This window comes from Labeo rohita, chromosome 6, assembly GCF_022985175.1.
Source record: "Labeo rohita strain BAU-BD-2019 chromosome 6, IGBB_LRoh.1.0, whole genome shotgun sequence".
Taxonomy (NCBI): domain Eukaryota; kingdom Metazoa; phylum Chordata; class Actinopteri; order Cypriniformes; family Cyprinidae; genus Labeo; species Labeo rohita.
In genome coordinates, this window is record NC_066874.1 from 13,996,238 (window position 1) to 14,284,595 (window position 288,358).

The window sequence follows — 288,358 nt, forward strand, 5'->3', positions numbered from 1 at the left end:
TTGACCAGCTCTTGATCTGTAATCGTTTTGGTATGTATTCCTGACAAGCCTGTGATTCGTTGACCCACTGATGGCTCTGTGATGTGGTGGAGATCTGGTCTTAATAGGCAGTCTTCATGGTTTTTTGTGGTTTTCAAACCCCAGCCAGGATGGCAAGAGACCCCAGCATTGACTCAGATTTGGTTCAGCAGTGGTAAGTGTGATTAGTTTCTCGTGAGAGTTAAATTGACCTGCTTTGTGTCACTGTTGAAAGAACTGATCCTAGATCATTATTTATTTGAATAAGAGCTTTTGTTCTTTGATGACTCATGGGGGAGCTGATGTGGTTAAATCATTAGGAATCTGCACACTGTTAAACCTGGCCCAGTATTTTGGTTCAGTAGGTTACCCAAGTATGCATTCAACATGGAGGAAATATTCTTTGACTTAGTCATTTGTAGAGTCAGCAGACTATGTTAGTCTGTAACTTCTCTTATCCAAATGTGACTCCTCATCAGAGCTTGTTATATTATTAGATCTTAAGGGCTCTTTGTCTCATCTAAGAGTAAGGCACAGGTGTTTTCCAATGTTTGAATAGTCAAGCACTTCTCTGTCAAGCACTCTTTCCCTTTCACTAATAATACATGACCGCACACACAACCCCTGCTCCCTTCTTTCTTCTTTGACTGCCTCGTTTTCTCTCTCTCTCCAAGTAGTCTTCCTCGACCTTCTCTCCCGAATGTTGATTGTCTGATGAGTGTCAATGTGTTGGCCCCCAGGCATTTGTCGTGTATTTCAAAACCATCTGACTGTTGTGCACTATCTAGCTATTATTAGAGACTGGCAAAAACGGCTGCTCTATGCTCCTAGTCAGCGGAAAAAGTGTATATCTAACTGGTAGAGAGGAGCTGAATGATCCTCAAGACCCAGACTAGAGTCTTCAGGGAGGAACGCTGCTGAACAGCACAGCAATAGTGGCAATTTCATGCTCTTATGAAACAGATTTTTGTAAGAGTTGTTTTGCAAAGTAGTTCATGACATGCTCTTTGTGTGTGATTCCAAGAGTTTGGTCATTTGATGAAAGGGAATCTCATATGAGATGGTAGCACTAATGCTTAGTTGCCCCATGGAAATGCTCCTTTAAACACCCACAGCCTTGATTTTGTGCTTGCACAAACTTGTTTCATAAAAAGCTTATTAACCCTTGTGCGGTTTTCATTGTGGGTTGTACACTTAAGGTGTTTGGGGTCTGTAGAGACCCCACGCAACAAAACTTAATTTTGTAACAAAATAATAGTTTTTTTCTAAAACAAAATTCATTTTTCTGTTCATTAATGTTTTTACTACATTTGTGTCAGTTTTGGAGGATTTATTATGATTTTTTAAATTTATATAAATTAATAAATAAATATTTTTTTTAATAGGTTTTTATACAAAAACAGCTTTTTGTGTAAAATTCACTTTATGAAAGACCCACATTTTTAACTTTCATTCATGGTATAACCTGGATCATTTGACATAGTTTGGTGTAAGATTTTTGCTCATCATTTGAAAAATGCCGGTTTAAAAATAAAAAATTATCATTTTTACCAGTAGATGGCTGCAGAGCTCCACTGTTTACTATGTGCTATTTGACTAACTAAAAGACATCTTTTTACAAGTTTTTCAGTGGGAAAGGAAAGGATGTGACGTGTGGCCAAGTATAGTGACCCATACTGAGAATTTGTGTTCTGCATTTAGCCCATCCAAGTGCACACACACAGTAGTGAGTAGTGAACAAACACCCGGAGCAGTGGGCAGCCATATTGCTATCGCTGCAGCGCCCGGGGAGCAGTTGGGGGATCGGTGGCTTGCTCAAGGGTCTCACCTCAGTCGTGGTAGTGAGGGTGGAGAGAGCGCTGGTTATTCACTCCCCCCACCTTCAATCCCTGCCGGATCAGGGACTCGAACCTGCAGTGTTTCGGTTGCAAGCCCGATTCCCCAACCATTAGGCCACGTCTTTTTTTTTTTTTTTTTTTTTTTTTTTTTTTTTTTTTTTTTTGATTTTGATTTTGATTTTGATTTGAATTTTTGGATTTTATCTACAAATGAAATCACAATTATACAAATAAAAATTACTTTTTGTCAAAGTAATGGATGAATTGATAAATTTTGAATGGATGAATTTTGAATCGACATTTTGTTGGTTTGATTCTAATCATAATGTAACTATTGAAAAACTGATTTTTTTTTTCAGTCTAAAAAATATTAAACTTTGACAAAAAGTAAATTTTTATTGTTATAATTGTGATTTCATTATATGTAGATATCAATCCAACTGAAAAAAAATTTAAAAAGATATCTTTTTGTTGGTCAAATAGTAAATAGAGGGCAGCCATACTGCTATCACTGTGGCGCCCGGGGAGCAGTTGGGGGCCTTGCTCAAGGGTCTCACCTCAGTCATGGTATTGAGGGTGGAGAGAGCACTGGTTATTCACTGCCCCCACCTTCAATCCCTGCCGGATCAGGGACTCAAACCCGCAACGATTCAATTGCAGGCCCGATTCCCTAACCATTAGGCCACGTCTTTTTTTTTTTTTTTTTTTTTTTTTTGATTTTTTGATTTTGGATTTTATTTACATATTATGAAATCACAAATATAAAAATAAAAATTACTTTTTGTCAAAGTAATGGATGAACTGATACATTTTGAATGGATGTATTTTGAATCAACATTTTGTTGGTTTGATTCTAATCATAAAATCATAAAAACTGTTTTTTTTAGTACAAAAAAAAAAAAAAAATTAAACTTTGACAAAAAGTAATTTTTATTGTTATAATTGTGATTTTATTATATGTAGATATCAATCCAACTGAAAAAACTTGTAAAAAGATATCTTTTAGTTGGTCAAATAGCAAATTGTAAATAGTGGAGCTCTGCAGCCATCTACTGGTAAAAATGATATTTTTTTATTTTTAAAGCGGCATTTTCCAAATGATGGGCAAAAATCTTACACCAAACCATGTCAAATTATCCATGTTATCCCCATGAATGAAAGTTCAAAATGTGGGTCTTTTATAAAGTGAATTGTACACAAAAAGCTGTTTTTGTATAAAAACCTAATAAAAAAATATGTATTTATTAATTTATATAAATTTTAAAAAATATAATAAATCCTCCAAAAATGGAACAAATATAGTAAAAACATTAATAAATAAGAAAATAATATTTGTTTCTATTACTTTGTTAGAAAATTAAATTTTGTTGCATGGGGTCGCTAGAGACCCCAAAGATCTTGAATGTGACTTTTTTTTTTACACTAATATAAAATCAAGATATCACTCCAATTTTTTTTTTATTTGTAGATCTAGATAGTGCTGACAGCTGTACCAAGTCTCATGTCATTTCGACAAAGAGAACATTTTTTAAAAATTAAGCGAAAGTCATTTGCGGGTCAAAATGACCCCGAAGACCGCACAAAAAGCCAGAAATTATTTTTCACGTAACATTCTGATTGTGTGCCCATGTTAAACATGGGAAAGTTGATTATATAAAGTTTAATGACATGATGCTCATTTTCTTTTGCCCTGAAGCAATTAATTTATATTTAAAAACAAAAGCAAAAGCATATGATGACTTGCATACACCTTTTCTGTGATATGAGTGTTTATTATTTTTAAATGAAATTTCTTTTCAAATATTTTGTTTTGCAAAAATGTCAGGGTCATGAAGAAAAAAAGGGTCAACTGTCATAAAGACAAAAATGCTTTTGAAATACTTTGAAATACAAAATGAATATTGTGTGACCAATAAACGTGCAACATAAAACAGGAAATGATAATGTAGACCTCCTTTGTGTTAAAGTCAAGAAGTTTAGATAAATTGACAGCAAACACTAGGTTAGTTGGAAAATGTCATGTGAAAGGAACTTGATGACTACAACACTTGTTTAATTTTTGTTAAGTTACTTTAATGTAACTTTAGTGTAAATAATAAATATTAAACCATTATGAATATAAAGAGTATATTAGTCATTATCCCTTCGACCATTACAAACTAGCACCACATTTTCCATATGAGAATGGGTGAATTCTGGTATACAAGTATTTATTATTGTAATGTTGTTTGGAAAAATTAGACTGTAATATGGCTTTTTGTTTTAAACATTGAGGATGGATAGATTTGGTTGCATGTTTAAGCTATGAGGAATTTGATTGATCTTCATTCATTTTCTTGATTAAGAAAACAGCAGGGAATCCCTCCTCCACACAGAAGTGCTGAGAATGCACCTTTGATGAGTGTGAAATGTTATACAGTATCTAAAACCGAGGAATCCACAGATATTAACCTGAAGAGGGTCATGAGTGGGCTGACTGTAGAATGTAGCCTGCTGCAGTTGTTTGACAAGCTCACTCCCTTCTAATTTGTTAGAATAAACATTTTCATTTTTTTTATAACATTAAGCATTTAATATCCTTGCAAAAAAAGCTTATGTATACCTATACACAGTTAAAAACAATGTCATCCAATCTGATCCAAAACACTCAGATCCACAAACAAAATAATAGTAAATGTTAAATGATTAAATGATCACTCACAAAATGCTTCAAATGTGTGTGTGTGTGTGTGTGTGTGTGTGTGTGTATGCACTTTCTGGCAGCATTTCGGTAGTCCTGAAATATGTTTTTATGAATGTCAAATAAGAAGACAAAAATTTGCTATAAGCAGAACAACGAACCATTGTTGGACAGAATGAGCCTTTAATGTATTCATAACTGTATTCAATTTAACGCTTTATTTTAGTATTTCAATTAACCATACAAAAATTGACTTTGCACATGAATTCCATAATAAAAAGGGATTTTCTTACCACAGGAACAATTCATTCTTAAAGAACAATCAACATCTAAAGTCATTTTTTAATGTCTTTGCAGTGATTTACTCTTCACTGGGGGTTTGTCTTAGCAAATGGTTATATGTAATGAATTGTATTAATAATTAAGTACATAATATAATTGTTTCTATAAGTTTTATCAATTGACAACCACTGAATATTAGTAGTAGATGTGATTGCTGTATTTTTAGAAAATTAAATTAATATATTTCATATGTATGTTTTTGCTTACATGTTTCTATCTGTTCTTTCTAATAATCAGCGAGCACAGTCAGTGCTGTCTGTATTGTCTCACTACACTCGGTATCAAGCACATGCACACACACACACACACACACACACACACATAATCATGTGCGTCTGCTACTGCCAGCCTTGACAGAGAGGATCCGGCAGTCTTCTACACTCCCCCTGCATACGTTACTGAAGCAGACTGAGCTTGGGTGGCCCTCCACCTTCTAAAAATATATTAACTCCATTCTTTACAGATTAATCTGGGAGACCTGAACACACACACACACACACACACACACACAGACAGAACTATGTCGTTTTCACAGTCATTAGTATTCATCATCATCTTTGTCTGCTGTGGGGGGAAAAAAACCTACATTTTTAAGCTCTGAGAACTCAGCTCTGTCTCCACTGATCAAGTACATTCTGCAGTGTGTGATTAAACACAGTGGCTATAAAGAAGAATTTGTATGTCCCATGTCATAACTTCCTTTGTGGTTGAATTAACATTTAAACATTTAAAGTTCCTGCTCAGCTTTATCGTTGTTTGCAGTTATAGGTCAAATATGAGAATGGAAACTGTTTTCCACTCTATTACTAACCATAAACCTTCAAGTATCTGTATACTCTATCATTTAAAGGAGGTTTTTCATTTAGGGAACCTTTACTCAATTACATTCCAAGACAAAATTTCTTTCTACATTCCAGAGAAACATTGGTTTCCTTGTTATCTGGAAGTAAAGAAATAAATAACACTGAAAATTAAAAAACAGGCTGTATATTTTCCCATAGCTTGAAATCTCATTCGCACTCCTGAATATTCAAACATGCTGAAACTCGATCAATCATGAAATAAAATAGCCAGTGGCATTCGGAATCACTGACGTCAAACTTGATGCAATGCGTCTTCACGTGGCATATTTGCAATTAATATAACTGAATTTAGAGAGTTTTAACCCAAGGAAATATTTTCAGCAAATCAAGATGTTTCAGTCTGTTCCTTACAGAAAGCTATTATATGTCTTCAGAAGATTTGTAATAGTCCATCAACCTTTATGGTGCTTTTTTTTTTTTAACTTGGCAGGTTTCAGAATAGACAAATGTTGCTATACAATAACACAATATGTCTCTTAAAATATTATTCTTAACATTAAAAAAAATATTGTTCAGTCTTAAATGAGGATTGTTTTTTCAAGAATATATATTATTTTTATACAGCTGTTGCCATGCGTACACACAAATTCACACAGATGCCTATCACAGTAAACAGATACTCGCATACAAAATCAGTCACACTTCTTTGTATATTGAAATACATGCACAGATGCACACATACTCAAAGAAAATTTGAAATAAAACTAAAACTTATGACAAGGTCAAAATTTACTGGTATTGCTATACTTTTTGGGTATAGCAGTCATCATTACTATACTTGTCCATACCATAGACTTCCTTTTTTTTTTTTTTTTTTTTTTTTTTTTTTACAGCAGCTATAAAATTCAATAGGCTAATCCACACATAAGGCTGATGATACACAGGGCAACTTGGGCAACTTTGGGCAATGTTGCCATCAACGGGCAAGCAGATGAGAGACAGGGCCCAAAGATAGAACTTTGTTACCCATTCTCAATGGGAAAGTGCCCAAGCAACATTGCTCAAAAAAAGTTGTATCAGCGTAACTGTAAGATTTATTTTTACATTTTATTTTTTAATTTTTATTATATTTAATTGAAAAAATACATATTGGTCTCTGTAATTAAGTATCACACTCATAATATTGACAGGCTAAACTCTAACCCCATTAAAGCTTTGATCTGTGTCTTGTGTGTTTTTTCCTTAAATAGGTATAGAGCATAATTAATTGCAAGGACTTGTACTATTGATTCTAAATTACATTTGTACTTTTGTGTCAGTCAAGTGGATAATTACAAAGAGTGCTTATACTTTTACTGGAGTAATATTTATCAGGACATCTGTAACAGAGTTAAAAGTTGATTTGACTTTATTTGTTTACTAATGCTTACACACACTGAAAAGAGAACTACAACTGGGCCAAACACATGTTTAGAAATTCTGTTCTTTTAGAATATCAGTATTGCTGGTATATAATGATTTTGGGAACTTTTACTTCCCTTTTAAATGGTGGCCAATGATTTCATGTGAATATTATGCAACCATTATTTTAATCATTATTTTCTGACATGAAGTATGCATATTTTGTTTTGTTTTTTACAGACGGTAAGTATTTACAGGAAAAAAAAAAAACAATAAAACAAAAACATACAACAAAATCAAGCAAATTCTGATACATTTTATGACACAATATGTAGCTGTAATATAAGGCTGTGATTTATGCTGGTATCCATCAAAGAAAGTATTATCTGCCCATGTATTTCAAACTGTACAAAAGGCAACAAACACTATTTTATTTGATCTCTGCATTCTCAACAGAAAGACTTGATTTTAAATGGCTTAGTTTGGCAGGTTGTCAAGTACCAGAGGCAATTTCTGAGAATTTAAGGATCTTGTGATATTAGGTGACGTCATTACATCTTCAATTCAATTTTACATGGTTTTACAGAGTCATTCATAGATCTTTACTCAGGAGCATCATAGATAGATCTGACATTGATACTCTTACTGCTTTATTAAGATACACTATAAATTGAGTATATTTCATTATTATATAAAGGCCAAAACCACCTGAATGTAGTTAATATTACTCTTAATGAACAGTCCATTCATCTTAATTTCACTGCTATCTGATAAGAGATTTAGCCTTAGGCTTCATGTCATGTGCATGCCGTCTTTAGGACAGATGATGTGTGTACATTTGTTAATGTGTTAAGATGACACACACACACCAGTGTGTGAGAAAATTAGCTAGCTGAAAGCAATGCTAACAACTGAGTAAACAAATTAGAAATCATTTGCAGCTGCCTTCACACAAGAAAATGTTAAAGATGTAAAAATAACTTCCTTTTGATCAGCTCGGGTCACAGTATACAAAGAATATATTGTAACATCTGGTTAAATGCTTAAGTTCATAGACTACTCTTAAAACTAGGCCCTAGTTTGTTCATTACTGTTTTGTTTTTTTTTTTACCCCTTTTGTGACTCCTTTGGGTGTCATTTGGTGCACATATGGGTGCGCTGGAGAAGAGAGTGGGAGAAGCAATACTTGTATTTTTTTAATAAAATTCCTTTAAATTAATGTTGCTGCCTGTGTGAATATATGCGTGTGACTGGTCAAAATGAGTGGGTGAAAAGGGTTATGGGTCAAGGATTCTTAGCTTTCCACTCACCTCACAGGAACAATCAATCCTCACCCACGCAAATCTCAACAAACCTTTATAGTCTTGACTGTGAATTTAAAACAAAGCCTAACAGGCCTACTAACGACCTCAATATTCAAATACACTCCACAAAATGCTGGGTTAAAAACAACCCAGCACTGGGTGAAATATGGACAAACCCAGTAATTAGGTTGTTTTGAATAAATAATAATTATATGATAAACATGTTCACCATCATATTGCAGATGCCTCTAGTAATTAAGAATTATGTCTGATTTTTAACTTACAACCTATTTTGGGTTCATTTTAAGCCAGCCATATAGTAATTTTTTATACAATAGTTGAGTTAAATAAAACTGCACAGAGGGTTGGGTTAAAAATTTAGGTTGTATTTAACCCAGCATTTTTGGAGTGTAGCAAAACATTTTAAGTAGAAGTCTTATCATTTTGCATAAAAATTGAATGAAAAATGTCTGCAGATTTGTTTAACAGTTTGTATTGCAAATTGTCTTGTTTGGCTGGTTCTTTTACATCAGTCAGATGTTTCCCAAGAAATCGCAATACAGTTTAGTGGAGGTTCGCCTCACGCAGCTCTGCAGTGGTGGCCTTAATTCAGTACTGTTGACTTTTTGTAGGTTCACTGCATGGGCCTGCCATGGTAAACTCACTCTTTGCTTCTCAAGTTGGTGATTCTGGCACAGAACACTCACACCTTAGATGGGGGCCCCATCTGTTCTGCACACAGACAGCATATCAAAATATAACAGTTACAGAACACAGATAATACAATGTCAGACAGGTCCTTCCAGAAATTGTATTAGTCCTTAAAGGACTATATATATCAGAAATTGTAGAGACTTTTTTGGGCAAATGTTTGGAAATTAGGTACTACAGTGGAATGAATTCTTAAATAAAAAATAGATTATTTTTGTAAGTATAAATGTCTTCCTCTAATAGAATTTACAGTACTTTACGGAATTAAAAGTAATTTATTCAAACAATTTATTCAAATTTAAGTTTAATGTTTCTGCCATCTTCACTGCTGAGTCAATGTTGCCTCTTTCTCTTATAGTATATAGCAGTGATGTCATGTATAATTCATTTATAATTAGTATAAACATTTTAAAGTAAATAAATAATAAAATACATGTTTTAATATAATTAATTAATAATAATAATAAATATGAGGAAATAAATTACTGCAGTTATTGTGTTACATAGATGTCATGTGGCAACAGTCATATGATATAAATTTTTTATAAACAACTTGCCAAAAATACATCACAAAATCCAGATGAAGAATAAATATATTTAATAACAATTTGAGGAGTGCTTCAGTGTGTTTATTTCCTATATGGGTAGCCTGGTAGGGTTTTTTTTAACCTTTTAATTCCAACAATGCAGTTTGAGGCACCTTTTTTCTGAATAAGGAAAGAAAATCAGAAAAGAAAAATGATCTTGTTATACTGTACACATTATACTATATTATTTTATGCAGCTGTCCATTAGAAACATTAATTCTAGCAGCCTCTCCAGGGTACCACTGCAAGCTTCCTGATGAAACCCCTGTCTCTATCAAGTAATTCATGCACATATCAGCAATATTAAACATAAGTGAATTGCTCTCCTGTGGAATAAGCTTTTCAGGATACAGGTTAAGCCTGATTTCATCATGCAAAAAGCCATGGCAATTAACCACGAACCACTATGCATAAACAGCCAAAAATCTACTACCAGTCTTTCAGTGGCAGAAAACATTCGAGGAGGAAGAAAACAGAACCTGACTTTGTTGGGTTTAAAGCCTTTAATGCATAAACTCTATAGAATAACCCTCATGCTGATCATGAGTACAAATATATAACCATGCTATCTCAAAAAAGTTGTATTTGCCAAGAACCAAGACTGGGATTTCAGTAAGTTGTTTATTTAACCTTTCCTCCTCTCTTCTATTCAGTCATACTGAGAGACGCTAATGCACAAGAGCTGCTATAATGGCAGTACACATCCATATTTGTTCTTAATGTCCTAAATTGTTTCAGTGTGTTTAAATAAAGTTTACTATTGCATAAATACCAATGACACTAATCATGTTTAAAATAAAGGAGAATGCACATATTATTTATGTAAATAATACTTTCCCACCCTTTACAAGGATACAAGTAGCATTGACCTCTTATTTGCTCTGGAGGTTGTTCAACTATGCATTTTCCAACTTTTATATTGGAAGGTGGCTGCAGAAATCAGGTCGGGTAAGTTTAGCCTGGAGGGGACCAAGGAGTGTTGGGGGTGGGGGTGGTTGCTGCTGCTGCTGCCTTTCTACATTTTGTTTGCACATTGCCTCTCGGTTGTTGTATCTGGACCGGCTTTTTTTGGATCCCACGCCCACATGACTGCAGAACCTAAGGAGTTGTTTGGAGTTGACACTTGTTAATAGGGTGTGTCCTATTCCAGTGGTGACTCATCAACCTCCCTGATATTCACCTGTATACTGAATGTGTGGTGTTACCTTGACAAACGTGAGAACAGAAACACATTTTTAATCAGGGCTATTTGCTTTTTTGCTTGCTAGATGACTGCATATTATAAACATGTATGCTCTTGGTAATCATTACGTTTCTTTAATATATAATTATGATTTGTGACAGGAAGCGATGAGGGGTGGGGTGGGGGGTGTGTTGTTCGAGAAAGGTCAGGATTCAAACTCAGTACACCCATAGAGCAATTGTGCTATATATGGTCGTGCTGCCCACTAGGCAATCGGCACTTACATCATTATGTTTTTATTATGCTCAGCAACACTGCATTTATGCATTTGTTTTATTATTTCTGTGATGGCAAAGCTACAACTTTTTGCAGCCATTACTTTAGTCATTACTTCAGTGTCACAGGATTTTTTAAAAATCATTCTAATATGCTGATTTAGTGCTATTATTCTTAATTATTATTGGTGCTCAATTATCAATAATGATTCTTATTATCAATATTAAAAATTGTTTTGCTGCTTAATATTTTTATGGATTTTTTTATGGAAGCATTAATTTGAAACAAATATTAAAGGGGTCATCGGATGTCCATTTTCTTTGAGTTTATATGATTCTTTAGGGTCTTAATGAAAAGTCTATAATATACTTTGGTTAAAAATTCCCAATAGTTATGTAAAACAACACCCTTTTTACCTCGCCAAAATCAGCTCTGCAAAAATCATCCTGTTCTGGTCGAGGTTGCTTTAAATGTTAATGAGCTCTGCTCGCCCCGCCCCTCTCTTCTCTCTGTGCAGTGACGAGCCTGTTTGCTTTAGCCGCATTTAGCTGTGTTTAGCTGCTAAACTTGCTAACTAGCACGTTATTAGGAAAGGTGATCGCAAAGATTCATAAAAAAAACCCTTATACTCACTTCTGCTGTAAGTGAAGCTGGATCACGAATGATTTGCGTGAACATAGACGGATATATGTAGATCGGGAGGTGCATTCCCTTCACAAACAAACGTAATCCACCGCATCTTCAGTGGCTTAGATGTCGGGAGTAAATGACGACCACCACATTCATTATTACATCCAGCAACACAACACCTCAATCGCTCAATCTGAGATATTCTTGTCTAATTTACATCCCTGCTCCGGCATCCAAACAATGGAAGTCTGACTATTACAGCTGATCTGAGGTAAGACGCTCATCAACTATCGTGGGAGCACCCTTACTCACCCCAACATATTGATTGTAATTGTATTACAGTTTCCACAAAAAAATAAAAAAGTAGCAAACTTCTTTTCAACATTGGTAATAATGTTTCTTGAGCACCAAATCAGCATATTAGAATGATTTCCGAAGGACCATGTGACACTGAATACTGAAGTAATGGTTTCTGAAAAATCAGCTATTCCATAATAGGAATAAATTCCATTTTAAAATGGAAAAGAGTTATTTTTAAACTGTAATAATATATCACAGTATAACTTTTTATTCAGTAATTTTTTTCCCAAAAAATGCAGCCTAGGTGAGCATTTTATCATTGCAATATCAGACCAAGTGGAATTACAAGATACAGATCAAGCATACTTTTCAACAAAACTTTTCAGGAATTAGTTTTAAAATGATAAACAATAGATCATGTTTATATTATTATTGTCTATCATGTTTATAATATTATTATATTATTATATTATTATTATTTATTATTCTTTTTAACCTTTATTTATATAGTGCTTTTTACAATACAGATTGTGTCGAAGCAGTCTTACAGTATTAAACAGGAAAATTGTGTGTCGAAGGAACCAAAATTCCATTGGTGACAGAAATGGAGAAAAAAAAAAAAACCTTGGGAGAAACCAGGCTCAGTCGGGGGGCCAGTTCTCTTCTGGCCAAACGAAACCAGCATTTATCGAACAATGGTTGCATCCCAAAGTTAAAAAATGTTGCCTCCGCAAGCAACATATGGTGGAAACAAGGCTTGTCTGAATTCTATGATTGTGCACATCCTTCATTGCCTATGATATCCCACTGTCCTGTCTTGGGCGCATTTGTGACAGTTGAGCTAAAAAATATAAAATGGCATCTGAAAGTTGTGGTTATTGTAAATGTATGTTTCTGAACAACTTTCTCAACTTTTGATTTCTAACAAAAATTAGTATCGTAGTTATTATAAATAATAAATATTGGCTTAGTATCACCAAAGCTCTCACTAGTTTGTCGTATATCATTAGACCATAGACCAGTTTCATTAGATACCTTTGCACACAAACACTATCTGCAAAGCCATTGCCTGATAGAGCAGAGAGGCAACAAGTCTAGTAACAAGCCTAAGATTTTAGAAGGAGGCTATCACTTTTACACCAGCTGGTTAATAGTCATTGCAAAAATAGTCAAAATAGTTTAGAGAAATGGTCAATTAATTTTGCCATACATTCATTTACACATTCTACGGCCAGCTGTATGTGTATTTAGGGGGGCCTTATACAGTTCAAGGATGGTATATAAAACATGCAGTTGTACTTCAGATCATCCAATATGGTCTTATCTGAAGACATTCAAAAGTTATAGTTTTTTGCCAGACACACTGAAAGACCAGCAGCTCTTGAGGATCATTGTGCGTTGCAATTTGCTGTCCCTGTGGACACAGGTTGTTGCTGGAGACAGACAGAGTGGGCAGTCTTTACTTACCTCAGACAGAGTCATGAACAGGCAGGCAGCAGCGACGAGGAAGAGAGAACCTCGATCCTGTGATAGCCATATGAGATTCCACATGCTCTGATGAGTCATTTCTCCCTCCCTTCCTCATCCCCCACTCCATCCCTCCCTCCCTCCCTCCCTACATATGAAGCGTATGAGCCTGAGTCATCAGCTAGCTTTCTTTCTCTTGTTCCAACCATGCTGCCTTGTCTCTTTTCTTTCTTTCCTTCCCACCCTTTGCTTCTTTCACTATTTCTGTTTCAGTTGCGCTGCCGCCACTTTCTACCTGTCATTCTCTTTGTCTCTACCTATATGAAACTAACAGCAGTAGAACAATCGGTTTGTAATGAACATACATTCTGAGCAACGCCATTGGTATTCCCCCATTCACATCAAAAATTCCCCTCACTGCTTGCCGGATGGCCCTATGCCAAGATGTCAAAATGCGCCGTGAATGAGAGAAGCAGATATATTTGACCTAAGAGTTACTGATTCGAATGCACAACAGATCTCAAGCATTGGGATCTGGATTTTACTGCATATGGGGAGCATTTTTATTACCTGAAATGTAACCAGTTGTAGTAACAAACCTCAAATTCTATAAACACTCTTCTTTAAAAGATGATGTCTGTAAGGAAAGTGCATTTTGGGGCTAATCACTATATTACAGATCCTGTGGGGCCGGTAATGTTAGGACTGATTTAAGAGCAGTTAATCGCTGAGCATTGCAAGAGCAATAAGGATTTTTAGGGGCATTATGACTGGGTCAGTATAACACAGCTGCCCCTAAAAGTCCCTCACTTTTCTTGCTGACTTATTCACATTCTTTGTTAAGAAATGTTTAAGGGTTATACCATGGTTCAAAAGACTCAAACTAAAGACCAAAGTAAAGGTCAGTCTAGACTATAATATCCCTCCTCTCCCTGAACAAGGGCCAACCATAATGTCAGACCCTTATTATTAGAATGCATTAAATGACAAAACTATTTCAAATGACAAACTGTGTTACATTTTTTTAACTGAACACAAAGTGGTTTTCATGCTTACAGCAACAGTCATGTACAAATTACAAAAATTACAAACGCCTCTTGATCATTCAGGCGGATTTTTCACAGTACTTTTTTTCTTTACAAAAATTTGTGTGCCCTGCTTGTTATAATCATATTATGCAAATAAAATAAAATAAATTAAATGGAATTTAAAGCAGGCACTTAATGCAAACTCCTGTGTGTTTGGTAAACGGTAAAACGACTTGCCAGTCATTAGTAAATGTGAAAATAAGTAATTATGAAACAACTTTGGTAATAACCAATGTATGTTTTAACCTGTATATTATGATCATATTATGTTTTGTTTTTTTTAATACATGTTTTTAATCCCTACATTAAGGTACTAAGGTACTAAGTGAAATATAGCAATTCGTTTTTGTAAGGTATCTAAAAAGAAACTGACCTCGTAACATCTAATGAAATAACTTTTAAATATACATTTCATTATAATTCCATGCTTCTCATGTGCTGCATTGGAAGAGGTTAGTTTACAATGATTACAGGCCTTTGCAACTGTCAAGATGTGTGACTGAGCCATGCAGAACAATATACAAATCCTTTGGGAAACTATTGGCAGGCAGCTTTGAGAACTGCTTAATATGACAAACTGTATTAGACGTGCTTGGTAGCTATCCCAGAATTCATACACACACTAACAAAGCTGTCTGTAACCTGCCACTCCCTATACAGTAAAATCTTTAATGAGAACTGACATTTTTACAGAAACTAATTAAGTTTATCTTTTTGCTTTTTGATATATTTTTGGTGTGCTTGAAATTGAATCTTACTTGTGGACACTCAAAAACCTGACTTTTATTTAATGTTGAAGTCTATTCATCTCAAAATTTGCAAAAAATTGAAATACTTTATGACAATAGGTCTTTGTGTTACAAAAAGGTATGTAATTGTAAGTTGTTGTTGTTTTGTTTTTGGAAACAAAAAAGGCTTAAATTCCTAAATTCCAATTTGTTTGTATTTTTATATTTTCTGTTTTGATTGTAAGCATATATTTAACATACCACTTCAATACTGACAATTTCTACATTAAAAAATACAAATATCATAAAGTAAAAATACTAAATGACACCTAAGTTTTATACTGAAAAATACTCATAAATAAAATTCTTAACAAAATATATTTTTATTATATTATATTTAAATGTAACCGTCATAAGTAATGCAAGTTCACAAATGAATTGGCTGATACAATTCTAAACCAGTAATATTCTATTGTATCAATCTTTTTTTCCTTTTTCTTTTTCTTTCTTTCAACTACTCATAGAACTTTTGTTAGATAAAGTTAACAGATACTTTAACTGTACTTATGATGACTACAGATAATTTCAGACTTTTCTACTATGTATTAGTTTTCTACAATATTTATGAATAGGCTACATATTTCACATTTATATATCAAATATTTCTTAAATGCATAAATAATTTTACATTTAAATCATAAAATTAAAAGATTTAAGAAAGTTTTTTTTTTTTTTTTTTTAAGTGTGAAGAATGGAAATTGTAAAATTTTATGTTATCAGTGATTCCATTATCACAGAAAAAACATAATCTTTAAATATTCTATTCTACTGTGTTTTATTTCAGTACTTTATTATTATCAATACTGGAGATAAACTACACTATATATATATATATATATATATATATACACACACACACACACACACACAAACACACATACATATTCAGCACGGTCAATTGACAGAGATGGTCACATGGGCCGAAAACTGGGACTTTGTAGGCCAGTTGAATAAAAGGAAAACTCACCTTGCCCGCAAAGACCCAGCCTCTGACACACTCTCAATTGTTGCTGAATTCTGCTTAAGGTTGCTTGATCGTGCGTTAAAAGTGCGTTAGTCTGTGTTAATCTATGACATTTGCATTAGACCGTCGGCATATCTCGGAAACGCGATCATCCCAACGCATATGACAAGAGAAATAACGACACGACGCGTCCAGTGAAGAGTGCGCGAGCCTATCCAACATCCAGGGTCTCACTTTTTACCTGTCATTTTCACCATGTCCACCACCAGCTTTCCTCCTTGGAGCTTCTTTAGAAAGAATGGGCATATCGCCTGAAGAAGAACGGAAAATGTTGCCGTGTAGTGAGAAGTTGCTGCCACTCTTCACACATTATCATCACCCGCCCCCTTATTTGCGCTCAACTCCTCATGAAGACACAGTATATCCACAGGGACCGCTTACAACATTCTCCCTTTGCGCAAAAGTGGACGAAGGGAAAAAGTCAATATTACGCGGTGGAACAGTGAGCCTCGTTAATGCGCAAGCCTTTTGAAATTCTCCATGTATGCTGTTTTAGCCAGAGCGACCCCATGTGCTCGTTATTAATGAATTATCCATCTGGCTGCTGTAGACATATCATATTTGTACATGTTGCGCTAAAGCGCCACCGACTGGTTCCTTCGACCACATGCGAAATGAATTGTGTCTGGGACTAGAATCAGAAAATCCTACTATGGTGAAGGCTTAGTTTATGAATATTAATTAAGCCAGGCTGACGTTGCTTAGTAACCCTCCAGGAGTGTCCATTCACGTACCCTAATTAATCCACCTATCTTTAGTTTAAACCGCCTGCTGGCTTGACCTACTGGGTAAACGTCACTCGACCCAATTAATATTCATAAGCTAATGCTTCATCGTAGTAGAATGTGTATATCCGCGCCTGGGACCTCCCAGAATTGGATCTTTGATGTGACTGCATCGCACTGGACCTGCCATAATAAATCGTGCCCTTTATGTGGATTCAAAACACTAATTTAGAAATATAACAGAAATAAAATAAAAATTAAATATATTAACACATTTATTTATTGCGTTTACCTAATATATAATTAAAAGACTCCGTTATTATTCTCTGAAGTCTGTTTAGTGTCATATAATGTCTGTGTACATTTGTTCTGGTTTTCTAGGTCTCTGTTGAAAACTGAAATTATCCTATCATTAGGCAACAGACTGTAAACGTATGATTTTTTTTCTTCAGTTATTTGGGATTCCCATTCGAAAAGCTCTCATTGCAGTGTGGAGCGGCCCCCTGTGGTGGGAAATTAATATATATCATTCGTAAATATTGGTATTGTTTTATTTTTTCCACGACTGTAGTTATTATATAGGTACTACGGGCCTATTTAAAAGAACATATAATAAAAGAACAGAAAAGCATATTTAAAAACACATTTTAAAAGCCAATTTAAACATCAATATTGTGTTTGCAAAGATTTGTTTTCGTGTTCTTTGTTGTTGATGTTTTTCCAAAATTATATTTAAAGACATTTGTCGTATTATTCACAAGTTGATTTACTAAATTGAATTTGCTTCTCAATGGAAGACACGCCCTTTACGGTGTCGTCATCACGGCAGCTGTTTCGGGCTAGCGGTGGAGTGTAGAGGTTTTCTGTCAGACGGCCCGGTATATTTTCACAAAATATTCTAATGTACGAATGATCATCAACATTGCATTCGTTATTCAGCTAACATCGGCGATCCTTTGGTGAGTCTTAATCATTGTTCATCACGCTGTTTGTGCGAGCAGGGATGTCAGCTGATGATCATGTTTTCATCTCTCTGACGCCTCTCATCATTCCTTAATGCTGTTATCTTGCTTCTTTCAGAAACTGTCTGATACTAACCCACACGTAGTGCATTTTATTTAGCACGGATGATGCTTTTACCCATAGGGAGGTATATGATGGGCCTAGTGAGCTGAGCAGTAATGGCCTGTTAATCAGTGCAAAGTTGTTGTACAGTTCTTCGTGGTCTTTTAAAATGATAATTGAGCCGGCAGTGGTACAAGCTTTTGAATTGTGCTCTAACTAATGTCTCACTGTTGCTGCTGTTGTGAAGGATGTTATATTACACATGTAAACATTAGGAGCTCTGAGTTCTTTCTGGGTTCGTTCAGTCAGGTGAGCAGTCTGACTGGTCAGTGCAGGAACGTCACTATTGCAAGCATCTCTTTGAGCTTCCTGTGAGTAATTCATTATACAAACGCATTTTGATAATAATAATAAGAGTATTAGAATAATAATAAGAGTATTAGCCTACTGTAGGCACCAAGGAATAGTAAAGACTGCACAGTTGTTCTGTGTTGTGTGTTCCATAATAGAAATTACATATTGCATTTTGCATACTTTCTTTTTTTTTTTTTATGTAACCCCCCCCCCAAACAGGATCTTATTGTCAGCAGTTGGTCATTTAATGACATTTTATCAAGTGATGTCATTCCACAGAGGCATGATCAAAGTGTAGATGGGCTTAAAGTGCCGTAGTTTGGTGTGAAGAATCTTGTTCTTCTTTTGTGATTTATAACTGTCCAAGCAGAACCAGTCCAAGCTATTTGGTCTCAGACAAACAAATCCATAATAATCAGATCAAATTTCTTTACAGTAGAGCTTTGAAAATTTTAGATAGAAAGCAAATAAGATACCATCATTGTCTTTCAAGATTTTGAGCTTTGCTCACTGTCTTTTTTCATTATGTAAAGTTTGTTTAAATGTTTAAATGGTCTTGCCCCTATGCCCTTATGTAAATTTTTTGAGAGACTGCAGGGGAGCAGTAGATCCACTAGAGCGGCTTCTGGTGGAAATTGTAAAGTTAGTATACATATAAAGTATAATTTCTAAAATTTAATTTATCATTTGCTTAGACTGTTCTCTCAGTGAAAGGTGTAAAATTTTGGAACTCATTGCCTAACTATTTAAAATCTATTGCAAATTATTATAATTAAAAAAAAAAGCCACAAAATCTTGGTTGATACAGCAACAAACTTGTAGTCATATTTAGTGTGTTTATATTATACATTTGTGTACTTCTTGTTTTTTGTAACTGTAATTTATAAAAGCCCTATTAGGGACAAGTCTTGCAAATTAGCTTAAGCTACAAGCACTATGATACATGCATGGGGTGACTGTTATTTCAGTTTCATCTGTTTATTGTATCTGTCCCTAACAAATAAAACATTAAATAAAATAAACTTTATTTAGAGTTTATTAAAATATTTTTGGCCACATGCTCAGTGGCAGGGAAATGCTTTTCATTTGGAATTAAAGGTATAGTTTTTTGTATAGTCAATTTTGTCATTGCTCCACACCTGTATTACTTCTTTTCTGTTGTGGAACAAAAAAGAAGATATTATATCAAAAAGGTTGGTGGCCATTATTCATTTAATTAATTAATGCATACATAAATATTAAGACATTTCTATGTCTTATGTGTCTTCTGTGTTGATTCAAAGCAACGTGACGGTGACTAAATGATAACAGTAATGTCATTTTTTGGAAAACTGTCCGTTTGACATACTGTAGATTACAATAAGAAATATTAAAATACAGAGTGCATAGAACATTAAATGTATGAAGTATGTACATTATACCCAGACAATGTTACTACTTTAGTTTGAGAGTATATTTCAATTATACCAGCCAAATGATTTTTTAAAACAGGTCATGCCGGTCAAGCTTATACTGTCTTCTGTCAATACTGCTTGCTCCTCGGGCTTTCGGCATGCCGTACCAATTCTATTCTCTATTCTCTGTCCCATAGTGGGGGTGGGGTGAGTGAGGGCTGCTGTGAGGATCCCACACTGTGGGGCAGCCACACACTGAATGGTGTCTCCCACAATGAAGGCGTTGGTGGATGCAGTCTGGGCGGTATGGAGCATCGGGGCCTCAATCTATGACTACATCCACACCAGTGCCATGGAAGAGCGCATTCACTCGTTAGAGAGTGCTATAACCATCCACCAGTGTGTTATTGGCCTGCTGTCTGCTGGACTTGTGGCCCTCTTCACCTACATTCTGCTAAGGAAGCACTGACCCAGGATTTCAGTTTTTTTTGTGTATGTATGGAAGACTTGGTGACATCAAAGGGGATTCTGGAACCATGCTGATGTCAAACTATGTTCAGTTCATTTGAAAGGGATTTTAACATGTCTGACTTTGACCTAATTGATTAGTTACTAAACTTCATTAGTTTCTAATTGTTAAAATTCCACTACTGTACTATCAGAGTTGATGTGATTTCAGAGTAATCTTGTAAACCAAAGTAAGCTTGTCTCTCAATTAAAAATAGTCTTCCGCCATGTCCTGTAATGGATTTTTGAGGTTGTTGATGGTTACCACAGAAGAAAGGATTCAGAGATGCCACCTGCCCACCGTTCTTTACACAAGCTTGGCAACAGCTGAACAAACACAAAACAACCACTGGATCAGCAGGCTTTTCAAGCTGTTTGCTGCTATTGTCAATGGAGTCAGCTTGTGTGTCTTGGTTACTTTTAACAAAACATTCAACTTGCCAATGACTAAGCATAATGTAATTTTTGTTAAGTTATGACATCTCATGCAGCTAACCCCATGGTTAGAGAGGCATCAGTGACTTTGATTAAATTCTTGAATGTAGAACTTGATAGAGAACTTAAGAGTGTCCTTAATTCCTAAAACTATCTGATGTATTTAACTTGACAATGTTATCAGTTTATAAACTACTATGTGTGTCAAACTTTTTACTTTCATTTCATGTTAATTTTCAGATGTGAAATCAGTTAACGCACCATTGTGTTGTATAGGTTAGAATTTTTACTTTTACCGTGTTTCCTCAGAATTTTTAGCAAAAAAAACTGCTAATAAAAAATGTTACACCTGTATTGTGATAGCAACATGAATGTTTAGCTTCATAATGCAAAAGAAAAGAGTATTCTGACTTGGAATTAATGCTACCGCCACCTACTACAGCATTTCTCTGTTACATGTTTGTATTGAACTTTTGTTTTATTTGGTGTGCTAGTGTCAGGCTAATAAGTCAGGATCTGTTAAAATACAATGTAAAGCATTTCTTTAACATTAAGATAACTTCAATGTCATAATAAAATGTTTATTACTGGAACAACAGAAAAAGTGCAAATGTTTATGCACCAATAGGTTTGAAAAAGAACAGAACTTCATGTTTCCCTTTTACAGACATGGGAATTTTCAAAGAGAAATTACTGAAGCCAGTTTGCGGTCCAAATATGAACAATACAGAAAACACACTGAAGATTCATGCTGGTTTTACATGTGCCCTGTCTGCAAAAGTGTGTACTGTGTGGTAAAACGCTCAACACTTTCGCCCTCTAGGGTCTTAACAGCCCTCCAGTGGAGTTTCCCACAGTTCTCTGGGTTTCCATGCCTTCCCAGCTCTTCCTTAATGTAGTTCATCCAGAGATCTAAAACATCAAATTATTTTGGATGATCAGTGAAATATACTACTCAAAGTATAAAAGAGAGTTGCCTTTTCAAAGGGTACAAGCACTGAATCACACTCACCTTCATCTGAGGAACCAAACTCACGAAGCGCTCTTTCGTAGTAGTCTCTCAGGTTACTCATCTTTGGTGTCTCCTGAGAGAATATTACAAATCGGTAAGATACTCTATATACAATAACATGTCTGCTGGTTACTAGGTATTTTAAACACCTGTCACCAGGTGCTACATCACTTTCACCTGCTCTTTCTCAATCTCAATCATCTTCATGAAGAATGCCTTAGTGAAGGGTCTGTGTTCATGTAAGCTGAAACCCAAGAGAAGAGGATGTTTTTAAATTGTAGCTATACAGTGGAGTACAAAAGCTCTAAAATCACATTTAAAATATAGGATTTAAAATTAGAATTTGTATTTAAAACAATCCTTTTAAATTAGAGCAATGCAAAATAATAAATTTTTGTTTATTTATTAGGCCCCACTGTATATACAGAAAGAAAGAGAACCATAGAGCAACAGCTGTATTTGATATGTACCTTGTGAACGTTTTTCTAGCCCTTTTGTAACCTCCAGTTTTATAAGACCATTCAAGGTATTTTTCCTTCATGGCAGATGACACTGCAGGTACTGGAGACAGAAGCCCTTTCTGCAAATACAGAACAATTTAATTATATTATATACATTAACACTGTGGAATACATTACAATTCAAATTAACATCATGTAATCAGGGCTATAAAAAAAATTATCTGAATGCCGTGATATCCACCATCATCAACTGGTCTTTGATGAATTTTAGTGGAAACATTTTTAAGTCATGTCTCACCTGAAAAAAGTTCTCTGTATCCTCTGATATCTGTGAGGTCATCCTCCAATCTGCCTGCAGCTGCCATAATGGCAGACTTTCCTGTAGGACATATTACAGATTGATTATTAAATATCATTTTCAAACTACTTATCAGCACTGTAAAAATATACTTCGGTTTAAATGAAAACTGAAATATATAAAAATATATAAATTTCTATAAGCAAACTTATGACATTTGGCTCTTGGAACTCATTTGTACAAAGGTCATTTTCCTTGCTTTCAGTTAAGCACAAAAGATTCTGGAACATTCTCAAATTATGATGGATCATCAGGTTTTGCCCAAACATTTAAAGGATAACTCCACTTCCAGAACAACAATTTACAAATAATTTACTCACCCCCTTGTCATCCACGATGTTCATGTCCTTCTTTCTTCAGTCGTAAAGGAATTATGTTTTTTGAGGAAAACATTTCAGCATTTTTCCCCATATAATGGACTGCTATGGTACCCTGATTTTGAACTTCCAAAAGGCAGTTTAAATGGGGCTTCAAACGATCCCAAATGTGGTTGTAAACAATCCCAGCCGAGGAAGAAGGGTCTTATCTAGCAAAACGATCTGTTATTTACATTAAAAAAAATAAAATAAAAAAAAAATAAATACTTTTTATTCTCAAATGCTTGTCTTGCCTTGCAGTCCTTGAACTCTGTGTATTCTGGCTCAAGACAGTTAGGTTATGTCGAAAAACTCCAACCGTATTTTCTCCCTCAACTTCAAAAATCATTTCAAAATCATCCTACATCACTGCAGAAGTTCCGACACAGTCTTTGCAAAGTGAACATGCAAAAAAGATCAAACACCCTTAACAAAAAAGGTAAAACAGCGATATAGGACAATTTTTAAGTTGAGGGAGAACATGAGATGGGAGTTTTTCGACATACCCTAACTGTCATGAACAGGAACAAAAACAGTCCAGGCAGAGCAAGACAAGACGAGCGTTTGGCATAAAAAAAGTATATAAATTGTATTATTTTTATGAAACTAACAGATCGTTATGCTAGATAAGACCCTTCTTCCTCGGCTGGGATAGTTTTCAACCGCATTTGGGAACTGCATTTTGGAAGTTCAAAATCGGGGCACCATATCTGTCCATTATATGGGGAAAAATGCTGAAATGTTTTCCTCAAAAAACAATTTCTTTACGACTGAAGAAAGAAAGACATGAACATCGTGGATGACAAGGGGGTGAGTAAATTATTTGTAAATTGTTGTTCTGGAAGTGGAGTTCTCCTTTAAGCCTAACTACACTGCATCAAAGAAATTCTGAAATTCATGTACAATTGTTGTGCTGATAATATAATTCATGAAAATAAGAGCATTTGCACTACTGCTACAAAGATTTTGGACCTCATCATATTATATTATATTTCATTACAATAATGGGTTCCCTCATTGTTCTTCCTTAATATCTCTAATTCTGCAAGAAACTGAGAGAATGAAGGACTGAGAAATGAAACAGGTTATGCATGCTGATATCGCTCTATAGCATCATATTCCCATTTGTTTGGATAACGGCCTCTTTGTGGGGTTATGCAACTACAGGCTTCATAATCCTGCACACACGACTATTTCTCACTAGCTGGTTTACGAAAAAAGCGTTGAGGACAGAACTAAGTTAGTCTACCAGAGGATGACTCTTATCGCTTAATTACAGTTATATGTAGGAATTCCTGTAGCTTGAGCAGTAGAGCATGGTGCCAGCAACACCAAGGTCAGAAGTTCAGTTTCCAGGGAATGCATTAACTGATAAACTGTACGTCTTAAAAGCAATGGAAGTCGCTTTGGATGAAAGTCAAATATTATTTTTTTTTAAAGAAAAGCATTCAGGAGAAGTTCATTTGTTCAAGTGGACTAATTAGGGCAAATCTGCTGTTAGATGTCCCACTTAGAGGCAGCTGTGGCACAACTACTACCTTGGGATTCACGTGTTTCAGGGCTTCCTGGAATAGATGTCCCGCCTCTGTGCTCTCCAGATGGACCAATGTCTGGAGGCTGAAGCTCCACATTTCAACTGATTGGCTGAAGCGCTGGGTGGCTGTGATGGCGATTTGGGTAGCAGATACTGTATCCCCTGACGACAGCAGGACCTGTAGCTGTTTTTTGAGGTGACAGAAAGTGGCCTATATTACTACAGCAGCACCATTTTAATCCAGTGCTACATAAGGTGTGTAACGAGGTTTTGCAAGGAGATTGTTAACACTGAACATTACCCAGTTCTTGTAGAATGTCTCTTGCAAAAGCTTGGCATCATGAGCACCCTGTAAGACTCGGAGTAATCGTTCATTTCTCTGAAAAAGTGAACAGTCACATAATGCATTAATCGCAGTTAAAATAAACCAGCAATAAATACCAAAAACACTACTGTATAAAAAGGCAAAAAGGTTAGTATAAGTAACGGAAGACAGATAATAAAACTCCTAAGAAAGAAATCAGTTTTTTAATTGATAACCTAAAATTTGAACAGAGCTTAATTAACTATTACAAACATACATCAAAATAAATTAAGATGAGACACAGGAAGGCATGGATTTCATAGGTAACGTGTGAGACCATTTAGCATTAGCTATTATTTAGCCTGATGACATGACCAGTTGTTAAAAACAACTAATGTTAAATATGCTTTTAACTTGTAGGTGAAAATTACTTATTATTCAGGTTATAAAAGCCTTTTGTTTTTTCATAAATATGGATTCATATAAATTACACATTTTTACGGAGTTCTTGTTACTGTGTAATTATACAGTTAAGTACTGAGTAATATTTAATTACATGTACTTCCTATATGCTTAGGGTTACTTACGTGTAATTACGCACAATTAATTGTTATTATAATAGTAAGTTAATGTAATCTGTAACAGGGACAGCTTAAAATAAAGTGTTACCAATCAAGCTTCCCAAATACAAGTCCAGGTTATTCTGATAAAGATCATCACAAAAACTGCACCCCCCAGAAAAAAACAACAGGTTGATTACCTTTTCCTTGAGTACAGTGACATTTGTCTTCCTCTTATATCTCTCAAGACAGAATGTGACATAACATGTCCACATGCCCTCTACAAAAATAAATTAGACATCAGTAGGCAAGTTACATACTGCTAGAATCCACTAATATTCCACCACTGAAATCTAGCTTAGTATTGATGCAAATGTTAAACATAGGTCTGAAGTCAGTGTTACATCATGATACCTGTATTAAGGCTCTTTAAAGCCTCCTCATAAACAACACAGCAGCGTTCTTCTCTGCGGTCTGTATCAGAGGCTTTTCCTTTCGCAGACTGCAGCTCTGGGGCCCCAGCAGCATCCAGCTCACGCTTAGCCATGAAATCCCACATTAAGCAGTCATCAACATATTGACTCTGCAGACTGAACAAAGACATCATTTAAAACATCATGTTTTCATGACTTCCTGTAAATGGATTTCACTAATACCAGTTTAGTGTTAATTTGTTCATTTACAGTAGCTCCTAGCACAGCATTTTATTGCTGATTATTCATCAAAAATGAGTCAAACCCTGTGTGTGTCTATGTAAATTGTCTGATTTTAGAAAAGGCAAGCAAAAGTGGAAAAGACTCTGTACTCTTGCAGGATGGTGTCCTGTAGCTCCTTTGTGAAGTCAAAGATGGCAGCAATCTGTAGCAGCGATAAGATGAATTCAGCCCCTGTTAAGACAAGACAGATAAATACAACACTCGGCTAATACTCAGCTAATGTTGAGTTGAACAGTTCTGTGGAAATTTAGCTGACCTTTTATTTTTTCTGCAGCATTTCTATACACCACTTCAGCAATTTTTCCACTCAAGATTTCTGGAGAAAAATTATATTCTTCCTAAATTGAAAAAACAAACAAACAAAAAACATGTTTTGTTACTCGCTTTTTAATTATTTTATTCAACCAAGAAAAGGCTCAGATCTACAACTATAACCCTACCACATCTACTCCAGCTTGTTCCAACTCCTGCTTCTGTTTCCTCAGTTTCTCAGCATGCATAAGCTCCATCCGGAAATACTGTGCGCACACACAAAGTTTTAGTATACAAACATCAGTGTGGATCTTTTATAATTAAATGTTTTATTTGTTTTTCAGGCTAATTCAAAGAGATGCCAGTGTCTCCTCACCTCCTGATAGACTTTCTTATTCTCAGGATGAAAGCGCAAGGCACGGAGGAAGAGATGTCGGGCACTCTCTGAAGAGTTCCTGTCCTCCATCTCACACTTAGCAGCCATTATCCACAAAGCTGCAAGCATTGTGAAATTCTTTTATTTCTGACCATCTACTTTGAAATTTCTTAGATCTCTGACGTAAATTAATATGAACACTATATAGAATAATAGATATTTTAGGCAAACCAACTAAAACTAAAAGTTAAAAAAAAATTAAAATAAAAGTTTACCTGGTTTGTCAGGATGGATAGCTAACATAGATGACAAAACCTTGCTGAGGTTAGCCTTTGTGCCCTGAATGAAAGAACATAATAAAATAACTGACATAATCATAAAAAAAGCACACACATTTTATCACAGATTTACTTGTTTTTATAACATGTTTAATAAAACCACATACCCATTTCTTATTAAAGGCAACCTGAGAAAGCCAGAGCTGCACATCTTCCTACAGAAAATTGATTTGAAATTAAAAACTAAACATTAAATTACAACATCTAAAGTAAGGTTAATTTTCTTATGTTTTCCAACCTGCCATTTTGTTTCAGCCCTTCTGAAAACACGGTTTATGCGATGAATGATGGGATACTCAATTTCCTCTCGTTTAAAATGGTAACCAATTCTCTGTAAACACAACAGTGCAGTTTAGGGTGCATATATTTACTTTTATCATTTCACAATGCCAGAAATAGCCATGGTTAAACTATATTTTACAAATAAATAAACCAAAGATCTACTCACTGCTCTTCTCTTCTTGATGAGCTCTAGGACGTTTATTTCATACTGATGAAGAACAGAAACAAAAACACCCAATTACATGTCACATATCAAGCTATTCGGACCTTGCAGCTGGTTAGAAAGGTGGTTTGCAAAGCCAAAGCCCAACCCATCATGTTCCAGACAACCAATATATGTACTGATAATTTTTGTGCAAATCAAAAATATATTAAACAGCACTTTCTCAATACAGACCTGTATATATGTAATATAATCGTCTTTGCTCTGAACTGCTCGGTGCAGCTTGTATTCAAGAGCAGTAGATCTTTTCATCATAGACCTGAAACAAAAGTCTTATTTAAGCAAGTAGAACCACTTGTTTTTGTATGTTATGTTTGTGTGTGCAGTTATACTCACTTGACTTCTTTACTGGTGAACAAACCGACTCTTTCTAACTGTTCAACCGCTGGTATTCTCTCCTCTAATCGTTGTTGCACAATATCAGCCATTTCTAAAAGGTTGTGAGGTAAATCTTCAGATAAATGCGTAAGATATTCAGAGTTTTATCAGAATAACGAACCCTAACTTGCTTCACATCCCTACACACGTGGGGACGGGAAGTTGTCATGTGTTTTACATCCGGTTGTTCACCAGAAAAAAACTCCGACGGGAATTCTGTACTCGATTGATGGATCCTCGTATTTTTTGTAATTTAAAAAAAACTCTTCATTGTAGGTACACATATACAGCATTAATAATTAGGTATGTTTACTGAATTGCGAAGCTTTGTGGAGTGGCGAGGGTTGACGGTTTTCAACAGTTTTTACTCTATCATTCGATTAAAATGTAGAACACAAATATTACTTCGGTACATATTTTCATTAGTATTTTTATTTGAAACGATCATTTACAATAGGTAAGTAACTAAAGAGAACTCGCGATACGTGCTATTCTTCCCCGAGTTCTCTCTCTTCCCAGAACCAAAACATTCTTGGCGGCAATTTGTCTCCTCTACCAATCTTAATGTCGCGTCTATCAAGGTGAGTCAGACCAATAGAAAACCTCGATGTCACCAGATGATGTCTCCGATTGGCTGCCACATTGTCATGGGCGGGTTCTCACAACACTTTCCTCAAGGGCTCGGGCGATACACTAGTACCGATATCCATCACTTGGTAGGATTTTCCAATCCAAAATAAACGCAATTTCGTCGCAAATAATATAGATATTCAATAAATCTGAACGTTTATCTAAACCGGTACGTGAACGGCTGCCTGTATGGATGGATAACCCGGTGCCGCTTAACTGTGTTTTCGTCGCTGTGAAGGACCGCAAACTAACGTGCTAATTTTCATCTGTTGAGGATCAGTGACCAGACTGAGGACACACCAATAACATATTTACAACTCATATGTTTTACTCTTATTAAAACATGCACTAGTCAGAGAGACTTGTAACCACCGATATCTGATGTTTAGGTGATGGTAGAGAGCTGGTTAAAGGAGCGAGGGCAGCTGTCTGTCATTAATGTGCAGATATTCTCTTCGCCTGGTGTTGTTTTGGTGTGAAGTTTCGGTTAGGTGTTAGTTTATTATGGCTCCTCAGAAATACTCGGCTCAGGTGATGAACTGTAAAGCCAATGGTGCTGTATACCCATCTTCTGGCGTGAGTTCCATAAAGAAGCCCAAGATGGAGCAGCTGCAGGCCGACCATGAACTCTTCCTGCAGGCCTTTGAGAGTGAGTCTGTCTGTCTCATATAGCACACCAAGTAGAACTGTTATGTCTATCGCTTGGTTTTTGGGAAAGTATATTAACACATTCCTATCTGTCACATCTCTTCATCATGACAAAATACTCTGGTCTGCTATTATTGCTATTAGATATGCGGGGTCCTTGGATTTAGCTTTGTGATATCCTATAGCTGTTTTTTTTTTTTTGTTTTTTTTGACGTGATGCTGTTTGTCATTGCTATCACTAAGTAATAACTCATTTTGCAGACAGTTATTTAAAACCCTCTAGTTATATTGTACATGAAGGGTTTAAAAAGAGACAGATAAAAGTAGTTTTCATTATGAAACTTTAAAATAGTAAGTTTTATTAATACTAATGTATTTTCTCTTTAGAGCCTACTCAAATATACAGATTCCTACGAACAAGAAACCTAATAGCTGTGAGTATACCTTTGTAAATTAACCAAAAGGCTTAACACTGAGTTTATATAAATCAGTTGAGTCTGGTTGCAATTGGTTTTATTTCTTTTTTTGCTTTTTCACAGCCGATACTACTTCATAGGACCCTCACCTTTATGTCTCATAGAAACTCACGAACAAATGCCAAAAGGTAGGTCTTCTCTATGTTCTAAAATTTGTTATCTGAAAATCCGCTTTGCTTTGCTCTCTTACAGTGTGTTCATTGAATAAACTGGTCTTTTTCTTTAGGAAAACATTTAAAGTGGATGATTTGCTGTCCAACGTGGAGAGAATGAAAGGGGAGCCTGATTCTCAGAGGTACTGGTCTTCTACAGATGTTTCGCATGCTGTGTTCTTATACAGATAATGAGCCTAGGTTGGAATACATTACTCAACTTTTAACATCTGAATAGATTTTCGAGCAAATGCCATTATACACTTGCTGACTTTGTATATGGTTATAGAGGCAAAACTGGGCATTATGCAGTAAACTACTGAGGATCATAGATTGTCAAACTTTCAAGTTGTTCCTGACACAACAAACTGATGCAGAAACATGGGCCTCAGTTTGTTCCTGAGACAACAAACTAATGCAGAAACATGGGACACAACTCGAAATATCAATATCTGATATCCTCCGGCTGAATCAAATTATAGTCCAAAGCAAAAAAAAAAAAAAAAAAAAAAAAAAAAAGTTGTCTGTGCCCATCATATATTATGTAACTTTCTGTGCAATCTGTCAACTCCAACTGCCCAAAATTTGCAGAGTGCTTCTGATTTTTAGCAACAAGTGTTGACTCTTCCAGTCCCCAAACTGGGGCAAAAATCTGGCCAAAAGTAGTCTATTGAATTGCTAGAGAGAGATGTTTTTTGGCCCACTGTTTTCAGATTGACAGTGACTTTTAGAGTGACTGAATAGTTTGAACTGAAATTGTGTTATAGGAAAATGTGACAGGATCATTTGGTTTCAGATAGTGAATTTTTCATTTGTGATTTCAGTTTGACTTCACATCTGCAACTGACATTCACTGGATTTTTTCACAAAAATGGTGAGTCTGAATTTGCCTAAAGTTATTTTCTGTCATGGTCTGTACAACCATCATTTTAGGGTTCTGATAAAATTTTCTCTTTTAACCAGATAAGCCATGTCAAAACTCAGAAAATGATCAAAACTCAGTTTCACTTGAGGTGCTACTTGTCAAAGTCTGTCATAAAAAGCGTAAGGTGAGCTACTCTTTTATGTTAATTTATATGAATGTATTTATTTGGGTTTGGAGTGACTTGAGGGTGAGTAATTGTTCACTTTTGGGTGAGCTATCACTTAAAACAAACAAATGGATAAAACAATTAAAGTATACCGCTTTAAAAATCTCTTTCTTTTTGTTATGTTGGTCATTTTGCTCCCTTAGGATGTCAGCTGCCCTATAAAGCAAGTGCCTACGGGGAAAAAGCAGGTGCCTTTGAACCCGGATCTCAGCCAAACCAAGTCTGGTGCCTTCCCTTCCCTGCTGGTGTCCAGCAATGAGTTTGAGCCCAGTAACAGTCACATGGTCAAATCCTATTCTCTTCTCTTCAGGGTGTCTCGCACAGGCAAAAGAGACCCCAACGGCTTCATCAACTGTGAGGCAGATGAGAATATTGGTGAGTGGTAGTGTATGTACACAGTGTGTGTCATCCTGCGTCAAAGCTCTCCAGACTTCATCCTCAGTTCTTTCATGGCTTTAGTGTGTTAGGTTAAAGAGAGTTCACCCAGAAATTAAAATGGTGTCATTTACTCAGTGTCATGTTTTTCCAAACCTGTATGATTTTCCTCTGTGGAACACAAAAGGAGATATCTTGCTCCATACAGTGAAAGTCAGTGGAGTCCAGTGTTCTTTAGACCCCACTGACTTTCATTGTGTGCACCAAAACTGTTCTTGAAAATATTGTGTTCAGCAAAATAAATGTCATACAGGTTGGAACAACGTGTGTGATAAAGTGAAGACAGCATTTTAATTTTTTGGTGAACTAACCCTTTAATATCCAAGTATCAAGGGGATGGATGACAATTTAAGAAGTATCATGTTTTTTCAGAAAATCTGATGGTGAGTGACTGACTGAAATCGAACCTTTTCTGTCGTCTGTCCATGATGATATGAAGAACTATTAAAGTCAGCACCTTACATTTTCAAATATAGTCAGTACAGTTAATTGAGAACTGCTTTCTGCAGTTGTTGTAGCCTCAGCCTCACAAATGCTAGACCAGACCAAAATGGAACAAAACAGTCCCAATGCTTTTATTTGTAGATGTAAAAGAGGAACTCCCATCCAGAAAGAAGAGAAACTCATCCCACAGAGGTGACGGAGAGAACCCAGAAACATTTGTTGCTCAGATGACTGTTTTCGATAAAAACAGGTTAGTAATAGCAGTTCTTAAAAGGGCCTCTTTTTACTTAGAACTGCCAGAAAAAATTCCTTATGTGAGGAAAAACTGCATAACTGTATAATGATTGTCCTTCAGACGGCTGCAGCTGCTGGATGGAGAGTATGAGGTTTCCATGCAACAGATTGAAGACTGTCCAGTCAGCAAGAAGAGGGCCACATGGGAGACCATACTCGATGGAAAGGTTGGTTATGTCTGGTGGGAATAAGCTGATAACTTTCCTGTGATCATTTGAAGTTCTGAACAAAGCACTTGTGGGGAGTTGCTGAGCAGACAAATGTCGTTATCTTTTTTTTCTTTTTTTTTTGGAAAAAATATCTAGCTTTTAAAAATAAAGCTTAATTTCCCAAATTGTAAAAGATATATGATTTAATTCGGTGGCAATGTAGATTACAACTGTTGATTTTTGTTATTTTGAAGAGGTTGCCCCCATTTGAGACCTTCTCTCAGGGACCAACTTTGCAGTTCACCCTTCGCTGGACAGGTGACCCCAGTGACCCCTCAACAGCCCCTGTGGCCAAACCTCTCTCCACCCGCAGTTCTGACACCAGCACTACAGAGAGCAGACCCAGCGCTCTCCGAACTGCACCTGCTGGTAAGGAAGCAAACTAGCATCTTATGTTGTTGAAGTTTGTTAGCAGTCATGGTCTGCTTGGTCGGTTTAGTTTTTGTGAGGTTATTTGTTACGTAATGTCTGATCAAGACTCCTTTTGTGATGGACCTGTAATGCTGACATTTTGTTCTCTCAGCGGCAAAAGAATCAGTGAGCACCAGCATACAGCCCAGGAGAGAGCAGTCCCCCTGTGAACCCAGACAAAAACTACGCATCTTTTATCAGGTAGGAATTATGAACCTCTTATTATAGGACATTCATGTATATTGCACTGTTTAAAGTTTCTTGTATGTTACCTAATAGAAAACACTATTTACACCATAGGTTGTAGGGATGGCCTTTTTTGTCAGTTTCTCATTTCGATTATTGATAGGTCTAAAAAAAAACGAGTACTTTGGTGGCGGGGCGTTTCCATCATAGAGATAAATATAATATTTTAAGACTGTCACTGTCACAAAATTAATGTTGACAAATAAAAAATAACACTGCTAGATCATGATGCATCAATGTTATTGAAAAGGAAACATCTAAAGGAATAGCTGCATGAGATGAAGCAATGAACTCTGGTAAACTGAAGCCCGTTCTATGTCACATACTATTCAAATATCCTAGAAAAAGAAACACCTAAAAGCTGTATGACGGTCTCAAATAACCTATTCATAGTCAATAATATCAGGTATTGCATTTGATCTGAAACAGTGAATAAAAAACACTCTGCAGCACTTTGCTAGCGAGTTAATAAACTCAGACAAATGCATCCTACTTTAGAATAATCAGATACCTATTACAATGTACATCTGCACAAAAGGATGCAAATGCGCACATGCTAGTTTGAAAGAGTAACTCTGAATGTGGATGCGCTCTTCCTGCAACAACAACGCTGATACACGGGCAACTAAGGCCTTGATAACACTAGTGCTTTTCATTTTAAAACAGTATTTTAAAACGAAAACGATCCTCGTCTACACTGGCGTTTTCACTCCAATTCAGAAACGATTTCCATCCACACTTCACAACCAAAAACGCATGTCACATGATCATTCATGCAGGTACAACCACAGCTATGTATAGGTCAAATAGGGAATCTACCTATACATATCTATGGGTACAACAAAGAGCAGCCATGTCATCTGTCAGTCTCTGTTTTGGCCCGCTTACACTGAAACGCAACCCCGGAGTTTTTAAACTAAAACGGGGTCTGCAGCGTTTTCGAAAGTCTCAAATGCTGCAGTAGTGTAAACGATAGGTGTGACCGTAGCAAAAGTTATGCATTTTCAAACGAAAACACACTAGTTTAACCGTAGCCTAAAGTTTAGCCTAAAGCTAAACACTGGTTGATAAATTGCAGAATTTTGGTAGCGGGTTAATAAACTCTACCAAACTTGTCATATGAGATTAATCAGATGTAGATAACGTGAAAGTGATCTTACAATTTACAAGGATGCAAATGCATACATGAACTTGACTGTGCTAGTCCTCTTGTTGTAGATGTGCTCTTCCCCTAACAGCACGCTGAACAATGGACAACTAAAGCACAGAGAATTTACAGCATTATATTACAATCGTGTTCTCATTACAATGTTATGTATATGACAGACTGCACTGCACATCTTGCACATAACTGAATTTCATGATTAACTTTTTAAATGCTGTTTTAGTTTATTTCGCCAGTCTAATGTTAACAAATCAGACCATCAGGAAAAAAAAAAAATGAAGTCATCATTCATAATTGATCATCGCTGTCACATCCGAGTACTCATGCCTAATATGTATACTGGAGCACCATCTGCAATGTAAAAACAAACCTCAAGAACTTTAGGCAACATGCTTGTATTTCTGTCCACAGTTTCTATACAACAATAACACTCGTCAGCAAACAGAGGCCAGAGATGACCTGCACTGTCCCTGGTGCACACTCAACTGCCGTAAACTCTACAGCCTGCTGAAACACCTCAAACTCTCCCACAGTAGATTCATCTTTAGCTATGTGGTGAGCACAGTTGGACACATTCATAAATCTCTGCTTGTTTAATTTCAGAAGATGAATTGAATGAATTTATTAAGTAAAAAATTCCTTATATCTCCTTTTTCCTGGACGTGGAAGTCTTGCCCAGCTGAAACAATGCTTTACATTTCTGAAACATTTTATCTTAAAAATATTTTACCACTAAGAGTTCTCTTAAATAGCAGTAAAAGTTTTTAGCTAAGAGTTTTCTGTTAAAACCTATTCACAAAGCTGCTGAGACAAAACTTTTGCTAAGGAATAGAGGAAAGTCTAAGTCTAAGTTAAGAGTGGGGGGGGGGGGGGATGTTTTTAATTAACATCCTTTTAATTAACAGTTGAATAATCATGGCTGATAGTAAGACATGCAAACATAAAAGAAAACCAAATTGGATGCAAGAACAGCATCTTGCCCAACTTGTTAATCAAAACAAGGATATAATCAAAGGAAAATCTGGAGTTGAGATAACCTCAAAAAAACAAAAAAGATGCGTGGGAAAACATATCTGTGCAAATAAATGCAGCGTGTTTCTAAAATGTTTACATTCTGAGGCAGATTGCCAAAAACAGCCATTTGCCCTGCTGGAAGAAACGATTAAAACCATCACAGAATTTGTAATGGTTTTACTGGTTATAATGGGAATTGTACTGGTTTTAGTGATAACTGTAATGGTGCCTGTCGGTCTCTACTGGTAATTGGTCGTCTTCTATTGTTGGCTTGCTAAAACCACAAAATCCTAATGGAATGTGTCCCAAAACACACTACAGGAAACAATTTTTTAAATGGTTTTAATGGTTAAAAGTTGATGATTTGTAATGTTTGTAATGGTATTTGTAGTGGAATCCATTAGAATTTCTGTGATGGTTTGTATTTTTGACACACCTGTTATTTTTAAGATTTTCTCTTAAATCAGCAAGTTATGAGCTACTTTTAGCCTTAAGATGTTTTGTGAATACAGGCCCTGGTCTTTTAATTAATATATTTTTTTTAGCTGATACTATAACCACATGACGCTATAGTTTCATCACTGTAAAGTGTCGCAATGACCGTCTTTTTCTAGTTACTCCCCTGTCATAGTTTATGAGTGAAAAGATGACATGAAGCGACACGGGGTTAGCTGCATTGAAAACAGATGAGGACACATATACACGCACTCTTGATAGGGCAAAGATTGTGGGATTTTGTCCACAAAATGATGAAAGCACACATTATCTTTAAATCATTATTTTATTATTACACACAGTATTTTGACTTGAGTGCTACAAACCATGCTCATTTTCATCATTTATGCAAGGCATACAGTGGCAAACACAGACAGATTTGTGAGTGACTTATTGTTCTTGAATGCTATGTTTTCCAGCCTCATCCTAAAGGTGCTCGGATAGACGTGTCCATAAATGAGTGCTATGATGGGTCATATGTTGGCAATCCACAAGACATCCACAGCCAGCCTGGCTTTGCCTTTAGCCGCAACGGTCCTGTTAAGAGGACAGCTGTCACCCACATACTTGTTTGTCGGTATGAAAATGTGTCACTGTTTTTTGGAAAAATGCTAACTTTGTTTAGTTTTATGCTTAAACCCACCAATAAGTTCAAATCCACAATTCTCATTTTTTAATTGAATGTTGAAGTTTTTGTTATAAATTATTTAACCATGCAAAAAGTATGATGACAATTTCTATTTGAATTTAAACCATTGTTATAGGCAATAAGTGTGTTTCTATCACTGACAACTGTTTAAAATCAGCTCAGTTTTTTTTTATTTTTAATTGGGTTTTTTCCAGTTTTAATGACAAAATATAGTCATGGCCAAAAATATTGGCACCCTTGCAATTCTGTCAGAAAATGCAATCCCTCTCTCAGAAAATGTTTGCAGTTGCAAATGTTTTTGTACTCATTTATTTATTTGCATTGGAACAACACAAAAAACAGAAGAAAAGTCAAATCTGATACAATTCCACACAGAACCCCAAAAATTGGCACGTATAACTTAATATTTGGTAGCACCCCTTTGGAAAAAAATAACTGAAATCAATTGCTTCCTATAACCATGAATGAGTTTCTCACACCTCTCTACTGGAATTTTGGATCACTCTTCTTTTGTAAATTGCTCTAGGTCATTGGGATTTGAAGGATACCTTCTCCCAACTGCTGTTTTGAGATCTCGCCACAGGTGTTCTATGGGATTCAGATCTGAACTCGTTGCTTTGTTTGTAACCATTTCTGTGTTTCGGGTCATTATCCTGCTGGAAGACCCATGGCCTCTGGTGGAGACTCTCTTTCATTTTAATGCTTTTGTGTCAGCAGTGGCGTCCTCCTGGGTCTCCTTTTGCTCTTCCGTCCATGTCCAGGGAGGTTAGCTACAGTGCCATTGGCTGTAAACATCCTGATGATATTGTGCACAGTGGACACTAAGAACATTAAGATCTTTGGATATAAACTTGTAGCCTTGAGATTGTCCATGTTTGTCCACAGACAACTCTTTACACTTCTTTTCTCCATGCTCCGTGTGACGCACAACACAAAGGTTGAGTCAACTTTTCTCCATTTTAACTGGTTGCAAGTGTGATTACTATATTGCCCACACCTGTTACTTGCCACAGGTGTGTTTAAATACAAATTACAGGAGCATCACATGAAAAGCAATTATTTCTTATAATTTTGACAAGGTGACAATAATTTTGTCCAGTCCATTTTTGAGTTCTGTGTGAAATATGATCAAGTTTGACTTTTCTTCTCAGTTTTTTTGTGCTGTTGCAGTGCAAACAAAAACAATAAGCACGTGAATACCAAAACATTTGCAATTGGAACAGTTTTCTGAGAGAAGTGTTGCATTTTCTGACAGAATTGCAAGGGTGCCAATATTTTTGGCCATGACTGTATACAGGATGTGCATGATGAATAAGGTGCCATAATGCCTGAGGAGGTGTCAAGAAAGTCAGGGTGATGTGCCAAAGTCTTTCAGTTGGTTTTTGCATAAACCATTCTGAGTTTTACTTGATTTTAAAAAACAAAACCACCAACAAAACTGTTTAGGCATTTACATGACCTTACTTATTGTTGGCATATTAAGCATAAATGGTGTATGCTTTTGCATCAGTCACTCAAAAGTTCTTTTTGCTGGAAAAATCACGTGTGCTGCACACTCTAAAAGTATAATACAGATAAATGCCACATTCTCCTGTTTTATCCATGGCTGTGATGCCAGAAATGTTAACCATGGATGTTTAATAATCTCTCACTTTCATTTAGGCCAAAGCGAACCAAGCCAAGTCTGTCTGAGTTTTTGGAGTCAGAGGAGGGTGAGCCAGAGCAGCAGCGGACTTATGTGAGCGGACATAACCGTCTGTATTTCCACAGCGACAGCTGCATGCCCCTCCGTCCACAGGAGATGGAGGTGGACAGTGAGGATGAGAAGGATCCAGAGTGGCTCAGAGAAAAGACCACCACGGTTAGTCAGCTGGTCAAGCAAGTACCTTTTGCGTTTGAATTAAACAGTTCACACTCTTTTATGTATTATGAGTCTGACTAAATCTATTCTGTTCTCGAATCATGATTAGTATGTTTTATTTTGCTTGAAGCAAATTGAAGAATTCACAGATGTGAATGAAGGAGAAAAAGAAGTAATGAAGTTGTGGAATCTTCATGTTATGAAGAATGGGTAAACATGCATTCATATTGTCTTTCTTTTTTTGTTAATTATATTTTTAGAGCCTTGATCATAGACTTACAAAAACATCCAACAGTGGTGGATTATTGGTGCTGTTCTTATTTGGCTAACTGTACTTTCTCCAGATTCATTGCTGATAATCAGATGAGCCAGGCAAGCATGCTGTTTGTGGAAAACTGCGGGCCATACATCATTCGCAGGAATCTGTGTCGGAACTTTCTGCTGCACCTGGTCAATCTGCATGACTTCAACCTGGTCACCACAGCAACCATTGACCGGGCCATGGCCCGTATGAAGGAGATAGAGGAGTCACTTCCTGAACTAGAGGAGGGGCAGGAGTCATCAGATGCCACTTGCAATGGTCATGCTGTGTCCTCGGGTCTTTCAGTACATGGCAAACGCACCAAAAGTGGAGTGTCAGACTGACAACAAACGGTTTTACAAGACAGGTTATGAACATATAATGAACGAGCTCTAGTTTGAACTCAAATTCTCCATACTTATCCCATGGAATCATCCATCTCAATCAACAATATCTGTGGCTTAGAACATATGTTCTACTTCTGATCTGCCCATATGCCCGTTTATTAATAAGGAGCCCATTTGAGACTTGATTGTGAGTTAGCTGCTGGTATTACAGACTGACACAAGTGCTGTTGACTGAATTGGTGCAATTTTTCAACAAGTTTTCCAGTGTAGTGTGTCATATTGTTATCATTTCAGCAGTCATGTCTAGTATAATCTTTTTTTGTTTTGTTTTGTTTTGTTTTGTTTTGTTTTTTTGGAAAACCCATTATGCGAAGAAGTGAGTTACTGTAGAATTTTTTTTTTTTTTTTTTTTTTTTTGTATACATTTTATTATGTGTAACCACTGTGCGTTCAGTGATTATTTAGCACATGGTAGCAATTGTGTTACTACTTATTCAGTGGCTGTAGACTCAGAATTTTTGATATGGACACTAAGTTGTGATATTCAGGTTTCTCATGTTGGATTTGAAAGCTAAGCAACATTTACTTTTTTTATAACATACAGATACTCTTTGTATCTGTTTTAGATTGGACCAATTAGAATATATGTTGCAGTCTGTTATCAGCTCCTTGTTTCACATGTGGAGTGTGAAGATCTTTCCATCCTAGAATGGCATATTCTCTGTATATTTTTTTTTTAATATCGGTTCTCTTGTTAATTAGCAATATAAATGCACACTCATGTAAGGAGAACTGCCTATTTTTGAGCCACTAGAATTACTCGTTTCATAGATCTTTGTAAACCAACCTCATTATGCTATTTAAAGTGAGGATCCAGAACAGTTTCCAATCCAGTGTAGGTGATGTCAAACTGATGTTAATACTGGATATGTGGTATATAATAGTTTGTTGCTATTACAAGGTTCAGATGTTGTACATGCCAAAGTATATCAGATGCAGCATCCTTTCTCTTTCAATTTGTTTTCTCTGCAAAATGCACAAGTTTGGTGTACACAAGAAAACTTTACAAATTAAAGATGTGTAAATGCTTGGTTTAAATGCATTTTAATTAATTGTGCTCAAAAATGCTGTGGGTACATCTATACGCGATTTCATATGATTTTCAAAACGGACACAATGCTAGAACAACAATTTATTTAATAGTAAATGTCAGGTTACTTTTTTTCATTAATTATTATCTTGCATTTAACTTGAAGTGGATTCGATTTTTATGGGCGTAGTGCGATATAGCCACGCCCCCGCAACAATCATATCCAATGGGCGAAGTGAGCGTCATACGTGAGAAGGAACCTGATTTGATGATGCAACTAACTAGCGCCCTTCTGCTAGGCGCGAGATTTAAAGTTAGATCGTCAGATTTCTACTACGAATCTTTATCAGTTACGTGAATTAAAAAGTGTACTAAGGCACAGAACGCTTGCTGCATTCTTCGTTAATGTAGGACTATAACTCTTAGTCAAAACCAGACATGGCAACCATGAACAATCAAAATAGCACTCCTAGCTGCGATGTGTTGCAGTGTTTAGTTTAGGAATGGATTATATGTAACGCTATGTCAAAATGGAGACATCGTCCTTTCTACCTCAGCATACTAGAATCAAGAACTCTTCCGGAAGTGTCTCCGACAGAAGAGCTTTTTATACAGAGAAGCTACTAGAGACGGACAGCAAACTCAAAACCCAGGTGCACCCAAAACACAACAGGCTGAAACGAGCGAAAACACAAAAAACATCGGAGAATTTCACTGGCTGTGGAAACAATCCCACCTACTCGACTGAGACCACGGAGTCCATTTCATTTTCTGATGATAACTGTAAAGGAAAACTATTTATAGATGCTGCAGTACCTACTGACGATAAAGACAGTTCAGCTCTTACTCCTATATCACCAGATCTTCCCACAGCAAGCCTAAGAAAGGAAGGACACCATTCTCAAACGGTACAAAAAGTTTGTCAAATGCAAAATGAGGTATCTACAACGGGATATCTGAAACGCAGTAAACTGACATTAAAGAGGATGAGCAGCAATATGAGTGTACAGATCGTCCCCTTTTCTGCAGAGAGAGAACGTGGTTCAAGGGACAAAAGCTTAAAACCAGAAATGGATCACTTTAGAGCTGATAAAGAGTTTTTGTCCAGCTGTTTACAAATAAACACCAGTGACCGGGATCTTTTGATGGATGAGCCAGAGGTTAAAACTGGACAAATCCCAGAGAGCACAAAACATGGTACTGGCCAAGCCTTGACTCTCATCACGTCTCAGGCTGCTCAGCACATCTGTAAAGAATCAACCGGTGTCAAACCTTTCAAAGAAATGGTGGGTTTGTTTAAAGCTGTTTTGCTGATATCAGAGGCGAGGATCAACTACATATTTATAATTTTCAGTGTAACATTTTTATTTAATGTCAGTCACCCGTATCAGCCAGATAGATGGCATTTGTGTTAGGTCAGTAGTTCTCAACCAGGGGACTGGAGTCACAGGGCCCTCAAACTTCTAAGGGCCTGCAGAATGACTTAATATTTAATTAATATATTTAATTAATAAATATTATTATATTAATTATATTATACTATTAATTAGTTATTAATTAAGTTAGTCTAAATTAAAATGCTAAAAATAAACAATTACATATAAATGAAATCATAATTCTCTTTGTTCTTCCTTAATATCTATTGTTTTTGTTGAGGAACATACAGTTCTAGAATACAGAGCATAACTTGTAGAATACCAAAATTAATTGTACGTAATTCATTTAATATATTACATTTGAATATCAAAAAGGTTGAAAACCATTGAGTTAGGTGGTAAGGTTCACCTTCTGGATATTTATATAAAATAATTCAACAGTATATGTAAAACAACATCTATTTATATATGATATTTAATATTTATATTGCTGATTGTTTTGTGGAGTGTAGTAGAATAATTGGTTTGCTCAGTCTTTTGTCAATTCCCCCCCCCCACCTCAGAAATCTGGATGGAGAAATAACTTTGGCAGTGAAATGAGCAGTGAGTTACTGGAAGAGATTCAGATACACAATTTGCAGTTTCCTGTCCACACATTCTTCGCTCTTCTCCTGAAGAAGAGAACTGCACCCGAGGAGGACATTTGTGCTTTGGGTAGGAAAATAAACATGTTTTTAAAAACAAACAGCTGTTTTTAGCTTACCTGTCAATATTTTTAAAGAGGAATAAACAGATGTAGTTCTTTATGTTGTACTAATGGTGGGTATAAAAAAAATCCATATGCTTATATTTGTTTTTATTGTTGTTATCATGCTGCAAGTTAAATTCACCTTAATCATTAAGTATTTTAATGGAGCCCTGCAGGTTTTGTGTCAAAATGTCTGGTATTTGACACTATCCATGATACATTCTTGGTACCTTCTTACCGTCTTGACTACTGGTTCAGACCATAAAATATCTTGCCACATGGTTTTGGCGAAATTCAGGAAGGCTTACATGTTGTTGTTTTTTTGTTTTGTTTTTTTCCATTCTTCGTGAGCAATAGTTTATCTCTGGCCAACCCATAGCCAAATCATATGAAAATCATATACAAAATATTGTTGTCACATGCAGCAAGTGATCATTACCTGCCAGATATTCCTGCTTCTCCTTTAATGTTAAATCTCAAAAAGCTGTGGAGTGTTTTATTAGGGTCTGTGGACTTTTTATATTAACTGTACCTTTCTACACTTTTACCTGGGGTCAAAGAACTACATAGCCCACCCACCCTTATGTCATGCTGCTACTGGTTTCTTATGGTGGAAAAAAAAAACACAAATCTGTTTAATGCTGTAATGCTGGTTTAAAATCTAGTAATCAAACTAAAACTAAGACTAATCATCAGGACAAATTATTGATTTAATGTAAGCCTGTCAGGATGTGGGACATGCATTTTTTGTAATCTCTTTTTTTCTCAGTTTTTTTTCCAATGTTGGACTTCTTTGTCTGCCATTAATTTGCAGAAGCAGATAAAACTGATGATTCTGAGCACATTTCAGCTTCTGTCCAGAGAAAGAGAAAACAACAGTTGGAGGAACAGACGTGTGACAGGACATACAAACGTCACAGGACAAACAAAGACTGTATTTCTGCCGATAAGTTGGATTTGGAACAATTTTCAGATGGTTTGGCCCACTCTCATGCAAAGTACAAAAACAGACTGAGCCGAACAAAACGCAGACGACAACAACAAACTACGTTCTGTGCTGTAGTCACTGAACCAGTGGAGAAAGAATCTGTTTATCAGGACCCAAGGCCTGGTCATCTACGAAGAGAGGATGTTCTCTGGACAGATAAATATCAGCCTCAACAGTCTAGTGAAGTCGTTGGCAACTCTGCATCAGTAGGAAAACTACACAGGTGAAATGTGTCACTGCATTAATGTCAGATGGTTGGTATAACCTGATAATTAAGGGAATTATTAACCCATAAATATGTTTATTCTAGACAGTCTAACATATTCTAAAACAGCAGTTCCCACTAGCATCAGTCAGTGAAATTCAGAAAAAAAAAAATCAAAATTGTTACTGAAAATGTATATATTTTTAATCTTTATTTTGAATCATCCTAAATTACTGTTAAGTAAATGCCTTGAAGATTCACAAAATTCATTGGTTAAATAAAATAGAAGAACATTCAGCTCTTAAAACAATTTTGCTTAAATTTCTGCTTTGACACAATCTGTATTGTATAAAACACTATATGAATAAAGATGACTAGCTACTTATTTTATTCTTAAATTAAAAATATATATATTATTGTAGATAATTGGGGCCTTGAAGTAAAAAAAAGTTGAGAACCACTGTTCAAGAGAAACTTTCTAGAATTATGTCACTTAAAATAAAAATAGTCTGGTAAGTAATTTACACAATAATAATAATGGCCATTTATTTATATACTAGACAGTATTGACAACTGTATCTCCTTTTGTTCATTCCTCCAATGGCAGCTGGTTAAAAGAATGGAAAATAAGAGCAGACATTGAGGAGAGGAAAAGACGACAAGAAGAAAGGAGGATGAAGAAGGATAATAGTAATGGTAATGGAATTGCCAACACAGAACACATGCAGTTATTACAATAACAGTATAACGTGTCGATCTGTATTTTTTTTTTCTGAAACTGAAAAATGTGTGCAATTTTTTCTGTAGAGTTGTGGGACTGTGGTGATTTTGAAGGTGATACTGTATCCATAGAGCATGAGCAGGAGCTGTGTAACACCATGCTCATGATTGGTCCATCAGGAGTGGGCAAAACAGCTGCTGTGTATGCCTGTGCACAAGAGCTGGGATTCAAGGTCTTAGTGCATTATGTTTTCTTTATATCAATGCTATTACATGCATTACAATAACCAACCAGTTTTGTATCTTACTCTGTTTCATGGTCCACACAGGTGTTCGAGGTGAATAGCTCAGTCTTGCGCTGCGGTCGTCTCATTCTTTCCCAGCTGACAGAAGCAACTCAGTCCCATCAGGTGGACATTCAGAGAATTAAAACCTTCAGATCTGCAATCATTAACCAAAGTGAAATCAAACCTGATCCACCTTGTGAGTGAACCTTTTAGTTTATACAATATGAATTCTTGGGTAATTAGTTGACATTAGCCTAATTCAGACAGGTAATTGTTTCTCATGGGGACTAAACTATTTTCAACATTTACAGGGGTTAGTCTGTAATTTTATTGCCATCTAAATCCAGAATGTCTGTTTTTCTCTCCGACCACCTGTGAATAAATCCCTGTGTGAATTACCTACTGTTTTTTGACAAACGCCAAGGTCTTGTGATAATTACTTTGCAGTCCGAATCCACATCTCTGAGTTTACAAGATGAAACTGATTCACTGTTTAAATCCTATTTGACCACTGCTGAACACTGTACAGTAGCTAACTTTTGCACTACGCTGTAATTTAAAAAAGTGTTTACAAAAACATTATTTCATAACTGCTCCACCACAGCAAGTGGGAGCTGTTAAGAACAAAAAAACCCCAATACTACTAAGAGGTTGCATTAATTTACTTCTCCTAATCTCTACACATTGTGAATAACATCCATCAATAAAATTCTTACAATAAAATGCAATATAAGTTTAAAATATGTCTTATATACAATTACGTAGATAAAAATATAAACCTTATGTAAATAAGAGGTTGCATTAACTTATTTCTGTTAATCTCCACACTTTAAATAGCATCCATCATTTTGAAAGATAAAATAAAAAGACAGAAAACCATTTCAATAGCACATCTATTTTCCTATAAACAGGAGATTTAAATATCAAATAATAAATAGGATGTTGTAAAATATTCTTACTATTCCAAACATACAGCATTTTATTTACAGCAGTGCGGAGCATCACATTCCTGGGTTTGTAGCATCACAGAACTCGCTTCTCCACCATTAATAAATCGCAATCCGAGTCCGTGTTTTATCACTGAGGTGCCATGTGAATTAGTTTTTTCATTTACTCCCGAATAGGGCTATTGTTTTGCATAAAATGCCTACACAGATAAAAAAAAAAAATAACTGAATGGAGTCTAATGAATTCTTGCATACATGACATATCAGTAAAAGTGGATAAATATATAATTCATTTTGTGCATTGAATCTGAATAATTTTTTTCCACAGGCAAGGAAGGCCATAGAAAAGTTACTTCATCTAAGAAAACTTCAAGTTCTCCTAGCATTTCCCATTTAAGCACTAAACCACAGCCAGTAAAACTCACTCGCTTCTTCAAGTTGAGTAGCAGCAAGTCTGTAGGTAAAACCTCTGATGGTCCTGAACAATATATACATGGTAAGTGTACCAGAATAATTCAGCCATGATATGTAAGAACTTTAAAAAGGTACTTAAAGTAACAAAGGGCCTGGTTTACTAAAGCATTTAACAGATGTCTCTGCTTTGTCTGGGTAAAAAAAAAAAAAAAAAGCATTTGTATCATGTCTGAAAGAATAATAATTGAGCATGGATACTTTTATGAATATAGACAATATGTTATTATTATTTTGATTATTCATCACAAATCTAACTACAACAGCTGGTGAACTGAAACCAGGTAGATCTGAGAGACCAGTGTCTGATTTTGAGGACAATAGACAAGGTGATCAGCAGTCACCGTGTCCATCTAAAGGTCATACTTCAGCTGGACAGGGCCGGACAGTCCCCATGTCACTAATACTATTTGAGGAGGTATTACATAACGGATTGCATAACACTTCATGATTTAAACCCCTTTTTGACTTGTTCACATACGTTTTTAATGTGCTGGCAATGTTAAATGTGTTCCCCAGGTTGATGTCATTTTCCCTGAAGATGTTGGATTTCTTGCAGCTATTAGGACTTTCATGAGTAGAACCAAAAGACCCATAATTCTGACAACCAATGGTGAGCAGTGCTTAATTGCATAAAATGCACTCAATCATTTATTTGTTTGTTAAAATGTTGCTTCTTTACAGACCCATCATTTAGTGGAAGACTTAAGGGGCATTTTGATGAAATACATTTCCAAACTCCTTCACTGGTGAGAAAAACCAATATATTTGAAAGCAGATTTTGAAAACCACTATTCACCTTTTAATGCCACAGTTGTAATGTGCTTGTTATCTAATGGCTTTGTTATTTTTTCAGATAATTGCATAGTTATATGAAGTATTAACATTATGTTTTATTAAAATATTAGCAAACCATCAGGAGCTTTCTGCAGTGTTTGTGTGTGGTGGAGGACATGAGGGCTGATCCAGAATATCTGGCCTTTTTGCTGTGTCGGAATAAGGGGGATATCAGACAGAGCATTCTCCAGCTTCAGCTCTGGGTCCGTAGTGGTGGAGGGATCACAGAACTACAAATTCTAAAGAACATACTCAAAGTGAGCCAGACAAAATTACTACTTAACTAAGCTTTTTGCACATGCAATTATAGAGATGCAAATAGTTGTCAATCTCCAAAAGATTGTCATTTTGCAAGACTGTGCGACACATCCATGGAGTGTAGTTGCATGTTGCTGCTCTCTTAAATCTTATTACCAATATAGAATATTTGATTACAATATCTTTTGCACGTTTCAAGTATTTATTTATTTTTTTTGCTAGTACTGTTATATAGATCAATTTGGAGTAGACGTCACAGTTACATCACTTGCAGCTGCACGTGCATTGTGGTGGCAGAAAAAAACACTGGTAACAGGTGGAGTGAAATCCACTAAGAGAAAATGTATTGTGCCTTTGGATGTTAGAATTGGAATGCAAATCATTTTTGTAGAATACTGTCATCAAAGACGCCATTTGAAGCTAAACGCAGATGTTTAAACAGACAGATTAATGAATGAAACCTGCTAAGATTACTTTTAAAGCATAAATTTCACAAAAAAAATCATATTAATCACTAATGCAGTTCATAGAGAACATTATATTAGCCCTTCAGTTACAGCATTAAACACTATTTAAACCTATAACATTTTAGAGTTACCTATTTTATCTCACAATTCTGACTCGTTATTCTCGTAAATGCAAATTTATATTTCATACTTCGGACTTTATAACTCGATTTAATTCAACAACAGTGAGTTTAACAACTCTGAGGGGTTCATCAACTCTGATGAACTATGATATGTATTAGGTCTTGGTGTATTATAGCATTATCAATATATAAAATATGGTTTGTCACCTCACCTGTCTTCTATTCCAGATGTGTGACTTCCTTTCTCAAACAAAGATTTTTATGAATGTAATCCATCTCTGTGAGTCCATGTAATGCTTCTGTCTCACGTGAGCTTCACAATCCGCTTACGTTTACATCAAGCAAACATGACCCTCTACTGAAAACATATTGTTGGCTGGAAGCAATTGTTTATAGCTAAAAAAACACAAAATATTGCTATTCCTCTGCCTAAAAAGACCTTTTTTTTGAAGCATCAACATTTTGTAATCTATTTACATGCGTTAGAGATTTTTTTTTTTTTAGAAATCTGCGTTTGTTTATCAGGGGAAAAAAGTAAGTCATGCAAATGGAATGAAATGAGGGGGAGTAAATTGAGAAATTTTTAATTTTGCTATGAATTACCCCTTTAAGTGGGTGGATCTTCACATGAATAAGCATCAAAGTGGACCATACTTTATGCTGATAGTCTTGCAGAGCCAGTAAGTCATTTGCACTAATTCATAAGCACAGGTTGATGTATGTATTGTCTTAAATTATACAGTGTGAATCCTGGACTGAGTTGGAAAACAGCAGGTATCTGGAGATCCTGGCAGAGAAAATTGGAGCAGGTCTACTGTATTCTAGCATCGGAAGTCTCTTTTCTCCACATTTCTCATCTCAATCCTCCTATCAGCAACAGTCAATAAATCCCAAGATGAAAGGAGAAAAGCCAGTCAAAGGCTTGATGTTACAGACCTCCACAAGTGTACCCGAGGTTAGACCAGACAAGCTCTCTACATGCAGAAGAAAAAAACATTTCTCATTATGTGAGCCAAAAACTTTTTCTTACCCACATTCAATCCCACATCTCAAACTTTTCTCACTGGATGAATCTTATACGTCTTCAGTCCCTTCAAAGCAAACAAAAAATGTCCATGGACTAGATAAATCACTCAGGCTGGTTTTTCAACACTTGGTGTGCATTACAAAGTTTTTTGAAAACATGTCTTTTCTGGATGCTTGTTTACAAAGACCATCTCTTAGTGAAATTGGACTTTGCAAACCGGAACCTCTCGGCTGGATGGGTGCCACAGTGAAGGATGGCTTATTGGACTTGCCAAGAGAGGAGCAGATCGGACAAAGTTTTGAGAATTCATCACAGATATTGGCCATTGTGGAAGGTCTGAGTTTCCATCAGTGTCGGACTGAACTCTCGGGGATCTGGATGGAGGCTGAAAGAATGAGGGAGGAGTTGTCTTCAGAGAGATGGAAACAAATGATTTGTGCCCTGTCTCTGCCAACTGACAAAAAACCCCTTAGAATGTGTCAATGCAAATTCTGTGAACCTAGGTGTGTATATTAAATTAATACATTTCATCTGTGTGCATGTTATGTGTACACTTTTTTTTTTTTTGGGTGGGATCTGATTTTGACTTCTTTTGCAGTGGTGTCCAGAAGCGCAATAAGATCATATCCAATCTGATCTCCAGCAAAAAGTTCTATTGTCATAGTAATAAACATGTTCTTTCCATGGACTACCTACCCACTCTGCGCTCAATCTGTAGATCTGAGAGAATTAAGGAACAGCGCTCCTTTAGGTAATTTGTATTTTGAAAGGAGATTTCTAATGCTTTATAAAAAAAAATTGTATTTACAGAAACTATTTACTTTGGTATTTGTTACCTTAATGTATTTTAAACACATTTATTGTTTATTTTAAAGATTAAGAGTTGCTCTTTTTTGTCTGTCACTTTCAGACATTCACACTACCTCTCAAGCCTTCACCTGCCTAGAAGCTTGCTGGAACTTACGGCCTTGGATTTCCCTTGATGCGAGATTGACATGCTGCTCTAGAAAATCCTCCATGACTTCTAAACTGTATTGTGACATGAGTGTGACTTGTGTTTGTAGGTGCTTGCAGAAATTTGTTTGATAGATCATTTGTTCTTGGCAAATAAAAATATGTATTTTTCTAATTAGAAGTGGGAACTTTCACTAGTACCTTAAATGAGCATAATGTCTGAATTTAATTGTAGTAGACATAAAATTCCCATCCAAGTGTTATATTTAACCGACTACTCTCAGGGTAATTTTTTGTGGATGTTTTTTTGTTACCCACATTCTTCAAGATATCATCGTTTGTGTTCAACAGAAAACAGTTTGGAATAATTGAAGGGGCAATTTTAATTTTGGGGTGAACAGTCACCCTTTAATATTGCTATAATATCATATAAAATACAGTGTTACTGTAGATTTTCTTTAACATTTAACCTTTAAATTTATGAAGTTTCTAAACACTGACTTATTTCTAGTTTAACACTTACAGAAATAAAAAATAAATAAATAAATAAAATCCTGTCAGGTTCAAGCAACATAAATTAACTTTAATATGAACTTTTTGGTTCAGAGTAAGCATAATAATTATTCGATGGAAGGGACAGGTAGCTCCAATGTCCAACAAATAAGAAATAGTCATCGAGTAGCAATTCACTCCCGCAAGAGTTCAAAAAACGCAACAGCTTGCAGAAGAGCATCACATAGCTCCTCCCCTCGGTTTCTACTACTCATCTGAAAGGAGTTTCTGTGCTTTAACACCAAGTCATGAGGAAAAAGAACACGTGGGTTTTGCTTCATCACCGACTCCGTCATCATCTTCTTTACTGTCTGAGCTCCACTTGTCCGACAATCTCCCACTATTAGGTTGAAATGGCGACCGACAGCTGTGCGCATCATGTTAAGGACTTTTGGGGGGCTTCCTGCTTCCCTCGCTGGAGAGAGTAAAGCAAATAGCATGGCCTCTACTGTCCGGAGGTGGACCAAGACTGGATAAAGAGAAGTATTCTGGGGAGAGATACTTGGCTTCTCCACCAAAAAAAAGTCGGCAGGAGGAAAGCTCGAAATAACAGTAGAGATCTGGGGTTGACAAAAAAAATATAAATTATTATTCACATTCAGAGAGGCAATTCCTTTGCAAATTTACTATCAAATAAGTTGCATTAATATAACAGTCTCTATATAGAAGGTAAACCAGCAACACGTGACAAGAGAGCTTAAAATGCTAAAACATTCTTGAAAGTGTCTTCTATTGCAGAGGTCATCAAACTTGATCCTGGAGGGCTGATGTCCTGCAGAGTTTAGCTACAACTTGTCTCAACACACCTGCCTGGAAGTTTCAAGTATACCTAATAAGACCTTGATTAGCTGGTTCAGGTGTGTTTAATTAAGGTTGGAGCTAAACTCTGTAAGATTTTCAAAGTCAACATGAAATGGAAATTCATAAATATAGTACTAAAAGCATGTTATTGATTTTACTGTGAATGATTAATCTATGTATGTGTTTAATTTTTAAACATTTTTTGACCTAATAATTTATCAAAATGGCATTACTAAATATTCAATCAGACTTCTATCAATAATTTTATGATTTGTTTTTTTTTTGCCCCTTTCTTACTATCAACTGCAAGTTTGCCTTAAGATCTGCCACCATCTAATCAACAACCCATGCGATTTATTTGAATCTCAAATAAATGAATGGCAAAAAACACAATTTAGTAACTCACATCTTCCAAATAATCGGATGCCATGTATGTTCCTTTCATAAAACTCTTGCACTCTGCTTGCTGCCAGTCTAAGACTGTTCTTGCACGATCCATGTGTGTCCATGCAATTTTATTAGTACCACAAACAATGGACACGATAGAGCTTGCATCCTGCAAGACATTCAAAAATAAAACATAGCACAAAACTCCTTATTCACAAAAGCTATTAAATGTAGTGGTTTAGACAGATCTGTCCCACCTCCAAAAGAGCTCGGTCAACCTCAGGTCTTATAAATTTAGCCAGATGGACTTTTCCCTTTTTCCTCTCCTTCTTGTCAGCTGGTTTAAGGATGGAGTCAAAGACTATGACAGCACTCTTGTGTTTCAGTAAGGGCACATTCATGATGCTCTCCAGACTACTGAATGGTCCATGTGTGGTTCTGTATTTGACGATGTTAACAGCTTTCCGTCCTCGCAGCAGTTTGACCTGTTCCAGTTCTGACTCTGTCGCTGTATTGAGTCGCTGGAGGATGACAGCACGCTGCTCTGCGGTATAACATGAGTCCAGGGGTTTGTCCTTTTCTTGGCATAATTCAGAGGAAACAGATGCATTCAGGGTGTCAAGCCCAGAGATCATGATTCTGCTCCTTCTGCAACAGGTGCAGTGCAAGAATCTGAGCTCATATTCAAGAAGGGATCTCGGGGGACGACAGAACAGACTGTAATGTCCTGTAATCAATCAATGATTTAGTCAGAAAGTAATCAAACAAACAAACAAAACATGCATGCATATTGTGAGACTAAAATATCCATCATTCATTCAAGTCAACTCACATTTTTATTACAGCCATTGTTGCAAAGTTAATCCATCATCAAACAACAATCAATTTTAGTTATTAAAGCAGCTCCACAGAAGGCAATGCTGTAATTGTTCAGCTCAATTTGGTTCAAGTTTTTGTTCCCATTCGACAGTGTCAGTAGAGTTAGATCTTAGTCCCAACTAAGAAACTAATTCAACATTACCAAAAATACACTTAATAGGTCACAATTACTGTTTTTTTTTTTCTTTTATACCAAACATTGTTAGGATATTAAGTGAAGATCATGTTCCATTAAGATCTTTTGTTAATTTCCTACCATAAATATATCAAAAACTTATATAATATGCATTGCCAAGAACTTTAAAGACAATTTTCCCAATATTTTGATTTTATTTTTGCACCCTCAGATTCCAGATTTTCAAATAGTTGTATCCCAGCCAAATATTGTCCTATTCTAACAAACCATAAATCAATGGAAGCTTATTTATTCAGCTTTGAGATGATGTATAAATCTCAAATAAAAAAGAGCCTTATGACTGATGTTGTGGTCCAGGGACAAATAAACATAAATACTTCAATTAAAAAACTTTGCACTATACACACAACTTAGAGCTTTTATTTAAATTAGTGCAACTGATAATACAAGCTCTAACAAGATCTGTGATACTGGAACATACTTTTTAGTCCATGTGATAGACAACTCAAGGGTTAGCTCTAACTGAATTATTATACCTAATCTCTTTACAAGTGTTGTTATTATTTATTACCTTTGAGGAAGATGGAAGACAGGAGGCGTTTTGCGATCCACATGTTTGGTCGCCACAGTTCTGTTTTAGTTACTTATGAATGTGCCCCATGCATGCATGCATTTCCCTGACAAGTCCGACGTTAAGGACTCGTGGGGAAACACGGCGTGTGTGACTTTGGTTCCGAATACGAATAGACGCTTTGCACAAGAAAATAAAGCGTTTCCTAGACTTTCAGTTTCGATTCCGAAAAACATCTTGACATGATGTCGCTATTATACGAGGATATTGTGAAGTTCGTCGCGAATAATCTTAAATGCTCGATATGTATTGAGATTTTCACAAAGCCAGTTACACTAGTTTGTGGACATAACTATTGTCAGAAGTGCATCAATGCATGTTGGGCAAAGAGCAGCGCAAAACGGGATTGTCCACAATGTCGGGCAGATGTTAGCAATAGTAAACTAGAGATGAATTTCACTCTATATAACATACTGGAATTACAGGATCTTGGTGGTCGCGAAAAATGGGAGCAAATTCTGGCAGAAATAGATCAGGCAGATCAAACGCAACACGCTGGAAGAACGATTACAAAAGTGGCAAGTTCATGGTCTCAGTCTTATCAAGTTCATGGTCTTATTTTACCAGCCATGCTACTTAATCTAAAACTATAGCAAGACTATATAACGTTTTTCGTATTAGCTGAGATACTGCATGGGCTATTGTTCTTAAAATAGGCCTGCGTTACACTATAGGATGTGGTAGGTGGGGGGAGAGAACCTTGGTTGATCAGCCTAAGCTTAATTTACTGGTCATGGCTGATATGTTGATTGGTCTTGGGCACTTTTCAGCTGACCAGACTCTGAGACTGTCTTTATCATCTTAGACTGGCTTAAATAGACGTTTCCAGTCGGGAACCAATTCATTTTATTTATTTATTTATTTTAAGTTATTTGTGTTATTGGTCAGATAACAAAAAATTGATGTTAATCACATATGCATACACAATACATCTGGGTTGCTAATTTTGTGCTTTTTCTAACTTTCTAACTTTTACTGCGACTGATTGCTCTTTAGGAGAGTTTAATGAAACATCTGGATTGGTTAAAAGCTGAGACCAAAAAGACAGAAGATATACTTTCAGCCGAGCTAAATTCAAATCGGACTTGTGAGGTAATAAGTTTAATGCGTAATACTTTTAAATGTGTACATACGTGCTATATGAAAAAAAAAATCTTAAGAAATAATGAGTGAATTTTGAATCTCTCAGGGTGGGTTGGGCATTTATGATTCCTCGATTGTTTCGATGGATGTTTCCAGTTCATCTTTAGACAGTGACGCTTCAAGTTGTTATGCAAGCAGAAGTTTTAGTCTGACATCAATGGATTATCAGGAACTACCTTCTCAGTCTGAAGAGGTACAGCACCTTTGGTATCTGATTATATACTGTAATTGACCTTTTTTGTGTTTGTTTGTATGTGTGTACAGTTTTCTGTGTGGGAAAACACTACATAACTAATTGTAAATAATTAGGTCCTCTATGTGATGTTAGTCACTGTAGAACGTATGCCGCCTAATAATCCATGCCCCTATCTACAACCTACAAAGTACGAATGGCATCTGTTTACATGAACTTTGTCACTCTCAGCTTCCTTTATTAAAAGCTTTACCGATGTTTATATACGCCTTGCTTCTTCTAAGCTATTGTTGATAGACTGATACATTTGCTATCCTCCCAAACATTTAAAAACAAAATGTTAATCTGGTTAACACACTGTGACAGTGCAAAATGATTGACATGCAGAAATCACCTCAATTTACATTTACACTGGCAAAGACTAGACATAATTGTTTTTTCTGCTTATTGTAGGGCCACTTATTTATCCGATTTCTGAAAATATTAATGTGCATTTCCGTTTACTAATTATTTTACTTCAGCAATGACACATTAAAATGACAGTAAAGACATTTATAATGTTTAGATTTAACAATTAAAAAGAAATGCTGTTCAAAAATATTAAACAGCACTACTATTTTCAACATTGCTTATATTTATAAGTGTAATTCTGCATCAAATCAACATATATATGGTTTCTGAAAGATCATGACACTGAAGCCTGGAGTAATGGTTGCTAAAAAAAAAAAAAAAAACATTTTAATAAATAAATTGTATTTTAAGGAATAAATTGTATTTTAAAATGTAATGAAATAGAAAAAATTACTGTATATTGTAATAACATTTCACAATATTACAAATAAATGCAGCCTTGCTGAGCACAGGAGACTTTCAAAGAATATAAAAAAATCTTACACACACTAGGGCTGCACGATTATGACAAAAATCATAATTGTTGATTATTCCCTTGAAATTTACATTGAATGATGTTTTGAATAGATTTATACCATTGTTTGAAGCAACTGCATTTTTATATATAGTTTCTTCTTTAAATATAAAAAAAATAAAATTTAAAAATTTAAAACAATGAGAAAAAAACCCTTAAGATAACCTGTAGGAAAATACACACACACACACACACAACTTAAGAAAGCAGAATAATGTAAGTGTTTTTTTTTATGTAATTGTGCCTTTGAATTATTACATAATTGTGGCATCTGTAATTGTAATCACAATTAGAAATTTGATTAATTGTGCAGCCCTAACTCACACTAAACTGTTCATTATTAGTGCAAACATTTTGATGATTCATTATAAATTATATGTCAAGTCACTTTTATTCATATAGAAATTCATACAATGCAGATTATTTCAAAATCATATGTGTGTTCATATGGGAAGTGAATGAGACCCAATAATGTTCTGGTGAGATGTCTAGATAAGAGATTTGGAAATCAAAGTGTGAGAAATATATTTACATATATATTCAAAGCTATTTACTCATGGAAAGTAGCTGATTGTTAAAAACACAATTTTTCTCAGGAGAGTTCACAGGAGTTTGTAGAGGAGGCTCCAGAGAATTCAGAATCTCTGTTTGAGGATGTTGATCTTACTCCCAGTGCAGGAGCACAGTATTGCAACAGAGACAGTGCTGTGGGTAATGCTACCATTGATTTTTTTTTTATGCATGCTTGAATTAAAAATGTGTCTTTGGTGATATTCTTGTTCTAACGTGTCCTAACTAAATGTCTTTCTCTCCCTCCCAGCTGCTCCTCATGCAGAGTTTGTTGAGCTTTCCTTTTCTCCCCAGCTTGGAAACAGACGGCTGTTTTTTGACACAGAGAACTGTACAGTGGAAACGCAACAGGGGCACCAAGCTAGATCATCAAACGGGCGTTTTGATGCCTGTCAGTGGATGGCAAAGCAGAAATTCAGAGAAGGGTGGGTTTACTGGGATGTGGACACCACATTCAGCACTGGATGGGCTGTTGGTGTGGCGTATCCCAGTCTGAAGCATAACGAGAGGTTGGGAAGAACTTCTTCATCTTGGTGTTTGGAGTGGAGCAGTGGGCAACTGAATGCTTGGCATGATAATATAAAGACCTCTGTTAAGCACAGAAACCCTAATGGAATCAGAGTCATTCTGGACATGGCCAAAGGACAGTTGTCCTTTCAGAGTCTGAGTGATGACCTGCTTGAATTATACAGTTTCCAGGTGGATTTCTCTGGTCCACTCATACCCGTTTTCTGGCTTTATGGATTGAAACGCAATGCCTTAAAATTTCCTAGACACTGAGTTCAGGATAACATAGATCTGTAGTATTTCTAATACTTGATACACTTCATTTTGTTTATGGAATATGTATTCTATTACTATAAAAAGGAATCTTGAATCTTTTTTTCATAACATATATGTGTAATCTCATTAGCTTTCTGGTATTTAACCATTTTACCACAAAACCATAGGACTGAAGAATGTTCTTTTTTGCTATCCTGGTTATTTCTACAATTTTGGATTGTAATAATGCTAATATTGTTGGCTCATTTATGATGTTTTCTTTTTCTTCACTGGATTCTGGGCAGTAAAAATAAAAACATGTATAAATGATTGCAAATGTTCTTTGCAAATGCAAATATACTGTAATCTCAATGGTACAAAAGATTATCGATGTATTATTATGATTATGATGTGATGTTCAACTAACAACTTTATACTAATTTAAAACTAAGGAATCTTGCGTTGTCTTTTGTCCCTCAGTGAGATCCGTAGGCATGTTGGAGGTCAGAGGGAGGCGTGTATACAACACATCTACATCGGTTAACAGCCGCTGAGTCTCTCCATCCATGACTCCATCAGTACCAATAGATGCCGATGCGTATATCATCTAGAGAACGTCGTATCCCATGATTTTAACGAAAACCTTTTAGTCAGTTTGATTGTGCATAATGCCAAGCTTACTTAGTGTCTGGGTTGATGTGCATTGCTGTGGACGTATGTAAAATCCTGACGATTGTAATAGGATCAATCTGACTTCACAAGTGGGGAAATATGAGAAAAGACGTAAGGATTCTGTTGGTTGGAGAACGTAAGTCTCTTACTGATGACATGGTTTCCTTGTTTCAATGTTACGAAACGACCATAGCCTTAAAATATTTTAACCTTAAAATGAATTAAACATTTACACTCTTCCACTAAAATATTAAGCTTATATACGATACAGATGTTTGAAGTGGTTGCATTGTAATATTAAATAAAATCGCTATCATGTTTTCTGATAAGGTTTCCGTATTGTCACTGCAATTTGAGATTGAACCTGCCCTTCTTGTAATTACAGCGCATTGTTTCATAAGATTAACATTGACTTAGATGTTTTGTTAGGTTATTTATAACAATATGTTGAGAGGGATAGTGAACTTCCTACAGTATCTAGCTAGTAAGTGTTTTTGGCCATATTTCTGTGCGCGTTTCGAGCCATCCGACTGCAGGGGTTCAGTTTGATCTTAGATGAATGTGTGTGGCGCCCAATAATACTGTCTAGGTAGAGCGCTCACTACAGAGAATGTTGTCAGTAGACATTTCAGTATCTTATGGGAATGCTGCCTTGGAAGCAAGTTCATTAGCTTTACAGAATGTTGTCTAGGCAGGCAGGATTTGCAAATTGCAATGTGTAAATAAATAACTTGAAGCTCTTAAAATATTTAAGTTCTGTTGTGGTCCATAAAGACCTGTGCAAGAAAAGAAGAACCGGTTCAACTGACAAACAATTTTTTTTTTTTTAATGCAAAAGGGTTGGTAAATATTACAGTTTGCCAAACTCAGGTGTATTTGCCTATCTAAGTTTTGCAAAGACATTAAACATATGTCTAATAAAAGGGCCACATATGGCTTCACTTAAGACCTGGTAGCCTACAACATATTATAAAAGGTCTTCCCTACTTAAATATAAATTAAAATTGCTTGAGGAATTTTCGTGTCTAGATTAAGGATTTAAAGGTTAGTCAGACTGATGTGTGGAGACAAGGAATCCGTTAATGCTCTTATATTTGTCTGTGTGTAAACAGCCAAAGTGGGGAAGACATCCCTGATCATGACATTGGTCAGTGAGGAGTTCCCGGCTGTGGTATGTATTGTTATTGTTGATATTACAGTCTGTGTCATAATTATTATTCTCACTGACTTTATTATTTGCAGTAGTGCCTGTGTTGGTTGTCAAAATGGATGTTTCTGTTATAATAGGTTCCTTACAGAGCTGAGGAGATCACTATACCAGCAGATGTCACACCAGAAAGAGTCCCAACTCATATAGTGGACTACTCGGGTATTAAACAAGAAATTCAATTATAATGGTTATTGATGATAGTTATATGTACAACACTTAGTGCAAATGAGTGCCTTTTTTAATCTACACAACATTTACTCAAAATTCACAAAAAATAAAATAAAATACTAATTAGCATTATTTGTTGATGAGGACATAACAGTGTTTTTTTAAATATACACAGAAGCTGAACAGACAGATGAACAGCTGTATCAAGAGATATCGAAGGTAAGAAACACAAAACGCTATCTATCTATCTATCTATCTATCTATCTCATTATATAAAGCTGTATTTATTGTTTATTTGATTTCCTCTGAGAAATTATATTTGCATTCCTTTTTAGGCCAATGTTATATGTATAGTCTACTCAGTGAACAACAAGAAGTCTATTGAGAAGGTGAGAGAACTTGATCATACAACCTAAATGCTCAAGCTCTTTTAAAGTCATTTGATTGACTTTTAATTTTTTTATCGTCCATCAGCTTGAAAACAAATCATTCTGAAAGTGATTCCAACAGTATCACTCATTTATCATGTTGTTATCGCTATAGTTGTGGTGTGGATTCTCATATGATTAGAATGATTAGTATAACTTTGTTATGGTTATAGTTATTGCCTTGGTGTGAACGGGTCTTAAAGCATATTTCTATAGGCTAGCTTTCAGATTTTGTAAATAATATCATTGTCACAGGTGACAAGTCATTGGATTCCTCTGATAAATGAGAGAACGGACAAAGACAGCAGGTGGGTAACTGCAGGTATTTGTGGTTCAGTGTGCTGCGTTTGTTCTCTGTGTGTCTTTTTGACAAATACACACATGTTCTTCTTTAAAATTATATTAGAATATAAGGAGGCCATGTCATATATCATCAGAATCAGAAAAAGCTTTATTGCCAATTGTGTTTACACAAGGAATTTGAAATTTCTTGGTGACAGGAGCTTCCAGTTGTTTCTGGCTGCTTTGGTGCACAGTGCTATGAAAACATACTGTAACTTTCAGAACATTCCCTTTTCAACTAGAGCAATTATTGATACCAGGCACATTTACATGTCAGTAATACCTCTTGGCTGATGATCAGAAACTTGGCCCACCCAATCCCATTCATAATAAAAAAGTGTAAATCTATGAGTAAATTCTGAATAATTACCATGCAAAATGAACCTTTTTAAACACTATTCTCTGGAATTGCAAATGCTTTTATATCTGTTAATTGATAGTTCAATATGTGTTTGGTAATGAATTCCAATCATTCGTAAGTAGAGTGCTTGCTCATTCACAGTTAGCCTTCGGTCATGAGTTGAAACTATGTGAATTACATGTACAGGAATGCTGTGGGATCTTCTGGATTCCCTTTTTAAATTTGGCTCCAGTATATTGCATAAATGCAAAAAAGACTAATTGGCCATAAGCAGTTTAAAGAAATTATTTAAAGAAAGTTTGAAGACAAGTACTACTGGTGCTCAGAATAATAATAATCTCAATCAAAATGCAGTCAAGTTCACAAGTTGCATAAAGTTCACAAGTTTTTTCATTTTATTTATGTGTAATACATTTATTTTGTTGTACCAGCTAACATTTTGAAAATATGAACACTCTAATGGATCTGAAAATTTATGTCAGTACAGCTTTATGAATTCTTTACATAAAAGGTCTTTTTTTCTCGTATTTTATGAATGAGGCCCAAAGTTTGTCGAATCTTGTGTGACTGTTGTTCATTTCACATGTGCAGCCTCTCATACTTTGTCTAAAATCACAATAAGATATTTTCTTTCATATTGTGCCATACATCCAAGTGTAATAGATTATCAAAAAATAAATGTGGGGTGGGGACTTGAATTAATACATTAGTTGTTGATTGGATTTTGAGATGCCATCATAAAAAGAGGAAGATAAATGTGAGTTTTTTGAAAATTCAAACATATACATGGAATAATCATTCACAATAAGATCTATAAAATATCTAAAAGATCTAAAATATACAGTGCCCTCCACTAATATTGGCACCCTTGGTAAATATGAGCAAAGGTGGCTGTGAGAATAAATCTGCATTGTTTATCTTTTTAATATTTAATAAAAAAAAATTCACAATATTCTAACCTATCATTTAAGTAAAACTGTGGAAATCAGGGTGAAAATCTTATTATGAAATAAATGTTTTTCTTTAGTTCATGTTGACCACAATTATTGGCACCCAATTATTGCAATGTCCTTTATTCAGGATGGCAGCTCTGAGTTTTCTCCTTTAATGCCTGAAGAGTTTGGAGAACACCTGACAAGAGATCAGAGATTATTCCTTCATACAGAAACTCTTCAGATCCTTTAGTTACCCAGCTCCATGCTGGTGCTTCTTCTCTTCAGTTCACCTCATGCATTTTTTATAGGGTTGAGGTTAGGCAACTGGGAGGGCCATGGCAAAAGCTTCTCTTTATGCTCAGTGACATATTTTTGTGTTGATTTTGATGTTTGATTTGGATCACTGTCCTGATGGAAGATCCAACCACAGCTCATTATAGAACTTCTACTAGATGCAGTCAGGTTTACATTTTTTATCTGTTGGTATTTGCTAAAATCCATGATGCCATGTATCGGAACAAGATGTCCAGGACCTCTGGCAGGAAAATAAGCTCACAACATTAAAGATCCAGCAGTATATTTAACCGTGAGCATGGGGTAGTTTTTGTACCAAACCTATCTTGAGTGTTTGCTGCCAGAAAGCTCTTTTTTTTAGTTTCATCTGACCACAGAAGCCAGTCCCGTTTGAAATTCAAGTTGTGTCTGACAACTGAATATGCTGGAGTTTGTTTTTGGATGAGCAAGGAGGATTTTTCTTGAAACCCTCCTGAACAACATTTGGTGACGTAGGGGCTGTTTGAATTTTGTTTTAGTCTTTTGACCCCAAGACTCAACTTATCTCTGCAATTCTCCTACTGTGATCCTTGGAGAGTCTTTGGACAATTAAACTCTCCTCCTCTCCATGCATTAGGACGATATAGACACACATCCTTTTCCAGGCAGATTTGTAACATCTTTAGATGACTGGAATTCTTAATTATTGTCCTAATGATGGAAATTGGGATTTTCAATGCTTTAGCTCTTTTCTTACAGCCATTTTCTATTTTGTGAAGCTCAACAATCTTGTTCTGCACATCAGTACTATATTATTTGGTTTTATTCCTTGTGATGGATGATTAAGGAAATTTGGCCTTTGTGCTCCTCATATTTATAATCCTGTGAAACAGGAAGTTATTGCTGGACAATATCATTCTAGTGTGCTAAATAAATGCAAATATGAATGGGAATATACTTCAGAGATATTTTACTCATTATAATTTCTAAGGGTGCCAATAATTGTGCCCAACATGCATATGAAAAAAACATTTATTTCATAACGTAAGTTTCCCCCCACTTTTAATTGTTTTACTTCAATGAAAGGTTAACATTTTGCGAATTTTGTGAATGTAAGATCATAAAGATAAACAAAGCAGATTTATTTTCATAGCCGTCTTTGCTCATATTTACCAAGGGTGCCAATATTAGTGGAGGGCACTGTATTTTAATTTCAAGTCAAACTTAAACACAGTTTCAACAACTGTCACAATAGCCATACAATTCCAAGATTAAGAGTTAAAAGCAGTTAGTATGTTAATTCCCTGGTATACTGAAAATAGCCAGAAGCTATTTGTGTTCACCTTTCACTGTGTGTGTTTGTTTAAGGGTTCCTCTGATCCTTGTGGGGAATAAATCTGATCTGGTTGAGCACAGCAGTATGGAGACTGTCCTCCCCATCATGAACAAATACACAGAGATAGAGACCTGTGTGGAGGTATGCCAAACCATGCATATTTATATATTTGTGTACTGAGCAGCTGAATATCTCTTAACCCCTAACCTCTTCTTTAACTGTCATGTAGGTCATGTGTTATCAGCGTGTGGGTTGTGTGGATTCCAATAAAATGAATTAATTCCAAAAGCTTGGCAATCAAAGAAAGAGGCAGCCACTCTAAACAATCTCCACCAATTTATAGGTTATAGGTTTATAGGTCTTTTGAGTGTGAAGCGCAGTGTCAGTGTTAATTAATAATAGTTAAAAAGTAGGTATTGGAAGAGGATTCTGAAGATCTTGATGAAGAAATTTTTTTGCAGCGTAGTAATGAAAAACTACATGTGGCACCTTGGGTTCAAAGAACATCCTAAAACCGAACCCCTGATACAGTCACAGTTTGTAAATGAAGTTTTCTACCTCTTTCTATAGTGTTCAGCCAAGACTCTGAAGAATATTTCAGAATTGTTTTACTATGCACAGAAGGCTGTCCTTCACCCTACAGGGCCACTCTACTGTCCAGAGAAGAAAGAGGTCTGCACACCTTTGCATATGACTATATTTTAATGATAATGATATTTAAACATACAGAACTGGTATTGTACTGATGTACTGTATTCTGAAATTGAACTGTGCTTTATTTGGATTACAGATGAGGTCTAATTGTGTTCGGGCATTGACACGTGTTTTTAAGGTGTCCGATTTGGACAACGATGGCATTCTCAATGATTATGAGCTCACCTTTTTTCAGGTGAGTTATCTGCTGTGCATATTTATCTCCTTTTAAGGTGCACAACACAATTTTCTAATTATTTGGGTTATATCATAATTAAGAGTGCGCAATATTGGCAAAAATATTTCTCAATATTTTCTGGGATTTTATTGATAATGATAATTAGCAATATTTTGCTGAGTTTGTTTTTGTGCTGGTAACTTGCCTGGTTATGGCCTGTTGTGTACAAGTGATTCCCAATGTTCATTGTTCACTTTTCAATTTATGTTCATTTTCATTCTGTGCCATGGTTCAGACATTTACTTTTCCACTGCAAGGCAATATTTTCTGCCTTAAACTGATTTCCAAAGGGCTTTTAATTTGTAATGGCAATTTGTTTTATGTCAATTTTATGTCAAATTTTTCAAACATTTAATCTATAAAATCATTTAGAATAATACAATACTGTTACCAGTATACCAATGAAATCATTATCAACAGAATATACTGCATAAGTGGCACAAAAGCTGCATCTGAAGTGGTATCTCAAGCTCAGGGGTGGTTTGAATACATTCACACTGTATTCACATCACATTTTTTTATTCTTTCTTTTAATAAAAATAGTATTAAAATGATTGAATGAAATGCTAATGGTCAGTAGGTGGTGGCAAGTCACTGTCTTCATGAGATCACTGAGTCATTAAAATGATTTGTTCAAAACATGGAATCATTAAGTAACAAGATGCAAAATAGATGCTCTAAGATGCAACTTGGTTTCATTTGGTAATTTTTCTTGACAGAGGAAAAACAAATTCATATTGACAATATTAATACAGTATCAGTCAAATGTTTTTGAACAGTAAGATTTGTAATGTTTTTGTAAAGAATTCTCTTCTGCTCACCAAGCTTGTGATTATTTGATACAAAATACAGCAAAAGCACTAATATTGTGAAATATTTTTACAATTTAAAATAACTGCTTTCTATCTGAATATATTTTAAAATGTAATTTACTCCTGTGATCAAAGCTAAATTTCCAGCATCATTCAGTGTCACATGACTTCTTCAGAAATCATTCTAATATGCTGATTTGTCGAGCTTTATTGTCATTCCGCTACATGTGTGGACATTTCAACCTGTTCATGTAACTATAAATATACTATAAATAATTGACTATACATACACATAACCTAAGACAGACTATACAAGTACTTTACATAATAACTGTGCATGATAATGTACAGAAGAGGTATTTAAAGGTTAAGAATCAAATTAATGCAGTGCAATATGATTTGTGGTGCATTGACAAGTAAACATTTGTTAAGTCCTTATTAGGTCCTTGTAACATGGAGTGTTAATAAGTAAGTGCCTTGTGCATATAGAGAGAAAAGAGTGTTTCTACAGGTGGTTTGTCTAGCCTGTTCAAGAAACATGTTTTATTATTATTATAATTAATATTTTAAACAGTTTTACATATTTCTGCATATTTTTTCAGGATTCTTTGATGAATAGAAATATCCAAAAATTAACATTTATCTGAAAGATATTATATAAATTAATACTTTTATTTAGCAAGGATGCTTTAAATTGATCAAAAGTGATGATAAAGACATTTATAATGAAATAGAAAAATAGAAAACATTTTAAATAGTAAAAATATTTCAAAATGTTGCTGTTTTTGTTGTACTTTGAATCAAATAAATGCATGCTTGCATTTAACAAATAAATGCAGGCTCTTCTTTAAAAAACATTAAAAATCTTACTGTTCAAAAACTTTTGACTGGTAGTGTATATAACACAGCACATCAAATATGATAAATGGAAAGTCAAATGTGCTCACTTTAAAGACAAAAACAATCCTTCATTCTCTGTTTTGGTTTTAAAGATGAATTAAAGTCTTACAGGTTTTGAACAACATGAAGGTGGTAACTGTGGGTAACACAATTATCCTTTTAAGATAAATCTTTGTAAATGAATTCATGAGGTTATGGTTTCACTTAATTTAGGCAGAATTTTAAGTTTAGACTTTAAGGTTTGGGTAAGGTTAGGCACTGTGTATTCAATGTCATTGTCTGATTCTTATTTGTAGAGAACTTGTTTCAACACCCCACTAGCACCACAGGCTTTGGAGGATGTGAAAAATGTTGTGAGGAAAAACCTGACAGATGGAGTACGTGATAATGGGCTCACTCTCAAAGGTGAGGCTGCATTTGTGAATTTTAACATTTGCACGTCTTTGGCACTGGTTCTCAATCATTTTGAGATCCCCTTTGAGGCAATGGTTCCGCTGACTGTCAATTATCCGTGTCATCTAAGCAAATGACCCAAACTTTGATAAAGTTTTAAAGTTTAGTGGTACTCTTGTGTTTGGTTAGGAAATCTGTTCAGAAAGGAATATGCAAGGCTTCTTGATTTAATCAGTTAACATGGTTGACACGTTTTTTATTTATTTATTTATTTATTTTTATACAGGTTTTCTCTTTCTACATACTCTCTTTATCCAAAGAGGAAGGCATGAGACCACATGGGCGGTACTGCGGAGGTTTGGATATGATGACGATCTTGAGCTGCATCAGGACTACCTGTTTCCCCCGTAAGAAACAACCACTTTTAATCAGCCAATCTGTTAACTATTCACATTGTCTGTTTATGTGTTGAAGCATCTTTCACCTCTCATTCGCTTTTCTAAAGAGACCTCAGTAAATATTCTGTTGGTTAAAACATGATGCAGTTTTACATTTCTCAGGAAATATATATATATATATATATATTTTTTTTTTTTACTTAGTTGTAATGTTTTGCTGTGTTTGTTGTTGTTGGTGTGTCTCTGTGTGTGAATTGACAGTTCCCTTAAGTAGAGTAATTAAGAACAGGCTTGAACTCTCTTAACCCCTAACTTTTGTAATCTACTTTGATTACTCCCCATTTGAGACTTTGGGGAAATTCCAGTTTAATCCAACTATGCTAATCTGATAATCTTGCAGTTATTGACATCTGACTCAATGTTTACATTCTTACAGGTTAAAAATACCACCAGACTGCACCACAGAGCTTAATCACAATGCTTACCTGTTTCTGCAGAGTGTCTTTGACAAACATGATAAGGTAAGAGTGTTTGACTGCCTCAGGCATGACTAATAGATATTTATCAGAATCCAGTTAGACAGACAAGAAAGTTCATATTTTATTAAAATAATAAGAATATTCTATTGTACCCTGTTAAAATATTTCTACATGAATCATCCCATTTTATTAAAAGATTTAGATAAAATGTCAGACAAAAAAAGTAGTAATAGATTAAATTATAGGCTTTATTTGCTGTTTTCTGGATACTTGTTTTATCTTGATTTTACTGAAGCTTGTTTTTATCTACTTTAGGACAGAGACTGTGCGTTGTCCCCTGAAGAGCTTATGGATCTATTCGATGTTTTCCCCTACATCCCTTGGGGATTGGATGTGAACAGTACTGTCTGCACTAATGACCAGGGCTGGATCACATACCAAGGCTATCTCTCTCAGTGGACGTGTGTATTAAACATTCCATTTGTCTCAGTCCAAGAATTATAGTCATCCTTAATGAAGTAAATGTAGTGGACATAGTTTTAAACAGTTTGAGCAGCAAGGATAATCAATCCTTTGTTCATTATGCTACCATGTTGAGCATTACTATAAGAATGGTTTTAAAATGATTCATGAGTTTATCAAATTTTCAATGTCTTATTTACAGGTTAACGACTTATCTGGATGTCCAGAGATGTCTGGAATATCTTGGTTACCTTGGTTACTCTATCATTGCTGAACAGGAGTCTCAGGCATCTGCCATAATAGGTAAATTGAAAGACATATATTTGCTATATTATATACATAATTATATACCTCTAGAATTACCACTTTCGAGTAGTTTTGAATATTAGAACATGAAAAAATTACATTTTGGGCATTTTTAAGAATTTTTAAACTGGCTAAATTACCACTTATACACTTCACACAACAAAACTGTATTATTTCCTTTTCTTTTGACTATTTCTTCTGTGTTCCACATTAGGAAAAAATGGTGTTTGAAATGTTATGAAATTGAGTAAATAATGACAGAATTTTAATCTACAGATGATCCATTTGTGGGTCATTGAGCCCTCTTGTGGTTGTTAGAGTAACTGCAGATACAGAATGCAAAAGTCATATCTCATTAATTTCATGTGTATTTTGTTTTTAATTCTTTAAGTGAAGTATGACACCTGTGTTCCTGACTGAATGTGTTTGCACATGCTAGTGACACGTGATAAGAAACTCGACCTTCAGAAGAAGCAGACACAACGGAATGTATTTCGCTGTCATGTGTTTGGAATAACTGGAAGTGGCAAAACTGGTTTCCTGCAGGGCTTCCTTGGCAGAAACCTTGTGGTCAGTAACAAGAAAAACACTTTAAGTAAAAACCATAAACCATACAGACCGATCAACTTAAAAAGTTAATTGTGGCATTTTATATTTTTTTTATGGAATGAAAATAAGCGCTTCAGTTAACACTTTACAATAAAATTCAGTTCGCCAATTTGCTAATACATTAGGGATTAAGATGAACAGTTTTTTTACAGTATACTAATTTGTAAATATACGATTGTTCAGTGTTAATTCATGTTCATTCATAGTACATTCATGCTAAATTATACAACCTGAAATGTTAAAAATAATAGGATGTGAAAAACATAGTAATGCATACTTTAAAGATATAGTTCATTGTTATTTTATGGTACTTAATTTATTAACTAAAGTATTGCAGAAGCATTTTATAAGCCCTTGCGCAGTGTTAGATTAGGCAATGTGTGTTCATAGGAACATGCAACAACATGATTTTGAAACCAAGGCATTTTACAATCTCATCTGTGGTATTTCTGATATAATTTGCATTTCATTCATCAAGATTTGTAAAAAACAAAAATGTAGAAATGTTTATTTCAGATGTGACTTGCTGTTTATCTAAGATTTTTATTTACTGTCTGTTCCTACAGCGTCAGAGGGCCATAAAAGAAGAACACAAATCGTATTATGCAATCAGCACTGCACATGTGTACGGACAGGAGAAGTACTTGTTGGTAAATAGTTATTTGGCTTACAGGAACTTACACTTAAGGGTTTTTTTTGTGGAATTATAGAACCTGACCACTTTCTTAGTTAAAAAAACATATTGCGGTTCCTCAAACCATTTGCTCTTATGTCATGCATTTAAGCTATATGAGGAGTTTAGCGAATTGACAAGTATTTATCACGATAGTTTTCTTATAAAAAAGAAACTCAATCTTTAAAGCTGTTCTATGTTCTTTTGTTTTTCCTTCAGCTCCATGAAATCTTTCCAGATTTTGATTTCCTGTCTGAGACCGAACTTTCATGCGACATTGTGTGTCTTATCTATGATGTCAGCAACCCTTGCTCTTTTGAGTACTGTGCACAAATCTTCAAGGTTTGCTTTTACACTTTCACCTCACTTTTTTAATTAATTAATTTATTTGCTCTACAGAGCAAAATACCAAAACCAGTACTATGCTGTCTAATAATTAAATACAGAGCAATTAAACTGCAATACATTAACATATGACTTCACGTCTTTAGTCTTGTTCCTTTATGACTATAATTAATTTTATTCTGCATGATATCTCATGGTATTTTCACCTCATTGTGTAAGACAACAAGAGAGCCATGACATATTTAACATGGACAGAATATTACACTGTTCTTCTTATATCATACTAATGATCTAAATGCATTTTTTACTTTATTTACCAGCAATACTTCATGGATAGTAAGACTCCATGTATGTTGATTGCTGCAAAGTCAGACCTGCCAGAAACAAAGCAGCAATACCGTATGACTCCATTAGAATTCTGTCGCAAGCACAAGATGCCACCACCTCAGTCCTATACTTGTAACACAGCTGCTGCTCCCAGCAAAGACATCTTTGTCAAACTCACCACCATGGCTGTGTATCCGTAAGTGATCTCTCATTATCCACAATTTAGTTTGAGGGTATTAACACAAGACAGCAGAGTTTTTCCAGTTTATCCATTTCTTTAAGGATGTAAAAAATCAATTGACAATTTTTTTTTTTGTGTTTGGTTTTAAGTTTTGTGTTTTGTATTTTCTCTCTTGTAAATGACCACTCTTGTTTATCTGTCAGGGGTTATTTCCACATACACACAACAACAAAAACAATACATGGTTAGGTGGTTTACTCAGAATAAACGATTTCCCTAAAAACACAAAACTTTGCCAGGCCTGCAGAGCTGGCTGCAGAGCATCTTATGAGTCAGATTTTCTGTTCTTCAACTGCAGTCTCATTATGAAATTACACATTTGACAGTACACATGCATTGTTTGCGAAATCTCCAAGCATGTGATGTAAATCAAATTTTCCCCAAATTTTCCCCTCAATGTGTAAGACAACAAGAGAGCCACGACATATTTAATTTGGACAGAAAACAATAGAGAATGTTAGACTAATTTGAAAGAACTTGAAGGAACATTCAAATGAACAGTGTGCACTTAATTCTTTCACTTCTTCATTTTAAAGGCTTTCTTCTGTCTGTTAACTCAGAATTACACTATATTATATCCTGTTTCTTAGTGACTCATTTCTGCTGTTTGCCTGTATCTTTCTGTGTGTGTTGGCAGCCATGCGCGTCTGCGCTGCATGTGTACCTGTAACAGGTGTACCTTCTGTCTGTGTCAGAACTTCCTCAACTCTGAGCTCGTGCAGACGGTTCGGACCAAACTCTACACTGTCATCTTTAGCAGGTTCTCAGGATGCCTTTATCTTGGTTCATCACCTTTTCTTCTGTACTTATCTCTTTTGCTTTTATCATAACTCATCCTTTTGTCTCCATTTAGTCATTTCTCTTGTTCTGATTTGCATTAATTTGGCATTTGGCAAAGTGTGTCTGGCTTAATGTGCTCATAAACGTTTGACCATATAAACTATAAACTACATAAGTCGACAGGCCTAGGCAGTAGAGCTGCTGCAGTTATGATGTTCTGTGGACTGTCACATTATTTTGGTGTTGGGTTGTAGATTTTTGGATGGGTCACCAAGCCTTTTTGGATACTTTTTCAATTCAGTCCAGTTTAGTTGTATAGCGGTTTTCACAAACATGTAGGTCCAAAGGATTTTTTCAAAGAGTAGTGCCACACAAATCCCCCCAGTGAACAAGTCAAATGACAAGGGAAAAATTCCCTAAGATATTTAAGAAGAGAAGAAAAATCTGATGGAAACAAGAATGTAGGGACTTTCAAGTTGGGGAAGCCCACTTTCTCATGCTTTACACAAACATGTATCCCTGCATGTAGATTTTTATTTTTGTTTAATTGTGTTAGTACTATTAATGGTAGTATTAACTGACTTGTTTAATTAGACATAATGACTATATTGACTTCTAATAAAATAACAATTCATTAGATATTCAAATAGAAGGGATGCACTCTCTTATTTACCTGGGTGGCAGGTATTGATTTGGGGTTTAAAGTTAAGCACGATCCTGCACAATCTTCTTTCTTTTAAAACTCATGTTTAAATTGACGCCATTCTCATCTGACTTGTAACATGTGACATGCAACAACACAGTATTTCATTGTCTGACAAGTTGCAACACAGCGATCTAGTTATTACTATTTTCCTCTTTATTTCCTCTTAAAGCTTCTTTGTGTTTTCCATCTGTCATTGCTATTTCCTGACACTAAAATGTATCATCTTTCTTCATCCTTCATCTTCGATTGAGTTTTAATGTTGCACATTAATATCATTTTCTGCATTCCCTTTAAATAACACTTGATTGTATATCCAGCATTTATCTTCCTGCTTATTTGAGTTAATTGTTTTGTTTCTTTTCAGGCATTATTGTCCACTAAACTTGTTACAGATGTTTCTTAACTTTTCTGAAGATAGAAAAGCTGCATAGTAACTGTAATATACTAAAATGAATTGAACCTTTTTTCTATTAATTTCTCTTTATATTTTCTTAGGCATATTACCCATGCTGACCTGAAGAGCTCTGTGTTTTGGCTCAGAGCGAGTGTTGGAGCCACAGTTTGTGCTGTGCTTGGCTTTGCCATGTACAGAGCCCTCCTTAGAACTCGATGAGCAGACCCACTTACTTCCTCTACTCCTGTTTGCCCTAATCATTTCCCATGTACAGGGAAAACCAATAGAAGTATTTAGTTTTTAACAAGAAAGCATAAAGTAACAAACCAGTTATATTTGTATTTCTATTTAATTGTTACTGTAGTATGTACATTCCCAGGTCTTGGAGTCGTGTTTGAGGCAGAAAACTAGAATGTTTTTCTTTAAATATGATGCACGCAGACTGTAAATATGTAAATGAGAGAGAATATTTATTTGTTACAAAGTGAATAAAAAAACATAAAAAGCAGCATTTATATTTAAAGGCAACAAATGCAACACTTTTGCAACACTTTTGTCCCTAAATCTAGATGGACTGTTTGCAGTCTAAAATCAACCAAGTGTGAGACAAGACAGGAAGCCACATGTTCTGCTTGTGTTAATGTGAATCTGTACAAACACAAACATCATCTATCATTTATTTGCATGCTTTAGTATTTAAAATAATGTCTGAAGAAAACGATGTGAAAGTCTGTCAGCTGTTTTTTTTTTCTTTGTCAGGTTCTGCCATTTTGCATCTTTTCAATAAACAGGATCTTCAACAATGTATTTTTGTGAAATGATTTTTAAATGTAGAGAAAATGCAGAAAAACTACTACTTTAATCTTATTGTTCCAAGGGGTAAAAAAATGGCAGTGTATTACGTAATTAAAAATACTTTATCATAACTATTTTATGCTACACACAAAAAAGCAGATAATTGCTTTATAAAAAGGCTGTAAGCTGAGATCCTGTATTGATAGCATTAAAATTATGTCAAAGTATCATTAACATATAGATGAAAAGACAAATTTTATGCTAACAAACAACTTTTAAAGCTGATGATTCAGAAAGGTTTTGAGGGTGAGCTGGAGCATCATCATGAACATCATAAGTAAAGGTTTTCTTTGCTGTACAAGTAATGCGCAGGGCTGTTTGCTTCCTCCAGTATTGCAGTTTCAGTGCGATAGCTTGTGGCTTTTCCTTTGGTGGACCGCACCCCGGCCATCTCCTCATAAACAGGAACTACAGGCTGTGGCTTTGTACGGTTAAGCCATTTACACTGTGTGAGAGAGGAAACCGGTAGAAGGGTGGGTTTAACGAAACACTGAATAGGTAGTGGGGAGTAAACCATATATAGCCGGAAAGACAGCTTCTTCAAACCGCATATAAGAAGCAAATCTCTGTCACACAAGATTTATATGCAAATACAAGGTCAAGTGAGAAAAGTATTCCAATTACTATAATTAGGCATATGTTGTAATTCTAACTTATTTCTTCTTGCATAGAGAACAACTAAGTAATATGCTGAACAGATTATCCAACTTTCCCTAAAAAATCTCATTTGAAGCTATAAATAAAATACTTACACAGTAAGCTGTAGCAAGAGTGAAAACCAGAACACCCAGTAGACATGCGGCTCCAGAGATCACATACAGCAAACGCAGGTAACTTGAACAATTACAAGACTCATGAGCTGCAACATATACAAAAAGAAATTAGAACATTAGAAAAACACTTTCATAAGAAACACCACTGATCTGGTGAAGTGATTGGCTAGTAGTAGTCCTGCTTCCCTGGTGAAAAAAACAGCATATGCTGGTAGGTATGTTTTGATGCTGGGATGCTGGTTAGGTATGTTTTGATGCTGGTTTCAGCTGGTCCTTTGCTGGTCCTTGATCAGCAACATGACCATCTAAGACCAGCATACACCAGCAAAGGACCAGCATCAAAACATACCTAACCAGCATGTTTGAGTGTATCAAGAGTTTTTTTCACTCATAGTACTGTGGTACTAGTAAATTGCAGGTATCTAATGTCTTAATTTAGTAAAGTTGACTGAAAAGTTCAGATTCTACAAGCTATCAGAGTGAAAAATAACAGTAATCAATTTATTCTTGTTGAGGTAAGGTAAACTAATTGCGCATTACAGGGTTGGTCAATCACCATTAAACAGTTAAGTGTCCTATAGTTGTATACAAAAAATAGCATGCCACACTCCATTAAAATCATGCACTAACTTAAATATTTTCAGTTGCAAATGAAATGTATCTGTATGATTTGGCTTTTTAAAGATAATGGTAGATTGAATGCAAGCTCAACCTATTTTGGGTTATTCACTGAAAGGGGATATTACCATAGACGTGATAATGATATCAGTAAAGGTCACCTACATAAGTCTTCAACATAGATGAAGAACTCCATCTTGCCAGGAACATTCTTATCATACGGAAGATCACCATAGTGGAATTCACAGTAGTACACGTCTGTGTCCTGTACTTGCAGGTTTGAGATGGTCAGGTGAACTGTGTGGTTGTCCAACTCATCACGTACAGTAAAGCGATCCCTGTCCTCATATTCATTGATAGATGGTGAGTGTCCTTTAGAAAGATACAGCACCATTCTGGACTGCAGCAACCTGCGTTTCAGCGTAAAGGCAAATGGTTTTTCTTCTTTTTTTGCAGATTCACAGGAAATGTCAATGGATGTATTTCTTACTCTGTGGATATAAACAATACCCCCATGTGCTGAGGTGAAATGACAAAGTTAGTCACATTTTATTAGTAATCACATGCACTGCAGCAAAATTACACAGTTTCCTAATAGATCTGCTCTAGACTGCTATAGTAAATTCAACATTAGGTTTTACAAGAAAACTTTTGCTGCAGTGTTGTGGACAAACATTTCTGCATGTAAACTTTAGTTTCACTGCTGAACATTCATTGAAAATTCCACAATATAGTCAGTCTTTTATAATCTTAGGCAAAAAGGTTCAAATAGAATGAAATATTAACTTACCTGTTACAGAAGGGGTGATAAGAAACAAGAGAACAACATGAGCATACTTAAGACCTAACATATTTAAAACATATTTAAAGAAAATAGTGACTGTGGTAAGAAAGCCAGATAGTCTATGAGAGTAACAAAATTATGCTACATGAAAAGCGTGAGTTTTGACTCCACCTTGAAGGCTGAAGAGGAAAAGGAAACAAGTGTAAAGTGATTAGTCAATTTCAGTTTCATCACCAAAAAAAACAAAACAAAACAACAAAAAAAGGGATTTTTGCATACAGAGTTTATATTGTTTAATAAGTCATAAAGTGTAGTATGTATTTAAAAATATGGCCACACTATTAACTATGTAGCGTCTGGACCAATCAGACATACATTAATTGTTACATTTAACAAATAGTCTTTAAAACACAACAGGCCAGCTACATGCTGGAGCTCTGGAGACAACCCCCCCCAAAGCAACTAACACCCCAAAAGGGCTCAGTTGCCAGGACAACAATCTGGTATCACAGGTTTTATTGCCTCAAGGAATGCAAACGGAGCACACTACATTTCTCTATAGGAAAGACACAATGCCTATAGAAATGGACTCTTTCCTACTCATTCACAGACAAACCTTTCTTTGACCTTCCTATCACACATAGCCCAGGTCATTGTGTACAGTATTACTCCATTGTATTTTAATTTTGTCTGTTGTATTTGTATTTGTCTTTCTACTGTTTTATGCATGTATTATGATAGATGACTAGTAGTATAACCCACCTATGTCATGCTTGGACTCTTTGAGTTCGTATTTTAATGATCTAAAAGATGGTGTAAATTAGATGTTGATACCTTTGCAACATGTTAGTGTTGTAAGAAACCTTAGTAGTTTTTGCATCAACACCCAATCGAATTACATATGCAAAATACCATGCTCACAGACAAAGAGTCGTAAACTTTCCCTCCAAAGGTGAAAGTTACCATTGGTTCATGGACCTCCTGGAGGCATAGCCTCCAGAGAGTTTAAAGGCATCGACCCCTCTCTCTTCGCTCTCTCTTCACTTTCTCCTTCGCCTGCAACATCTTCTGATTGCTGCCCGTGTGGAGGAACCCACGGGGAGCCTGAGCCAGCACAGGGTGTGCCCGGCGGGCCCGGCAGGCCCGGCAGGCCCAACATACAGAGCTGTGGCTCTCGACCACAAAGAGCCAGACAGTTCCACTTAACCCTGGAATTCATCTTCATGACTCGCCTCAGTCAGTCAGTGGTTCTTTCAGAACCTAAGAAGATGAGCTAGAACTCTTCAGGACTTCCCTAAGCACGCGCCAGGCCTTGCGGCCTTGTCTTTCCATTTCCCAAGGATCACAGGACTTCAGCTGGGTCCCTCTAAGCTCTTGGTTCTTCTTCACGTTTCACATGGGATGAAACTCCCAGTCACCATTGAGTCAGAACATCTTTGGAGTTCATCACTCTTCGGACCCAGAAGAACGTGATCACGATTCCAAAACCACCACTGCTCCAACCATCAAGACCTTTCCGGTCTCCTGTTTGGGTTCCGGTCTCCTGTTGCAGAGTGTTGTGCGTTTGTAGCTCCCTAGAGTTTTATTCTTCTGAGGAAATCTCTATTTTACTATTACTTTCTGTTGTTTAAAGTGATAAAATATAGCTTTTTTCCCCACCAGATTTCTGTTATTATCCATCAAACTAATCCGATCGCTCGTTTTTAATCTATAACCGCCAGTGCAACGCCGCGCTGTGCGTTAGCATTCCGTTTGCCGGTTAGCCTGCCATTTGCGTTCCCACTCACGTCTCTATTCACGTCTACTACCGCTTTCCTTTCTTCCCTCGCTCTCGTTGATCGCTCGTTTTTATTGTACAACCGCGAGTGCAGCGTGTTTGTAGTGTGTTAGCCGGTTAGCTTGCCATTCACTTAATTTTTCTCTACGCCTTTTTCTACACAAGTTCATCAGACAACAGTGGTGAGTTGAAATCATTCTACATCTACGGTGAGTAATGGCTTCTTCTCCTTTCCTGGTAACCTGCATCACCTGTCATATGTATAGTTTATCAATCTCTGTCGGCAGCGAGGGATTCACATGTGATAAATGCAGGGAAATAGTTAGGCTGACAGAGAAGACTTCAGAACTAGAGACACGCATCCAAACTTTAATCGAGGATAGTAAGAATGTGAGGGCATTAGATATGGCTTTGGATGCGACTAGCTTAGGAAGTCCCGTACATTGTTCGGTTCCGGTAACTTCGCCTTTGCAGCAGGGCAACTGGGTGACTGTGAGACGGCATAGTCGCGGGTCAAAACACCGCTCTTCCGTTCCGATCAGAACATCAAACAGGTTCTCCCCACTCAGTGACGCACCCACTGAGAAACCTGATCAAAGTGCTCTAGTTATTGGCGATTCTATTGTACGGAACGTGAAAATAGAGACACCAGCCACCATAGTCCAATGTTTACCGGGAGCCAGAGCGCCTGACATCTTGGCAAATTTAAAAGTGCTGGCTAATGCTAAATGTAAATTCAGTAAGATCGTTATTCACGTCGGCACAAATGATGTTCGACTTCGCCAGTCGGAGATCACTAAAAATAATGTTAAAGAGGTGTGTGAACTTGCAAGTACGATGTCAGACACTGTAATTTGCTCTGGTCCCCTCCCTGCGTATGGTGGTGACGAGATACATAGCAGACTGTCGTCACTGAATGGCTGGATGTCTAAGTGGTGCCCGCAGAATAACATAGGTTTCATAGACAATTGGACAAGTTTTTGGGGCAGACCTGACCTGTTGAAAAGAGATGGTCTTCATCCCTCCAGGGGTGGTGCTGCTCTTCTCTCTAGTAATATGGCATATAGTCTTAGAGTTTGCACTTGACTAACTGGGGCCCAGGTCAGGAAGCAGACAGACTGGCTAATCCGACCGTCTGCTAGCCGCCTCACGTCACCAGAATCAGTTAATTCTCAGCACATAGAGACCCTTTCACCTAGATATCATGCTATAGAGACTGTGTCTGTTCCCCCGAGCTAGACAATACAAAAGACGTCCAAACCAATTTAAGAGTAACAATCTAATCAACGTTCAACAAATAAAAAACTTACATAATACAGAGAAACAAATGATAAAACTTGGCCTTTTGAATATCAGGTCCCTCTCGACAAAAGCGCTTTTTGTAAATGATATGATCATTGATCATAATCTAGATGTGCTATGTTTGACAGAAACCTGGCTAAAATCAGATGATTACATTATCTTAAACGAGTCTACTCCTCATGATTACTGTTATAAACATGAGCCACGTCTAAAAGGTAAAGGGGGGAGGTGTTTCTACAATTTATAGCAATATTTTTAGCGAATTTCAAGTATAACTCATTTGAAGTAATGGTGCTTCATATAACATTATCCAGAGAAACAATTGTTAATGATAAATCCCCTATGACGTTTGTACTTGCTACTGTATACAGGCCACCAGGGCACCATACAGATTTTCTTCAAGAATTTGCTGATTTTATATCTGAGCTGGTGTTGGCTACAGATAAGGTCTTAATAGTAGGTGACTTTAACATCCATGTTGATATTGAAAATGATGCGCTGGCAGCTGCATTTACAGACATTCTAAATTCTATTGGAGTTAGACAACAGGTGTCCGGTCCCACTCATTGTCGAAATCATACTTTAGACTTAATACTGTCACATGGAATTGATGTCAATGCCGTTGAGATTCTGCAGCAAAGTGATGATATCTCTGATCATTATCTAGTCTCGTGTATTCTCCAGATGACTAAAACTGTAAATTCAACTCCTTATTACAAGTATGGTAGAACCATCACTTCTACTACAAAAGATTGCTTTCTAAGTAATCTTCCTGACTTATCTGAATTCCTCAGCATGTCCAATAGCTCAGAAAAACTTGACGATGTAACAGAAACTATTGACTCTCTCTTTTCCAGGACTCTAGATACGGTCGCTCCTCTGCGCCTAAGGAAGATTAAGGAAAATAGTCCGACCCCGTGGTATAACGAGCACACTCGCGCCCTAAAGAGAGCAGCCCGGAAAATGGAGCGCAGCTGGAGGAAAACAAAATTAGAGGTTTTTCGTACTGCTTGGCGGGAATGTACCCTATCATACAGAAAAGCGTTAAAATCGGCCAGATCTGACTACTTTTCGACTCTTTTAGAAGAAAACAAACATAACCCTAGGTATTTATTCAATACAGTGGCTAAGTTAACAAAAAATAAAGAACCAACAGGCACTGACTATGCCCATCAGCATAGCAGTAATGACTTTATGAACTACTTTACTTCTAAGATCGATACAATTAGAGACAAAATTGTCACTATGCAGCCGTCAATTACAGTGTCGCATCAGATAGTGCGCTATAGATCTCCTGGGGAACAATTCAACTCATTCTCTACTATAGGTCAGGAAGAATTGTATAAACTTGTTAAATCATCTAAACCAACAACTTGTATGCTAGACCCTATTCCATCTAGGCTACTAAAAGAGATGCTTCCAGATCTCATAGATCCTCTGAATATTATTAATTCATCACTGTCATTAGGATATGTCCCCAAAACCTTCAAACTGGCTGCTATTAAGCCTCTAATTAAAAAACCACAACTTGACCCCAACGAATTAACTAATTACAGACCTATCTCGAATCTCCCATTTCTGTCAAAGATATTAGAAAAGGTTGTATCCTCGCAGTTATCTTCCTTCCTACAGAAATATGATATCTGTGAGGATTTTCAGTCAGGTTTTAGACCGTACCATAGTACTGAGACTGCTCTTATTAGAGTTACAAATGATCTACTCTTATCATCCGATCGTGGTTGTATCTCTGTGTTAGTGCTACTGGATCTTAGTGCTGCGTTTGATACTGTTGACCACAACATTCTCTTGAATAGACTTGAGAATTATGTTGGCATTAGTGGTAGTGCATTGGCATGGTTCAAATCGTATCTATCTGACCGCCATCAATTCGTGGCAGTAAATGATGAGGTATCATATCGATCTCAAGTGCAGTATGGAGTACCACAAGGCTCAGTACTAGGGCCGTTACTCTTTACGCTTTACATGTTACCCTTGGATGATATCATCAGGAAATATGGTGTTAGCTTTCACTGCTATGCTGATGATACCCAGCTCTATATTTCTTCGCGGCCTGGCGAAACGTACCAATTTGAAAAACTAATGGATTGTGTAGTTGAGTTAAAAAATTGGATGACAAGTAATTTCTTACTGCTAAATTCTGAAAAAACAGAGGTGTTAGTTATTGGGCCTAAAACCTCAGCGTGTAATAACCTAAAACACTGTCTAATACTTGATGGCTGTTCTGTCAATTCTTCGTCATCAGTTAGGAACCTAGGTGTGCTGTTTGATGGTAATCTTTCCTTTGAAAACCACATCTCTAGTATTTGCAAAACTGCATTTTTCCATCTCAAAAATATATCTAAACTACGACCTATGCTATCAATGTCAAATGCTGAAACATTAATTCATGCGTTTATGACCTCACGGTTAGATTATTGTAATGCTTTATTGGGTGGTTGTTCTGCTCGCTTAATAAACAAACTCCAGCTGGTCCAAAATGCAGCAGCTAGAGTTCTTACTAGAACCAAAAAGTATGATCATATTAGCCCGGTTCTGTCTACACTGCACTGGCTCCCTATTAAACATCGTATAGATTTTAAAATCTTGCTAATTACTTATAAAGCCCTGAATGGTTTAGCTCCCCAGTACCTGAGTGAGCTCTTATCGCATTATAGTCCCTCACGTCCGCTGCGTTCTCAAAACTCTGGCAATTTGATAATACCGAGAATATCAAAATCAACCGCGGGCGGCAGATCTTTTTCTTATTTAGCGCCCAAACTCTGGAACAATCTACCCTACAATGTTCGGGACGCAGACACACTCTGTCAGTTTAAATCTAGATTAAAGACCCATCTCTTTAACCTTGCTTACACATAACAAATCCACATTCTTATAATTCAAATCCGTTAAAGGATTGTTAGGCTGCACTAATTAGGTCAACCGGAACCGGGAACACTTCCCATAACACCCGATGTACTCGGTGCATCGTCAGAAGAATGGCATCTACGCTAATATTAGTCTGTTTCTCTCTTATTCCGAGGTCACATTAACCACCAGATCCAGTCCGTATCCAGATCAGATGGTCACTGCAGTCCCCCGGATCCAGTCCGAACCCAGCCCAGACGGTGGATCAGCACCTAGAGACGACCTCTACAGCCCTGAATGTCAGCGGAGTCCACATCAACTAGATGAGCCCCAGAGACGGATCCACATTAAAGACCACATCACCTAGACGGCTGTCGGCACAAGACCACGGGAACTTTGGCCAGAGGAGAACTGGCCCCCCGACTGAGCCTGGTTTCTCCCAAGGTTTTTTTTTCTCCATTTGTCACCGATGGAGTTTTGGTTCCTTGCCGCTGTCGCCTCTGGCTTGCTTAGTTGGGGACACTTTCTCTTAACACAATATTGCATTTTATTTTATTGTTTTTGATTAACTACCTTTACCTATAATGTGAGTGTTTAATGTTGCCTTTGGCATTGTTGATGTACTGTTTCCTATTTAATACTGTACAGAATTGTCACAATTCTGTATTGTTAAAGGCGGTATATAAATAAAGGTGACTTGACTTGACTTGACTTCACCAGAGACTGCATTTGGACACTTGTTCAACGACCAAGGCAATGCAAGTATCGTACATTTAACTAAACAAACAGAGGTTTAGTATAAGCTGTAGACAGCACTGATGGTTTCACAGCAGGTGGTTAACTGACTCTTTTTATAGCTTCATTCTCTTGTCTCTCTCTAACTGCTTCTCACTGACCCTTCTCCCATGTATGAGTGCTTTTATGTTTGTTTGTTTAGATTAGTTATGTGTTAGTCCTTCGTTAATAAACTACTGTGCACAAATTACATGAGTTTTGATTCTGATTCTGCCTTGCAAATTAATGTCCCTTTACGATTCTGATTCGAGCTACATGCTCTAATGCAATGGTACTTTAAGAAAGTTATTTTCTGTGGCCAAGAAAATATCATTTCTTAGAGTTGATATAAAGATTATACTGAATGTTCGCTGGGCGAACAGATTAGTTAATTGAAAATTGATTCTGCTACAGTTACTCCTGGCAGCTGATATAAATAATTGTAATTAATCCTAATTAATTGTACTTATTTATATACATTTCCCTTTGAGCGACAACTACAACTTATGCCACAAAAAACTCATTACTGCATAGCTAGTAAGGTAGGATTAACGGATCTAACATATTGTCATGCAGAATAAGACATTAATATTTGCCTTTATAAGTACTAATAAACAGCCAATATGTTAATAATATGCATGCTAATAAGCAACTAGTGTTGTGGTTTGCCTCTTCCCCCATTGAAGACACACTCTTGAGTCTTGGGTTTTTGATGCCACAAGATAGACTTTATTGCTGATACAATCGAGCCAAGTTCTCTATAGGGAACTGAGCCTACTTGGTTGAGGACAGCTTTTTTAAACTGGTCTTCTCACGTAAACGTCAACCTGAGTTATTGGGGGGTCCCCAGAGTAACCACTATGATGGGAAACAGATGGTTTTCTATACCATGGCCGCACTAGCAGGCCCCTAATAATAACAGGATGTGCTTGTCCACTTTCCATACCATGGCCTTACCAGTGGCCCCTACAATGATGTGCTTGTCCAGCAAAATATAGGGTAGAACTATAGAACTATAATGGTAAAATAATTTGTACATGATTCCTTTATATTTTAGTTAATAAAATCTTCCTCACTAGTTAATACTGAGAATTGGTCCCTAAACTTAAGTGTTACCAACATTGTGTTTAAAGTATTTTACACATAAATCACTGATGTCAAATCAACCACTAAGGTCAAATCACACTGAGAAGTAAATGAAAACATTAAATTGAGTGCTTCATGTCAGCGCTGATAGCCTCTTGGTTAGTGCGTCAACATATAGCACAACTGTGCTTGCGGTGACCCAAGTTTGAGGACCTTTGCCGATCCCACCCTCAACTCTGCACCCAATACTTCCGGTCTGCTCTCTACTATCCTATCTAATAAAAAGGCATAAAAGCCCTTTTTTTTTCTTTCTTTTCATGGTATTACATTGTTTAGAGCAGTGGTTCTCAACTCTAGTCTTCGGGGCCCACTGCTTTGCACATTTTATATGTCTCCCTCATTAAACACACCTGATTCAGATCATCAGCTCGCTATCCATGAACTGAGTTTGTTAGATGCAGAAACATACAAAATGTGAACAGCAGTGAGCCCTAAGGACTGGAGTTGAGAACCACTGGTTTAGAACGTAATTAAAAAAAATAAAATAAAAAAAAAAAAAAGGAAAGAAAGATATAACAGAATTATTTGATATAACATTTTGCTTTATGCAATATGTGTGTGTAAAATAGCCATAAACATGTTTTCCTATTATATACAATTTATCTATACATGGTATCTAATACATTTGGTATCTAATTTTGGAGCAACGGGTAATGAAAAAGAAGTGTAAAAATGGGAAGAAAAATTGGCAAGATTTCATACTAATATTTAATATTTCATAGGAATATTGATATATAAATTATTTCCCAATTCACTGGTCTCCTAAACTCCTTAATAAACATGCTTTAAGTCTATGCTTTAGTGCACATGCACGAAATTGATGAGAAAGTCTTTTTTTTTTTTTTTTGAAACCCCATTCCATTTTCCTGGAATTTTGATTTAAGACAAACAATTGGAAAATTTGTCAGATTTAAATAATCATTACAGAATATTAAAAATATTATCTTATTTTCATAAGGGTGTTTAAATTTGATCACTAAATTATCAGCCATTTTTTAAAGACCAAGGAGAGGCAGTGATCATGGAGAAACTTCCCAACATTTGGTATTTCTATAAAAAACACTTAATGTGCTCTTTACAGAAAATCCAGACTTAAAGCTGACATGTAATGTCTCAAAGAAATTCACTAAAATAGCCTATAATGTCCTCTACAGAGGTCAGAATTCCATAGCTGGGAGTCAGGAGGCTATACCTGTTAGATTCATAAAATTTATTAAATTAGCAAAATGAAAAATATACATCTGAAACACATGCTCCAGTAGAGGTGACTGTCCATTTACTTTTTGAGTGTTGAAGACCTTTATTCAGCCTACATTGACAGGATCAATAGTTATACTGCCTCTTAGTGGAAACATAGAGAACAGAGACACATTACTTAACAGAAACAGGCTAATGGTCATGTCAGTTAAGAAAGACCAGGGAAACAATAATGGATTCTGATTCTCATCAGTGTACATCTGGAGACATGCCCATGCTGTTACACATCTGAGATGGCAGAAAAGCTAGTAGTCAAAAAAGGATTGTCATCTTCCGTAGAAAATGCTGCTGGAGCTATGGAATGCACTATGGACACGATCCTGGAGGCCCCCAACACTGCATGTTTTTCATGTCTCCTTAATCAAACACACCTGAGTCAGACCATCAGCTCATTAGTAAGGCCTCCACGACCTGAAATGGGTGTGTCAGACAAAGGAGAGATGCAAAATGTGCAGTGTTGGTGGGCCTCTAGGAACATGGTCGGGAACCACTGCTATAGATCATGACACACTTATAGATCAATTACAAAACTACATGGGTAATCAAGGGCATATGGTTTAGCTCTTATCTGTCTAAGCTTTATCACTTTATTTAAATGGGGAATCATTTCTATCACCAGTAAAGGAGTGCTGCAAGGATCTGTCTTAGGCCCTCTGCTATTTTCAATATGTTGCACCTTGGTAATATTATTAGAAAATACAGGATTAGCTTTCACTGTTATGCTAATGATACTCAGCTATATATTTTAACAAAAGCAGATAAACTTCCACACTCTATGCTAACAGAGTGTGTTAAAAATTTAAAAGATTGGACGACCAATAATTTTCTTCTATTAAATTCGGATAAGACGGCGCTATTCCACATTGGACCAAAAATAGCACACACAATCTCTTAGCAATTTGCATCTACACGTATGTACAGTGTCTTCATATATCAAAAAATTATATTGGACAACAACTTCAGCTAGACAAAATCATATTTCCCATGTTACAAAAACAGATCTTCCATCTTATAAACATTAGCTACCTGTTTCTGATGCAGAAAAGCTAGTTCATGCATTCATGACCTCTGTATAAGTTACAAAATATTACTACTTAAAAGCCCCTAAATGGTTTAGGTCCTGCATAGTGCGTACCCACTAACTAGTCTTCTATCACGCTACAGTCCATCACACTCCCTAAGGACGCAAAACTCTGGACTCTTGGTAGGACCTAGCACAGCAAAGTCCACTAACGGAGGCATAGGCTTTTGTCATTTGGCTCCCAAACTCTGGAATAGCCTTCCTCTCTTGCTTGGGTTGAACACATAATTCTTTGCTTGGTTGGAACAGCAGCTACACTATTTTTTAGGGGCCAAGCACCGAAGGTGCGATGGCACCTATTGTATCCGTTGCCGTTCTTATTATTAGGGGCCAAGCACCGAAGGTGCGATGGCACCTATTGTATCCGTTGGCGTTCTTATTCTTCTTCTTCCGTTTCTTCCGCCGCAAGTCTATGGCAGCCCATAGAACCGCTTGCGGGAAAGTTGTATAATTTTGCACACAGATAGCGGACAGTCCCATCATTGACCATAGCAAATTTGGAGTCTCTAACTCAAACCCTCTAGCGCCACCACTTGTCCAAAATTTCAATAATTTTATGCTAATAACTTTTGAACCGTAAGCCACACAACAAAAATTCTTTTTTCCTCTGATTCCTTGGCTTATGCCGAGTCGAATGGACACCAAAATTCAAAAATCGTAAGGTTTAGTTTTTTCGCTATTCTCAATTGTTCGTAAAACCTACTTTTTCGAACTCGTTCTAGGCCGTTGCACCGATTGTCACAAAAATTGATCCAGATCATCTTCAGACCATGCTGGAAAAAAGTTATGGAATTCAAGTCGATTCGTCCAGCCATTCAAGAATAACACGCAAAAGAATTCTATGAAAAGCTAGCAAAAATCAATGTGAGGCTATATCTCCGTAATAGTTTGTCATATTGACACCAAACTTGGTGTGTGTTATAACAAGCATGACCTGAGCCTACCTGCAGTGTTTCGGTGCAGTGCCCCCTAGTGGTCAGGAGATACGAAAAATGGCTCTTTTTCTTTATAACGTCTGAATGATTTGTCCAAAAATCACAAAACTGGTCTCTTTAGATTCGGTGTGTCATACCGAGTCGAACCATATCCAATTTTCCCATGTCAGCCATTTTGGGTGTCGGCCATTTTGAATTTAGCTTTAAAATGCTGTATCTTGAGAACGGATTAGCGTATCATTTCGACATTAATTACAAAAATGTTCGGCACCATAACCTGAATGTACATAAAAATTTTGGGGCCAGCGCCACCTTGTGGTCAAAAGTTATAACGAAATTTCAAAAAATGCTAATAACTTTTGCGTACATTAGCCTATTGAAATGAAACTGATTTTGATAGATTCCTTCGGTCATGCTGAGAACACCGATACCAATTTTGCCAATTTTGGCTGAACTTCCTGTCTGCCATTTTGATTCATGTTGAAAACCTACTTTTTCGAACTCCTCCTAGACCGTTAGTCCAATTTTCACCAAATTTGACTCAGATCATCTTCAGACCATGCTGGCAAAAAGTTATGGATTTTGTGTCGATACACGAAACCGTTTTCGTTTAGCGCATCAACGAATTTACTGGAAAGATGCCAAATTGCATCCGAGTCTGTATCTCTGCAAAGCTTTGACATATTGACACCAAATTTTATATGTGCTATTGTCACCACACTCTGACCAAGCCACATCAATTTGGTAACAGTGCCACCTATGGGTCAGAAGTAATACACCATTCACTAAACATTAATAATGAAATTTACAAAAATGCTAATAACTTGTTTACATTAGCCTATTGGAATGAAACTGATGCCAATAGATTCCTTGGGTCAAGTCGAGAACATTGATACCCATTATGCCGAAATTGGCCAAACTTCCTGTCCGCCATTTTGATTAATGTACAAAACCTACTTTTTCGAACTCCTCCCAGACTGTTAGTCCGATCTTCACCAAATTTGACTCAGATCATCTTCAGACTATGCTGGCAAAAAGTTATGAATTTCGTGTCGATATACGAAACCGTTTTCGTTTAGCGCATCAACAAATTTGCTGGAAAGATGCCAAACTACATCTGAGGCTGTATCTCTGCAAAGCTTTGACATAATGACAGCAAACTTTGTGTGTGTCATTGTCATTTCACACAGAACACGTCACATCAATTTGAAAACAGCACCACCTGTTGGTCAAAAGTGATAAGCCATTAAATTTTATTACGATTGGTTGTATTTATGATTTTTCAGCCATTTCAACTGATATTATCCTAAAATGGCTTAAGTTACTCACTGTTGTAGTCAGTCTGCTGCTACTTGCCGTGCTTAACTCCTCATTCTGCCTCTTTTGTGCTTGGCCCCGCAATTGCTGCTTGCAGCTATATTTAGGGGCCAAGCACCGGAGGTGCGGTGGCACCTATTGTATCCGTTGGCGTTATTATTATTCTCCTTCTTCCTCTTCCGCCGCAAGTCTATGGCAGCCCATAGAACCGCTTGCGGGAAAGTTGTATAATTTTGCACACAGATAGCGGACAGTCCCATCATTGACCATAGCAAATTTGGAGTCTCTAACTCAAACCCTCTAGCGCCACCACTTGTCCAAAATTTCAATAATTTTATGCTAATAACTTTTGAACCGTAAGCCACACAACAAAAATTCTTTTTTCCTCTGATTCCTTGGCTTATGCCGAGTCGAATGGACACCAAAATTCAAAAATCGTAAGGTTTAGTTTTTTCGCTATTCTCAATTGTTCGTAAAACCTACTTTTTCGAACTCGTCCTAGGCCGTTGCACCGATTGTCACAAAAATTGATCCAGATCATCTTCAGACCATGCTGGCAAAAAGTTATGGAATTCAAGTCGATTCGTCCAGCCGTTCACGAATAACACGCGAAAGAATTCTACGAAAAGCTAGCAAAAATCAATGTGAGGCTATATCTCCGTAACAATTTGTCATATTGACACCAAACTTGGTGTGTGTTATAACAAGCATGACCTGAGCCTACCTGCAGTGTTTCGGTGCAGTGCCCCCTAGTGGTCAGGAGATACGAAAAATGGCTCTTTTTCTTTATAACGTCTGAATGATTTGTCCAAAAATCACAAAACTGGTCTCTTTAGATTCGGTGTGTCATACCGAGTCGAACCATATCCAATTTTCCCATGTCAGCCATTTTGGGTGTCGGCCATTTTGAATTTAGCTTTAAAATGCTGTATCTTGAGAACGGATTAGCGTATCATTTCGACATTAATTACAAAAATGTTCGGCACCATAACCTGAATGTACATAAAAATTTTGGGGCCAGCGCCACCTTGTGGTCAAAAGTTATAACGAAATTTCAAAAAATGCTAATAACTTTTGCGTACATTAGCCTATTGAAATGAAACTGATTTTGATAGATTCCTTCGGTCATGCTGAGAACACCGATACCAATTTTGCCAATTTTGGCTGAACTTCCTGTCTGCCATTTTGATTCATGTTGAAAACCTACTTTTTCGAACTCCTCCTAGACCGTTAGTCCAATTTTCACCAAATTTGACTCAGATCATCTTCAGACCATGCTGGCAAAAAGTTATGGATTTTGTGTCGATACACGAAACCGTTTTCGTTTAGCGCATCAACGAATTTACTGGAAAGATGCCAAATTGCATCCGAGTCTGTATCTCTGCAAAGCTTTGACATATTGACACCAAATTTTATATGTGCTATTGTCACCACACTCTGACCAAGCCACATCAATTTGGTAACAGTGCCACCTATGGGTCAGAAGTAATACACCATTCACTAAACATTAATAATGAAATTTACAAAAATGCTAATAACTTGTTTACATTAGCCTATTGGAATGAAACTGATGCCAATAGATTCCTTGGGTCAAGTCGAGAACATTGATACCCATTATGCCGAAATTGGCCAAACTTCCTGTCCGCCATTTTGATTAATGTACAAAACCTACTTTTTCGAACTCCTCCCAGACTGTTAGTCCGATCTTCACCAAATTTGACTCAGATCATCTTCAGACTATGCTGGCAAAAAGTTATGAATTTCGTGTCGATATACGAAACCGTTTTCGTTTAGCGCATCAACAAATTTGCTGGAAAGATGCCAAACTACATCTGAGGCTGTATCTCTGCAAAGCTTTGACATAATGACAGCAAACTTTGTGTGTGTCATTGTCATTTCACACAGAACACGTCACATCAATTTGAAAACAGCACCACCTGTTGGTCAAAAGTGATAAGCCATTAAATTTTATTACGATTGGTTGTATTTATGATTTTTCAGCCATTTCAACTGATATTATCCTAAAATGGCTTAAGTTACTCACTGTTGTAGTCAGTCTGCTGCTCCTTGCCGTGCTTAACTCCTCATTCTGCCTCTTTTGTGCTTGGCCCCGCAATTGCTGCTTGCAGCTATATTTAGGGGCCAAGCACCGGAGGTGCGGTGGCACCTATTGTATCCGTTGGCGTTATTATTATTCTCCTCCTTCTTCCTCTTCCGCCGCAAGTCTATGGCAGCCCATAGAACCGCTTGCGGGAAAGTTGTATAATTTTGCACACTGATAGAGGACAGTCCCAACATTAACCATAGCAAGTTTGGAGTCTCTAACTCAAACTCTCTAGCGCCACCACTTGTCCAAACTTTCAAAAGATTTATGCTAATAACGTTTGAACCGTAAGTCACACAACAAAAATTCTTTTTTCCTCTGATTCCTTGGCTTATGCCGAGTCGAATGGACACCAAAATTCAAAAATCGTAAGGTTTAGTTTTTCGCTATTCTCAATTGTTCGTAAAACCTACTTTTTCGAACTCGTCCTAGGCCGTTGCACCGATTGTCACAAAAATTGATCCAGATCATCTTCAGACCATGCTGGCAAAAAGTTATGGAATTCAAGTCGATTCGTCCAGCCGTTCACGAATAACACGCGAAAGAATTCTACGAAAAGCTAGCAAAAATCAATGTGAGGCTATATCTCCGTAACAATTTGTCATATTGACACCAAACTTGGTGTGTGTTATAACAAGCATGACCTGAGCCTACCTGCAGTGTTTCGGTGCAGTGCCCCCTAGTGGTCAGGAGATACGAAAAATGGCTCTTTTTCTTTATAACGTCTGAATGATTTGTCCAAAAATCACAAAACTGGTCTCTTTAGATTCGGTGTGTCATACCGAGTCGAACCATATCCAATTTTCCCATGTCAGCCATTTTGGGTGTCGGCCATTTTGAATTTAGCTTTAAAATGCTGTATCTTGAGAACGGATTAGCGTATCGTTTCGACATTAATTACAAAAATGTTCGGCACCATGCCCTGAATGTGCATAAAAATTTTGGGGCCAGCGCCACCTTGTGGTCAAAAGTTATAACGAAATTTCAAAAAATGCTAATAACTTTTGCGTACATTAGCCTATTGAAATGAAACTGATTTTGATAGATTCCTTCGGTCATGCTGAGAACACCGATACCAATTTTGCCAATTTTGGCTGAACTTCCTGTCCGCCATTTTGATTCATGTTGAAAACCTACTTTTTCGAACTCCTCCTAGACCGTTAGTCCAATTTTCACCAAATTTGACTCAGATCATCTTCAGACCATGCTGGCAAAAAGTTATGGATTTTGTGTCGATACACGAAACCGTTTTCGTTTAGCGCATCAACGAATTTACTGGAAAGATGCCAAATTGCATCCGAGTCTGTATCTCTGCAAAGCTTTGACATATTGACACCAAATTTTATATGTGCTATTGTCACCACACTCTGACCAAGCCACATCAATTTGGTAACAGCGCCACCTATGGGTCAGAAGTAATACACCATTCACTAAACATTAATAATGAAATTTACAAAAATGCTAATAACTTCTGTTTACATTAGCCTATTGGAATGAAACTGATGCCAATAGATTCCTTGGGTCAAGTCGAGAACATTGATACCCATTATGCCGAAATTGGCCAAACTTCCTGTCCGCCATTTTGATTAATGTACAAAACCTACTTTTTCGAACTCCTCCCAGACTGTTAGTCCGATCTTCACCAAATTTGACTCAGATCATCTTCAGACTATGCTGGCAAAAAGTTATGAATTTCGTGTCGATATACGAAACCGTTTTCGTTTAGCGCATCAACAAATTTGCTGGAAAGATGCCAAACTACATCTGAGGCTGTATCTCTGCAAAGCTTTGACATAATGACGGCAAACTTTGTGTGTGTCATTGTCATTTCACACAGAACACGTCACATCAATTTGAAAACAGCACCACCTGTTGGTCAAAAGTGATAAGCCATTAAATTATATTATTGGTTGTAATTATGGTTTTTCAGCCATTTCAACTGATATCATCCTAAAATGACTTTGGTTACTCATTGTTACAGTCGGTCTGTTGCTCCTTGCCATGCTTAGCTCCTCATTCTGCCTCTGTTGTGCTTGGCCCCGCAATTGCTGCTTGCAGCTATATTTCTCTATTTGCTTCTCTCTGCCACAGAATGGGCAACTATTAGGAATAACACAAGCTTTAGTCTGGATCCAAGCCTTAAGAAGATCTGAGATGACCAAACACCTGAGAAGAGATGATGCCAACCCCTCAGAGGACCTTCAGATGATGCCAACTCTGAACCAACATACAAAACTACCAAATTTTGCTATAAGTTTGATTGCAACATATAATCATTAATAGTGTTTACTGTTTGTTTAAATGTCATTTACTAACTGCATGCTTCCTACTGTAAGTTTTTGCCATGGTCACCACTGATATTACTAAATATAATACAGAAGCGCTCTTTTTTTGTTTTTGTGAAGCCTCAACTTGTATGTTTACTACAATTTATGCCACAATAAACTCCTAATTACTGCTTATTACTAGGATTTCAGGAGGCTAATGTTAATAATTAATATTCATGTTAATAAGCAATTAGTCAATACTGAAAATTGGTCTTCAAACTAAAGTGTTACCAATAATGATAGCATTTTACACAAATCTTCCGTGTCTAACCAAGCACTAAAGTACAAAACAATCTCAGTTATGAAGGTTAAAATAAATAAATAAAAATACTGAGGAATAATTTTAAACCATAAAAATTAAATTGAGTGAAAAAAACCAAACAAACAAAAAAAAAAAAAAAGAATTATAAGAGCAACATAAACACTGCCATTAATAGTGTTCACTGTTTGTTTGAATATATGTCATTAGCTAACTGCATGCTTCGTACTGTACATTTTTGGCATTGTCCACACTTATAAACTACTCCTAAATATAATGCAGAAATTTTAATTTTTTGTGAAGCTGCTTTGCAACAATTTGTATCATGAAAAGTGCCACTCAAATCAACGTGAATTAAAAAAAATAATTTTTATTTCTTCCAGTTTTTGATTATTGTTGCCATGGTAATTAACATGGTCATCTTTTGGCTAGTACTGTTATTGTTATTGTATATTCTAACCGCCACCTGCAAATTCAAAAGTCTGCTGCTGATCAACCTTGTCCAAAAAAACAAAACAAAAAACAAACAAACACATTCCTAAGTATCAGTGTTGTATCAGACTATACATGAACATTTAATGCTTACCAATAAAATGTGTATTACAAAATGTTTTCAACTTCCCCTTCGTGAGGGGTGGTGCTTTGAGGCTTTTTAAAGTGCAAGAAGTAAAGGAAACCACAGTGTATGTTTTAAAATGTGGTTTCTTGTTTTTGTAGAGTACATGTGTTCTCATAAATGTTTTGAACAGGTCAAATCACACATTTATTTATTTTAACTACTTAAGGTTTAACTTTTACTTTCAGGGCTGCAGAAGCACTGGATTTCTGCAGACAAATTTCTCAAGGTCTGGCAATCATCTATGATAAATCTGAATATAAACTGTTTGGATACGTCTTCATGTGTATTTTTTTATTCTGTGGCCAGAATAGAAAACAGAACAGAAACAGTGCCTACCATATATAGATGCTTACTGTTGGAAATTCATCTCAATTACCACCTCATGCTACATTTAAAAAAAAAAAAAAAAAAAAGGAAAGAAAGAAAAAAAAAAAAAAAAAAAGTTCACACAGCTTTGCTTAAACCCATACTTAATACTTAATCATCTGTTTAACTTAACTTAATACTGTTATGTATAGAAAACAACTTAACCATTAGACACATATTGTATATTTGGTATTAAAATCCAAGCAACGAGACACAGATTAGATAACAGATGTTTATTTCACATTTGTAACATCACAGTACAAACAAACAAACTACCTTTTCTGCTATAAATCCTTACAATACTTTTCAGCACTGAGTTTTCAGGTTCTGACTTCAATTAATTTAAATCTTTTTCCTTCCAAATAACACCCAATTGGGAAGGAAAGATGAAAACCTACAGTGTGAAATCAAGCAGCACGCCTGTAAGTAATTGTTAACACCATGGTTACATGGTTATGGTGTGTTGGATTAGGGTTAAAACTAAAACTTTGCAAGACAGTAGCTCTTAAGGAGCAGGGCTGGCAACCCCTGATTTAAGGGCATGAAAAAAAAATAAGATGTGAACACAGATGTTACTCCAAATCACGTAACTCTCTGGCAAACACCAGTTAAATGAGAAGTTCACTTCCAGAACAAAATTTTACAGGTAATTTACTCACCCCTTGTCATCCAAGATGTTCATGTCTGTCTGTCTTCAGTCGTAAAGAATTTGTTTTTTGAAGAAAACATTCCAGGATTTCTCTCCATATAGTGGACTTCTGTGGTGCCCGTGAGTTTGACCTTCCAAAATGTAGTTTAAATGCAGCTTCAAAGGGCTCTAAATGATCCCAGCTGAGGAAGAAGGGTCTTATCTAGTGAAACTATCGGCTAGTTTCTTTTAATTTAAAAAAAAAAAAAAAAATTCAATCGTTTCGCTAGATAAGACCCTTCTTCCTCGGCTGGGATCGTTTAGAGCCCTCTGAAGCTGCATTTAAACTGCATTTTGGAAATTCAAACTTCGAGGCACCTGAAGTCCACTACATGGAGAAAAATCCTGAAATGTTTTTCTCAAAAAATAATTCCTTTATGACTGAAGAAAGACATGAACATCTTGAATGACAAGGGGGTGAGTAAATTATCTGTAAATTTGTTCCGCAAGTCAACTTCTCCTCTAATTATCTTGAGAATTCATTTTTCCTGCTTTTCCCTAAAAGCTAAAACAGTTTCTGGTCAATTCTTTACATGAGGAAAAAGTAAAACCATGAGTGAAATACAAAGTCATGCAATATAAAAATCGGATAATTCACAACGTAATTCACACAGTGGCTCTTACCTGCAGACCAGGAAATGCTTCCAAGCCATTGTACCAATTTAATACTGGTAACTGAGAAATATCAATCAAGCATGTCACAGACAAATGTATGGTGCATTTTAAACCCAACTTGTGGAAAGCTCATTCATGCAACTAGGTTACCAAGCATTTGTCATTTAACAGTTAAAAATATTAAGGAGTGATTACAGCTTTACTCTTTACTATAAATGACTTTTAATGGTGTTAACACTAAATACCTTTATGAACATACCAGAACAAACTTGTTATTGACAGAGCAAGGGTATCTGTAACGTCATTATGGCTTTATCAAGAAAACCAACCTGCCTGAAGACTCCACTGTTCAGGAAACACACTCACACAAAAACAAAAATCAAGAAAAGAAATATCAAATTAAGTATATTTTATTACAATACACATAGCAAAAAAATAAAAATAAAATACAGAGAGACAATTACCCTTGTGCTATTTAAACCCTGAATAGATGGATGCAAACAGTTAAAAGATAACAAAAACAAAAAAACACCATGACAACAGTGATCGGAAGCCCTCACCAAGCTGATGTTGGGGACGTAAAGTCCAACAGCACAGTATGGTGCTGTGAGGGCTTCACTACTAAGATAAAAGCAGAAATCTTACTGGGAACTTGCCTTGAGTATGGAGATACTGTTAGGCCAGCGGCTTCAATATATTATGAACCTTTGTCTAATATACTGTACTTGTACAACCTGAATGAAACACAATAGGAAGAAAAGCAATACATGTATCAACTGTAACATTGATACTGCTGTTATCTTCTGTCTTTATTTAAGGGCTGAATCCAAAACTCTTGTGTGATATTACATATCTCAAATGTCCAGTATGCAGTTTTTCTTCAGCAGTGGGTTTAGAGCTCATTGGTTTGGCTACATTAAAAGCACAAGATGAGAAAAGGTTTAACCTCCAAACCTAGTGGGACGACAGCGCCGTTTCAGTATCGGCTGCCTGGAGACATTACGGGTGGCCTTATGCCCATGGGAGGCCCAGGTGGGCCAGCTTGGTATGGGGGCACCATTGGGGCACTCTGTCCATAAGGAGGCATGCCACCAGCCATATAACCAGGCATGCCCTGTGGAGGACCACCATACTGAGCTGAAAACATAACAAAAAAAAAAAAAAAGAACATTAGTGACTAAACACCTAACCCTGAAGCAGCTAGGCCTGCCATACTTAATGGTTTAGGTAAATGCATTGGGTTCCAAATCAATTTGCACTTAAAACTCCATTATTATAATGTCTATGACTGGCATTCACAGCAGTTGTGAAATACTTTTTAAACATACACCTCTGATCTCATTACATCTGAGTAACTGAGCCACTGCATGTGTGCATTTGCCTGGTAACTATTCCAGGGCTTGAGCAAGGAGCCATTGGCTCCTATTAGAATCAAACTTAGGCACCAAATAATTTTTAGGTGCCACAAAATAAATTTTTTATTTATTTATTTATTTTTTTCCACACTTTAATATTTCAGTCATACTGTCTGTGTTTACGTCTCATCTTTTTGTGAATTTATCAGCATTTTAATTCAGTAAACCATGTAGATGTCCTGGAAACTAAGGTTCACTTAAAGTGGGAACTAAACATCTTTTCCAACTTAAAAATTATATACAGTCACATAGAATTGTTTATTACACAGAATCTGTGCCAATATCATGAACCATAAACATCATTTGGTCACTGAGTGTAGTTTGGGTTCCTCCTCCATGCAACCTATTGCATCCTGTCATTTTTTTTCTTCATTAGTAAAATGCAATAGGAGGTCTTGAATTTTATCTTTAGCTTCTTGCATTCTTGTCATCATGTAACAGGTTAAGTGAAAATATTAATACGCAATAGTGATATAGCAAAATGCTCTTTAGAATTATTTTTCTAGCTGACTGATGAGCTTATGGGCACTGAATGGTTATTCTGAGGTAAATGTATTGTTACATGGCATTGTTTACAAGCTTCACAAGTTTCACAAGAGTCCGCTCACATTTGCCTGAACGAGTCGTCAGGAATTCGAATCTTTTTCAGTTACGGCCACACGTCACAAAGTAACATATTTGCATAATGTCCACCTACGTTCTACGTCGCGAACAACTTGCCCGCCCACAAACAGTAAAATTTCCATGTGGTTTACTTCACATGGAAATTTACACGTACATTATACAGAAGACGCTGTATCCTACACTGTGAGTAAAATTGTTTTCTGTTCACTTCCAAAAGATGAATCTACAAAGATTGTATTTTCTAGCGATCGTTCAAAATATGTAGTTGTGTATGTTATGTTGTGTAACAACACTGCACATGTCTTGCTAACCGGCTAAATCACGCTTTTGTAGATCTGTTGTTCAGCTGTGGACCCACTGTAGTCTGACAATTTGTGATTGATGCAGTTTGACTGTCTGTCTGTCTCATTAGTTGGAGTAATGATAAAGGATGGCGCACAAAGCGGCTTTCACACCGAATGCGGAAAGCGCTGTGCTATGAAAACCATTCGTTTCAATTTCTTCCGCCCTGCGAGGACGGCTTGTTTCTGCCTCGACCAAAGCATACGCGCAGCAAAGCGCGCACGCCGCGGACAAAGTTCAAATGAGTTGTTCAAATGAACTTTTGTCGCTGCGCTCTGAAGGGCTGCACTGAACCCAGCAGCCAGCGCATCGCTTTCCGCGTTCGGTGTGAAAGCCACTTAATGCATTATACAGTGTTGAAGTTTACAACATAGAGGTGTGCCCGGTTCGCTTACATAAGCAAATTGCGAGCATTTTCCACGGCAGACCGTGTTAACTTGTCGATCAGCCACTTCAGCCGTTTCTTCATCAGACTCTGGCTCGAATTAGTATGGTAAAATCGATGCCATCTTTTCTATGTATTGACAAGTATCCAGGGCTGTTAGTCAGTTATGGCAATGGGCGTATCATTCTCCGACACGCTGCACGCGGTAGACCAATCATAAAGGACTGCGCCATCTGACCAATCACAGCAGTGAGGGCTCACGGAAAGGAGGGGTTTAGAGAGACTGATTCTTCGAACTGCTTCGCACGAGTCGTTTATGAATCATTTAGAAACGGGGTAAAATTAAATCTATTTTTGGAGAAAACTGACGTGTTTTTTGACCTTGCATACATGTAAACCTGTTTTGGGAGTCTATTAAAACAATATTAGCAACCTTTAAAATGGCATAATAGGGGCACTTTAACTCATGTTAATTACTATAACGTTAGTAGTAAAGAAAAATGTATAATGAGCTCACTGGCCGCTTGAACTAAGCCGCGCTAAAGTGATCGCGCCTGCCATATTAAAGAGTGCCAAAACCGTATTTATTGTTTGAATTTCGTTATGAATTTGCCAGAATTCTAAAGCTGATACTTTGTTTATTAAAAGGTAACAAAGCTTTTTTTGATTACTGGATGGGAAGTGCGCTACAAATAATATGAAGTCCACACATTAACAGAACACAGCATATAGACCTAGATCTTCATAAGAAGCCATAGTATCGATTATAAATGAGAACTGCTAACGATACTGCCAATATTCACACAGCTGACAGCTTCACCTGTTGTAGTTTGTTCAAGTTGCGCACGAAATTTGCATGTCTCCGTCATTTAACAGATGCGGTTGATTGTTTGAAAGTATTTTTTCATCTACAACTTTGATGTGCACAGGAAAAGATGTGATCACAAAACAATCAGGGAAAAAAAAAAAAAAAAAAAAAAAAAAGGCATTACATATGATTTTTTTAAAGTTTATAATATGTAAATTTATATAGTAGCCAGTGGCAACCTCAGCAAAAACTTCATTCGCAAATGAAAATATTTGGTCGCAAATGCGACCGTTTTAGTCGCAGTCTGGAGCCCGGCATTCTGCTAATCAGTGCTGAGGATCTACATTATTTGGCAGAAGAATGATTAACAGGGAAGCTGTGGTTTACAGTGATTTGAGATAAGCAGAGTTTAACAACATTCAAGTGTATTTAAGAAGTGTATCATTTGCTGCTAACTGTTTATTGTTGCTATGTAAATGTCCATCCCTTTAATGGGATGCCAACATAAAAGTATGATGTATGGTATACAAACAGCATAAAGCAAATATCTTTATTCCGAATGAGTCCCCATTTATTGATCATTACAAATAAAATGTCTGTTACTCATTATTAGGGGAAAAAAAAAAAAAAAATCAAGCAATACCATTGTGCTGTGAGCTCAAATGCATGTGCATTTTATAATACCAGTAATAAATTAAAGTAAAAAATGAAAGATAAAACAGTAACCTTAAACAGAAATATGATCTACAGACACAATCTTACCATGTATGGGATGCCTCATTCCAGGCTGCTGAGGAGGTATAACCTGCTGTGCAGGTATCATTCCTCCCACTGCTCCACTAGGGGGAGCTGAGGCAGCAGCTGCTGCAGTCTGCCCAGGCCGAGGAATTAGCCTCTGGTACCTAGGCAGCTGAGCCCGTCTCTCTTCCTGAATCGGGGCCAAGACAATAATAATGTAATCAGACACTTGCAGTAACAAGAACACACTTTGGACTGCATGAATTCTGACAACATCAGTTAACTCTTAAATTTGTGATTCAGCAATAATTCATAACACCACTTAATGCATTTACAATTACTTACTGTCAAAAAGGAGTTAGAGCAAAACTCAAGCACTCACCAGCGAGATATCCTCATCAGGGTGCATCAACTTACTGGTAGCACTCAAGGTGGTGAGGGTGGCTGGCTTACTTGTGACTGTGGCAGGGGGCTTGGCCACAGTGCTGGAGGAGGCAGCAACAGAGGGAGTGGAGGAAGGCTGGGTGTAGGCTGGGAATGTCACTTTGGGAGAATCAGAGGTGGTTGATGACGGTCCTGATACCGTCTGCTGCGCCTGAAATGAAAGGGACATTTTCAAAACACGCTAGTAACAAAGTCAAAGGTCCTCTCCAATCACAGCACACACCAAAAAAAGAAGAAGAAAAAAAAAAAAAAAAGTTGTCGTCGTTTTGGATAATTAAAGGAGTAATAACAGTTGAAAATAAAATTGAGTAATTTTGCAAATAAATTGAGTAAAAAAAATTAAGTTAATAAAAAAAAAAAAAAAAAAAAAAAAAAAAAAAAGGAGACAGCAACTGTACATTTACCATGCCCAATGCAAAAAGGCATATATGCATGCATGAAGAAATTAAAACACCAACCAACTAAATAACAGCCTAATTATTAACACAGCTTTAAATGCATGTGCATATCTACTAATGACAGAAACAAGCGTGTCTGATCTGCACGTTACGCTAACGTAAAGAGAAGCACACAAACTAGTGCGTACTTGGGCAGAGCTAGGGAACAGGGGTTTAGAGGAGGCAGACTGTGTCTCTGCACTCGCAGGGGCTGCGCTGGGGCTTGCAACACCAGTCCCCATCTGAAGCACAGAAAGAAAGGATAACAGTATATATTTACAAAAAAAAAACCTCTCCTTTGACTGAACATTTAACTTATTCAGTTATCCTCCGCAGTGGCAAGATCTGTTTTCACAAAAAAAAAATACAGACCCTTTACCATACATTCTCACAAAAAATGCACAAAAATTATACCTTTAGGGGTACAACAGCTTATCACTGGGAGCACCCTCAAACCAACCACCTTTCAGGTGTAGGTAAGATACAACATAGTCTCTTTAAGGGTACTGCTCCAATTGTAAGATGCTGTAACATCAAAAATACAATTTTTGCACATTTTTAAGTGTACTGTGTAGCTTCATTTTCTTATTTTATTGTATCAACAGCTATTGTCACTTACTTGCACTGTACTACAAAACAAAAAGAAAAGACAAAACAAAAAGAAAAGTACTCTATTACAATGACCACTAACTTTCGATTTTTTTTCTTTAACTCCAAAACCTTTTTTAATGATCCCTTAAATTTATTTATTCACAAAGAGTGGCTACACAAATACTCCAGTAAATGCATCTGGTTCTAAATTCAGTACCTGCACAGCGCTGGGGAAAAGAGGTTTGGATGCGGCGGACTGTGTGGCGGGTACAGCTGGTCTGCTGGACATTCCAGGAGCTGTGACAGGGGCTGCAGGTGCCATATGAGGCATGCCAGGCCTGGCAACATGAGGTGGCATTCCTAAAAACAAAAAAAATTGTTTACTACCATAGCCATATTGCTATGCTTAAATGTGAAATATTTATACGGATACACCATAATTTTGGCAATGAATGCATGTAAAAGTTTAATTACCCGATTACCTAATTTAATATTAAATGAAAGTTTTGATTTCATTTTCAATAAATCAAGTGCAAATCAGTGCATCACTAAAAATAATGACTGCTTATTATTAATACAAGCTAAGCTTCAGGCTTTAATTTATCAACAATAACAAAACTGACCTGGTGGCATGCCAGGAATCATCGGAGGCATTGCTGGACCAGGAGGCATCATCCCTCCCATTGGCATCATGCTTTGCATAACAGGACCAAAGATAAATCAGAAAGGACTATAATATATCAGCTTTCAACCTCTATAAATGAAAATTAAGACCTACCCAGGTGGCATGCCTGGCATTACTGGTGGCATTCCAGGAATCATTGGTGGGACACCAGTCAACATAGGTGGCATGCCTTTAGAAAGAGATATGAAGTATTAATGGAGTGCACTTTTGTTTGAGATGTACTACTTAAACTATTGACATACACACCTCCATAACCAGTGGGTGGCATGCCTTGAGCTTGAGGTCCAGGATGCATGCCTGCCTGGGTCATTGGGGGCATGTAGGCAGCCTGAGGCTGAGCAGCTGGTTGCTGAAACGATGAAGGTCCAGCTTCATCATCGTCGTCTTCCTCATCGGAATCATCCTGGTTCTGCTTCTTCTTTTGGCTCTCTGCTCAGACAACACAAGAAGTTTATTTTCCTGGGACAACTCATTCTATTGATATTTTAATAATTTGCCTAAGCTCTGTAACACCATACCTTGTGACTTTTGTTCAAGTACTCTTCTCCGATCCTGCATGTCTTTTTCTGGAATACCCTCCATGCCGTAGATTTCCAGTTCTATGTCTGTTCTTCCTGGTATTGCATTTGGAACTGAGTCTATAGTCTCTTTGTGCACCTTTAAAAAAACATATTTAATAATTCAACACACCTTATCAAACATCAATGTAAATGTATTAAAAGACATCACAACTGTACATACCTGCATGCAATGTATGGCTAATCCAGGTCCTGTGTACAGCTTCTTGTGACATATATGACATTTGAAATGTTTGGCTTTTTGGTGCTGAATGAGAATTTTTTCATCATCAAAATCTCTGTTGCAGTACCTGAAAGTCTGATTAAGGATCACATTGAGGGTGAGCAGAGAACGTCACGAAAAGAAAGACCTATATAAAGATCTTAAAATCAAATTATAGTGTGTAGATGTACTCATAATACTGACATAATCATCTGACCGTGGTTACAGATTATTACAACCTAAAATGTTCAGAAAGCGAACATTGAGACATAACTATTGTGTCCAAAACAACTTCTTAATTCTAGTAAACAAGGATTAAATGACATTAAGAGAAGAAAAAGCAGGAATAGGAAACATACACATTTCTGTTTTTCTTCTGATATGTAATAATAAATATGACTGCAGTGTAAAACTGACAGCATGAGCTCAAATTCACTATCACGCTGCTACAACATAGCACTGAACAGGCCGCATCGTGCCAGGAAAAGGATACCAGCACCAGGGCTTCATTTGCTTCTTCTTCTTTCGTCCCATTTTAATAACTCGTTGATATCTTCTAAACCAACAGGAAAGAAAAGGATTCAAAACGGTCACCAAACGTAGTTTCTTGATTTCAGTTTAGAACACACAAAAAAATGGCGCGGCTCCGCTAATGTCTCTTCTCCCACAATGCAGCGGGATATGACGCAAACACGCAACTGCGTCAATCCGCTCGCGCGCTCCTGATGACGTTTAAACAGAGCCCCTCCCATTTGGAAACTTGCACAGCCCATTACTTAACAATAGAGTGGATTCTCGTTGTTTCATTAAATCAAAATGATCAGTTCCTAGAGATAAAAGAGCTATCAGAATGAGAGCTATGAATCTACAACATAATGCTCTTAAACATTTCATATTTTTAATGAAATAATTAAACTATTAAACTCTTTAATAACAAAAATCAGCAACTGCTCTTGAAAACTTGTCTCAAAATAATGTAAATTAATAATGCAATGTAATGTACACAGTACTGTAATGTACATAATGTATGTGCAACATACAACATTTGTTCTTATTGGCATTCTGAAAGCTGGTAAACCAAGTGTATTTGGTTCACTACAGTAATTAGTGCCATGAAGCTTTACAATAAGGGTGAAATAAATGTCTGCATTGTAATACCTTAGGAAAATATAACTATTACATGAGAGAATATGGTCTAAACACCTTTTGGCAGAGTTTCAAAGTAACTGTGGTTTTATGTGCCTTTCTATTAAATTGACAGTAGGCTACCATGAAATTACGGTTAATGTTTTTGCCAGGTTCAAAACACCTAATTGCATATCAGTTAAGTATTTGTACGAAATCCTTAAAGGAGAACATCTTCATTTACTATTTATTATTCTGTGATGAGGTCTTTTGCTCTTTGACACTTGTTTTGACGATGTAGGGTAGAGGTTTACAAAGGAGCCTTCTTAGGGTTTATAGAAGTTTCAGAATGCTTTTATTATTTCCCAGTTCATAACTGTGGTTTTTCTTGAAAGGTATCCGTCTATTTGGCACAAATCTAATCTTCAACCTTCATATCTGATGCAATTCACATCTGCACCGCATGAGGGCAACAAACATGGCAGCACTCTCCATGTAAATTGTGAAAGCTGATATTTTAGTGCAGATGTGGATGGATATTGAACTGTGACAATGACCAGCTGTTCAGTGTGATAAAATGTAAGGTAAGTGTCCTCATCCAGTTGATGCTTTTAAAAAATCATTGTGCTTCAGTTTTAGTTTTATTGTCTCCAGAGATATGAATTTTCTTCTTGTAGATAATAATTCTCTAGCTAAGTTTATCTTTTTGTGGTTTGGAGGCTTATGGCTAGCAGTATGGACCATTTGGATATGGATCACCACTCCAACCTTCCCCCAGGCTGGATGCAAAAGGAAAAAGGGATCCAATGACCTCTTGAACTTCATGAAATTGGAAGAGGAAAATGATGCAAGAGAGAGAGAGAGAAGCAGTGAAGAGGAGTGATTCCTGTCACTGTTTGAAATATTTATTTATTTAATTAATTTGTAAACTGTTACAATAATTGTAATATTGAGGGTGGAAAGTGCACTGGTTATTCACTCCCCCCACCTTCAATCCCTGCCAGACCTGGGACTCAAACCCACAACTTTTCGGTTACAAGCCCAACTCCCGAACCATTAGGCCATGGCTGCCCTCATTCAGAATTTGTTGCCATATAATGGACTGATATGATGCCCTGTGTTTGAACTTCCAAAATGCAGTTTAAATGCGGCTTCAAACGATCCCAAATGCGGATGTAAACAATCCCAGCCAAGGAAGAAGGGTCTTATCTAGTGAAACGATTGGTTATTTTCATAAAAATAATACAATTTATATACTTTTTAATGTCAAACGGCCGTCTTGTCTTGCTCTCCCTGAACTCTGTGTATTCTGGTTCAAGGCAGTTAGGGTATGCCGAAAAACTCTGGTCGTATTTTCTCCCTCAACTTCAAAATCGTCCTGTATCGCTGTTTTACCTTTTTTGTTAAGGGTGTTTGATCCTTTTTTGCATGTTCACTTTGCAAAGACTGGGTCAGCAGATGTAGGATGATTTTGAAATGATTTTGTTGAGGGAGAAAATACGAGCCGAGGTTTTTTGACACACCCTAACTGTCTTGAGCCAGAATACACAGAGTTCAGGGAGAGCAAGACAAGACGAGCGTTTGAGATTAAAAAGTATTTAAATTGTATTTTTTAAATGAAAATAAACTATCGTTTCGCTAGATAAGACTCTTCTTCCTCGGCTGGGATCATTTACAGCCGCATTTGGGATCATTTAAACTGCATTTTGGAAGTTCAAACTCGAGGGAACATAGCAGTCCATTATATGGAGAAAAATCCTGAAATGTTTCCCTCAAAAAACACAAATTCTTTACGGCTGAAGAAAGAAAGACATGAACATCTTGGATGACAAGGGGGTGAGTACATTATCTGTAAATTGTTGTTCTGGAAGTGGACTTCTCCTTTAAACATAAGACAGTATTGCTATCCTCTCATATGTGTTCAGAATGGGCACATTCCTATTCTTTTGTATATTCAAGGGTGTTGAGACCATTTTCCTGCATTTAATAAGGCTGTGCTCAGACCCATTTATACCTGTTGTTCCCTGGGATAAAGACCTGGGTTCACTGTGTGATGATGGTATGAAAATGACAATGGGGGACCAATGAGTTACTAAGTCAAGCCTTCATTTGTTGCAGTGGGGTTTAAGGAAGGTTTGAGCCTAGAATTATTTGCAACCGGTGCTGGAGGCCTAATGGAGTCAGGAAGCTGTAGGTTGTGTCTCTCTGATAGCCCTCTACTTGTGGATGCTGAGATGATAAGTTTTGTCTTGCACTGCTTTGTTGTGCCTGATGTTGTTGCAGATAATAACTCAACACATCCATGAGAGAAGTTCTGTTATTCACATCCTCTTGCCAACTAAACTGGATTGGATTAGAAACAGGGGATGCCAGGGGAAGCTTGGTTGGAACTACATTCTGAGCTAGGAGAAAATGAAAAACTTATGTTTTTGCATATCCTTTGTCATCTGGCCCACATCCAGCAATATTCTCTTTATTTGCTTGATCTCCTCAGAAAAACACTTCACCTGCAGTAAGGGAAATTCTTTGTTACACCTCCAGGTGGCTTGAATCCTCTGGCTTTCCTTCCTTCAGAAGGAAACGTGATACATTAATGGTGCATTCACGCCATACCGGAATTCCCGTAATTACGAGATTCCGACTTGTAAAAAGCTTTCACGTCCTCGTAGAAATCGTAATTACAACTTGTGAACTGGGAGTCTTCTGAGAGCTACGACTTGCACCACATGTCCGCTGTACCACCTAACCAACGTAGGCTCTGTTTAGGCGTTGATAGTGTTGCCATAGAAAAGCATAATTCCGAGTCTGAGGACGTAAACAGCTCCAAGTAGAACGTCACATGTTGTCATCTCGAAATTACAATATGGCATGAACGCAGCATAAGAGTCGGGGGGTGAAAACTTTTGAACAGGATGAAATGTCCAGATTTTTCTTATTTTGTTGAAATATCATTTTTCCCCACTTAGTACTGCCCTTCGGAAGCAACAGAAGCAGATCGGAAGCATGTTTCTCAGAAGACAAATTAAGTACAATTTACATTGATCTTCAAATTCAAAAAGTTTTCACCCCCAGCTCTTAATGCATTGTGTTTCCTTCTGGAGCATCAGTGAATGTTTGAACCTTTTAGTTCAAATAGTGTTTGAGTCCCTCACTTGTCCTCAGTGTGAAAAGATGGATCTCAAAATTATACAGTCACTGCTGGAAAGTGTTCAAATATGCAAAGAATGCTGGAAAACTGAAGAATCTGCAGGACCTGGAAGATTTTTCTAAAGTACAGTGCTCAGTTTAAATGTTCAGAACAAACAAGGGACTCATGAACAACCATCACAAAACAAAAAAACGTAGATCATCCAGTAACCACACACAGTATTAAGAATGTAAACATCTTTTATGTCAAATATCTTACCCAGGACAGTACTAAATAAAAAATAACATGCATATTGTATGATCTCTCGTATTTTGTTAAAATTATTCACATTTTCACAGATTCTGCAAGGGGTTCCCAAACTTTTGCATAAAAGTGTCTTTGTTCAGGATACTGACACACCAGTGCTCCGTTGATCAGTTTGCCTGAATAACTGATTTGGTTTACTTTCACATAAATATTTACGCCTTTCACAAATAATTCCTTAGGTTTTGAATACCAGGATGGCCTAAAATATCAAACAAACCTGTTGAGTCTATCATTTGTCCCATAGGTTTTTAGCAGATGTTTAAAAGCAGCTATTGTGAAAAAGGCATAAGGGCATTGGCCCACAAGGATTTTGCATAATAATATACTCCTCTTCAAGAGAACAAGTGATCAAAGGTTCCAACTTGATGTTAAATTTCTCAGAAATTTGGAATTTTCAGTTGTTATGAAAAAGAACCAGCTAGAGCCCCCACGGCAAACAGAATATTTAGGTTTCAACATAGACTCCCACTCTTATCGTGCCATAGAATTGCGTCTTTTACACAGTGTCTTAATTTCTTTCAGTTATGGAAAGTTCTCTCATACAAACTTTGCCTCCATCTGCTAGGACTCAAGAATTTATGTGGTGTACAAACATCTAAGTACTTTATCCCTCTGTGCACTATACGAATCATGCCTTTGGCTTTTGTCCAGATTACAAAGCTACCAGTTGCTCATAATATAAATGCCTCCTTGGAAAGAGTTAATAAATGAAATAGACTCAAACTCAATGATTTCTCATCTATAGTCAGAGATGGATTGGACATGCAGTAACACGAAAGTGTCAGTCACAAGAGCAATGGAGTCATTCTATTTCATAGTCAGTGTGACAGTGTGTCATGGTTTACTGCAGTTCTTAACCCTCCTAGGAAATGGGCTTTAAAGTACATTGCAGTCTTGTGAAAACTAGTGAGGAGCAAGTAAAATTGTTTTGCTCACACAGTGATTCAACTTTTTATGCTCTTGAACTTTGGCTAGGAAACTTTACAACAATGCATGGTAATCTGCACTCCTCCCATTGACACTGTGAATATGTATTCAAATAGTCACACCATACATTAGAAAACTAAGAAAAATGAAACACATACAACCTTATATAACCTTTATATAACCTTTGCAAATGCCCCATCACTGCCTTATGATTACTCTTATCCTTACAATAACTTACTATTTTATCTGGGACTTGAAACTCAGAAATTTTGCCATCTTGAACACCAAATTTCTCCATCCTATAAAAGCACCAGCAATGTTTACCCTCTGCGTATTTTGCCTTACACTTCTATACCCAAATATAAATTTCGTTTCACATTTAACACGTTAACTATGGTCCCACATCGGCTAAACACCCCCTGACTCAGCCTGCTGCAGTAGCCCCAAAACTCTTGCTATATGGATTGAGCTCTGAATGTTTTTAATGTAGCTGGGAGGCTCAGTGTTTACACTTTTAGGGGAGATAAACTCATTAATGACATACTTAAAGTAGTCAGTGAACAATAAACTGGGCTAAGAGAATGTATTTTAAAATCTTACAGACTACACCTTTAAACAGCATCATGACAGAGAAGTGACTCACACTGTTGACCTTAATGAGCACTGACAGAGACTCAAACAAACAGAATGAGTGCTGCAGAATTTGACATGAGATTTTGAACATACAGAGATGGGCTTGGTTTTATTATTAAGTATTGTTAGACTAATATTGTTTTGCCGGTACGCAGGTCAGTATTGTGATGACAGTAATATTCACTCCAACTGAGTACTGTACATTACAGTTAGTGTCTGAGCCAGGATGCCTTTCTGTGTGGAGCTTGCATGTTCTCCCTGTGTTGATGTGGATTTCCTCCCGATGCTTTGGTTTCCCCCACAATCTAAAGATATACACTACCAGTCAAAATGTTTTTTTTTTTTAAGGAAGTCTCTTTTGCTCACCAAGCCTGCATTTATTTGATACAAAATACAGAAAAAGCAGTAATATTGTGAAATATTTGTACTATTTAAAATAACTGCTTTCTATTTGAATATATTTTAAAATGTAATTTGTTTCTGTGATCAAAGCAAAATTTTCAGCATTGCTTCAGTCTTCAGTGTCACATAAACATGATCCTTCAGAAATCATTCTATGCTGATAATCAAGAAACATCATTTATCATTATTATTATCAATATTAAATATTTTTTTCAGAATTCTTTGATGAATAGAAAGATCCAAAGATCAGCATTTATCTGAAATAAAAAGCTTTTGTAACATTGTACACTATACACTATATAGTACTGTATATATTTATAGGATGTATATTTCTATATAGAAATTAATACTTTTTATTTAGCTAGGATGCTTTAAATTGATCAATAGTGATAATAAATATATTTATAAGGTTACAAAAGATTTCTTTTTCTGATAAATGCTATTCATCAAAGAAACCTGACAAAGAATCTGCTCAGCTGGTTTTAACATAATAATAATAATAAGAATTGTTTTGAGTAGAAAATCAGAATATTAGAATGATTTCTAAAGGATCATGTGTCTGGAGTAATGATGCTAAAAATATATTCAAATAGAAAACAGTTATTTTACTTTGGATCAAATAAATGAAGACTTTAAAGGAGAAGTCCACTTCCAGAACAAAGATTTACAGATAATGTAGTCACCCCCCTTGTCATCCAAGATGTTCATGATTGTTTACAACCGCATTTGGGATCGTTTGAAGCCGCATTTAAACTGCATTTTGGAAGTTCAAACTCGGGGCACCATATCAGTCCATTATATGGAGAAAAATCCTGAAATGTTTTCCTCAAAAAACATAACTTCTTTACGACTGAAGAAAGAAAGACATGAACATCTTTGATGACAAGGGGGTGAGTACATTATCTGTAAATTTTTGTTCTGTAAGTGGACTTCTCCTTTGAAAAACATTAAAAATCTTATTGTTCAAAAACTTTTGATTGGTAGTGTACATGAGAGGTGTGAATAGGACACAAAATTTACCACAGATGTGAAGGTGAATGTGTTTGTTAGCCCTGTGATTTAATTAATTATTTGTTACGGTACCATGGTGAATAACTGTAAATGCTTTAACATTGAATAACATGTAATTTTATTATAAAATACTGTCCAATGTATGGTTTTTGGAAGTAAAAACTATGAATTGCCACATAATTTATGGTGAACAAAATGGGGAGTCCCTTTTTTGTTTGTAAAACATAAAATATGTAAAAAACTTCCCTGACATAACATAAGTTTGTGCTTAATTACAACTTAAATTGATTACAAAAGCATAGGTCCATGTGTACTGTGATTCATATGTGATGTGCTGGAGTCAAACCAGAGAGTATTAATATCAGCCATTGGATTTTCAAGTCGGTGTACAAGTCTATGTAAGGATATTTTTTTCTTTTAAATAACTGGTATTGGTTGTGCAAGATTGTGTGTTAGATTTGATGACATTTGTTGATACATTACTACACTGAAGCAAAATTGATTAGATTTTTAATACTTTTTAAATATCAAAATACGGCCTCACTTAGTGTTCTCAATGCTCAATGCATTCTCAATCAATGTGGTTTAAAATTATTTGACCCAAATTTGCTAAAACATCAAGTTAAGCAGGTTTATCAAAAGTTTCAAAAGTTCATACACAATATAGCAGAACCACTGTCTTGATTCACAATGAAAGTACAGAAAATGCCATTTCCAATCACAGATTTTTAATGCACTCTATATTTACATATCAAATCTACAAAATAGGTGCATGTTAAAATATGCTTGATGAACTTTATTTCCAGTGCCATAGCCCTTTACACACAATCCCAGGTTATTTACATCCCAGCATTACATTTTGATACAGTAAGGTCAGCACAATGCAAAACAAAAAATATACTGGCACTTCAAAATTAGCTTGAACACACTGTTAAAGCAGATCCAGTTGTTCACAGAGTACTAGTGTAAACTGGGACTGAAGTACTGGATTCAATAATTTTCAGAGGTTTAGGATTTTATTTAGAGTTTCCTCTTTTCCTATTAGTTTGAGAATCAGTGGCACACACACACACTACAGGCAGAAGATACTCAGATTACACACAAAGCTGTACCAGGATCAGTTTTGCTGTAAAGAATGACTGTGCACAGAACTGAGAGGAGCTACCCAGTTACTAGAGGCACAGACACTTAGCAACCTGTCCAAAAGCTACAGCACCAATAGAAATAAACTTCATAACATAGACCACTTACAGTATTTGAGGTACAGTAGATGTCACTCAATCACACATCACAATTCATTCAAAAAACTACTGCAATACGTATTATTATATATTAAACAGCAGAACAGATCAGTTTACTTATTTGTAGCATGTATAGCAGTAAATTACTTTTTAAAATTATTTCATTTTTTGATATTATTCAGTTGATCAATGATTTAAAATTGAGTTCGGATGACTACTGGTCGTTCTACTAACGCATTTCAAATACATAAAGCTAATCAAGTGGGCAATTTGTGGTACTGATAGCAACAACAAAAAAAATGAACAGTGTCGACCTATCCTTTGAGATAAATAAGAGGTAACCATTCAAGCTAATTAACTTTCAGAATTATTTCAGTAAATCATGAAGACTGTGCTTAAAGCCACAGGTGTTAGACTTTCAAACATATGGTCTAAAAAGTCCAAACTCTAATCAGAAATATCATAACTTGTCATTAATGATCAAGTTAATTAATATTATTTTTAGATACTAGGGAGAAATCTTTTGTTGTATAGAATCATAATCAGTCATAAATTATACTATGTTCTTCATTAATTTGATAAATAATGATTTACATAAAAAAACAAACAAACAGGAAATTCTGTTGCAGACCGCCACTGAGAATGGTACGGGACTGCAGTTCTTTTAAACTGACCTTTTAACACTGAAACATTAATCAGAAAATAATACATTGTAAGACATAGAGAAGTTATTCTAGCTGTTTCCTTGCTACTTCAGTTACTCCTGAATATCTTTTAAAGGTCCTTCACGCACAATGAGCTGTAACAGTGCTCTTATACTACCTCATGTACCTGTCTTTAGTCTTTTATAAAAATATAGAACACTTACTAAAATGTCCTCATAAAATACTGATATTTCACTTTGCTCATGCAGTCTCAAATTCTGTGCTTTAAAGGAATGCATTTATTCCTTCAATAGCTGATTTTTCCCTGGCACCTTGAACAGCTGACAAGCCAGCAGCAGCTTCTAAACCTACAATTTGTTTTGAAATTAATATTTGTGCTATCGCTGATAGCCCTCGATGGCTGGCACAAAATATGTAGCTGTAAAAAGCATCAACCTTCAGGGCTTCTCCTGCAAATTTACATTCACCACTGTTTAAAAATCGGAATCTGCTGTTTTAGCTGCTTTGATGACTTGGCATGGTTTAGGCACTAACACAAACTGCAACACTGCAGGAGGACTGCAGTAAGGTACTTAGCATTTGTTTCTCATTTATGACCTTTACAACTGTTAAATAAGGTTGCCTGTCATTTCACACACACACAAACACACGTTCTGGGCTTCATGGAGGTGGGGGTAACTTGACATCCAAGAGACTGTAAGCAAAAATGTTCCAGAAGATTCCACAGAAGATAAAGAGTGTGTAGACACTGAAGAAGATCCAGAACAAGGACTGTTCCTGCAAACGCTGTTCATAGTTCTGAAGAACCACAACGCCAAGGGTGAGGCCCACTGCCACACCCCCCAGATGGGCCACAAAGCTGGGATTAGGGCATGGTGGGAATGCTGGGGGATAGAATCGAAGCCAGACGGCGCGACCAAACTCCACACTCACTGCAGATACACAGAAAGTGGTGTGAGGGTTTGCATATATTACACATTTCTTTTAAAAAAGACAGCAAAGTGCAATAAGTACGTTTTTGTTTATTTTCTGCTTATGTTTATATTTTTTTGCTTCATTGACTTATACAGACTTATACAGACAGTGGATGCAAAAGGTAATATTTCCAGCACAGAATTACAGTATCATGAACAAAACACTATTTTAGCATGAATAGCATAAGTTTACATACTGCACACCAGAGCCATTGCCATGCGAAAGAGCTTGAACTGACACTTCATCCCTGACCAGTTCTGTGCAGAGAGGGAGAGAAACATCAAATTAGGAGAAATTCAAAGAAAATGGGTAGTTAAGAATGAAAACACTTCAATATTTGTTCTTAGACTGTTCTGGTGTTGTTCCAGGGAATTCGTTTAGGTATCCCATTTTATCAAAGTTGCTTCAGACTGAGAAAGATATTGTTCTGGCGTTTTCAGTGATGCTGTGACTATCACAGCTGGCACAGGGAGCAGCATTAGCACCTGCGAATCATCAGCTAATTCAAGGTTTGGCTTGCTGTTTTGCATGTATTATAAATAATAACCGAATCTGATTTGATTTGACCTGATGAGAGATCAGTTTTTGTGTAGACAGACTATGTGTAATCTGAGTCCATACAATGTAACAGTGCTGACACAAGAAGTTCTACCTAAAATGCTGAGCAAGAACAGGAGGGTTCATGATCTGACTGGAGAGAAATGTGGACAGTCCTGGTGTTAATATTTAATGACTCTGACCAGGTCATTATGCAGTACAAAACACCTCCATTCACTTAAAGAGAAGGTCAAAGCTTCGGGTAGTAGCCCAGACATCTGAACGGTCAGTGATAGAGGATTAGGAGCCACAAAGAGGACAATTATTGTATTAGACTGAAACATATATATTTAAAAATGTAAGTAAAACAATGAATGTACTATATGATGATTCTGTATCGACTGATATGTTGAAGGAAACAGCAACGAGATGTGAACAGCTATAAAAAGCATAATATCTTTCAAAACAAACACAACCTATTATACATTTTATATGCATGGTTAAAAGAAGAGCCCAACAATATTTCAGCTATTTTATAATCTAGAAAGGTTAATGGGAACAGCTGTTTGAAATAAAGGTGGAAAAAGAGGCCTATGAATCACACGTCAGAGAGGGTTAATAGCTTGAGTTTGACTCATTTATTCGACACAAGACATCAGGCTGAACTTCACACTCATTATTTATCCTGACAGTCATGGGCATCCTGATACTTTTCAAAAGAGGAGCTTAAATAGGAGCTGAATTAAGATTGAAGTCTATATTCTACATATACAGTACCACTTGTGTGTCACCACTGTCATTAATGGATTATTTGAATTTTCTAAGCATTATCAAAAATGTATGCAATTTTCATTTTCTAGACAAAACAAGTTTTTACAGCTCCTCAAACTATCATAATAGGAATATATAGTTATCTCTCGATTACCATGACAACGTTGGCGAGGTGGGCGGAGACCAGAGCGTAAACTCCGCCTGATGAACCAACCACAGGTGCTGTCATGTCCGTCACTGACACAGCCAATGAACCTGCAGGAAGACAATGCAGACAAAAGTCACCATGACAAACTTGTTCAGGCATTACCAATATTTCTTATAAACTGGAATCAAACCACTGACCAAATAAAATTTGAACTAATGGTGGCAAATGAGATTTAAAAGATGGCAAATGGAAAGAGTATCAGTGAAAAATTAAAAGCTATTGTGAGACCTTCTGTTTAAGATATCCATTTGTGTTTCCCAGAAGGAGGAAAATAACGGGGTTGGAATGGGTATGAAAATTAATGTGGGTGTTTTAAATGAAATCAGAACAAACTTAAACTCAATTTACTATACCAAGGCATTCCTGTGAAGATTTTATTCATAACACATTGCTGTTGAGACTTTATGATAGATTCCTGCAGATTCTCATTAATTAATTAATTAATTAAAAAAAAAATAGGCTGCACAATGTACCATATGTTTATTCTGTTTCAACTGGGATAATGCAAGGTAATCTCACACACACACACACACACACACACATATATGTTTGTTTTTATGAATTGTGGGGACTTTCCATAGACTTCTATAGTTTTTATACTGACCAAACGATATTGTCTATCCCCTAACCCAACCCTAACCCTAACCCTAAACCTATCCCTCACAGAAAACATGTTTGCATCGTTACACTTTCAGATAAACATCATTTACTATTTTTAATAATTTTTTAACATTGTGGGGACCGCAGGCCGGACATTTGGTCCCCACAATGTAGCAAAAACAAGTACACGCACACACACACACACACAGAAAACACCAACATCAAGTGAACAAGTCTAAAAAGTGTAAGGTCTGTATGTGGAGATGAAAACAAATGCACAACCTCTAATTACTATATCAAATTTCTCTAGGCAGAGAATGGCAGTGTCTTGTAAAGATGTAATTATGTACATCCACGTTCACACACAATGAATACATACATAACCATTGTGATCCAACCTACACACCACTGTTGATGATTGCTGTATATGAATGTAAAATATTAGTAGAGGGATGTGAATTAGTGACACTTCTTTAACTGACCCTATCATGTTTCTATAGCTGAAATGCACAGGTACAACTTTTTAATGTTCTAATGGGATATCCATGTGCCAATGAAGAAATTTAAATGTGCAGAAAAGCTATCAGATATTAAAAATATAGTTAACTAAAAAATGAAAATTATGGCATCATTTACTCACCCTCATAATCAATGCAATAAAAGTAATGTAATAATGTCAGAATTACAAAAAAAAAATACTCGTTACTCTAAAAAACATTTTATACTTGATCCAACTTAATAATTTTACTTTTGCCGTCACTGAACTAAAGTAAACTATTTAGTTAATTGGAAGTAAAACTGCACTGAAAAAAATGTCAGTTAGACCAACTTAAACAAAGTTAGACCAACTTAAACAAATTACTTCAACGTGTTACAAGTAATCTGTTTGCTTTTTCTGAACTGAAAAGATTACGTTTGACCAAATCACATTTGTATAGTCAACTGAAACTAAAAATTCACTTACAACCATATATCTATTTTTACACAATTATATCACAAATTATCAGAATAAATCTATTTGGATTAACTTAAATTTCTACATATTTTTAAATCAAATATCCAGATAAGTACAAATCTAAATTGTACATATTAAGCAATTTGTTCACCTTCAGAATGTGATTTTAGTGTTAAATGTCATTGAATAACTGAATAGTTGTTGATGGGAAAAAAAAATCCAGTCAAGCGAACTTGGCTACTTATTGATGATGCTTTAATCATCATTTAGTGGGTTCGTTCACTGGTGTCATCAGGACTCTGTTATCTGTTCTCTGAGTATGTTAGCTGTTAGATTTGCATTATTTGCAGCAATCTTGGAATGTTATGATTGTTAGATATTCAGATTTTTTTCATTCATTAAATAGGAAGTGTTCTGAGCTGCGTTTGCTTGACTCACACAAACATCAAGAAGCAGCGCATGAATCTCAACAGTGGAGACAACAAAAAACATGACTTTTGTGATTTTGTTTTGTGCTGTTCAGAGTTTATCTGTTTATCTGAATATTTTGTCGGTTGTCACTATTGTTGAGATTTATATGCAGACTCTATATGTCTACATCAGGGGTCACCAGATCCGGTCCTGGAGGGCCGGTGTCCCTAGAGAGTTTAGCTCCAACCCTAATCAAACACACCTGAACCAGCTAATCAAGGTCTTACTAGGTATACTTGAAACTTCCAGGCAAGTGTGTTGAGGTAAACTCTGCAGGACACCGGCCCTCCAGGAACAAGTTTGGTGACCCCTGGTCTACATGATCCTGTTCAAATAATTTCTGCATAAATTTCTGTAAAAAAACGTTCAAAAATTGAATTTATGCAGTAGCGTTCTATGCAATGACTGAATCATCACCAACAAGTAATCAACACATCTGATCAGATTTTCTTTATGAATTTTTGCTGTAACGAATGTGCTTTAGAAACACACAGTTACAGCAGCCAGAGAAAAAATTATATTTAAAAATAAAGGGTCAAGAGACCAACTAAAGCAAACGCTTATCTCCACAATGGTCACTTCAAACTTTATTATTTTCAATAAAACACCAACATCTATTCAGTTATTCAGTGACTAAAATCACATTCTAAAGGTGAAGAAATTGCTTAATATGAAGAATTTAGATTTGTATTTATCTGGATATCTGATTTAAAAACATGTAAAAATGTAAGTTAATCCAAATAGATTTATACTGATAATCTGTGACATAATCATGTAAAAAAGTATATTTGGTTGAAAGTACAAGTTATACAAGTTATAGTAATTTGTTTAAGTTTGTCCAATGACACACTGTTTTCAGTGCAGGCAACAAAGCTGTTTATGGTTTTTTTTTTTTTTTTGATGATGATGATGAAATTAATAAAGATATAAATATCAGATACTGCATTCTTTACACTTAGTTAGCTTGGCTCAGTCTTTTATTTATGAAGTTTTCTCTCAAATGCCACTATTCTCTCAAATACTAGCTTTGTAATTCACAAAGGTTCACTAAAGTAGTGCAGTATATAAAACTGATCAACTTTACATAACCAAACCAGTTTATATACGCTGCAAGCTCTACAAACAACCTTTAGCATTTTATCGTCTAACGTGCCCCTTTTCCAAAATATTCCAAAAATGTATGACTAATTTCCTAGCTCTGGGTCTAAGCTGCAGTAAAGTGAAGGCTGGGGTTAAACTTCCCACTTCATGACATCTGCTGCCGATACACACACACATACGCACACACACACACACAGATATTAGCTGCTAATGTCATCAGGGAGAATGAAATGACATTTCCACTTCAAACCCTACAGCTGATGGAAAATGCAGGTGGACTTCCCCCCTCCTTTCCTCTGAATCTTTATCACTTTCAGTCCTCATGCCTCTTCATCTCTGTTTTTCTTGCCCTCTCCAGTTTGTTTGTTTTTTGTTGTTGTTTTTACCTCTGTGTTCCTCTCAGCAGGGGTTGCAGACTGTTTTGCAAGGCTTTGCAATGTTGGAAAAGCTCAGAGTGTTTGTAGCGTTTAATCAGCTTTCCATTTGTTAATCTTCACAAGTCTGAAAGCACATGGCTGGACCATGGAAATAATTATATAATCATTATGTTATAACAACATGTTTTCTTCCATTCATTTGACTCATCTGAATAATTTCCAAGACTGAGTTTTTAAAATTTCAACTTCAAAGCAAATTACAATTTAGAGTGGTGGGTTAAGTGTAATGAACCACATCAAATCAAAATTGACATTTTACCAATGACAATATATTAAATTTATTTAACTGATGACTCTTGGAATATATATATTTTTAATGATTTGTACAGTTCAATATGTGTGCAAATATTTTGCACATGCATCACTAAATCTAATGCCCAAAATTAGAAGCAGGTGCAACAATTATATGAATTTAAAGCAATTAGTAGTAAGAAGGGCAGATTAATAGAACAACATTAAGAATTAATGTGACCTCAATAAACTAGTTATAGTGTTATAAGAATCATGTCATGATCAAAAGAGCTGCCTGAACCCCTAAATGAAAGGTTGTTGAGTACTGGGAGCCTGGAAAGAGATGTTTTTTTCTCAAAGGTAAGGGTTCATCCTAGTGAGGATGTGTCCTTCCAAGACCAGTCCTTCTGATGGTTCAAGACTAGAGTCCTTCTTAGCATTAAATGCTAGAATGAGATGGCCTAGAAAAGTGAATGCATGTCATATATGATTCAACCCCAGTGCTGTGGTTACAGAGCAAAAATACTATTAAAATTCCATAATATAAAATATAATACATAAAATAATCTGAAGAATCATTTATATTATTATTATTATTATTATTTTTTTTTTTTTTGTATTAACTGACTGTATTAATGCACTACAGGTAATGACAACCATCTGTGAACTCCCAGTGCTTACTAACACACAGTTTATCATTATGTGATATATTTTAAAGAAAACATATTGAAGTTATCTTCACCATTCCAACTTCAGCGAGGGACTCGACAAGGCTGCCCCCTATCTCCATTACTCTTCGCTTTATTCATAGAACCTTTGGCTATTGCAATAAGACAGAATGATAACATCCATGGAGTAACATCACATAACACTAATCATAAAATTTCTTTATACGCAGACGATATATTACTGTTTGTACAAAACCCCCAAATATCTCTTTCAGAAATAATTAAACTCATCAATAAATATTCGATTATATCAGATTATTCCATAAACTGGACCAAATCAACAATTTTACCACTGAATTTGAATTCACATGACAATAGTATACAGAATACACCATTCTCAATAAATAATATAACATATTTAGGAATAAAAATCTCCCAGAACCTATCTGACTTATTTAACCTTAATTTTATTCCACTACTAAAAACAATAGAAGATGACTTAACTAGATGGATGAATCTACCACTTTCCATTATAGGCCGCATTGCAACAGTTAAAATGTGTATACTACCAAAAGCTCTTTACTTATTTACCATGACACCAGTACAGCAAACTAAGAAATGGTTCACCTCATTAAATCAATCTATAAGTAAATTCTACTGGAAAAACAAGAAACCTAAAATAAGTTTACAAAAGTTACAAAAAAATAAAGCTCAAGGTGGTTTGGCAGCACCTGACTTTCTACATTATTACTTAGCATCTCATCTACAATACCTATGTAAATGGATAAGACATGACACTACCCAAAACCCATGGCTAGAGTTAGAACAAGCAGAATGTAAAGACATTGCTATATCTGACCTCCCATCACTCACTAAAAAAAATTAAAAAAAATCTATTTTCAAATCCAATGATTAAAACAACTCTCACTGCTTGGTGGCAAACTAATACACTGACAAATCATGTGCTCACTCCACATATCAATTCACCCATATGGAATAACCCGGATTTTACTATCAACCATAGTCCACTCAGCAATAATAAATGGAAGGAGAAAGGCATCACACACTTACATCATCTGTTTCCGGGTAACACCTTCATTACATTTACAGAATTAATGCAGAGATTTAATCTAGGAAAAGAACACTATTATTACTATTTACAAATTAAAAATTCTATTAAAACCACAACAGGAATCAATGATATAGCACAACCTCCTCCAATTTTAAAACGTATTTGTCACGGTACGTGCTGGATAGATGAGTCGAGAGACGAGATACGATACAAATAACAATTTAATATAACTCTTAGTAGGAACAGGCAGGAACAGGCAGGAACAGGCAGGAACAGAACGATAATCCACACACATCCAAATAACGTCAAGGACCGACCGCAAACTCAAATCACAAGCAGACTTATAAAGGGTGGTGATTAAGACACAGACAGGTGTAGTAAATAAACTAATCAGGACAAAATGAGGACAGGAAGAACCAAATATGGGCACAATGGGAAAAACAAACATAAACAGTCCAAATGGCACACAGAACTCTGACATTACTCCCCCCTCCCGGAAGGCGCGACCTCGCGGCGTGGAAAGGGAGTGAAAATAATAAAGTCATTGTGGGAGGAGGCTCTGGTGGCGGACGGTCTTCCGGGAGGAGGACAATAAACAAAGTCCAGGGTGGTGACGACGGAGGGAGGAGCCAGGGAGAACTCAGGAGGGACCCGGAGCAGGAGGAGCCATGCGAGACCCAGACCACAGCCATCATGACGACCCACGGTGGAGCCGACGGAGGGAGGAGCCATGGTGGAGAAAAGGCTGACGACTCCAGGGGGCGACCGACGAAGGCGGAGCCGCTGGCGGAGGAGCTGGCGGAGGAGCCCGAGGCGGAGACGGAGAGCCGAAGATCCAGGGCGACACCGAGGATCCGGAGGGCCAAGGCGGAGCCCTAGGCTCTGGCGACCGAGGCGTAGGCGGAGATCCGAAGGTCCGCGGCGGAGCCGGAGCGACAGAGGATGGAGGCTGTGCCAGAGGGAGGAAGGAGGTCCACAGAGCCGGTGGGACGGAGTGACGAGGCGCAGCCGTAGGAACAGAGTCCTGAGGTGATGAAGGGCCGACGACCGACCAGGGCGGAGCCGGAAAGACGAGGGAGCCCGGTGGAGCTGGTGGACCGATGGGCGACGATGGAGACGAGGGCGCTGAGAGCCGTGGTGAAGCCGCAGGGTCGGAGGGCTGAGGCGGAGTTCTGGACTCTGAGGCTGGAGGCGGAGATGAGGGATCCTCCAGCCCTGACGCCGATGGAAGCTGGCAGACCCGCGGCGCACCCACTGCACAGGTGGTGGGCTGAGGGTGAGCAGAGGGGCTGTCAGGGGACAGCGGTGAGCAGACAGATGTTGACATAGGCAGAAGAGGGAGGGTGGGTGGGGATTCCATACAGGCAGGCATAACGAGACAGGTAGATACTTCTGTAAAGAAGTCTATTAAATCCCCAGAGTTATTCTCTAGATCTTCCGTAGAAAAGTCAATCAAGTCCCCAGAGTTATCCTCTAGATCTTCCGTAGAAAAGTCAATCAAGTCCCCAGAGTTATCATCCAGCTCACCCCCAGCAGTGGTGCAGTGGGCAGGGCTCTCCATAGCCCTCACTTGCTCCATCTTGCACTCCCCGTCATGGTAGATGTAGCCGGCTCTCGCACCTGATCGGATGTGTAGGGCTCTGGCTCTGTGGCGATCTTTAGCTCTGTCGCTCGTGGCTCTGGCTCGTCATCCGCGGTGGGCTCGGGCTCAAACTCCGCGTGTCGGGGTGCTGGTTGGCTGGGCTCTGGGTCTTGAGTGGGGCTGGTGTCATCCTCCGCGGTCAACGAAGATCTACAGGACACCAGCACCCACTCCATGTAGTCGGCGAAGCTCTCTCGTGGACCCTCCCGGACAGCTGCGCTTTCGTGGCGATGTTCAGTCCTGCACGGTAAAATGTGCAAAGGCTGCTGTCCGGGAAGTGTGTGAGTGGTACGAGGTGGACAAAGTCTCTAGTGTGGTCCACGAGAGAGCGATTCCCCTGCTCCAGGAGAAGGAGGAGGACAGCAGGGTTATCCATAACGAAAAACAAAAAAACAAACACTGAGAAAAAAAAACGGAAAAAATAAAGCAGGGAAACGCCGGGGATAAACTGTAGGGTCGGTCCTTCTGTCACGGTACGTGCTGGATAGATGAGTCGAGAGACGAGATACGATACAAATAACAATTTAATATAACTCTTAGTAGGAACAGGCAGGAACAGAACGATAATCCACACACATCCAAATAACGTCAAGGACCGACCGCAAACTCAAATCACAAGCAGACTTATAAAGGGTGGTGATTAAGACACAGACAGGTGTAGTAAATAAACTAATCAGGACAAAATGAGGACAGGAAGAACCAAATATGGGCACAATGGGAAAAACAAACATAAACAGTCCAAATGGCACACAGAACTCTGACAGTATTAGCACAATCAGTAACTCTGCAAAGCCGCTTTCGAAATTATATGCTTTAATATCATCTATAGACACAAACACTGCTGCACCAGTCAAACAGTGGGAAAAAGACCTTAATATCAGCACAGATAAGGAATTTTGGGAAACAGTTTGCGGAAATATTTTTATCTTTAGCACAAATACAAATATCCAATTAATTCAGTATAAAGTTGTACATAGAACACACATTACGCAACACAAGATGTTTAAAATGGGCCTAGAAAATTCTGACAGATGCACCAACTGCAGTTTAAATACACAAGACACCTATCTTCATGCAGTTTGGTTATGCCCACCAGTTAATCAATTCTGGACAGATGTCACAAACAAATTAACAGAAATCTTCAAAACTATTATCCCAATGCTCCCAGTACTATGCCTTATCGGTGACACATCTCAAATTAACCCAGCTTTTAAACACCCAGTTCTTTTACTCATGTCTCTAGCTATCGCCAAGAAAACTATATTACTTAACTGGAAAAATAAATGCCAAATTTCAGTTACACAATGGATACATTTGTTAAGGGAACATATCATTCAAGAACAACATACAACAAAAACACAAAACCAGCTACTCAGATTTAATACAACTTTCAGCCCTCTGTTTTCACCATTAAATATTGAATAAAACTAGCTGATGAGCTGATGCCCCAATTAAGCCTTAAGATTTATAATTGATGCCTCAAACTAATTTCATGATATACAAATACAAACAATGATATTATATTTATATGATAGCTGTATGATAACTGACTTTGATGAAAATGAAATTTGTTTGTTTTTGATATTTTTAAATCCGGCATATTACTACTAATATTAATACTACTTCTGTTGTTACTATTATTATTGCTATTATTATTATTATTATTATTATTATTATTATTATAGTCAACAGGGTTGGAGGCAGTGGTTGTATATGTGTTATGTATTAATTTAGATAGCACATAAGCTTTCAGGGTGTTGCAGCTGCTTTGTCCCTGTCGGTGGGTCTGACGGGCACATCTGGGCGGCACGGGCTCTATCGGTATCTTGGTTAAGGTAACCTGACCCCTCCATTTGCTGCTCCTGCCAGCATTGACCCATCTTACTGAGTTTGACGAAATCAAAATTGAAACTATGCTGGATGTGGTGTCTTTGGTTGGGGAGCTGACTGATGAACACCAGGACTATGGCCAGTTTGCAACATAAAAAGGGTTCAGAGGATAAAAACAGTACTAATAATGAGCGGTCACCCATCAGATCACGCACAGACTGGGGGAGCCTGTTCTGGAGGTGCATGGTGTGGTGGACCATTATATAAAATGGCATTCACTGGCATAGGAGTGGGGTCTAGTCACTGGCAGGGTGAGAAACAAGGTGGAGGGACAGGATGGAGTGGGGACATTGTTGGGGTCTGTGCCGATGGGTGTGTTGGATGTGCTCGCTGGCGGGGATGGGGAGGCTGCTGGACCTTAGGGGATGGGAGACATCATTTGCAATAATTAGCAATAACTCTACCAATTAGTCTATTTTATACTAGTGTGCTATTACTATTACAATCATCGATGCTCCCACTGCTTCCACCTCTGTGTCCATTACTGGTTTCATTATATTATTATATTTCTACTAGGGCTCCTCTTAATTATCTGCTCAGTCACGTAAAAAGTAGGATATCATCTGTCATTGATGTTACTGCATCCTGGATCTGTGTCATTATACTGAGGTTAACATCTACTGCTCCGATTGCTGTTTAACATTGTATTATAATATCACTACTATTGTATATTGAATTGCTTCCCGTTCAATATTTAGTACAGTTATGTCTATAGTTAAATCTTTTTACTAAACAACACAGAAATTGAATGATTTGACTTATTTCTGTACCCATGTAAACTACCACATCCATACATTTATAGCTTGTTTTTTTGTCTTTTCCTCATCTTTGTTCCCATCTTCTTGTAATTTTCTTTTTTTTTTTTTTTTTGCTTTGTTTTGCCTTGTTTTATTTAGTTTTCTCCCCCTCTGTGTCTCATTTGCGTATATATGTGTATATATCTGTGACTGGTCTCAGTCTGTGTCATCATGTTGCTGTCTATCTATGTTTTATTGTGCTTAATAAAAAAAAAAAAAACAAAAAAAAAAAAAGAAAACATATTGCATTCATCTAAAAAATAAAACATTTTTTGTCTTGCATAACATAATGACATTGCACAAGCACAGTGTTGATTCATTTTCAGCAAATTCATTTTTTGTGAATTGGAATCTATGCAAAGTATTGTGGGTGATTGAAAGACGTGAAGGATACACAAGATGTATTCTTCAAAACAGGCCAAATGAAGGACGCAAAACGCAGACTGCCTATTAGGATCCTTCAAATTGAGATGTCCTTCGATGAAGTTTGATTATGTGGCAGTCTAGATATGCAGCTTAATAAGGTGTGCCCTTTAGTTTAAGAAGCACCCTCATAGCCATTTCAAACATTTTAAAATTTCTATGCACTGTACCTGAAATAACTTACATATGGAGAAGGTTTCAGACCACAGGTAATCTGTCCAGGCTGGACCATTTCCATTTCTGGACCAAGTCACCTCAAGAGCACAGCACAAGATTCTTTGGCAAGTCTCAAAAAACCCTAGGATGATATCTAAGGATCTACAAGCAGCAGTACACAAAGTGAATGCTGCCAGAATTGTCATGCTTAGCAAAAACACTGTATTTTAAAAATTTCAGTTGTAAATTAAAAGAGCAAGAAACATTACCATGTTCCCATGGCTTCCATTACTTAAGCATGCCCTTCTTATATTTTATTTTAAAGTTCCTAATTTTGTTTTGGAGGTTTCAAGGTCCAAAACACTTTAATTTTCTCATAATATACAATGTAGCATTAATTCTTTTCTCTGAAATGGTTCGTAAGGATCAGGTCTTTCTAAACCCATCCTTTCAGAGCACCTACAGGTCAGATGGCCCAGTCTGTTGTGATTGATCTACCGCTAACAGTGCATGTCAGAAACTAAACTCACATTACCATATCTGAATGCCAGCTCAGGTGGCTTCCTCAGCACACTGATGTAAACGGTATCAAAATCTTGCTCCACACTTTATCACTACTCAAAGTAGTAAGAACGACAGACAGTCTGCATTAATCAACATAATTTTAAGTAACAGTGGGCCCACAGTATTTCAAGACAATATTTTGAGTTAGCAGAAGGCTACAGCTGTGCACTGGGTATACACATATAAAACAAACTAATGTTTTAAATACTCAGTAGAAAATATGTACATAAATGATTAATCATACTTACAGGACCCAGAGGCACAAGATGGTACAAATAAAGTGGGTACTACTCTGTCTTTAGTAAATCAGCATTTTGCAAATCCCATGTTGAACTCAGCAAGCTTGAGAAGCAGTCATCAGTAAAATGACGAGAAAACAAAAAAAAGTTAAACTGCTGTGATGTCACTATAAAAATGAATTTAACCACTGACTCTTCATCCTTATCCTTTGGGAGAACATGTGATTTGTGCATTCGCAGTGCAGAGAACAATGTCTTCTAAATAAGGCCACAACATGAATCAAACCCTTCTAGCCCATGACTACGGTTTTTGAGGGTGGGTCATAGTAGACATTGTTCATGGGAGCCAATAAAAACCATAGCTGGCAATTATGCAAATGTGTAACCTACGTAACCTATCCTGTTTATGCAGGACGTCACGGGCTGGAATTACTGACATGTTTCAGACAGTTCAGAATTAGTGATTCCTTTTGGGAGACAATGACTCCATTTGCTGTACACTTTCATATTCCCAAACAGCTATATTACACACTACATAAAAGGTAATATCTGAGAAAGCATAATAGGAGCACTTTAAGAAGACTGCACTAAAAAAAAAACACTTTCTCATCACAAGCCAGATAATACATACTGAGTTTGACTCACCTGCCAGTACGCCGCACACATACACCAGGCCGATTCTCAAAGCTCCATGGACCATCTCTAGTGGTACACCCACCAAAAGTTGCATGGCCATGTTTAGACCCAGGTGTTCAATTCTGAAACATATAAATCAGAATCACAATTACAGATGTGTCTGAAGAAGGGGTTAATTTTTTTTTGTCATCTTATTAGATGACAGTGTCTGTATATTTAGTTATTTTTAGTAGCTAGATTTTTACAATTTGGTGCACTCCCGTACCTCAGCAATCAATTTCTTACATTGAGCTACTGTTTAACATATTTGGTGTGCTCTATGTATCTATGTATGTGCACTCATCAATTTTTATATGTGAAAAAAAGCCTCAATTAACTTACTATATAATGCAATCTGTCTTTTCAGAAGACTTTCATTACTCTATTCATTTGGTTCACTTTGACAATATGTACTTTTTGAAGGTTGCGTGGACTTAAAAGATGCTCCAACTGATCACAGATAAAAAAAAACAAAACAAAACAAATATGATTACTACCACCTGCCTTTATCAACCTCCACATGTCAGTGGTGAACTCAAGAATATCTGGTAATTTAAAGAGTCAGTGAGTAACCTCAAATTACACTATTAGGTTTAATTAGCAGAGAACGGTTCTAAGACATTTTTGTTTCTTTACAAGCTGTTAATAAATCTTAATTTATGGAAGAACTAAAAATTTTGTTATGCATAAAAAATGTAAAATACTTGTCAGAATAATGTGTCAGAGATGAGGCCTGGTAGTGGGTGTGCTCTGACACATGAGTGACCTGATTCTGGCATGAGTAATTTCTCAATTCCACCCCTGTTCCAACTTTGTTTAGTCCAGCTTTTTCTTAAGCCAGATCACTTCACCAACTACTCTAATTCTCTGACTTTTAGCACTGCACATGGAAAACTGTTACACTTTTCCTTCACATCTACAACAGCGGATGTGACTTTGGCACTTAATAATTACATCTGGGTGACAGAAAAACACCTTACTACAGGTACAGTAACGTTCCTCATGTCACATACTTGGCTCTCCTCAACATTGCCAAATAGATCCAACAGAAGCCCAGTAGGGCAAAATTTGGACCCAAATCTAAAATAATAAGAAGCAGGACAAGGTCAGGATAATTATCCTCATAGAACAAGGACCTGAAATTTACTAAGCTTCAGATAACTGGGGCATGTAACTTAAGTCATGGTGTTGGATGATCATACAGAGCTGAAAGAAATAACAATTCAGGATTCTGATGAACACATCAGCCTGACATACAAGAGAAACAAAGAAATGAAACTGGAGAACCTTTAATAAAATCTTTGAACTGAAAGTGAACATCTCTGAATGTATCTTCAGTATAAGCAAAGTCCATGTTTCAAAACAAGTCACAGAAGCAGAATATAAACGTAACTAAATAAATAATCAGCACAATCTGTATGAATGATCTTGAATTATGAATGGCTAGGGGTCTGATCTGAAACTGATCTCTGATTCAACGAAACCCAGTTTCCAGAATAAAAGATAATTTAATCACTGTTGTTAAAAGATTGGAAAATAGGGTACATTTTAACAGATAAAGAAAGAACACATTACAATCACACACATTTAGACACACTTTGAAACACAGGTACACATAAAATGTCACATATCACATATACAAATGTGACATGATACTGTACGTACGCACTGTACTGTACGGTAATGTAATTTTATAAAGACGCGTGTGACAGATGATTCTGCTGTGGCTTTATTTGGAACTATTTTTGTTAGATGAGCAAAAAAGCCAAAGTAACTGAGAACACTGTGTACCAGTATTAACTTCTTATTTATTGAACTGACAGTAATCATGCTGTTGTCGGAATATCACCACATGAGATTAGAGCAACAACACTTGCTTTGCTCCTCTAGTAAACGCAAATTTGCAAAAAAGATGTACACCTGAGGTCAACAGTTTACAAACTGAATCTGCAAAATGTTACTTGTTTTACAAAACTAAGAGATCATACAAAATGCATGTTATTTTTTATTTAGTACTGACCTGAATAAGATATTTCAAATATAAGATGTTTACATATAGTCCACAAGAGAATTTCTTTTTTTTTAGTAATAGTTGTTCATGAGTTGTTCACACTGAGGACAACTGAGGGACTCATTTGCAACTACTACAGAAGGTTGAAACACTAACTGATGCTCCAGAAGGAAACATGATACATTAAGGGTGAAATGTATCATGGGGGGTGAAAACTTTTTGAATTTGAAGAGGAAAATGTAACTTATTTTGTCCTCTGGGAAACATGTAAGTATCTTCTGTAGCTTCTGAAGGGCAGTACTAAATGAAAAAAAAAAAAGAAAGAAAAAAAAAGATATTTAGGCAAAATAAGAAAAATGTACACATCTTCATTCTGTTCAAAAGTTTACACCCCTGGTTCTTAAAGGGGTCATCGGATGCAAAGTTCACTTTTACATGCTGTTTGAACATTAATTTGTGTTGGCAGTGTATGTACAAATCTACCCTGTAATGGTAAAAATCCATGCAGTGGTTTTTAATTAAACTGTAAAAATAATATCCCCTTTTTCAAATCGAGCCATTCTCAGATGCCTGTCATTGTTGTGTCACACCCACAGAGGCTGCTCCCACAATAGTTGATTGACATTAGCGTTTTACCTCAGATTAGTTGTAATAGTCCAACCTCCATGTTTTGATGCTGGAGCAGGAATGTAAGTTAGACAAGAATTGAGCGATTGAGGTGTTGTGCTGCTGGATGTAATAATGAACATAGTGGTCGTCATTTACTCCCGACATCTGAGCTAGTTTGTTTGTGAAGGGAATGCGGCTCCCGATCTACTTATATCCGTCTATGTTCACGTGAATCATTCGTGATCCAGCTTCACTTACAGCAGAAGTGAGTATAAAGGGTTTTTATTGAATCTTTGCGATTGCCTTTCCTAATAATGTGCTAGTTAGCAAGTTTAGCAGCTAAACACAGCTACATGCGGCTAAAGTAAACAGGCTCGTCAATCCACAGAGAGAAGAGAGGGGCGGGGTGAGCAGAGCTCATTTGCATTTAAAGCAGCCTTGACCAGAATGGGATAATTTTTGCAGAGCTGATTTTAGAAAGGTAAAAAGGGTGTTGTTTTACACTACCATTGAGAATTTTAACCAAAGTATATTATAGACTTTTCATTAAGACCCTAAAGAATCATATCAACTTGGGAAAATGGGCATCCGATGACCCCTTTAATGCATTGTGTTTCCTTCTGAAGCATCAGTGAGCATTTAAACCCTCTGTTTTAGTTGCATATGGGTCCCTCAGTTGTCCTCAGTGTGAAAGGATGGATCTCAAAATCATACAGTCATTGTTGGAAAGGGTTCAAATACACAAAAATGCCAAAAAAACAAAGAATTTATGGGACCAGACGGATTTTTCTAAAGAACAGAGGGCAGTATAAGTGTTAAGGATGAACAAGGTACTCATGAACAACTATCACTAAACAATTTTTTATAAATTCAGCTGTTATTTTCTCTTGTGGACTACATGCAAACATCTTTTATGTTAAATATCTTATTCAGGTCAGTACTAAACAAAATGCATTTTGTATGGTCCATCTTATTTTGGTAAAATAATTAACATATAATTATTAACAATAATTAACATGTTAATTCAATGTTAATTGCAATGTTACAATTCTGCAAAGTGTGTGTAAACTTTAACTTTAAAGAACACTTAAAAAGTGTAAAGATCCAAAGTATAGTTTAAATATTAAAATACATTTTCTAAGGAATAACATTAGCATGTTGTGGAGTAAAATTTTTCCCAGCAATCTGCTGGGAGGTGAGTTATATTAAAAGAATCGCAAAACTTTCAAGGACAGGACAATGCTGAAAACAATGCCCGTACAGTAACTACCCATTTTATTCTGGCACTGACCTTTAAAATGGCCTTTGCCCACCAGATTACAATCAGAATTATATGAAAGGGATTTAGAAGGGCAAAATAAAAAAGTTAGAGGACAATGCAAATACAACATTTCTGCTTCTGCTCCAAACAAAATAATGTGTGATACAACTGCTGATCATCTGAGATCATGTGGATGATATCATGTGGTGTTTAACGCTGCAATGCTGTGACACCATCTCAAAATGAGTCATGCCCTACCCACTGCTGCTGATGAAACCAGGTTAGAGACTGACTTTTGGAAATGCCTGTGTCAAAGAGTCTGTGTGTTCTCTTATTGGGATTCTGTTGGTGCAGCAGAGAGAGCGGATCACTAGCTTGGGTTAATGGGGAGATTACTCTGTAGATGAGTGTAATATAAAGTATTAAACCCCACAGATCACAGCACATCAGACACATCACAGGGGCTCAAGCCCTCTATCAGCCTGGCCTCAACACAGGCCTTCAATCCTACATGTCAGAAAAAAGCGTTTTGAAATTGCTTTAATATCATTTTGTGTGCCTGAAAATGTTGCATTGAGGGTGTAAGCATTTTAAAATGCCAGAGAAGAAACAGCTAATCAAAGCAGTATCTAAAAATGGCATGAATTATCAGCAGTGAGCCACATTTTGAGGCTGCAATACTCTTGGATGATTTGAGATACAAATATCTCCTTAAATTACAGCAGAGAAAAGGGGAATGCATTTGTTAGGCACCATGAAAGCCTGATATGCACCTGAGAAAGGTTTTATTCCTATTCAGCTTTGTCAAGTGTAGCATTGAGCTCTCATATATTTTGTGTAATGACCACTAAACTGTAACATACCAGTAGTTTGATGTATCTCATATCCCTTTCTCTTTTCATACAATTTTTACAGTATCTCAAAAGCATTAACTAGAAATTGTAGTAAATATTGGGACTGGACAACTCTAATATTTATTTTAATATATTTACATGGTCCAGTAAGAATATAAAATTGGCGGTGGCTATTTAAATAGCAATAGATTCTATTTATACTAAATAGCAGCATTTTCTGCTATTTATACTACTTATTGCAAATAGTGGCAAAAATCTGCACCTCAGTATTGTAGTACATCATATAACAGTATGCAAAAAGAATGTATTGAGTGTAAATTATAGTTTTTATTAAAATTATTAAATGGATGCCGCCTTATTGGGACACCTACCTACACCTACCCATAAGCCTACCCGATACTTTATTTTGAACCTTTCCTTAATTTTCTACATTTTTTATTGAAAATAAATGCCTTTCCGATCTGATCTGAGATATGAAAGGAGGGAGCAGAATGAATTCAGCAAAAGGCGGATTCGAACTTGGGTGGATCACATCAAAAAGACTGTGCTATGTGCTTTACCATCTATGCCACTGGAGCTGCTGTTTGAAAGTCATCTTTTGCAATGTTGTCTAGCCCAACCACACACTGGTAAGCAGAGTCAGTGTAAACAGCTTCTAACAACATGGTGGGCTATTCACACTTTAATTTGAATTTCAAGAAGGTGGATGGTTTTAGGTGGTGTTCATGGCAACTTTATATGCAACAACTAACATGCTCTGGAACAGGTTTTATTGCGGGTAAGAGATCATAAACCTGATAGTTACTGTATGTTAGCTAGTTAGTACACAGAAAAGTAATTTACATTTCAGTTCAATAATTACATATCAATTATATTTTAACATTGTTGCAAGGTTGATTGTAATGGACTAATTCTCTGTAACTAAGCCAGTCTTCATTTAACATTAAAATAATTTGAAGACAAATAAATACTTAATAATATTTAGTCACTGTATCCTGTAATAATATAACTAGTGTGTAACTCACCCTGCGTGCATGAAGATGTAGCTTAGGTAGCGCCAGGCCTGAGCTCTGAGCTGCGGGTGGTATGGCAATGGGCCCTTCAGGAAGTATGGTGATGAGACTTGCAGAACCCAGCGATTAAGTTGGAGTCCGTAATACATAAAGACAACAACCTGAGGAAAATGTGGAAAGTAAGAGCCTGTTACTGATGTGACACTTGTGCTGTCTTTCAAAATAAATTGAGCCGCCTACAGAGGAAGCATTTTAAGTGCACTCTTCACACAATAGCTGTTCTAAATGGTAGGAAACATAATTATACTGCCTCAGAAGCTAGTTGTCAGCAAAAGATACAATACATACAATCCAAATATTAGGGGTAACCAGTAAGCTTTATCAGTATTCTTGAAAATAGTCTCTTACGCTCACCAAGGCTGCATGTATTTGATCAAAAATACAGCAAAAGTTGTAACATTTTTAAATAATGTTAAAATTGAAGGTAACACTTCAGAATAGGAAAGTTTCCCCTGAATAAACTCCTAATTTGCTGCTTATTAAGGGATAATGTGCATCCAGTCAGTTATCGCAGAATAACACCGCACTGACTTATCAGCAGTTCGGCATGAAGTTGAGGTCTGTTGTATAAAAACGGAAGGGCTTTATATTGCAATAACAACTGGCTAGATGTACATTATCCAACTTATTACATGGTTACTTGTCACAAAACTAAATAATTAGACACAAAATGTTGATTTGAGTTGAAATATTTAAACACAGGTTCAGTGAAGAAAGCGGTTGCTAGCCTGCGTTATTAGTTTCTACTGGTTGTTATTGGGGAATAACATACCTCGGAATGTGGGGACTGACCAATCAGAATCGAGTAGTCCATGTAGCTGTGTAATAATCCCTGATAACAATCACGATAAACGATCAGAGAGCAAGAGAAATGGCATCAATAATCCACCTGCTGAGGGTCTGCTTAGAGGCAGGGAGACCCCATTTGGGGGGACCATAGCAAACTAGCAGTTGGTCTGTCCTTCGCCACAGGGCAGCTCTGTGGATGTATGCGTCCAGTACTCACGATAGACACATACAGTTAAGCTTCTGCTGGTCAGGCTCCCTGAAGGGAGGAGGACAGAATGCATGGAGTACGACAGGCTGTGGTGCAGCAGACGAGATCTTTGGAACAAACCCCGCTCGGGCGTAAAGAAACGCTTTGGCCAGACCAGGGTGAAAGTCAAGATAAGAAGGGGCCACCGAAAGGGCCTGCAGGTCCCCAAAGGAAAGCGCTAAAAGCAATGCAGTTTTGATGGTAAGCCACCGATCAGAAATATCCTCTATAGGCTCAAAAGGAGGTCTACAGAGAGCTTCAAACACCACAGCAGGGTCCCACGTGGGGACACAGTGTCGTACTGGAGGCCTCAGCACACCACGGAGAAAACGTGTAACCAGGGGGTTCTTGCCCACTGAAAGGCCACCAAGAGGGGTGTGGTAGGCCAAGATCGCCGCCACGTAAACCTTCAAGGTGGAGTGGGTTAACCCTGTGGAGAAGCAAGCCTGCAAGAACTTCAGCACTGTACCAATTGGGCAGTTAACTGGGTGGTCTCCATACCATGAAGTGAAGAGTCTCCACTTCAGGGCGAACAGTTTCCTTGTAGAGAGAGCTCTGGACTGGAGGATGTCTTAACAACCTCAGTTGAGAGACCGGAAGCTATGAGCTGTGCCCCCTCAGGGGCCACACCCACAGCTTCCACAGCTCCAGGCGGAGGTGAAGGATGGTGTCCCCCGCCTGTGGGAGGAGATCCCTCCTGACGGCAATCTCCCATGGAGAACCGTTGAGGAGAGAAATTAGGTCTGAGAACCATACTCGGCCCCGCCAGTATGGGTCTATTAGGAGTAGACTGACCCCGTCCCAGCGCACTCTCTCCAGAACTCCCGGGAGAAGAGCGATCGGTGGAAACGCGTACAGACGCAGCCTCTGCCATGTCTGTACCATGGCATCCAGCCCCAGAGGAACTGGATGAGTCAGGGAGCACCAAAGGGGACACTGAGCATTCTCTCTCGTCGCAAACAGATCCGCTTGAGCCGGACCAAACACTCTACAAATCTGCTTCACCACCTTGGGGTGAAGCATCCATTTCACTGGGCCTTTGCCCCTGTCTCGACATGACGTCTGCTCCTCTAATCAGATGCCCAGGGACGTGTACTGCTCTCATCGAGAGTAGTTTTACCTGGGACCACACAAGATCTGGTGCGCCAGCTTGTGTAAAGGGGCACGAATGTCCAGTAGGAACACGCTGTCCTTCTCCTTCATGTCAGACAGGGTCAACCAGAGATGTCTCTCCACTTCCCCCAGAGCTGCCATAGACCACCCAATGGCCACGTGTGGTCTCCTTGGTGGCGTGGAGAGCCAAATCAGCGGTACCAAGCAGTTCTAAAACGTTGACCTCCTCACCCTCATCTAGCTCTTTTAGCAGGTCTGCCTGATATGCCTGGAGTACAGAAATGGTGTGAATAAATGTCCCAGCCTGACCTGCTGCCGTATACCTCTTGCCCACCAGCGGCGATGTTGTATGAAGTGGATTCGAGGGAAAGGTCGGAGCCTTCAAAAACGATGCCATGCCGGGGGACAGATAGCTGTCCAAGGTCTTCTCATCTTATAGCCATGCTCGCCCAGCCCCACCACGTTGCCATAATAATCCGAGGCGGGGATGAGCAAGTGGGCAGAGAACGGTCTCACCCACAACCTCGAGACTTCTGTATGGAGGTTGGGGAAGAAGGGAAGGCTCCAGCGTGGCTTGCGCCGCAGAAAACGCTCATCCAACTTGCTTCTCTGTGGCTCAGCCTTTTCCTCGACGGCCCAATCGATGTTAAGCTTGGCCACCGCACGAGTTACCACCTCCAACAGCTCCTCGTACTGAGGAGATTGAGGGAGTGGCTCATTAACCATGCTCTCCACATCGACCTCCTTTGAGGACGATACATGGAGTAACGAGTCCATTCCGTGGGGGAAGTAACTGCCGGGCAGGCTTCCGATCCCACAGAACAGGCTGTGGATCTGGCGGGTGAGGAAGGAGATAGGGGGTCACCCGTCTCCATTCCCTCCAGCAGATTCAGCTGCAAACCCCACGAATGCAGCAACCACTCCACCTCGGCGGAAGCCGGGCCAGCACCGTGGGGAACGCTGGTGAAGTCCCCCTTCTCAAAGAGAGCCTTCCCGGAGTGGAGTGTCTGCGAAGGAAAACGCTAGCAATGCGGACAGTCCCTCAAGAGCCGACTCAGTGTGCTCCGCTCCCAAGCAGACCATGCACATGCTGTGTGTATCCCTGCTAGTAATGTAGCACTTGCAGTGAGGAACACACAGGTTGTAACACAATCTGCTCTCGCCACTCTTGCCCATTCTAGCAGACATGTCACCCTCAAATAAAAGTTGTGCGAACTAGCACGAAAAAACAGGGTGACAGACACAACACAGAGCATTTCGCTGAAAGACTGAAGCTTCCTGGTCGCTTATGTCACCCGCCCTTGATGTCTCTCGCTTCGATTGGTCAGATTACACATGTGCTACGGATCTCGTTGTAGGCGTTCCCCCCTAGCGTTTTTGGATGCAGCTTGAGTTCCTGAAGGGGAACTATTAACACAGGCTAACTGCAGTTTTTCTTCATGGAAGTTTTGCATTTGGTTGGCTAATAAAATATTAAAACTCAAATCAATATTCTGTGTACAATTATTTAATTATGTCATCCTGGTATCATGGACCCACTCTCTCTTGTTTCATACAAACATAGCTGCTGCCATTTTGCGACGATTGTAATGAATTATAAGATAACTAACAAACTGCTAAGATTTTAAAACATTTAATCTTAAATCAATGTCTTTTATCACCATAATTATTCATGTGGTAAAATGCTCTCTCGTTTGAACTTGCCACTTGCTAGCAACTGCTTTTCTTCACAGAAGCTTTGTGTTCAAATATTTAAACAAATATTTAAATCAATATTTAGTGTCTAAGTGACCATTCGCAAAGACCTGCCCATCCTTAGTTACTGTTGCTATCTTCGATAAACAATGCCGCCCTTACACTACACATCATGTTCTCACATAGTGAAAGACACATTGCGGAGCAAAGAGGAAACTGACAACACGCCAACAGACAAGACAGAGCAGGTTACTTATGGTATGAAACAAGGTCTCAGCATTAAAATGTTGTCATATTTTAAGAAATCCAAATAATAAATACCGTTTTGTGGCTCTTTAATGTGTTGTGACAGATCACTGTATTACTTTATTAGATCAATTGACATGTGAACCGATCATCTTTTCTTCTTTACTTAAAGCACAAAAACATAAATGAACATCAGAACGTATTTTATTTAAAACCGGGGAAAGACGGCAATTCACACAATTTTTCAAGTTTAAGAAGAAGTTAATCTACTCTCCCTTTCTGATTTGTTTGTCAGACAGAATGGTAGATTTGATGTTATGATTGGTCAGATTGCCTGTCAATCAAGCTGTTTGCGAAGGGTCAATTATTTAGCCTTGTAATAAGCGGGGTAATGTACATCCAGACGGTTATTATTAAGCGCTTATAAAGCCTTTCAGTCTTATACAACAGCCCTCTGCTTCGCATTGGGCCGCTGATAAGTCTGCCGAGCTTTATTCTGTAATAACAACTGGTTGGATGCACATTATCCCTTACATAGCATACCTTGGAATTGGTTACTGACCAGAATCAAGTATTCCATGTAGCCATGTAATGAGTATTGGGTCGGATTAAGGGATCTTGAATATGGTCAGGCAGAATAAGGCATTAATACTTGCCTAATAAGTACTAATAAACAGCCAGTATGCTAGTAATATGAATGCTATTAAAGGAGAAGTCTACTTACAGAACAAAGATTTACATATAATGTACTCACCCCCTTGTCATCCAAGATGTTCATGTCTGTCTTTCTTCAGTTGTAAAGAAATTCTGTTTTTTGAGGAAAACATTTCAGCATTTTTTCTCCATACAGTGGACTGATATGGTGCCCTGAGTTTGAACTTGCAAAATGCAATTTAAATGCGGCTTCAAGCGATCCCAAATGCAGTTGTCCCACGATCCCGCCGAGGAAGAAGGGTCTTATCTAGCAAAACGATCGGTTATTTTCATAAAAATAATACAATTTATATACTTTTTAATCTCAAACGCTCGTCTTGTCTTACTCTCCCTAAACAGTTTTTTTTTTCGGTTCATGATGGTTAGGGTATGTCGAAAAACTCCCATCTCATGTTCTCCCTCAACTTTCAAAATCGTCCTACATCGCTGTTTTACCTTTTTTGTGTTTGATCTTCTTTGCACGTTCACTTTGCATAGACTGGGTTGGTACTTCTGCAGCGATGTAGGATGATTTTGAAATCATTTTTGAAAGTGAGAAAGAAAATACGAGTTTTTCGACATAACCTGTCTTGAGCCAGAATACACAGAGTTCAGCACAGCAAGACAAGATGAGCGTTTGAGATTAAAAAGTATATAAATTGTATTCTTTTTATGAAAATAATTTTTTTGCTAGATAAGACCCTTCTTCCTCAGCTGGGATCGTTTACAACTGTATTTGGGATTGAAGCCGCATTTAAACAGCATTTTGCAAGTTCAAACTCAGGGCACCATAGCAGTCCATTATATGGAGAAAAATATAAAAACATAATGTCTTTATGACTGAAGAAAGAAAGACATGAACATCTTGGATGACAAGAGGGTGAGTACATTATCTGTAAATCTTTGTTCTGGAAGTGGACTTCTCCTTTAAGCAACTAGTTAATAGTGAGAATTGTACCCTAAAATAAAGTGTTAATCAAGAATCATTCCAATTTGCTGTTTGGTAAGTTATGTATTAAAGAAATGCAGTCCCACGATGCAAAGCGATTAGTTCAGTGTAGATGGTGAGAAAAATGTTAACGTTCAATATTAATAAACATTTCATTCACTACTAATTACCAAAACTATTTATTGTAAACATTTATTTCACCCAAAATGTGTATTTTCTTATTAGAGCATTAGCTTTAGCTTATCAACATATTAATATCAATTTTTTTTTTTAATTAATTGCTAGTCAAGCCACCCAATGCAGGGGGCACAGTGACTTTTACTCAGTGGGTAGCACTGTCACCTCACACCAAGAAGGTCTCTGGGTCAGGTCTTGGCTGAACCAGGAGGCTTTTTAATTTAGAGTTTGCATGCTCTCCTGTATTTTCTCAGTGTGAGTTTTATCTGGGTACTCACACAGTTTCCCTCACAATCTAAAGACATGCAGTTCAGATTAATTAGAGACACTAAATTGCCAGTAGGTATTAGTGAGAGCGTGAATATGTGTGTTAGGGCTGTGATGGACCAGCCATCTGTCCGGGCCTTTCCCTGACATGAGATGCTGGGATAGACTCAAGTGTTCCTACGTCTCTACATAGGGCAACCAGTGTGGAACATGGCATCTCCTGTGCAGAACACAATTTGAAAGTTTCTCCCTATGCAGAGCACTACAACAGAGGTAATTATTCCGCAGCAGTTGTGCATGTAGGTACAGAGGCAGCTTACTAGAATCTGTTGAGCTTTGATTCATATTATCTCCTACTGAAAAGTGGGGCCTGGTATGAAGATTTGCATTTGACTTGCATTTTTGCTGGAACTAGAGGAAGACTTTCCATGTAATGACTTTCTATTCATTATTTGTTCATTAATTTTAAAGGGGTCATTGGATGCAAAGTTCACTTTTTCATGTTGTTTGAACGTTAATGTGTGTTGGCAGTGTATGTACAAATCTACCCTATAATGATAAAAATTCATGCAGTGGTTTTTAATTTATCTGTAAAGATAATATCCCCTTTTTCAAATCGAGCCATTTTCAGATGCCTGTCGGTGCTCCGTCGAACAGACAGAGGCCTCTCCCACGATAGCTGATTGACATGAGCTTTTTACCTCAAATCAGCTGTCACAGTCCAGTAAACTCTATTGTTTCGATGCCGGAGCAGGGATGTAAGTTAGACTGAGCAATTGAGGTGTTGTGTTGCTGGATGTAATAATGAACATAGTGGTCGTCATTTACTCCCGACATCTGAGCTGCTGAAGATGCAGTGGATTACGTTTGTTTGTGAAGGGAATGCGGCTCCCGATCTACATATATCTGTCTAGGTTCATGCGAATCATTCGTGATCCAGTTTCACTTACAGCAGAAGTGTGTAAAAGTTTTTTTTTTTTTAATCTTTGCGATCGCCTTTCCTAATAATGTGGTAGTTAGAAAGTTTAGCGGCTAAAGTAAACAGGCTCGTCACTCCACAGAGAGAAGAGAGGGGCTGGGCGAGCAGAGCTCATTTGCATTTAAAGGAACAACCCCTTAGAATGAGATGATTTTTGCAGAGCTTATTTTGACAAGGTAAAAAGGGTGTTGTTTTACACAACCATTGAGAATTTTTAACCAAAGTATATTATAGACTTTCATTAAGACCCTAAAGAATCATATCAAGATGGGCATCCGATGACCCCTTTAAAGGAGAGGTCAAGCACAAGCATCTGACTACTGTGATTTCTAGTCATTTACAACAGCAGAAATGGCCCCAATTTATACAGCATTACATGTTTTAAACTATTATGTACTAACATTTAAAATACTCATAGGTCCCATTTTATATTAGGTGGCCTTAACTAATATGTGCTTACATCTAAAATAAGTACAATGTACTTATTGTGTTCATACTGTATTGCAAAACATACATACTTTTGCTGCTATTGAGGTGCTCCCTGACCCGCCATGGCTCCTTGAGCTCCCGGATCCGCCCTGGAGGCGTAACCCCTCTTCCTCCTGTGTCTGCCCTGCACAAGCCTCCAGGGCACCCACCCTCCCACCCCGGTGTATTTGTTACGGCGCGAGTCGCGCCTTATGGGAGGGGGGGGGGTAATGTCAGACCTTTTGGACTGTTTTTGTGTGTTTTCCCCCCGTGTATGCCCTTATTTGGTCTTTCCTGTTCTGTTTGTAATTATTACGTCACTGTTTAATCGTCTGCACCTGTCTCCCCCTTGATTTGTCTGTGTATTTAAGTTTGGTTGTGTTTTAAGTTGGGCTGTTGGTGATTATATTGTCTTCATGTATAGTTACTCCGTGAGTTTACGTTGTGGTTGCTGGTTCCCTGCTGTTTCCTGTCCATTCCTGTTTCCCTGTGGATATTATAAATAAAACTGTGTTTTTGGACCTCCTTGCTCATCCTGATCATTCCCAGCACACGACTCCGTGACAGATACAGGTAAGGTTAGGGACAGGTTTGGTGGGAATGGGTCAACAGTGTAATTATAAATGTAAATACTGAAATTAATTAATTTTTTTAAAAATATAAGTACAATGTAAAAACATATATGTACACAACATATATGTGCATTGTACCAAATAATTAATTTAAAGTACACAGTAGTTAAGGCCACCTAATATAATGTTATCTGTAAAAATGTACAGATAATTTACCCCCTTGTCATCCAAGATGTTTATGTCTTTCTTTCTTCAGTCGTAAAGAACTATGCTATTTAGGAAAACATTTCAGGATTTCTCTCCATATAGTGGACTTCTTTGGTGCCCCTGAGTTCCAAAATGCAGTTCAAATGCAGCTTCGAAAGGCTCTACACGATTCCAGCCGAGGAAGAAGTGTCTTATCTAGTGAAATGAGTAGGTCGAAAAACTCCCATCTAATTTTCTTCTCCAACGTCAAAATCGTCCTACATCGCTGCAGAAGTACCCACTCAGTTTTAACAAAGTAAACATGCAAATAAGATCAAATGCCTCTTTACAAAAAAAGGTAAAACGATGTAAGATGACTCTGAAATTAAGAAAAAAAATGATATGGGAGTTTTTTGACATACCCTGACTGTCATGAACTGGAATACACAGAGCTCACGCAGAGCTAGACAAGACAAGCATTTGAGGTTAAAAAGTATTTAAATTGTCATTTTCTTTCAGAAAATAACGATCGTTTCGCTAGATAAGACCCTTCTTCCTTGGCTGGGATTGTTTAGAGTCCTGACATGTTTTCCTCAAAAAAACATAATTTCTTTATGACTGAAGAAAGAAAGACATCTTGGATGACAAGGTGGTGAGACGACAAGGTGGTGACAAAGTGCTTTACAATTCAGCATTAAGACAATAAATACACTGCACCATTTTTAACATATGTAGCCAATATAGTAGTTAAAGTCACCTAATATAAAGTGGAAACAAAGTGTCTGCTGTTATGTTTTACCGTTCAATAATAAAAAAAATCAAAAGTTTATTCTAACCTCTGCTATAGTGATGGCCAGCATAAGCCATGGTGGTGGACAGTAGGTATAACTGTCAAAATACCACTTGCGGTCCACCTCTCTTGGCAAAGTCTCATAGGCAACGTGACGTACAAGTCTCCGAGACAGACCCAAGCCCACTTCCTCTCTCAGCGCGGAATTCCTGAGCTGCCGACTCCCCTGCAGGATCGCTCGACGAAAACTGTTTGAGCGTTTGTTGCTCATCTGAAAAAAACAAACAAAAAAAAAAAACATGACACAAATTGAACAGTCATGTTTATCAGCACTTTTCTTGTAAATATGCATATGATCATGTATCAGTTACCAAGTCAATCAGTATTGGTAGCCCCACTTCTAAACCAGGCTTTTATGTGTATCTGTGAGGGCCTTAATAATCTTTGATTCAGAATCTGTGACCACACTAATTCACCACCTGGGTTTTTTGGAAATATCCCTTATGTTATTGGTCTGTGAGTCTTTTAGTCTTTGACAGTGCACCCTATCCCATATCGCACACCCCCCCTTCTCTGCCACAGACAGAATGCCACTGTTGTCACTAAGCAACCGATTAAAGATTCCACACTCATCTCCAAGTCTCAGAGCAGCTGTGTAACAAACAGTGTGTAAATTATTGCATGTGTATTGTGTGTGTTTGTGCGTATGAGACAATGCTGTTCAAACAAGCTTTTCACTGCTGAGGTAAAAAGCCCTCCTCAAAAACTTGGAATGTTCTTTTATCCCATGCCAGGCTCCTGATCAGGAATACAGGTCATGCATTATGTAAGTTGTGGAAGGATACAGAAATTTAGTTGGAAAGCCCCTAAAGGTGTTGCCTTTGCTATCACATTGGGATTAAATGAAATTGTTTAAAACATGACTAAACTGACCTACAAAGCGTATAGGTTCACATTATTCACACAAAATCTATAATCTAATCTAATCTACAAAACTATAAAAACTCTCTTAAATACAAGAAAGAAACCAACTTTGTGAAAAACTAAAGCAGGGAAATAACAATTGCAGTCCCCTGCCTGGATAACAGCTCATCTCAGCTGAAATTCTGTAAAAGAACAAGCATAATCAACCATCTGCAAACTGTTTCTACTGATGTTACATCAGTACCTGTTTGCTTGATATAGATATACACATGTACACAAAAAACATAATACGCACACACACTGGCCAGCTTTGATATAGATCATAGTTCAAAAATTAAGGATCAGAGTTTTTTTTAATACTTTTGTTTAGGTAGAATTTATTATACTGATCAAAGGTGACAGTAAATGCTGTTCTTTTGAATTTTTTATCCATCAAAAGAATCATCAGAAAAAAATGCACCATGGCTTCCTAAAAAAAAAAAAAAAAAAATCATTTTAATGAGAAATGTTGGAGAAATGGAAATTGGAGAAAACGAAATTTCAGTTTTTCCATCACAGGAATAATCTGCCTGTTAAAATATATTAAATCATATATTCACAATATATGTTTGTGCTGTATTTTTACTTCAGAATTTTTACCATGGTAAACTGATAGCATAAAACAGTATTACCAGTATAGTACAGTATTGGTGGTTTCATATATACTATAATACTGAATAATTACATAATTGCAGGTATTTACATGACCCTTTAAAAAAATACTATGGTTTGTCCAAAAAAAAAGAAAGAGCATCTGAAAAAAATCTGAAAATGTTAAAAATGCATAGTGCAAAATGCAAATTTTTATAATATATGTATGTGCCACGAATCTGGTCGGTGTCCTGCGGTCCGCTCACCACCAGAGGTCGCTCTCACCCTGTCACTACACACAGACTGTTGCTTTGCACCCCGGACTACTACTCCCATCACCCATCGCGCCGATTGCGTTGCCTCCTGTAGCCAATCAGGCGCACTATAAAAGCCCCGGACTTTCCCCATGCAAGCCACGGAGTGTTGTTGTTGTCATTATTATTATTAGCGTTTCCTAGTTCCCTTGTTCCTAGTTCCCTGTGTTTAGTTCCCCCGCCTGGCTTCCCCGTTTCGACTGTTCGCCGCCTGCCTACTGGACTCTCGCTCGTGTTATTGGTTTATTCTCCTCGCTCAGCCCCTTACGGATTCCGTTCGCCACGGATCGACCCTCACCTGTTTCACGGACTTCTATTGTGCATCGCCTTTGTTATACCCGCCTGCCATTGTTGTTTTGACCCTGCCTGTACGACTATGTCTTTGTCTCGTCCTGTTAATTAAAGCTCGCAGATGGATCCGCTCGCCTCTTGTCTTTCACTCTCCGTTACAGAACACTCCGTCACAACAGGATCCAGCAGCTTCACCCCCCGGACAATCAACTGATATAGAGACAGACAGAATTCTTTGCAGGATCAAACAAGGACCACGTACACTCAAGCAACACATCCGTGAGTTTTTGGCCATTGCCAATTATTCCACCCTCCCGGACTGTATAATCATAGAAATCTTTTGTGACGGCATAAATGAGCCTTTAAAGGCGAGGCTGAGACGCGAGGGCCCGCGCTCATCTCTGGCTGCTTTCTTGGACTTTGCTCTGATATGTGTGGGCTCTCCATTTACCGTGGGTGTCGCGGAGGAGGAGCGCCACGGAACCGCTGACTGCCTGGATCGCTCGTGAAATGGCGGCCGTGTCGGAGCGCGCTCGAGCAATGGCGACGACTGCGAATAGCGCTGCTCTAATGGTGGCGACAGCGGTGCCCGTTCACAAAATGGTGGCCGTGCTGGAGCGCGTTCATACCCTGGCGGCGACAACAGAGCCCGTGCACAAAATGGCGGCGACTGCGGTGTCCGTTCGCAGGATGGCGGCGGCGCCAACGCGCGCTCACCAGATGGCGGCGACGGCGGAGCCCGTTCACAAAATGGCGGCGAAAACAGAGCTCCGTCACGTCACAGCTACCATACCAGAGCTATATGAAGTTGCAGCTGCGTTTCCTGAGTCAAGTCAAGTTTCCAAGTCAAGTCAAGTTGCAGCTGTGTTTCCTGAGTCAAGTCAAGTTTCCGAGTCAAGTCAAGCTACAGCTGCGTTCCCTGAGTCAAGTCAAGTTTCCAAGTCAAGTCAAGCTACGACTGCTGTTCCACGGTCAAGTCAAGCTACGGTCGTCGTTCCTGTGTCAAGTCAGGTTAAAGCGGTGTTTCCAGTGTCAAGTCAAGTCAGAGCTATCGCTCCTGTCTCAAGCCAAGTTACAGCCGTCTTTTCTGAGCCAAGTACTATGAAGATGGCCGCCTTCCCAGAGCCTGTTCACAAGATGGCCGCCATCCCCAAGCCTGTTCACAAGATGGCCGCTGTCTCCAAGCCATGCCACAAGATGGCCGCCATCCCAGAACTCTCGGCCAGCACTCGGATGCCGCCTGTGGTCATGATGGCCCACGTGCTGGATTCACCCCTAATGGCTGTATGGGCAGCTAAAATGGCGTCCCTTCACGTCGCGGCTGCTACCCCAGGGTCCAGTCAAGCTCCAGGGTCAAGTCAAGCTTCCAAGTCCGGCCAAGCTACCAAGTCCGGTCAAGCTTCCAAGTCCGGTCAAGCAACAGAATCAAGTCAAGCCAAAGCAGCTGTTCTCCATGAGTCAAGCCAAGACACAGCTGTCGTTCTCCATGAGTCAAGCCAGGACATAGCTGTGCCCCACAAGTCAAACCAAGTCACAGCTGTGCCCCACGAGTCAAGCCAAGTCACAGCTGTTCCCCACGAGTCAAGTCACGTTACAGCTGTTGTTCCTGAGTCAAGCCATGTTGTTCCTGAGTCAAGTCACGTTACCGCTGTAGTTCCTGAGTCAAGCCATGTTGTTCCTGAGTCAAGTCACATTACAGCTGATTTCCATGAACCAAGTCAAGTTACAGCCGTGTCACCTTTTGCTGCTCTTCCAGAGTCAAGTCACGTCCCGCCTGACGGCCCAGAGTCAAATTCATTTCCCGCCTGACAGCCCAGAGTCAAGTCACGTCCCGCCTGACGGCCCAGAGTCAAGTCACGTCCCGCCTGACCGCCCAGAGTCAAGTCACGTCCCGCCTGACCGCCCAGAGCCACGCCATGTCTCGTCTGACATCCCAAGGTCACGGCCTGTCATGATGGCCAGCGTGCTGGACCCACCACTAGTGTCAGTGAGGGCAGCAAACATCCTAGTGGCATCAACACCTTCTAAAACCACCATTAAAGAGGTCCTGCCACCCGCCGCTGCTCTTCCCTTAGTGGCGGTTGCCATTTGGTGTGTGTGGGCTGCACACTGTGCTTCGGAGGTCACATCTGTTCACAAGTCTGCTCCTGAGGTCCCGTCTGGTCCCAAGGCTGCTCCAGAGGCCTCTTCCATCGGAGAAGCTGCGCCCATGCCTCCTGAGGTATCAGCACTTGCTGTAGAACCTCCTAGGGAGGCGGCGTTAACCAGTGCACTCTCTGCTTCTCCCCTTATTCTGTCTGCCTCCTCTGTCCCTGTTCTCCCCAGGTCCCAGTCTATGACGCGGGTTCCTGCTCTGCCCTGGAGGGCCCCTGCGCCTCCTGCTCTGTCCTGGAGGGCTCCTGCACCTCCTGCTCCGCCCTGGAGGGCTCCGGCGCCTCCTGCTCTGCCTCTGGTTCCGCCCTGGAGGGCTCCTGTGCCTCCTGCTCTGCCTCCTGCTCCACCCTGGAGGGCTTCTGCTCCGCCTCCTGCTCCGCCCTGGAGGGCTCCTGCGCCTCCTGCTCCGCCTCTGGCTCCACCCTGGAAGGCTTCTGCCCTGCCGGTTCTGCCTCAGTCTCCTGGCCCTCCCACCGCTCCCCAGGACTGTTTTTCGGTTGGAGCGTCTGGAAGTCGCTCCTTGGGGGGGGGGGGTGGGGGGCTATGTCACGAATCTGGTCGGTGTCCTGCGGTCCGCTCACCGCCAGAGGTCGCTCTCACCCTGTCACTACACACAGACTGTTGCTTTGCACCCCGGACTACTACTCCCATCACCCATCGCGCCGATTGCGTTGCCTCCTGTAGCCAATCAGGCGCACTATAAAAGCCCCGGACTTTCCCCATGCAAGCCACGGAGTGTTGTTGTTGTCATTATTATTATTAGCGTTTCCTAGTTCCCTTGTTCCTAGTTCCCTGTGTTTAGTTCCCTCGCCTGGCTTCCCCCGTTTCGACTGTTCGCCGCCTGCCTACTGGACTCTCACTCGTGTTATTGGTTTATTCTCCTCGCTCAGCCCCTTATGGATTACGTTCGCCACAGATCGACCCTCGCCTGTTTCACGGACTTCTATTGTGCATCGCCTTTGTTATACCCGCCTGCCATTGTTGTTGTCTTTGTCTCGTCCTGTTAATAAAAGCTCGCAGATGGATCCGCTCGCCTCTCGTCTTTCACTCTCCGTTACAGTATGAAGTAACATTAACCATTAACACTAATAAACAGTGAATGCTGTCAAATTATTGTTTGTTGACATTTTTGTTCATGATGCTTAATCTATATTATTGACAATAACCTAATCAAAAATGTCACTAGACCTTTTTGTTAGTGAATACTTGATTAACACCACATATTTATCATGATTTGAAAGAAACTTTTCTTACTTGAGCTGCTTAAACATCTCAACCTATAAATATTCTATTATTTTTTTATTCCTTTAATAAAAAAAATATAACATTAACAGTTACATAAAGATTGTGCCATAACTCTTTAAACACACACCTGACACACAAAAACATTCCCCACAAAAACAAACAGCCATTAAGTGCTCCATGGGATTCACTTTTCTGTGGCATAATGATTTGTAGAAGATCTTTGTGTCAGTTGTTTCCATGGAAACCACACAAGGAAAAGTCAAACAATATGGGATTTAGACAGTACACACACAAACTGTGATATCACTGCCACGTTCTTTACTGTCAGAGCACCATGGTACAGCTAAAGAAAAAAAAAAGACTCAGAAAATGACATAATGGAGCGGTGCTGCCACACTTTAATTGCTTTCCATCACAATGAACATAATGGTGAAACATGGCTATTAATGCATGCATATACTGCATATACATTCAGTTTTCATATTTCTTATAATAAAAATTGAATCCAACACTTGTTATTACAATCTGTCTTTTCCCTGTATCTCTATTCTCACATTGTTACAGTGGACAATGAATGAGAGCTGTACAGCAACAATAGAAGTGTAGAGACCCCAACTGCATGCTCCTCATTCCTCTGTCCCACTTTCACATGGCCTGCTACAGCCAATCAAAACACAGAATCTGATTCAAAGTTTCACTGCATTGCTTTATAGCACTATAGCTCTATTCTCCAGCCTCTGTCATGAACAATGAGACTCTTTGAAGAGTTGCTGTATGTGTGAAAGAAAGACTGAGAGAGAATGAAAAAAAGAGATAGGGAAAAGGGCAGAAGAGGGTGTGAGATTGAGGATGGGTGGCATTCAGATTTTCCCACAGATTTGAAGGCATTCCCATGCAAGTGGAATGGAATATTCCATGTTTTGGCTTTTAGTTCAGGGTCAGAAGTTCTACAAACCTCACCTCAAGTTCATCTGCAGAACTCACCAGGTTAACAAAATCCTGGTAGCAGATCTTTCCATCGGCATTTCCGTCAGCCAGGGCTAGAAGAACCTCCAGCTTGTGGGGGTCCAGTTCTGATCCATGAGCCGCAAGCAGGTCTCGGAAACGCTCAGTACTGATGAAGCCCGAATTCTCTGGGTCATACTGAACACAGGAGAAAGAGGAGTAAATTAGAATTCATTTTTACATTCTGATTTTAGAACATTTTGGTGAACATTATAAGAACAGTTCACATAATTCAAAACAAATTCTATCTGCCATCTTTGAACTCATAACATGATGATATTCACTACTATGGAGTTTATCAATCATTCCATATGAGGACAATAGGCAGAGAGACATTACTGGACTTCGTCTATTAGATAAGTTAGAAAGTTAATGTGTTAACACACTGAATATTGTTGTATTTACACTGCCAAGTCAGCACAGAAGCTGTATCTGAAGTGTCAAAAATACTGTACCATTAAATGCATGATATATGTTTTCATAAAACTTGTAGAAATAATTGTAAATATTAATGTGTTGAATATGAACTTCTGAATACAGAAACGTGTTCAATGAAGAATGAAGAATGCTTTCGTTTACACAGAGCAATAGCAACATCTAAACCGCCTCTGATACAAGGGCATTATAACTGTTCAGTTTTCTGTGATTTCTAGCAACTGAACAGAACTTGCAGAGCTGATAGTAACTGAGCCACAGCACACAAAGTTTCTGGCAAAGACCTGTTTATTCAGAAATGCTTAGAGAAAGTCAGATGGGGCGTTTAACAAAAGGAGAGTCATCTGGATTCTTTCTGTGGTGAAATTTGATTATCATCTAATTATTATTGAAGCTCAACAAGTAAAATATCACCCACAATCGGTTCATAAGGCCAGTGAAAAAAACGTATAAATATATGTCAGATTATGTCTATAAAGTGTGTGTTTTATTATGTTTAATATTTTATTTTAATTTATTTTATTTATAAATTGTGAAGTTTAATCAGTAAACAAACATTACACATACATAACCTTAAACACCACTGTTTATTAACTATTAATAAGCATCAAATTAAGAGTTTATTGAGGCAAAAGTCATAGTTAATAGTTGATGATTTGGTGAGATTTGGTTCTCAAAATAATGTCTGACTGTTGGGGTCTACAAACATTAATATTTGTATTTAGGTAATAAAAAAATAAGGATGGTTTAATGGCACAATGCCAACAACATGATCTGTTTTGAACATTGTGTTTTGTGTCACTGAGTCAAAGATCACAGAGCTCATCCTGTTTTAGTAATTGGTGTCAATGTGTCAGCCTTTCAGGCTCTCAAACATTCATTCACTGTTTGCTTGGGCAGATAAGGTCATAAGGCCACAGAGCAATAGGCTGAACATTGAGAGCTTGAGCGCACACACACACACACACACACACACTGACATAATGAACTACTGGAGAAAAATTATAGCTCAAGATTAATACACAGCATACTAAACATTATTAAAGGAGAACTCCACTTCTAGAACAACAATTTACAAATAATTTACTCACCCCCTTGTCATCCACGATGTCTTTCTTTCATTTCAGCATTTTTCCCCGTATAATGGACAGCTATGGTGCCCCGATTTTGAACTTCCAAAATGCAGTTTAAATGCAGCTTCAAATGATTCCAAATGTGGTTGTAAACTATCCCAGCTGAGGAAGTAAGGGTCTTATCTAGCAAAACGATCGGTTATTTACATTAAAAAAATACAATTTAAATCCTTTTTATTCTCAAATGCTCGTCTTGCCTTGCAGTCCTTGAACTCTGTGTATTCTGGCTCAAGACAGTTAGGGTATGTCGAAAAACTCAGACCATATTTTCTCCCTCAACTTCAAAAATCATTTCAAAATCATCCTACATCATTGCAGAAGTACTGACCCAGTCTTCGCAAAGTGAGCATGCAAAAAAAGATCAAACACCCTTAACAAAAAAGGTAAAACAACGATACAGGACGATTTTGAAGTTGAGGGAGAACATGGGATTGGGGTTTTTTCGACATACCCTAACTGTCATGAACAGGAACAAAAACAGTCCAGGCAGAGTAAGACAAGACGAGCGTTTGGCATTAAAAAGTATATAAATTGTATTATTTTTATTAAAATAACCAATCGTTACACTAGATAAGACCCTTCTTCCTCGGCTGGGATAATTTACAACCGCATTTGGGGTCGTTTGAAGCTGCATTTAAACTGCATTTTGGAAGTTCAAAATTGGGGCACCATATCAGTCCATTATATGGGGAAAAAATGCTGAAATGTTTTCCTCAAAAAACATAATTTCTTTACGACTGAAGAAAGAAAGACCGTCGTGGATGACAAGGGGGTGAGTAAGTTATTTGTAAATTGTTGTTCTGGAAGTGGAGTTCTCCTTTAAAGCTAGAACAATCAACACATACAGATAGTATGTCAGATGGATCTATATAAGCCAAGAGAAAAATGTCACTCATTGAATGGGAACATTGACGCTTTAATGTAAGCTGACCTGTCATGTTAACGCAAAACATTCTGCAATGTCATTTAGATAATGCTACAAACAATATATTTTAAACAAGATTTGTTTAACATAATAATGTACAAACTCAGCATTTTTCCAAAAGTATGGAAATGGACTTTACTGTACAACCCTTATCAACCACTCATACTTTACTTAGTATTACACTGATTTTACCACAAGTAGGGCATTTGGATTACCTAGAACCTCCCCTTACTGCACAGACTATAGTCTATTCTTTTCTTTTCGTTTTTTCTTATTTATTTATTAAAAGGTGCACCAACTAATAAAGAATTATATTTATTATTAATATATGGATATACTCTGGAATACACAAAATAATAAGATTAAATTAATTCCTAAACAATATTAATTTCTAATTATTATTACATTAATTATTAACAATGAATAATTTTATAACATTTAACGTACTAATGTTATAGTTTAACATTAAATAACATAACATAGTCCATCAGGATGTTTATGGTTGCCAAGCAACACTGCAACTATGTGCATTGATATAGAACAGGGTGTTTATTTCTGCCTCTGAAGGGCCAACATCCTGCAGATTTTAGCTCCAATCTGCTCCAACACACTTTTTTGGGGAATTTCTAGTAATCCCAAAGACCTTGATTAGCTGATTCAGTTGTGTTTAGTTCGGGTTGGAGCTAAATTCAGCAGGACAGTGGCCCTCCAGGAACAAGTTTGAACACCCCTGATATATAATGTGTGGTCACTGGTGAGCATTTATAGTCAGTGGCTCCAAACATGGCTCATCCATTTAGAATTTACAGACTTAAGACTTACAGACTTTTTATTGTACAGTATGTGTACTTACAGTGTGTTTACCTATGAAAATACTGGGTAAAATGTGGTAACTACATGGTTAGGTTCAGGGTTAGTACCTAGTTATTATCAGTTATTTTAATTAATGTACTTGCGAAACAGGACAATAAAATAATGTGCTACCATCTAGAGATAACATGAGAGAGGAAAAAAAACATTTCCACTGTTATTCAGACAAACAAACACATAACACCTTCTCTAAAGATGCACCCACCTTCTCTTGAATGATCTCTGCTAACTTCTGTGTGCTGTTAATTTTGGCCCCACAAGTTTTCATGGTATGATCTGTTCTTGTCCCACACTGTCCCCATAGAGGGAGAGAGTGAGAAGCTGGGCTGGAGACAGAGCCTAATCTCTGCCCATTGGGGATTTACAGTTCAGTGCAGACCCCCACCCCCAGAACACAAGCAAACAAACACCCACCACAAACTCCACCCTCAACCTCTTAGCCTACATTCTTAGCACCCGATCACAAACACGCACTCTCTGGTGTGAACAAGAAAACACATACATTCATGGTGTCATACCTACATGAGCTATTTTTAGTAAACTGGCTAACAGAGAATCCAGCTCCAACAACGCGGTTGGGATGGCCTAGTTTATTCTGCCATCTTACCTAATTATATATAACACACATAACAAATTAAATTCCTTCTGCTGAGCCTGCACATACACAAATATAACCAATGAATCTCACAAAATGACACAGCAAAATGTAAGTGTGCTAAGTGTGTCCTTTCCTAAAATATCATTTCATTCAATTGATTGAAGTTGATAGTGCTCTTATGAAATCCTGTTGTACATAAAATGTATGATATTGTAAAAACCAGCCACTGCAGCCCTGATAATTAAATATCACATTAATCCTGCTTAAAGACAGTCCTGGGGCTGATCTTTCATTACAGAGCTAACAAAAGGGGTGGTGTGTGTTTGTGAGACCCCTGGTATTCCAAGCCTCATTTTCATACAGCCGCATATTAAACAGTCTTCTTTACACAGGAGAGAATAGAGTTCACCAACTGCCACAATCTGTGTGTGTGTATGTGTGTTTGGAAGGGGACGAATAAAAAGATTAATACATCTCCAGTCCAGATAATAGTAACAATTGTTGAATTCTTTGATTCATATGGAAACTACTTCCACCCCTGTGTAAAATAATAATAAAAGAATAATTGTGAGAAAAAGTAAGAAATAATAGAGAAACAAGAAATAAAGTCACAATTACAATCAAAAACAAACAAACAAACAAACAAACAAAAAAACAGAAAGAAAGCAAACAAAAACCTTGTTATGATGAAATACAAAGTCACAGATGTGACATATAAAGCCATATTTTAAGATGCACAACACTGCAAGATGTCAGCACATAGTCACACTGTGAGTTGTAATGCCTTGCTATTAGGAAAAAAAAAAATTTAATTGTGAGAAATGAAATTACAGTGTAGGATGTCAAATTCCAAAATATAAAGTTGCAGTTGCGAGAAACAGAGAAATGTCAAGTTGGTGTGCAAGATTTAAAACCACACTGTGAGATATTAAGTCATAATTGGGAGATATAAACTAATTTGTTCTCTATTTATTTACTTGTTTTTATTTATACATTTATTTTACTCTGATGCAGATTCATGAGCAATACATCACTGGTAATATACTTGCTTTCAGAGAAGCCCTAAAATAAATTCAGACATTTTATACTAAATTTACACATAAACAGACGCACTGTATATACACATCCACCCAAAATGCTGCAAAACTGCAGAAGTTCTTCTACCACCACATGAGCAACACATAATTTCACGCACCACTAAGTCTAACCCAGAGCACCTCTGCATCACCAAACATCTCCATTTTAGCTCAGCACTGTGGGCTATTATTTTTTTCCTGCACATATACAACAAACCTTTTAAAACCTCTCAGTAAAATTGATGTTTATAGACAAAACTCAAGTAAGTCAGGTTTATTATAGATAATCACAAGGTATTATTATAAAGAGGGTAATCAATAAGGTAATGCAAGTTCAGGGCTTAGTACAAGACCCTGTCCATAACTAATGCTCAATAACAGGAGAAAAGGGGGTGGTGTGTGTCTCACATGCTCTTTTAATGCAGCTGAATTTTAGAATAACATTCAGCATATACCTTATGTTGTAACCAAACTCATACATGTTCATGTGGAAAGAATGTCATTCAAAGAGGATTAGCATAATTATCTCCTCATGAATAGGAAACACAAATAACAGGATTAAAACATACAGACCCTACACACAATCACACAATAAGGAAGTAATCACCACCATCAATTATCTATCATTCTGCTGTATTGCAATAAATATACATACACTGCCTTGCGAAAGTATTCAAACTCCTTAATTTTTTGTCATGTTTTGTTATGTTGCAGCCTTATGTTAAACTGCTTTATTTTTTTCCATATCAATTTACGCTCCATACACTATAATGACAAAGTTAAGTAAAAAAACAACTGAAATGATTCCATTGCATAAGTATTCATACCTTTATCTGGGGCACTTGAAATTTAGCTCTGAATCATTTGTATTGCTTGGAGTTGTTACTACACTTTGAGTGGAGTTAATCTGTGGACAATTCAATTGAATGGGTTTGATTTAGAACTCACACACCTCTCAATAAATGGTCTAATGGCTGAAAATGCATATCAGAGCAAAAACCAAGCACTGAGGTCAAAGGAACTGTAGAGCTCAGAGAAAGGACTGTGTCAAGCCAGGCATGTGGGGAAGAGTTCAGAAAAAATTCTGCTGCACTGAAGGTTCACAGAACCAGAATATTTTCACACTGCATCTCCAAATTAGTGTGGAACAAACATAAAGACAGTATTTAAAATGTTGCATATTTTAAATATTTATTTAATGGCATATTTTTATTTTTATGCCAAGTATTATGAAAGAGATTAAACATGTCAAATAGTCTAATCCTTAACATATTCCTATTACAATATGCATCAGTTGGCAAGTATGAGCCTTTCTGTCACTTATCCATATGACCCATCCAAGGCAGTCAGAGAAAAAAGACTCTACCATAAGAGTGAAGAAATTTGAAGAAAAGGGAAAAACTCCACCATCATCTAAATGCATGAATATATTTGCAAATGTTAAACACAGAATTTTGGAGCTCAATATTCAGAAATAGCTTACTTTATAAAAATGAATACTGAATACAAATACTGTATTTATAAATAAGTTTTATTTACCTGATTCCAAAGGGAGAACCATTTTAAAATCCAGTACCAAAACAAAATGCTAATTCTGAAGCTTAGATTCAGAAACACACTATACACACAATGGAACACTGGCTATCCCTCTTCATCTTAATGTCATTAAAGACCTCTGTAACAAGACCTTCTGTTCTCTCATTAATGGCTAGACCAAGGCCTGGTGGCTCTACAATTAATGACATAAAACAGTGCCACTGGAAAAGCAGCAGGGTCACAAATGCCATCAGGTGTGAGTTACAGCCTCCACACAGCCTTTAGATAAAGAACCGACCTGACCAACATGAACTAAAAGCTGCTAATTAAAAACTACTGCTCTGAGGGGTCTCAAAGACAGCATTCACAAAACCACAAACACTGTGCCCAGATTATTGTATGATGTCATTCACAGCGGCTATTAAAAGAAATGTGAAAACAGAACACTATCCAGGGAGTGTGAACACAAGCTCATTTTCATTGCTTGGGAGCACAGGAATTTCATGGCTGAAGACGCTATTCAAAATTACAAAGCAACAGTGTGTGGAAACAAGTCAAGAATGTACAGACAATCGTAATTAGCACTTCAAACAAAGGGTGTCATCAAACATTATGCATAGACAAAATGAACCACTTTTGTCTGAGCGCTCAGTTCCATTGAGTTTTTTCATGGCCTCCAGGGCTTTGCATATGTTAGCTATTGCTCAGCTTCTTTAGAAGACTGTACTGTAAATTGTCCCAGCCCTCAGGCTGTGAACCAACAAAGGCTGCACTGCGCAGGGTGTACAAAACCACCCAGGCTCATTGGAAAAATGTGGCTGTGGTGTCATTTCTGCAAAATGATATTACGCTGCTCCTTGACACTTTCAAATTGAAATGTTCAGTGAGTGGCACTAAAAGTGTACTCAGTTCATCCTGAAACAGATGAACATGAATATGGCAATGTTTTATTACACTGGTTCTTGTACGTAGTGTAGCAGTTTGGAAATGAAATGTTAGTTGAGAGGTGCTAAAATATTAATGCTCACTTGAAAATCCGCTAATTTGAATAATAAATCTTATTTGAAATTAACGCACCACATACTAAACCCTACCCTAAACCTAGGCCTACAAAAACATAATAGGCCTACATGACATAATATTTTCTTTTAAAATGCTCTTTTATTGTGACTCATGTTTCTCAGAACTTGTGATATATATCAGGACTTACATCTCACACATACAGTAAAACATGATTTGTTTCTGGATTCTGTTTTATGATTCAATACAAATTTATTTTAAAATGGCTTCTAATGAAATGAATTAATAAAACAGTGATCATTCTTATAAAAGGTAATCAAATAAAATCTAAAGCTGATGAAAAGGGACTCTCAGAGCAGCTCAGAAGGAATTTATGCGTTTGTGTCTAGTATATTGAGATGCAGACACTGAAAAAATTGGCACGTGTGTTTGAGTTTGTGTCTCAGACGAAATCATGCCATTCATTCACACATAGACACACATAACATGCAGACTGTTAAATTAGCGCAATCTCAATACGATATTGTTTATCGTCCAGCCCTACTGGGGATGACCATTAAGGCACATGGTTTCTCCTACCATCTCTGCTTGGAAGAAGCATCATCTACACCTCAGTCTTGCAAAGACAGAGCTCCTTGTAATTCCCCGGCAAACTCAAATTACTGTGCAAATAGGCTCAACAACACTTTTTCACATCTCAACAATGGCCTGGTCGTGTAGGTTCGTACTTTACAACACCCGGAATATCAAACCCTTCCTGTCAGAATGTGCAGCGCAGCTCCAAACTTTTCTAATTCCAAGGCTGGACTACTGCATTTCTCTACTGGTGGATCTTCCAGCCACCATGACTAAACCTCTGCAGATGATCCAGAACGTCTGGTCTTCAATCAGCCAAAGAGAGCAAACGTCACACACCCCTCCTGATCTCACACCACTGGCTCTCAGCTGTGGCCAGAATGAAATTTCAGGCCTTGACACTGGATTGTAGGACTGCAATTGGAACGGCACCTCCCTACCTCAATACACTACTACAAATGTATCCTTGAGAAATGTATATGAGTCACGCCAAAAAATCACTTGCCAAAACCTTCACCCTCTCTGTTCCTCTCTGGTGGAATGAACTGCCAAGCTCCACCCGAACTGCTGAGAACATCACATCTTTCAAGAAACACTTTTTTATAAGCACCTTACCATGTTTGTGAACATCCAGAAAATGGCTGGGTACAGTGTTTTAGAGGAGAATTCAAATGCAACGGACTGAGTAAAGCAATGCATTGGAAAAGATCTGCATCAAAGTCCCAGGTCACACCCACCTAATGAGTCATCATGGAGGGAGCAGTGAAATGTCAGTTAGAACACTACTACAACAAGATCTCGTAAAACCTTGTCAGAATGCGTAGATAATTTTGAACAGCTCTCAGTGAAATACTGTTTTAGGAAGCTGGTAGAGTACGGCATCTTCAAGCAGGGGTTAATTGAACATATGCACAGAGCGTTCTTTAGAACTTCCACATAATGATAAGCCAGCTCATAAACTTCCAGTGAAGCTCATTTTATATGCGCTACACATAGGAAGAGATTCACACAGAAACCTCTACTGCCTCGTTTTTATCAGAAACCGAGAAAAATAATAATTACAACATCGTAAATATTGATAGTGGCATTAACATTCAGCGTTATTTAACATATCATTTTATTTAACATAATTTAAAGGGGTCATCGGATGCCCATTTTCCACAAGTTATGATTCTTTAGGGTCTTAATGAAAACTCTATAACATACTTGGTTAAAATTCCTCAACGGTAGTTTAAAAACAACCTTTTTACCTTGTCAAAATTAGCTCTGCAGATATCAGCCCATTCTGTTGCATGTTCCTTTAAATGCAAATGAGCTCTGCTCACCCCGCCCCTCTCTTCTGTAGAGTGACGAGTTGTGCTCTGTTTACTTTCGCAAGGCACGCCGCATTTAGCTGTGTTTAGCCACTCAACTTGCTAACTAGCACGTTATTAGGAAAGGCGACTGCAAAGATTCATAAAAAAATCCTTATACTCGCTTCTGCTGTAAGTGAAGCTAGATAACGAATGATTTGCACGAACATAGATGGATATATGTAGATCGGGAGGTGCATTCCATCCACAAACATAATCCACTGCATCTTCAGCGGCTTAGATTAGGGGTGCTCCGACTGATCGGCTACCGATCATTATCGCCCGATAATCCCTTGGGGATGTTTGATCGGCGGTCTCTAAAAAGGCAGATCTCATAAACCGATCCAAAGCTGATTACGGGCCTGGCGTGAGAGGTTTGGTACGACATGCAGCGTTATGCTCAGGTGCTTTTCGGCGCGGAGAAAATTTTAATGCTGAAGGTGAAATACAATTCATATTTCTTCGTTAAATATCTTATGTAAACCGTAATTTCACAAACAGCGCGAGTGAATGACCGCGCTCTCTCTCTTTCTCTCTCGAAAGTGCGCAAAAGGCTTCCAATCACCATATCGTGTCTGACTATAAGCAATCAGCACAGCTGACACGGGAATTGTTACTTGCACAATAGAATCAGTGTCACATGATCGTTAAAGTTTGTAAACTGCTTTTCTTTTTAATTCTCTCCAGTGTTTAACCATTCAGCACTCGCGTGCCCTCCTGGAGACTGGGCGCTCATGCACACTTGAAGCGTAAACACATAACGCCACGTTCACATACCTCCGTTTGCAGTGCGTAGTTTTCCGTTCTCATGTTAACGGATTAAAGCGTTCAAGCTGCACACAGTTGTGGTCTAGTAGTGCGTTCCAGGAGCGGTGTATCTGCCGCAGTGTAGAGATCATTTCCGCACGGAGTCTGTGCCGCGCGCAGAATTAAAGTGACAGCGCACTGTTTGCGGTAAATATGCTGAAAAGGTATTATCAATAACAATGTTTGGATTTGAAATCAAAATAATGGATAAGTATGTTTGTGGAAATCAGATCTGTGCTGTGTGTAAGCTATTGTGCAATAAATGCACAATTCTACAAACAAAAATGCACTGCATGATCAAACATTTATGTGATATATATATATATATATATATTTTTTTTTAAGTCTCCTCTCTACCCCTGAAATTAAAAAACTCCCCTCTCTCAAAAAAACAAAAAAACAAAAACACAAGGCCCTGAATAAGTGTCTAAAAATCCTGATTGGAGTATCTCTATAAATAATTTTACATGATTAATCGGATCGGCAGATACAGTTTCCTGTGATCAGCAATCAGTGATTGGCCTCAAAAATCCTGATCGGAGCACCTCTAGTTCAGATGTTGGAAGTAAATGACAACCACTATGTTCATTATTGCATCCAACAATAGAACACCTCAATCGCTTAGGAGACATTCTTGTGTACGTCCCTGCTCCGGCATCGAAACAATGGCGATCGGACTGTTACAGCTCATTCAGGGCAGGTCTAAGGTAAGATGCCAGTGTCAATCAAATTACTGTGGAAGCGGCCTCTGTCGGTGTGACATCACACAGGCAAGAAGCTAAGAATGGCTTGATTTGAAAAAGGGGAAATTATTTTTTACAGATGAATTAAAAACCACTGGGTGGATTTTTGTCATTATAAGGTATTTATGTTCATTTATGTTCAAACAACATGTAAAAGTGAACTCTGCATCCGATGACCCCTTTAAATACCTATCCTGGTAATCCCAGGAGAGTACCTAGACACATAGTTGTACACTATTATAACTGTTTAAGCTAACGTTAGCTAGCTAGACATTGCCAACTCTTCAAGGACATTGTAATAGCATTCTTGACAATCAATAACTTGCCTTCATAGTCATAACACATTTTTAAAATCTCATAATATTTTAAAGCCTTTATTATTTTTCAACTCTACAGCTGTGCAGTACAACTCACTTAAACGATTCACTTTTCATTCATGAAGATGACATGAAAAAATGTCTTTTCACGAACAAAGATTTTTTACGATGAAAATGACATGAAATTGTGGCAGCAGAGGATCACTCATTGGCTGCAGCTGCCAAATAAACTAGTTTTTTCAAGTCTTGCTTTTCAATTTATTATAAAATGACTATTATCACAAATTTTAGTACTTTTACTGCACCAAAGTGTAGAGTATAACAAGTGTAGGAAGTCATTACAATTATTTAGCATATTTAACGTATTTACCCACAGAATTTTTTTACACTCATGTTTTTCATTCTTGGAACGGACGTTCGTTCCTTAGACAAACAAAAATTTTCATCAAATTTTGAATGGATTATGAAGAGATAACGAGCAGAGGGCACCCCTCTTATGGCAAGGTACAGTAGACCGGAAATGACTGAGCTGGCTCGCCTAAAACAAGGAAGTAATCTGGCATATGGTCAATTGGTCCGTGTTATCAAATCTATATGCATCATCACAATCAGTATACAATGGACACACACCCCAGCTGGACCCGCTTTTTTATCTCCATAAGGATCTTTTGGCAATTCTCCTTCCTTGCCACAGTGGCTTACAGACACAAATTAATTTTAATGTCAATGTAAATTTAGTACCAAATATTATTACTGCAGGTGTTTCAGTAAAGCTTTTTAAACAGTGTGCATTGTAAAAAGTTCTATATAAATGACTTCACTTGACTAAACCAGCTAAAACCAATTTGAGCCAAATATTTGCCTTGTATTGGTGTGTGTGAAAGAGATACACTCTGTTCCTGTATACAATTTCTTTGTGGAACACAAAAGAGGATATTTCGAAGAATACTGAAGAATAACCAAACTGTTTGGTGACCGTTCTATTGTATGGACTAAAACGAAAACGAAACATTTGTGAAAATATCTTTTATGGTGAACAGGAAAAATGAAAGTCCAGTTTTACAAGGACATGGGGGAGAGTCATGTCAGATGACATTTTTTATTTCTGGGTAAGCTATATCAATCAGCCTTCTTATTACATTTCTACATCTTTTATGTAGACAGTAAAAACAACAACAGAAAATGGCACGCAACTTTTCAGAGGTTTTTACTCTGTATTCTGTTTCTGTATGGATCCAAATCCAGTACGTAACTGCCATAAACCACTTGAAATATCCAAATGTTCAAAGCTGGGCATGCCCAGTCTAAGCGGATGAGTCTACTTTAGCTGGAATTTTTATCCCACCAAAACAAAAGGCAGACAGCTTATCAAGGCAGTTCCGTCTCAGCTCACTGCCTTAAATTAAAGACAACCTGTACAGCCTGTCATGTTCTGGATGTTTTCCCACAAACCAGCACTGACAGGAACTAGAGTACATGCTTGAACGATTACATAAAAGTCTGTTACAACAGAATAAACAGAAGTTTTTTGTGCACGTTACTCACAATATTACCTGGAATATAAGTAAGGGATAATGTCTAGCCAACCATTATTATAAAATAGGACCTGACTGCAAAAAAGAAAGATTGCTTTCAGTTGATAGTAAACACATTAAATTAGCATAGCTGTGTATGAAATCTCTTGTCTGGGTACACAGTCAAATATTCAGTTTAGTCAAAAATATCAAGTACATTATCAGTGCTTTGTCTCTTTCTACTAACATTGTGAAACCAGACGTCATTCTTCATGTTTCAGATGCTGCTTTGAGTAAATAAGATTATCTATTTGTCATCAATGAAGCTAATGGATTAACTGTCAGGGCCACTGGGTGTGTGTTTGCAGGCCATACTTATTCACACCATGAATTGCCCAGACACCATTTCTCACATCTGCACTAAAGGTCACGTCTGGCACAGATTGACCATAATCATGCAATTAATCTCTCTAAGGCTAATTCTGGCAGAAATTTGAAACTAAAATACTATTACAATTTATTGTTCTACAAATATTTATCCTACACAGATCTGTACACATCTGTCGTAATATATCCCATCTTTCATTCAGGCCACAAGGAGTTGCATGGTTAGTGAATGAGACCTAGTATCTTTGTTGTTAGCTGCTTAAGGCTGCCAGACCAAATTAGTATTAGTATGTCTTCACCATGTGTTAAACAAAACCTACATGCATTTCTAATATAAAATTACTAATTAATTGTGAAACTATTTGATTTGAGCAGTGCTGCTGTATACTGGCATATGCAACAATCTCTGACATTCTCTGAAAACTCTGCAGAGACTGCTCAGACGTGAGCCCCATATTTGGGCCAATTTCACGGGATTGTACCCGCTCTCCATCTTGCTCACCCCTCTCAGTGAAACTGAATTGTAACCTAATGGGACATTTTTTCCAAGCAGCTCTCTGTGCAGCTTCACTGCTCCATCTGTATCTGTCTGCACTATAGAATCTGGATAAGCGGTCAGCCTATTACAAGAAAAAGAAAAAAAAAAACTGCTAGAAGGCAAAACTGGAGCAGCACCACACAGTACAGCTCAGGGTAATCCAGTCACAAAATAAAACATGCCTGTCATCATTTACTCATTCTCTTGTCATCACAAAACTGTATGACAAAGATAATTTAAAGAATGTTAGTAACCAAACAATTCTGTGAGATTACCTTTAAATGTATATGATTTTACAGATCAAACCTAAGCAGTGTTGGAATTTTATCTACAATAGACATTTGATATGCTTAGAAGCAAAGGAACTTCTTGAAAAGTTAAGACATATCAAATATAGCCTTCAGGTGACACAGACAAAGAATGTCCTTTCCAAGATAACCCTGGTGTCTTTTTGAAGCCCTTTAGAAAACCATCCCTCAAAAAACCACTAGCTCAAATCCTGTTAATATGCTCAGTGTTCTGCTTAGATTGAATATTGAAGGAATAGATACTGTATATTGGAAACCTTGTGAAATTGATTTGCAGATACTGACAGATACACCAAAATGTATCAGCAACATTACTAATGGATCAGGTTTTTTCTTCAGAGTTTGGAAAAGGGCAGTTTGTACAGCAGATGAAGATTGTTGTCATCCAAGGCCTTGTCGTCAGCAGCAGTTTTGAGGTGTTATCAGCAGGCTCGCGATGACGCAGACAGGAATAGAGAGAGAGAGAGAGAGAGAGAGAGAGAGAGAGAGAGAGAGAGAGAGAGAGAGAGAGAGAGAGAGAGAGAGAGAGAGAGAGAGCGCTGGCAGCTTGACAGGGTAATCAATGCTGCCTCAGAGACCGGCTATCCCACAGTTCCCTGTGTGTTGTGGACAAATCACAGTGCTTTCACATTACAAAACAATACTTCCTGAGAATAAAGAACACTTCTGATGTCAAAGACAACAGAAATAGAAGAAAGTCACGATGACATAATGGTTTAATCCCATCTAAAACAGTTCTGTCTTAAAAGGAATTACTCACATAACTACCTGGATTGTAAAACATTTAATGCACTACGAAATGCAACAAAATGTTCATGTCTTCTCTGGATCTACTTCCTAAATAACCATACTGAATTTTCAATAATGAGCCAAAGTGAGAGAACCCACAGCTACACTTTCAGTTAGGCCCTAAGCAAAACATAATTTCATTCAATACTAATGGAGTTCAACCATAAACCTCTCACAGATGCTTCATTAAAAGTCTTCACCTCATTATCATAATGCATAATGCTAAATTCAATGAACAATGAAAGAGAGAAAGTAAAAGAGAGCGAGAGAGAGAGAGATGAGCTGTTCTGTATGGTTTAAGAATTTTAAATTTAGTGTTTTGGTTTGAATTTGTGACATAACTGCATGGGGTGGGGGCCTGTTAAAACGTATTTAGAATAGGTCTAAATTTTGGTCACAGGGTTGCATGAATTGAAAACCAATAATAAAATCTACGGAAAATGAAACAGCTGACATAATATTTCATTTTACCTCCACTGAGACAATTAAGAGTGCCTTATTCATAAAAAGTGTTGCATACAATGATAAATTATTCTGATTTGAATACAGCAGCTGTCTCCATCACCACACGGCCAAGAAAGAAAAAACTACATCATCATGGTACACAACATTGTGAAACTACTGTATGTACGTATTAACAACTTTACAGACATACAAATGTGTACTTATCCTTATGAATATTGAAATAATGGTATTAACATTTTAATTATAATGTCAGTGGCAATTTATCAATGGCATTACGTTTTCAATCTCATTTACTGTATTAAATGCAGATTACTCATTTACTTTTAACATGAAATGATAACATTTCATTCTGTTCTGTGTGATGTCTGCTGCCAACTCCTGAAAGATCCTGTAATTTTAACTATACATTCTTAAAAATAAAGGTGCTTTAAAAGGTTCTTCACAGCGATGCCATAGAAGACCAATTTTTGTTCCACAAACAACCATTCAGTCAAAGGTTCTTCAAAGAACATCTCTTTCTTACCTTTTTATAGGCTGAAGAACCTTCTTTCGCCACAAAGAACCTTTTGTGAAACAGAAAGCTTCTTCAGATGTTAAAGGTTCCTTATGGAACCATTTAGACAAAAAAAGTTCTTCTATGGCATCCTGCAGCACCTTTATTTTTAATTGTGTACAATTCTTTAAAATTTTATAATCAATAACTTTTCTGTAATTCTTTACTTTTAAAGCAATATTTATTTTTTTTGCCATTGGCAAAGGTGTGTTCTGTTCTCAGAACCATAAAATACGCTGAATACACAACGCAGAATCACAAAAGTAATACATTTTATTTGTGCGCTGTAATCCAAATCTTCAGAATTCATATCATTGTGAGGAACAGATTTAAATTCAAGCCTTTATTCATCAGTCTTCATCTCCATCCTGAGCAGTGAATGTAATTGTGCAGTCACTACAAATTTGCCATTGATAAATTGCCACTGACAATATAATTAAAATGTTAATACCATTATTCCAATATTCATGAGGATAAGTACACATATGTATGTCTGTAAAGTTGTTAATAAGTACATACAGTAGTTTCACAATGTTGTGTACCATGATGATGTAGTTTCTTCTCTCATGGCCATGTGGTGATGGAGACATGACAGCTTTTACAACAGTGTTATCAAATGCTAGACTCCTGCCAAAAGACATATAAATACATTTTATTTATATATGTTATAAGTCTATGCTTTTGCCTGAGTTGTCGCAAATTGTGATATGCTATCTTTAGGGAGATGTGCATTTGAATGAGAAATGCATGCCTTCACGAAGTGGAACAGGATACGATTTTTAGGGGTAAACAACTTACATTCTGCTCTGTACCTCACTAAATTCTGTCAGAGAAAATTTCAACTGCAGCACAATGTCATTTGGACTCATTTTGGTGTAATTTCTGATATTCTTTTAATAAAGAAATTATTGTGATTGCACTGTCTGTCTGTCATGTTTTTCTTTATTCATTGTTAGGACTTGAAGTAGGAGTGGGATTAGTGACTCAAAATATCTTTTTAATACTATATTGCTACTAAAATGGTAATTTTCCTGCACATTTCTGTCTATGTTTTATGTCTTACTACTACTTGAATTCCTTTCTAATTTGTAACACAGATAAACACACAATCTCGGAGGGTCGAGAAAGAGTTATGTTATTAGAGTAGGCAGATCAGACCGCCCCTGTTTTTAAAGCTCTTCTGCAAATTTAAGTGAAAATGTAATTGATTGCACCATTCATCCTCAATACGGCAATCACTCACCATAAACCCTGACAAAAGGCACTCATCACAGAAAGCAAAAGAAAAGAGCAACAGTTTCTCACTGTCTTGATCTTCATTCACTCTTTTTTTCTTCTTCAGCCCGCCCTGTGTTGACCTTCAGCCTAAAAAGAGTCAGTGTCTTTCTCCGTAGAGATTTATGGTCTCTAATAGAGGGGTACCAGGCCAGCAGTGACTCACAGGGGGCCCGGATTCATCTCTATATTCAGCAGAGGGAGTTATGTTGTAGAGGGCCAGGGGACCAGGAGGTCACTGTCTGAGACATTTTCAAGGTTGCCATCTGGGCCCAAAAGAACCCATCACTGGCCCTCCATGTTATTGTCATTCCTATAAGGCTCCAGAGAGTTAAAGAAAAAGCTCTGCAATAAAGAGAAAAAAAGCCCTCTTTTGAAGAAATTGTTCAGTTCTGTTAAGGCCACAAGGCTTTTGTTTGGTATTGGCTCACTTGTGTTTCCAGTGGGCTGCCATGTGGAGGTCGTGGGTGCAGAGATCACTCTCCATTCTCTCTCTGTTCCATAATCCTATTGCTATAATCCCCAGAGGTCAGACCTTCTCTTTTTCTCTCTTTTTATTCTGTTTTTCTTGCTCTTACTTTTAGTCTCTCTCTTTCTTTCTCTCTCCTTTGCTTTTATTTTTTCATCTATTTTTTATATTTTCTCTTTATTATTCAGTCCCCCTGCCTAATATGTGTGTTTCTTCCTTTTATGTTCCTTTTTTGTTTGTTTTTATTACAACTAATATGTAACATAGATATCATCATTTCATACCCTTTATGGCCTTGTCCCAGACCTAGAGTTTCAATCTCTTTGGAAACCATCAAAAATTAGTAATTATTATATAAATGTAACTATGATAATATAAACACAGTGCTGAACTAGACAGACCGTTTCATTAGTGTATCATTTTCCGATCAAGCTGTAATTCTGTTAAATTATTTAAAGAGTATTAGAGCATTATTTAATTATGTTATATAAAATGCTAGTTATATAATTAGCCTTGGCAGGACAAAGGAGTCAGCTATTTTATTGCAAAAATGTTAAAAATGTAATTTCCATCACCATCATTTCCATCACAAAATGACATTAAAGATAATACATAATCTTTCAAGATGTTTCGAAGAGCAATAAATAAAAAAAAGATGACAGTATGGACTATGTGCACAGCTACTTCTGAGTTCTACTTGTTACGGCTCTGGAGTTTGCGGTTAGCGTTCTGTGCACCTACATACAGACAGTTTCTCATGTGAATGCAGATTATTACTACATTTTAGGGCTGGCATTTCTTTAAAAAAACAATTAATCATATTCTCTGCGTTAACATGAATCATATTCAACCTGCTGAAAGGTTACTATAAATATATTTCCCTTCTGTATGTGCATTCTGAATAATAAATAAATATATTTCCCCACTAACCTGCTACATTCTCATGAAGAGTATTTTTCTTTTACTAATCATATTTCATACCTGATGAATGCACAGTTTGACTGATAAACACCCTTACGAAAATTAACCATGGTATTACTATAGTAAAAGTGCCATGGCTTTCCCACTTTTCCCATTTGTATAACAACACTTTTACTACAAATAGCCTACCATCGTTAAACTATGGACAGTGTAGTAAAACCTGAGTTAATTTGTGGTTATATGGTTTAACTTCAATTGCAATTTTTGGTTTTATTGGTGGTAAAACCATAGCTAATTTGTTTGTGTTTGTTTCTGCTTATTCCGAGCCCATACTGCTTATTCCATTGTTTAAAATGGCTGATTGAATGTGAGGTAACTGCCTTATTTAACAATGTTAAACATTTAAATAATTTTTAACAGTAACAAAGATTTTTAACAGAGCGAAATCTCATTTTATTAGGCGTTTAAGTCAACTAGATGATTACAGCACATTGAAAATGTACATAACCTGAAATAACTGAGCTGTAAGATTTCGAAATGGAAATGCGTCATGAGGCACAGTGCAAGCAGTCCATTATGTTGGGATAGGAATATGTCCACTGTTAAATGTTAATTTCATACAAAATTATGAAAAATATAAAAAATAAAAAAAACATATGACAATTACGAAGGGCAAAATGTGCCCATTAGGGCTGTTCGATTCCAACATTTTTGGAATTGAGTCCAATTCCAATTCCGCCATGACTTAAGGATAAAAAGGTTGTAGAAAGTAGCCTTTGCATAATATGAAGCTTATTTGTAAAAATTATGATTCATTTCTGTAGCTATGATTGATTTTAAATTATAATTTTGTATGCATTGTCTATGAAATTAGTCATAGCCCACAGCTCAGCATTGGATATGAGTTTATTGCATGAATGGAACAAGTTTATAATACATATGCACACTTCAGCTGAATGATGTTTACTTTGCTTTGCACAAAATTAACAACTGTACACTGAAACAAAATAACCAGAACATAAACAACAACACCGATATAAGAGCTTGTGGACACAAGCTCGAGACCCTTGATCACGTCATTATCTATTCTGTTGTGCAGCGCTCAAAATTGTGGACAACATAAGCCAGTTCCATCGTAAAATAACCTCTGAATCGTTTTTTAAATGGTTCATTTCAAATGGTTCAGCCTTCGTTGGATGCAGCCTTCCGTTTGAGAGGCACCCATAGATAAGCTTTGTTGAACTGAAAAGGGATATGAATGAGTCGTCGATTTCCCTTGATGGGATTGATTCCATCATCGGAATCAACTCTCGATTCTCAACACCTTGGAATCGTTTTTTTTTTTTTGGAATCCCATAGTTACAGGTAAACCTGTTTATATAACGGGACATGCAAGCTGTAATTGAACAGACAAAATGCTTATTTTAAAAAAGCAGCTAAACACACAAAAGTGGTGTTCAAATTTACATACACTGTGTTAGCATGATAGCCACCACACTGCAATGCTCTGGTAACCTCCCAGAACACCCAAACTAGCAATCTGTTCACAAACTAGCATCAAAATTTCCTACTACATAGTTTTACTGCAAGGACAGAAAAGGAAGTGATTTTCATGTCAGATCAGGAGGGTAGGCCTACACAGTGTTTCAGGTTTACACAACTCAAGCTAAGAAGAACTGCTTGTTTATCAACATTTGTGTATATGAAGATGCCAAAATACCCCAAAGCCAAAAAGAGTCTCGTATCCTTACAGTACACTGCAGCTCACCACAGTGTTTCAAATCTAATACCACATTGTGGAACATTCCCAGGATTTCTACCCTTAATTTGTATGACGACAGAAAGGCTCCACACTACACACACTAAAGACTGAAGTCTACTAATTAAGTCATGAATCAGGATTATTGGTCTGTAATTGAGAATAAACACAGATGGGACACCCATGCTTCGAGATACTCTCACGCAGGCATTTACAGAGGGAAGATACCCAAAGAGGTTCAACAATAAAATCATAAAATCAATACCTATTCAAATAGCATATGTATGTTACTCAGGCATATGCACACACACATGCAGACACAAGAAAGCTGTTGGCTCATGAAGTCAAATGAAAAGCTAATGGATTTAGAGGCCTGAAACCAACATTTGACCGCAAACAGATGAAGGATGGATAACCACAGAATTTATGCATAGCAAAGCTCTCAATCAATAAAATATTGACAGTTCCTCCAGCTATGAAAAAGAGTAACACAGTTCAGAAACACTGTAAGAATACTGACTTCAATTTCCACCACCAAAAATAAAAATGGATATGTAGTAGATTTTACTTCGGATGACATGATCATCCAAAGCCAATTAACTGTGCATTTTTCAGGGACAGGGAATATTTCCCTGAAGTATTCTGGGATTTGCTGCTCTATTCAGAGTGAGTAGGTGATGCAGATCATATCAGTTCACATTAGTTCTGCTAAAAAACTGAAGTCAGGTTTCATTAAGTCTACCGATATCATCAATTAAAGTTTATTTCTAGCAGCCTTGAATTAGGCTGATGCTATACATATATAATTTTAGAATTTAAAACATGCACAATATAGTATATGATATTAATTCCTGTCTCAGGAATGAACCAGTCTGTAAAAGGCCACTTGAGTTAGATTAAATGATAATAAGCAGGTCTGGTAGGATTTTATTAAGTGAAGCAAAAAAAAAAAAGCCTGACAAAGAAGGGACAGGATTGAGAGAAATCTTTTGAGTGGAAATCTTTTATCAACACTCAACCTGTTAGACAAGACGTTTCTTGAAAAAGACAGTATGTCCTGACATGCTAGAATGTGCCTGCAGTGTATACAGGTTTCATATCCACATGTATGCAGACACATATTCACAGATAATAATCAAACACACACTGTAAGACTCAACATGAAACACCTCCTGCACCAGTGGTGGAAACATTTCAATGGCTGAAACATTACTTGTGGGAAGGTTTTAATCTTAAAGATGTAAAAAGCGTATGTGTCTGATCACATCAACCAAAGACACTCTGAAATATGAGTATCTCCTGGGTCATTCCAGCTGGAATCATCAAATTTTGGAAAAGTTCCCCACCTGACCTCCTCAGATTTGTCTGAAAAAAATCTATGTGATGGGTAATATGCCCAATAGATCATATACAAAATTTCAGATCTCTACTGTGCGTACTTTTTTCACAAAAAATCTGTAAAAAAGTTTGTTTTTTACCCCGTTTTGGCATCACAGTCTGAGTGACCATGTTCAGACTAAAATATCTCCACAACTAGTTGTGCCAGGTCCATGAAATTTTCTGGGCTAAGAGTCCTAGTCCAGAACTGCATGAATTACAACTCACAGCATTGTTACTGAATTTACACCTGAATGCTGGTCCTCTACTTTTCTTTGAAACTATTACTTTAAGGGTTTTCAGATGTCCATAGAAACCTCAATTTTCAATGTATAAGCATCAAACTTGGTAAATGGTCTGATATGTACCATGTCTTTCACATCCTTTGACATCAGACAATAGAGTCTTATGGATGTTGAGATATTAAGGTCCAAAATGGAAAAAAACTGATTTACACCAATGTTCAGAGCAATATTTCCCATGAATGACACCAGGTGTGAACATGAAACTTGTTTTTTTGAAAGAGCATATTGTTATTGATACAATATAAAAAAATTGGGATGGGGTTTTGCCTCATTTTTCTGTAATGATTTTTTTAAAACTCAGAGTTTCGTCACTGATCCTATTGTTCACTTTTGCTATTCAACTTGGTATGGGCATTTCAACAGAATTTATTAATGTTCCACTTATACAAAAAATACAAAATACAAAAAACGTACTTCCAGACATGAGTCACTTTAATAATGTATACCACCAACACAAATAAATGTGTGACATAACAGTTACTGAAAGTTGTTCATGAAAGTGTCTGAATCCACAGTTTCATTTTCTTTTATGACATAGCATCGTCCAGTGGAAGTAACTGGCACATCAGTTTTCATTATGATGTGCTGGAGAGGCACCCAACAGACATCTTCCCTTTTTGGCCAAAAGTAGCCTCTAGCTGGGCCATGGGGATGCAAAAAAAGCACTTGAATGTCTTGCTCTGTGTCAGAGACGTCTCTGATGATACCAACCCACCATTGTCGGTCATACACACAAGTAACATATTGTCCTGGGGCCATATCAAAGTTGACATGGAATCCTGGTGTTCCTGATACTCGACTGACCTCAAAATTGATCATTGTTGACTGATTGACTGTTTGATTGATTGATTGATGCTAGATCTCATACCACCTGAATATTATTATTTCTAATCAATATTGCCCTGCTTTCTCAATGAAAATGGATGTATTATTTACTGGATTGGGTGGAACATCAAGATTAGGTACTTATGTTGCATTCCATTGAATGTCGGTAGTCGGTGAATCCGAGTTAGTTCTCCCGATGTCCGTCGTAAATGCGTTCCATTGTAATAGTTGGCAAAAATATGGATGCCTATGGATAATTCCAACCGACTTGGTCTGCACTGAACTGGCCCGAGTGTGTTTTGGACCCCCAACTCAAGTGGCTGTTCCATAGCACTTTCCCGAGCTGGAGGTCGGATTTCCCCGAGTCCTGAGCACAATAGAATGCTGCATTATAGCATTATTTAGGCATATGAGTTCAAAATAGCTGGTACTACAGTAGTTGTGAATGTCACACAACAATTATTTTTTTTTTAATTATTACAGAAAAATGAGGCAAAACCCCATCCCAATTTTTTTATATTTTATCAATAAGAACATGCTCTTTCAAAAAAAAAAGTTTCATGTTCACACCTGGTGCATTCATGGGAAATATTGCTCTGAACATTGGTGTAAATCAATTTTTTTCAATTTTTGGACCTTAATATCTCAACATCCATAAGACTCTATTGTCTGATGTCAAAGGATGTGAAAGACATGGTACATATCAGACCATTTACCAAGTTTGATGCTTATACATTGAAGATTGAGGTTTCTATGGACATCTGAAAACCCTTAAAGTAATAGTTTCAAAGAAAAGTAGAGGACCAGCATTCAGGTGTAAATTCAGTAACAATGCTGTTGTAATTCATGCAGTTCTGGACTAGGACTAGAAATTTCATGGACCTGGCACAAACAGTTCTGGAGATATTTTAGTCTGAACATGGTCACTCAGACAGTGATGCCAAAACGGGGTAAAAAAGTCAGATTTTTTGTGAAAAAAGTATGCACAGTAGAGATCTGAAATTTTGTATATGATCTATTGGGCATATTACCCATCACATAGATTTTTTTCAGACAAATCTGAGGGGGTCAGGTGGGGACCATTTGATGATTCCAGCTGGAATGACCCTCCTGTCAAACACCCTGAACCTGCTCAGTAATACAGTCAAGACTCACATGTCATACAACACCACGGACTGCTTCAGAGCATTAGGAAAGAACAAAATTCCCACTGATGAGTTTTTGGTAACACTTTATTTTGATGGTGCCTTTTGAACATTCTGTTGACAATAAGTAACATGGCACCTACATGTCAACTAACCTTAATTAAAATATTAGTAGATTGTCTGCTTAATAGTTAACTCTTTATTGTGATGGTCTCCCAACAGACATTCTACTGACTATTAGGGATGGGCGGATCGATCCTAAAATATTGATACTTTCGATACTGACGTTGTATTGAAAGGATCGATCCTCACATAAAAATATCGATTCTAAAGTGCATTTTTAACCATTAATTTTATTTATTTTATAAGAAGTTTGGTGCATAAAATAAGCCTCTAAGATGAACAATAGACTATTAATGAAATATTGTGTAGGACAGAACTATTTCTCCTGCTCATTGGAACACACGCAAATGCTGTAAGACAGAACCAATCGATCACAGATAGCGTTCGCTGCTGACGCTTCATTCAACATTGATAATAATCAGAAATTATGTTTCTTCCTCTTCTTCTCATGGCATTGAAATAATAAAGCATTATTTTAAAAAAATGTTTCTTGAGTAGCAAAGTATATTAGAATGATTTCTGGAGGATCATGTGATAGAAAGTAGTTATTTTAATCGTTCATTTTCCTAATCTTGCTGTTTTTACTGTTTTTTGGTTCAAATAAGTGCAGCATTTGTTAGCATGGTTAAAGACACATTACAAAGTTGTACTGACCTCAGACTTTTGAACCATATAGTGTATGTGAAATATGTATTTTAATTAGGCTAGTTTGCGTAAGTAAATTAATTTAAACTGGTTGTTAAAAGTTCAAATTGGTAGTTATATCCTGTAATTGCTGTCTGTAAGAAACAATTTGTGCTAAAGTTAGGCCTTTAGGGGTACAACAGCCTGGCAGCTTTTTGCACAAAAAAAACAAAAAAAAAAAACAAAAACAAAAAGAACACAGTTTGCAACAGTAACCACAATTTTTGTAGTAAAACTGCAGTAACAACAAATTTACCATGGTTAACACTCTCTCTTTTGGCTTGCTTCATTTTACCATGGTTAACACTACAGGAACATTATTTCAACCAAAATATTTGTAGCAAAAACCATGGTAATAATAATTAATAATACTAATACTAATAATACTACAACTAATTATTATTATTATTATTATTATACATTTTAGTACTTATGTAACACCATGGTTGTTTTTCATCAGGTACCCTCCAAGGTACACCTTTGTACCTTATCTACCCTTAATGTGTGTGTACTTGTATGGTACTAGTATGCTCCCTGGCTTTAGGGGTAAAGAAAGGTGCACCTTTGAGGTTACTGCCCAGTAAAGAGCTAAAATACAAAATTTTAGTACATTTTATTTCTGACAGTGTTATCAAAAAAAAAAAAAAAACGCTTATGAAATGTTTAAAACACATGACTTTCAAATATAATGTTAAGTAAGTATAATTACTGATTTTATTCTTTTAATAATTTAAAAGATCAGTTTAGTTTAGAGGTATCGGTATCAGTATTGATATTGACGATACTTGGCTTGAAAATATCGGTATCGGATCGAAAATAAAATACGAGGTATCGCCCATCCCCACTGACTATTAGTAATTTTGCAAGTACGTGTCAACTTAATCTAACCCCAACCCTACCACTCTACTAATACTCTACTAACACTCCTGTGAAAGTTAGTAGATACATAGGTGCAGCATTACTTATAGTCAACAGAATGTGTTAAAGGGACCATCAAAATGAAGTCAGACCGAGTTTTTTTCTTTTTTTCCTTTTTTTTGCTATACATGCTGTTTGTTACAGCAAGTCTTATGACCTAGAAAATGGTACAACATTTAGTTACACTACCATTCAAAAGTTAGGGGTAAGATACAATACAATAAAAACAGTAATATTGTTAGACATTTTTACAATTTAAAACAACTGCTTTCTAGTTAAATATATTTTAAAATGTAATTTATATCTATGAATGCAAAGCCAAAATTTTAAACAAAAATTACTCTAATCTTCAGTGTGGCATGATCCATAAGAAATCATTCTAATATGAAGATTTGGTGCACAAGTACACAAGTAAAATTTGTTCTTTCTAGAATCAATGCTGAAAACAGTTAAAAATAATTTTGTGGAAACTGTGGTACATTTTGTGAAGATGCTTTAATGAACAAAATGTTTTTTTTTTTAAACAGCATTTACGTGATATAGAATTTGGTAATAATAGAAGTGTTAATTGTTGTTGGGTTCTTGGTGCCATAGCAAGTAATAATGCATTGACATGCAACTGCAGTTTAGCAAGTGAGTCATACAGTATGTTGATTCAGAAGCCAGTGAATGATATGTCAGAAGGATTCGTGAGATGGATTCAAACCAGAAACTGGTTCAAATAAGATTTTTATTTTTTTAAATGATTCATTAAAAGAACCAACCCATAAGTCATTTGTTCATGAATCAGACATGCTGTATGCATGTTTTTGCATTTAACATGTAATGAGGAAACACAGCTGTGATCTGAGACACATTTGTGTTTTGTCGTAAATTTGTGTAAATTTTTGTTATGCCTTAACTGAATTTGAGAATGTTTTTCTTACATGACCCATATATTTGCACTGTTTTACATCTTGAGTTTCATAAAAGTAATGATTTTCCAAAAGGACGCTACATTAACTGCAGGAACATTTTCCCTGCTGTATTTTACTGAAGGACTCAATGTTTATGAGAAAGTGACTCATGGGTTTCCCTCACCTAAGATTTAACCTGCAACCTCCGTCAGTGACCACTAGACTGTTACCACCCCCACTGATGAGCAGATGCTGATCACATACTGTGTATATGTGAGTGTGTGAGAGAGATAGCTGTGTGTTGGCCAGACAGCAGGTGGGCTGTGAGCTCAGTTTTCAGCCAAAGTGATAGGAACAGTAGAGCATGAAAGCAAGCAAAGTTCTTTATTTTGGACACACAACTGTCACACATGTAGCTCATGAAACTTACATGTAGAACACCCTGTCTCCTTGTCTCTGCATTATTCTCTCTCTTTTATCCTGGATTCAAGCCCAAAGGACCTGAGATGGCACAGCCCCCTCCTTGCCCCTTAATTATCACATCAAAGATGCAGTTTTGAATGTTTGTGGCTTTCTTGGCCCAGTGATCCCACTAACGATACTGATACATCAACACTCAATAAGCTACACATCTATCCAATTAACAAAATAACTGCGGACCATACAGCTTAAATGATCTGTAACTTGAACAAAATGGAAGGATTTATACATTCAGGTGTTGTTGTTTACAAAATGAAAAATATATTAAAAAAACATCTATCTAGGATGTCACTTTAAACCGTTTAAAAATGGATGAAGTTACAACAGTGGCTTTATTTTATAGTACACAGTATCTCTCCATCTATCTTAAAATATAAAATTCAGTAATGTTATGTTAGTATATGTTAATTAAAAAAAAATGCATTAAATATATACATATATACACTACCAGGCAAAAGTTTTTGGACAGTAAGATTTTTAAAGAAGTTTCTTCTACTCACCAAGCCTGCATTTATTTGACCCAAAATGTCTTTACTGATCGATTTATTTGGTAAAAAAATCATCAATGAAATCACAGGAATAAATTACATTTTAAAATATATTCAACTAGAAGACAGTTATTTTAAATAGTACAAATGTTTCAAAACTTTACTGTTTTTGCTGTACTTTTGATCAAATAAATGCAGGCTTGGTGAGCAGAAGAGACTTCTTTAAAAAAACATAAAAAAATCTTACTGTCCAAAACCTTTTGACTGGTAGTGTATATTATAATGTTAACAGACTACAGTTTAAAAAACACTTTTGTTTTTAATAACTAAGCTTTATTCAGTGTTAACTGGCACATCAAAACAAGCATACAGCTATGCAGTCTCCCTAGACAAACATTTTGGTAGTTAGATAGTGTCTTTTCTCTAAATAGTGTCTTTTCCAGCACAAATATGCCTGTGTGAAAAAAAAGAGGTCAAAAAAATAAGACCTGACCTGAACCCCTCTGAACACCTTTTAGATAAACTGGAATGCTGACGTTGAGCCAGGCCCCACTGCCAACATGCCTAAAATTACTGAGGTCTGAAAGAGAGCAGTTCTGTGCATCCAGTAGAAAGCATTCCCTTGCTTCTTGACAATCCCTTTACACAGTTTAAGGAAGGCCTCTGCACTGGATGTTACCACTCCACACTTCCACGCTCCAGAGAGTACTACTAAACCAATATTTTTAGCAACTGTCTATTTTTTTTTTTTGTTCAAACACTCCATGATTTTTTTTCACGTGTTGCAAGCTGGAGATTCCTCTTATTATCACAGTCTCGTAGAAGTAAAGTGTCAGAGAAAGAGTGGGCTGTATAAAAAGACTATAGAGCGAGGGAGAGACAAGGAAAGTACACTGAAAATAGAACAAGAAATAGATATTGGACAATGAATCGCTGTGTGTGCCTGAAAGCAGAAACAAGGCCACATATAGAGATATTTGGCAAACTTTCATCACTGAATGTCGCAGAAACACGAAGAGCTCAGGGACGCACACAATGTGATTGTTATATGTTAATTGGCCACTGGGACACATGGGGTTGCGTATATATGCACATGGCCCCTTTCTCTGTCGCTCTATTTTTCTATTCCTTTCGTCCTTTCACAGACAGAACCTCTCTCAGCTTGCAGAATGAGAGATAAGGAGCAGGTGGTAAGCAACAGCACACTAATAGGCCGCCTCTTAAAAACAATACCAGAGAAAAAGACAGACTACACATTTGATGTTAGATTTTAGATGTCCCTTGTAAAAACAGAAGTATACTTTCAAAAGGGTACACAGGTAACTCTGATGCATCATTTTACAAAAAGGCAACAATTATATAATTACACACAAGCTTTTGTTGACAGTTTGTCTTGAGCAGTTAAGCAGTTGAGCAGTTTGCAAAGTTTGCAATATGTTTGTTTCATATGTTTATATCTCTATTAAAAACAAACATCTAATAAGCAATACCGTACAACTGGACACCATTATTGTGTCGACTCCGGTGCAGGGGAAGACAAGAATGTCTCTGATTGAGCGATTGAGGTGTTCTGTTGTTGGATGTAGTAATGAACATAGCAGTCGTCATTTACTCCCGACAACTGAGCCGCTGAAGATGCAGAGGATTAATATTACTTTCGTTTTTGAAGGTACATAAATGCATCTATGTTCACATGAATCATTCGTGATCCAGCTTCACCTACAGCAGAAGTGAGTATATGGGTTTTTTTATGCATCTTTGCAAATCGCTTTTCTTAATAATGGGCTAGTTAGCATGTTTCACGGCTAAATGCGGCTAAAGTAAACATTATGGATCGTCACCCCACAGAAGAGAGTGGCGGGGCGAGCAGAGCTCATTAGCATTTAAAGGAACACGCAACAGAATAGCTTGCTCTAAAAACAGCTGATTTTGACCAGGTAAAACGGGTGCTTTTTTACACTACCACTGAGAAATTTTAACCAAAGTATGTTGTAGACTTCTCATTAAAACCCTAAAGAATCATATCAACCAGGCATCTGATGACGCCTTTAAATATTTTGCATTTAAGACCGATATTATTTAAAGATCAAACAATCCTCATCAACAGTGACATTAAAACATATTTTAGGCTTAATATTAAGAAATGTGCATTGTACACAAGTAGTATTCCAAATAAAGTTTATATCAGTAAGTCTCAAGCGATACATTATTAAATATGTTAATAGACTTGAACTATACTTAAAATAAATGCATTTTAAATCTATTACTTTTCTACTAGGGTTAATATGTGCAAATGACTGAAAAATAATCTTTTCTTGAGTATCTTTCACATATTCAATATGTGAAACTGTCTGTTAAATACTGATGGGTAGCTCGTGAATGATTTGTTCATTGCATCTGTTACTTGACAACTGAAAGAATAAATTAATAAATTAATAACTTCTTCCCCTCTGCGTCACTCTAGCGCCAATTTAGAGAGTATCACAACATATGCGCACACCTTCCTCTGCACGTAAACAACGTACGCACATGTGTCGTTGGGTAGAACACACGTGCGCGCATGTGTCGTGATACTCTCCAAAATGACACCTAGGGTGACGCAGAGGAGAAGAATTGTTAAACAAAGTCGTTAATTTTGAGACTTTTTTTGTACACAAAAAGTATTTACATAGCTTCATAAAATTACGGTTGAACCACTGATGTCACATGGAATATTTTGTCAATGTTCTAGGTAGCTTTCTGGGCCTTAAATGTGAAAGGACCCTTGGTGTCTATTGAGGGTCAGAAGGCTCTCGGATTTTTACATTACATTACATTTTTCTAAAATGTACTTTTACGGTATGAAGTACACCACAAGAGCACATTCATTACAATTAACCACACTTCTTCACAAGGGATTATAAGGAGTCTGTACCCCAAAGTTGCAAACAAAGTTACTTATGTTTCATGGTGACTTTGGATATTGCAAAGTTAAATATCTGTGGAATGTTGCTATGTGTTTGGTTTATGTTTGGGGTATTACAGACAAAAACCCACTGAAACCATTAGTATTTATTCTTTCCTCAGCATTAATTCTAAGACTCTTGTAAGATACAAATCCAAACAGAAATAAATTCTAGCACAAAGGTCATGTCTAAACTAGGCTTATGGTGAATAGTAGCAGAGCTGCAACAGACTATTACAGAGCAACTGCATCTCAGATAAGAGTCAAGTTACACAACAAACAACAACCTCTATTAATCATGTAACGGTTCTGCTGTTATTTCTTATTTTTCAGTTAATTACAGTTTTTGATTTTAACTGTTGAGAAGTGTTCCAAAAGTGCCGATACAACAGTCCAACAGTGTTAGAATTTTACAATTGCCTTTTGTGCCATAAGAGTCATTGAAACATTCACTCAACTGATTTGTGCAAAAACACTGCTTCATTCAGGAACAAAACACCATCTTCTGTGTGTTGCTCAGAGACACACAATGGTTAATTCTGCTTTGGTGACTATTTGAAATTATTTTCATGGTGGAACAAAAACAGATAAAACTGGTAACAGCATTACCACCTTGGGTGAGCATGTTTTTTTTTTATAATTTAATGGCCCATCCCCAATCACTCCTTACTTAAAATGAATTATGCAATGTGCGAAAAAGTAAATCAGCCAAGTGAAGGCCTAATTTACGGAAAACAACGCTAAAATAATTAGTGCTGTGAGTGAGTTTTATCTGCAATGAGTTTTGTAACAGCTTTCAATGTTTATGGATTTGTTTTTTGGATGCAGTCAGTTAATAAATTGTTGGAAACAAACAAAACATTTGCTGTCGCTGACAGCACAGGGTAAAAATGCAATCATCTGATGTTGATAGCTTTTCGTCAGCCTCAGATTTGAGCATATGAATATGTATTTGTGAATTATAGATTGTTTGTACTCTAACAATGTGTCATATATCAGCTGTGCTCCACCTCCTCTTTTTCATTAGTTTGTCGCATCTGCAGTAAAGTGTGTTCTTGCCCTTTAGATCCCACAATGCACAATTTACTGCCTTGCAGGGCAGTGACCCCAACACTGGACCAAACCCCAAACAGCAGACCACTTGAGAGACTCAAAGTGTCGGCTGTATAAAGGGACCAGAGTGAGAGGCCCACTTGTGAGGCAGCCCCCTCCCTCCCCTATCAAATCTAGCAGGGACAGAGGGGGTGTGCCACGAGCCTTTTGCACCCTTACAGCTCCCATTCTCTGTTCATGTCTGGCTCCCTTTTAGCCCTAAAATCTCTCTTTCCCTTCATATTTATATCCATTTCTCTCTTCTGCATTTGGGCCTCTTTCATCCCTCATGTCACCGTCTTTATCCCTGGGGAGTATGTGTAGGGGGTCAGGGTTAGGCAGGTGCAGAGCCAGCGAGAAAGACTGAGAGCAAGGGAAAGAAGGGGCGGAGGGGGGACCGCTCTCCGTCTGTCACCCGGCTCTGTTTTCTCTCCACAAACCACTAACTACCCCCCTCCCAATTCTGGATTCAGAGTGGACCAGACTAACAACTGTAACCATGATACTGTATGTGTATTTAAATCACATATTCACACCTTCCCCTAAGACTAGTCACAGACCAATACATTGAGATTATTAGCATCAGCCAATGTCCACTTGGCCATTTAACAGAAGTGTCTACTTTCTTCACTTTGTCAGCTCCAAAGCCTACTTGCCGTTTTGTCAATACAATTTCTGTTCAAATTTGTGAATTTTGAGTAAATGTTGTGTAAAATAAACATAAATTTCAGCACGTTTGTGTACCAGAGCTGTGAACCTTTTGGAAATAAACTAAATGCCTTCAATTTCTGACTTGAATTTAACCAAATTTAAGTATATCAAGGGCATTATCTGAATATTTGAAGTGCACTGTGTTGAATTTCTTTCAATTAAAATTCAGCAAGTTCCACGTCCAATCTTTCAAATTCAAATCTTTAGAATGTTGGAGATTCATTTTAAATTCAAACTCATGAACTGAAAGAGAGAAAATTCTTAAATTCTCAGTTTTCACATTCCACTTGTGCATTTTTTTTTTCATACACTAGCATTCAATTGCATTATGTATATAGTGATGCTATATTATATAATACTGGTCAAACACTAACTGAAATGTCATTTTTTTCATGATTTTGTCTTTTCCCCCCCCTAACTTTATGACCATTTTATCAGTTTTTGTTATGTTAGTAAACAAGCATGGCCTGCACGTGTACAGAGTTACACAACACCAAAGAATAAACTGTCAGGAACAAGAGCAGTACTCCTACCTTGTCAAATAGAGACTTCCATTGCTGAGAGAAGCATTTGTGTAAGACAGAGAAAGAGGTAGGAGAAAGGAGTGAATACAGATATAATTGAGAAAAAGATGAACCAATCTAAAATTCATCTCTGTTCTTTTCTGCTTTTCAACAACATAAATCATACATCTTCACATGGTCACTTACGTCCTCTGGAGCTACAGGAAGGACATCGGTGCTCTCAAGGACCTCAATCTCTTCACCCTCTGCGTGAGCAGCGACGGCTGGGGATGAGTTCACCATAGCCCCTTTGCCCCTCTCAATCCACCAAATAATGATTATCTCTTTTCATAAAGTTCTGCCATGATGTCTTGTTCAGGTATATCCCGCCACACATATCCACATATATGGTTTTGACAACTCCGAACTTTATGCAGAGCTAAACTGGCACTATTCCAGCTCTGTCATACTAATATCCCATGGCACGTGCGTTTATCCCAAACTAAGTGGGTATGTGGAGTTCCTCCTCGCTTCCATATTTCATTACAGGATGTTTTAGACACTGTAAATCCACAATGCGTCACACATAAGTTCGCGTTAGATTTTTAAACACGCCTGTCTTTCCCAGTAGCGTCTGGCTTCATCATCAAACAGTCACCTGCAAGAGAAACATCGTTTCTTTCTCAAATCCGCTGATGCTATTTTGTGTTTTGTATTAAATTATCATCATCTAGTGTCGTGCCTGGCGTGATTTTGCTCAAACAGAATACCCGGTATGTCACCAAACAGAATGCGATAACATGAGAGAACGCGAAATTATCAGGTTATTTACAACAGCGGCTTGTCGTGTTTATCTTACCAACGTAAAACCACGCAAGACTAAAAATAAAACAGTGTGAAATGCGTAAGTGTTAATTTGTGGTGCGTCATTGTACCTTGCTGTTGTTTCGCATCCACAGCTCGTGCCAACAGCGCCCGAGAGGAGCGACTCCTGCCAGCATCCACGGAGCGCTTTGCCAAAGTTCGCTGTGACCGAGAGAAGCGCAGACAGCATGGGGAGGTAAATGAGAGGCACCCGCCTCTATTCACTGATCCTAGTCATGTGGGCGCTTTTACAAGTGCTTATGTCAAGTGATGGGAGGTGAATATGGATGCGCGTGGATGATACATTTCATGATGTTCGTTTGTGTAGTTTCTCTTTTATGTTGTTGCGGTTTTGCCATTGCATTTGTTTTCTGGATCAATAACGTACACCTATTTACAGCGACTAGGGTAATTTAAAACAAACTTAGCAAGAGTCTTGTGGTTCCGAATATAAAAGAACTCACACTCATGGGAAATTTAATTGAAATGACTAGATTTCGTTCGTGAAAATGTAGAATTTAATAAACTTAGACCATAAATGGCATTTAGTTTTAGCCAAATTTAGCTAAATTACAGTTCCAAACTCGTCTAATAGGCCTAACCTGTTAAAATAAATTATATTAAGGTCTGAATATGCAATAGAGACGAAGATGTATCTGTTGTGAAATATACTGTTGCATGTCTTTATTTATCTTAAAGGGAACCCAGGGTATTAAATATGAAGTTGAAAACATATGAAGACTTAGGCTATTAAAAAAAACAAAACAACAGCAAAAAACACACACATTGTTTTAGACATGTTTTGGAATATGGGTGGCGCCATTATTTCAATGATGTGAAATGGTTGCACAGTGAGATACTAGTGCTACCAACTCGGAAAGTAAAACTCGGAAAGTAAAATTCTGATATAATGCCACATTTTGATTGTCATTTTCAGTTAAAGGGCAACAAGAGAAGCGTTGTAACTGTTTTTCTTAGCGAAAAGAAGAGGAGAAAAGACGTCAGTGAGACTTTTAGTAGGCCACAGCTACTGAAAGAGCTTACAAATGGCAGAGAGAAGAAACACTAGATGCCATTCTAACAGAATGTAAACATGCCGGCGCTTGTCATGATGCCACAGTCACTGAAGGAGTTTTCAACACGGATTTCACTCGATATCCGGGGGCATTTAGACAAATTATTTAATGAATAACTCACAATGCACAATAGGACCCCCTTGAAAACGAGATGATGCATCTCAAGGGGTTTATCCCAAAGAATAAATTTGTTGCAATGCATTCACACAGTGTGTCGGCGTTAATGTTTCTCCTTTACTTTGAATGGGTGATGGCATGTATTGACTAACCGAAATGTGTGCCTGTTGCATTGCTCGATTGGCATTGCTTGTGGCAGAAGTTGAAAAATGTTCAACTTTTTAAGCGCCAACACAGGCTTCCTTTAGGCGCCAATCAGGTCACCTTTATGGCCTAGCACAAAAGCTAACTAATTGCATTCTACAACACCGGAAAAGTAATGTGATTGGCTGTTGTCATTATGATGGTCACGTCAGCACCAAGCTTCACCACGCCCTCCATCAAGCATCAATGCCCTGTGTGAATGCTCCATCGTAATAGACAAATGTCACTAGTTGCCATCTACTGGTGTAACAAAATAATTTTCAGAATATCCCCACCACTAATACTTATACTAACAATGTAACTGTAACTCCACAAAGACTAGCAGTTATCTGCTCAGCCAGTCAATTTTAAAAGGGTCCTATTATGCTTTGTACACTTTCAATGTCTTTTAGTACATAATGTTGCTGTTTGTGCATGAAAAAGATCTGCTAAGTTACAAAGCTTAGTCCACTCCAAAGAGTGTTATTCTCTGTATAAGTAAGCACTGTTTCTGAAGTGCACAAATGTCTTGATTACCTGTGGCCTTGTGCCTGTCAGCTAAAAGCCTAATAAGGATTATATGAATTTCTATAATTAGCCACTTTTAAAATGCATGTGGAAAAAATACTTCCTCATCCAACACATTTTTTTTTAAATTAATTAATGTAGTGTTGACAAACTTCGCATGTTTATTTTCCCCTACGGCAAATCTTGGCATTGGTCCTGAGGATGTATTTCCATGGTAACGTATAGACCTTAGTTATTTATAGCATAAAACACCCACACAAGCATTTTTAGTCATGGGAGTTTCTCTATACCATTGCCAAGCATATTCCAAAAAGTGACAGTGACAGTGAGACAGGAGGTTTGAGATTTTCACATTTATTCTGTGAGAAGATGCACTATTATATTATTAGACATCCATAATGTATCATTATTCACACTTGTTTATGTAAATATTATTTATGGTCGTAAGTGAAATTAAATACAAGGAATACCAACAGAGGCTTAAATGTTTATACTATAAAGATTAGGCAAATGAGTCTCAGAGGCCTGATGAGTATAAATAAATAGGATGCTGCACTTAAGTACTGTGGTGAGGATATAGAAATTAATGTAGCTCAATACTGCCTTCTTGTGTATGATTTGTATAAGTGCAACACAAGAGTCAGAAGACAACTCTTCCATTTAAAAATGTATTTGTACATTTGCCTTATGTAAAGTAATTTACAGAGATATTTTAAACTGCTAATAAGAAACAAATATTGAAAGGTTATAGTAGTTTTGGCAGTAGAAGGTCAAAGGAAGCACGTTAACCTTTTTGCATGTGCCATTCAGCTACATTATTTACAGGTGTCCTAAATAATATTTTATTTATTAAAATCTTTTACACAAAGACATGACTAGAAAAAAAATAGTTTCTAAAAAAAATGCAGTTCTCTATTCTCACACAATGAATGAACCATGTCTGACTGTTAACAAAGTTAAGGCAGGTCAGAAAGTCCTTTTTTCCATCTATTTTAAATATCAAAATATCAAATTCCCATATAAAATACATAGCCAAACTCACATTTCGGTATAAATTCAAGATGACTGCCATTTCAGCCAGCATGTAAACTACTTACAGATGTCACAGAGGCCCTAAAAAGTAATAGATTTAAAATTCATGTATTTTAAACTAAGTATAGTTTAAGTCTATTAACATATTTAGTGACATTGCTTGAAACTTACTGATATAAAAATTGTAATTAACTTCAAAATTAACTTCATTTCATTTAGTTTGTGAATGGAATGCGCCTCCCGATCTACATATATCCGTCTATGTTCGTTCGAATCATTCGTGATCCAGCTTCACTTACAGCAGAAGTGAGTATAAGTTTTTTTTTTTTTTTTTATTTTTTATTAATGAATGAATCACCTTTCCTAATAATGTGCTTTTTAGCAAGTTTAGCAGCTAAATGCGGCTAGAGTAAACAGGCTAGGCACTCCACAGAGAGAAGAGAGTGGCGGGGCGAGCAAAGCTCATTAACATTTAAAGCAACCTTGACCAGAACTGGATGAATTTTGCAGAGCTGATTATGGCAAGGTAAAAAAAGCGTTGTTTTACACTACCATAGAGAATTTTTAACCAAAGTATATTATAGACTTTTCATTAAGACCCTAAAGAATCATATCAACTTGTGGAAAATGGGCATCCGATGACCACTTTAACAATAAGCCTAAAATATTTTTTAATGTCACTATTGATGAAGACTGTATGATCTTTAAATAATATCGATCTTTAAATGCAAAATATTTCAAGTGCACCTAATGTATACTTGCAGTAGCTCCACTATAACACAATCAAATACACTTAAGTATATCTTCAGTTGGACTTCAGCACTACTTCCGCACAATTAAAGTGCACTAAGTACAAAATTAGTTACCTTAAATACACCAGTTTAGTATACTAAAAGTACAACTGCAGGGAATTTTAAGTGCATAATATGTAATGTATCTGTAGTATACTTCGCATGATCTAAATGTATTTTAAATACATTTTAGTATATTTATTTTTTTACTTGGGGAGTTCCAGGAAAAATCTACTCGAAATAAAATATTAGCCCACAACATAAAAAAAAACAAACACAGTTTAAGAGGAAAAATGCTGTTTATTAATATAGGCTGAAATAATCTCCATACCACATGGAAAGACTTTTTCGGTGCAAGTCCTCAACGATCACATTGTAATAAAAGGATATTTCACCCAAAAATGAACATTTTATCATTTACTCATCTTCATGTTGTTTCAAAATAAATTTCTTTCATCTGTCGAATACAGAAGACGACATTTTGAAGAATGTAAAAATTAAAAATTAAGGTGCCTTAAAAGGTTCTTCAAGCGATGCCATAGATGAACCATTTTTGATTTCACAAAGAACCATTCAGTCAAAGGTTCTTTAAAGAACCATCTCTTTCTTACCTTTTTATAATCTGAAGAACCTTCTTTCGCTACAAAGAACCTTTTGTGAAACAGAAAGGTTCTTCAGATGTTTAAGGTTCTTAATTAAATAATTTAGACAAAAAAGGTTCTTCTATGGCATCGTGAAGCACCTTTATTTTTAAGAGTGTATGTAACCCAACAGTTGAAAGAAAAAAAAAAAACTATGGAAGTCAATGGCTACCAGCAACTGTTAAGTTCCCAACATTTTGTGAAATATCTTCTTTTGTATTTACCAGAAGAAAGAAACTCAGATTTGGAACAACTTGAGGGTTAGTAAAACATGACAGGATTTTCATTTTTGTGTCAACTGTCCTTTTAAAGGTAACAGGAAAAAAAAAAAAAAAACATTAAAAAGCCAGCAACAAGGTTAAATCTCAGTACAGTCATGTTCTTAATATCTGAACAATAAAGAGAAACAGTTAAATTCCCTTTCACAACGCATCATTCATTTAAACACCAGAATGTCAGAGATTTGCATAAACCCACAGTGCTAGGTGGATGATGCTCCCTGGTTGAGAGACACAGAGCATTGGTTATGAACCTTAATCTGCTGATTCAAATCAAAACTTGTACAAAGAAACTTGAAACAGGTGTACAACCCCCCACCCCACCCTACTAAAAAGATCCTTGTATCTATGTAAGAATAGCATGTCTGGACATACTGTCCCCTCAAACTTGTGCATAGATTCTTAATCCTTTCACAACATCTTGGTTCTGCATCTAGTTTTAAAACCTAGATGGAGAATTCACTTGGAGTATTTTCATCCCGCACTCAAAAACTACGAAAATCTGGTAAGAGTTCAAGTTCTGTGTTGATCTACAATTCACAGGCCTTTGCATACAGGCCTCTACTGATTTTTTAAAACAAGTAAAGACAAGAGGATGGAATATCAAGCATCTTTTACTGGACCTCGTTGAGATACATCAGGCAAGGTAAAATCAAACAGTGGTAGGTCCTTCCACAACCTAACCAATAAACAAAACTGTATTTGTACATAAAGCGATAGATACAAACAAACATATTTCAAATGGAAAGTACTCCACTTCAAGAAATATAACGCATAGGTTCACTACAAATCTAATATTTGGTAAATGTGTGTCTGCTACGGATTAAAATTCAAAAAGACATTTTTAAATCCATAACCTTCAGTGCTCAGAGCTGGATTTCTATCAACATCCTTTTTCCTCTTTCATTAATCGATTTGTTAAATTCTCATGATAATCAACATTATAACAGTGGAACTGGAACTCTGGACCCCTAATCTTCCTGAGAAAATATCCAAGTCCATTGTCAGTGTGCAAGACAGTGACAGAATCATGTTGCTTTTACAGAAATTAAACTTTAAAGACATTTCGGCATCAGTTCAACCAACAACAATAATGTAATTCATAAGCAAAATACAATGCAACACTGAAACGATCCCAGAGTTCAGCAAGTAGCATACGTCTTCATTTGAAAAGGTTTTTTTTTTTTTTCTTTTTACACATTTATTTAATGGAAGATGTAATAGTAAAAAGTTCTTGCATTCTTGTAATCAATTTTTTTTTTTTTTTTTAATGTTTTTGCTAATTCAGACAATTCAACCATTTGTAAACGGTAGGTAGATCTGAAAAGAAAAAGAATTTCACAGAATGAAAGAGAGGCACCTTTTGAAATGAGTCAGAATGTCACTAACTAGCATCTGGTTATCTTTACTGTTCAACCATGAATGTAACTGCTTCTCTACCAACTTTCTCACTATGGCCAAAATTCAGTTTTTATCTTCAATTTTTTTTGGTGTGTTTTTTACATTTTTATTTAATTTTTTTTTTTTTTTTTTTTTTTAAATAATGCAATTGAAATGATGCAACACTCTTTGAAATGATAACTCCTGTGGGAATTACTCCACAATAAAAGCCACTATGAGGATACAATTTTACAGGTTTTAAACATTTTAAGATGAAATAAAATCCATAAAGTCCTTGAGTAAACATTAACACATGAATTGTCATAATCTCCCCTGCAATTTTCAGTTTTTTTAGTATAGCTGAGCAAGGGAAAGACACTCAGTGCAACGCTAGATAGTAACCATGTTGGAACAATTTTAAAACGCACATAAAAATAACAGAGACAGTACAACATACTAAATGGATCATAATTGCAGACAGTCGCCCCGTGACGAGAAGCAGTGATTAGAGAGCGCACATACAGAACCATTCAAACACATTCAAACTTTTTTTTATAAACATCGCAATTTTTATCTTTCTCATGAAGAATGTTAAACCTTGTGAGCATGTTATCAAATACCTTGAAATTGTCAGACCGAAACAAAACTTTAAGAAAAATAAGTTCACATTTTACAATTGGCGCACTTTAATTCAAGTATCGGTGAAGATATTTTTTTTGATATGTTTATGATTTTCCATTCTTTGCCTAGAGAAACATAATTATGGGTTTCAACATAATGATTGAAGGTATACACAAATACTGCATGTATGTGCTGTGTCATTTAATTTTAAACATGCTACTCCAGTAAGACTGTTTGGTTCAGATCTATCATTGATCACTTTTTTTTTTTCCTTTAGGCAAATTCTCTCAGATGACACACTGTAAGGATCAAGGTCTATTGCTTATTTCAAATTATATTTTACCCAGTAGTTTCAAAAGGGAAGGATTCAGAGATCTGATAGCATTCTAATACATAATGAGCATGATAATATACAGGATAATGCTTAGCTGTAGTCTACCTATGCTGGTGTCACCAGAGACTTCCTGTGATGTTTGACTGTTTGGAATTACAGCCACATTGTGGTTCGCTGTCAGTCAGCTGCGACTGAGTTCGGAACAAGGCAGTTACATACACAGGCAACAGTGATCCCCCCCACCCCCACCCAGAAACAGAAAAAAATAAGTCAATGAACAACTTTAGCATCTTAAGACACATCTGTCGAAATGTCTTTTCCCAAAAGAAAACAAAAAAAGGTTTATACAGCATTAAGGCCCAAAATGAACTGAGACTGAGATGGAAATGTACAGTTCAGGGCCTCATTTTTTACAAACAAACAATTATTACAGCATACACAAAAGGCACTCCAGCTTGCTGTCAACCTTCGTGACCAGCAAACAGGAGATAATATCAGCAAGAAGTGCATTTTTAAACGTTATAGATCTTTTTTTTTTCCTTCATTGTTTACGTGTTTTTGTCAAACTTTTATAAAAAAAAAAAGATATTAAAATGCTATTACATTTTTGGTATTCAAAAAAAGTACCAGGGATTACTCATTTATCTATATGCTATTAGCACACAATAATCCCCAATGCTGTTAAAGTTCTTGCTTGTTATAAAGGATTCTTCCAATGACAGCAACGAGATTATCACAAATAATCAGCATGAGGTGACAAATATATTTGACGAATATCCTCAACCCTTTAAACCCAATCCCACCTCAAACACACAAGAATCATCAAAGTGCCTCCGAACAGAAGTGCTCTACAACAAAACGACACACATTGGAATTTAAGATGTGAAGTCAGAGATGCCACAGTGTACTGTACATATATCTATATATGTATATATTGGCACATGAGACCATAAGGGAATTCAACACAACCAGCAGCAGAGAGGTAAGATACACAGGTCCCATTTACTGATGGCTCTGCAGTTCAAAAGGATTGAGAAGACCCAAACTAGCCACCCTCCTAAATTTATTGCCCCACTGATAAATATCCTCTTGCATTTCATAATCTTAATGTACGCTTTGTAAGCTTCACACCTCATTTAATGTGTAAAACCGCTTACAAATGATAAATCTTCAAAACGATCATCTTTCCATAAACATAAATTTAGTTCATCTTGTCGTGCCCTGAGATTGTATTGAAATGAGATTTATCAAATTCAGCAGAATTAACACACAGACCTCCAAAAATTGTAATTGGCTTAATGTCAGAAAACATTCTAAGTTTACAAGGATGACAATGGCCTTGAGCATGTAAGAAAGTATTACGGGAGGACTGTGAGATATTTCCAACTTCCTTTCAAAGCCACAGATTGGCGCAGGGCGGACATTACGTGCCCTTCTTCTCTAACTTTGCATAGTGACAGCGTGCTGTAGTTAAAGAGCCAGTGGCAGAAAGAGTCTGTCCACAGAAACACTGCTCGGACAGGGCTTTTCAAGTACGGGTGGCTTGTCTCGATAACAGGGTTGGCTTCACCGAGGCCACACAAGAGTAAGAGGATGTTAGCAGCTGAGTTAGAGGTGGGACACCCAGGGTGAGGTCACACGCACACACACATGCACATCAACAAAAGAGGCCCTAATCTAAATGACCTAAGAACACTGTTAACATCAGAAACGAAACAAATATGGCCCACACCATCGATCTTCGTTGCATTTGTTACACAGGACAGGTATACAGAGGCACCTCTTTTAAAGTGTATCTGCATATGAGCACTGCAGGCAGTTAAAGACCAACAGAATGTGAAAAAAACACTGGTGATTCCATTCAGTCTTCAACTCCAGCGGAAAAGATCATGCAAGACCACGCGAGGGAGGGAGTTGGTAAGGACGTGTGAGAGGTGTGATGTTATCCAGAAAAGGAACGGGGGGACATTCGAAGATCCGTACCAAAGTTAATACAAATAGGACGAAAATGATAAATGATGACGCCAACGTCCATATCATGATGTCATTGCTGTCCTTGTCTTGCATTCCATTGTAATAGGTGCACGGAGAGAGTTGCGATGGAGAATCAAACATTCTCCTATCAGTTTCCATATTGAGGCACTAACACATCCTCCTTTTCAATCCAATCTAACTGAGGTGCCTCCTCCAGACAGATAAAGACATTTGACTATTTCATTTGTGTAACAATGACATTCACTTTGATAGAGAGGGGGGGAAAAAGTACAGACACAAAAAACATACATTGCAACTTTTGTATGATTGTAGAGTTTGTTCTTCCCTTCATTCTGATTTTTTTTTTCTTTTTCTCTGCACTCAAGTTTCTGGAACAGAGATGGACGAAAAAACGAATAAGCTTTTTTGAATACCAATAAGGTACAAACAAAACAAAAAACAAAAAGTTAAAAGTTGCCATAAGAAGTTTTAGTTTTTTTTTTTTCCTTTTTTTCTTTTTTTACTATATGCTCCGTTATCTGATTTATTGGCTTCACAGAAGGAGCATAACTCTTGTAATAAGTGCTATGATAATACCCCTTTAAAAAGAGACATTGAAAGCGTAGATGTCTTTTATGTTTGTACCAAATGCAAGGGTCTCTTATCCTGTACTGCATTAAGAGGAACCCATTGTATTTGGTATTGTGCCTGACTCCCGCGCCATGTGTCTTTGCTCTGGATTCCGTTTCTGTTTGGTGAAGAAGTGGCTTGGAGACTGTGTAATCCCACACATGCCGAGTTAAAAACTGCATGGAGTGACGTCAAACACAATTAACAGTTCCTCCTTTCCACGCAAATACCGAACAGCCAGCAAGCCAGACAGACAAAGGCAAGTTGGGAAAATGAGTCCAAAGGTTAAATTCTTCAAAAATCTTCAGAAAAAAGGAGTCTTAAGTTTCAATAAGCTTCAGTGTGGACGGAAGAAAGGGTCTCTGGCTTCTATTGCACAATGCATCAGAATGAGTTTCTTGTCTTGGTTGTATCTCAATAAAAATGGCCGATCGATAAATCACATAGTAACTGAATAAGTTCTGATTGATTCAGCACTGAAGTCCATTAGGTATAATTAAAAAGCCTCCACTGAGAGTTTTTAACAGTGGTTATGTACTCGCACACAGATGCTTGGTCAAGTTCCAGCAGACACAATGACATTCATTCATCTACATCAAAGCTTAACATTCAGCTTATTTTTTTAACCATACACATTAAAAAAAAAAAAAAAAAAAAAAAAAAAAAAATGGCGTGAGTAAATAGAAATCATAGAGCAGTGCAGCTCCCTTTTGTAAAACTAAAAGAACTAAAGAAAAAAAGATCATTGGCGATTAGTCATGCTGACAGGCCACTGCTAGGAGTGTTCTTCTCATTTGCTCTGGCCTATTCGCTGGCTCAGAAACAGAACTGTGCAAGATACAAAGTTTTTTTTTGTTTGTTTAGTTTTTTTTTTGTTGTTGGTTTCATAAAATAAAATTTTTTAAGGAGGACCTGGAGAGAGAGCACTTACGGCTAATATAAGTTCTGAAGAAACTATGCAAAGTTTAAAACCAAAAAAAAAAAAAAAGTACCAGGATCATTCCAATCATCAGAACAGTGTCGTTATAGGGAAAGGTGTCATGAGGTCTCACTGTGCCTGGGTCACTTTCAGATGGCTGCCTCGTTGATGGCTTCTCCTGAACAACACTTTTGAGCAAAAACAACCTTTGGAAATAAAAAAAAGCATCAAAAGGCTTCTGCTTCTATTGATTCTTGCTTCTCAAGGTCTTTGAACACTAAGAACAAGATCCACGAACACACCAAAGAGTCTGACGTAAAAACCAGAGGACAAATAAACAGCAGTGGGAGGTTTGCAGCTTAGTTTCACCCTAAACCTCCATTACAGCTCCACAAAAAGTGATTATCGCCACATTGATTTGCTTGGGTTTTGATCCATTAGGTCTTTTGACTTTGTTGGTTTATGATGTCCGATACATCCTACATGCTCTCTCCGCTCAGCAGGTCTCCCGGGAGCAGAGTGTTAATTGGGATGGGGCTGCCGATTACCCTGGTGTCGTCTCCATTTGGGGGAGCCCACAAACTGGAGTACTGTGGCACACCGCCCCACAGCAGGTCACCTCCGTTTCCACTGCTGCTGTTCCCAGTACTGCAGACTGTCTTGGCACCTCCTCCACCCCCGCTCCAGAGGCCTGTGGGGTGGCTGGCAGCAGGGTTGCCCAGCCGAGGTTGATTGGAGCCTGGTGCTGGGCTGGCCTGCCAGCTGGTGGTGGGGGTGAGGGACTGGCCCTGTGCAAAGAAGCGGTTCACATCGTCTTCACCGGCAAACTCTGCCAGGATGGTAGTGTTACCCAGCACACACCTTGAGGGGTAGACAGTTGGAAGAGATTCAAGTATTAAAAAGCTTTCTTTGAAGAATAACACATGCAATCAGCTTGAGGACAGAAAGACGATGTAACACACATTTACCTAGAGGGTTTTCAAAAATACAGGACTTAAATTTAGAAACAACATATGGCTAACACTTTAAGTAGTAAATAAATGCTGTTCTCGAACATTCTCTCAGGCCCTGTCCCAAATGGCACTCTTCATGTGCACTTGCAGTCTCGCATTTAGGACAGGGTGTCAGAGAAGTATACTGTAGAAGAGCTTGTAGTCTTACATGTGCAAGGATTTTTGGGCTTTGGCAGCTTCCTCCTTGGAGCTGTAACGTACAACAGCATTGCCCTGTGTCAGGTTCAGATGGAAGGTAATGAGAGGGCCGTGCTGCATGCACAGAGTCCGCAGGGTGGAGCCGTCAATCTGATGCACACACATAGATAAATTATTAAATTCATTGTTATTTATATTCAAGTGCTAAGGGGCTGTTTAAAGCGAATGTGTTCTTGCATTAAAGGAGAAGACCACTTCCAGAACAAAAATTTACAGAAAATGTACTCACCCCCTTGAAGATGTTCATGTCTTTCTTTCTTCAGTCGTAAAGAAATTTTGTTTTTTGAGGAAAACATTTCAGGATTTTTTTTCCATATAATGGACTTCTATGGTGCCCAAAGTTTCAACTTCCAAAATGTAGTTTAAAAGCGGCTTCAAATGATCCCAAATGTGGCTGTAAATGGTCCCAGCCGAGGAAGAAGGGTCTTATTTAGCAAAACGATCGGTTATTTTCATAAAAATTATACAATTTATATACTTTTTAATGTCAAACGTTCGTCTTATCTTTGCCTGAAATCAGTTTTTTTCCGGTTCATGACAGGGTATATAGAAAAACTTCCATCTCATGTTCTTCCTCAACTTCAAAATCGCCCTATATCACTGTTTTACCTTTTTTGTTAAGGGTGTTTGATCTTCTTTGCATGTTCACTTTGTCGGTACTTCTGCAGCGATGTAGGATGATTTTTAAATGATTTTTTTAAATTAAGGGACAAGTTTTTCAACATACCCTAACTGTCTTGAACCAGAATACACAGAGTTCAGACAGAGCAAGGCAAGACATGCGTTTGAGATTAAAAAGTATTTAAATTGTATTTTTTAAATTAAAATCGTTTCACTAGATAAGACCCTTCTTCCTCGACTGGGGTCATTTACAACCGCATTTGGGATCATATAAAGCCGCATTTAAACTGCGTTTTGGAAGTTCAAACTCAGGACACCATAGCAGTCCATTACATGGAGAAAAATCCTGAAATGTTTTCCTCAAAAAACAATTTCTTTATTACTGAAGAAAGAAAGACATGAACATCTTGGATGACAAGGGGTGAGTAAATTATCTGTAAATTTTGTTCTGGAAGTGGACTTCTTTAAAAACGCACGGAATAAAGTAAAAAAGAAATGCAGGGAATGCAAGGGTTCGGAAATGCACTTTTTTATGAAGTTATAGCAAAAACAAACACAAAGACTGGAATACACTACACTACTTTTAAAATCTGAACAGATTTTAAACACTGTAGGCATCATAGGCTTGCCAACAGAGTAAATGATTTAAGAAGAAAAAATTGGCATCATACACTAAACATCTGAGGATCACACACTACCAGACTTTACAAGCACAATGAACACTTTGAAACTGTGCCTCGTTGCTAGGAGGTGAATGACAAATGAAAACAATATGTGTTCTAAAATGTGCTCAGAATATGTTTGATATCCTCTGACTGGACAGATTTTGAAGTGTGGAGTCTAATAGCCCTGTATAGCTAAGAACCTCTTATTTTAATTTTGAAAAATGAAACATAGATACCACTGCAAACACATGATCAGAATATGCCTGCCTACGGCTATTTTTGACTGGGCCAGTGTTATGAAATTGATATTGTTGAGGTGCACTGTGTGTCTAAACTTCTACTATACTCATGTGAGAGATGTTGGACAAACAGCAAGACATATTGCAGCAGTAAAAAAAAATGTTTTTAAACGTTTAAAATCTTTACGTTAAAGAATAATTAAATAGCACTTAAAAACATTTAAACCTAAAATAATGAATAATGCTACATTTTGTTACATAAAAAGTAACATACAGTCCTGTACTCTCATGCAATATCAATCTGAATAAATTATATTAATTTTTACAGTAATATAAATTGTTTGCTCTATGCACCTGAGGAGTGAGGTTTCTCAGCACCAGCCAGCTGCTTCCTCTGTTGGGACTGTCAGTGCTCCAAGTTCCCCCTTCTATACCAAAAGGAAAAGAGAGACAAGTCTGGAAAAACATGTTTGCAGCTGACCATATTTTCCACTACATTCTTGACTTCTGCCCATTTGCAACTCTAAACACACAACTTGAGATAGACAGAGGAATCTGACTGGTCGGCCACACTACAACAGAACCCTTACAAGTGGTTTTGCTGCTTTGTACCACACAGGTGTACTGAGGATTCACCTGAAGAGTAAGAGCTGGTCCAGCCCTGGCTGAGGCCAAGAGAGTTTCCTCCCCAGGTGGAGGAGGGCTTGGTGTTGGTCAGGCCTGGAGGGGGGCGTGAGGGAGCACTGGAGTTGCGTGTCCCTGGGGAAACCTTCCATAACTCATGAGATAAAGAGGCCTGTGTGTGGGAGATGGGTCCAGGGGACCAGGTAGACTTCATTTCCAAGAGTTTACCTGATGAAAGGGAGGAATGGAAGAAAGTGAGGGACAAATAAATAACAGCAGCAGGTACATTCACTGCCCATCTTTGCCTCTAAGGGTTGGTTAAAACAATATTGTTTCTGGTTGGGGATATGCAAACAGCCACAGCAGGGTAGAGAAAGTCCATTCAAATAGGCATTTATTTAAAATAAATGCTTTTCTTTTAAATTTCTATTAATCAAAGAATGCTGAAAAAAGTTATCACAGTTTTCACAAACATACTAAGCAGCACAACTATAATTTTATGACTGAAAATTATGTACTGAGCACCAAAACAGCATATTAGATAAATGAGACACTGAAGACTGGAGTAATGGGTGCCAGAAATTTCAGCTTTGCTGATGTGTGTGTGTGTGTAGTTTATTGTTTCTGACAATGATCAACATTTAAAACAGGAAAAAGTATAAGAACAATGGAAAATCTGGGTTTTAGGAGAACACACGCTTGGTGAGGGACCTGTCCAGGTGTAAGGATGGGGGCCAAATAAGGGTAAGCAGGTCTAGTGTGGGGCAGGATCGTTTAGGATTTAGGGCTGTACCTGGATTGTTAGTGTCCCTCTCGTTCTGAGAGTACAGACCGAACGAGTTACAGGCACTGACTGACCACTCACTCGAGGAAGACAGAGTCCCATTCTGAGATGGGGATGAAGCTATTATGGGCATTTGTCCCAAGTGGACAGCAAAAGGGGCAGGGAGAAACAGTGACATACATTTACTGTGTAATAATCCTTAATCAGTAATTTCTGTTATAGCTTTAGTTAAAAAAGCAGGAGAGTTCAATGTTCAATTACCAGTAAATATAACACACTCTGTTGGTCTGTTATAACTTTGTAATGTGCCATTAATCATCCCTCACCTCCAGTCCTGTCCCGTAACAGGTAGCGATTCACATCCTGTATGTTAGTGTTAATGGTGGGGCCACTTGGAACACTTCCTGGGGTCATGTTGGGGTCATTCTCGGGGTCAATGTTCTGCAAACCTTTCCATGGCACCCCAGGGCAGAATTCTGAGAGAAAGCAAGAACCATCTTGGTTTTAAAGCTGTGTACTGACGATAAAACATTCTATAACGATTTACATAAGACATGACATTTACATGACTGTGATTGAAACAAACAAGGCTCTGAGGTTTAGTATGCATTCGATTCGCACGTTACTTGCAAAGTTTAACTATCAAAGTGTGAAAGTATATCGTTTGAACTTTAAAAGTATATAATTTTGACAATGCACCTATATTTTTTAAATCACATTTTCCACAAATATATTAAGCACAACTGGACAACTAAATGCGGCTTCAAACGATCCCAAATGTGGTTGTAAACGAGTCCAGCCGAGGAAGAAGGGACTTATCTAGTGAAACGATCGGTTATTTTCATTAAAAAAAAAAAATACAATTGAAATACTTTTTAATCACCAAATGCTCATCTTGTTTAGCTCTCCCTGAACTCTGTGTATTCTGGCACAAGAGAGTTAGGGTATGTCGAAAAACTCCTATCGTATTTTCTCCCTCAACTTCAAAAATGATTTCAAAATCATCCTACATCGCTGCAGAAGTACCGACACAGTCTTTGCAAAGTGAACATGCAAAGAAGATCAAACACCCTTAACAAAAAAGGTAAAACGGCGATATAGGACGATTTTGAAGTTGAGGGAGAACATGAGATGGTTGTTTTTTGACATACCCTAACTGTCATGAACTGGAAAAAAAAACAGTCCAGACAGAGTAAGACAAGACAAGCATTTGACATTAAAAAGTATATAAATTGTATTTTTTTAATGAAAATAACCGATCGTTACGCTAGATTAGACCCTTCTTTCTTGGCTGGAATAGTTTACAACCGCATTTGGTATTGTTTGAAGCTGCATTTAAACTGCATTTTGGAAGTTCAAAATCGGGGCACCATATCCGTCCATTATATGGAGACACATGCTGTAATGTTTTCCTCAAAAAACATAATTTTGCACACATAGAGAGCCACATTTCAAATAGCACACAAATGCAGAAAAACATTTATCTTGCGTATCACCTTGCGCTTGAACATACACATAAACACAAAATTATCTGGAAATACCCATCTCATTACAGAGTCTCGTAAACACAGTCTGTCGCGTCTTAAATGAATGTAAACAGTGGAGAAAGAAAACGCAGATGTAACAGTATATTGGTTCCATGCATTAGGTCTTAAAGGGATAGCAGCCTATAAATAACTGCTGCTGTCTATGTCATTTATGTTAATCGAACAACAAAACAACTTTAACAAAGATGAATCAATATTTAACTTACAGTGAACACTATGCAGTGTTATTTTATACTGAATGATTATTTGATTTCTGTACCCGAAAACTAGTGTGAATTTGTTTACTATCGCGGTTATTTCTAGGGTTGGGTATTGAAAAATAGATTCCGATTCCAGAATCGGATACTTCTTGTGAAATTACAATTTCGATTCGCCTATCGATTCCTATATGCGGTTCTTTTTTTTTTTTTTTTCTTCATCTGTGAGAACCCGACCTAGCGATCTGCCAGGACCTTTCTTGCTGATGTAAGCGCATAGTGCTCCAAAGTATGGCTACACTTGCGATCAGAAGTCGAAAAAGCAAAGTAGCCTATAATATTTATGATAAGCTAAACATGTTGCAATAGATGTGACACCATCAATATGACAAAGCATTTTAATTTAACAGATCGTTAAAGATCACAAACACGATTCACATACCAACGTGATTCTGTTCCTAAATTACAATGATTCATCTGTTTGATTCCTCAACCCTTCTTCTGTGCATCGTACAACCAGTGTGATTTAAACATTCAAATCTGTGTTCGTGCTGCCGCTGACCTAAAGAGAGCCACTGTCATGTATATGAATGAAAGAGTTTCACGGTCTTTTCAACCACACAGTTCATTATTTCTGTGTTACAAACATTTAGATAATCACAGAAGTACTGGGATAAAAGTTCATAGTCTGGATATAAACTCTGATATGTACGGTAGAGATCAAAATAGAGTAAATCATCCTTTTAAAAAAGTTAATTTGACATTCCAAATAATGTTAAAGATTTATTGATTACGTTGTTATGCCAGTAGATGGCGAAAGGGGGCTGTTAATAATGTATTTGTCTTTGATCATTCATTCAAAAACACTGATTCATCCAGTAATGAACCAAGTAAATCTTGAATGAATCATTGAATCATTTACTTACAAATTAGGCCTACATGTGATTTTGTCTAGTTGTCTAATGTTTTTTTTTCTTCAGAATCGTAAGAGAACCAAACTTCCAACAACAACAACCCAATTTTTCCAGAATCACACAGCTCTATTTTGCAACAGCTCTTAAGTGAAACTTGTTTTTATGTAGCCTGTTGATTTTTGTTCATGGTATTCAGCTGCAACTAAATGTTTATCAAAAAAAGAAACATGATATACAGAAATACAACATAAATACAACACAAATATGCTTGATATCATCTTTTATTCACATTGGAATCAAAACCAGGAATCGAAAAAGAATCAGAATCAATAAGCAGAATCGGAATCGGAATTGATAATATTCTAATGATACCCGACCCTAGTTGTTTCTAACACTTTATAAGTATTTAAAGCTCCTAATTTAATAAATCAGGCTGTGAGGAATCAGGCTATGTCGATATGCAGGTTTGAGGGACTTTATTTTATTGCTCGTGTGCCAGTGATTATCCCATTGCAAGCCAAAGCTGGCATGTGTGCCACAGGTTGCTTATATTTGGTCTACAATCACTATGACCAACAGCAATATGTATATTTTTAATTATAATATGCCACTAAAGCTTACCTGGAGGCCAGCTGATATTGGAGTTACTAGAGATTTTCTCATTGGGAGTTTTGCCCTGTGTCCAGCTCTCTGGAGTCACCAAGGTGCTAGTGGGGGATTCAGAGCTTGACATCAGATTGTATGGGCTGAAGGTATCTTCCATGGTGCTCTTTCCAGGCACATGGGACTGAGCAGAAGAGATTGAACCTAAAACAAAAAAATAGTCATTTTAATTTGTATATTCACAGGAGGTTTTACTCAAAAACATCATATAATACAATATTTAGAGACTAAGCAAATCAAACATAGATATATATTTTGATGGCCAATATTCGAAATGCTACTTTGCCTCTCCAAAAAGAACAACCATCTTCAAAGATACAATCTGAATAATAAAATTTAAGATTACAGGCTTGAGCTTTTGTCCTCAGCTGAACTCACTCCAGTAAACTGCTGCGGTTTGGCTGGATTTACTGTTCAGGCAAGGTTTACTGAAAACAAATGCCAAGGAAGGGTAATATTTTAAAAGGCCCCGCTGACTCAGAGCAAAAATAACTCTGGAATGTCTGCAAGCACTTAACTTGAGAGGGAGTTTTGTCTGTCCTTTTGAAATATACAAATCTCAGGGACAGAATTTGTGACTCAGTGTCTGGAGTTTGATGATTAAAGATATTGCTTTGTTTTCATTGAGTGGAATGTTGTTTGTGGAAGCAGAAGTCTTTTCAAGGATGTTAGATCTAGAGGCTATCATATGACTGTCTTGACATTCTAGATTAAATCAAGTCCATAATATGTTTGGAGCAATGAATAAATTAATACCGTGCTTATTGAGGTTTGCCTCCAAGTGCTGAGCATTAGCTGTCAGGGAATCTATGGAGTTTGAATGAGTCCACTGTGAGAGCCGGGATTGAGGCTGAGGGGGGTCTTTGAGAGATAGACTTCCCACCTCCATACAGTTTACATTCATGTTCGGGTTCAAACCAGCTACAGGGGGGCGACAAAGAGACAAGAAGATTAGTGCAAATTCACACACATAAACACAAGGAGAAAAAAACCCCCAAACAAACAGAAAAACAATGGTGAAGACCAAAATAACTAAAAAACTACACCTGGTCAATCAATAAATAAGAAAAAAATAAAATAAAATAAAATTTATTACACAATATTGTTACAAAATATTATTATTACACATTATTCACTTACACCCATATTTGCAAAGAAAAGCCCCAATGAATCCCCAAATGAAGATAATTCAAAGGCATTACACTGTTAAGGCAAAAAAAAAAAAAAAAACATAAATAGAAAATGCAAATCGCATTGCATGTTTTAAATTGACAGTTCTACTGTAATTACAAAAAATGCTTTTATTATGATAAAGAACTCAACTAATCAGCTATTAAAAATTACAAATACAAAATATAGCTGCAAGCAGCAATTGCGGGGCCAAGCACAACAGAGGCAGAATGAGGAGCTAAGCATGGCAAGGAGCAACAGACCGACTGTAACAATGAGTAACTAAAGTCATTTTAGGATAATATCAGTTGAAATGGCTGAAAAATCATAAATACAACCAATAATATTATTTAATGGCTTATCACTTTTGACCAACAGGTGGTGCTGTTTTCAAATTGATGTGACGTGTTCTGTGTGAAATGACAATGACACACACAAAGTTTGCCGTCATTATGTCAAAGCTTTGCAGAGATACAGCCTCAGATGTAGTTTGGCATCTTTCCAGCAAATTTGTTGATGCGCTAAACGAAAACGGTTTCGTATATCGACACGAAATTCATAACTTTTTGCCAGCATAGTCTGAAGATGATCTGAGTCAAATTTGGTGAAGATCGGACTAACAGTCTGGGAGGAGTTCGAAAAAGTAGGTTTTGTACATTAATCAAAATGGCGGACAAGAAGTTTGGCCAATTTCGGCATAATGGCTATCAATGTTCTCGACTTGACCCAAGGAATCTATTGGCATCAGTTTCATTCTAATAGGCTAATGTAAACAGAAGTTATTAGCATTTTTGTAAATTTCATTATTAATGTTTAGTGAATGGCGTATTACTTCTGACCCATAGGTGGCACTGTTACCAAATTGATGTGGCTTGGTCAGAGTGTGGTGACAATAGCACATATAAAATTTGGTGTCAATATGTCAAAGCTTTGCAGAGATACAGACTCGGATGCAATTTGGCATCTTTCCAGTAAATTCGTTGATGCGCTAAACGAAAACGGTTTCGTGTATCGACACAAAATCCATAACTTTTTGTCAGCATGGTCTGAAGATGATCTGAGTCAAATTTGGTGAAAATTGGACTAACGGTCTAGGAGGAGTTCGAAAAAGTAGGTTTTCAACATGAATCAAAATCAGTTTCATTTCAATAGGCTAATGTACGCAAAAGTTATTAGCATTTTTTGAAATTTCGTTATAACTTTTGACCACAAGGTGGCGCTGGCCCCAAAATTTTTATGTACATTCAGGGCATGGTGCCGAACATTTTTGTAACGCTAATCCGTTCTCAAGATACAACATTTTAAAGCTAAATTCAAAATGGCCGACACCCAAAATGGCTGACATGGGAAAATTGGATATGGTTCGACTCGGTATGACACACCGAATCTAAAGAGACCAGTTTTGTGATTTTTGGACAAATCATTCAGACGTTATAAAGAAAAATAGCCATTTTTCGTATCTCCTGACCACTAGGGGCCACTGCACCGAAACACTGCAGGTAGGCTCAGGTCATGCTTGTTATAACACACACCAAGTTTGGTGTCAATATGACAAACTATTACGGAGATATAGCCTCACATTGATTTTTGCTAGCTTTTCGTAGAATTCTTTCGCGTGTTATTCGTGAACGGCTGGACGAATCGACTTGAATTCCATAACTTTTGCCAGCGTGGTCTGAAGATGGTCTGGATCAATTTTTGTGACAATCGGTGCAACAGCCTAGGACGAGTTCGAAAAAGTAGGTTTTACGAACAATTGAGAATAGCGAAAAAAAACTAAACCTTACGATTTTTTAATTTTGGTGTCCATTCAACTCGGCATAAGCCAAGGAATCAGAGGAAAAAAGAATTTTTGTTGAGTGGCTTACGGTTCAAAAGTTATTAGCATAAATCTTTTGAAAGTTTGGACAAGTGGTGGCGCTAGAGAGTTTGAGTTAGAGACTCCAAACTTGCTATGGTTAATGGTTGGGACTGTCCTCTATCAGTGTGCAAAATTATACAACTTTCCCGCAAGCGGTTCTATGGGCTGCCATAGACTTGCGGCGGAAGAGGAAGAAGAAGGAGAATAATAATAACGCCAACGGATACAATAGGTGCCATCGCACCTTCGGTGCTTGGCCCCTAATAATTACTGAGTAATATCAATTAACAACATGTACTTACTATAGAGTTAGGGTTTGTCTTAGTGCTATTTGCTTGTAATCCTGCATAATTTACTGGCATTACTACAGTAAGTACATGGAACATGCATAACAGATATTGTAAAATAAAGTAAAAAAAGCACACACACACAGCAATCATAAGCATGCAGGTATGTGTGCACATGAGGCTTGTTCTCTTACAGAGTGTATAAGGGCTGAAGGAGTTTGGAGAAGACTGCTGCTCTTTGGTCTGCAGGTCTGAGACGGAGAGGCCTGAAGTCTGAGGGTGACCCGTGAAAGTGTCCAGGCTTGCCTTTCCAAGGTTTGGGTGCAGGCCAGTATGAGAGGAAGGTGGAGGCTGCTGCTGTTTCATAAGCAGAGCCTGGGCCAGCTGACGCTGGTGCTGCTGGATCTGCTGCTGCATGTTTGTGATTGTACGTGCAACCTGTGTGAGAGAACGACAGCGATAATCATTTTCATTGTATATGGAACATTATTTGTCATAGTCACCAAAAGATAGCTATCAACTAATATTTCATAACTGGAATTACTGTAACTGTATATATATCAGAGCCAGTAAAATTACAGTGTATGTGTGTCATACTTGCTGCTCTTGTTGTTTGATGGGACCAGAGACATTACGCTGAGCCTGCATCATTTGCTGCTGAATCTGCAAACGCTGATACGCCTGATAGAAAGAGAAAAAGACACAAGGTGAAAAAGGAGAAACATACAGAAAAATCTAAAGAAATAATGATAGAAAGGCGATGGGGTCATTATTAAGACAGAAAGCACTAGCATCTCACTCTCTGCAGACAGGCCAGTGGGTAGATGACAATCATTGGTATTCATGTGGAAACAGCAGAGCAGGAGAGTGAACTGTGTAACTCACCACCTGCAGCTGTTGTAGTTGGTAGAGCAAGGTCATTTGTTGAGGATTTATTGGTGAGGTTAAAAGTGCAGGATTCAGTCCAATGTTTTTTGCCGCAAACTGTAAGAGCTGTGCTTGAACCTAGAGAAAAAAAACAAAAAAACCTGATAATCCATGTTATCCAACGTGATTTGAAAGTGTTCCAAAGAAAATATTATATGTTTTAGTGGAAACAAGGAAATCTGACTTTTTGGTGAATATCACAAAATTGCTTTTATTAATGACATATAAAATCTTAAATATATCAGATTAATTTTCTCATTAGTGATGATTCCTGATGAAAATGAGCAAATTTTTATTTTGGGGTGAACTACCTCTTTAAAGGAACACGCAACTATTTTTGAAAATAGGCTCATTTGCCAACTCCCCTAGAGTTAAACAGCTGAGTTTTACCGTTTTCAAATCCATTCAGCCGATCTCCGGGTCTGGCGGTAGCACTTTTAGCATAGATCATTGAATCTGATTAGACCGTTAGAATCTCGCTCAAAAATGACCAAAGAGTTTCAATGTTTTTCCTATTTAAAACTTGACTCTTCTGTAATTACATCATGTACTAAGACTGACGGAAAATGAAAAGTTGCGAATTTCTAGGCTGATATGGCTAGGGACTATACTCTCATTCCAGTGTAATAATCAAGGAACTTTGCTGCAGTACCATGGGTGCAGCAGGCACAATGATATTGCACCTGAAAATAGGCTAAATTCCGTCAACATAACCAACGTGACCACACCTGCTTGCACAGGGATACTATTTTCAGGCGTCTTAGTACACGATGTAACTACAGAAGAGTCAAGTTTTAAATAGGAAAAATATCTCAACTCTTTGGCCATTTTTGAGGAGACCTATTGTTTGGTTACCTATATGCTTCAGAGAAACTTATATAGCATTTATAACAAGTTGAGGGTGAGTAAATAACAAATAAATAAACACATAGCAAAATAAAGCGTCTTTAATAAAATACAAAATAAAACTGTGTGTGCCGTCATTGGCAGGCGACACAATGACAGTTCATTACACGACTTAAATTCTTATTTCTCTGGATTTGAAACATTTTTGGAAACATCTGGGAGTAATGTAAGTAACAACAAAATATATAACGATATTCGATAACGATAACGATTTTTGGATATTTTAATAAAAAAAATGTACATATTGTGCCTTTAAGTTGTCAGATACAGGCACACTGGAATTTGATATAATATGTGCAGTTTGTACCTGAGGGGTGAGAAGCTGAGGCACTTGAGCACGTAGACTAGGCTGGGCGGAGCTAAGAGGTGGCACTGGTGGCTGAGGGGGAGGGGCCTGCTGCTGCATGACCCGAGTTTGTGCTGCTCCGTTAGTGCCGAACATTCCATTCTGCATCTAGAAAACAAAGAGAGTGGGAGTGGGGATCAATACAAATAAAATGCATTTATATACTCTAAAGGGCTGGATGCACTAAACAGGAAAAATATTCCAGATCAATTTCAGCACAAATTTAACAAAATCTCTATTACAATGCAGTCTCTTAAAAAAATAATGTGCTTTTAACATTGAACTGAACACAATGCCAAATTCTTTTGCCACTTTAAGATTAAAATAAACAACTAAAATAAATAAACAAACATTAATTTCACATACAGTAAATAAAACATAACCAGAAGAGTCACGTTTCAGTGTTTATATATCTTTAATTATAAATGACAAATAACTGTATTTTACCAATCCAGCATTAGTGTCTTTTTAACAACTTTTCAAAACAAATAAGTAAAAATTATGCAAACTTTACTCAAAAATGTAGGGTAATACACCAGACAATGCAGCTTTATAGCTTCATCTAAATGTAAAACTCTTATGTGCTTATGCCCTTTGCAGATCTTTCACAACACTCACCTGTCTGTTGTTCAAGTTTTGCATGGAAAGGCCGGAGGAGACCCCACCCAATCCGTGGCTAGGGAGGCTGCTATTGGCCAGTGGGAGCTTGAGGCCAGGAGAAGGCATAAACGGTGAGGTTGAAGCATCATCTGACAGCCTACCGTCCTGAGAAAAAAGAAAACACATTGCAAAAACCAGCTGTAAAATTTACCTAGATCTGAGTTCTCTCTACACCAGTTCAGAAAATTTCTTGGACTTCCAAAAAAGAGTTTGAGATAAAGCTATACCTTGTCCAGGAAGGGGGCACGATCCAGTGAGGGGTCTTTGGAGAGGTTTGTGGGTCGGCACATTATGGGCTTATTCATTCCATTACTGTAGTCTGACATGCCCATCCCCCGTTTGTCCAGTTCATTTTTCTTCTCCAACAAAGCGCCTGAGGAAAGGCAAGTATATAATCAGTGTTCTAGGCCAAGATCATATGACTCACTGCATGTCTGTCTGCAGTTATGGGTTAACTTCATAGTGTACTACGTACTCATGGCCTGATCCAGATTCATATTGTTGCTCTTCAGGGCTTCTTCTGCAGGATCCTTCTGCACCAGGTAAAAGAAAAATGTTTGTTATGCTAAAAAAGATTTATTTTACATATCTTATAATAATTTAAGCAAGTAGTCTTCTCAGAGTAAATTTTTGTGGTTTTGACATACTGGAAAACCCATATCTGTAAGCTGCTTGATAAGTCTGGTCATAATCCAAACATCATCCTGCTTGTTGGAGACCTTGCCCTGTAATGAACAAACAATAGCAATAATATGTATGTTAAATACATATAGATTAGTAGTTCTGAACAAAAAAGAATTCTACAGGAAACCACACAGTAAGGATGAGACACTAAAAGACAGAGCACTCTTTGGCGTCAAATGGCCTACCCTTTGTGGGCCCTTCTTGGATTGACCCCAGGAGTTACAAGAGGAGTCTTGGGATGTAGGACTGTTCCACATGTCACCATCATCAGCATCCCATTGGCCATTGTTCATGCCAATCTCTTCCCCTCCTGATCCCCAGCCATCTTGCATAGATTTGGGACCTGGCAAAACACGAATGTAAAAGACTGCTTATAATCAGGGCCATAACCACTACATACATTTTGATCTATGATTAGATTAGTGGATGACCAACTAAATTATTGACTAAATTATTAAATTTGGTCTGCCCAAAACCAAATATTTTGTTACACATTGTTTATTAAGTATGATCCAAGGAAAAACCTGGGTGACCAAACGAAACTACAAACATAAATCAAAGTTTTCACACAAGCTTCCCAAACACTGCCCCTTTTTGTCACTGGTTGGATAAACAGATAGCCCTGCCCCAAACCCATGCCACTGGTTGAGAGACTGCAAGAGAGCCATTTATATTTTATAATACGAATAACAAAGAAGTTGTCTCAGTGTGTAAATGGCATACATAAAGTATTTAGCAGAAAAAAAAACACTAACTTCAAATTTAAAGTGAGGTAATGTGAACAATACTGGATTTATTCAACCACCAGAGGTCAGTGTAGTTTAAGGTTATCTTTAAATGGCAAAAAATAAAGTCAAATAACATATTTGAATTCAGCACATCTACGTATCAGCAATGTCTTAGTTTCCAAACTTCTATCATAGCGAGTGCTTAAATATGAAAAGGTTTCTTTCATTTCATTACCTTCCTGACAGGAGCCTGATCCAACAGGTGCATTTCCTCTGCCGTAAGGTCCACTGGAGTCATGGCCACCTTCACCCCATCCCCCACAGCCCCTAGAGGGCTGGCCCCAAGCTGAAGTTCCATTGTCCACAGAAGGGTTGGAATTGGCTGACTCACCCCATGAAGAGGATTCTGTGTTTGGCTGTACATTAGGGAGGTCTCCCCAGCCTGATAGAGAATAAAACATCAGTATAGTAACTTATAATACAGTAATTAAAAAACAGAAAATAAAATTGGGTTTGTATGTTCAAATAATCATTGGATCGATTATCAAAATAATTGTCTTACTTGTTTTGTATAATACAAAACAGAGCAAGTGCACTACATCAAATAAAGAGATTAAATTTATTACTAGCTGAAAATCTGTAAAACAAACAGACACTCTGAAACACAGTCAGACTTTAAATATCAATATCCTAAATTAGCCACCGGTGTTGGCAAAGACTGAAACAAAAAAAAGAAAATCTTGAGGATGATAACAGGGCTAGAACGCAGAAGGCATTTAATTCCTGGCTCAAACCTGAACCAGCTGGCAGCACAACACTCTCTTAGGCATCTTAACTGGTGGATGTTTTTTTTTTTTTTTTTTTGACAGTGGACAACAAAACTTAGACTTCAACAATTTAGCTAGCAATCTAGCTTTAAAGAGAAAAATACACACATTGTCTTACCTGGATTCACCATGGGTATTCTGCTGAGAGGAGTTTCACCTTGACTGGGTGAGCCATTGTTGTTGCTACCACTGACATGGTTCTGAGTGGGACCTTGGCTGTGGTGTTGGTGATGATTGCTGTTGTTGTTTGGCCCAGTGAGGCTATTACTGTTGCCACTGTTGCTAGTTCCTGGATGATTTTGGGAGTTATTCCTGTCCCACATGTTCACACTCTTGCTGTAAGCACTGGGGTCACCCCAGGTGGAGGTCCCATCATCAATTTCCATTTTGCGACGAATAGAGGAAGGAGAGGGTTCCTCCCAGCCTGTGGCCTCATCTCCGATATCCTGTCGTCCTCCCGACGTCCAGCCAGAGTTGCTCTGTTTCACAGAATTTGGGCCGCCCCATGATCCTATGCCTCCAGTTCCACCGTTGCCACAAGTGGGCTCCTGAAGTTTTCCACCCCAACCTTGGGCTGAACCATTGGAATGTTGAGCATCACCCCAACTACCACCCTGTGCTGGTGCTGCTTTACCCCACCCTCTCTGGGTTTCTTTCCAGTTTCTGTTGTCAGGGTCCCAAGAGGAACTTCCAGAGCCATTCTTCCGCATTTCTGTAGGGTCACCCCACTCTCCACTATTTGCGCTGCCACTACCTCCCCAGCCTGAGGAAGTTTTGGTTCTATCACCCCAACTTTGCATTTTCTTCTGAGAAGTACCATCATCCCAGCTAGGGGACTTTTCCTCAGCCCAAGACTGGCCATTACAGCCATTGGTGTTGGGACCTTCAGCAACAGGATCACCCCAGCCACATACTGATCCATTTGGAACCTTTTTATTTGCAGGAGGTTCCCCCCATCCACTGTTAGGCTGGGCAGAGGCTGGGACTGATCCTCCCCAGCCTGAATTTGGCATGGATCTGCAAGGTCCCTCGCTCTTGCTCGTCTCCATTCTAGGAGGTGCACTGAGGTTGGGACTGGCACATCCAGGAGGAGGTGGTGCAGGTCCATTTGAGGGTGTGTTGGAGGAAGACCCCCAGACCTCAGTCCCTGCACCACTCTTTTTGTCTGGAGTTTCTTCCATTTCCCAAACAGTGTGTTGGCGAACTGGAGTCTGTCCCCAGCCTGTGTTGCAGAGGACACGTGGGTCCAAGTCTTGCCTTGGGAGCAAAGGGGCCAAATCATCACTTGAGGACCTCTCTCTTCTTCTTGGGTGGCCCTCACTACTATCCCTGCTGCCCTCACTTGCTGGGGTATCAGGACCCCAGGAACTCATATGTTCCTGGGAAGGACCATCGTTAGCATCCCATCCTGTACCTTCAGTGCTTGGTTGTTTGCCCCAGTCACCCCAGCTGCTACCACTGCTAGCTCCTCCCTTCCCCCAAGAGGAGACGCCTGCAGAATCCCAGCCTGAGTCCTTTGATTCTCCATTTTTGGCATCTCTGTTGTCCCAGAAGGCAGTTCCATCTTCGCTGACAGCCTCAGTAGGTGACTGACTGAGGTTTCCTCTCCAGCTGTTCACTGGACTCATTGGCTCTGGTTTAGTGTTATTTGGTCCATCAGTTTTAAGGTTAGGAGGTTTCATGTTGAAAGATTTATTTGTTGGTGACTGATGCTGTTCTGGGATATCCGGGTTGCCCCATGCACAGTCCCCTACAAGGTTTCCATTGACACAACCAATGCTACCATTTCCATTGGTGCCGTGTGGTGGTGCCACTCCTCCTTGGCCACACATACTAAGCGAAAGTTGATTTGAGCAAACCATGCTACTTGGGCCTGAACCTACCCCAGGCCCCTCATGTCCAAGAGCTGGCCAAGCAGCAGGGTTGGCACTGGGATTCAGGTTCAGATTAGAGGCACCCCAACTGGACTGCCCTCTACTGCCCATGGACAAGTCAATCTTTCCCTCTGAGACCCAGCCCCTGGTAGGGCCATTTTGACTAGAGACCATACTAGAAGAAAGATTAATGCTGGCTTTGCTGATTGGGTAATGACCCTGCTGGCTAGCTCCTGTAGCCATAATAGTGCTGCTACTGTTGCTGACGACCTCTGATGTGCGTTCAGCGTCCAAGGTGCATTCTGGTGTCTGGTGGCTCTTGCCGTATATATTGGAAGGCCAAGTGTCTGTGTCGTTACAGTTAATGTTCACTTTATCCTGGTTGCTGCTGCTGTTTTTTGTGACTGGGATGCTCCAAAGACAATTCTCATGCTGGGCTCCCAGTCCACTTTGATGGGGAAGTCCTGTAAAACAAATACACATGGTGGATTTTATTAAAGCAAAAAGAGATAAAAATGTACAGGATTCCATTTATCTATATATAAAATAATAATTATTAATTTATTATTATTAATTTTATTTTAGCATCTACATCACTGAAAGGGAAGCTGAGGTGGCACAGTGTTCATTTACTGGAATGAAACCAAGACAAGAACGTCATTCATCATTCTTTGTGGCCTGCCAAGTCCACACAAAAATTAAGCTTCAACATGTTCCACGGATACATGCATGAGGATGCATACTAAACCAAGATGTACATGTTTCTCTCTCTCTCTCTCTCTCTCACACACACACACACACACACACACACACATACATCCAGCCTGCTTCTTTCCAGCTATAATCAATCATGAGCCAGCAGGTAATCGATGGTGTGCAAATTATGGTATAGAGCAAAAAGAGGGCATTGATCTACAATGCAAAAGCAACCGCACTCTCCACAACCACTGAGAGTGTTTCTTAGAAACAGTATGCACATGTATTATCCGCCCCCATTAAAGGGGCATGTGGCAGCTATATGATTCACTGCTTAAATCAAACATGGTGCCCAAGACTAACCTAATGTTTAGTTAAACATTACTTTTTTTATTTTATAAATAAATTTATAAAAAAAACATTAATTTTTATTCATTTCATTGGTGAATGCCTTCTTAAGCAACTAGTGTATTCTTTTATAAATTACTTTAAAAGCTGAGGTGGAACAGTGTTCATTTACTGGAATGAAACCAAGACTTTAAAATGTTTTTTTTATTTTTTTTGTCAGCTCAAACAGATTTGGGGTTTATGATATCGCCTGACTATGATATTGCCCAGTCTGCCAAAATGCAGTTCTTCCATCTATACACTTATCTCCTCTTTTTACGCACCCTTATCACACAGGGCTGTCAGGCTATAGTGCATTTCAACATCAACCATGCAAACACTGATTTATTTAGCATTATTAACAAAGAAACAATTGAGCTGAAATGGCATTAGATCAACTTGGCAAAACTGCAAGCTTTGAATAACCTGACATCTTAGGTGTAGTGTTTTCATATCAACAGAAAAGCTGATATGTTTGCTGAACAACATCTCAAAAACACTGATTTTGAACATGGCAAAGAAAGTAACCACATGTTTCTCTATTTTGATGGTGCTCAGACAATCCAGCGACTTATTTTCCTGTAGCCAGCCACTCTCAGGGACGCCATTTTATCAGAGCTGAAATGCAGCCAAGAAAACAAGGCTGCTGTCTACAATTCTGTCTCTCTTGCTTTCATTCCCTTTTTCACTTTCTCCTCACACACCCTCCTCTGCTCGCTCTCGCTATTAGTCACATTCACTTTCCCTACAGAGAGGAAAAACAGAGAAAAAAGGCTGCATGATAAATTAATCGCACATAAGGCAGAGGCTTTTTCCTTTCACCTTGTTACTTGAGCATCCTTGCAAAACAAAACAAACCAGAAGACGTAAGTGGGAGTTTATATACCTGGAGAGTGGCTCCACATTACTAGCCTCAAAAAAGTAAGTGAGAGAAAAATGCTTTAACCATTCGACCCCAACTTACTTCTGCAACTGCTGTGTCTGAAAGTCTTTAGCAGGATGCTGCTTCTGCCTGTAGTGCCTATGTCTTAACTGGAACAGTAATTTGCTGAACAATTACTTGCATTTTGTTTTTTGCACTGATGAATGCCCAGAAAGTGGGATTTCCAAACTTTGGAAAATAACAGCAGACCCAAAGGGGATGGGGGAACTGAAATGTTTACCTATCAATTTTTTGGTACCTACCAACATTTGCTTAATACAGTCTACAATTATAGTTTTCCAGTGCCAGCCTTTCTCTTGCCAAAGTCTCAGTGACGTAAAAGACTATTTTGTCTGAAAATAACTTTCATACTAATTCTCTTAAAGGCCTCACTTCTTCCCAAGAGTGGAATGGCAAACATGTTTTAAAAGCTCATCAGTCAAGTTTTCCACTTGTCAAAGTCAGATCGCAGTGTTCTTTTAGAAGGGCGCTGAGAGAAAGCAGAAAGAAATAGAATGAGTTACAGAAAGAGTAAGAGAGAGAGAAAGAGAGAGAAAGAGAGAGAGAGAGACAGAAAGACCCAGACGGGTATCAGCTGGGGAGACACTGCGCTAATGATACCACAGAGGGGGCTGGCATGTGAGACAGGGACCACCTCTAGTTTAGACAAGGATGAGATCATATCTGTAAAATAACTCAAGCATCACCTTTCTAATATAGCATGCCTTCTACGCTATACTTGTCTCAATAATGCCTTTCCTATAACAAAACCAATCAAATCTAACTGCAAGACTACAGCATACAACACTTATACAAAAGTTGTGCTTTGAACTATTAAATGATACATATTTAACATCACACAGTTCTGTTGCCTCAGATATCTTAAGACTAAAGAACAAAAATATATTAAAATCGCACTGAAACATTTATGTATAACACATTCTGCAACCAAGAACCTAAACTTTTTCAGCTGACCCAAAATAGGAAAGAACTTAGTTTTCTTTGTATTCACACTGCACATACATGAAAGTGGACTTAGATCTCTTTTGTACTCTCTTTAGTTGTAATAGTGTCTCCATCTTAGAGCTGCACAATTTTGGATGAATTGAGAATCACTTTTTTTTTTTCAGATCACGATTCTGCCACGATTCTGAACTAAGCAAAATAACATGTCATTTATTAGAGGCTGTGACAGAATATTAATTGCTGCAGTCTATTCAAAAATGTTTTATTAATGTGAATGACATTTAAAATAAAATTAAAAAGTTTGAAATGAATGATTCAAAGACTCACTCATAAATACTTCCTGTTTTATTACTTGAATGAATCAGCGTTTTTGAACAAATCTTTTGAATAAACGATTCAATGACTCATAAATACTTATTTCTTTACTAAATGAATTAGTATTTTTGAAGACATCTCTTGAATGAATGATTCAGTTAATCACTTATAAATACTTCACTTGTTTCATTACTGAATGAATTAGCATTTTTGAACAAATTCCTTAAATGATTCACTCATAAATACTTCACTTGTTTCATTACTGAATGTGTCAGCATTTTAGAATAAATCTCTAAAATGAATGAATCAATGACTCACTCACAAATACTTCACTTGTTTCATTACTAAATGAATTGGCGTTTTTGGACAAATATGTTTTTAACGCAATGTTATCAACACTGCAATCAACAAACGTTATTTGAAGCGCCAACTTGAAGTGAAAATTACTTTCAACAGATGATTTCCTGTATTTTGATCGCTACAAAAGATATCAGTGTTTATATCATAACTATAAATGGTTGAAAAGACTGCTTGTGAAGCTCTTTCACACCTAAACATAATAACTGCTCATAGTTTTTGAATGTTCCGATATGACTTCATCAAAAATTTAATAGACATAGACAAATTGGTGTCATTTAGAAACAAGACTACGTAGGTGATTGAATCGAGATCACGATCTTTAACCGATTAATCGTGCAGCTCCACTCCATCTACTTTCCAAGCATACATTTATTTACTTATTAACATGATGTGCATTTGTTGTTAGAATGTTTGCACAGTAAAACCCTGTCTTGTACTCAGGGGACTCATTTGCTCAGTTCTTGCTTTCCCTGGGAATCAAATCCATGACCTTGCCATTTCTAACACTGTGCTCTACTGTTTGAGCTACGGGAAGGCTGCATTGTCAGTAAAGATGCAGTGTAAAAAGACTTAAAAACCTATAGAAAGACAACTGACTGTTTTTGAATACAGCAATTTATCTTATATTCATGCTCTTAAGAAATGTGTCTGATCAGGGTCAGGTAAGAACGAAACCATATAGGGCTTCTCTACAAATTATTCATTCACTAATTATTATTAAAGGGAAACCACTGACTAATCAGTTATTTTTAAAAATTGTTCTGCACATTCCAAAATTAAACCATAGCTTTTTTGCAGTCTTTTTTGTTTTTTACAATTTCAAATAAACCTTGTTCTCTGGATTTGGATTTTTGGTATTTGAATCCCAGAAGCATATATCTAAAATATTAATTGGCAGAAAATCTAATGCATATGAAACAGTGAAGACAATAATGATTCAAGAGTTGACAAAGCCATTAGGAGCCATGAAACAGCTGGTGAGCCCATGTTCCCAGGGATTCCCCTCTGTCCAAGCTCTGCTCTTCCACCTGCCGTTAAACCAGATTGGAGTGAATCGCAAACACTCTCAGTCATCAACCAGAGGGATGTAGGGGAGGGGACCAGTAAACAATAATTGCAAAAAACACTAGAGACAGAGTCCCTCAACCATGCCGCTCCCATGACCTCAGGCTTAGAATGAGACTTAAGAGGTCAATGCCAGGCTTTGTTCGGGCATAGCAGGGTGGGGGACACAATCCTACCCTCGGCCTTTAAATCATAGCTCGTCTACGCTTCTATATCCCAGCTGGGCCATGAGGAGGAATACAATCTCTCCATTAAGTCACCAATTTAAAAAAAAAAATAAATAAATAAAAAAAATACCACTATCTCTATTCACAGACCTGACATTGGTCAAGTGAAAAGCGTGTCAAAATAAATATCTTCGTCTCTCTTTTAAAAACAGAACACAATTCTCACCCGTGTGCCTTTTGCTGGTGGGCGTCTCGGGAGGGGAGATGACCCCGGACTGAGTGCAAGCAGAGGTCGGGTTCAGAACGCCTGTAGGTAAAGGTTGACCCCTCTTCAGTAGCTGCCTCTGCTCCTGCTGTCGGAAGCGTGGAGGAACCTCTCTGGGCACATATCGGGGACTGGGCTGCTGTAATGGAGGTAACTGCTGTTGTAGGGAATTACAAGGGCTACGCTTGCCATTGCTGGTGGTGGCAGCAGAGGGTACAGGCAGGTTCAGGGTCAGAATGGGGCTTGAAGGGATGCTGGGATTGGGTTTAACAGAGTCTGGCACTGGAAGAGAAGGTGAAATTTAAAGACAGTTTAAACTTAGGTAAATGAAGTTATAGAAATAAATTTCAATATGTAAAACTACAATAAAATTGCAATCATCTTATTGATAGATTTTTCTTTTTTTAAGTTGTACCACAAAGCATTTTTTTTAGTTAAAAATGAACAAAATTCAACTACTGAATTATTATGTTAAAGCCACATGCATGTATTGTGGTATGAAAGCACGTCGAAGACTGACATGAAAGAGAAGAAACTGTTGAATAAAGTTATTTTGTTTTCTTTGCGCACAAAAGTATTCTCATAGCTTTATCAAATTAAGGTTGAACCACTGAAGTCACATGAACTATTTTAATGATGTCCTTACTACCTTTGGGACTTAAACGTGAGAGTTGTGTTGCTGTCTATGGAGGGCAGAAAGCTCTCAGATTTAATAAAAAAAAAATCTTAATTTGTCTTCTGAAGATGAACGAAGGTCTTACGTGTTTGGAAGGACATGCGGGTAAGCAATTAATAACAGAATTTAAATTTTTCGGTGAACTAACCCTTTAATTATTCCTTATTTAATTTCCTAGAAGGGAAGATCATCAGTATGTAATTGTTTAAATATAATTTTTGTTTGTCACACAGACCTATCATATGGATTCTGAACTTTGATATCTAGCATTCACGTCCTATTATGTACATTTATTGCACTTCTGTTTCCTTTACAAGCCTGAAAACTTCAAATCAGTGAGAAGTACATGATTCAATATTTCTCTTTACTGTTCCAAAGTCTAAATGGCAAAAACCAACATAAACACAATGAAATTAAAAAAAAAACAAACAAACAAGCATATGCCACTGGATTGTGCATATTCAGACAGACATCTGCTCACCAGTGTTTACTATGAATACTGAAGAGGAAAATGAGGATGTGGCAGTCCTTGACCTTTGACCACAAAACACTAAATAAAAAAAAGAAAAAAAAAAAAGAAAAAAAAAAACTGCTCTGTTGTGCTCTGCATCTCATTACTGCGCAAAATAATTTGGAAAAGCTGCATGCTGCAGTGACTAAAGACTACCAACAATATCAAGCCCCATTGCCAGCCTAAGTGTGATTTTCACAATTTCCTGGGTATTTTAGGTAAGCACTACATATGAGGGCCATCTGGGGCAAGGTTCTTTGAGAAGTTTACACACAATGCTCAGGAGAAACGAACAGGATTAACATCAGCCTCTAGCACTGAGCAGCTCTGGGCAGTGTTACTGTAACTCACCCAAGGATTTGGGTTAAAGATAGACACAGTTCAAAGAAAAGCTTCATGCCAAGATGAGCCATTTATAACAGCCTGAATGGCAGATTTACCTTAGGAAATTAAATGAACTGGAAATTCACACAATGGCAAAAATAAAACATGATTAAACTGCCTCATGCAGATCTCTGCACATTTAGAAAAACAAAAGCCTTGAGTTTGTCTCGCAGTTAGTGTGTGGGATGAGGAGATACTTACTAACCAAGCAAAAAACTCTTAATGTTTTCCAGTTGTGTATTGAATACAGAGATTCCCTGGAGTCATTTAAAAACAGAGAGCTGCTCAGAGCTGCTGGCCGCTGGCTGAAGATGGTGACGCACATCTATGATTACATTCTGCTCAGCGTGCCTATCCATCGACTGTGCTTCCAGCCAATCAGGATACAGAACAGTCTTGCCTGTCTCTTTCTCTCCTGTGCCCTTCTCCTTCGCACATTTCCCCTCCTCCTCTACCCTTTCCCTCTCTTCATTCTCTCCTCCATCCCCCACAGCCTGTTCGACTCATTCATTGTCCCTATTGTTCAAAGTGCTTATGAATTCATTACAGGAAGCAGATGGACACTGGGACCATGAGATCTTCACACTGGCAATCTCAGACAGGCAATTTGCTCTGGGGCCTCTCATTCCATCTCTTCCTGTCTGCTTCAATCATGTGTTCTTGGCGATTCTACCTCTATCTACAGCTCCAGCTCCATCTCTCTCTCAAAAAAAGCACATAAGTAGACACATATGTATGGCTCTTAATCCCAAAATAAATCTGGCACCACTTGTCTTTAAAGTTTTCAGAAGCTAGAGAAGAAACTGAATTTTCAATATATTTCAACAAGAATGGAATTACCGTGTATGTCTGATGTGGTAGGGGTGGGAATCATCAGGGACACTGGCAGGAAAATATTATATCAGTATTAGGGTCATGATATAATGTAGTAAATCTGGCAGTAAATCTGGCTGCAGCTGAACCCACTAATTTCCCTCCAGTTTCCCCAGATTACACAAAATTCCATTTGTCAATTTAACAAATATGAAAAGATCCTAGACCCCTTTAATAACTCTTTTCTTCCTGTAAATATTAGTGAATAATGCACAGTTTATATATACCCCCTATCTAAATACAAATTCCATTTGCATTTGTCTTGGGATGATATTAGTTTAACGATGCAAAGAGAAAATGAGAAATTCTCAAAGGTGCACAGGCGTGAACTGCTGACAAAGCACATTAGAGTCAGTGCAGAGGATGAGAGATGGTTCTTTATAATAAAACATTTATCAAAAATACACTTTGGGTAGCATTTGAGTCATTCTACTTAGTTTTAAACCTAAAATTAAACCAAGGTTCAAACACTGATTTCCACCTAAATGGTGCTGTAGAAGTTTACAATGCAGACAAATTTATTGATAATGGAAAGTGCGGAAAGCAATTTTATTATTATTATTTTTTTAATCAGTCTAGACTAGTTACTAGCTCTGTTTATGAGGCCAGAGCATCTTTTTTGATGGAAATGCCTGGAAGGTTTCAAGAGTGGACCCAGATAGGTAGAATAGGGGGCTTGAGACTAGTGATGCACTGAAACTGTTATTATTATTATTGTTATTGTTATTATTATTATTATTATTATTATTATTATTCTTTTCTAAATCTCCAATTAAATTTTTCATTAAGCTGAAAATAAACATTTGGGTAATTGGGTAATTGACCTTGCAATGCTGTTTATGGTGTCACATGTTCTCAGGTGATGATTTAAACCAGTTGTAGTCAAATTCTTTGGCAAAAATTTCATTAGGCTAGACATTAACACACACATAATGGAGGACGTTCCTCTCTTTTGTTAACTGAAATTCTATGGCAAGCCAAACTGTCTTGTTAAGAAAAGAAAAATGTAATACATAAGATATTTCTGCCTTTCAGTCTGCAGTATTTGGAGAACCAGGGGAAGGATCACTTTAATTAAATAGACATAAAAAAAAAAAAACTTCTCACCTGAAAATCTGAGTCACCACACTACTGAGTGAAACACAACACCTCAGAACATTAAAATACACGAAGGAGATATGAAGGAGCCTCATTCTCCTCTATAGATATTTTGACTACAGGGGCAGAGAAAGACAGACCATGGATTGTGGTATTATGTGGGGTTGTGGGATTGCCACTAAAGGCGGGCGTACACGGTGCGATTTTTGAGGTCGTACGAGCTCGCATGCGATTTTTTTTGGTTATCGGAGGAAATCGTCTCTTCTCGTATGGTCGGGGCTCGTATGGTGTGTGAGAAATTACGAGACGAGCAGAGTGCCTTACGAGCACTTCCCGACCTTACGATCATTTTTAAACATGTCAAAAAACTTCGGGAGCTGTCGGATTGAAAGCGTGACGTGTGTGCTGTTGAACGAGCCGATTTGTTGAGCAAACTGGAAATGACCAATCAGAAAACCATATAGCAAAAGTCCTGAAGGCAGTTTTATGATTCTGCATTACTGTTCTTCCACAACAATACAACATGTAAGATGCAGTATGTATACAATAATACCTAAACTATCCAGCATTTTAACGTGTATAAAAACAACGTCACAAATTGCAGAAACTTGCATGACACGCAATGATTGTGTAATTTACAATATCTTCCACGACGACGATTAAGAAAAGAAAGTCCATGTTGTTCTCTGCCCTTCAGCCAAACTCTTTGCCATGCCCTTCGTTTTCTTTTCTTTTTTTGTTTTTTCGCAAGCCATTGCTGCCACAAAGAAAAGGATCTCTTCCTCAGAGTCCATGTTTTTGGTGCGGAACTTCGTGAATGTGATTGCCTCGGAAATCGGCAGGTTTTAAAATCGTGCCGTGTACCACTGCGTCCGTAAACAAAGTCACTCGTGACGTGTGCGTGGCCATACGGTCTTCCGACTGTCCGAATTCGCACCGTGTACGGCCGCCCTAACCCACCTGTAAAAAGGGTATATGGGGGATTGGGGAAGTTTTGGGACAGTGTTGGTGAAGGTTAGGGAATCATCCTCGCTATGGAGGAAGTTGACTTGCCACTACCGCCATAAATCTGGTTCACTTTGTAGCTTATTATGAATCAGAACTACCCACATAATTCAGGAAGCTGACTATCTGACATTTAAAGCAACCACCCACAGCTATTTCGTAAAAAAATTCAGCACACTATTGTTCAAAGATGTTAAAAATAAAGTTAATGCATAGTAGTGATACACAGAAACTAAAGAGCATTTCTGACACTTTCATTTTACTGTATATTTTTCAAATTTACATTACATATCACTATATATATCTTATTTTCCTATATTCCTCAATATATGATCATTAAGCTGACACAGACTCTTGAGAGTGATGCAGTAAACTTGGTCTTTGTTATTTTGCATAATCATATAGTCATTTCTGGACCAGGAGTTTGAATTCATTCTGACAAGTTCTAATGGACATTTATAAACGGTACTACAGTGACGGCACTGACGGTTGCACCTGCAATGTTGCATTGTCAATATGCACAACAGTACAGTTAAATAATATGATAAACGAAGTCCTCTTAATTGATTAATGTGCTCCAGAAAAAAAAAATCTGTGTAACAGAATCTAAGATTTCATGATTAATTTGAGCATTTAGAAATGTCACAATTGAAGACCCTCCTTCCTTTCTGTTCAGGCAAATTAGCTGCTAATTAGATTGCAATTCATGAAAATCAGCCTCATGGTGAGTGTTGACGCATTTAATTGGATGAGAAATTTAAAATTAATTGCATCAAGAATTGCTGTTTATCAAGCAGAGAAGTGATGCTGTTATCATTTGTGACACTGTAATATTCTGCTAAAAAAAAAAAAAAAAAAAAAAAAAAAAAAAAAAAAAAGATGAAAATCAGTGTGAACCTCAAAAAAAAAAAAAAAAAAAAAAAAAAGAAAAAAAAATTGTCATGCATTTAATTTTTCCATTACCCATACAAAAGTCAACTGGCTGCAGGAAATTTCCACCCCAGCGTGGCATAATTGGGGCAGAAAATGCCTCAGTCTGAACTCTGTATTATTGTGGCTTTGCTGTGCCGCACAAAGAAATTGGTGACCTTTGCAAAAAGCCACTTTCACTTACACAATAAATGATTTCGCATGTTATGAGGAGATGTACCTTTTTAAACCAGTCTGAATGTTCAAAAGCACAGGCATAGCTCAAACATGCTTGCTGCTGCTGGGACCACCAAATAGTCCAAGAGAGCTAACTGAAGAGAGTTACAGGCTGCTTCTCTCTTATCTCAATGTCCTGATCTCAGACAAATCTCTCCTCAACTGTTAAAACAATGGTAATCTCTAAAGACTATTCACATTTATTTTGAATCAGCTAGCTCATACTTTACAGAAGTTACCGAAGTTAATTAAGCTTTAATCATAGACCTTCCACATTCATGTAATTATGCATGAAGCACACAGATCAATATTTCAGGATAGAGGAGAACTGCATTTTAATGCTAGCACTGTGAAAGGCACACCAAATAACCATCAAAATCTGTCACTGCAAGCACATAAAACACTTGAACATCCCCAGACACAAGTACACAAGTAACACTAGACACAAGTAACACTACATTCCAAACTGTCTATACAGAGTGTCTGAATACCAAAGTACATTATCCAAAACCTTTGAATAATGTTTTGATGTACACGGTAGGAAATTTACAAAATATCTTCATGGAACTTGATCTATATGTAACATCCTAATGATTTTTGGCATAAAAGAAAAAACGATAATTTTGAACCATGCAATGTCTTGTTGGCTATTGCTGTAAGTGCTACTTATGAATGGTTTAGCGGTCCAGGGTCCAATTTTTGGTATGGGTCTTTCGGTTCATTACACATGGTACTAAACAAGCACAGCATTATCACCCCCCCCCCCCACCCCACCCCCCCACCCATGATTAGTTATGAATGCAGTTAATGCGCAGGCCCCACCCCCAGACCCCACCCCACAGCGGTGTTTAGTTTCTGAATGAATCCGCGTTTTGAACAAATGGTGTGAATGACTCATTAAGACATTTACTGCCACCTGCTGGCAGATTTAGTTCTTATTTAGAGTATCATTTCATAAAAAAATAAAAATAATAATAATAACAATAAAATCATTAAAGAGATTTAAATAATAAGCATTAAATAATTTTTTGTGGGTATTTTCAGTCAAATTTATTTTTCGATTAATATGTGATTAATTAGATTAATTAATCGACACATGTAATTAATTTGATTAAATATTTTAATCGACTGACAGCCCTAATATATATATATATATATATATATATAAATAATGTCTCAACACAGATGGATCATTCATGAAACAATTTTCATGAAAACATATTAACTTAATGAATGGAGCACCACTGGTGGTCAGGAAAGTTCTCCCAAGGCAGATTCGCAATGGGTTCAAGTTAGCTACACACACACAATTGACCTTTTTTGTCTAAAATTTCAAGTTATAAGAAAGCAAGTAACAATATAAAATAAGAAAATTAGAGCTTCAAGTGATTTAAACTCTTTTAAGACTGCATGAAAAAAACAACAACAATAACCTTTCCATAAATTAAGTCCTGCAAGCCGCTGATACTCAGGAGTATCTCTCATCCCAGTATTACCCGTCTGGGTTTCCCTACACTCCAGTGAACATATGCTAATGAAATAATGCATGTGTCACCAAGCATTAGCCCACACAGGCATGAAATCAGAGCGACAAAAGCTATCTTCAGACTAATGAGGGAGATCTCCATATCTGCTGACCTTACTACACACGAGCCGCATAAAATTTTAGCTGAATTATATTACTCTTTTGTTGAAATATTACAATATTGTATTTTTAATGATTAAAAGGACTTTAAAGAGTACTTACCTTTGGTTTTCTGTTCAGTAACCTGTGAATAAAAGCAAGAGATGCACTGTCAGCAAAACCCATGATATATTTCACTGTACTTGTTCATCGTAGTAGTTTACGTTAGTTTATGTTATTTGCATAGTATAATGAATATTCACGCCATATTTCTGCAGCAGGCTGACAGGACATTTTACTGCCAATAAATTATATATTCCAATTGTGTAATTCATTTATGGCTAGCCTATATTTTCTTCATCATCAAAAATATATAAATGCAGGTGTATTAAATTAATGTGTGTATTAAATGTGTATATTAATAAAAGCATACATAAACATCAACAAAGTATCACCACAGTTATGAATGACTGGCAGGATGCATGAAAAATAATGCATTATTTGAACCCACCTCATTAGTGTCAAACAAATATGGAGTGCAGGCTCGACAGGTGGTGTTAATTTTTTTTTATTTGTTCTGAATAAGAACTGTTTCTCGATTTCCAACACTAGTCAATAATAAGAATGCTGTTAATATTATTTGATGTACTGATATGTTTACTAAAAAAATTTTGACAGTTACATGTCATTGTTTTCATTTAAATGTAATATGTATATTTTTATGTAGCATTCATGTTCATGTTCAAGAGCATATATTGCTGTGGTATCAAAAGCGACACAGACTACTCATATTTTTGTAGTGTGAAAACAATAAAAGTTATTTTTGCATTTTTTGAACTTGGTGAGACAAAATACATCACTAATCAAACGTTCTGAGACTTCACCTCAAGTATGGTTTTTTTTTTGTTTTTTTTTTCTCCATGAGAATTTTTTTTTTTGGGAGGGAGGTTCGAAATTGTACCCAGCCCAAAATAACAGCATGACTCAACAAGCACCAACCAAAAACAAAACTCAACTTCAAGTCTTAAAACACACCCTGCCTCGTAATCTTGACAAGAGGCCCAGCAGGGGCCTGGAGCGAATCGTATTGGCACAAACAGTGGCCTGCTAATCGAGTGGAAACAGACTACAAACGGCCCTCTGTCAGAGAGGAGGCTAGGGGGAAGAGGAGTAAGAGAAGGGAGCAAGGCCAGCGTGCTAGTTTACATTCCCTGGTGCTATTCCAGAACTGTTATAAAGACTGTTCTTTTCTTGCTGCCCTTTAAAGCACAGGACACCAACTTCAGAACACCCATCTGAAAGGTTCTGAATGAAGATACTGAAGTACTCAATGTGCTTTTGCTGAATCCCAAAAAGATCTAACCACTGATTCAAACAATTAATTACTAATAGGAAAGAACCTTGACAGATGAAAAACTGTTAAAGCACAATCTGTTGTAACTGATATTAAAATAAACTCTGTAGGATTGCACAGTACATCTGTGGCATATCAGTTAATATCCAAATACAAGAGATTTTCAGTCAGTTTTGGATACTTAACTGTGCACGCTCACCTTATAACAGTGATGGGGACTCGAGTTTGAGACTCGGACTCGAGTGCAACTTAAGTCGCACACACAGTGACTTCAGACTCGACTTGAGACTCGTCCTCGAAAGACTTCAGACTCGACTCGGACTCAAGCTGTGGGAAACAACTGATGAGCTCGCTGTTATTCCCCTCCCTCCGTCACCTATAACCTGTCCATGTAACACGTGACGTGTATCTGCTGCGCGCGGCGCGGCCACACATTTTTAATTTTTTTTTATTTTAGGCGCGGCCGCCACACATGAGATGACAATGGACAAAAAACGAGCATCATGTGCGACTGATCAGCACATTTGTGTTTGCGCTCAGGGGAGATTTAAAGGTTTCTACATGTTTTTGCAACGTTCAGTAATGTATCACATACATTTTACGAATTCTTTCATAAAGTGTAGAGTGTGTGTAGAGTGTAGAGTGTTACACAGAGAGAGTGTAAATAAGAGACTGATTAGTGACAGTATAGACAGTGTCGTTGATTATAATAGAGCTTTGTGATATCACGAACTAAGCTTTTATTAATTTTAAGGGAGTTTGTAAATGAGATACTGATTTAATACAGCAGTTAAATAAACAAGATGTTATTATTAAGTGACTTACATTGTTTGACTATAACACTATTGCCTGATTTTGCTCTATTTCGTCGTCAAAAGTAGTCTGAAACAAGTCACAACTGAGCCGCTGCGCATCTCCATTCAAACACAGCGGTGTTTCGTTTATGAATGAGCTCGTTTTTAAAACGAATCTAGTGAAATGATTCAATTTCCCATTCATAAAGACAGTCACTCTTTATTCCTAAATGAAGCAGCAGTTCGAACGAATCAAATGAATGATATGATTCAGTAATTAAATCAATCTCTTGCCGCCACCTGCTGGCAGTTATTTAAATCATTTAACATTAACTTAAAAGTAAAGCATTCTTGGTGTTTTTGTCATGTTGCAATAGCCTGTTTACACTGATCATATACCAAAATCAAAGCTGATACTGTATGCTAATAGATAAAGGAGTCATTATAACATATTACATGCTTTGAATTCCTTATATATAGCTATGCAGTTGGATGGGTCGCTGTACGTGATGCAACACTTATTATAACCAGAGACTTAATATAATAAAGAGACTTGAGACTTGACTTGGACTCTAGCTCAGAGACTTGAGACTTGACTTGGACGCTAGCTCAAAGACTTGAGACTTGACTTGGACTCTAGCTCAGAGACTTGAGACTTGACTTGGACGCTAGCTCAAAGACTTGAGACTTGACTTGGACTCTAGCTCAGAGACTTGAGACTTGACTTGGACTCTAGCTCAGAGACTTGTGAGCATCTCTGCCTTATAAGGTCATTTTTACCCTTTGATTACCTTTTTCATTTAATATTAATTCCACCCTACAATTAAATAACTCATTTTTTATAAATCTCAAAAGAAAAAAAAATTATATTATAAAGTTTAATTTAACAAAATTTCTAATTTCACTTTTCACAAGATTTAAAATTACTGATTTTTACAGTTGTATTTTTACTTTAAGGAAAATAGCAGATAATTTTAATATCAGTCATCCATCAGTTATTGGCCTTATCTTAAAAAGAATAATCTGTCTTCTCGGTCCAGTGTTTTTGAAGAAAAAAAACAAAAAAAAAACAATTAAAACACACTGACCGTTTTTTGAGCAGTATCCTTCTTTGTCTCTTCTTCTAGCTTTTTCTTTTTCTTTTCTTCCATCAAATGGTTCTCGGCTTGTGATGTTCAGCTTCTCTCAGCTAGAAGACAGACGCAGGTGAATCGTTAATAACTGTCAGGATGAAAGACCCATCCCATTAAACCATGCAAGAGCATGAAATGAAATTAAAATCAAAAATGAAAGCAAAGACATACTATAGGATCTGCAAAATGTGGACACATACAATGTTTCCAAATCCATCTTTATCACTCATTTAAATTATGAAGTGGGGGGAGGGTGTATAATTAATTAAGCCATTATTTATTGTATCTGGAGACTGGTAATGATTTCTGAGACTCAACCTGAGGCCAACTTGAGGGCACAGAGGTAAGTCTAGTTAAGTTAAGCACTGCAGTGACCCAAATCCAATATAAAATCAGCCCAAAGGCCTTGGTAAAACTCTGACCATGCATTGATTTGACAAATTGATTGTGCTACAGGGGTCCATCCACATTTTGTCAGTGCCAGTGGGTATTTTGACTCATCTCACTCATGCACGGTTTAGGCAGCATGACAAAGCCAAGTGGGCAGATGATCCTCATCTTTCCAAATGTAAGACTGTGCACAATATATCACACCCCAAATCTAAATGCATTTTCCACCCAACAACACACAATGAGATCTCATTCGACTTACAATGCAAACAAAAAAAGTCACAAGTCAGGTATTAATTCATTAACAGCCAAAAAAAATAATAAAAAAAGTCATACACCAAAAATAATGGGTATGATGTCCTGTTGTGTTGCCAGTTTGTACAGGAATAGCTGTCAATCAGCAAAACTGCAAGTGACAACAGTGCATTGTGCTTAGAAACAACACACTGGCAGAGATCCATGGTATGGCTGGACCAACACTCAGAGTTGCCAATGAGCTGTCCTGATTTACCCTCTGGCTCAAACCCCTCCCATTGGCTAGTAAACTTATCCCCACTTTTGCTGTCCAATCAGAACACAGCTGTTTGAGCGACTGCCATTCACATTACCTTTTGGCAGAGGTCCAGAGCGAGAAGATAGGAAGCCGCAATGGATCATGTTGAAATTACCCGGCGCATTTTGTGAAGGGGGACACTGAACGGATTTATAAATATCCCACACCCTTTGTGTGCTGGAATTTTCCAAAGCCTACCAGTTCAGCTGTTCATAAAATATAACCATCTGCTTCAGACACTCGAACTGATACAGTCCCATTAGGACTTATGTAAACATACTGTGTTCTATGATTCCGATCACTTTGTTTTCAATGGCAAGAACATTCATGACTCTATTTCTTGGAACAGATCATAATTTATTCCAGGTTTTACTTCTCTTAAATAAATGTAAAAATACATTGTCTATGATGTGGTCAGACATATCAGAAGTACTGTATATTAATATTTTTCATTTTTTGCTGTTTGTCAATATTTATTAACATAAATATTTTTGAGGTTTCCTTTTAAATGCTTTAAAACAGTTATTTTCCCCAATCAGAGTAACCATCATTACAAAATTTAGAGCATTAATTCTACAATAAAGTATCAATCTACGTTTTTTCACTAAATCGTTCCTATTTATACAACACAGTGGCAAGATTCAGTTTGTGAACCCTTTGAAAATATCTGGTGATGAAAGTAAATAAACCCTTGCCTTTATTAAATTGTAGATTCCCCGTTAGCAGCAAAACATCAACCAAACATTTTATGTCCAATTTTGGACCATCCCTCCCCACAAATCTGTTTCAGTTTATCAATATTTCTTTCTGAGCTGTCATACTAGCACAGCCACACCATCTGAATTGGGTTAAGGTCAGGGAAACATTTTTTTTTTTTCTTTTTTCCAGCCATTCTTCAGTTGATTTACTTGTGTGCTTTGGATCATTGTCATGTTGAAGCTTGAAGCTTGAAGCTTGAAGTCATGAACTGTTCTACTGACATTCTCCTGTAATACGTCTTGTGACACACTTTGAATTCATTGTTCCTTCAATGACAGCAAAGTAGCACTAAACCATGATGTTCCTTACACCATGCTTCACATTTGAGCAGAGGTTTGGTGGTTGGTGTTACACATTTTGTTTGCCAAAAAGTTCAACTATTATCTTAACTATCCACAGAAAATTTTCCCAGAAGCATTGTGGAACACCCAAGAAGGCTTGGGCATGAGGAAATATGAGACACCCCTCAATTTATTTATTTTCTTTTTTAAACCACAGTGATTTCCTACATGTCATTCTGTCATAAACACCTCTCTCTTTTCTCACCTTTTTAAGGATTGCCTGCTGTGTTCTTTCAGTAATCTGTGCAGGTTATCTATTCCTAGGGAAAGCATAACAGTTCAGAATTTTTTCATGTGTAGACAGGGCATCTAAGCAACCCATACTTCCATTCTCATGTCCAATTGCAAATTACCTTTTGGAGATATTGTAAGACAGAGGTTTACTTACTTTTTCCAGCCAGCCTTGTCAATAATGACTCAATGTCTTCAGTGGATTGTTTGTGTGTTACTATTATTTTTAAATCAGATTGTCCTTGTAGTTAATTGCTACTTAGATGGAGATCCACATTTTGAGCAATAAATGCAGAAATCTAGATATTTTCAAAGGGTTCAACATATTCTTGCCACTGTACCATTAGCAACTCTTATTTTATATATTTGGTAACACTTTATTTTAAGAACCAACTCTCTCTATTAACTAGTTGCTTACTAGCATGCATATTACTAGCACATTGGCTGTTTATTAGTACTTGTAAAGCACATATTAATGCCTTATTCTGCATGACCATATTTTAGATCCCTTAATCCTACCCCACACCTAAACCTAACAACTACCTTACTAACTAATAAGCAGCAAATCAGGAGTTTACTAAGGCAAAAGTCATATTTAATAGTGAATATGTGTTCCCTAACCTGAAGTGTTATTTCTGGAGATTTCGATCTCGATTCAATATCAATTCATAAGTATATTCTGTACATATAAGGGGATAAAAATATTTTGTTAAATGCCTGTTTCAGCACCATTTTAAACTTGGGTTAAATTCAGTATTTGGTTGCATTCATTGTATGTACTTATACGAGTACCATTTAAAAAAGGATGTAAGTTACTAACTTTTTAAATTTCATATTTAAAAACCTGAAAAAGCCTGAAAGCGTGTGTCTCACGCCAAATGCATGACAGTTGGCAACCCTGATATACATACACAGAGAGACAGTTAACATATCAGAGTCATAGATTGTTGAATCAGAGTATTAAATTGATTAACTGAAACAGATGGTTTGAAGAGATCACATCAGCTCAAACACCAAACTTTTTGTAGTTCACCATACCTAACAAGGTAATAATAAAAATTAACTCTTAAATTTGCATTGACAGTTACGCATTTGGCAGACGCTTTTATCCAAAGCGATTTACACTGCATTGAAGGTATACAATTTGCCCGTTAAATGCAATTCCCTGGGAATCAAACCTATGGACCTTGGCATTGTTAGTGCTAAGCTCTACTGTAAGAATAAGCATCACAGTTAATGCTATTTGTTTACAGTTATCTGCACTAATTTCAACAGATGAAACAGACCTAAGATTCAGGACAAATATATCATTTTGTCCTGGGCAAGAGACCTGAAGAGCACACTGAGCTCCAGTTAATGAAAATATTGAGACTTTCTAAAAGCTCAAAAAGAATGAAAGATGATGGAAAAAGTCATTAAAATTCATATGCCTTCAAGGCAAAATAAAAACTAAATAAACAAAGCGTGAGATTAATTCTCACAAATGAAAATCCCAAGTTGCATGATCAAGCTTAGGTCAAGCATCGCTTAAGATGAAGTGGTGCGAGGGATGTGGTTACGGTAGGACCTGCAGGGCAGGACAGGGGAGGTATGCAGAAAAACACACTGAAAGGTGGTGTGTTTTGGAGTGGGCTGTCCTGGCTAATATCCAGACCTGTGGAGGCTGTGAGCAGAGGCTTGTGTGCTCACAAGGGCTTCTGGCAGGCCACAGCAGAGGGGAGGGGAAAAACCGTTAACCTTTGGCCTTCCTGCCGTCGAGTATTAGCAACCTGCAGCTCCCCTTGGCAGTTCACCGCACTGACTGGGTCATCAAGAGGCCTTCTCAAACTTCAACTAAAGAGCAGCTTAGCACTTCCTATGTGCTAAAATTACTGAGTGCTAAGGATATGCGCAACTGGGGAGAGTAGGCACAACTTGCTAAATTTAGAAAGGTGGGTCGTCACGTACAACCTGACTCCAACTGATTTGGATCTTGAGTTCACTCACTGACTTAATGATCTGTGACCTGTTGTATAAACTGCTTAGACTACTATTACATGTACGTTAATTTTATAAAAACATAGATTGGAACTTAAATTAGTTTAATTAATTGAGAGCCTATTTAAATTTATCTATTTTCGAAATTTACACAAGTCTGACAGCAATCAAATTACATCAAGGCTATAATGTGATTGGATATGACATGAAATGTGTACAATGTGTGACATGAAACAAGTTGACCGTTAAACTTTGTCCAATGGTAAGGCCACAGAGGCTTGTATCTCCTCATGATAAGACCGTCTCTGCCTTGGTCACAGCTATTAACAGATCACAAGTAGGAAAGACCATCAGTAAACAACGATTTAAATTGTCATTCTATTTTGCACAAAAAAGCCATTGTTCGTACCATTCACTTCAATTGTTTAGTAAAGAGCAGTGTCAACTTCTGCTACACTTCTGTAGTGCTTCAGGCAAGAACGAAAAAAAGTTTAGAATAACAAGCGTAAATAAATTAAAACAAAACTGTAAACAATTCTTAACTCAACCAATCACTGGTTGCCTGATGTTGTGTTCCGGTCTTACCATGTGATGTTTAAGTCATCAGGCATGCAGCAAAATCGAGGCTAAACAAGCCAGGATTGTCCTACAGAGGAACAACAGCTCTGTCTAAGCTGTCAAAACATCAATGTCAGCTCTATTCTGATGGAATTTATCAAAGTGAAATCGGATAAGACACTATACAAAAACGCAGCTCCAGGAGATGGAGTCAGTATCATTCCCGAATGGTTCTTCCTTTCATCCTGAAGGTTATACTGACAGCTACTGCAGAGGCCACACACAGAAGAACAGACAACCACTTCTGACAGCCTGTCAGGGGTACAAAGCACAATAGCGGCAAACAAGTATTTATAAATAGAGAAAGGAAAACCAGACGCTCATTTTTAATGGTACGCCTGAGAGCTCATGCAGTACTGAATCAATACACAGGACAATACAACTGCTGTATCCAGAAATCAGTTTAAATTCTTGAAAACCAAAATTATGATAACTAGAAAAACAGAAAAGAATTGAAAGAAAATTAAAAAGATTTCTACTCCATCTTGAACTACAACTTTCTTGAGAGTGTTAAAGCCTCTTAATCATTTCCAATGGGAATTTTAGAGGTACGCTCTCTTTGTTCTTCCTCACAACTGCAAATTCCCATTATGTACATATTTGGGCTCAATGATAGTAACGGCTGGCTGGCAGTTGACACAACTGTCACTTGCCCTAATGGGCAAATTCTGTGTTGTCACTCACATTCGTTAATACATGTATTCCATCCTTTGATTGTTTGGCTGCAAGTTAAAGAGCTGGCTAGAAATTCTAAGAATAATTTGTGACAGTGTTCTAACAAATTATAATATGCTGAAAATGATAAAACAACCAGTAATGTTTTGCACTGAAAGTGTAGAGTGTAAAGTTTTTGTAGAATGGTGAATAAAATGTTAAAATGAATTAACTAAAAACTATTAAAAAGTTGAGCCATGTAAAAATGTTTTAATCTGAAATGCAATAATCCACAAACAAGCACAACCCACAACCACAAAATCTCAAAGACATGAAGCTTTACTCTACCTAGAGTCTATAGCAAAATGCTATCATAAGACAGAATGGGGGAAGGACCCTGCAACACAGCAGGGACATTTTCTGGGACACCAGCCAACACTCACAAATCCTTTCTTCTCCAGTTCTTTCCCTAACCCGTACCCCATCCTGTCCTGCTGCGTGGCGCACCATTCTCCTCTCACATGGACAAGAGGATTTCAGCCTCTTACATCAGAGGGTTCAATGTTAAACTGAACTGGACTGTAGTGCGATGATGAGGTAATGAGAGAAATATGGGTGGAAAGACCTGGTGGTAATCCCCCCCTTTAAATTTGGCATCAGGAAGGAATTTCCTTTTTATACTATCTACTTAATTTCACTCAAAAACAAATCAGGTAGATGCAAAATATCCAATAACCAGACAGAGGTTTCGATGCCAGGTCACTGTCTCTTGAGATATATATTTTTTTAATTTAAGCAATTTGATAGTACACAACTGCCTGAAGAAAAATACCTTCCTTATAAAATGTTAAAAATTAATGAAAAACTCTGGGCACATGAAATAATGAAAATAAGGCAAATGACGCTACTGTTACAGAAATGCAAACAGAACTCCGGCAAAGGAGAGTTCACCACAGTCAGCCTTTGAAATCTGTGCAGACAAGAACAATGTGCTCTAATTTTATCAGAGCAAGACAGAGGCAGTGCAGCCACAGAAGCCAATATTAAATTATGTCCAACTATAAAGTGGGGCTAGACACCAAATAGAAAGCCACAATGTACACAGAGAATCCCTTGAAAGACAAGGAATTCCCTGTTTCTTTCTGCTTATACAAGCTCTGCGGTTCAGGGGTTTGTGTGTACCAGAGTGAGATCGCTCATCCGTAATGCTTGCCCTTTTTGCCTTTTTGACACAAGCTGAACACTGGTGTCTCACGCCGCCAAACTTTGACCCCAATCCCCTGAAGGGCCAGGAGGGACGATGGTTTCCTAGACCCAGACGAAAGGGGGGAGAGCTGAATCTGGGTATATTGGAGCAAAGGAGGTCCTCGTTTTGGTGTGATTTATAATTAAGGTTGAGCAGCACACACTCAAAGGGTAGACGGGTTATGAATTACAAGTGAATCGCCCTACTCATTTTATCACTGGCATCAACCAAGTGTGACATGATTTCCAAGAGAGAAAAATAGACAGAAGAATAAAATTATGGTTCTCAATTAATCGCACAAGACAAAAAGCAAAGCTACAAAAGAACACAATGACAAAATAGTCAAAAAGTACTAGAAGAATAAGAGAGAAGGATGATAAATCCAAATTCCTAGTTCTCAGAGAGCAAAGATGGTTATTTAAAATAATAATAATAATATTTTTTTACAACTGCTCCAAAGTATTTATCACATAATACTGGATGCAAAACAGATGTCAGTACACTAAACTTAAAGGCTGTACTCCTTGTGTGTTTTTTCTGTAAATCACATTTCAGAAATTTAATATCATAATAAATAGATCTCTTCAGCATTACATGGCAACAGTGATTAGCTTGTTAACTGGAGGGTTTAAACTGTAATGTTTAAACAGGATCAGATGCATGTGATATTAGTTGTACCCAGATGATAATTAGCTGAATCTTCTATTATTTTGAGGGACAGGAGGAGTAACAGCAAACGTCAAGCCCTTAATTTTATACCACCTTAAACATTGCAAAAATGCAAAAACATGCCATTGCGTAGGGATATGACTCTACTTACAACCAAATTAACATTAACTTAAAATAACAAAATATCAGATTTCCCTGAATAGTTCATTACTGTGTAACTGTTGTAGTTTGGCATTCTAATTAACTGAATATCTGAGCACAGTATATCTTAAAACGAATAAGTAAATAAACAGAAAATTAAAGACTAAAAATTAAGAAAACTTCTTTCTGTGTAATTAAAGGCTCTAATTACAGATTACACAAATAAACAACAATTGGAGAAATCTAAACAAGTATTTTATCCAAGTTACCATTTATCTGATGGTAAAGTAATTAACAGTAAACACATTACAGGCTCAGTCCACCTGCAGTAATTTGGTTAAGCATATTTATGGTCAATCTCGTCGCTGGGTTAGAACCTACAAGCTTACAGCTAACAGTCCAGATTTTTAACCATTACGCCACATCACACAAATGTCTCCAACGGATTAGAATTAAGTTGAACTCAAAGCCTAATTTAGAAATAATCAATGTATTTATTTATTTACCTACCTAGTGAGCTGCCTACCTAGACAACGTTGGTTACAATCATAGATGTTAAAGAGTCAGCAGCCGAGGTTGAGACAGAGCCAATATCTCAACTTACCTTTTTGTTCATAAGTCGAGCTTTGGCAGCTTTCAGTAAAAAAAATTTTGCATGATGTACAGTGGTACAAAAGGCCTTTTTTCCGAAAAAAAGGTACCCGTAAAAACAGACAGACCCAAGTAACACTGTACTGAACGAGCAGGTGAACTTCAGAAAGTGTCCCAGAAAGGCAGCCAAACGAAAATAAACACAAAATTCAATATGCAACGGGAAAAGGACTGTTGTGAAATTTCTATGCAGACTCAGAGCTTTGGGCTCTGATGGAGATTATAGATGCATGCATGCTGGAAAAACAGCAGATGACATTTCCATGACATATACGCTACGAAATACCCTCGAAAAGACAAAAAATAATACATTAAAACGGCGAGGCAGTTTGTCAAGTACAGTGGCATAAATTGGTCATCAGAAATAGCATTTCATCTACGGTGCAAAATCAAGAAGAGGGCAGATTGAAGCTGCTACTGTCTGGTAGACTGACATGAGATTATACGATGCGAGCTGCTTCATTAAAGTGCAAAAATAAAGATAGCGAGCGATGTGGCGAGCAGTCTGGCTGCAGTCGTGTGGAAAAATCCAGAGATATTTTCAAAACGACAGTGGAAATATCCAAGGATAAGTGCGGAGTGTCCGGAGAAAGCGCTGAGAGTGACGGGTCAGGATCAAGCCTCTGCAGCCATTTTGTTCGGTATCAACACAGCAGACGTGCAGCTCAACTATGATGGGAGGGGCTTAGCCGCTGAAGTCATTTCCATATGGTGTTGAAGCAACCAATAAGCAAGCAGACTGATTTTACATCGGAGCACCGCCCATAAAAGGTTTCAAAGGGTCCAGTTGGAATTCACATGGGCTGGAATGGGCGTTCAACTAAGACCCCTGCATGCTCTGTACACAAACAAACAAACAATTTGAAAACCAGTGTTTTCATCTCACACTGGGCGTGACATCTATCTATCTATCGATCTATCTATCTATCTATCTATCTATCTATCTATCTATCTATCTATCTAACATCATACATGAAGGGAGTTTAGTGTAATTTAAATCTATATTCAAGGTCGTTCCCATACAGTATGGACTCTGGCCACTGTTTGACCTATAGTGTGATTCCTAGTGAGACATTCTAAAATACAAAAGGGAGAAAGAGTGAAAAGATTCATGCTCAGGGTCTAGGCTCTATGCTGTTGTAATTTCCCATGGGACAAAAAGGGGGATGAAAGGGCTAGTGAAAGAAAACAAGGCAAAGGGAAAGACAGTTCATTTTTTTTATGTGTTTATGTTAGTTTTTTTTATATTTAATTTATTTTCTAAAAATTAAAATAAACCAATATAACATAAAAATAAGAATTTCAACACATTTCAACAGAAGCTTTACATGAAATCTGCTTACAACTGACATCACATGGGAAATGGTATTGTATGACACAGCACACAACATGGCTCAGTTAAAATTCTCACAGCACATTTTCTTATGCATCATAAGTAACACTTAATGATATAAAATAATAAGCCTAAGCTTCTTTAAGCACAACACACACACTTGTCTTGTTGCCACTGTTGTGGCTCAGCCTCTCTCATCAAACTAATTATGGAAAATCAGTCCAGTGCTGGTTTTATGGTGTTTTGGGACTTGACTGGTTAATCTGATTTATTGCACACTTAAGCTTAATTGATTGCCTTCATGGATTTAAATGAATAATGAGGAGCTAATAAGCATTGTCTTTGTTTCAAGAACCTGGAAGTGAACAGGGGAAAGAGGATAATGACCAACGGGCAGAAAGAAAGAGAGAGGGAAAGAGCATTCTATCACTTACGAAGGTGTCATTATATCTGTTCTGTATGTTTGATCTGTTCTGTTGCCAGCTGCATGTAAGGGTTTTTTAATGTTAATAATTATGTATGTAAAAAAACTTTAAAAGCACAGGGGGACTAGAAATTAATGCTAAGAAATTAAATTATATTCAACAGTATAATTAGTAATGGAAAACAGAAGCATTTCTTTAGTGATCTTAGTTTTCTGGAATATTGTATAGCCTACTATTTAACGTTTCTGATACAAAACACACTGCTAAAGATTGGGAATGGTTTTAACAACAAAACCCTGTCTATAAATCTCTGTCAATATGTGCCTGAGATGAGCACCTGACCTAATCCTGGTCAGACCAATAATTAAATTGGATTAATTTCCTCAGGTTAAGCCTAATGCCCAGTAGATGCATGAAGCAACAGATTTATTGGGGATATATTTGTGTTGAAAGGATTTAGCTAAATGAAGTCATCAGAGCAATATTCTATAGATCACCGATTCTGACCAGTTTGATTACTAATTTGTCATTGAATGTTGCTACAAACCAGAAAGTGTTTAAAAAATCCTTTGAGATTTAAGTTACATTTAGTACAACATCTGGGCACTGCTCTCAGCATGAGCACCATCTCAAACTGGGTCTTGTTCTTAGACTGTTAACCATTTTCGATCCATTCCGCAAGCTTCTGTCAGGCAATTCTGAAGCTTTAATTGGACTACTGAATAATGCTGATCAATCAGTAGCCTCCCAGACTGCTTTGACCAAGCTCCAGCTCTGGCTTAAGAACCAACACAATCTCAACAGAAAAGTAATATGGCTGCTAGGTAGCTGCCTCCTGGTCCAACTGGAAGCTCCTTCCAGTCTATGAGGTTTTTCGTCTGCCAGAAAAATTGCAATTTGACCACTTATTTGACTGCTTAAAATATGCATCTAGGTTTAAAAAAGGATGAAAAGTTTGTTCAAATCCGTAACTTTAAGTGCAAGCAATATTAAAGGAGAAGTCCACTTCCAGAACAACAATTTACAGATAATGTTTCACCCCTTCGTCATCCAAGATGTTCGTGTTTTTCTTTCTTCAGTCATAAAGAATTTTTTTTTTTTTGAGGAAATCATTTCAGGATTTTTCTTTATATAATGGACTGATATGGTGCTCCAAGTTTGAACTTCCAAAATGCAAATTAAATGCAGCTTCAAACGATCCCAAATGTGGTTGTAAACAATCCCAGCCGAGGATGAAGGGTCTTATCTGGCAAAACGATCGGTTATTTTCATTTAAAAAATACAATTTAAATAATTTTTAATCTCAAACGTTTGTCTTGTCTTGCTCTCCCTGAACTCTGTGTATTCTAGGTCAAGACAGTTAGGGTATGTCGAAGAACTCAGATCGTATTTTCTATCTCAACTTCAAAAATCATTTCAAAATCATCCTACATCGCTGCAGAAGTTCTGACCCAGTCTTTGCAAATTGAACATGCAAAGATCATCAAACACCCTTAACAAAAAAGGTTAAACAGCGATATAGGATGATTTTGAAGTTGAGGGAGAAAATACAATCGACATCGAGTTTTTCGACATACCTTAACTGTCTTGAACTAGAATACACAGAGTTCAAGGAGAGTAAGACAAGACAAGCGTTTGACATTAAAAAGTATACAAATTGCATTATTTTTTATGAAAATAACCGATCATTTTGCTAGATAAGACCCTTCTTCCTGGCTGGGATCGTTTACAATCGCATTTGGGATCGTTTGAAGTTGCATTTAAACTGCATTTTGGAAGTTCAAACTCAGCGGACCATATCAGTCCATGATATGGAGAAAAATCCTGAAATGTTTTCCTCAAAAAACATAATTTCTTTATGACTGAAGAAAGAAAGACATGAATATCTTGGATGACAAGGGGGTGAGTACATTATCTGTAAATTGTTGTTCTGGAAGTGGACTTCCCCCTTTAATGGTGATGCTTGCTTTAGCAAGCACAACAGATGACTTTAAATGTGAACTGTCTTACTTGTAATATAACCTTTGATGCCTCTTAACTTGTAAAAGTTTGGATAGACTTCATTTCAGTGATAGAGGGACTCCTGGTCCACACCCTAGTACAGTGCCTCAAGCCTAAAAGTGTTTAGGCCAACAGCAGAATTTCCTCTGTTTTGATTTGCTTTTTAACAATATGAATCTTCTATTTTAATAGTCACACTATGAACCTCACACTATGAACTCTATTTGCCAAAAGAGCACAGATGAATTCCACCTCTGTTGTGAATGTTAGAGGCATTTATCCCCTCAGGCGAGGGGTGATATTCAGGAGTACACAGCTGTAATAGGGGTTGGAAATGGGTTAATTTAGTTTTTGGGAAGCAGAGAAACAGAGGTCTTTTGCCACAGGCAGACACAGCGCAGGGGAAAAAAGAGATAGGAAAAGGGAGAGTGTGGGAGAAAGAGATTGGAGGTGTTGCTGTCTGTGGTACAACCCCTCCTCTTTCTCTGTGTTTCTCTGTCTTTCTCTCTCTCTTTTTTGACAGGGTGTCGTTGTGATTAATGCAGCTTTCTTTTGTATGACCCCAAGGTCAAAGGAACAGAGGGAGTGAGGGGTGACACTGAGGGGGGAAAGCAGTGCATAATTCACACCTGCAAACGCCTCTCTGCTGCTCTAATCTGAAATGTAATCAAACTTGCTTTAATACAACTGGCTTGGAAGAACCGAAGATTGGTGGAGGGGGTGCTGATGGTAGACAGCAAGCATGAATACAACCGACTCACAGCAAACACACCAGGTCCACACCATATAGAAATGTAGGGCAATATGGGGGAAGATGCCCCCTTAAAACAAAGTGCATTTACTTTAAAAACGTAACATACTTAGATATTTAGAAGTTTAGTATGTTCAGGATGATGATGCATCAGCCAATGTGTTATTACAGGAAATAAATTAAAGTATTTGCTGATTTTGTTGTTATATATTGCTAACAAAAGAGCAGAAGTGTCTCATGGCTAACAAAATTATATAAAAAAGTAACTGTTTCATCTCACACAGCAAGATGCAACGTGCAGAAATGCACTGGCATTGCTGTTGTCCACACTGGAAGTACTTACATACATACATACATAGGGCATACTATACATACATAGGGCAGGTCCCAGAATGGACCAGCACAGAACACATTCTTAAATTAACATGCCATGTATTCAGATCCTCACTTACCAAGCTGTAGGGCTTACAGGCCTTCCAAACAGCATTTTTTGCACCCACTGAAAGGCGCTTCGGGAAGGGGACGCCATTTGGAGGGACATTCCTGTGAACAACTGAATTCCCTTTACGAAGCAGGACAAAATGTTTAATAGTAGCCAAATGCAGTAATTTGAATTATGACACGACTTTTAAATAAAATTAAAATACATTTATTTGCAACAACTGATATACCCACATGGAAAGAACCTATATGAGGATATATGCGCATATATGAAACTTATATGCAGTATATATGCACATATATGATAATATATATGCTGCATATATGCGTATATATGCCACATATAGGCAAAACTGAGGTGCATGTATGTGCATATACAGGCCATATAGGTCATCTGGTCATTTTAGCTCATATCTCACTTTGGCAACTGTCATACATGATGCCTAGCTCATATTTTCTATTATCAAGGCAATAACTAAGAACTAACTAAAAAAAAAAAGGCAAAAAACTTATGTGCGAACACGTGAAATTGGTATCACATGTAATTGGCATGTTATGGAATTTACCCACACGGAAATAACCTATATAAACATATATGTTTTAATATAGGTTTTGATATAGGTTTTTAATATATGTGACATATATAAAATTGGCTGTTTTCCTATATGTACATATATGTACATATATGCATATATATGTACATATAATATAGGAAAATGGCCAATTTTATATATGTCACATATATTAAAAACCTATATCAAAACCTATATTAAAACATATATGTTTATATAGGTTATTTCCGTGTGGGTAGTGCTGGATGCTGCACACACTCTGCATTGTTAAGGTAACATTTGGTCAGTCAGTCCCTTCGCCAAAGGCATAGAAATTATCATTTGCGTTTGAAATCACCATTAATTTCAAATAATTTGCATCTCTTCTGTTAAAGGGTCAGGACCATAAAATGTTTTTTTAATCACTGCATTCAGTCTGAATCCAATGATATGATGTCCTACCTGCCTGTCAAATGTATTTGCATATCTCTTTGCACCCAATAGCGAGAGCTTGGGCTGGCTGCTGTAGCAGGCCCAGCCAGAGGATGTTTAGCCCAAGAATTCAGTAAAAAATTTGGAGTAAAAAAAGAGTAAACATTGACATTGGTTTTACAAGATGGAAGAATTTGATGGATGTTTAGGTTTCAATTGATATGACAAACATTCAGAGTTTCTTTTCGACAGGTAAGCTAAAATTCAAGTAAAAAGTATTCTCAGTATTGAACTTTTATTCTTAGTATTGGCTGTTTATAGACATGCCTTCACTTTTATATACCTCTAAGAGCTGTGTTTGTGGTGTTCGAGTTGGGGAGGCATGATACATCAAAGGTGCATTGTTTGAAAACATTATTTATTTTTGTAGTTCCACTAGGTGACACTAGTAGTGTAGTAGTTACCCACTAGTAATATGAGAAAAGGTTAGGTTTAAGGTTTATTATAGCAAGCACAGTACATGTAAAACAGTAAAAGTTATATGTAAAATATTATTCCAAATAATTTTTTATCATTGTTTTTATCAATGTAGCCTACTTCTTTGCTCTATAATCTATACATTTTTATTTGTGCTGGCATCATGCATGATATATATTTCTCAATAGCCAAATAATGTAACTATTTATGTAACCACTATTTTAGCAAACTCTGGTCTTGCTGCATTCTGGTATGAACTGTAACACCCTGTAACATATTATCCACTGATGGTGAGTCAAAGTTGAGAACCCATGTGCAGTTTATTGACAAACAGTAAACCAGATACAAAAAAAGTATTCAAGACAATGAACCAGTGATAAGACAGAAGTGAAGAAAAGGAAGCATATGACAAGATCACATCTTTCCAAATAAAAGATGAAAGATAAAAGATGAAGAAATGAACAAAACCTAAAAAAGATCTGACACACCCAGTTCTCACTCACGATTTCAATACCCGCGATCCAGGCAGTTCCCAATAAATAGTCCTGTCCTGCATTTTTTTTCTTGTAGAAAATCTAGGATACAAAAGGATAACTATTTTGTTTATCTAGAGAAGATTTCAATAATGTGATCATTTTTGAACAGAAACGGCTATGTTTTGAGGTCCTAGAGGGATTCTGTATTTGCACAAAATCTTTTATAGTGGCTAACTGACAAAAACGCAGGCACACACTCACACACACACACAAAAAAATAAAACTAGTAATTGTATGCATTTTTGCATTCAAAACTCAGCTTCACTGAGTTCTTTGTTTACTTTTGCACTACTCTAACCCTCCCTGTAACAACATTCTTATCAACCTGTTAGACTGTAGGTTTAGCACTAAGATTCAGAACAAGAAAACTGTTCCTCAACTAATAAAGGATACTTATCCAGGAACCAATTCTACTTGACTAAATCTTGCTGTTCACTTTACAGTGTTACCACTGTGATAAGATAGCCCACATATTCACTAACAGGCACTTTAGAGCAGGCACTTGAGTTCCAAGCATCTTTAAGTATTCAATTACTTTTCATGCACAAGTAAACAGTACCATTATAGAACTTCAGCATCGGCTTTGAGATTCATAGTATGGTGCAATGATTAGATGGGCAGGCTCTGGCTGAATATCTAATGCCTTCACACAGTGTTTCTGAGTGATTACTTTATGCTGATATGAGTCACATCTTTCTGAGTCAGACTTAAACAGCTCAAGACTCCCAACTAAGAACCAAGCGAGTCTTTCCCTTTGAGTCTGCAGTATGTGGTGCCATCCATTACTCTTACTCCTGTGTCTGTGTTACTAATGCTTTCTCTCTCCCCTTTCTTCTTCCTGGCTCCTTATTTTCAGTCTGAGCACACACATACACATGCGTGCACACACACACACACACACACACACATTTCCTGGGTGTCATGAATCTTTCATTCTGCCGCTTGCTATAATCCCTGAGGCGTGCTCCCAGGAGATACACACACACACACACACTCACACACATACATGCCCATTACCTTACACCAGTGGAGAGAGAGGGAGAGAAAGGGCAAGAGAGAGGATGACAAATTGATGCATACTGCAGGACTGAGCTTCAGAGCAGCTATTACTAGGGTTCTTTTACAAAAAAGCTTGAGAGACAGGCAAAAAGACAAGGAAAGGCAAGCCTCTTTTCTTTTGTTCTTGCAGCTCTATACCCTCCACTTCCCCCCAGCTATCCCACATCAGACTAAACCTGAGGTATGCTTACACAATTTCTAAATGTCTTCCTCAGCCACATTTTGAACAGTCAGAGACACTTCTGCAGCGCTCATGGGAGAGAATTTGCCTTCAGGGGAAACATGTTCCACAGTCTTTACTAATGACCATATAAAATAACACAGAATCTAATCTGACCAATGTCAGTAACACAACTAATGAGCAGTAAACACACAATACAGATCAATCCATATGGGAGTTAGAATTATTTTTTTTTTTTTGTGAGATTTCTCACATGTAATGCAACTTTCTTAATTCTGTTTGTGTGTTATTCCATGTGAAACAAAATAAATTAGAGCTCTATTATTAATGATGTGTCATAAATACAGTGTCTGAGCATTCATACATTCACTCTGAATATATGATGCTACTATTAACAAAGTAATTTTACGTAACAGTGAAGAGAGAGCAGAAGACAAAAAGAGAGGCATGATAAAGCCTTTTTATTTATTTATTTACTTTTGAATAATTACAGCCTAAAAAAGTTTGGATGTTTTAAGGATGTTGACAATAACAAAAAATTTACTATAAAACAATCCAAATACTCCATTTGGTTGCACGTTACTTTACAGTGCATGCACTTACCTGTACTACCTTTACGAAAAAGACGTTCCTTCAAGTGTGCTATTAGTATACTTCTTTTAAACTAAAAACAGGAAAATATCCACCTTATTTTTGCCGTGAGAGTGGGAGCAGCCGTTTGTAAATTTAATGTGTCTGGCTTCCGGTCTCATCCACATCCAGCTGTGTTTATCTGTACAAAACAGCTCGTTTTGCTGCTTGATATTGCAAATTGGTGTGTCTTACCATATTATTTTAATGTATTACCTTAATTATGAACACATTACACTTAGAAAAAGTCCATGTTTTCATTGTTATACAGTAGGGGGCGCTATTACACATTTTCTGTACAGAATTTCCAAAACACAAGCGAAGAAGAAACCGAAACAACAGATGCTTCCACACATAATCTAATAGGATCATCCAACCTAAAACAGCATCAAACAACGTTGTGGAATAAAATCTAGACCCACGAAGAGGTAATAACGACTGTCTAGCTTTGTAGTGTTGATCGACTCCATCTATTTGATTATCATTCTGAATCCAATGCATAGTCTTTTTTCATCTTTTTGTTCAAAATGTTGTTTTGAAATTTATTACCCCCCTTTTTTTATTTATGAAACTTACCCACATTTAAGTGTTTATAAAAAAGAATGCATAAAGCTAGAATAAAATACTTTTGTTTACAAGCAGATACACTGTTCTTTCTTTTGATGTTTTGTTTGTGCAGATATTCATATAACAAAATATATACAAATTAATACCTAAATAGGGACATAGTTAAAGTATGATGTAAAGTTCACTTAAAGAAAACTTACGAGTATACTTGCAGTATAAAATGACTAAACTAGTAGTTTACTGAGACTATACTTCGAAGTGTACTAAAAATGATAACAAGTATTTAATTAGTAAACTATTAGTATATCTATGAGTTCACTTTTAGTATAGTTGCAGTACAAACAAAAAAAAACATAGATGTAAACTAGTTGTGTACTCGAAGTTTACGTAAAAGTATACTTTTATATACTAGAAAGTGGGCCAATTTAATCCCAAGGAGTCTTGAACTATTTCACTTACAAGTATACTACTGTACATAAAGTATACTTAAAAATATACTTTAAACTTTACTTAAGTATACTTAATAAATTAAATTTTAAGTATACTTCTTTTTGGTTTAAGGTTAAGTGTGTTAGGTTAGGTGTAGGTTCAGATTTAGCACCAAGTTTTTACCCAGTTATTGTAATTATTATAACAAGTACATAGTATGTACACGTTGAACAAGACTGTAAAATAAAATCTTACCACAATATATATTTTTTATTTGTTTACCTTATTTTGCAGTGCAGACAGGAGAATGGGACACAAAAAAAGAGAAAGCAAGAACCACTAACATATTGATAAGGTCTTTTACCTTTCAGAATAGAAGGAAGGAACTGAAATCAAGTGGTATCAATTTTCAGACAACCTAAGGTGGCCTTGACTACATCATCTACCAATCCCCAAATGCATTTCTCTGTGCTGTCTCCACACATATATATGGGTTATAGTATTCTGATATCCACTTCTGAAACACAATTATAGTGAGTTATGAATGTGAAACAGTGTGTGCGGATAATGGGGGAAGGGAGGGCGATAAGCTCATTGGTATAGCTATGGTCTTGCAGTCTTGTGTCGCTGCCTCTTTGAGGGGGCAAATGGAGAGGGCAGAGCAAATTTCACGCCTCTGCCACCATCTTTTCAAGCTACACTCGTTCGCCAATTCCAATCCCTCTCTTTGCCCTCATCTCCCCATCCCCCTGTCCCCATGGTCAGAAAATGACAAAAGCACAGAAATTCATCTCCAGCTAAACTAGCATACTATCATAGAAAAAGAGAATGAGAGAGAGAAAATATCCATTTCAGTGCTTAAGCCCCAGTCACAGAACTGTTCCCATATGCACAGGGACAACGTTTGCTTAATTGGAGATGTTAAATGGCCTATTTATCATGTGTCCAACACCTCTCCACCAGCACATGCCTAATTAATGCCCATAACTGCATAATAGGATTGCAATTATGTTATTTAGACACAACAACACAGTGTTGACATGTCCCCACCTGTGTTCGTGTCAGATGAACGTTGTTTCTGTTCTTATTTTAGCCGCTGCTTTTTTAACAGTGTTAGAACCAGCAGGATGCCTCTTTTTACTGCCTTTTTGCAGCTTATCTTTAATTGCACATAGCAGGATGAGGATGATTCCAGTTGTTATGGATGAATGTTTATTCCAGTCGAAAACAATGTTAATGACTTTGTTTCTGCAGCCATCCTAAGTGACAGTGATAAGATGCGGTACTTCATTTCAGACCCCTGGCAGCCATACACTAGACAGTTTCCCATGGGAGGTATATGTCTGGGTGGGGGCTTTCAGACATCCCGTCTTTCATTTTCAAGTCTTCAGACCAGAGAGTAGACTGCAGGCACAACTGTTTGCCAAGGACACCTAAAGGTCATTAAGAGTTCAATTAATATGACTTTAGACAGGGCCACATAGGCAGAACAGTTCCTAGTATCACAACTGATAAACTTTCTTTGTCTAGTTTCCATTATGATATTTAAGACATGAAGACTCTTTGCAGGAAAGCAGCATTTACAAATGTAGGGGTGCCAGCCATGTCTCAGCATGATTAAACAGCCTGTTCTACTCACACATTACTGGAGCTGAAGGGCTCATATCCCAACTCTTCCCAAATGGGATTTTACACATGGATGAACTGTGAAAATCCATATTTCCATGACCGCATCCCTGCATTTCAGCAGGGGAATTGCCTTGCCCTCTAACACTTTACCTCAAATTAGAGGGATGTTCATGAATGGGATGAGAGGGAATTCATTATTGGTTGGGTTGGTAGAAATAACACATTATAAATGTAGCAGAAGTAAGCTATTAAAGGAGAATCAGACGTTATCAATGTGGTAATATCTGAGGAGTAATCGCAGTTAAGCTAATAATGAACTATCAATCATAGGTCACTTAACAGATGGGGGTTTGTGCTCTGGAGCAAAAGAGTTCACATATATACAAGATGGAATATTTTGGGAATAATTCATCTGTGTCTTCTGTAATTTGGAAACACTTTCAAGAAATATACTTTTGACTAGACAACAAACACTGTACAACAAAGTCTGCTTAAAGGACAGTCATGAATCCTTATTCACAATCCATTTCCTATTAGGTTTAACATACCCGCACAATCCCTGAACTTTACGCCATCTTACGCTGAATGCAGTCATAGATATGTGTGCCACATTCGACCGCTCCAGGCATGTTGATGAGTCCGCCATCTTGGAATGGTCAATGTGTTGTCACTCACAATAAAAACCAATGAGTTTGGTCTAGTAGTAAAAGCAACCAAAATTTAAATGCCTGAAGAAATTGGATGAACTTTCACAAGTAAGATGCGTAATGCGTTGGTTTGTGTTTTTAATATGTGGTACCGCAATAATACCTTTTTTAAAACATTTTAAACTCCCATCTCATTTTCTCCTTCAACTTCAAAATCATCCTACATCTCTGTTTTGCCTTTTTTTGTAAATTCTGTTTGACCTTCTTTGCATGTTTACTTTGTACTTCTGCAGCGATGTAGGGCGATTTTGAAGTTGGAAGAGAAAATGAGATGGGAGTTTTTCGACCTGCCCTAACTGTATTGACCCAGATTACACGGAGTACACATGCACATTGTAGAGCCAGACAAGATGAGCATTTGAGGTTAAAAAATATATATAAATAATTTTAGAAAACAACCGATTGTTTCGCTAAATAAGACCCTTCATCCTTGGCTAGGATCATTTAGAGCCCTTTGAAGCCCTTTTTTAAACTTGTGGGCAACATAGAAGTCCACTGTAAGCAGAACATTCCTGAAATGTTTTCCTCAAGGAACATCTTGGATGACAAGGAGGTAAGTAAATTATCTGTAAATTTATGTTCTGAAATTGAATTTCTCCTTTAAGTCTATTGCAAATATCGATATTCATACATCAGAAACAGCGACGCATTAGGCAACTATGTAGCAACGGAGTCTCATGGCAATTCGTGACATTGTCATGAAAATGTAATCTATTGATTCGTGTTCACAGACACGAATGTCCCCTTTTTTCGTGTCACTCAGCACGATTTTCAATTCAATAGGGAGTAATTTTCGTGCCTGCACCACGTTTTTCTTTCTGCCACTGCAACACGTTTAATGTTGATTTCTGTTTAGTCAGCCACCATATAACGTTATTATTTACATTTTATTTACACAATTTAGACATGTTTAAGCACCTAACCCAATCCCACCCCTAAGCCTACCCATTTGTATGTTATATAAAACACAAGATATAACAGGCACACATGACAACAAACGCTGTTTATTTAAAAGTAAAACAAACAAACAAACAAACAAACAAACAAAAAGTGTTACAAGGTAAACCGATTGATTTGTGCGAAGAACGCATGCAAAAACAATCACCGTCTCCATCCGCAATCTGCAGTAAAAATGTCTGTTTACTGTGCACATTCAAAATTGGCGCCCAAGGAAGTAAGCGTTACGTCAACTTAGATTCTGAAATACCATTGGATCTTGTGGGTCTCGTGACCGATTGCGTCATGTGTATTTTTGAATGAGACATGACTGCAGGTGTTCACAGAGCATGATTATTTCAGCGATAAAACTTTAAATTTCACTCAGTTTGTATATATATATATATATATATATATAACAATATCGCATGGCTTCAGAAGATTTGGAATGCACCACGAGATGTTTGTAATACCTTTATACTGTTTGTCGTCAGTTTCTGCAATAAATACATGTGCTTGTACTTACATTTGCCTGTGTTTTTTGTAGTTGAGAAGTGGGTAGGTTTAGGTTTTGGGTAGGAGTGTATGGTATTTTCTGCCAAATTTAAATAAATAAATTAAATGATAAAAATGAAAATGAAAACAAGATTAACAATTTAACATAGAATTTGCATACAGGTTGACTTTGAAAATGAAAACGAAAATGAAAACTGTGAGATAAAAGAGACAATAAAACGAAAACTAAACTTTACATTTTATTCTGAATTGTGTCACTATTATTGCGTGAGCATTAGTAAAAGGCTTTGTAAAAAATGTATTTGCATTTTCTTTTTCACGTTTGGCTTTCCGTTTTAATATTGGCAGTCTTGCCTCGAGATCAGAGTGAAAATGAAAAGTCAAATCACCAACTGCATTTTATTTTTCAATTTGACAGGGACAATGCGTTGTCACAGTGAAAAATAAAATGAAAGTTAAATCTTTTCATTTTATTTTCAATTTTGGCACATATTTTGCGTATAGTTTTCTATAATGAAACTGTTAATCTGGTTGTCATTTTCATCTTTATCATTTAATTTATTTATTTAAATTTGGCAGAAAATACCTTCCATAGGAGTGGTGTTAGGTGCTCCAAAAAAAAAAAAAAAAAAAGAAAAGTATAAAATAATTTGTAGATTTGGAATTGTGAAGATTTAAACATGGAAGGGTAGCCTGCACCGATACTTATTAAAATACTTTATATTGAAAACCGTGCTGAGTGACACGGAAGAACGGGGAAATTCGTGTCCGTGAACACGAATCAATAGATTAAAATTTCATGACTATGTCACAAACTACCGTTCAGTAAAGAACACTGTAAGCCCGGATTTTGTATCTAATTAAACCATTTAATTACAATTGAACACAATATTTAAGTTTTACTGCATTGCTTATAAAATATAAGTAGATTCTACTAATTTGTAGACATATTTGAACCTGTGAATAAACTTAAGTTAAATTAACTCGTATTATGAAATTTATCTCCTGACCACGCCTCCTCCACCGGTGCTGCGAGTAACAGCGCCATTTTGTCACTGTGATTGTGTATGAATTTAAGCTGTGGATGAATGTGGAAATTTAGATTTAGATAGTTCTATTGGCATTGTTTTCCGCCATTTATCTTTTATCACGTCCCTCGAGAAACTCTTTGTGATCGGCAAAAGTTGTTGTTCGTCTAAACGACGGGACATTTCTCATCCGTTGATAGCTAGTGTTCTCACTCGCCTGCGCTTGAACCCCTGACTGGCGAGTTCGCTAACATTTTTTGCCTTTTTCTTTCAATGATTTCTTTTTCACTCGAGGAGCTGTTGTTTGTGAGGAGTGTAAATTTAGTTTTACTCATACAGTAGCCGCGATTCCAGCCGAGGAGCGACAAAGGTGGAGCTAATATGGTGAGTGCAGTACGTTAATGTACCACGTTTAATTTAGACATGGCTATTGTTTGAAAGCGTAAGTTTTCGTTAATTAGCGGTATAAATACAAAGGCGGATGAATATACTTCTGTTCTGTCTAGGTTCAGAGTCCTCTTAACGACTATCTTGTTTTGGAAGAAAGAAGAAATGGAAGAGATGCTTTGAAAGTGTAAGTATGATCCTAATAACTGATAAGAGAGCACTGCTATTTACACATTTTCCTCCTGGTTTCACAGACAAGGCTTAAGGCCAGTCTCAGAATAAAATAACATGTTTAATAACATGACAAGGAGTCTTTACTGAAAATACCTTGTAATGACATATTTTAAAATATGTCAGTGCCATTTTTCTTTTCTCAAGATGCACACCAGTAAAGCTTTTAAGGTGTTTTTATAAAAGCTATTTAAGTATCTTAATTTAACTAAGGCCTAGTCCTGGCTTAAGCTAAGCCCTGTCTGTGAAGCCCTGTCTGTGAAACCCTGTCTCTTTGTTCAAACATGGAAATTATTCAAGAACAAAACAATTTCCTTGTTCACATTTATGCCACCTTCACACCAAAGTTCAAGATCAACTGTATGTCGTGGGTTAACTGAGACCTGTTCTGAGGATGATCACTTTGACTAGCACAGTGTGTGTCAGAAGATTATTCATAATGATGATGGTGTGAGTCTGTCCTGCACTCATTCCTGTTGTTTACAAGCTTTCCTGAATAACACCGATCTTCCTGACCATATGCCAGTAGTGTTTGTATGTGGATTTTACTTTAAATATTCTGTAGATGTACAATTAAACGTAAACCCTAAAGTCTAATTACCATCTGTAAACTGGAAATTTTCTGAGAGCTGTACCACCTAACCACTGTATCTGACTGCTCCAGATTAATTTAGACATTGATAGTGTTGCCATAGAAAAGCGCAATTCCCAGTCTATTGACATGAACAGCTCACAAGCTGAACATCACAATGTTGTCCTCTCAGAATTAAAGTAATTATGACATGGTGTGAAGGCAGCATATGACTTTGAGTATTTAACAACAGCATTGTCTAACTGACTTGATAATGTATTTGTCGTTCTGTTTCTTCCTCTGTTAGGAGGCAGCTGACAAGACAGACTTCAGTAAGAATCCTCAGCGTTGATCAAGAAAGTTCACAGCTCACCTCATCTAGAGTGGGAATCATCTTGGAAGAAAGCTTGGTAATGGATGAACTGACCAATCTCAGGCCTTCTATGTCCATTGTTTTCAGACTGATTTCCCTGCCTACACCTGGACTATCCTAAGTGTATGAAAAGTATTTTATATTTTTTGTCGGGAAAAGGTGAGCTGACACCTAAAATTCAGTATTGCCAATAGTGTGAACTCAGAGTGTGGAAAAAACATATCGTTTTGATGCTGTTTGTTGCGATTCTGAGGAAAACTTGTTTGTGTGCTTAACGATAAGTTAATTTGTTGAACTAGTATCTTTTTGAACTTTTTTTCTCCCATGTTTTATGGGGAAATGTTTTCAGGATATGAAAAAATGGTTTTGTTGTGTTTTCAATTGAATATTTGTAATTGAATTGATTTAAAATAAAAGGGAAAATTGCATTAATGTTCCTTTATTTGTTTGCTTTTTTTCTTAATTTTCTAGGTTAACAAATTGGAAAAATAAAACATTTGATATAGATTTAACTTGGAAATTAGTATATTTGACTTAAATATAATAGTTATAATAATTGCAAATGAAATTATGTTACAAAACATTTTAAGTTAAATGAAATGACCTTTGTAATTCATATTACAAAACATTTTAAGTTAAATAAACTTTACATTACTTAAATTTTTTAGGGCAACCAGTTTCCTCCAATTTTTTAAGTAAATTCAACTTATCCGGGTTTAGAGTGAAGAGGATAATATTGTTTTATATTTTAGACACAATATTGTCAGTTTTGTCTGTTTATGTTTAGTTTAACAGACAAAAATAGTCCCAAACAAAGCCACAGCTAAACAACCTAAATGATCTACTGCTTTCAGCAAGATTCTAAAGTGTCTATCTGAAGCCAAGGTAGAGGATTTGTGAGTGGCAGATCCAACTGATTCTGGTTGGTCATGTGACAATGACAATATGCAAATATAAGTCGGGATTACATTCCTACTATGCACGTTCATGCTATATAGCATATACTTTTTAGATGTAATAATTTATTTAAAACAAGTACCTACTCATGAGAATTTGTGATTTTGGACATAGCCAAAGACAGGCATTTACTTCATTTCTGAATAAAGTTTGAGTGAATCAGTTGTATGAATAACTCAATGATTCGCTTATTAAGAAAGTGACTTGCTGCCACCTACTGGCAGTTTCATATTTAGAGCATTATTTAAACAAACAAACAAACAAAAAAAACTTAAAAGTTCAAGTGTAAAAAACACAACACAGCAAAATATAGTGCAGTGTTGGGGGCAAACTCCCCCCAACACTGCACATTTTGCAGTTTGCATTCATCTCTTTGAATCAGATGTGTTTGATTAAAGAGAAGTGTTGAGACCTCTAGGAACCATTGCTTTAAACAATCTGTAATCACAAACATTTCTGATTACACATTGCAAGTGTCCTTAAGGATATTTGTCTCAGCCAAAAAAGAACATCTGAGAAAAACAGGACAGTACAACTACATCTGACTATGTAAATAGCCTTTCAGCAAGGCTATCTCTCTCCTAACACCCTCGGAGTATTGCATTAAGCTCATTCTGTACAAAACCAAATGGATAAGCACACAGATAAATGCATAAAACTATGAACCTGCCTGTGTGAACAAGACTGACAGCTCAAACAAGGGTCAATGATCTCATAACAGTAGGATAATTGTAAATTTTAACAGTGTTGGTAAAAACAAATAGATAGATGAAAGGGTCACTAACAAAGAGCAGATTCACTAGACCAGCAAAATGAGTGAAACATAAAACAGATAAACTCAGTGGCGCTAACAAAGCAATTACATCCATGACAAGGCTGTAATTGTGTCTGATTGAGGTACCATTACGTCTATTTGCATCACCTCTCATTATGGTCGCCTTTTTGAGTGCCTGCTAACCTCTAAGCTGCCTCAGGTTTTATGCATTTACTGTTAAAGCCACTGAAATGTATGCACTTTACACACACGCACACACACAATTATTTATGCATGAGTATGCAAACACATTCATGCATGCACACATACATATTCAGTCACTCATAGTCACACACACGCACACACAGACACACATTCTTAGAGCTTCCAGCGACACTGCAGAGATCTCTCCATTCAGAGGCTGTAATTATGGACTCTCGAGATAAATCAATTAACACGAACATATAGCCTTTAATTTAATCCACAACTAATTAAAGCCACCAGAGGAGGGTGAGTTGGGGTGGTGGTCGAGCCATGGGAGGTGTGTGAGTAATGAATGAAAAGATTTCTATCTAAATCAATGCTTCAGAAAGATTACAGTAATCTGATCAGTCACTTAATGGTTTCTATATTCTACAAACATCAACTAGAGTTTCATTTTGTTCCTTTTTTAAAGACTTTAATAGCTTCTTTTGGCAGCTTTAAATCAAAAGTCTTCAAAATTCAACCCAACTTCCTAGATTAATTTTAAAACATCAAGTTTATATGTTACATTCATTGTGATATGAGTCACGAAGCTTGTGTCTATGATTATGGTGTATTACTCTATATGGCTATGCAGTGCTAAATGCTAACAAATTAACATCCCACAATCTGCAGCAGTTGGCATGAAAGGACCCAAGCTGATCACAATCTTTCCATTTCAATTTAGCATTGCAGCTGACTACGTCCCCGCTAGCCATTTATCTTTCTCTGCATCCTTTTCTCATTTGTCTCCCCCTCTCTCTCGGACAAATGGAATGGAGTGGAACTGGACACGCCATCAAATCCTGGCATAGATTGAATCGGACAGTAAGAGTCTGGTCTTATCAGGGTGAGAGCGTGCTGTCTGGAACTAGCATGGGCCAGCTGAGAACAGACCGGCACACTCTGGTTGCAGCATTTATGTCATTTTCATCAGATTCATTCAGCCACAAAAACATTCGCTGCTTGAGTTACTGCAGCCATTCAACTATGAAAAGTAATCAAGCCCAAGAAATCCAGCCTTAATATCAGTGTTTGCAGAGTTTACTCATCCCTAAATATACAACGGTTGCTTAAATGGAAGTAAACAGAACGCTGATCTCAAGGGTATAAGAGGTGCGTTATTATGAACGCTAGCTGTTTGAGGTGAAGTACAACCCAAACTTAGCTGATAATCCAGAGCTGTTTTTGTGTAAAAAACATTTATTTATTTACTCCGGGTCTTGTTTTATCACTGACTTTGATTTAAGGTGTTATTAAATTATTAAATCATGTGTAAAAAAACAAAAAAAAACAGACTGTTGAGAAATAGGAGAGACAGATATGCATATGGACAACTGTACAGTTTAGAGGCCATTACAAAAAAAATATTTGACTGCATAATCCTGCAACTGACCAATCGGAATCAAATAGTGTGATCTAATAGGTTAACACACATACAACTCAAAAAAGCATTTTCCATAGACTCCCTAAAGGCTTTTTGTAGGTCACTTTAATATTTACATATTTATTTGGAATATAGCCTACTTGTCTGGCTGTGGGGAATGCTCTTAAAGGGATAGTTTAACCAACAATGAAAATTCTGTCAATGTTCGCTCACATTGTTTCAAACCTGTATATATTTTTTTTTCTTTTGTGGAACACAAAAGGAAATATTAGGCTGAATAACACTTTTTTTCTCGTATGGAAAAATAATGCAATGCAATTAAATGGTGGCCTTAAAAGGCTGATTGATCCCTTATTTATTACATTATTTCATCCCTTGTGTCATATGGGATGAATACAAATTAAAGTAACTAAATACAGTCTTGGTAAACTCTGCTTGAATGCAAATGAAAGTAACTAAATACAGTCTTGGTAAACTCTGCTTTTAAGAGTAAGTAAGACAATGTGCTGTACTGAAATTTTAAACATAAATGGAAAAAAGTTCCAGTTTTGTTTTTATAATTGCAAACTGTAACACACTTTAGCAGCTCAAACGCAAACTGCGCCAATTGTTCAGGTGTTCAAAAAAAACTACGTGGCATACTTAAAATGACGTTTTACTTCTCCCAGATCCATTTTGCCTAAAGGCAGCCTAAATATATTGTACAAGGTCATACACTCCAGTTAGCTGAAGGAGAATGTGGAGGAATGGATACAAAAGTCCTATACTATCCATAGCGTTGTAGTATTTTTTCTTGTATTCGACGAATTAATATACTGTCTGAACACATCTGTCCTAAAATCTTATAATCCTGGGCTGTGAGCACTTGCCAACTAAAATCATGTCTTCACTGCTCTCCTTTGTTGTTAGGAACATTCATCTTTATCAGGGGGTTAGAGAGACATGGAAATGTGCAGTATCTGGATTTAAACTGCCTTTCATTGAAATTTGTCTAATTAAGCCCCCAAATTAGTCCTGAGGCTACACTGATTTTTTCAACCGTTTTCTATTCATTGGATTTTCTTTCCTTAGTTGCGATTGTGGGATTGAAATTCAAGATAACCTTGTTGTTAGAAGGTCAAATTAGCAAGGCAGACTCTGGCTAAATTCAGTGTTTGACTTGATGTAAAATTGTTTACACTACTAGGAAACGGAAGGAATGCCTGGACAACACGTCAATGCTAATTCAACCAAGTAGCGTAATAAATTTCTTATTAATCCTTAAATATAATTAGATCTCAAAATGGACTATTTAGCTATTTAAACTGTCCCTAAGGGGAAGACAGGGGTTTCTAGTCAAGGTTAGGAGTGTTAGAGATGAGATGAGCTGCCCTCCAGTCAGCAGTGCTAACTTGCTAACCTGAGGCCCTCTGATTGTTTCCAAGGCGACGGCAGGCAGGAGATATAGAACCTGCCAAATGGAAAATGTCAATTACAGCAAATATGTAGATATGGTGCAGTGCATGTGCAGCAGGGCAGACATGGGAGAGAGGAAAAAGAGGGAGGGAAGGGTGAGGCAGGAGCCTGGGTGAGACAAAGGGCTGAATTGTGCCCGCCTGGCTGACAGAGAACGTCTGTCATATTTTATTGTATTACAGTCTCTTCAGGAGAGAAGTGGCGATTCAGGTACAGAGATTTTCCCCTTTAGAAACCCCCCATACACTTTCTCGTTCGCCATCAGAAACATTTGTCCAGTTCAGCCCATAAGATGATTGAGCCACAGAGATAAGGTCAGCCAGAAAACGCAACGAAAGGGTTGAGATGGAAAGACAGGTGAATAAAAGGAAGAAACTGAAAAGTGAATGTTAGGAAGGGAATTGAGGGCAAGAAAAGATAAGAGGAGGATTTAAGGAGGTTTTCTATCACAACCATATCTTGTGCTCGACCAAGGAGATCTATTTACATTGAATAAAAAGTGGCAATCCCAAATATAGTTGTTTATCATACACCAAAAAAATAAAAATAAAAATAAAAAAAATAAAATAACATAAAATTAGTTAGTAAAAACAATAATAAATAATGTATTACCATGAACTATATTTTGTTGTGATTTTTTCAGAAGACATGTTATCTGTGTAGTTAGAGTCTTTGGTTTTGTAGATGTCTTGCATTGTGGACAGCACATAGCATGTTTATCCTTGAGTCCACAAATACCAAAGTCAAATCGTATTTACCAGAAGGAAACTTGTTACTTTCTTTAAGCCTTGACTTTCCAATTTGGGTATTTGTTTATTTAAAGCTGCAATCTGTAACATTTTGTGTTCATAATTTACAAAATTGATATAAGTACAGCATGAATCCATTTTCCAAACCGTGTTTTTGGCTTACCCTAAATCATTACAGTACACCTCTAATAAATTTTTATATTCCCACTGTTTTAGACTGGTCCTGCTGCAGAGTAGCCCAGTACCTGTGTGATTCTTCATAAACAGAGAGAAATAGCTCAGGCTACAATGTGCTTCCGCAAGATGCATGCAGTTCTGTTTATTAACCACTACAGTGCCAAAAGTGCATCCATCCATAATAAAAAGTGCTCCAGGGAATGAATAAAGGCCTCCTGTAGTGAATCGATGCGTTTTTGTAAGAAAAATATCCATATTTAAAACGTAAAAATTGATTTTCTCAAGCTTGCGCTAACGATCATGCGTGTAACCCCTTCCTGGATGATGATGTAGGATATATGCGTAACGCATGTGCTGCTGATCTCACAAAAAAACAATGTTTGTTTACAGGAGCAAAGGAAGAAACGTTTTCTTACTTCAGCAAAGGAAAACCAGTCTGCTCTTGGCTTATATCGAAATCCTGCAACATTTTTCTTTACAAATCCTCCTTTTGTACCTCTAATTTGTGACTGTTGTTTTGTTTTGCTGTCTTCTCTGTGCTTTCGCATTCGTCACTTCTCAGTGGCGCACGCGCAACGTATGCGTCCTAATACATGCGCCAGAATGGCTTCCATGTACAACAGTTAGCGCTAGCTAGAGAAAAGTAATTGCTATATTTTAAATATTATAGCAATTACTATTGCTGGATATTTTTGATTTGCTACAGGAGGCCTTTATTCACCCCCGGAGCCATATGGAGCACTTTATATTATAGATGGATGCACTTTATTGGACTTCTTTTGGACTGTTGAACAGAAACACCCACCCACTGTCAGTATAAATCTTGCAAGAGCCACGATCATTTTTAATGTAACTCAGATTGGATTCATCTAATAGAAGAAAGTCATATACACCTAGGATGCCTTGAAGGTGAGTAAATCATGGGCTAATTTTTTTTTTTTTTGGGTGAACTAACCTTTTAAGGCAAAAGCACATTATTATTGAATATGTATGGTATCATATTTTTTGTACACATTTAATTTAATGTCAGTACAGTGTCCCATTACATTACTTTCCTTGTGATGGCAGGTATCCTCAGCTTACCTCAGGTATTTTGAAAATGAAGATAAGTAGGCCTACTGAACAAGCATCAAGATGTCTTTAATACGTTTCTGAACTCTGCTGCTGCCTGCAAAAAAAAAAAAAAAAAAAAAAATGTTCTAATTAAAACAAGCAAAACAGAGCATACATAATAAGAAAAAGCTGTAGGGAGGACAGAAATGTATAAACAACTAGTGGCATTGACACAGATGGAAACAAATAAAGCAAAAGCAAAGGTGCATGTCTTAAACAGAAAAAAAGAGAGGTGTTTGAGGTGTTTGTGTGATGCCATAAATAAATCATTCAGCAGATGCATGAGTTCTGACTGGAACTTAAAGAAAAAAAGCGAGAGCTCTGACGAGATCAAAGGAAGGTCACATAGAGAAGATGAGAGAGAACATTCTGGAAAAAGGTCAACCATAATGTGAAGAACCCACTGCATGGACCAGAGTGATATCATCATCCACACAGTCTGTCAGCATGTAGAGTCTATCTATACATAGAGGAATGAACTAATTTAACAACTTATTCTTTCATGTATTGATTACAAAAAAAAAAAAAAAAAATCATGGAAGGTAAAGTTTAACTTATAAACTGAGATAGTATAAGCTAATTAAAACAATGAATAAATCATTGCTAAACTATAATGAGCAAGCCTGTTATGAGGCACTGACACTGACTATGGACATAATTAATATCATTTTGATTATCACAGCTATAATTATAAGCATCATTATCCCTGACAGTATTAATAATGATAACTATGTAGGCCAATTCAAGGCACTTTATTTTCACTATCAGTATGTAGAAAGGTAATCCTTTTATTAATCACAATGAGGTAAACGTACTTCATTCTCTGTATAATCTTTTTTAATCTCCACCCTCAACTGATATCGGTGCAATTTATTAGGTGGCATGTGTGAAGCTTGGTAGTGCATTACTGTCAGTGTAATCCAATTAGTTTGAGCACAGCGATGTTCAGGCTCCAAGCTGTGTTGAGGGAATTCTGTCTGCATGCACCCTACCGAATGCTTCCCTGCTGTGAGTAAGAGCATTAGCAACACTGCCTGGACACAAGCAGGCAGTTTTATTAGCGTTATTATCACCTTTCCATGATGAAGGAGGGGGGAGAGCTGTGCTCTGTAAACAGCCAGACGATGGTGATCATGGGAATCACTGTTTTGGTTGAGGGATCTCTCACAATGCAACTGTTACCTCATAATGGGTATTTACAGAAGTGCCTATTCTGGAGCATGCTATTGATGATCATTATAGGAATTGTCACTGCAAACTGTAGAATCCATGATCCATTTGCAGCTAATGTATTTTTTTTACCCTTCTGTGCTATTTTGTGTCATTTTGACCAATTTTAGACACATTTACACATGTTTACTTAACATGATTTCAGTCTGAAACATCACAGAATCCTCCACAGATGCAGATTCTGTAATTGCAGCAGCAAGTGGTGGACTAAATAGAATGGAACAGAACACTAAGAATATGTATGATTTTAGTAAATAATAGAATAAAACAAAATACAAAAGGGATAGAATGTGATGATTTCAGTAGAAAAGAATAAAATAGAAGATACTTTCTGTTATGCACAGACAATAGAATAGAATAGAACAGAGCAGAACAGAATAGAATAGAATAGAAGGGCTAGAATGTGTCGATTTTAGTAAATAATAGAATAGAATAGAATAGAATAAAATGGAATTGTAACAGCATGAAAGGGATAGAATGCAAAGATTGTAGTAAACAGAAAGAATAAAATAGGAGATAATTGTAACAGCACAGACCAGACAATAGAATAGAAGGGCTAGAATGTGACGGTTTCATGAAATAATAAAATAAAATTAAATTAAATTAAATTAACTTAAATGGAATAGTAAAAGCACAGAAGGGCTAGAATGTGATGATTTTAGTGAACAGAAAATAATAAAATAGTAGGTAATTGTATCAGCAGAGAATAGAATAGAATAGAATAGAATAGAATAGAATAGAATAGAATAGAAGGGCTAGAATGTGTCAATTTCAGTAAATAATAGAATAGAATACAATAGAATAAAATGGAAATGTATGGCATGGACGGGATAGAATGTGAAGATTTTAGTTAACAGAAAATAATAAAACAGAAGATCATTGTAACAGCACAGACAAAAAATTAGAATAGAATAGAATAGAATAGAATAGAATAGAATAGAATAGAATAGAATAGAATAGAATAGAATAGAATAGAAGAATAGAATGGAGTTGTAAAAGCATGGCAGGGCTAGAATGTGATGACTTCAGTAAACACAAAAGAATAAAATAGAAGATAGTTGTAACAGCACACAGAATAGAATAGAACAGAACAGAATAGAAGAGAATGGCTAGAATGTGACGATTTCAGTAAATAATAGCATAGAATAAAATGGAATTGGAAAAGCATGGACGGGATAAAATGTGAAGATTTTAGTAAATAGTAAAATAGAAGATAATTGTAACAGCACAGAGCAGATAATAGAATATAATAGAATATAGTAGAATAGAATAGAATAGAATAGAATAGAACAGAACAGAAAGGTTTGAATGTGATGATTTCAGTAAATAATAGAATAGAATAAAATAAAATGGAACTGTAAAAGCATGGATGGGATAGAATGTGAAGATTTTAGTAAATAGAAAAGAATAAAATAGAAGATAATTATAACAGCATATAGAACAGAAAATAGAATAGAATAGAATAGAATAGAATAGAATAGAATAGAATAGAATAGAATAGGGTCACAGTTTATTTTGGAGACCAATTCTCACTATTAACTAACTATTAACTACAACTTTTGCATTAATAAACTCTAGTGAGAATTGATCCCTAAACTACAGTATTACCTAGAATAGAATAGAATAGAATAGAATAGAATAGAATAGAATAGAATAAGTACGGACAAGCTGGAGTGTATATTATTAAGCTTTTTCTTGCTGGGTAAATCCAGTGTTGAGAAAGTACTGTACAGTATGTACTTTTGAGTATGTAGTAAGACTACAGCAGTATGTTAATGTACAACTGCAACATACTATTGTGTCTTGATGATGAACACCTTTATGATTATAGCTTAAAATATAAGTATTCCAAGTTGTATATGGCCTTTCTCTCCAAACAAACAGTCAGTGAGGACCAGTGTTGTGGGTAACACATTACAAGTAACGCAAGTTACGTAATATTATTACTTTTTCCAAGTAACTGGTAAAGTAATGCATTACTTTTTAATTGACAAGAAAATATCTGAGTTACTTTTTTCAAATAAGTAACGCCAATTACTTTTCCCCACATTTATTGATTAAAAGCTCTCCTGTCCTGTCATGTTGAGAGAAATCAGGAGTAAAATGTTAGTTCTAGAATAAATGTGAACATGCATTAATTCATCTCAGTCACAAAAACAGATTCAGTATTCCTCAAAATGAAAAAAAAAACAGTGAAATTCAACTCAGAATATGACACAAACCTGCAATAATTAAATATGTTAAATAATACAAATATCCTTTATGCATTTAATACCATTTTATTAACCGATGTCTTTGCTGCCGACCTTTGATGATCCAATTTAACCATACTAATAAGCAAAAATTACTTTAGATAAACATGTGTTTTCCTTTTTTTTTTCTTGCTGAAGAGTTGATTTTTTTTCTTCTGCGGTCTACTGTACACTTGTGAATTCACTTTTCTCAAAGCCTGAAGCTTTTGGTGTGAAAAGGCATTTACATTTGCCAAAAATAGAACTTTTAATATTAAAAACAAACAAGCAAGCCCTGCCCAGATTTAAAAAGTAACGCAAAAGTAAAGTAACGTATTACTTTCCATAAAAAGTAACTAGTTCACTATGTAATTAGTTACTTTTTTAGGGAGTAACTCAATATTGTAATGCATTACTTTTAAAAGTAACTTTCCCCAACACTGGTGAGGACACCATTATAATCACCTATTTTGACATTGACATTTATGTTTTTAGAAGGTGCTTTTTATTAAAGCAATATCTGTGCATCTGTGCAATTGTGCTCATTTCAGCTGTGTACACAAGGACAGTTTGCAGAGACCACACAATACTTGCTAAACTAGATCTCAAATGCCAAGGACAACCCCAAAGCAATTAGCCACTACAATCACCATTTAATCATGTCATACCTAATACACAGCCCTGAGGAATCCCTCAAGACAAGTGCAGGTACCTTATGAACAGCGACAGCCGAGAGAGCTGCCATCACCAAAAATGACAGAGATGAAAGGGAATGCATTTTTAAGACACATTAAGAGCAATTTCTTCTTAACCTTGGACAGCAGAAGCACTTAAATAATCAACACTATTGTAATCATACCTGTAATAACTACTGTCACAGAGACAGCCATGCATTTGCTGATAGTCAAGTGAAAAGCTTGTAGGTCATTACAAACGATTTGTGATGTTCACAGTTTAATGAGCCCACTTACAGTACATCTATTATTATGCCATGTCATAGCAAAAGATTTTTAAAAAATGAATGTATTGGTTTATTTAATGTTGATTTTTATTGTTTTTAATAAAAATGCAATACATGCTCTAAAATGACAATACATGCTCTTAAGTCAAACATAAATCTATACACATGCAGCAAATATTGGACATTTTGTAAATAAACCTTATACACATAGATACAGATAACAAATGTTATAAAACTTGTCTGTCATATATAGACAGAAAACACGAGAAAATGGATAACAAGTATTCGAAAATACATATAAAGTGAGAATATCTGAACAAATGATTCCAGAAATCCATTTTTTGCGAGGGCAGTGGGGTCACAAATAAGGGCGCCTGCAGAAACACTTGCACACAAACACATATATCAACCTCAGCCTATCTGTGGAGAGGAACAAAATGAGATTTTTTTTTTCATGGTCTGATACGGCGCTGTGCGGAAATGCGTGAGGCGTTTTATAATCACAGATTCTAGGATTGGGTGTCAGAGAAGGCTTGGGTGACGATCTATCACTGGCTCACCACAGACACAGGAGGTCTTTAAAAGAGATGACTTCAAATGCACTGAGCAGAGCTTCTGTTCTTTGGCCCACCACTGCCATGTTGGGGGGCTACACACATTTTAAAACTATCGGAGCACTTCTACAGAAATACACACGTGTCTGTTCCACATGACTTACTTTTAGAACACTTGCAGGAAGACCAACTGCTAACACACACGCAAACACGCGCTGTAGACAGCTTTTACCCACTTGCTTCACAGAATGAACCTGTTTGCTATCTCAATAGCTGTCTGCTGTTGAACTGATTCCTTTGAAGGGCTGTCAGTCAAAAAATCTATTCTTGTCTTATCTTATTGTAGTATCAAATGTTTTTTCTTCATATTGTGTAACTATGTAAATTTATAAGTAGTTCATTTTCACTTTGAACATTACATTAGATTTGTCTGGAAATAATAGTTTGTTTATTTATTTATTTATTTATTTTTTTTTTTTTTGGATATGGAAAGGGTATGGAAATTTAACAGTGAAAGATCTTGCACATGAGTATCACCTAAATGGAATTTTTCCCCCCTCCCTTTTTTTCTAAGCAGCTGGGAGCCCAAATCTGTAATAAAACAAACCACCAAAAACGCACACAAAAATGTTATATTAAATTATATGTAATAATATAAAAAAATGCCATCAAGGATGTGTGCATTATGAGACCAAAGAAAAAAAACAAAACAAAACAGAACAAAACAGATCAAAACAGACTGATTCTTACAGGTTTCCGGATGTCATTAATTGCTTCCAAAATGACCCACTATGCACTTATACACAGTGTACTGATAGTGTAGTGTTACATATTTTGTCATTCATAATTAGTGTGTGATAGCCCCTTCCCCTCCACTATGTAATTAAAGCTGTCATAGTTGAGCATATGAAGTGTCCAAAATTCCACACTTAGTTTTTTTTGTGTTTAGTGTTCATTTATGTTTGACACTTATTTGCATGCTTGCATGTCCTTTGGACTGAGGACACAAAACTACAAAATAATAATTCTAACTACTTTTACTTCCAGCTAAAAATAGAACAAAAATGCCTTAATTTTATTGCACTGTTATGAAAAGGTCAAACAGTAAAATCATTGCTTCTCCATATTCAGTAGTCCAAAGGGTCACAAATATATTTGAGTGGGTATAAAAAGCATTTAGTTATCAGGACCGTCACTCACAGCCCTAACCAGTTCCCACAGGAAAATGAAACAAAGGCCTTATTAGCATATGTGACCCTTCATTACGCATATGACTACTGAATGATGCATAAGAGCTCCACAGAGCTTCCGTTATTAGCAAGGGCCTTCATCTTTGACCTTTCTTCCCTCTTATATTTCATACTTCTATAACAATCTTTCATAAAGACTCTGATGGACATCGCTCGTTATCGGATTGAGGTGTCAATGGACTTTACCTGTCACGTTAGTTGAGAGACTTAGTGGCAGGCACAGGGTGGTAAAGGCTTTGATTTGAGGTTAGTTAACTCTGCGTGCTTCACCTTTTATTCAATTTTAATATGACTCAATTTCACTAAGATCTTAAGCAGGTTAGTAAGGGTGAGAGAAAATGCTCTCCAGCCCATGTGTGGAATCTTACACTAGGGACTATCTATCTATCTATCTATCTATCTATCTATCTATCTATCTATCTATCTATCTATCTATCTATCTATCTGTCTGTCTGTCTATCTATCTATCTATCTATCTATACAGAGTAACTGTTAGGCTTTGACAAGGACAGGTCAATTTTTAACAGCATTGTGTCTGGCCATCTGTGACTCTTGTTTGTGTTCTGTAGATTTATTTTGTACACCAGACAAATAACCGTGATCAATTCACTTCTTGTCTGAAACCCAGACTCCCAAAAGAGCACTCCGGGTAAGAGGTCATGACCCAGGTCTGACCTCTACCGCGTGGACATTGATCGCAAGTTAACGATTCTTTGCAATCAATATCACAGTTGGATTATGTGATTCAACCCATTCAGAAAGCTCCTTTTTATAGGGTCAGTCAAGACAATGCCCCATGAGTACAAAGAAAAAATGGAAGTTTTAATTTCTCACACACGAATATGCTGTAAGACTTTTCTGTAATACATGGCTTCGAAAAATCACTGACATTTTCAGGTCAGTCTGGTAGGAAGTCCAAGAGAGCCTTGCTCTCCTTTTTGATCAAAAGGTCAACACAGCAGGGTCTCTTATCAGCCTTATAAGCAAGCCTTGAGGAATGGGATGGCTTGGTTCCCTTTATGGTTTTCAAGCAATAAAGGTTCCTCATATGCTGGCTGCATGTCTGGCGGTGTGAGATTATTGTCAAGTTTCTCCCACGTGGCTTCTCTCTCTGTACAGATTTCCACAGTTCAGCTAAGCCAGCTACTGATAACACTGATTTCATCAACCTTCAGCTCTCTCTCTCTCTCTCTCTCTCTCTCTCTCTCTCTCTCTCTCTCTCTCTCTCACACACACATACACATTAATTTAGAATTACATTGTTTATTCAACAGTGGATCCTCTGCAGTTTAAATGGCTGATAAAAGCATCTTAATAATCCATGAGTACTCAATTCAGGTCCATCAATTAAGCTTCATGTGTGTAATAGACAAATAAATCAAGATGTTTTTAACTTCAAACCATTGCTTTCAAAATAGAAGTCCTCCATATTGCTTTCTTAAGTGAAAAAGCTGTCTCATCTGAATCTGGAGAAAAATATACACAGATAAAACACAGTTTGCATGCAAACAAAATACAAAAAAGTTATTTAAAATGTCTGTGGATTTTGATATGAGAGATATACTTTTTCAGTGGATGAAGAATTATTACGATTTTTGGTCAGAAATGATGGTTTAAAGTTAAGACGCCTTGATTTTTTATTATATTATTTTTATTTTTACTTTATAAGACATTAATTGATGGACTGGAGTCGTGTCAATTACTTGTGGATTATTGTGATGTTTCTATCAGCTATTTGAACTTTCAAGTGATGCAGAAACAGATTTCTAGTTTATATTTACAGATCATTTATAGATCAACTCATTTACATCTTGGCCTGAGGGTGAATAAATTCTCAGCAATATTTTTATATTTATATTTACACTATTTACACTATTTCTTTAATGGGCATTCAAAAGAAGCTGTGTATTCTGGCTAAATAACATTGATGCAAGCAACATACATATTAATATAATATTATGTTGGTAAAATTTAGTCTATTGAAAATGAATGTCTTATGTGCCACTATTTCTGCACACTCACTCTGAAAACATTATAACCAGGAGCATTGCTAGTGGGAGGAAAGATGCTGCCTTTAGCGTACATGGGAAACTCATACCTTAGAGTTGGGTATTTGCTATTATTATTATTCTATTATAATAATATTACTATTATTAACAATATCACTATTATTCTCTATATTCATAGATTGACATGCGGCATGCCCCTACTTTTGGGGGGGTACTTCACTCTCCAAGCAATTAAGATGAATGGGGATACTGACTGAGATGAGGTTTTTCTAATTTGTTAATTAATTCAGTGTGCATTAATAGGCCTTGTTTTCTCCCTTCATTGTCTTAAAAGATGTACTTTGCACAGTGTACTTACAGTACACACTTGGCCATTTAGGTTATACATTTTTTACTTGATTTTTTATTTATTTATTTTATTTTATTTTGTTTTATATTTTGACATTTACATTCATGCATTTGGAAGATATACATTTTACCAATTCATAAATTCATGGAAATTCATAAAATTAATAAAAAATGTTTTTAACATTTTAAAATTTAGGAAATGATTTTGAATGCATATGATGTACTGCTGCTAGCTTTAGCATGTGCATCCCCATCCACCCTGCTAAGCTACAACTATTGCATTAAGTATGCAATATTCCCCATTTCATTTTATTTTCTTTAGGTGAGCAGGTACATTATGATGTATACTATGTCTAACTGCATTTCTCAGTGTGAACATACTGTTTACTACAAAATGGTGTAAAATAGTGTAAAAGTTTGCAAATGCAGACACTCGCATGTCTTTTTTCTAGCATTGTTGTATTTTTTATATTCTGGATTGCTCTTGTCTTGTCTGGATTGTACATTTCAATGCTATTAAATTCTGCACTAAGGTTTCAAATTGAGAATGCTTGTTACAGCTGTCAGTGCAACGAAACGGTAAACACACAAAATAATTCATAAAAGCATGAATTGAAGATGTTATTTCTCAACATGGTGAACCAAAAAGTGAAAGAGCAAGTCGGCTATGTGATGCTTTAATTGGCTGTGTGGCTGTTCGGTATTTGAGCTGGTATTTATTTGATGAATTAGAAGAGAGGTCCAGTTAATAAATCAGCTGAATGATGAATCAAGGCCTTAAGTAGGATATTAAGATTTATATCAGCAGCCTGGTACTCACTGACAACTACACAATCACTCCCCAGCTCACAGCAGACAAATCCACATTGCTGCAGACAGCCCGATTCCTTATCACAGAGAGAGCGCGGGTAGGGAGGGGGTGAGGTGCCCAGGGAAGAGTGATGGAGCTCAGCTGCATTAGAGATTGAAGAAGGAGGAAGACGGTAAAAAGAGAGAGGGAAAAAAAGAATAATGTACATGGCCATGAGAAATGGAGGGTAGAGAATGAAGGGTAGAGATGGGGAGAGCTACAAAGGAGAGGACACATGTTTCAGAGGAGAGAGGAGTTTCTTATTAAAGGCTGGCACATGAGAGGGGAGTGTATATGTACGCCCGTCACACTCTGCCTCACTCTCAGCGCTCGCTGATGGTGAGTTATTTACCCCAGTGCGGGCTCTGGAGGTCACAGTAATTGCTTTTTCCTGCTCCTGCAGCTCAGAGGGAGGAGAGAGGCTTTGTTCCTAAGATGCAGGTGATGTCCACCACCTGCCATCTCTTTGTAGAGGAAAATATTCTGATAGAAAGGTGATAAGAAGGATGACATCGTTTACATTAGGGGAGGTGGGGACATGTCCCGGCAGGGATGTGCACTACAAAAGAAATAAGCTAAAAGAGGTATATCTTATTTTCCAGCAATACTGTTTAAACATTCTTAAACAACATACAGTTGTTTGAGGAAAACTGTGTAAGCTAAATTGACTTGTTTTGAGAGTAACATTTATTTAATTCTTTATTTATTTGCTTGCTGTTAATTGTTTTCTTTTTTTAATAATGCTACCTTACAAAGGCAAAACAGTAATTACAGCAACATTGCAACAGAAAAAAAAATGGCTGCAAATTTGAGGCGAACTCATTTGTCAGAGGAAAGATCATAGACAGGGATTTTCAAACTTGGGTCTGGGGAATTTATGTGGGACCAAATTTGTTTGTAGGTTGTTGAAAAATTTCTCTTCATGTTCTCATTCATTAATATTATATAGAAAAAACTAGGCACTTAACAAAAAGCTAATATTTTAGACTTCACATTTTCGTCATTTGTTTTGGCTTCAATATTGTAACTATATAACAAAAATAAATAGTACTTTATAATTACAATTTTTCAGTTGTCAAAATTTAAATAGGTCTTTATAAAGATATTCAGTTGCCTTAATATTTTAGGAAGAGAGTGTCTTGCAAGAGGCTCATAATATCTCTTGGTCCTTGGCATTAAAATGTTTCGGTCTAAACTCTCAGTTTAAAAGATTTGCACTTAACAATAAAGAAAGTTAAAACAAAACAGTTCTGGCCACACTGACACAAAGTGATGCCTATGGAGAAGTGGACAAAAGGCAAAGCAGACAGATGCAAGGAGATGAGCAGAGTGAAACGAGAGAGAAACTGATCCTAATAAAGTAAATAGAGTGAGAGAAATGAGAAGAGATTGAGGGAGAATGAGTCTTTTAACTGTTTCCCCTCTTTCAGGAGCAACATCCAAACAGGCGTGAAGGAGAGTAATTGATGTTGCGGTTGTGGCTGTTGAGGATGTGAAGTCAGTGTCTGTGCTCTGTTAGAGAACTAACAGATGGGTTTTCACCCTCGTTCATAATTAAGCCTACAGAACAATTGAACACTTGAAACCATTTAGTTGCACGAGTAATGAGCTAAATTAAAGGTCTGATGAAAAGAGCAGGATTACCTTTAGACTCACCAGCCATAACGAAACCTATTAAAAAAATAAACACACACACACACATGCTTGATTTTCTGGGTAAACATTCTGTTACATAACATGTTACACATCAGTGATAATGGCTACATTCATTGTCCCAGAAAAATGGGATATTGAAAATCTGTAATTTAATTATAGTATTATAGTATTTGTAAGGCTTATGTGAGTGGAAATGCAATCCAAGTACACTCATCAGATATATAGTTTACATAAAAATTAAAATTCTGTCATAATTTACTTGTCCTCATCTCGTTCCAAACTGTAAGACTTTTATTTATTTTCAGAAAGAAAATACAGATAGTTTTAATGAACCCGAGAGATTTCTGTCCATCTATTAAAAGTCTATTTAACCAAAATTTTCTGCTTCAAAAAGTACATAAAGAAATTGTAAAACGATTCCTAATGATGAACAGATTTAATTTAAGCTTGTATTTACATATAAACATTGGTCAATGCACATATATAGAGCACATCTAATACTCAACTGAATCTCTACCGTATGTGCTTCACATGCAACAAACAACCTCAGAACTGTTTCTTGTGGAAGCTCAAACATTACACACAAGAACAAACCTATTTTAAAATTTTAAACACACATAACTGCATAATGCAGTATTCTCAGTTATATACATTACTCTAGCACACAAACACACACAGGTGCTCAGATCCTGATGTTTTTACAGCAGATATGTAGATGAGACTGTCCTGATATATGGTTTGGGAAATGAGGAAGAGGGATAAGAAAAATAGGAAATAAAGCCCCTGAGTGGGCCATTACACATGTTTACAACACATGGGCTGATGGAAGACATCTGTCCATCCAGCTGTTTGACACATGCTATTATCATGTTCATAAAACATAAAACAAGGCTCAGTACAACACACAGCCAAAAAACAGCAGAAGATCACAATATCACATGTTGCGCAAACACAGGAAATAATAGATTGTTGAGGTTTTAAGGTTATGTCAAGGTCTTAAAAAGGTCACCAGGTCTGCTTTTCTTCAACAGTTATTCCATTTCAAATAAAGATCTCATATTTTTCAGGGTGAAATCCTCTAGGACACAGACTCTAACAAAAGACTTCAGTGATTAAATGCCTTTGGCTGATGTCAGTGTCTGTCGGCCCTGTTCTGGTGCTCGACACCATTGGCACTAGTCAGAAAAGTCATCAGCTTTTGGTCAACTGAGCATGTTAAATCAGCGTCAAAGCAATAATCAGTGAAAACTGATGAGAGAGAGGACTCTGATTGGTTGTTTAATTTAGCAAACCAGTGCTAAGTACATATATTAAGATGTTTTAATATGTGAGTATTTTCATAATGCCATGGCTGTCTGGAATGTAGAAAGTGAAGATGAACTAATAGAAATAATTCCTATTTAAAATGGTAAGCAAGTGCTGCTTTGTTAATGGTCTGTATATTAGCAGTCCTAGCTCCATTGTTGTTGTTTTTTAAAATGATGAATACAGACTACTGCCATATGCTGGTATGGAAAGTTATTTTATCTCAGAACATACTTACTAGGAGTCTGTTGGCTATAGTTTTTGCAGTGCAATTTCTGGCTCAGACGTAGGTGATGCAAGACAACACCACAGTCAGCTTTCACTGTCGTTAGTTCTTTGATGTCAACTTGGTGTGTCACAGCTCTAAAAGAAGCAGCTGAGCAGGTGCATTTGTTTAGCTTGCCAGATAATTAGAACATTCCACATGTGTATGAGTGTATAAGCTCAACATAGCAGCTGTTCGAACACTGTAGGAATCCCAAGTCTTAGTAAAAAGAGACAATTACTTTTTCAAGAATGCCAAATAGTCTTAACTGGACTATATATATATTGGACTATATAGATTATTTACAAATTGTAGTCAGTTATTGATAACAAATTAGATGACAAAATTGTAATCAGTAACATCCATTACATATCCATTACATTACACATTTTAGGTATTACAATCAGACTACTTTTTGATTATTTGTACCTGTAGATTACTTTTGACCTAACTTGTTTATCACATTGATTTAAATAGGATAAGTAATAAAGTGCATTAAACATTACATTGCATCAAGGTTTCCCAAACTGGGGTTTGTAAAGGAACTGCAGGGGGTTCGTGAACTCAATGAAAAGATAAACAGTTAAACTGCCCACTGTTCTTCAGAAAAATCCTTCAGGTCGCACAAATTCTTTGGTTTTTCATCTATGGAGAGCCAGGGGGTGAAAACTTTTTGAATTTGAAGATCAGGGTAAATGTAACTTATTTTGTCTTCTGGGACGCACGTACAGTAAGTATCCTCTGTAGCTTCTGAATGGCAGTACTAAATGAAAACATTTGGTATTTAGGCAAATAAGAAAAATGTATACATTATAACATCTGTTCAAAAGTTTACACCTCTGGCTCTTAATGCATTGGTTTTCCTTCTGGTGCATCAGTGAGCATTTGAACCTTCTGTAATAAGTTGCATATGAGTCCCTCAGTTCTCCTCAGTGTGAAAAGATGGATCCCAAAATCATACAGTCATTGTAGGAAAGCTTTCAAATACACAAAAATGCCCCACAGCTGTGGATCATTCAGGTAACAGCACAGTGTTAAGAATTAAGTATGTGTACATTTTTTTATGGGGTCATTTTTATAAATTCAACTACTGTATTATTTTTGTGGACTATATGTAAATGTATTTTATGTAAAATATCTTATTCAGATCAGTACTAATGAAAAAATAACATGCATTTTGTATGATCCCTCTGTATAAGGATTTTCTAGCATGATTTGAAGGAAAAAAACGTGACGTTGATGTGGCTCATGATGTAGAATTCCCTGCCATATATTTATATTAATGTCAAACTTTCAGAATTGGTTTCAGAATTGAACCGACAACATTTACACACATTTATAGACACATAATAATAGTAATAGTAGTAGTAGTTGTAGTAAATAAAATAAATAATAAAATAATTGTATTAAACTCAACACAGTAAGTCAAAGAATTCTGAGAATTGTCTTTTATGATTACACAATTAATCACTGCAATAACAAGAACACCACAGTAATCTAAAGCTGTCTGTTTTAAGCCTCATTTGTCTTGATTATTCTGACAAATTTTTGCTTTATTGATGATGGTTAATTGAGTTTGTTCATTTAAACCGTTTTCTTTTGAAAATTATATATTTCTTCTCATAACTCAGCACCACAGCCTTACACGCCCATCGATCTCCATCCCCACATTCACTTCATCTTCAGCCCTCTTTTTCTCCTCTCAGCATACATGCTTTGCTTTTCTTTCATCCAATTAGTTTTCCTCAGTTCACTGCCAGCACTAGACTGCCCATGTAAGGTCTTCACACACACTCCCCCCTCACACCTCCCCTCACTGTCTCTTTAATGGTGAAAGAGTTAATTAGGCTCGTCTCTCACACTCTCTCTTTGAGCGTGTGCCCATGGGTAGAGACGCCCCTCTTCTTCACTGATCACAGCTTTATTTTTAGAAGCACAACACAAAAGAGTCTGCTGAAGGTCACATTGGCTCTTCAGCATGCATGTGTGTGTGTGTGTGTGTGTGTGAGAGAGAGAGACGCCATTAAAAACTTGGCTGACAGACTTCTCTGTGGAGAATAATGGATCAGCTCTGCTGGAATAATACAGTGTGAAAACAACACTCAATTTAAAAGTTTTTCCAGAAATGAAAAATTTTAGGATGGAAAAATGTACACATCCTTGTCAAACAATATACTTTATTTATACTATCATTTATTATTTGATTTACAATACTGTAAATTAACAAAGAAAGAAAGGGAATAAAACTAAATTTTTAGCAGATACATGAAGTAGGTAATAAATAAATAAAAAAAATTTGAGTCAAAATAACTCTAACTCAACTCTAATTGTAAGATAAATGTTTATTGTATTTTATTTATTGTGTTTAACCCTTCAACTGTCACACCCATTTTTGAACATAGATGTGAAAAAACTTTAACGTGAAAGTGAAAATCCAAACTTAAATTTTTATAGCTCATGAACGAAAACACTTTGTAATATAATTTTGATGTAAATTTTCCATGGTAATGCAATTTCTGATTTTAAAATGGTTTTCAAAGGATAAATTTTGAGATTTTAAGTTTTCAACTGATTGAATAAAATGTCTTATGATTTTTAAAGTGTAATTCATTTGTAATATGGTGAAGTAAACGTAGGCGTCCCGCTGAGGGGACAGGTGACAGTTAAGGGGTTAATAAATGTAATTGATGTAATTGATATTTTACTGTTACAGTTATTCACCCCACCCATATTTTACTGTTACAGTTATTAACCCCACCCATTTATGCTTTTAATGTGCATATTAATGATTTTGGCCAAATGAACAATCATACCAGTAACTAAATGTAAATTGAAAACACAACTGTAAAAGCCCAAAGTCAAAACATTGTACAAAAAAAAAAAATTCTACTTCTCGTCTTTTATTCATAAAACACCCAATCACTTGAAGCAAAAGACACAATTAATGGGTAATTATGGGAAATAACTGTTTTTCCCATTCACTTTCAAAGCTTATTTTACCCCTATGACCCATAACCCCCCACCAGCCCCCTCCAGAGCATCCCTTAATTAACAACATACTGTATCATAGCAACATACTCCTTATTCTCTTCATTCAAGGGCAGGCGATACATAGTGTTAATTAGCAGATACAACAGTGTGAGCAAACAGAGTTGTACTGCATAAAATGCTCTCTCATTCCCTCTCTCTCTCAGTCTTTTTTCTGGTCCTCCCTCATTCTCATAATTTCTGTACCTCTGTATCAGTTTGATATCATTTTAACTCAGTGGTCCAGAGCAGATCATTATGGAAAGAAGATATTTCATGGTTCTGTGCATGACAGGTTCTGAAAAAAGCAACACTAACAAATCAAATCTAACCTGCAGCAGATTTTCTTTATAAAAGAGCTGCCAACTGTTTTACACCACCGATACACTGAGGGAGGAGATAAGCACACACTAACAAATATACACAATGAAATCCCCTAAGATGACATGCAGTAGGCTAATAAAGAAAACAAACTGCTAGACAACAACCACAGATAATCCAGTAACTGATATATTGGAAGCAAATAGTTTGGATACCCTTTACATATTAAGTGTCTTTAATATCATGTACTAACATCTCAATTAATTATTGGACATAATGCGCTTGCATTGTAAATACATGCATGTAGATACATGTTTTACATTGTACTACAAAACCCTGCATCTAATTACATCTGCAATTAATTTAAGTCTGGTTCTCATGAGAGCACCTGGTGATTTGGTTTGGTGTTCACACTGCACATGCTACCCATTAAATATAACACAATAATAATATATATTAAAATAAAAAGTAAGTAATATATAAAAATACTAATATTTTTGAACACTTAAAATACTGTTATGTACGTATGTATGTATGTATGTAATTATTAATTTATTTAAATGAATTTTCATAATTTTTAAACCTAAAATCAGCAAGCTATTTTATATTATTTTGGGCTGTCGGTTTTAGTGCTGCAGAGTGAAGTGTGTCAGTAAATGAAATGTCACAGTTTTGCATTTTGCTCTCAAACTGGCAGCGCGTAGCCTAGATTTATGTTTTAAGTTCGAATGGATATTTATACAATATTACAGTTAGTTAATCTAATTTGTTGATTGTGATTAACAGCTGTCAACCATGTCGGTAGGTAAATGAGTAATCTGAACTTATTTACCCAGCACATTTTTTTTATTATTTTGGTTGCGCATACCACTTATGTGCATCCCTGTCTAATAGCCAATTTTCACTTAAGAGTGGCATAATAACATTGATGGCAACCAAAACAAACAGATGCATAACCAAAGAGAGGCCCTGTTTACACCTGATATTAATGGGGTCATGCTGTTATATTTTTCCCCCATAGAGGTCCATAATGTTCTACCTGATCTCATGACAAAAACATACCTGTAGGAACTTTTTGGCTAGATGTGAAATACGTACTAATAAGTACATATCACTGCAGTTTCCAACAGAAACAGAAAACAGAAAACTGCACAGTTATGATTACAGCTCCATATGTTTTGCTTTCTGGTGTTGACCCCCAGCAGATTACTACCCCCCTAGTATTGGTAGGTTTAGGGTTAGGTGTGGGGTTAAGATTAGGCAATCATGTAGCTATTTCAATGCGAGGGGATAATAATTTGGCAGGGGGTCGAAAATGGACACAACAGTGGATGCAACAAGCTTGCTCGGTAGCTCAGCCGGCATGGAATTGGACTTGGGATGCAGAATCCTTGGGTATAAATCCTGTGAAAAACATGACTCACAGTGAAAGAGCTGAAAGATGAGAGATCGGAAAATAAGCTAAAACGGCATGCTTGCGATCGTGTTTTTATGTCACATCGACTTTTGTTCATATTGTCAGGTATGTTTAAGTGCAAAAGGTACATTATTTTAAAACGTCACAGAGCATTAGAGTTATAGCACCACTCAACGAACATTTCAAGTCAGAACTGTGGTGACACAAACAAAACCAATGTCACATAAAATGTACTATATATTCGCTCATCTGTTTTGGGGAAAAAAACTAACACAGTTTAGTGCCACTCAGTAGACATTTCACACTGAATATGTCAGAAAACATACATGGTGCTACGTATTTCGAATCTTGCAAAAAAGTTCCCACAGGTACATTTTCTTCATGAGATCAGGTTGATAATGTTTTTTAAGTTTTTGTACTAAAAAGAAATGTGTAACCCATTTTCCACTCCTGCGCCTTTAAGAAATGGCCCTTTAAATGTGAAATTAAAATCAGACAAACTGTGAATAAATACAAGTGATGTACAGTCTTTTAGTGTCAGAAGCTTTGCAGTTTCAAGTGAGTGAGAAATGCAGGAACGTCCCACCAGAGACATCCACAGGTCCTCCATCTTACCAAAACAGACCACAGGCTTCCCCCCAAGAGAGCCATTAAAATCATCTCATCACTGTAGAGCTGTTTGTGAATCTCGCTTCCTTCTAACCTTGAAACACGAACACACACTCATATATCCGACAGAGAAAAACCTTGAAATAAAACAAGGAAGAGATTGAATAAGAGTCTGACTGCTCTGGCCTTGAAAGAGGCTGTGTGTCTACTATTTTTCAGCGCTATCTAATATCTGCAGCAGTCTGCTGAGGTAAGAACCCTCCCCTAGTCCAAGGCTGTGTTTCAGGGGCACGTAACTAACTCTGGGTTCATTCTGCCATAAATATCATCTTATAGGCACTCCCACATATCGAAATGCCACGATGGTTGCTGTGAAAAGCCACCAGGTGACAGAGCGAGTCAGAGCAGCGGAACTGATTGCAATGTGGTGGCTGTTCCTCTCGGCACCATTACCCCCACCCCTCTTCAAACCCCCAGGTCCTGCTCTTATAAGCCATGTCTCAGTTCCCTGCTATTGCTGCTGATATTGCCTTGCCATTACATCAGTCACAGCAGCTGCCCCTTAAGGATCCACAGCGCGACACGTGGGAGGGAAAGCTATTTCACTCCTATCGTCAAAACCTGCTCCCTCTCTGTTTATAACTTCCCGTCTGAGCTCAGACATAGAAACAAAACACAGACAAACCCACAAGAGCTCAGTTTACTTGGGTTTTTTATACATGCGGTGCTCAGCGTGAGAGATGGGTAAGCATGCATGCTATGTGTAATGGAGTTCATCCAGCCTCAAACCTCGAACAGGAGTGCAACTCTTACCTCTTACAGAACATTCCCAGAACATTTGTTTCTGTTTATTAAAAAAAATGAAACCTAAAAGCCTTCCCACAGCATTAGGAACTGATTCTCAAAGAAATAACAAAAGTGGAACCATGCACTGGTACCATGGGGTACGTTATGCGTTTACTGGGTTGAAGGTCAAAAATCTGTGTTAATAAAGAAATATAACGACTTGGTGCTCATGACATTTGAATCTTGCACATGCAGCAATCATTCTGCATATTCCGTCACTTTTTTCTTTTATGGCACAAAACCTCCCGCCAAAGACAAAAACAGGCTTCCCTTTCTCATTCCTTTTTGCTCTCCCTCCTCTCTCACTCTTCCTGCTGAGGGCACATGCCTGAGAGATTGATGTAGTTGGCAAGAGTGTTGCCATGGTGCTACCTGACGATGAGGAATGAACCACGAAGTGAACACAGGGTGTGAGAGAGTGAGTGAGTGAGTGAGTGAGTGAGAGAAAGAGCGAGCATGTACACAAGCGACAGACAGTAAACGAGAGCGAGAATGGGGGGATCTCTCTTTCATAGAGTGTCGACGTAGCCGCAAACTCTATTCTGCAGAATTAAATCACAGTGCTTTCCCATAGACACCTCACTGAATTATTTATGTTCTCTCTACACCCGCTCCACCTCTAATAAAGTTACAGCTGCCACTAATCTCCAATTTGATGAGGTGAGCTTTAAGCAAGGGATTCTGGGCAAACATTAAGCGCATATTGTCTTTACAGATTTGATTGCTTTTTTATTGTTATTGTTATTAATGCACTAGGCACAGTTCCTGCAAATGTCAAATCACTACACAAAGGAGAGTGACCCTTGACAATGGAGATGTTAACCCACAAATGAAGTCTACACATTTAAAAATACACATAATATATAACATACATATAATTTTTAATATGAGTAGCACCCACAAGCCATTTGCCACTTTAACCTACACTAAGCAGCAATTTGTGTCTGGAACAAAAATCCACTTAATTTTCAGTTAAGAGCAATAGGGATGCATTATTTGGTGTTTTTATTAAGGTTCAAACAGACTCAGTCTTCCCAAAGGATTTTTCCCCAGTGCACAACATCAAAACATGAAGACTAGCAGTTGTCACAAAAAATAAGGGCAATACAATGACAGGCACTTTTTGTCATGGGGATTGATTATTATTAAAACATTCAGATTTAAACTTTTTCTTGTTATGTGAAGCATAAATATAAACTGTCTTGTAATCATATTCATTCATTTATTCATTTAGCTAGCTAGCTAGGGAAGACTGGGATGGTTGTAACACAGGTCAGTTGTAACACTTCTAATTTCTCAAATAAGGAACAAAATGAAATCTTATACAATATTACACTCTAAATCGGTGATTTGATAAACAGCTGTCAACCATATCGGTACGCAAATGAGCAGTCTGAACTTATTTACCCTGTACATTTTTTCATTTTGTGCCACTTATGTGCATCCCTGTCTAACAGCCAATTTTCGCTTAAGAGTGGAGTTATAAAACTGATAGCAACCAAAACAAACAGATGAATAACCAAAGAGAGGCCCTGTTTACACCTGATATTGATGGGGTCATGCTGTAATCTTTTTTTACCCCTTAGGTCCATAATGTTCTACCTAACCACATTACGAAAACATACCTGTGGGAACTATTTCGCAAGATGCAAAATATATATCAATAAGGACATTTCACTGCAGTTTCCAATAGAAATGAACATTAGAGGCAGTAAACAGCAAGCACTTGTAATCATTTCCATACACAGTTATGATTACAGCTCCATATGTTTTGGTTTCCGGTGTTGCTTGGTTAAAGAGTAAAAGAGTTGAAGAAACACCCAAATTATCCACACCATCTTGTAATTCTAATTAATGACTATTTTAAACAGAATTTCTTTTAAAACATCTCTCTTTACATAGAGTACCACTAGACAGGGACACAATTAGTTCCGAGTGCCATGTATCGAGCTTGTTAATTGTCCCAGCGGACTGGTATTACAGCACAAACCAGCATGCTGTAGTTGTGAAGGCCATTTCCCTTATTATGGCTTCTATTTGGACAGAGATAAAGTGAACTGGTGCATTTGTCTCTGCTAAGAGATGCTATGCAGCTTCAGTTTAATTAATCAAAACAGGACATCAAGAGCAAAGACGCTCATGGGACCCAGAATTTCATGTCATACTCACTTGCAGCCGTGCCTTTAGAAAGGGAGGAAAGTATTGTTACTAGGACGTCTTAATCACGAGTGTACGATGCTGTGCAAAACCCCCCAGAGCAGCTTTGGAAACATTCTCTTTGGTATAAAAGGACAGGCCTTTTCATCCAGCTAAATGGTTTGTGAAAGGTCCCATTGACTAAATAAGCAGGCTGAGTCTCCAGTGCTCTGGGCTTTTGTGTGCTGGGGCTGGAATGACAGGACAGAACAGCAGGTTCTCTCCAAATGATGGCTGCATTTCAACATCCTTGACAGAGATGTATCATCCAGCGGACACATTAAATGCTCGGCCATCTGACAGATGGAAGCTCTGAGGATGAATATGATTCTGAAGAACATGTCATTGGAAAGATGTGTAGCTTTACAGATCAATACCACGCTAAAACCACTCTCTCCCTCACATACACAAGTACTGCTTCAAAAGTGTCAGAGTGTGCTCTCAGAAGAAAAAAAATCCTCGTAACTGTTATGAAGGCTGTCATCAATCAGAATGTATTGGCTGTGTGTGTAATAACTCCAGTGCCACTTGTTTTTGCAGTAATGGCCTCAGTCACTGTGGTTCTACTCTTCTCTAATGGTTTAGGCCTCCAGCCACAGCTGATTCACCACTTACAGGTGTCAGACTCAATCTTCAAGGCTGCCATGATGCCTGGCTGTGATATACAGTAAACTGACAAAGGGGAATATAATAGAAATAGCTTTCTGGACTCCTAAGTGACTGTCACAAAACACAGTTTGGTGTGTAAAAGTAAAATATTCTTTGTTTGTTTGCTATACTATTGAATGAAGGAATCCATGTTACGATAGTATTGGAAAAGTAGTAAAAAAAAAAAAAAAAAAAGAAAAGAAAAGATGAGGAGCCATAATTTGTTTTGGTACAACACAGCATAGTTTAAATTGCCTGTTTTGGTGGGCTTCCACACAATATGTCCCAGAACTATCATGTTTTCATTTAGTGGGTGGCGGGTAGGAAGACTTTACTGTTTCTGGGACACATTAGAATGGATGAAGATGAATGTTTACGCTACAGATGCAATGTGTTAACATGCATTTCTGACTACCTTCATATGTAGCAACAAAAACAATTTTGATGCTTGTGGCTTAATGTCTATATACTGTACAAAAAAAAAAAAAAAAAAACAGTGATTTTTTTTTTGCACAACATATAAATAATAAATACATGTATAGCTACAGTATTTTGTATGCCTACTTCACCCAAATGTACAAATAACAAGGATTTCCAACAAATTCATAAAGCACTATATACAGTACACTGCCTTGCGAAAGTATTCATACCCCCCCCCCCTTTTTGTTTTTACGTTTTGTTATGTTGCAGCCTTATGTTAAGCTGCTTTATTTATTTATTTATTTATTTATTATTTATTTATAACTACTTTTTTTTCATATCTCCCAGAGAACTACTAACAAGTACTATATACATGTTCTTAATGTGAATAATGCAAAATGTATAATTAATTCTAAAGTGAAGATCATGATAACCCACTAGTAATGACTTGAGTATTACCAAATACTTCAGAAGGAATTAATCATTATTTGGGTCCGTATTCTTTTTTTTTTATTATTCTTTTTTTTTATTGCCAACAAATATACTATTCACAGGTGATAAATCAAATACAAAATAACCAAGGTCAACAAAGCATACATGACAGCCAACATGGATCCGTATTATAATGATATATCATGATAACTCTTTAGTAACAACTATTTTTGTAAGGTTCTGAATAATCATACTTCCGGTGGCTTTGGTAACACTTGAATCGTTACTAGTGGGTTACCATGATCTTTACTTTAGAATTAATTATACATTTTGCATCATTTACATTAATTATGAACCTGTATATAAGAGGTGAGGGGAAGAATAGCAGATAATTGCCATCATAACTTCAACTAATTACTGAGTTAAGGGTATGAATACTTATCCAATGTACTTATTTCAGTTTTTTATTTTTTTATAAATTTGCAAAGTTGATATAAGTTTATTTTTGCTTTGTCATTATATGGAGTGTGAAGTGATGTGGGAAAAATATAATTTAAAGCAGTTTATCATAAAGCTGGAACATAACAAAACATGAAACAATGAAGGATGTAAATACTTCTGTTATGAATACTTCCGCAAGGCATTGTAATATGTTTAATAATAAATATTTAGTCTCTGAAACTTTCTGTGCTTGTAGCTGGATGGAAGCAAAGTCAACACTGCAATCAACACAGTTTCAGCTAATTTCTTTAGTGTTGCCAGCAGACAAGAATGCTGTGACATAATCTGAATGAGCTTCCAAGTTATCATAGAAAGAACGGCAATATAAACAACAAATAATCAAAAATAATCAAATAATCAAAAAGTCTGACTTGCAAAACTATCTCTGTCTATCTCATTACCTGACAAAATTATTAAAAAAAAAAAAAAAAAAACATTCAGGGGTTAAGCTCCAGAAGCTTGTCTAATGTTGAGAGTAGTAAATACATACAAATAGCAGTTTGTGGTTACTTAACAGGCCACTGCTGACAGATATTAGTGGTACAGTATGTGCTGCATTGCAAGTAACAATTACACAGACTGAGGAAGCGAAAAATATGTAAAGATGTAAAGAAAGTAAAAAAGATGAAGGAGGAACACTTTAAAATAAAAACACTGTGTGAGAAATAAAGATGAGAATACAGCAAATCAAGGGACTCTTTGGACAAAGGTGAATACATTGCTTCTGTGAGAAACAAGAGGGACCGACTCACTTTCCTACAGCATTCCACGTCATTTGCATGGTTTATAAACAGTCCTCTCAGTAAGCCTTTCCATGTAAATGAATCATAAAGCAACAGAGAGCAGAGAGGAAAGCAGAAGTACATTAACAGGGGCCTGGCGGCCCTAAATCTATTTCAATTAGATGACACTTTCAATATCGTGCTTCTGATTTCGAGATATTGAACCCCTTTTTTATGCATATAACCTCTGCAAAAGCAATCTCCCTTTTCTTCCACATGCAATATTCTATCCTTTTTGGAATATTTTGAGGGACAACTGTAATTGTTTGAAATTAGGTGAATTTTTAGCACAACAGTGATTCACAGCAGCAGTAGAATGAATAAATATAACAGTAACGCTGCTTTGGTAAGACACATCACACACCACCTTACTTGATGGCAATTGTTTATTTCTGTCTATTCTCTTTCTCCCTCTCAAACACACACACACACACACACACTCACACACACATTTCATGTTCTAGCCAATAAAACTCCCATAAAAATGGAGGAATATCCTTCCCTGCGAATGAGGACGTGTCCAGCATTCCCTGCTTTGCTCCTGAAAGGCCTGGGTAACTCTGATAACATGCTGGAGAACAAAGGTAATATTGTAAAACTAATGAAAGAGATCTGGCTGCAAGAATCCTGTCTATCAATCAAAGGCTTGGCAGTGAAGTGCTTTTCAAACAGCAATAAAGAGGCAATAGTTCTCTCCCTCTGGAGGCGAAGGCCATTTCCACATTCAGCACACTGAAATAAAGAGCAGAGAGATTATTATGAGCAGGGGCGGATGTGTCTATGTCCAACATACCGGTCTCAGTGCTGTGAGACAGATTAGCTTTGAAAACTGAGCCATCTTTTAAACAGCAACATTTCCATTGAGAATACAGTGTGGGACTGTTATGGTGAGAATCTCTCACACCATGAATGTGTTGGCGTTTCTTTGGATGATGGATCAGAGGTGTTGGAACTTCACTAGACATTTTAACATGCCGAAACGGAAACTGAAATTTTAGATTAGCTTCCAAAAGAAGTGTAAATGTTAGAAGTCTAAACACAAACAAACACAGATGGTCAACTTTATGAAATATTCACACACACATTTAATATGGTGGAGTTCTGAAATGAGGAGACAGCTTTTTGTGCATTTGCTTTTATTTTGTTGTCAAATGTAAATTCATGCTCAATTTGATGTTTACCTACTTTTAAGTTAAAGGTATTCACACACGTGTGCATTTGGGAAATATGTTTTTTGTTTTTTAATTGCCATTTTTTTTAGCAACAGTGCATTACTGGTATATATTTTGTCATTATGTTGTCCAAGAGTCCATGCTGTCACTTGGTGTTGATAGTGCCATACATTTGTAGAATTTGATTCAAACAGAAACTATATCAAATAGTAACAGCATATTTCATGTTGCCTATCTTGTATTTATTACTGCTGCTTTTGTTTTAGTTATTAGTTTAATTTAACTGCTCTATTATTTTCATTCTTTCAAGTTCATTTCCATTACTTCTAAAGTTGTGTCTGAGGAAAATGATCTAGAGTTGTTTGTTTACTTTTTAGTCCATCAGTTTAATCTCTTCAAGACAAATCACAGAATGGGTCAATGACAGGTCAGATTGACAGGTTAATCTGCCAGTCACATCGATGTGGAGGCATTGCCTCCTTTCACTTTTCGTCCACATCTCAGAATTACACCTTATATATTCACAGTGCACTTTAGGAGCTCAGTGAGAACAATGTTTCCCCTGAAACTATCCATAGGTTATGCTCTTATTTGCCAAAAAAGAGAGCTGTAGACACTGTTCATTGTCATGCATCATACAGTAACATTTGTGACCCTGGACCACAAAACCAGTCATAAGTGTCAATTTTTCAAAATTGAGATTTATAAATAATCTGAATGCTGAATAAATAAGCTTTCCATTGATGTATGGTTCATTAGGATAGGACAATATTTGGCCGAAATCTGAAATGGGAGGGTGCAAAAAAAATCTAAATACTGAGAAAATCACCTTTAAAGTTGTTCAAATTAAGTTCTTAACAATGCATATTACTAATTAAAAATTAAGTTTTGATAAATTTACATTAGGAATTTTACAAAATATCTTCATGGAACATGATCTTTACTTAATATCCTAATGATTTTTGGCATACAATGTATTGATCCATACAATGTATTTTTGGCTACTGCTACAAATATATATGTCCCAAAATAATATGTCCCAGAAGATGTGTATGAATACTTCTGCAATGGACTCATTTCAGTTTTTGGTAACACTTTAATATACACATTTGTTTTTTATTTATTTTGGTACTGCCAAATTGTTTAAAAGTAAAAACTGCCCCTAAAATGTACACCAGTGAAGAATTTCTCTCTCTCTCTCTCTCTCTTTCTCTGCCACACACACATTCAGATTATACTGATTTGACAGTGGTGCATTTGCATATTCTCAATTCTTTCCATGCTGTTCATCTCCTCTTATTTCAGACAACAGGCATTGTGCTGCAGAGGCTGCAGCCATCGGCTTAGTTCAAGACAGAGAGAGAGAGAGAGAGAGAGAGAGAGAGAGAGAGAGAGAGAGAGAGAGAGAAGTTGGGAGGGATGGGGAGCCAAAGGAGACATACTGCTCAAGCCATGAATTTCCATTAATCATAACTCCTCTATTCACTCACTCACTCACTATCACCACATACAGGGCACTCCAGAGAGAGAGAGAGAGAGACCTGTTAAAAATAATAAGCCACTACAGAGATGGGAAGTGCTGATTAAATTAAACTCTCGTTAATCAGAATTTTGACACTGCCTCATCTCTCTCTCTCTCTCTCTCTCTCTCTCTCTACCTCAGGGCAGACTTATGTTAATATCTATGCCATAAGGTAATATCTACACAGACATAAGACAAAGTCCAATAAACCTTTTTATCGCTGAAAGAGAAACTAACCACAAAATTACAATGGTTCAACCACACAGTGATAAAAAGTGTTTGTCTATGCCAATTATTCTAAATAAGCAAACACAATTGTTTGAGAAAAGCAGAAACAAAATCTGCAAAGATAGGATGTTCAGTTTGTACCTCTAGAACCTGAAGACAAATAGCATTTTCAAACTGACTGTTATCTCAGGAATTTGGTAAATAAGGACTACAACTACCACAAGGTTGTAAGCTCAAGTGCTAAACATTGTTGTCAAACAACATTGTTGTCCCTACAGCAACTTTTTAGCAACCTAACATTTTAAAAACTTCATTATTTCATTACATCTTCATTAGTTAGTTAAAGGAGAAAATAACTCTAATATTTATGCAGCATACTGGGAAAAGAGGTCAAAATCACTTCAGTTGGCAGCAGAAAGTGAAATGTTCATTGTGTGGTGCTAAAAAAACATTCAGTTTCTCCCTAAAACAGATAAACTGGAATGCAAAGTTTTATTACTAATTTGTTACTAAGTATTGTTTTTTTGGAAACAAAATGACAGATGAGTGGTGTTAACTACTGCTTTATTTAACATTCCAACTTCCATCAACAGTAAATGCTACTCTAAAGCAAACTATAGTGTTCACAAAAGCAAACACAAGATAATGTCTTGATGTTTTTTCATCATCTGGTATTGCTAACAATAGATGTCTATCTTGGTTTTCCGACTTGTGTACTAGAACACTATCAAATCGTGGCTTCATTCACAGCCTTGATATCTGACTTCTGAGGTAAATGGAACACAGCAATAATTTGCCTTTTACAGGATCTTACAGAGCGCCCTAAATCACTCACCAGGTGGGCTACCAAGCAAGTCTTCTGCATCAGAAAAGACATTGGAGCTGGTTACATGACGCAAATGTCAAAATGTATTATTTTACAAATCTATGGTAAAAAAGAAAAATTGAGGTCATAGCATTCATTATTATTATTACTATTAACTGCGAGAAACAAGAGACTTGTCACTGCTCGGCATTTGCTTTATTATTACAATGTAAGCTATGTGTCATAGCACCTCAAGCTCATCTAAGCAAATTATCTGACAACCCCAAAAATTACAACATAACAGAACATAAACAGTAACAACTAGCATAATTTTCTTGCTCACAAAAACTAAAATTAACACTTAATTTATAACATTTCATGAGTTTGCCTTCCCGTGCAGTCTTAATAATTAATGGTAAACAAACTTGCCTTACTGTCCTCAACAGAGACTTGAACCCAATGCTTGGTTTGAGCTTTGAGAATCCCCTCATTGTGGTACTATAGAGGGAGGATAACAGACATAGAAGAGGAGATGGAGACAATACTGAAACAACTGGGTGTCTATTGCTAAGTATCTAGCTGTAACATTTTAACACTACATTGTTTCACACTGTACTGCAATGCGGGGTTAACGAGCGGGGAGTAAGAAGTGGTGCTAACCCCGCTATGTAAAACATTTCTCTATACCCAGGGTTAAAGCAGGGGTTAGAATAACCCAGGGTGCAGTGTAGTGTAGTGCAGTGTAAAAAGCAATGCAACACAAATTACATACAGTACAGTAAAATTAAGCTGTGACAAAATGTTCAAGAATGTTGTTGCATTGGCTCATTTTTATTAAGTCAGTTGTTAATGATACCTGTATACCTGTCATCAAAACAATATTCGTTCTTTTACCTCTTTCCCTCACTTGATCTCTTTTTCACTCTCATTGCTTTTCCCTGAAAATATTATGTGAAGATTGATGAATTCCTTTAGGATTCTGACCCCACATTTCAAATGTCACTATACTAAGAAATACAGAGTGAGTGAAGGAGAGGGCGTCGGGAAAAAAAAAAAAAAAAAAAAAAACAGAATGAAGGTGAGAGGAGAAAGGAATAGCCTAGAAAATGAAAAAATAGAGTCTCACCCATGTGTGAAAGACATAATAGAAAATGTCAAAAGATGTGAGGAATGACGCTTCTGAACAGGCTGTAAAAGCCCCTGTGCCTTCAGACTGTCCAGGCAGAATTTTCACTGTGCCTGTCTTTGGCTTCCCTTTCCATCTTTTTTCTAACATGTGACCTCCTTCTAATCTGCTCAAATTTCAATTTAGAAGGACTAACTAGGTCTAACAGCTTGGTATGTTCAGCTTGTTTCAATACTGCCCTTGATAAAATATGAACAATGTCCAGATTTGATCAAATCAGAATTTTGATCTTTATAGCCTGTTTCTCTTTTTCTCAGCCATTAGCTATTAATTTTCAAGGCTTTTCAGGTCAGAAGACAATTGCTATAAAAGAGTTGCCAAACCATTTAACAGCTTCATAACAACAGAAATTCCCTTTAATGCCAACATGAAATGGCATTCACAACACATTTTACTTCTCTGATGTAACATTTTTGAAATTAAAAAATGCTGTTCAGTGAATAGTACTTTATTTTAATCAGCAAAATTTGACTGGACTGTGAACCAGACACTATGCAGGCTTGCAATTAGTTGTGTAGGATAACATATTGCATTTCCAAGGTTATAAGCTTATATATATATATATATATATATATATATATATATATATGCATGTTTTTTTTTTTTTTTACATCTCTATTTGTTATTAGTGATAACTGTTCATTTATAACTTATTGATTTATATCTGCATCATCCTGCAGAAAGTGACATTGTTTTTGGTGGGAACATAACACACAAGTAAGCCCTGGCTGGATGAGTGAATGACATCTGTGGTGTTATGAATTATGTATTTTTTTCTTCAATTTATTTATTTATTTTATTTTACATCATCATTCTGCAGCTTGCTTGGATTTCTTGCTGACATTAAGCAGGCAAGAGTCTGGTCAGTATCACGATGAACCCTCCTGGGGTTGAAACCTACATATGGTTGAATCTGGACAGGTGTTAGTGAGACTGTAGTCTTTTCAAAGAGGTGTTATACTAAGATCCTACCTTTCTGTAGTCATAAAAAATTCCAAGGTGTTCCTACGAAATTTGGGTTTGATGCTGACATCCTGGCAAATTTGACCATTGCCCTCTATCACCCATGGGCATATTCCTCTATCTGTATCCTCTCCACTGTAAACTAGTGTGTAATGGCTGTCCTGATGCACTGTGACTCCTGTATCATTCTCCAGCTGGATGGTGCACAATGGTGGTGGCCATTCCCCACCATTCAGCTTGTCATTCCCCGAATCACATTTTAAAGTCCATTGGGGAGTTGCTAATTGTTGTCATTGTTCCGTGTTCTTTTTGGTTGGTTGGAACATGAATTAAAAAAAAAAAATGTAATTTTGTTAATGCAGCCTTTATATTAGGTACATTATGTATCACAGCATGACAATGTTATAACAATGTTATATATGTTTCATACCAGTTGATACCCTGTTTACCATATATAAGAACACAAAGTTATATATTTAGTTCCAAAAAAATTAATGATGGACCTAAAAATTATTATTATTATTATTTTTATTTTATTTTATTTTTTTGTAGAGGTTAAAAACATCCTACAGTGTGAGCCAAGTTCTGCTTGTAAGGGCTCATTGTGCTAAATGCTGTGCATGCTAGCATAAATGTGGAAATGCAGACACAGCAAACACGTCATGTTTGGAAGCTAATGGGATAAGTGGGGGCTTTGCAAATGTGGCAAGTGAAGTGTGAACACTGTGTTAAATATGCAAATGAAACTAGAGGTCTCACTTATGTCATATCTGTTCACTTCACGGCATCAGCCACCAAACAAGTGTGGTGCCTCAAAAACGTATTTATAACCATACTCACTGGCATACTACTTGTGCATGTAAGCAATAAAATACAGACACAACACACAAGTTTTCTAGCCATACACAATGAGCAACCACAAGGGGCCAGCTAGTTAATGAGTTTTACAGTTGAGACTTTTGACTGCAAATCAGTCTGTCATTGTAAATTCCCTTAAAAATTGCTGAACATATGCTGAATCTACACTATAACAACATATGGAACAGGACAAGCACTGCTGAGTATGACATACACTTTGAGGGCAAATGAAATCTGCAAAATATTCATTATTGTTTAAAACATAAAAGGTCGTTCAAGGTCATGTATGAATTCTTAGACTTAGAATATTATTGCATGTGAATTTACTGAGATAACACATTTGTAATTTGAATGTTTAATTTAATCAAAACAACCTATTTAACTAACAAAAGTCATTTTAATTTTTGTTAGAAAAAAAAAAAATTGTTGTTTGTTTTTTGCTCACGTTTCACATTACACTTAACAACAATACTGTAAAATGTTTTGATTGTAACTTACTACATGAAGATGAGTTATCAGCACTGCATTGTTATTATTTGAGTATATTTTCACAAAAAGCCAGTATAAACTGTGATGCTAACAAAAAATATAAGGCCGACAATATTCTTGCAACTTGTGGGATTATGCAATGCCTCAGAGAAATGCAAATGACAGCAGCTTCAGGGAAATTGGGTTTTATTAGAGCTGAGAAAACAATGATGACTTCGATCCAAGGACTCTCATAATTTGTGTCAAATTTCAAAGTTTTTCCCGATCCACCAAACCTAATGGAAATCTAAAGAAGGCTAAATCACCAACTATCTTTTGGAAGTGTTTCAGTTCCTCAAAACAGCTCACTTAAGTTATTTTCAGCTGAAATCTGAATCAACATACACTGAAGCAAACTACAAAATTCAATGAAAACTCTACACTGTAAAAAAAAAATCAGTGCAATTTACAGCAAAAAAAAACGTAAAAATTTTACAGTAAAAAACAACGTTTTACATTTTTCGGTTTTCACTTAAATTTACCGGTAAATACCATTTAAATACCATTTCATTAACTGATATAATGTTAATGTACCAACCTAATAAAGTACTGAAATCTGTTTTGTACCTTTGTAATACACTGATAACCACCAAAAGCAGGTGGTGATGAGAAAGTCACATGATGAACCAAAGCCTATAACAAGCTGCTTTTAAATATGAACATATATAGTAGGTGCACAGTGTCATTCACAAAACTGAATGCAATAAACATTAATTTAACAACATTAGATGTACATTTAAAAAAATTTAACACAGAGAATTATGGGAATGTCAATTTACGGTTGTTTGCCGTTAACCATTTACCTTTTTTTTTACTGTAGCATTTTTACAGTTTTTTACCATTAAATTCACAGTCATTTTTTAAAAGTGTATTTAAAATTTGTGAACACATACATTACATTAATCAATTGCTTGACTTCTGTCTCTTCACAAAATTCCTATATTTGACCATTTCACAAGATCAAAACAGCACAATGGCAGTGAGATGTTATTTCATGCAGTAGAGCAGATTAGAGAAAAAAACGATATCCAATCTTTGAAGCTGCTTGTTATTCATACTGTGGTCCATCCAGGGGGGTATGTTTCCTGCTGTGCATAAACAAATAAGGTAGGAAATTGATGGGGGCTGCACAGAAAGCCTAATGAAATGGCGAATTGCTCTGCCTCCTTTGAAGAACGGCGAGAAGCCCTTAAGGAACACAAGGAGAAATGTGATTTCTCTCCTCCTTTTGCTCTTTCTTTTCTTTTCTCTTTGTTCTTTCGTCCCTCCCTTCTCTGTCCCCCCACTCTCACCCTTTCTATCGCTCACGTTCTGTCTCTCTCACATACACATTCCCCCTCCCTATTTTTCTCATTTTCCTGAGGACAGAGTAGCTTGGCACATGACATTGATTTCCATCAGCGTTTGGAAATAACCTCGCTGTTGCCCAGGCAACACACATTTACCTTTTCTGTCTTTTTTGCATATTGGTGTGAGTTTTTCCATCAGTGAGGGAACGAATGTGGAACGGTGATGACAAATGTGCTCAGGTGGGGCACCGAGCAGTAATGCATGTGTGTGTATATGTGTGTAAGTAATAAATGGTGATGCCCAACGTGAGCGGGGCGATGCAGCGGGACTGGGGGAGGGGTAAAGAGAGTGCTTGGGTGTTGAGATGAATATTCTTCTGTGATCAAATAGCAGGCCAGAGGACCACTCTCAGTCTCCCATTAACACATTTCAAATGCTGAAAACCATTTCTGGAAGTGTTCCAAGTAATGGTGATTTTGTTGCCCTCCTGATCTCATGGCAATTTGTACATATTTTACGAGGTGGCTAATTTGTATGAATTTGTGTGATTTTTGCTAAATCTCATGTTTTTGATTCCCCAATTTGTATGAAATCGTACGAATTACCTATCCCTAACCCCACTCCTAAACCTACCCAACACTGGGGTGTGAACAAATCGTACAAAATCGTACAAACGATGTTGTACGAATTTGTACAAATTATCCACCTCGTAAAATAAGTATGAATTGGTCATGAGATAGCGTTGACTGAAGCATATATTTTTACTTTGAGTATATATTTTTACTACTGCAGTGTTATTTATGTATTATTTCTATACTATTATAGTATTTAATAATATTTTGAATGAGCTTTTCTATTGTTCTATTTTCAGTTTTTAGTTCCTATATCACAGTACCTTCACTTGCCACATTCAAATGCTTTGTACTTTCATTCAAGTAGAAATTTAAATTTACAGCATGTTCTTAGGACAATG

The 288,358-nt window shown here is 37.0% G+C and overlaps 11 protein-coding genes and 1 long non-coding RNA gene across 21 annotated transcripts; 6 read left to right on the plus strand and 6 right to left on the minus strand.

Moving 5' to 3' along the window:
* Nucleotides 1–21,487: 21,487 nt before the first annotated feature.
* On the minus strand, nucleotides 21,488–28,547 carry utp6 (UTP6 small subunit processome component). The gene is made up of 19 exons (XM_051111886.1): nucleotides 28,029–28,547; nucleotides 27,867–27,951; nucleotides 27,636–27,677; nucleotides 27,426–27,518; nucleotides 27,295–27,342; nucleotides 27,125–27,188; nucleotides 26,850–26,968; nucleotides 26,662–26,739; nucleotides 26,478–26,559; nucleotides 26,311–26,392; nucleotides 25,920–26,095; nucleotides 25,706–25,785; nucleotides 24,943–25,020; nucleotides 24,646–24,825; nucleotides 22,692–22,772; nucleotides 22,403–22,512; nucleotides 22,110–22,176; nucleotides 21,933–22,005; nucleotides 21,488–21,832 (listed from the first exon to the last, which is right to left on the minus strand). Exons 1-19 carry the CDS (start codon nucleotides 28,118–28,120, stop codon nucleotides 21,678–21,680), a joined length of 1,785 nt encoding a protein of 594 aa, XP_050967843.1. The 5' UTR covers nucleotides 28,121–28,547; the 3' UTR covers nucleotides 21,488–21,677.
* A 170-nt stretch (nucleotides 28,548–28,717) lies between these two features.
* Nucleotides 28,718–40,105, plus strand: suz12b (SUZ12 polycomb repressive complex 2 subunit b). The gene is made up of 16 exons (XM_051111880.1): nucleotides 28,718–29,349; nucleotides 29,736–29,782; nucleotides 29,888–29,952; nucleotides 30,051–30,119; nucleotides 30,801–30,850; nucleotides 30,940–31,025; nucleotides 31,211–31,442; nucleotides 32,088–32,196; nucleotides 32,302–32,407; nucleotides 32,644–32,818; nucleotides 32,973–33,061; nucleotides 34,683–34,826; nucleotides 36,200–36,357; nucleotides 38,092–38,290; nucleotides 38,421–38,500; nucleotides 38,635–40,105. The coding sequence occupies exons 1-16, from the start codon at nucleotides 29,205–29,207 to the stop codon at nucleotides 38,933–38,935; spliced, it is 2,055 nt and encodes a 684-aa protein (XP_050967837.1). The 5' UTR covers nucleotides 28,718–29,204; the 3' UTR covers nucleotides 38,936–40,105.
* A 198-nt stretch (nucleotides 40,106–40,303) lies between these two features.
* atad5b (ATPase family AAA domain containing 5b) lies at nucleotides 40,304–49,777 on the plus strand. Its single transcript, XM_051111870.1, has 14 exons — nucleotides 40,304–41,314; nucleotides 41,968–42,118; nucleotides 42,967–43,363; nucleotides 43,953–44,041; nucleotides 44,153–44,298; nucleotides 44,395–44,548; nucleotides 45,628–45,795; nucleotides 46,037–46,188; nucleotides 46,290–46,383; nucleotides 46,455–46,519; nucleotides 46,679–46,864; nucleotides 48,197–48,984; nucleotides 49,080–49,232; nucleotides 49,392–49,777. Exons 1-14 carry the CDS (start codon nucleotides 40,559–40,561, stop codon nucleotides 49,462–49,464), a joined length of 3,372 nt encoding a protein of 1,123 aa, XP_050967827.1. The 5' UTR covers nucleotides 40,304–40,558; the 3' UTR covers nucleotides 49,465–49,777.
* Nucleotides 49,778–49,992: 215 nt separating this feature from the next.
* On the minus strand, nucleotides 49,993–52,909 carry tefm (transcription elongation factor, mitochondrial). Its single transcript, XM_051111902.1, has 4 exons — nucleotides 52,762–52,909; nucleotides 51,433–51,902; nucleotides 51,195–51,344; nucleotides 49,993–50,547 (listed from the first exon to the last, which is right to left on the minus strand). Exons 1-4 carry the CDS (start codon nucleotides 52,802–52,804, stop codon nucleotides 50,122–50,124), a joined length of 1,089 nt encoding a protein of 362 aa, XP_050967859.1. The 5' UTR covers nucleotides 52,805–52,909; the 3' UTR covers nucleotides 49,993–50,121.
* A 12-nt stretch (nucleotides 52,910–52,921) lies between these two features.
* On the plus strand, nucleotides 52,922–56,772 carry LOC127166539 (E3 ubiquitin/ISG15 ligase TRIM25). The gene is made up of 5 exons (XM_051111901.1): nucleotides 52,922–53,339; nucleotides 53,818–53,913; nucleotides 54,011–54,157; nucleotides 55,679–55,793; nucleotides 55,903–56,772. The coding sequence occupies exons 1-5, from the start codon at nucleotides 53,004–53,006 to the stop codon at nucleotides 56,430–56,432; spliced, it is 1,224 nt and encodes a 407-aa protein (XP_050967858.1). The 5' UTR covers nucleotides 52,922–53,003; the 3' UTR covers nucleotides 56,433–56,772.
* A 115-nt stretch (nucleotides 56,773–56,887) lies between these two features.
* rhot1b (ras homolog family member T1) lies at nucleotides 56,888–71,645 on the plus strand. 3 transcript variants are annotated; one of them, XM_051111885.1, is made up of 20 exons: nucleotides 56,888–57,222; nucleotides 58,199–58,257; nucleotides 58,374–58,455; nucleotides 58,640–58,683; nucleotides 58,800–58,853; nucleotides 59,148–59,200; nucleotides 62,172–62,280; nucleotides 62,710–62,811; nucleotides 62,930–63,028; nucleotides 65,079–65,187; nucleotides 65,462–65,582; nucleotides 66,010–66,094; nucleotides 66,368–66,513; nucleotides 66,717–66,817; nucleotides 67,260–67,390; nucleotides 67,996–68,079; nucleotides 68,322–68,444; nucleotides 68,768–68,970; nucleotides 69,711–69,775; nucleotides 70,997–71,645. In XM_051111885.1, the coding sequence occupies exons 1-20, from the start codon at nucleotides 57,186–57,188 to the stop codon at nucleotides 71,017–71,019; spliced, it is 1,830 nt and encodes a 609-aa protein (XP_050967842.1). In that variant the 5' UTR covers nucleotides 56,888–57,185; the 3' UTR covers nucleotides 71,020–71,645. The 3 variants fall into 3 exon arrangements, with proteins under 3 accessions (XP_050967842.1, XP_050967840.1, XP_050967841.1); XM_051111883.1 differs by having other exon boundaries at nucleotides 56,890–57,222; nucleotides 69,653–69,775; XM_051111884.1 differs by lacking the exon at nucleotides 69,711–69,775 and having other exon boundaries at nucleotides 56,893–57,222.
* On the minus strand, nucleotides 71,345–74,899 carry cd7al (cd7 antigen-like). Its single transcript, XM_051111907.1, has 4 exons — nucleotides 73,932–74,899; nucleotides 73,307–73,660; nucleotides 72,503–72,609; nucleotides 71,345–72,195 (listed from the first exon to the last, which is right to left on the minus strand). The coding sequence occupies exons 1-4, from the start codon at nucleotides 73,990–73,992 to the stop codon at nucleotides 72,022–72,024; spliced, it is 696 nt and encodes a 231-aa protein (XP_050967864.1). The 5' UTR covers nucleotides 73,993–74,899; the 3' UTR covers nucleotides 71,345–72,021.
* A 561-nt stretch (nucleotides 74,900–75,460) lies between these two features.
* On the plus strand, nucleotides 75,461–76,788 carry LOC127166545 (uncharacterized). Its single transcript, XM_051111905.1, has one exon. The coding sequence runs from the start codon at nucleotides 75,919–75,921 to the stop codon at nucleotides 76,786–76,788; it is 870 nt and encodes a 289-aa protein (XP_050967862.1). The 5' UTR covers nucleotides 75,461–75,918.
* Nucleotides 76,789–92,598: 15,810 nt separating this feature from the next.
* Nucleotides 92,599–101,287, minus strand: znf207b (zinc finger protein 207, b). Of its 3 annotated transcripts, XM_051112905.1 has the most exons (12): nucleotides 101,100–101,287; nucleotides 100,568–100,694; nucleotides 100,345–100,483; nucleotides 100,073–100,255; nucleotides 99,920–99,995; nucleotides 99,765–99,835; nucleotides 99,359–99,501; nucleotides 98,700–98,792; nucleotides 98,052–98,264; nucleotides 97,694–97,859; nucleotides 94,312–94,494; nucleotides 92,599–94,091 (listed from the first exon to the last, which is right to left on the minus strand). In XM_051112905.1, the coding sequence occupies exons 1-11, from the start codon at nucleotides 101,138–101,140 to the stop codon at nucleotides 94,334–94,336; spliced, it is 1,413 nt and encodes a 470-aa protein (XP_050968862.1). In that variant the 5' UTR covers nucleotides 101,141–101,287; the 3' UTR covers nucleotides 92,599–94,091; nucleotides 94,312–94,333. The 3 variants fall into 3 exon arrangements, with proteins under 3 accessions (XP_050968862.1, XP_050968861.1, XP_050968863.1); XM_051112904.1 differs by having other exon boundaries at nucleotides 92,599–94,494; XM_051112906.1 differs by lacking the exon at nucleotides 98,700–98,792 and having other exon boundaries at nucleotides 92,599–94,494.
* A 7,414-nt stretch (nucleotides 101,288–108,701) lies between these two features.
* Nucleotides 108,702–179,975, minus strand: rhbdl3 (rhomboid, veinlet-like 3 (Drosophila)). 4 transcript variants are annotated; one of them, XM_051112722.1, is made up of 10 exons: nucleotides 179,811–179,975; nucleotides 179,083–179,533; nucleotides 178,906–178,929; nucleotides 145,998–146,156; nucleotides 139,502–139,726; nucleotides 130,237–130,385; nucleotides 124,447–124,559; nucleotides 112,502–112,602; nucleotides 111,236–111,296; nucleotides 108,702–110,996 (listed from the first exon to the last, which is right to left on the minus strand). In XM_051112722.1, the coding sequence occupies exons 2-10, from the start codon at nucleotides 179,176–179,178 to the stop codon at nucleotides 110,725–110,727; spliced, it is 1,200 nt and encodes a 399-aa protein (XP_050968679.1). In that variant the 5' UTR covers nucleotides 179,179–179,533; nucleotides 179,811–179,975; the 3' UTR covers nucleotides 108,702–110,724. The 4 variants fall into 4 exon arrangements, with proteins under 4 accessions (XP_050968679.1, XP_050968678.1, XP_050968680.1 ...); XM_051112721.1 differs by having other exon boundaries at nucleotides 145,974–146,156; XM_051112723.1 differs by lacking the exon at nucleotides 178,906–178,929 and having other exon boundaries at nucleotides 145,974–146,156; nucleotides 179,811–179,974.
* A 4,273-nt stretch (nucleotides 179,976–184,248) lies between these two features.
* Nucleotides 184,249–232,591, minus strand: tnrc6c2 (trinucleotide repeat containing adaptor 6C2). 3 transcript variants are annotated; one of them, XM_051111493.1, is made up of 22 exons: nucleotides 231,903–232,591; nucleotides 223,675–223,775; nucleotides 220,562–220,583; nucleotides 213,083–213,403; nucleotides 206,223–208,442; nucleotides 205,513–205,719; nucleotides 204,735–204,892; nucleotides 204,513–204,590; nucleotides 204,341–204,398; nucleotides 204,093–204,238; nucleotides 203,824–203,970; nucleotides 203,167–203,313; nucleotides 201,912–202,031; nucleotides 201,624–201,707; nucleotides 201,221–201,464; nucleotides 198,465–198,629; nucleotides 197,667–197,852; nucleotides 194,714–194,863; nucleotides 193,616–193,831; nucleotides 193,334–193,407; nucleotides 191,405–191,544; nucleotides 184,249–191,104 (listed from the first exon to the last, which is right to left on the minus strand). In XM_051111493.1, the coding sequence occupies exons 2-22, from the start codon at nucleotides 223,735–223,737 to the stop codon at nucleotides 190,723–190,725; spliced, it is 5,328 nt and encodes a 1,775-aa protein (XP_050967450.1). In that variant the 5' UTR covers nucleotides 223,738–223,775; nucleotides 231,903–232,591; the 3' UTR covers nucleotides 184,249–190,722. The 3 variants fall into 3 exon arrangements, with proteins under 3 accessions (XP_050967450.1, XP_050967451.1, XP_050967452.1); XM_051111494.1 differs by lacking the exon at nucleotides 231,903–232,591 and adding an exon at nucleotides 225,968–231,889; XM_051111495.1 differs by lacking the exons at nucleotides 220,562–220,583; nucleotides 231,903–232,591 and having other exon boundaries at nucleotides 223,675–223,771.
* Nucleotides 232,592–246,828: 14,237 nt separating this feature from the next.
* LOC127166397 (uncharacterized) lies at nucleotides 246,829–248,572 on the plus strand. Its single transcript, XR_007827899.1, has 3 exons — nucleotides 246,829–246,962; nucleotides 247,085–247,152; nucleotides 248,075–248,572. It is a non-coding gene; the product is annotated as an uncharacterized LOC127166397 (long non-coding RNA).
* Nucleotides 248,573–288,358: the final 39,786 nt, after the last annotated feature.

What these genes read in the sequence shown, in the direction of transcription:
- tefm (XM_051111902.1), bottom strand. Translation starts at nt 52,804, where the DNA reads ATGTGGATCGCAAAACGCCTCCTGTCTTCCATCTTCCTCAAAG. An exon ending in TTGACCGAGCTCTTTTGGAG is followed by an intron (nt 51,345 to 51,432) that starts GTGGGACAGATC and finishes AATGTCTTGCAG; the next exon opens with GATGCAAGCTCTATCGTGTC. An exon ending in CATCCGATTATTTGGAAGAT is followed by an intron (nt 50,548 to 51,194) that starts GTGAGTTACTAA and finishes TGTCAACCCCAG; the next exon opens with ATCTCTACTGTTATTTCGAG.
- suz12b (XM_051111880.1), top strand. Translation starts at nt 29,205, where the DNA reads ATGGCTCCTCAGAAATACTCGGCTCAGGTGATGAACTGTAAAGCCAAT. An exon ending in ACTGTTTTCGATAAAAACAG is followed by an intron (nt 32,197 to 32,301) that starts GTTAGTAATAGC and finishes ATTGTCCTTCAG; the next exon opens with ACGGCTGCAGCTGCTGGATG. An exon ending in CTTCATGTTATGAAGAATGG is followed by an intron (nt 38,501 to 38,634) that starts GTAAACATGCAT and finishes TACTTTCTCCAG; the next exon opens with ATTCATTGCTGATAATCAGA.
- LOC127166545 (XM_051111905.1), top strand. Translation starts at nt 75,919, where the DNA reads ATGGCTTCTTCTCCTTTCCTGGTAACCTGCATCACCTGTCATATGTAT.
- cd7al (XM_051111907.1), bottom strand. Translation starts at nt 73,992, where the DNA reads ATGTTAGGTCTTAAGTATGCTCATGTTGTTCTCTTGTTTCTTATCACC. An exon ending in TATCACCCCTTCTGTAACAG is followed by an intron (nt 73,661 to 73,931) that starts GTAAGTTAATAT and finishes ATTTCACCTCAG; the next exon opens with CACATGGGGGTATTGTTTAT. An exon ending in CTCTTGCTACAGCTTACTGT is followed by an intron (nt 72,196 to 72,502) that starts GTAAGTATTTTA and finishes TCTCTCACACAG; the next exon opens with TGTAAATGGCTTAACCGTAC.
- LOC127166539 (XM_051111901.1), top strand. Translation starts at nt 53,004, where the DNA reads ATGATGTCGCTATTATACGAGGATATTGTGAAGTTCGTCGCGAATAAT. An exon ending in GAAGAACGATTACAAAAGTG is followed by an intron (nt 53,340 to 53,817) that starts GCAAGTTCATGG and finishes ATTGCTCTTTAG; the next exon opens with GAGAGTTTAATGAAACATCT. An exon ending in TACCTTCTCAGTCTGAAGAG is followed by an intron (nt 54,158 to 55,678) that starts GTACAGCACCTT and finishes AATTTTTCTCAG; the next exon opens with GAGAGTTCACAGGAGTTTGT.
- rhot1b (XM_051111883.1), top strand. Translation starts at nt 57,186, where the DNA reads ATGAGAAAAGACGTAAGGATTCTGTTGGTTGGAGAAC. An exon ending in TAATGGGCTCACTCTCAAAG is followed by an intron (nt 65,188 to 65,461) that starts GTGAGGCTGCAT and finishes ATTTTTATACAG; the next exon opens with GTTTTCTCTTTCTACATACT. An exon ending in TCAGGCATCTGCCATAATAG is followed by an intron (nt 66,818 to 67,259) that starts GTAAATTGAAAG and finishes TGCACATGCTAG; the next exon opens with TGACACGTGATAAGAAACTC.
- tnrc6c2 (XM_051111493.1), bottom strand. Translation starts at nt 223,737, where the DNA reads ATGGAAGAAAAGAAAAAGAAAAAGCTAGAAGAAGAGACAAAGAAGGAT. An exon ending in AAAACTTGAACAACAGACAG is followed by an intron (nt 203,314 to 203,823) that starts GTGAGTGTTGTG and finishes TTTGTTTTCTAG; the next exon opens with ATGCAGAATGGAATGTTCGG. An exon ending in CAATATCAGCTGGCCTCCAG is followed by an intron (nt 194,864 to 197,666) that starts GTAAGCTTTAGT and finishes GCTTTCTCTCAG; the next exon opens with AATTCTGCCCTGGGGTGCCA.
- atad5b (XM_051111870.1), top strand. Translation starts at nt 40,559, where the DNA reads ATGGAGACATCGTCCTTTCTACCTCAGCATACTAGAATCAAGAACTCT. An exon ending in TCAAACCTTTCAAAGAAATG is followed by an intron (nt 41,315 to 41,967) that starts GTGGGTTTGTTT and finishes CCCCCACCTCAG; the next exon opens with AAATCTGGATGGAGAAATAA. An exon ending in TCAGTAGGAAAACTACACAG is followed by an intron (nt 43,364 to 43,952) that starts GTGAAATGTGTC and finishes CTCCAATGGCAG; the next exon opens with CTGGTTAAAAGAATGGAAAA.
- znf207b (XM_051112905.1), bottom strand. Translation starts at nt 101,140, where the DNA reads ATGGGACGAAAGAAGAAGAAGCAAATGAAGCCCTGGTGCTG. An exon ending in TTTTCCCCAGCGCTGTGCAG is followed by an intron (nt 98,793 to 99,358) that starts GTACTGAATTTA and finishes TCTGTGCTTCAG; the next exon opens with ATGGGGACTGGTGTTGCAAG. An exon ending in AATGAGGCATCCCATACATG is followed by an intron (nt 94,495 to 97,693) that starts GTAAGATTGTGT and finishes TTATGTTTTCAG; the next exon opens with CTCAGTATGGTGGTCCTCCA.
- utp6 (XM_051111886.1), bottom strand. Translation starts at nt 28,120, where the DNA reads ATGGCTGATATTGTGCAACAACGATTAGAGGAGAGAATACCAGCGGTT. An exon ending in ATTATATTACATATATACAG is followed by an intron (nt 27,678 to 27,866) that starts GTCTGTATTGAG and finishes GTTCTTCATCAG; the next exon opens with TATGAAATAAACGTCCTAGA. An exon ending in AGACATTCTACAAGAACTGG is followed by an intron (nt 24,826 to 24,942) that starts GTAATGTTCAGT and finishes CTCAAAAAACAG; the next exon opens with CTACAGGTCCTGCTGTCGTC.
- rhbdl3 (XM_051112721.1), bottom strand. Translation starts at nt 179,178, where the DNA reads ATGGTGAACTCATCCCCAGCCGTCGCTGCTCACGCAGAGGGTGAAGAG. An exon ending in GGAAGTCTCTATTTGACAAG is followed by an intron (nt 146,157 to 178,905) that starts GTAGGAGTACTG and finishes TCCTGTGTTCAG; the next exon opens with TATGACCCAGAGAATTCGGG. An exon ending in TACATCTTCATGCACGCAGG is followed by an intron (nt 124,560 to 130,236) that starts GTGAGTTACACA and finishes TATATGTTTCAG; the next exon opens with AATTGAACACCTGGGTCTAA.